This window comes from Diplotaxodon limnothrissa, linkage group LG5 (genome assembly GCF_057381915.1).
Source record: "Diplotaxodon limnothrissa isolate DT_005_m linkage group LG5, D_limnothrissa_male_GT1.1, whole genome shotgun sequence".
Taxonomy (NCBI): domain Eukaryota; kingdom Metazoa; phylum Chordata; class Actinopteri; order Cichliformes; family Cichlidae; genus Diplotaxodon; species Diplotaxodon limnothrissa.
The window spans coordinates 19,265,947-19,545,747 of NC_140600.1; the positions used below are offsets into that span (position 1 = coordinate 19,265,947).

The 279,801-nt window shown below is 40.3% G+C and overlaps 11 protein-coding genes across 18 annotated transcripts; 3 read left to right on the forward strand and 8 right to left on the reverse strand.

The window, feature by feature from the left end:
- Positions 1–10,674: 10,674 nt before the first annotated feature.
- Positions 10,675–51,603, reverse strand: scn8ab (sodium channel, voltage gated, type VIII, alpha subunit b). 5 transcript variants are annotated; one of them, XM_085354082.1, is made up of 27 exons: positions 51,322–51,603; positions 42,065–42,183; positions 41,756–41,845; positions 41,533–41,661; positions 39,301–39,392; positions 35,255–35,473; positions 35,008–35,071; positions 34,204–34,345; positions 33,414–33,620; positions 33,052–33,333; positions 30,413–30,736; positions 28,967–29,099; positions 28,424–28,662; positions 27,430–27,603; positions 26,860–27,216; positions 25,142–25,315; positions 24,718–25,011; positions 23,397–23,514; positions 23,097–23,251; positions 21,139–21,312; positions 15,992–16,114; positions 13,892–14,176; positions 13,761–13,814; positions 13,531–13,668; positions 13,205–13,309; positions 12,832–13,102; positions 10,675–11,840 (listed from the first exon to the last, which is right to left on the reverse strand). In XM_085354082.1, exons 1-27 carry the CDS (start codon positions 51,601–51,603, stop codon positions 10,675–10,677), a joined length of 5,910 nt encoding a protein of 1,969 aa, XP_085210208.1. The 5 variants fall into 5 exon arrangements, with proteins under 5 accessions (XP_085210208.1, XP_085210207.1, XP_085210203.1 ...); XM_085354081.1 differs by having other exon boundaries at positions 24,718–25,014; XM_085354077.1 differs by having other exon boundaries at positions 24,718–25,014; positions 28,967–29,104; positions 30,382–30,736.
- Positions 51,604–67,513: 15,910 nt separating this feature from the next.
- On the forward strand, positions 67,514–71,297 carry LOC146632121 (thiol S-methyltransferase TMT1A-like). The gene is made up of 2 exons (XM_085354083.1): positions 67,514–68,043; positions 70,616–71,297. Exons 1-2 carry the CDS (start codon positions 67,549–67,551, stop codon positions 70,847–70,849), a joined length of 729 nt encoding a protein of 242 aa, XP_085210209.1. The 5' UTR covers positions 67,514–67,548; the 3' UTR covers positions 70,850–71,297.
- A 201-nt stretch (positions 71,298–71,498) lies between these two features.
- Positions 71,499–73,241, forward strand: LOC146632122 (thiol S-methyltransferase TMT1A-like). Its single transcript, XM_085354084.1, has 2 exons — positions 71,499–71,996; positions 73,005–73,241. Exons 1-2 carry the CDS (start codon positions 71,499–71,501, stop codon positions 73,239–73,241), a joined length of 735 nt encoding a protein of 244 aa, XP_085210210.1.
- Positions 73,242–73,970: 729 nt separating this feature from the next.
- atf1 (activating transcription factor 1) lies at positions 73,971–78,473 on the reverse strand. Of its 2 annotated transcripts, XM_085354086.1 has the most exons (8): positions 78,328–78,473; positions 77,428–77,531; positions 76,450–76,572; positions 76,252–76,349; positions 76,023–76,156; positions 75,586–75,768; positions 74,687–74,840; positions 73,971–74,396 (listed from the first exon to the last, which is right to left on the reverse strand). In XM_085354086.1, the coding sequence occupies exons 2-8, from the start codon at positions 77,524–77,526 to the stop codon at positions 74,252–74,254; spliced, it is 936 nt and encodes a 311-aa protein (XP_085210212.1). In that variant the 5' UTR covers positions 77,527–77,531; positions 78,328–78,473; the 3' UTR covers positions 73,971–74,251. The 2 variants fall into 2 exon arrangements, with proteins under 2 accessions (XP_085210212.1, XP_085210211.1); XM_085354085.1 differs by lacking the exon at positions 77,428–77,531.
- Positions 78,474–83,352: 4,879 nt separating this feature from the next.
- On the reverse strand, positions 83,353–154,723 carry dip2bb (DIP2 acetate--CoA ligase B (putative)b). Its single transcript, XM_085353224.1, has 38 exons — positions 154,465–154,723; positions 121,275–121,346; positions 119,727–119,870; positions 115,435–115,560; positions 115,029–115,355; positions 114,478–114,624; positions 113,740–113,859; positions 100,680–100,877; positions 100,364–100,455; positions 99,949–100,059; positions 99,731–99,854; positions 98,326–98,435; positions 98,078–98,180; positions 97,851–97,915; positions 97,482–97,575; positions 97,274–97,393; positions 97,066–97,180; positions 96,677–96,816; positions 94,990–95,126; positions 94,784–94,864; positions 94,550–94,677; positions 94,179–94,293; positions 93,832–94,033; positions 92,860–92,972; positions 91,810–91,890; positions 91,587–91,710; positions 91,379–91,500; positions 90,855–90,966; positions 89,591–89,700; positions 89,007–89,137; positions 88,749–88,917; positions 88,490–88,660; positions 88,330–88,391; positions 87,979–88,036; positions 87,792–87,866; positions 87,530–87,704; positions 87,172–87,295; positions 83,353–84,497 (listed from the first exon to the last, which is right to left on the reverse strand). Exons 1-38 carry the CDS (start codon positions 154,547–154,549, stop codon positions 84,245–84,247), a joined length of 4,836 nt encoding a protein of 1,611 aa, XP_085209350.1. The 5' UTR covers positions 154,550–154,723; the 3' UTR covers positions 83,353–84,244.
- A 2,090-nt stretch (positions 154,724–156,813) lies between these two features.
- atf7b (activating transcription factor 7b) lies at positions 156,814–163,454 on the reverse strand. Of its 2 annotated transcripts, none has more exons than XM_085354087.1 (12): positions 163,294–163,454; positions 162,295–162,356; positions 161,958–162,054; positions 161,681–161,808; positions 161,458–161,583; positions 161,211–161,368; positions 160,277–160,373; positions 160,035–160,154; positions 159,759–159,908; positions 159,126–159,314; positions 158,884–158,989; positions 156,814–158,737 (listed from the first exon to the last, which is right to left on the reverse strand). In XM_085354087.1, exons 2-12 carry the CDS (start codon positions 162,340–162,342, stop codon positions 158,508–158,510), a joined length of 1,449 nt encoding a protein of 482 aa, XP_085210213.1. In that variant the 5' UTR covers positions 162,343–162,356; positions 163,294–163,454; the 3' UTR covers positions 156,814–158,507. The 2 variants fall into 2 exon arrangements, with proteins under 2 accessions (XP_085210213.1, XP_085210214.1); XM_085354088.1 differs by having other exon boundaries at positions 158,683–158,764.
- Positions 163,455–163,855: 401 nt separating this feature from the next.
- On the reverse strand, positions 163,856–174,450 carry larp4ab (La ribonucleoprotein 4Ab). 2 transcript variants are annotated; one of them, XM_085354090.1, is made up of 15 exons: positions 173,890–174,450; positions 171,865–172,003; positions 170,540–170,765; positions 169,918–170,054; positions 169,384–169,487; positions 168,986–169,096; positions 168,687–168,740; positions 167,937–168,164; positions 167,609–167,712; positions 166,924–167,085; positions 166,777–166,828; positions 166,494–166,655; positions 166,281–166,399; positions 166,004–166,181; positions 163,856–165,858 (listed from the first exon to the last, which is right to left on the reverse strand). In XM_085354090.1, the coding sequence occupies exons 1-15, from the start codon at positions 173,890–173,892 to the stop codon at positions 165,490–165,492; spliced, it is 2,148 nt and encodes a 715-aa protein (XP_085210216.1). In that variant the 5' UTR covers positions 173,893–174,450; the 3' UTR covers positions 163,856–165,489. The 2 variants fall into 2 exon arrangements, with proteins under 2 accessions (XP_085210216.1, XP_085210215.1); XM_085354089.1 differs by lacking the exon at positions 173,890–174,450 and having other exon boundaries at positions 171,865–172,009.
- Positions 174,451–175,422: 972 nt separating this feature from the next.
- pfdn5 (prefoldin 5) lies at positions 175,423–178,966 on the reverse strand. Its single transcript, XM_085354092.1, has 6 exons — positions 178,873–178,966; positions 178,534–178,636; positions 177,780–177,811; positions 177,588–177,662; positions 177,369–177,474; positions 175,423–175,711 (listed from the first exon to the last, which is right to left on the reverse strand). The coding sequence occupies exons 1-6, from the start codon at positions 178,936–178,938 to the stop codon at positions 175,629–175,631; spliced, it is 465 nt and encodes a 154-aa protein (XP_085210218.1). The 5' UTR covers positions 178,939–178,966; the 3' UTR covers positions 175,423–175,628.
- Positions 178,967–180,874: 1,908 nt separating this feature from the next.
- espl1 (extra spindle pole bodies like 1, separase) lies at positions 180,875–198,548 on the reverse strand. The gene is made up of 31 exons (XM_085354093.1): positions 198,459–198,548; positions 197,993–198,295; positions 197,146–197,898; positions 196,934–197,035; positions 195,846–195,957; positions 195,434–195,561; positions 195,031–195,224; positions 194,652–194,894; positions 194,345–194,489; positions 193,678–193,837; positions 193,434–193,573; positions 192,905–193,039; positions 192,704–192,817; positions 192,403–192,577; positions 192,138–192,275; positions 191,881–192,037; positions 191,575–191,684; positions 190,208–191,352; positions 189,720–190,113; positions 189,114–189,245; positions 187,436–187,649; positions 187,155–187,348; positions 186,832–186,959; positions 186,168–186,290; positions 185,834–185,983; positions 185,570–185,737; positions 185,312–185,416; positions 184,998–185,113; positions 184,831–184,914; positions 183,666–183,830; positions 180,875–181,076 (listed from the first exon to the last, which is right to left on the reverse strand). The coding sequence occupies exons 1-31, from the start codon at positions 198,537–198,539 to the stop codon at positions 180,875–180,877; spliced, it is 6,510 nt and encodes a 2,169-aa protein (XP_085210219.1). The 5' UTR covers positions 198,540–198,548.
- Positions 198,549–199,757: 1,209 nt separating this feature from the next.
- Positions 199,758–208,463, reverse strand: pfkmb (phosphofructokinase, muscle b). The gene is made up of 22 exons (XM_085353225.1): positions 208,227–208,463; positions 205,947–206,020; positions 205,343–205,420; positions 204,878–205,067; positions 204,494–204,659; positions 204,361–204,405; positions 203,837–203,945; positions 203,650–203,745; positions 203,474–203,566; positions 203,260–203,385; positions 203,014–203,078; positions 202,854–202,917; positions 202,584–202,730; positions 202,369–202,439; positions 202,168–202,255; positions 201,165–201,317; positions 200,900–201,064; positions 200,738–200,799; positions 200,541–200,652; positions 200,340–200,439; positions 200,128–200,233; positions 199,758–199,999 (listed from the first exon to the last, which is right to left on the reverse strand). The coding sequence occupies exons 1-22, from the start codon at positions 208,309–208,311 to the stop codon at positions 199,858–199,860; spliced, it is 2,337 nt and encodes a 778-aa protein (XP_085209351.1). The 5' UTR covers positions 208,312–208,463; the 3' UTR covers positions 199,758–199,857.
- A 49,045-nt stretch (positions 208,464–257,508) lies between these two features.
- Positions 257,509–272,379, forward strand: c1ql4b (complement component 1, q subcomponent-like 4b). The gene is made up of 2 exons (XM_085354094.1): positions 257,509–258,078; positions 272,200–272,379. Exons 1-2 carry the CDS (start codon positions 257,539–257,541, stop codon positions 272,377–272,379), a joined length of 720 nt encoding a protein of 239 aa, XP_085210220.1. The 5' UTR covers positions 257,509–257,538.
- The last annotated feature ends 7,422 nt before the right edge of the window (positions 272,380–279,801 follow it).

The window sequence follows — 279,801 nt, forward strand, 5'->3', positions numbered from 1 at the left end:
TTCATTTCACTTTTCTTTTGTTTAGATTTTTTTTTTTATCTCCATGTTTATGTTTATCTTCTATCCTGGACCTCTTGTCCTCTGATTAATTATTCTCCTTGCTCCCCAACTTACCATTTTTGTCTCATTTATAGATATCAAGCTGCTTATGCTGCGTAATTATGTCATAATATACATGACGCCACTCTTTTCTTGACAGGCAGTTGACCTCAGAATCAAAATTATGTATTTTTCCTGCAATGTATTAATTTAGAGTTTAGTTGGAATTATGGAATTAAATGGCACTTGCCTTGTGGTCCATGCATCTGCCCATGGCAAGATGGGTGTTTGCTAGCTACACACTACTTTTGGTTGGTGTATGTAGACAGATGTAAAATAGTCCCTACTGAAAACTGGCCACAGTAAAACATTGATGCTTGTTTTTTTTAGGTGTTTTTTGTTTGTTTGTTTGTTTGTTTGTTTGTTTGTTTGTTTGTTTCTTCTTTGTTTGTTTATTTTGAGCATCACAAGGCCATCGCTATTTAGTCCTATTATTTATAATGCAGAGTTAACAACTGTTGACTCACACCTGAATAATCCAGACTGATGAACAGCACTAGACAACAGAGGGAAAAATACATATATTGGATTTGCAGGTGAACTGTCTTGTTTTTCTTTTCTTTTTTTTCCTTCTTTTTTTGAAGTAGGGAAATACTTTAAATAGCTTTTATTCATGAAAATCCATTGAAAATGTATTTAGCCTTCATAAAGTCGCAGTATGGGTAAATCAAGTATGGCTCAATCATCTTAAAAGCATCTTCTTCACACAGATATTTCTGCTAATCCTTAACCCAACTTTATCTCAGACTGTACAATGGAAAAACATAGATGATTGTACATACTGGGAAGATGTACTCAGTGCAGGTTAGCTACATAAAAGCTCATTATTGCTTCAGTGTGGCTGCACAGGCACGCACGTTGCAGCAGAGGATATATGCGTCTGAGCGAGTGCCTCTTAAAAGTTTTATTCAGCTACATACTTTGTTAAAATTTACCTGCTTGTCGTTAGATTTGACTTCTTTATATGTTTTTCTCTTTACTTTTGCCTGTCAGAAGGATGATTTATCGTGTTATTGAATACTCAGGAAGAATATTGTTACCTCAGAAAGATGAACTACGAATGTATGTTGATACCTTAGGGTGTCGGTGGGGGAGCTTTAATGGAGCGAGATGAAAACGATGCCATGGCTGACACTTCAGGGAAACAATGAACTTTTAAGGCCTTTTAATAGTGTGAACGCACACGTACACATACACATGTACATGCGTTCACACACACACACAAAACACTACATGGTTTCTTAGCTCCGGGAAACTCGAGGTTTTTATATCAAGGCCTGAAATGTTGAATGTAATTCAGATATTTTTTTTAAAGACATGCCATACGTACATCAATGATGTTTTTAGATCTATTTTTTTTCCACGTATAGATGTAAGTCTCCAGTAGGTTTTGGTGGAGAAAATATTGGCATGTCAAGTGTTAGTGTAGTTAGCAGTGGGGAAAAGGAAAAGCACTCCTGATAAACACATATCAAGATGTACACACACTACAGTATATGGTGCATAAGCGATATTTTTATTAAATGTCTTAATAAAGTATCCAGTCACCATTTCAGTATTTTAAAACCACTTGATTCAGCTTGAATTTAGCCCTAACTTCAAGTTGAATTAAGTTGAATACCAACACTGTCAGCGCACTGGGGCTTTGCTGCTCTGCTATGCCACTGATTTATGAACTGTGCCAACCTCTAATTTTAAAAAAAAGCCTATTAAATGAACGAATCAGGAAACTCTTACTTCAGTTTTGACCCTTAAGCACCTCTAAACCCAACTGGATAGAGCCACAAGCCACCAGAGTGAAAGTGAAACTCTGGTGTCATAAATTGGCAGAAATGTTCTTAATCACATGCGGTGATTCACAAACAGGTGTGATTGGTCACAACTGGCAGTTTAAAGTAGAAATCTGTTTAAGTGGAAGCAGGAGGGCAAATGAAACATGAGCTTGAGATGTCTAGGTTGTTACAAAGCTGAACTTCAAATCTAAAGTGAATGGATTCCCCTTTAATTTTACTAATTGGAAATTCAGTGTAATTAAAAGCCATTTTAGTGCTTTTTTACTATCTTACTCAGAATGCGGTTTAAGGGGAAAAAGTAGAAGCTCACCAGAAAAGAAATTCAGATTAGGAAAGAGGTGCTAAGTAAATCATGATTTATGCTTACCCCAGGTTTTTACAAGTATTTGGTTACAACAAGTGAATCAACACAGGATGTGCTCTGCATTCAAAAGACACATTGCGGGAAGCATTTGCCTTTTCTGTGTGTTACTCTGATTCAGTGAAGGGGGTGGAGTCAGTGTTGGCGTTCGCAGATGGAAAATCAGACTTCACTGTTATCTTTGTGATTCACATGTACTTTTCTTGTATCTTGTACATTCTCTGTAACCGTTTCTACCTCATGTTGAAGACCTTGTACATGGAAGTATTTATTTCATGTCATTTCACATACCAGTTTAAAGACCAGCGTTTCAAACTGTTGACCTGTTGTAGTCTACCTCACTAGAGACTGTTGTGACATGGAAATGAAGATATTATACCAAAAAAAAAAGAAAAATATTTGAGTTTTCTCTTTTTGTCTGTGGAAATTAAAAATGTTTTAAGGTTTGAATGTACTGATCTTTCACTAAATGATGCTATGATGATGATGGGTTACTGCAGTAAATATACTTACTGGGTTCAATGTGATATTTTATCCTGGCAGTGGCATATTTCTCTTCGCAAAGTGACATTAAGTTGACGTACAGTTAAAGAAAGTATTGGCTCGGAAAAAGCGTCTGTAGAATAACCAAAATGTAAAGGATAATAAGCTGCAGTCACGCCGCAACCCTGATATAGAAAAGCAGAAGAAAATGGATGGATGGGTCATACGACCACCACCAGTGTAAAGAAAGCACTGATTCAGGGTGGGATGGAGCCATGTTTTTATGTTGTTTACGCCAAACTCTGAATCTACCATCTGAATAAGACCAAATAACATTTTTTTCCCATCTTCTGTAGCTTCAGATGCCTGTTCTGAGCTGACACATGGTGGTCTTTTGCTGGTGTAACCCATCAAGATTCGATGAGCTGTGCATTCAGAGAAGCTCTTCTGCATACCTTGGTTGTGGTTATTTGAGTTACTGTTGCCTTTCTATCAGCTCAAAGCAGTCTGGCCATTCTCCTCTGACATCAACAAGGCATTTTTGCTCAGTGAACTGTCACACACTGGATATTTTTGGTTTTCCTGACTATTCGCTGTAAACCCTAGAGATATTCATGTGGGAAAATCCCAGAAGATCAGCAGTTTTCTTAAATACTCGGACCAGCTTATCTGTCAACAAACACACCACGTTTAAAGCCACCTAAATCACCTTTCTTCTGCCTTTCAATACAAGTCTCCTCTTTCATCAGTAGTGTGCGCTCTATTGATGTTTTAATGTTTTGTAATTTTTCAAGTTGTAGGAAACCTTATCATCATTTATGTCATGTACTTGAGCTCAAGAGAGTGAGAGAGAACAGCGAGCCTGTGCTGACATGTCACAGACAATTTTTGTCCTCTCAGCCACAGTAAGTCTCGCCCTGCTGCAACGTCAGTCATGTCACAGCAAAACTCCCTTTGTTTTGCTTCTGATTAAGGATTGTATTTTAACACACCTTAAACCATATTCCTGACAGCAACTGTTAGTCCATTCATCTACGATAAAGCTAACCTCTGTTCCTATTTAACAATTTCAATTCAGCTATGTTATGTCTCACATTTAGCATTAAAATCAGTGAAATTATTAACCTGACTTAGTTATGTCTCCGCATTTGAGATCTCAGTTGTGATCACAGGTGTGGAATAAGACAGCAAACGAAAAAAAGAAAAATCAGCACATGACCCCTGTTTTGAATTGCTGTCTCTGCCCTTCTAATGACACTCACACTGCAGCAGCTACACCACATAACAAGTATAACAGTGACACCTACAGGGTCCCCTCGAGATGGTTCTCACCATGTTGAATGTTAATCGTTGCATTATCACTCCTTCAAGTTCAGTTTATATCATTTCTTTTCAGTTATTGTCTGGCTTTATTTGTAAAAGTATGTTAATTAACCAAACGCATGGCTGCAGAATGGCAAGCACAGACTGTGATTAAAAGTTTTGCATTAAAAGAATGAGAAAAATACAACGTAGTAACTGCGAATACATTATGCTTATCCATTTTATTACTCTCTCCTTTGGATCATCCAGTTATTTTAGTTTCTTCAGTTCCAAAGAAGTCTGCAGAGTTCCTCCTTCAGTCCAAGTAGAGACCTGTGCAGTAGGACAAGTGTACCTTTTTTGGGTTTTCCTGAACCACATATGGTCAAACTTACTTTGAAATTCAGACAGTCAAGTGAAAAAGTTAGTGTTAAAATTATGAAATGAGTAGTTCTTCTAGAAGAGGCTATATTTCTCTTTAGAGCCGAAAAACATTAAATATCTAATGTTTGTGATAAGTCCCCACAAAAATGAGCCATTTCAAAATGAAAAGTTACATTTAATCTTTTAATTGAATTTTACAAAATTAAACATTTAAAAAAAAAACAATTAAATAATTTTGCCCCAATAATTTGTCTGTGAAGCCATTGGAGATGACTGCCAGGGCTCCACTTGCTCCTTTTCATTTTGTTTGGCAAGATCCCGTCTTGATGGGGAAGTGCTGGATTAACAGCCTGAGAGATAACATCTCGCCATACACCATAAGAGCACCAGAAAGTAACTTATAGTGCCTTATATTATTAACTTTTACCCATCCCTAAATCTGTGGAAGTGGTGTTTCAACAAAGCCCACTAGAGGGTGGTAGATATCTGTAAGAAGGCATTTGAAGTATGCCAAAGCCATCTAGAGATTTTACAGATATAAATACAGTAGTCAAAGCCTGTGATATTTGCAGACAGGGGCAGGGATGGAAAACAAAACCCAGAAGGGAGAGAGGGTGCTGCACTCTATTAATAAATCAGTGAGTGGGAGTAAAAACGGCCAAATTGAGCTTTAAATATCAGTTTTACAATCAGTCTTTTTTCAGTCAGGCAAGAAGGGCAAGGAAAGCTGGAAGTTGACAGAGCTGACAAACAAATCTCTTATATGAAAAAGAAGTCCTCGCCCACATTTGGTGAAGGAGATATTGCAGATTACAGCTGAATCCCTTTCCGTGCAACCCCTTACAGACACTCACAGCCTCCCTCTCTCCTTCATAAATCTGTTCCCACAACACACAACCTGACAGATCAGACCAATGTTCTACTTAATCCACGTCCTACCTCTGCAGCGATGCACTTCTATACATTAGGATGCAAGGACAGAAACCTAAAGAGAAGAAATGAAACAAAATCTCTGCACTGTACAGTATTATAATGCGCCTGGGTTATTTTACAACATCTACAGAGGGAAGCAACACATTTAGAGAAACAGTGTGGAAATAAGCTTCGCACACTCTGTTATTAAAATGGCAGTAGCAGTGGTCTGCAAGATGCACGATTCAGACAGTTGCAGCATGTGTGGCAGAAGGTGACGCTTCCATCCTCGGCGGCCGACTTGCTTTTCACTCGCGTGTGCATATGTTCACTGTTCTCATGTGCTCCTCGTCTTCTTGAAGTAGATCCCTCTGCTTTGCTTGCTGTGGGCAAGGAGGCGCTACGCAGCGAGTTGTACAGTCTGAGCCTGCTGGGAACATGCTGCTGACTCAGCCCAGGCCACTGCATTCATCTATCTGCACTGCAGTGCTGTCTCTCTCCTCCCCGCCCCACCACCCGCCTGCCTCACTCAGTGCACCACCTTACACACACGGAGGAGGAGGGCGCGGGGGGGGCACATGCAAGCACACACCTGCCATCTTACTACAGTTTCACCGTGACACACCCAAAACACGGCAGATCAAAGAGTCGCATTCAGGTAACACAAACAGAAACGATGTCATATGCGTACTCCTGCAGGAAGGCTGTGTTCTCGTTCTCACAACTACACAAACTACAGAGTTCTTTAATGTAGTCTCTGTCCCTCCCTGTATACTGCAACCTGCACACATTCCCTGCCTTGCAATTTTTGTGATCATCAGCAACAAACAAAATTACCTTCTTTAAAGTGTCAGTAATTTTCTTAAATAGGTAACACAGATTATGATGCAGCGATACATCGTCCGACTTTGTATGAGAACCATGCATTGTAGAACCAAAAATGACACCAGCCAGAGGAATAACTGGAAGGCTGCTTTATTGTTTGGAAATAGATTCGTGCTCAAATGAAGACATTCTTTCACTGATTCTCATTTAACTTCCAATGTGGTTGTGCGACACGTGTTATCTTTCTGACTGTATTAGTGGCAAAAGACAATGACAGTCAAAAGGGTTTTTTCAGTTAAAGTAGTTTCAAAGAAAAGAAATGTATCTCAGTCATGCTACAAAAGAATGGCCTCATATACCATTTGGTAAACCAACATTAGGAAATGAGCTGTAGTGTAAAACAAAAGGCAAGCTGTTCTTTTGCTAGCCCGAGAGCCAGTAAACAGAACACACAGAGAGCACTTCTACTACATGACTCTACAAGATGTTAGTCCAGACAGTCTAATCTAGGTGGTGAGTTTTTCAGTTCAGGTTATTTACGAACTCAATACATTGCGTCTATCGTGCTCCATTTTGATTCACTTCGATGGGTGTTGAGATTCTCATTGCTGATTTATCGACAGACTAAATAGAAAGCTAAAAAGGCACGTGCCGTTAAGAGATATTGCACCATAAACAAACACACAGACAGTTAAGACAACTAACCCTTAAAATCATTATTATTATATCATATTGAAAGTGACAGCGAAATTAAAGGTGAGCTCCAAAACTACAGCAGTGTGTTAACGGGAAACATGGAGGGTTAGAGCTGCAACAAGCAAAAGAAATCGTCACACAGAGTGAGCTGTGGCTCGTAGTCGGGGCACACGGGTTAACCAGCAGTCGCCTGCAAAAAGGCTGTGAGTGTGTGTGTGTGTGTGAGTGTGCGTGTTTGTGTGCGCATGTGCGAGGGTGTTAGTGTGCGTGTGTGTGAATCCGTTTAACCTTGTGTCTACAATATAGGAAAGTAGGGGCAAGACATCGTCACATATACAAAAGGGTATGCTGGTAGTGCAATCCTCTAACCAAGGCAGGCTCCACATTTCTCAGCAAGCAGCCAGTACAACACCATGCATTGTACGCTGGTACCCAGTATGCACAAGTCCTGGGCAGGCCAGAGTTTTGGTTATTTCTCTGAACATACCACACAAAGAAAGAAGCATGATCAGTTACACTCTGGGGCTCTGGTTTCACCTCAATGCAAGGAGTGGACAGGAGAGTTGAGTTACAGACACTGTTCTAATGTATATATACTATATATATATATAATGGTAGAATATATATATAATATATATGTAATATAGCTCTGTATATGCACATATGAATTTATACAGTTTTTATTACAATCAGTTTTTTTTAAATATAGATTAGCTTACTTCCCTCTTTTTTGTGAAATGTGAATCAAAAAAGAACGAAAGAAAGAAAAAACCTATTCCATCTAACAAATGCGTCACAGCCTAACAAGTGTGACAAGGGGTGTCAGCTGGAAGCCATTCTATTTATGGTTATTAATATTTAGTGTTAGATTAATAGCTGTAGTTTTTCTTTTTTTAAGTAATCCTGTATTTACAAAAAAACTACACATGCTGTTAAAATAATATAATACATTATTTATAGCCTCTTAAAAAGTCCAGTCTTAGCTTTTGCAGTTTGTGCCCTATAGAACGAAGCCTGAATTTTATTTCTTTTTTTCCCCAAATGGATGTATGTGTATTGATTTTTTATTTTCCCTCTTTCTTCCTGTCAATCTCGTATTCGTGGAGGTCTCGGAGAAAATGGACGGCAGTAGCTTTTACGTTTGTCATTCAGCGTTTTTTATTTGGTTCAAGGTAACACCCACACTGATTTTGGAGATTTCATGCAGCAACTGGACCATGGAACTTGAAAACGGATGAGGAGGGGTTGGGAGCGGCTTATAAACGGGTAGTGACATCACTGGACGACAGGAAGTGCATAAGCTCTGGTGTGGTGCCTAGGCTCACAGCACCGTAAAGATGCATCCAGTGCTCTGCCTGATTATTTGGTATTTGTTATGCAGTAGAGCAATAGGGAGAAAAACATGGCAAATGAGATGCTCGGAGCACTTGTTGTTGGTGAATACTGAAATCTGGGCCGATCCACTGATCCCCTTCTGCTTCAGAAGGAATTAAGAGTGCTGCTCAAACCAACGTGTCCCAATTCACTTTCATGACATCTCCTCACAGTGTTTCCTATATCTGGCTGCTATCAGGGTGAACATTAGTTTGTTTACTGAAATTAACTGAGACCAGACTGCAGTCCATAATGACTATTCATATAAACGTCACCATTACAAGCGAGCGCAATGACGCCGTTTCATCGAGATGCTTCTAGCCCTATAGTTCTAAGCATCGTAAGCAGGAAGCACTAAAGTGGCCCCTGACCGGGCGGCTGTCAGCAACGCGACAACCAGCCGAGATCATCGTCCATCAACATGGCATAAAACAAAAGAGTAAAACATGATTTCATAAATACTCCCATCACATTCACTTGCATTTTGTTGCAGAGCTCATAATAGTACATTTATAATATCTCCTGAGAAAAAGGGATGAATTTTTCAAGCATTGCATACATTTCTAGGGTCTCTGTCTAATAACGACAGCGAGAAAACAGACTGGGCAGGGCATACTTAACCCAATCCCACTCCATGGACAAAGGGCAACAAGGGATAACAAGGCAGGTCTCTTTGGCTTCTCCACGCACAATGTTCTCATCACCCATTCATTATTTCCCATTTCTCAACAAAATAAGATACTACTAATATGTCTCATCACAAGATCGTTTCTCTAAAAGTAAAAGCACAAAATAAGACATGGAAATTATATCCTGAAAGAAAATAACAACAACAACAACAACAACAAAAGATACATACATTTACATTTTGTGTAAATAAATTAACCTAACAAGGATCAAAACTCTTGTCAGCCCTATCAGAAAAGGTCTAACCACCCACAGAGAAACATTAGAAATAGAAAGGAGTTTGCCAAACCTGTGAAATCCCCACAAACCACTGACAGCAGGATACCCACAATGCCCGATTACACAAAAATAAAGGCAGATGGTATGGAGCATTACATAGGTGCATACAAATTATAAATATAAGCTTCTTTTTTTTCATTTCAAAGTGCTGTGCCCTTGAAAATACTGTATTTCTGTCCAAATTAACAAACGTTTCAGTCCCATGACACACACACAAATATCTCTCTCTAAATCTTACACACTCAAAATCTCCAAAGCAGCAACTATTTACTTATTTATTTATTTTTTATTTCACCCACTGATGGACTGACGGTGCTATCATTTCCCGACATATATCATTCTTCCATCTATAGAGACAACAGGTTTAAACAGTAATTTGAAATGTGCTGAGTAATGAGATTAAAATTTGGATCCATTTTAAGCTGATCAACCCCCCCCCTCCCCACATCGCTTATCTTCGTGGAACAAATTACTCTGAACTTTCAAATTTCGAACATGTCTTGATCGTACAGTCGAGCCACCGTCGTGGTCTGAGTATTAGTGTCTTGTGGACTATGATAATTCATGCAAAGATTTCTGATCAAAACATGCCATCATGCAAGTCATTTCTATGCATTGAACAAGCACACTTATTATTTGTTTGGAAATCTTTCTGAGTAAATGTTAAGCCCTTGGCCCGAGTTGACTCCATAATAAACAGACACTTACTCAATTTGGTGTGAAAGCCCATGTTAAAAAAAGGATTTCGATGTGGATTATAACAAAGATAAAATGAGTAGAAGAGTTGATTGACATGGGCAAACTTGTTGGATATTGTTCTTTTTTTTTCTTCTGTTTGCATTTTCGCTGCTCAAAAAACAAAACGAAAACAATTTCTAGCTCAATAAAACAAAAAAGTAGTTCACACTGTTATTTGTGTCTTTCACTCACCTTCTGTTTGCTCATAGAGTGAGTGTGCCATTTGTTCCTTTAAACATTTCTGTATTAAACGACACAGAAACACTCTGTGGCTGCTGCAAGAAGGCGTTTCTTCAGCAGCGAGCAGCATCCTTGTTGTCTTTCACAGTACTGTCTTCCATAAGAAAACCATTCCTTGCATCCAGACGCGTGATTTTTTTGTTGTTGTTTTTTCCATTTCACCTCTTGGTGTAGAGTTTGCTCAACTTATCTGTAAGACCAGTCATACGTGAGCGGTATGGGACGCAGTCTGTTTTGATTGACTTTTTGTTAAGTAGTCCAGATACAGTAGTCGCACAGTATGCTGATTATGTTTGGTTTGACTAAAGTTCAAGTCTTCAAGCTGTAACAGACCAAGATGCTTCTCTCTGCATCAATATAAGAATGAAGTCTGTAAACAAAATTACTGAAGACTTTTTTTTTCTGACTTGCAAATGAAATAATCTGTACAACTGTGTTGGTGAGTTTCCGCTCGCATTAGTATCATCTTTCTGTTATTACTGTGAATATACATCCAGTGGCCTAACATTTGGATTCCCTGATGTCTTTTTGGTTTCTTCCTTTCTCTTTCCTTCCCCCTTTGCCCTCATTGTTGTCGTCCTGTTTCTCCTTCTCAGGTTTGGTTACACTGTCATAAGAAGGCAGGGAGGCAGTTGAGGGAGTGCCCTCTTTCTTTTCTTGTTCCTGATTGTTACCACCATTCTCGTCTTTGTTATTGGCTGGTTTGCGCTTACAAACAAAACCCCGACTGGCCAAATGGGAGCGGTAGGCCCTTTGAATGATTCTGGCAGACACATCCTCCTGCTTGCGTCTCAGAGTGGTGGTGATAGGCTCATAAGAGACCTTGGAAGGATTGGCAGCCACGAAACGCTCCTCCATTTGTTGCCTCAACATGTCCAACTCGCCGCTGTCACCCAGCACACGCTTGGTGAAGGCAAAGAGGATGTCCAGACAGTGTATGCGGTCTCCACTCACCATAGGCATGTCCATTGCAATCAGTTCAATGGTATTAGGCTTGGGCACGCGGAGTGGGTGTTCGAGTGCATCTGCAAAGTCAGAAAGCTTGGCATAGGTGATGAACTGGGAGGCATCTGGGTCAAACTTCTCCCAAATTTCATAAAAGGTCTCAAAGTCATCCTCACTGAGTGGGTCTGCACTCTCCTCTGTGGCCACGCTGAAATTCTCCAGGATGATGGCAATATACATGTTGACTACAATCAGGAAAGAAATGATGATGTACATAACAAAGAAGAAGATGCCCACCGATGGGTTGCCGCAGTCTCCCGTAACAGGGGTCCCAGAGTTCTCCAAGTAGGGGTCACAGTCCGGAGGGTAGTTCAGAATAGGCAGCAGAAGGCCATCCCATCCCGCAGACGTGGTGATCATAAACAGGATGATCATGCTGTTGCCAAAGGTTTCAAAATTGTACATGTCATCAATTCCAGCCCCGTATTTCACATAGCCAAAGTTAGACATTCCAAAGATGGAGAAAATGAACATAACCAGGAAAAGAAGGAGGCCAATATTGAACAAGGCAGGAAGTGACATCATAAGGGCAAACAGAAGAGTTCTGATTCCTTTGGCCCCCTTGATGAGACGCAGGATCCTGCCGATACGAGCCAGACGGATCACCCTGAACAGTGTTGGTGAGACAAAGTATTTCTCAATCAGGTCAGCCAGAAACATTCCTGAAATTCAAAGGAAGGAAAAACAAACACATGTTAGTTAAGGCTGAGACAAAAGCCGACTGAATGCTTTACCCCATTCCACACAGCAGGAAAAGAAACATTGATTCTTCATTACTTGTTGGTCTTAGTTAGTAATCCATCTGTTTTTATACAGCACGAGGATCACAACAAAAAGCCAGGAAAAACTGTATGGCAACGTTTGAACTGAAGACATTTGAAAGAAAGAAATTGAAGTTTTTTTTATATTTGATTTTATGTATACTGGGCAAAAGTCCAGCAATCCCTGATTTCTTTATATTTCTTTATATTTACTTGGAAAATGGGAAATATTTCTTTACACCAGCTGTGTTCTTTAACTGAGCCTGAACTCTCTTATGCAGCTTTCCTGAGGCTTATTTTCAGTCCAGTTCTTGAGTAATTTGGCATACCTCAGCCCTTTCTCAATGTTTCCCTTCCATAAGATTGGCTTTAAATCTTTTAACGGCACAGTTGCCCACCATGCTGAGATAAGCCAAGCTTTTAGCTATTTTGTTGGTGCAAAAATAAAATTTTATCCCTGTCAAACTATGTTATATTTTCATAGATTCGATTAAAGAAATGGAACCAAATTATGGATTTTTGTGACAGGCTACTAGCAAGAAAGTGCTATTGCTCAACACCACTTTAAAAATTCCAAGAAAGTCTGGCTGCTTGAAAGCAAAATATAAAGAAAGATTTTAAATTTCACCTTCTGACAGGTTGCGCACATTAGTGCTACATATATTTTAATTCATATATATTACAACTGGTAGAAACACAAAGTTTGGTTTAGGCAAGAGAGCTGCCTGAACAGAGTTTGCAGGAGACCACACACAGGTTAGCTTAAAGTCTGGCTCATGTTTGAGCTGTGTGCATCTGCAGTACGTGAATGAAATTGGCTTATTTGAGCCATTTCCAGTAAAGCTGCTTTGACTTTTCCCCTCATGCATAAACAGCCTTTTTAAATACTTGCCCACAATTGAAAGGATGACCACAACCACATCGAAAATGTTCCAGCCATTGGTGAAGTAATAGTGACGTAGTGCGAAGAGCTTCAGTAAAAACTCGCCAGTGAAGACAACAATGAAGACAAAGTTGACCCAGTAAAGCACGTTCTCTGTCTCCTCCGACTGATTGTCTGTCTCCACCATCATAGTGACCATGTTGAGGCAGATGAGTATCATGATGGAGATGTCAAACACCTGCTGCGTCACAAAGTCAAACACCATGCCCTGGATTTTGTTCTGAGGAGAAAGCGAGAAGACAGAAGAGGGATGTTGGAGTGATTTTCTTAATGATTTTTAGAAATGTAACTTGCGTGGAGGAGAAGGGAGGAGAATATTTACCTGGGGCCTGGGGATTGGTTTCTGTGGTTTCTTGGACCCTAGTTTCTTCATTGCATTGTAATACTTCTTCTGCTCTTCTGTCATGAAGATATCCTGACCTCCAAAGTAAAGGGACAAAAAACAATTTGGTTACAATCTGCAAGACCACATTTTCCAGTGCAGGATCTACTTTAAAAAAAAGTCAAAGTCAGCGGTGTAGATTTTAATGACATTTTGGGACATACATCTGTCTTCTTGATTATAGTGTAATTGACTGTTTCATCTAACTCTGGTGAGAAAGTAAAAATGTGTATATTTGAGAGATAAATGAAGAAAAGCAATCTTATCTTTTTCTTTTGTTGATTGAAGTTATCAATGATGACACCAATGAAGAGGTTTAGGGTAAAGAATGAGCCAAAGATGATGAATATGACAAAGTAGATGTACATGTACAAGTTGTCCTCATAAATGGGCTGATCCTCCACCTACAAATTGCCATAAACAAAAAAACATATTAAAAAAACTGTAGGTCCTGCTGATGTGAAAGTCAGACTATTTGTAAACTGAAAAAGCTTACCTTTCTAGAATCTATTGCCGCATACATGATGTCCATCCAGCCTTTGAATGTTGCCTGCGATGGTGGCAGTCACAGTGTGAGAAAACAAAAAAATTGTACAAATGCGAAGTAGCAAAAAAAAAGTTTCTCACCACTTGTAGGAGTGCCAGGTATCCCGCGCCCACGTTGTCAAAATTGATCTTGACATTCTTCCATCTGACTTCAGTATAGTTGTCATTGATGAGTGCGAGGCACTCTGTTTTGTTGTTCACCTCATGCGGTAGAAAATACTCCTCAGCTGTCTCATTGAAACAATAGTAATACTTTCCAGCAAACAGATTGACACCCATGATGCTGAAGATGAGCCAGAAGATGAGACACACCAGCAACACATTCATGATTGAGGGAATTGCACCCACCAAGGCATTCACTACAACCTAAAAAGAACAGGGGGGTGGGGAGCAGACAAGAGTGTATGTTAGCAATCAAACACCACCTGCTTGTAGATGTTATAACATTTTGCACAGAAACACACACTTACATAGAAATGCACATTCTTTCCCTCCCTTAGAGACTCAAGTTGCGTTATGTGATTGCTTCGTAAAAATTCATGCCAATCACAATAACCTACAAGCGAGTATAACAACAGGGCACAATACAATGCACAACAAGTCAAAACAGTGTAGAACTCTGATTATTTCAACTTTGAACAGAGAGCCATGCTTAAAATAGTTTGTGTTATAGGTTTTGGTAATAAAGGGGATATTACAAATTTTATAAATCATCACTTTTGACTGTCAGCATTTAAATGACGTAGTACTGTTTTATGACAGCTTGGTATATTAAACTAAAACTCATTACAACTAGTTCTAAATCATTATAAAGTTATCCTTTTGTAGCTTCTAATCCACATTATCAGATTTTTTTGTATTGTGCCCCAGCATATTGTTATTCCCATCAAAAGTATATTGCATTCATACACACTCGTATACTATTTGTGTTCCAGTATGTCAAGAGAACATTTGTGTTAGCTGTGGCTGCTCAATGCAACAAATTAATTCAATCAATTAAGTAATGATTGCATGAACTGTTAATATAAAAGATAACTTTACCGTCCTGAATGATATACAGCTGTTAGAATTAGGAGGAAAACACAGGAATGTGCATTTCCAAACACCAAGCCATGAAAACAGAAAGCCAAATAAACCAAAACTATAGGCAAACATCAAATGTCAAAATTATTTGCGTTATTTTGTGTTCTGTCTAATGTTGTAATATAGAGACAATGCAGCTATGCGATAACTTAATATAACTGCAAAACGGTGATCGTGAAAATCATGGTGATGAAATTCACTGAGGAGTGATGAGCAAGGATGTCAGGGGAGGGGTTATGCAACCAGAAGTTTGTTGATCTTCCAGTGTGACAATGCCAAAGCCAAACTGTGATAATATCAGATAACAGGACACTTGAGCCAGAGCAAAAGCCAGAAGATGCTGAGCCTAGGCACGATAAAAAATTTTGTTGTTTTTTTTTTGCCCAGCAACAACCAGAGGCTGACGCAATCCATCACATGAAATAACCAGATTAAACCAGATTCTGTTTTGTTTGTTTATTAGTTAAAACTCTGGAGTTACATCACAACTATAGATGTAGAAACTGTGCACACACTTAAGGACAGACTTAACTGTGTGCACCTTGTAAATGAAGTATGCACAAAGATTGACTACTAATTTGGATATCTGTTCATTTGAGCTGGGGGCTCTGTAGCACTTAACAGACTGCATTTTGGGTCTGTGTCATAACCCTATTGCATGGCTCAGCTTGAATTTGTTTTGCCTGACAGTTCAAACCAACCTCTAGTTGTTCCTTCAGCTGGTACTAAACAGAGCTTTTATTGTAGCGTGCTGAATCACTCAAACAAAAAATTGGAGTGCAGTCTACTTTTTTAAATAAAGCACTGGACAGAGTTTAATTTTGTTAATATTTGGAGTCACTGCTAAATGCTTTAAAATAATGCTAAATTTATTATATATGAAATGAAACATGATTAATCAAATCAGATGTATGATGACCATCTGAGATGATCTGCGTCCATGCAAAAAGCTTCTCACTAATCCAAGGAGTCATCTTTAAAAAAAGAAAAGTCCCCTCAGAGATATTTAAAATCTATTCTGCCATCTCTAGCATGCGCTGATACTTCTTATTTATTCGGCATGCAAAAGGACCAGCTGCCTGGTATCTTGGGTCTTACCCTCATCCCTTCAAAACGTGACAGGGCCCTGAGGGGTCTCAAGGCCCTCAGTGTCCTGAGTGATTTAATCGGGCCTAGATCGGAGTAGCCCAACGCATTAGCTATAAGGGTGACTATAGACACCTACACAGATAGGGACAGAAGAGGGAAAGACAGAGGCAAAGGAAGAGAGGACCCACAAAGTTAGAGGGGAAATAGAGAGAAAGGTGGACTCTAAAGTGTAAGGATGGCTGAATGGTTATATACAGATATATATAAGTACATATATAGGTTATATATGTGTAAGTATATGTATCTATATAGCATAACGGTTAAACAGGAGTTATTACAATAAACAACGGTCAATAAAGCGTAGCTGGACTTCTTTTTTTCCTTTTCTTTTTAAAAAAAATGTGTTTGCTTATGTTTGAGTTTGGTTTAGTTTGGCAAGCCAGTCTAGCGTGATAACCAGCTTAACAGCACAGTGAGCACACCTGGAAAGAAACTTGTGGTTGACACAGTGAGAGGAAGAGAAGAGAGTCAAACAAAGGGAAAAATTAGAGGAGAAATGAGTTCACAAACACTAAATCAATGTGACACAATAATATACACACAGTACACGATACAAAACAGTACAGTTTCCACATCAGAGGGCATTGTACTTAAAGAAGGGAGAGAAAACGCAGAAGCTGACGACAACTTTCAGGGTTAGAAGAGAGGAAAAGCCTGTGAAAGTAGGAGTCCCACCACAGCACATCAACCTTACCCTGGACCCCCAAACACCGACCCCTCAGTCCCTCTCGATAGCTGCACAACGTCTCTCTTAACTTAAAGAGAGACACAGTTATAGGAACCTGCTGTGAGAGAGAGGACAGGTCAGTGTTAGGACAGAGGGCTGCATTAAAAAAATCTGGATTAAGTTATCAGACTATATTGCGATGTCTTCATATTTCAGGGTTACGCAAAAAAAAAAAAAAAATCCACCATGTAACTTGAATAATTGAACACTTTTGTCGTCCATCATGACCCATAGGACAGACCCCTTACTATAATTGTTGGGAAGAGAGGATCCAACTCACACATTTAGAAAATCTGTACTTAGCCTACATGAAAATTGTAAAAAAGTAAGGACAGTTTTGCTACCGACTGCTTGAGGTTTTCATTTAAAATCGTCACATATCCTTCTTTCTTCTTCATTCCTTCCACCTTGATGAGATTTCCAGTTCCAGATGGACTGAAGCATCCCCATAGCTTAATGCTCCCACCACCATGTTTCGCTGTAGGGATGGTGTCATTTTGGCTTGTATGCCTTCCCCTTCTTTCTCCAACTATAAGCAGCATATCTGTGGCTAAAAATCTCTACTTTCTTCTGATCTTCACCTTAGCTTGTTTCAGTCTGGTTTGCAGGTGTAGGGTTACCCTACCCCTCTGCAGTTGTCCTGGGCTCTGCAGACACATCTCTCACTAGTTTTCTTTCCACGCTCTTTGAAATCTTTCGCTTTCTGCCTCTGCCAGGCTTGTTCTGTACTGTGTTGCTCTATTTGAATTTCTCGATCACACTTCTTGCTCCAGTTCTTGACACTCAGGAACTCTGTGATAAACTTCCTGCTTTGTGAGCAGAAGCAATTCTTTTTCTCAAGTCTAAACTGATTTCTTTTGCTTTTGGCACAACACTTTCTAAAGTTATAGCTCAAACCTTTGCTGAAGTTTTTACACTGTGTGTAAATTGGAAGATAACCCTTGATTTTGCAAGCTTCATTACAAAGTTAATGCGCATAAAAATCACTTGCTCATTAATGGGAAATGTTTGACAAAAATTGTCCTTATTTATATCTTTCATAGAGAAGACCTTACTTAACCAGACAATGCAAAACTGCTTAAAAGTCCAGATCTGAAAACAACTGATACTATTTGAAGCACTATAAATGCCAATATTTAACAAAGGAGGCTCTAACTGTGACGTTTCTAAGCACCTACAGAGACAAATAAAAGAAAGATGCTACACATTTGTAATATAGATATCTAAACCCTTTTTAAATGATTTGCTGACATATCATTTAAAGCGACAATATCATTTCTCAGTTTTAACATTTGGTTGTTTTATATTGATTGTTGTTATATACAGCCAAGTAACTGCATATTGTTTTGATTTACATTTAAAGGGCTTTCTATGGAAGTGAATTTATATCTCAGTCCTGTAGTGATATTAACATCTTCTGCATAACATTGTATTATAAGTCTCACAAATGTTGTGTATGCACTCACTGACCACTTCATTTGGTTCACCTGTTCAACTGCTCATTAACTAATCAGCCAACCACACGACAGCAGCTCAGCACATGTAAACATGGCCAAGATGACCTGCTCGATTTCAAACTGATTTAAATTACTTTGAACGCAGTGTGATTGTTGATGCCAGAACAGTTGGTCTGTGTGTTTCAAAAACTGCTGAGCTACTGGAATTTTCCCACATGACCATCTCCAGGGTTGACAGAGGATGGTCTGAAAAAGAAAAAAAATATCCACTGAGCAGCAGTTCTCTGGCTAAAAATGCCTTGTTGATGCCAGAGGTCAGGGGAGAATGGCCAGTCTGCTTTAAGCTGACAGGAAAGCATATTGACTCAAATAAACACTCTTTACAACAAAGGACACGCAGAAGAGCATCTCTGAATGCACAACACATCTACCTCTGAAGCAGATGTGCTTCAGCAGCACTGGGTGTGGTCTTCTGCACTCCTTTTAACTAAGAACAAGAATCTGAGGCTACAATTTGCACAGGCTCACCAAAACTGGACAACAGAAGAAAAATGCTGTGTGTTCTGATGAGTCTTGATTTCTGCTGCAACATTTGGATGGTAGGGTCAGATTTTGGCATAAACAACATGGGTTCATCCTGTCTCATCAATGGTTCACGGTGTTGCTGGTATAATGTGTGGGAGACATTTTCCTCTGGGGTCTTGTTGACCATGTTTATTTCTTTATGACCACAGTGACCATCTGCTGATGGCTCCTTCCAGTAGGAGAACATACCACTGGTTTCTGGTATCTTAACGATGAGGTCACTGAAATCAAATGACCTTCACAGTTAGCAGATTCAGTCCAGAGCACCTTCACACCTTTCTAGAAGGTGATGTGGAGATTCCAGTAAACCTGCAGCAACTGTGTGATGCAGTCATGTCGACTCGGCATGAACCAAAATCTCAGAGGAATGTTTCTGGCACCTTGTTGCATCTGTGCCACAAAGAATTAAAGGAGATCTGAAGATAAAAGGGGATTGAACATAATGCTAATTAAGAATAACTATTGAAGTGGCCGTGTGAAGACTCACACACTTATTCTTTGTCCTTCTTTTGTCCTTCTTGTGGGCAGCAGTGTCATTTGGTCAGTTTCTCCAAACTTTAACATCTTCTACTGCTATATTCAAATGATTCTTTGACCACCTGATCTTTTCAACATGATCACTGAAAGTTAATGGCCAGATTCCATTTGTAATCTTGATAACTGAGGATGTTTGTTAAAAACAAAGGCAGATGTTTGTGAAGCAACCTGACTACTCCTATGTTCTTTGTTCTCAACAAACTATTGTGACGTTACATATTGTAAAAGACAATCAGACAGTAACTGAAAATACATGATATACACAAATAATCATAAAAAAATGCACACATATGGTATGTGTGCAGGGTAAACATACTTACAATTTCTGACCCCCATCAGGAATACAACATACAATACTACATTCCTATTAAACATAACTAAATGCTTGTTTATATGTATATGTCGAGGTTAACATAGACAGACTGGCACTTCACAATTAAGGGTGAAGATAAATTGGTGGTCAAAGGACAAATAAAATAAATGAATGACTTAGCACAACATAGGACATAATAAAAAAAACACACATATATACATATATATATATATAGAAATCAATATTACGACAAGACAAAAAATATAAATTTATTGCTAAATATATAAAATTGAATTAAATTACACATTTTGAGGAAAAAATCATTTGGATTTGGAAAGGTCAATGTCAGGGACTGAAATGATCAACTAATTAAATAAACTGTCCATAAAATATCATTGAATGTATGCCATCACATTCAGTGATCAATCACTTTAATTCTCAAATTTCCAAATTATTCTTTTCCTCAAAACCGTAAAATAACGAAGTAAAGTGCTATAAAAAGTGTCACTTCCTGAGAAGCACCAGATATTTCACTAGCTATGACATCCATCCATCCATCCATCCATTCGCTTATCCTTTTCAGGGTCGCGGGGGGCGCTGGAGCCTATCCCAGCTGTCATAGGGCAAAAGGCGGGGTACACCCTGGACAGGTCGCCAGTCTGTCGCAGGGCTAACACATAGGGACAGACAACCATTCACACTCACATTCACTCGCACATTCACGCCTAGTGGCAATTTGGATTATCCAATTAACCTATCCCCACAAGCTGCATGTCTTTGGATGGTGGGAGGAAGCCGGAGTACCCGGAGAGAACCCACGCAAACACGGGGAGAACATGCAAACTCCACACAGAACGACCCCGGCCTGATGGTGGAATTGAACTCAGGACCTTCTTGCTGTGAGGCAACAGTGCTAACCACCGTGCCACCGTGCTGCCCACTAGCTATGACATCATTTTTTAAAATATAGATGCAGGAAAGAATTCACGTGAGAAACAGATCACACACAAATGAGAGAAAAGGATAAACCACATATGAATTACAGTAGCTGTCAAGAGAGGGAAACACTGAATGCCTCAGCAGGCCAGATTGAACATTCAGGACAGAGAGGCCATTGTGCTACTGAAACTAAGCAAAATCTCCAGGCTTCATGACAGAAGCATGGAGCAATGTGCAGATGCGTTTCTGTGGTCCCTGGTGTTTGTAGACACTGCTGACTAGATAAAGAGGTCTGTGACTCAGCAGTGCAGGAACTGTTATCTCTCTAGTTTTTGGCTGAAGCAATAAAACCATGTTTTTTGAGACATTCGCCCATTTGGTAGAAACAAAAAACAAACATACGTGTTTCCCCAATAGAGCATCTTTTCTGTGTGACAAATGACTCACTGACTTTAAACTCTCAAATCTGTAGATGTTGCAATCTTAAACTATCATCATGTGGCCAGTATGTAACCAAGCCACATACAAATGTACTTACATCAACAATGAAGAAGTCCAACCAGCACCAGGCATTTGTAAAGTACTTGACAAAGCCATAAGCCACCCATTTCAGCAACATCTCCAGGATGAAGATGTAGGTGAAAACACGATCCGCATACTCCAGGATGATACGGACTGTCTTCCTCTGTTCTATGTACACGTCCTCAAAGGCCTGAAGAGCAGAACAGAAACATCACACAGACAATATGCATGGCATGAAACAACCAGTGTTATTATCAGTATGAAGGTCTTTTCACTCTTCTAAATCACCTGGGTTAGAATTTGCTGGATGACATGCTGTGTTCATTTGTTGTTGACAATAAGTTGTTTACACCATGCAGAAAAATAACTGATAAACATAACCCTATCAGACTAGGGTCATGGTTCCCTTCATTCCCTGTTTCCATTATTCCACATATAAGTGTTTGTCTTTACCTCCCACCTGGATAAAGCTGCAAGCCTAAGCTAGAAACTCCTGGTTGAAAGCTTGGTGCATTACAGCACTTTGCTGTCCATTATCGGCAATAATATCAAGAGCAGTTGCAGAAGAAAAGCAGAAGATGATGCTTGCTCACATCCTCAGAACTAAGTGTGTGTGTGTGTGTGTGTGTGTGTGTGTGTGGGGGGGGGGGGGTTATATGTTTAATCTGCTGACAATAAGAATAAGACGATAACATTTTACCTAGATGCTGGTCCCATTTTTTTCTATTCAGTTCAATTTTATTTATAGTGCACCAAATCACAACGACAGTAGCCTCAAGACGCCTTCTATTGTAAAGTAAACCCTGCATCACATTTCCGCCTCTTTGGTGAAGGGGATCACTTCTCAGATGATAAACATAGAAATGATCCTTCATATCTTGAGGCTGTAGACACATATTAAATTTTTCTGCACCACGCCACATATGTGGCAAATAGGCAAAACAGTGATGTTCATCTCGGTCCATTTTTTTCCTACTAAAAAAATACATTTAAAAAAAACGATTATCTGTATCTTAAAAGTCACACTTAAATGACACATTAGATCTTAATAAGTGAAGTATTAATGTTGAAAATCTTCAGCATTACACATTGTGGTGTTCATTGAGAAAAAACTACGTAACAATGTTTAACGAAAGAAAAGCTCACTGCAAGCTTTTGGGTTATTTTGATTATTATTTTGTTCTATCCTGTCTGCAACTGCAATGCAGGGAAAGATAAAGTAATACAAATACGTACAAGCACAAATAAAGTACAGAGGACTGGCCAACAAATGTAGACAAAGTAGTAAGAAACCAAAGTCTCAAAAGGTCCTGCAATGAGTGAAAGAAGAGTAAGAAAACTGCCTGTATGACAACTGAAGTGGCAGGAAGAGTCCCAAGAGGGCTGTGGCTCAAGAGAGGCTGATACAGCTGATACCACAACGAGGTCACTGCTTAAACCATCAAGTGCAGGAAGAAGCTGAATCATCACATCCACCCAAGCTCTGGATGAGCACACATGCTCTTCTTGGATCCCCATACAAATCCTGGCCACTGCAATTCCTTAAATGGCCACAAGAGACTGGCTACAAAAGTAACTCAATCCCCCTATACCCACATGTTAAAATGTCCAACTTTATAGCAAAAATAAAAAATTTTTTACACAACTCACCCATTTTAATTTTAAGGCTTAAAGTTATACATTATTATAGGAATGGCTGTTTTGAATGACAGATAGATTTTACTAGGTGTAAGTGCAAGTAATTGTAGTCAATAAACTTAACATGTGGGGGCTCTGTTGGTGCCTTTTGCATCTGGGTAGCTGTGATTCAAGAGTACGAACAGGTACAGTGACTCATCCAACAGATCCCAGCTCCTTCGGTCTGTATGTTAAAGTGATGTAGCCATGGTTGTGTGTGTGTGTGTGTGTGTGTGTGTGTGTGTGTGTGTGTGTGTGTGTGTGTGTGTGTGTGTGTGTGTGTGTGTGTGTTCTTACCAGGGCCCCACTGCTGAGCAGGATCATGAAGATGATCAGGGTTTCAAACCAGTTGTGTTCCACTATCAGGTAGCAGGTCTTCCTCAGGAACCACCAGTATTTCCCCCACCCGTGAGTAATGGGAACATCACAGCACTTATATTTGGCCACACACTCTGCATGCCAAATGAAAACACGACTGTTGATATACATCATGGATTGAACTGTGAATAAGCTGTCATTAACACAGTACACCGATAACATATTGTGTGGGCTTGTTGTTATTACTAACCAAAAAGTTAAAAATTAATCACCACTTACCATCTGTCCAGCAGGCTTCTGGGTCAAGATACTCCTCCACAACCTCCACCACTGCCACCTCCTCCACATCAGGCTTGATGTCTATTGTGCTGCCCTCAGACGAGCTGGTGTCATCCAGCTAGGACAAAGAGATCAGTTCAACCTCTTAGTTTCTCTCTGAATGTTATAGGTTCAGCAGTGAGATGCTGAAAGCGTACAATATGTATAAGGCACAGTGCCAGTGAAGCCATTACATTAATGCATCCTTTGGGTTTATATGCATGACATGATTTATAAATGGAGGTATACACGTTACAGCCATGTAGCGCAGTTATTAAAAGTCATGTTAGTCACTAGAGATAATCAGTAATTCTTTGAATTGTTAATAATAGTCATTATACGGTGGCCCTGAGAGGTCAAATGCATTGAAAACACCAGCAAACAGCAAACACTCAAAACAGAACCTAAGTAGAAAAAAAACAAAACCTCACAAAACACAATGGAGGGATTGCACTGGCACACATTTGAAAGAATCGGGGGATTTATCTGTGTTGTGAGGGAAAAGAGGATGTAAGGTAATGTGTGTTTTAATCGCACGATTCATTTAATACTTTAGATACACGTTTGATATTAGTCGTTTACTGTTAACTCGACAAAAACACTCACAAACACTCAGGACAGTTCAGTTCACTGAAGAGTGAATGCACATCAACATTCACCCCTTCTTCCCCTGTTTCCACCATTTTTTTAAAATTCTTTTTACAAAATAGCCATCATGCTTTTCTGACTGGCTTTCGCGCTGCAGCGTGCCCTCTGGCCAGCTGCAGCGCTGGGTAGATTTTTGTGGTTGAGGAAGCTCAGTAGAATATAAACCTGATGCAGGTACAGTAGTGATTCAGCTGCATTATCTCCTTTCTTCCTACAACAAACTAGGTCAAGGTGACCCACCCATCAGACTTCTCCACACACTTTGGGTCTGGCTATCCTTCTCCTCCATTTATACTGTACAGTAGACTGTGACTCTGCTTCTCTGTCATCTCACCAGGGCAGTCTGTTGTCTGCCTGCTGTTCTTGGCTGTCTGCAGGGTCAGCACTCAGGCTCAGTGTTACAGCGCTCCTGTCTAAATGGATGTTCTTAAATGTCAGTTAAACTAAGTCTCTCCAGTGTGGCAACTCAGATGAGTTCCACTTACTGCATATTGCACGATATACTCAACTTTATTCTGTTTACTGCACTATTGCATTGCTTCCTACCATGTTATATTTAGCAACCTCATCACCTCTGACATCAAAACAATAATTTACTAAAACTACCTGCAAAGCAAGGGCAGATGATACTCACATCTTTGCTGTTTTCCACATCGGATTCACTGCTGAAATCTTCAGTATTAAGGTTTTCAAAGTCAGACTCGCCAACAGCGATTGGAACGCAGACAGTGAGGTTTGGGTTGTGGATGAAGGACATGTAGTCGTCATCAATCATGTACTTTCCCACGCTGCTCCCAATTCCGCTGGTGGTCCCATTGCCATTTTTAGCATAGTCCAGTCCTCGATTGATATCCACTGTGTGATTTGCAATGCAGTTGAGCTTCTTCTCATACATTTCATCCAAAGGCTTCTGTTCGTCTTCGACAGGCTGCTTGTCATAGTGATAAAACAACCAACGAAAAATCGCTATTACAAAACAAACTGCCATCAAATAGGAGTCTGACACAAAACAATGTTATTTAAACAAGGAGGTGTATAAATGTTAAATTATATGGTACCTTCTTTAGCATTGTGGCTACAAAAACCCGCATGTTTGCCTTGAACCAGGCAATCCCCAGCTTAATGCGAGCAACCGCGAGCTGGAGGTTGTTGGGCTCACCATCATCATCGGTGGCAGCAAGGTTGTCTGCACTGAATGAGCTCAGCAGCAGGGCCAGAAACAGGTTCAGCACCTCAAAGGGAAAATAGACAGAAGCTCTCATTTTAGCACTCACAATATACAGCGCTGGAAAAAAACATTTGCCACCTTTGGATTTCTCTTTTTTTTTTGCATATTTTTCACACGTGTTTCTGATCATCATAGAAATTTCAATTTAAAAAAACCCCAGAGTAAACACAAAATGCATTTTTTAAATAAAAACTGATTTTATTTAAGGAAAAAGTTGATGTGAAAAAGCTATTGCCACCTAAGGCTAACAACTGATTGTACCGTAGTTGGTGGTAAGAACTGCAATGGAGCATTTGTGACTGACAATGAGGCTTTCACATTTCACATCTTTTCTTTAAATTTAGCCAGACTGGAGGGTTTCTGAAAATCCTGTTAAACCAGCCTGTTTAAGATCGTGCTAAGGCATCACAATGAGATTTAACTCCTGACTTTGACTAGGCACTCCAAAATGAGGTGGACTTTCTGGTGTGCTTTGGATAATTGTCTTGCTTCTTAAGTGTACTTGTACTTGATGGCACAAGCTGATAGGCAGACATTCTCCGTCAGGATTTTCTCAAAGAAAACAGAATTCATGGTTCCATCACTTACGGAAAATCACCATGAAGCAGCAAAACAGTCCCAAACCATCACACTACCGCCACCATGTTTGACTGTTGGTATGATGTTCTTTTTATGAAATATTGTGTCAGTTTTACATCAGATGGAACAGCACTTGAACCTTCCGAAAAGTTCAGGTTTTGTCTCATCGGCCGCAGAATATTTTTCCAAAAGTCTTTGGGATCATCAAGATGTTTTTAGGCAAATTTGAGACGAGAATTTGAGGTTCATTTTGGTCAGCAGTGGTTTTCTCCTTGGAACTGTGTCAATGCAATTTTTGCCCAGTGTGTTTCTTATTGTTGATCATGAACTCTGACCTTAACTGAGACAACTGAGGTCTGCAGTTCTTTAGATATTGTTCTGGGTTCTTCTGTGACGTCCTGGATGACTCCTGGGAAAGTTCACCACTGTTCCAAGTTGTCTCTGTTTATGGATAATGTCTCTCGCTGTGGTCAACTGGAGTTCCCAAAGCCTTAGAAATGGCTTTGTAACACTTTCCTGACTGATAGATGTCAGTGACTTTGTTTCTCAGCTATTTCTTTAGACTGCGGCATGATGTGTTGCTTTCTGAGATCTTTTAGCCTACTTCACTTTGTCAGACAACTTCTATTTAAGTGATTTCTTGATTTAACTGGTCTGGGTTGGCTGTAACTCAGCTTTCCAAAAACTGTGTTTTGACAAGGAGAGTAATTACTTTTTTAGACAAGGGGCAGGTAGGTTTGGATATTATTTTCTTTAATAAATGAAATCATCATAAAAACACCATTTTGTATATACTATCTTTGTCTAATATTGTTAGATAATCTGAAAATTGTAAGTGTGACAAATATGCAAAAAACAAAGAAATCATGAAAACTGCAAATACTTTTTCACAGCAATGTATCTATTAAACTTCAATGGATTACTATAATTCAGGAGCCTGTACACTATGTAATGTCTGTCTTTGCTTACCACTAGGTTACCAATCACCATGACCATCATGAAGACCGTTAGACACATTGTCTGTCCTGCCACCTCCATACAGTCCCACATGGTCTCAATCCATTCCCCACACAACACTCTGAACACAATTAGGAAGGAGTGGAAGAAGTCGTGCATGTGCCAGCGTGGCAGCTCGCAGCTTTCTGCAATCTTACACACACAGTCCTTGTAGCTTTTGCCAAATAGCTGCATTCCCACCACGGCAAAGATGAAGACAATGATGGCCAACACCAGGGTTAGATTACCCAGAGCTCCCACTGAGTTGCCAATGATCTTGATCAGCATGTTGAGTGTTGGCCATGATTTGGCCAATTTAAACACTCTCAACTACAAGAGAAGCACAAAACAAACGAACAGGGTTAATTATAGTTTTTCATATCTACAAAACACAACCTGATGTAATATCTACAGAAGCCAGGCTTAACGTCAGCCTTGATCTGATGATCAGTAAGAAAGAGAGCTGCACAAATTTTACCTGATACTAGCTTGTATATTAAGGCCACAAAAGGTCAAATCAAATGTCTCTTATTTTCCACGTACCAATCGGAAAGACCTGAGCACTGACAGGCCTTCCACATCAGCCAGTCCCAGCTCGACTAAACTCAGAGTCACAATGAAGCCATCGAAGCAGTTCCAGCCTTCCTGGAAGTAATAGTAGGGATCCATGGCAATTAGCTTGGCAAACATCTCCCCAGCAAAGATGCCAGTGAAAACCTAAAGACCCACACAGAGAAAAACATGAAGAATATGTTAATATGTTTCCTCGGGAAACAGGATAAAGAGGCATGCTTAGATTGCATTTGAAGTATTTCTTGTTAAAAAATTAACAAGGATATGTTTCAGCAGAATTCGTAATTAACTATATTACTCGTTGCTTTGTATTGTCCTTCTGCTATGTCCTGTTAGTGCTGCAGAGAACACCCAGTGATTCACACTGCACCATCCATCATACTGCGCAGATTCCTCTGAGTTCAGTTCCTGGACTGCATGCCAATGCCTATGACCTCATTTCCTGTCTTAATATCTGACACTGTGCCAGTATTTCTGCCCTCAGACAGCTGTGCGACAGTGATATCTGGTAGCACAGACAGAGTACAGACAAACCAGAATGCCTGCGACAGATCTTGTTATATACTTGGTCAAATCAGTGTTGAACAGGCTTATGTCTGTATGGAAGCAGCTGAGAGCAAGTTAAGGGTTCAGCAGACTTGAAGGAAGCAAGATGCAACGGATGAAGAGTGAGTGGACGTAATAAAAGTTTGGCAGGCAAGCCTAGTTGGCTACATTAAAATGGTACTAAATCTTTAATGAGACCCCATCAGATTCCTGTATACGGTATGTGTATATATTCTTAAGTGCACATATCAAATGAAGCTTTGATGAGTTGGCTTGAGGTAATTGAGGCACACAATACACCTACGACATTTCTGTACCTCCTGAGAGACATACTGAGCATGCAGTCATAAAACAACAACAAAAAGGAATGGAAACAGTAAGAAAAAAGACTAAATAAAGACTGACTGCAGCTTCTTACCAGGTTTCCAACAGACAGGACTTCTTCAAAATGTGGAGTCATTGGGTAGTGCTCCATGGCCATGAAAAGGGTGTTGAGAACAATACAGATGGTGATGGCCAGGTCAACAAAGGGGTCCATGACAATCAAGTAGACTATGTGCTTGAGTTTTAGCCACATGGGACAGCATTCCCAGATGAGAAAGACGTTAGCAAACTTGTACCAGCAGGGAGGACACTTTCTTTGAGACTCCTCCAATTCTGCACAAAGAGATGGAAGAAAAGGGGGGACGTGAAATGTTTAACATTTAGTTATTTAAGTGACATTATGTGCTGTAACATCTAGACTCCTGAACACCTCACTTATGTGATAATTACATGCAACTTATGGGCATATACTAACAAGTTGCAACAACAGCTGTCACTTAGTTGATACCGAGGAAAACTGATGTTGTTTTTACTTGTGCATTTTCATGTCCTCAACGTATTTTAGCACTAAGAGCTAATCTGACAATTAACGGCACAGGATTAGAAAGAACAAGAGAAACATATAAACTCTCTGTACCCTCTATCAGAGTGTTGGTGACTACACTCATTTGACTGTTGGCACGGTCCTTCCCTTTGAAGGAGGAGTTGAGCTGATCCACAGACACCATGAGAGAGCCAGAGTGCTTCTTCTTAATCTCAACGTCTGTAGTCTGTACTCAGAGAAAGACATGATGTCACGGTCATTACATGAATCTAAACAGACATTCAACCTTGTGCTCCACAGCTATCTAAATTCAATTCAATTCAATTTTATTTATATAGCGCCAAATTACAACAGCAGTTGCCACAAGATGCAACTTGATCCATCTAAATCATGAAAGAGATCTGAGGTCTGCTCACAAGGCAAAAGAACTGTCGCTTTAGTATCAAATAATGTACTGATATTCTACATTTTCCAGAAAATATAATCAAATACATTTCAAGTTCTTACTGTAAATTCTCAAATAGGTGCCTTAAATTAGCACAACCAGGTAAAGAACCAGGGTTTATTTAAAACTTTTTTTTGAAAGAGGGCTCAATTTCAATTCCTCTTTTTTCCATTATGATTTAATCTGATTTGAGGTATTTTTACTTTTGAGAATTTAAGGTAGCACATTCTAATTTTGCCATCATTTAATGTGCATGACAAAAATACAATCCCTAAGAAACAGTAAAATGCATGCAGTGGCATGCATGTCAACAAGAGAGTGGAAGACATCAAGACATCATTTAGTGACACATCATGCTAAACTTTAGAGAAGGTAAAAAGCAGGTAGATTGGTTGACAATAAAAGAGGGTTCAACCATGCTAGCTAGAATGACAAGAGACATTTATTATAGGAAAAAAAAGTTTTCATATTTGTCGTTGCATCATCCATTTCTCAGAAGCAGAGGATAAATGAGGGCAAGGAGGAAAGAGAAGGCAGCAGAGGGAAAGTGAGGCTGAAAGGAAGAAGAAGAAAAAAGAACTCCAGATAAGAACAGTGATAGAAAATAGTATGTGTCCAGATGTACAAAGCCCTCAAGAATGAGGAAGTAGAAGTAAAGAATGAAAAGAATTTCATATAATAATGATTTTTTTTCTCAGTGATTGAACTGTTAGGGCAACTCGAAAGGGCTGATCTCATTACGCATTACTGTTAGTGAAGTAATGGTGATGATTCTGGCAAGGGAGTGAGTTTGCGGATGTTCTTTCAACTGGTTAGTGACTTCTAGTGCTGCTAAAAAAAGAAGTGAAAAGGCATTAGATCAGGCTGGAAGTCTAAGAGTCAGTGTATGGTGAAAAAATAAAACAGATTCTGTGTACTCAGGGAGTGGAAAAAAGGAGATACTGGGTTTAGGGAAAAGAGGAACAAGAGGCAGGGGAAGAGGTTGTGAAGGAGAAGCTGCAGAAACCCGGGCCACCAACATCATGCCTAAACTGTATTAGGTGTCCCATGGACGTCCTTACACTGTCATCAGTGGCTGCCTTATCTATTTTCACCTCAGGCAGAAGCCGTCTGCCGGGCCCAGGGCCGATGAGAGACACCACGCCATTGCAGTCCACTGTGCTGTTCCTCTTCCCTCCAGGGTGGGGTGCCAGCGGATGGATGCGTGATGAGCCCTGGCTGTTGCCACTGTAGCTGTTGCGACGGTAAGGTATAAACAGGGATCCTCTACGGTCTTCGCTCTCCTCTACTGTACTGTGCTCGTCGTCTGCAAATTCATTCTCTGAGCCCATGTCCTTGGAACGGCCTTTGAAGCTGAAGATGCTGCTGCGGCTGTTGTGGCGCGACATGAAGGGTGAGCCTGGGATGCTGAGTAGTGACTGAAAGAGGAGAGATAAATGAGGACAGGGAGAATTAAGGAGTTATTTAAAACAGCAGGAGTTAGTTGATGTGTACAGGTGGGGTATATAAAACAAGAATAAATCAGAGGAAGGGAACTAAAAAGAAATGAGAAACAGGCAGTAGGCACAAAATATAACCATAATATATTTAAAACATGTTATATTGCTTTTCAAGAAGAACTGCATTGCTCCAAAAAAATAACATTACAGTGTGTAAAATCTCACCACTCAGTAGCAGGAGATTGATGACTGCGGCACAGTGTAAGTTGTTAAGCTCTGCTGTTTTTGCCGCTGTTAGCTGTCGTTAGCCTCTGTTAGCCACTGTTATTGTAACTTTCCTTGAAGTGGAATCCTTGTTAGATTCAGACACTTATCGAATAAACTAGTAAAACGTGAGAATGTAATTGAATTGTTTATCAATGAGAAAGTGTGATTTTTAGGACCCTTGAGTCTAACATTAGCAGGCATAATGTTAGCTCAGAACTAGCTGCTCTTGTTATTTAGCCATCTCGTCAGCTGTATGGAACTTGGAGGGTTATATGTTTAATCTGCTGACAATAAGAATAAGACGATAACATTTTACCTAGATGCTGGTCCCATTTTTTTCTATTCAGTTCAATTTTATTTATAGTGCACCAAATCACAACGACAGTAGCCTCAAGACGCCTTCTATTGTAAAGTAAACCCTGCATCACATTTCCGCCTCTTTGGTGAAGGGGATCACTTCTCAGATGATAAACATAGAAATGATCCTTCATATCTTGAGGCTGTAGACACATATTAAATTTTTCTGCACCACGCCACATATGTGGCAAATAGGCAAAACAGTGATGTTCATCTCGGTCCATTTTTTTCCTACTAAAAAAATACATTTAAAAAAAACGATTATCTGTATCTTAAAAGTCACACTTAAATGACACATTAGATCTTAATAAGTGAAGTATTAATGTTGAAAATCTTCAGCATTACACATTGTGGTGTTCATTGAGAAAAAACTACGTAACAATGTTTAACGAAAGAAAAGCTCACTGCAAGCTTTTGGGTTATTTTGATTATTATTTTGTTCTATCCTGTCTGCAACTGCAATGCAGGGAAAGATAAAGTAATACAAATACGTACAAGCACAAATAAAGTACAGAGGACTGGCCAACAAATGTAGACAAAGTAGTAAGAAACCAAAGTCTCAAAAGGTCCTGCAATGAGTGAAAGAAGAGTAGGAAAACTGCCTGTATGACAACTGAAGTGGCAGGAAGAGTCCCAAGAGGGCTGTGGCTCAAGAGAGGCTGATACAGCTGATACCACAACGAGGTCACTGCTTAAACCACCAAGTGCAGGAAGAAGCTGAATCATCACATCCACCCAAGCTCTGGATGAGCACACATGCTCTTCTTGGATCCCCATACAAATCCTGGCCACTGCAATTCCTTAAATGGCCACAAGAGACTGGCTACAAAAGTAACTCAATCCCCTATACCCACATGTTAAAATGTCCAACTTTATAGCAAAAATAAAAAAATTTTTACACAACTCACCCATTTTAATTTTAAGGCTTAAAGTTATACATTATTATAGGAATGGCTGTTTTGAATGACAGATAGATTTTACTAGGTGTAAGTGCAAGTAATTGTAGTCAATAAACTTAACATGTGGGGGCTCTGTTGGTGCCTTTTGCATCTGGGTAGCTGTGATTCAAGAGTACGAACAGGTACAGTGACTCATCCAACAGATCCCAGCTCCTTCGGTCTGTATGTTAAAGTGATGTAGCCATGGTTGTGTGTGTGTGTGTGTGTGTGTGTGTGTGTGTGTGTGTGTGTGTGTGTGTGTGTGTGTGTGTGTGTGTGTGTGTGTGTGACAGCCCAGATTTTTGGGCTGCTCATCCAGGAAACAATAAAAAGGATTACAAAGTTTAACAGATAAGCAGGTAGTTAACTCGCAAGTTTCCTTCTAAAGATGATATACCATGTTCTAAAAAACAAAAACGTACTGCTCTCCTATCAGTTCAGACACACATGAAGACAGAAAACTAAACAGCAGTAATGTCTGTAGGATTATTGAAGTTGGGCTAACTGTCATATAAAGATTTGCTACCTGGTGGCTAAAAACAGAGCTATGGTTAGAATAATGTTAACACATTAGCACAGTGAAGCTGGAGGATGAGCAATAATGTTTTTACTTCGATTTAGAAGGCCACAACACCACTAGTGACATCACAGCATCCACAGCCATCTTTTATATACAGTCTATGGGGCCATTGCTGAAACTCTCGAGTTTACAGCTTTTCTCGCTAACTTTACCTGGTTCATAATGGACGTCTTCCTTCCCAGTCGACTCCCTGGGAATCGAATGGTGCTTTTCTTGCTGCCATCATCTGACTCGGACTTAACCACCTTCTCACTGTCTCCTTTCTCTTTCTCCTGCTCTTTTTGTCGCCATTTCTTTTTGCGATTGCGACGCTCTTTTGCACTCTTGGAGCTCAGCTTGGAGACCTCCGAGGAGCTGCGGGACAAGTGCCCCCCACCTTCATCTTCTAACGCAGCCTCTGACACAGTACCAGCAGATGTCGCCATGGCAGCAGCCTGAGAGAAAAAAAAGACATGATAACCTAAAACTATGAAAAATGCATATTGGTGTATGTATATTAGAGAGTATGACAGACCTGAGTCTCTTCCTGTTGCTTCTTGAGCTGTTCGAGCATGGCTTTGAATTCTGCCTCTTTCTGCTGTGCCTCTTCAATCGTGGCTTGGTTCTGCTCCTCATAGGCCATGGCCACCACAGCCAAGATCAGATTCACCAGGTAGAAGGAGCCCACAAAGATGACCAGCACAAAGAAGATCATGTACGTCTTCCCTGCAGCTCGAAGAGTCTCACAGAAAACACAGACATAGCATAAAAGTGAATGAATCAGTAATTTATCATGCAAGATTAAGACTAAAATGAAACAAGTAATGATAAAATATAACTGAAATCCTCCTTGGTGCACAGTTATTTTAATGTTTATGGATTTTTTCTGCTGGATTTTAGTATGCACTCTATATTGTGTGCTATGTCAGCATTTCTGATGTTTCGACAATCCGAAGACCTTCTCCGGGAAAACGTCCATACTGAAACGATGCCTTATAGTCTGCGCACACATACACGTACACACACTACAACACAAACCTATTTTGCCAAAAAAGGAGAAGCTATTATGCTTGTGATGGTGATGGTCTACAGAAGCAGGAAATATTCCAGCTCACAGTCATGGTAGTGCAGCTACCTTAACAGATTTTGGTGCACATACTGAATTTGCACATGCATTTGTGTCCCTAAAAGCATCAAAAAGTGCTGAATCATTCAGACATCCATGCTAATCTGATGATTCATATATATTTTTTATGATGAAGTGTGCTGCTTGAGGGAGAGGTAGCTACTGGGCACTGAGAGGCTTTAATAAAACAAGTCTTTACCAGCATGTAGAGATTTTCCCAGAAGTCTTGGGTCATGAGACGAAAGAGGGTGAGGAAAGCCCATCCAAAGCTATCAAAGCTGGTATAACCGTAGTTGGGGTTCCTTCCAGCTTTCATACATGTAAAACCCTCTGGACATCGTCTGATAGAGGATAACAGAGCAATACCGAAAACCATCATTTAAAAAGTGAATGAAAAGCACCACTTTGACATCGACACAGGTAAGATAACATGCATCCTGATCTACATCCCTGCCCTGGATGCAACGAGATGAAAAATATCTCGTGTGCTTTTTGATTTTCTTTAATCTACACACCCTGTGAATCCATCAGATCAAAATACGATCAAATATCCCCTGGAGATATGCAAGACAGGGCCGTTGTTACACCTCCAAATACAGCAATAAGCCATATCTAAGCATCAAAAGTTTAACTGGCTGGAGCTCAACAGAATCTTACAGGCATAAAACCACAGCCCAACATATGACAGGTAGCAGTATTTAGGAGGAATGTGGAGCACTAGCACAAACTAGAAGAAAACAAGAATACATTGATGTCACAAGGAGTAACTGCACTGGAAGAAAGCGTCAACAAGGCCTCGTAATGGCTGTGACTGGAGAAATTAGCTGGGTCATCCCAGGAAAAGGATCTGATGCTGAAATACCCCAAACACCGACTGCCCCCCTGTTAAATTTCTGATAATGTTTTAAGATGTGTGGTGGAACAACAGGAATATGGCAGACAGCTCCTGTAAACATAGCATAAATATAATTGTGAGGATTTACTGAGCGAAGTACTGGCTTACCCTGAGTCAGAACTATTTCCACATAGCAGAGCATCAAGCTGACCAGGGAGGAAGTAGAAATTAGCTATTTAAAAAAGAGAGAGAGAGCAGTCACTTGCATTGGCCACTGGGCAAAGAGTCTGTGTTACCCGAGTGAGTCAGCGTTTCTGTTAATATTTCATCCCTCAGACATCATGACTAAGTCAAAGAATCTCTAATGCTGCATACGCGTCCCAAAGTTTAATCAAGTTTTAAAGTCAACACTTACAGGTGTTCATGATGTATTCACCCCAGTCAAAAGCCCGGCTGCCATTCGGGTACAGAGCCGTCATGTTGATCGGCCAGATCACGCATTTATTCCGCAGGTTCCCCATGAACAGCTGCAGTCCAATCAGAGCGAAGACACTGAGACAGAAGACGGTCAGGATCATCACGTCCGACAGCTTCTTCACAGACTGGATTAGAGCGCCCACAATGGTCTTCAGGCCTGTCGATTAACATATGAATAACACACACACACACAAATGTGCACAAATTCACACACATGGAAACAGGCACAACTCACACACACATGCACACCGAGATACACATTCAAATACACACACACATAGACACATACACAAAATAAGACACAAATAAAATGTTTTCGCACTAGATGTGTTGGGTTCAGTGTTATAGCTGCACTTCTAAGCTGACTCGAATCATGCATGAAAAGGGTAAATTAGGTAATGTATAAACTAATTCTGTCTTTAACCCTGTGCTGTGCAGATTCTTATATAAAGCTAAACTTGGCAGGCATCGGAGTGATTTCTTAAGAATCTGCACCCGGCTCTGCCAAGTCTCAATACCAGAAATTGACATTCAGAGTGTGTTGTGCAGTCCCTTACAGAATAAAACCAGTGCATAGGCATTGCTTTTCATTGTCATTTCTGCCTCGATGCAAGTGTAAGCCCAAACTCTGATTAATTATTCAGCACTAGCTACTGTATGCTGTGTGTTTGTAATTGAACTATCACTTAACTACGTTTTAACCAAAGTTAATTTTATTTTATTATTTAGTAGAATAAAGTGGCGCATTTTCAAAATAATATGCAATTAAATTCCTTCATTTTTTTTGTTAAAGCCCTAATTCATCCTTAACAGAAAACCAGTCAGTTTGTGAGATATTTCATCCAGAATCTGTAATAGTCTGCTATCCAAAAAATAAACAGGTACAGGTAGTCCCATAAAGTAACAAAAAAGTGTAGACAGCCATTGTTTGCAGATACATTTATGCACCTTAGACGTAGAAGAACATGCTGTCCTGCTTCTCCACGTCTCCCCTGCCTACATACTAATTTTCTGCCTGTTGACTTCCAGCGTTCCTTGTATTAATTTAGATTAAGACTGCAGGCTGCTCAGCTGACCTAATATAATGAGTGTTTATATTAAGAGAAAATCTAACATTTATGCAGGTTTTTGCATTTTGAATATTTAGTCATTGATAAGCTTAGCTTTGGCCACTGTATCACCTCTGGCCTGTTCTAGTTAAAGTTTACCGTACCAATACTGAAGTGTACAGCACTGATTTTTCTGTCATAGACTATTAAAAAGAAATCACACTCAATTTCTACAGAGAGCATATGGCACTACGACGAATACTACCACTGTAGGGGATGTTTCCATTAGAAAGGCACACTTTTGTATTTATATTTATATAAAAAGAAGCTGAACAATTTTAATTCTGATGTTATGCATATGATAAAAATCATCTGGTCCTTAGCTATTCTCCAAATTAAAACTTCAGATGGATGAACAACTGACATGACATATTATACTGTGTCATCATTTTTTAACATAAATAAATGCAGAAGCAGTGTGTGAAAAACAGCCAGGTGCTGATTATCAAATGCACCACCTCTATAAAAGCAGATGTTTTGGAATTACGGTATTCTGAAGAATTGAATGCAATGTTCAGAGAAACTGCAAATAACCCAAGAGCTACATTTCAAACTACAGATCTCAGTTAGCATGTAAAATGTTAAGTTCATATTGGTATAGTCAGAAAAACACTGAACAAGTATGTTTAGGAGGAAAGCCAAGAGAAAGCTTCCTCTCTAAAAAGAACATGACAACACAACTTAGGTTCACCAATTTCCATCTGAAGAAACTACAAGATGTCTGGAACAATGAGACCAAGGTGGAGATGTTTGGTCATAATGCACAGCATCACACTGGGTGAAACCCAAACAGCATATCACAACAAACACCTCACACCAACTGTGAAGCACGGTGGTGGAGGGGTGATGATTTGGGCTGGTTTTGCAGCAGCACAAGCAAAGCGTAAACTCTTCTGTGTACCAAAATATTCTCAAACGTGAGCCCATTTCTATAGCTATGGCTTGGCTGACATTGAGTCACTGAACAGGACAATGATAAAAAAAATGTGGACAAACAAATATCAGTGAACTTTAAGGAACTGAAGCAACGCTGTAAAGAAGGGCGGTCCAAGAGTGGTTTCATCACAACAATGTAAGAGACTGATAATGTCAAACAGGAAATGATGACGTCAAGTTATTGTTGCTCAAAGTGGTTCTATAAGCTGATGAATCATAAGATATATTGTTGACACACTGCTTCTGCACTTTGTCTTAGTTTTTTGTTAAATAAAGAATGGACAAAATGTCACGTGTTGTTGTTGATTTTAGGTTGTATTTAAATCATTTTAAGATCTGAAGAGTACCCTAACCCTTTTTCTTATGTCCCAATATGTAAAACCTTAGACTTGAAACTTGGTTTACTTTCTTTTTAAAAAAACATAACAACTGTACACAATGTACACAGTGAGAGCTAAAGAAATATGAAGCTGATTTATCGGAACTGTACAACTGTGTAACTTAGGATCCATGTGAAAAAGACCTAATTTCCTTTAAATCTGTGTGTTCATCTATGGGAACATCCCTGAGTAGCTTTCTTTTATAATTACACTGCATCCAACAAATGAACTGCACACAACAGCACAACAAACAGATAACAGTGGACATAATCAGGCTCAATCGAGGAAGCAGGAAGTGAAGAGGAGAAAGAGAGGACAGGTGAGGAAGAGTACGTGCCTGTAGGTAGGGGGTAAGGGGGCAATGAGAGGTGTCATGCAGGTCATTTAAACGCTAAGGCTGAAGGAAGTGACTATGTCAGCATCACTCGTCTAAAACGTGGTGATGACCTTGCATTAACCGAAGAACCATTTCCATCCCGGGCATCTGTTTTTCTCTCTCATGGTGTTGAAACTTCAAGCTGGTTTTACCACACTAAGTGTTGTACGCTTGGAATTAACATTATTGTACCCTGTCTGTGTATGCTGTATGTGTGAAGCATGTAATGTGCTGCGATGGTGCTTACAGAGTTGTCATAAAAATACAACGGGTGAATGTGATGTATATAAAAATACAGAAATGAGACCTATTGTTTGTTGCCAACATAAAAAGAAAATTAGAGCATATGAAATATTTAGATTACAGTAGTACACTACACTCATGTACAGTTTTTCAAGGTACTTGGAAGGTTACCTTGGAATACTTGTAACAACTCTGTGGATTTAGGCTGTCTCGCTAACTTATGTCAATTTGGAAATCAGGACTTAAGTTTCTTATCACACCAAAGAATAGGAAATGAGTGCAAAGAAATGTAACACATTATAATATTTCTTTATATTTTCTCTTTCACTCCCAGGATGGATAAAGATCTTCAAAAGAGAAAAAAAAAGTTTATTTACATCCTGATTAAAATAAAATAAAATAAAATAAAATAAAATGAAATAAAATAAAATAAAATAAAATAAAAAGAATAGCCTCTTAAAGCCAAACGTGTAATAGCATGTACTTCAAAGCTTCATGCAGTTGTCAGATTAGGCTTGGCAGTCTTAGGGAATGAAATAGTGTTAAAAACAAATCCCTGCAGTGATAATTTGGATCAAAGAACGTAGTAAAACTGAACACAGTTGATCTGACAGTTGGTGAAAAAATTCACAATAATTAGTTTGTTCATTTAATCACTTTTAACAACATGCAGAATGGCTTTTAGAGTAAACTTTTCCCTTTAATTTATGCCAGCTCTGGACATTTCTAATTTAATGTGAGGTGCAAGTAGACTGCTAAGCCTATCAAAAATGTATTGCTACCATTTTTGATTATAATAAAAAATAAAAAGTTAAACAACAAAGGAAATAATTCAAAATCAATACCTTCTTTAAAAGTAAAAGAAAGACTAAAATGAAAGAATCAAATAGAGCTAAGAGGTAATGTAAGCTCAGCCTTAGTGTTTAAATGGGAGTCTCACCTGGAATGACAGAAATAGTTTTCAGTGCTCGGAGAACCCTGAACGTTCTCAGCGCCGAGACATTCCCAAGGTCCACAAACTCTGTTATATATCTGTAACAAGGTAGGATGACACACAGAACAGAGCCCCATGACACACAACACACACACACGATAACTACACGCACGTATGCGCAAGAACACGACACCAGCACCACCATCGAAGACCAGGAGGGACACCACGGTGAGAGCAAGAACACCTGTTCAACCAGTGGGAAGAGAACGCAGAGAGAAGAGGAGAGGAGAGGGAGTGGAACAAAACCACACCTAACATCAACCCCGTGGCTCGCCCACCCGCAAACACAAACACCTGGACTCTCTTACCTGGGATAACTGAAATTGTTTTCAAAGCCCTCAGAACCCTGAACGTACGCAGAGCTGACACATTGCCTAGGTTTACAAACTCTGTTATATACCTGCAAGGTGGATCAGATACAGTTACTCAGCAGCCATGCTGACCAGGGGAAAGAAAGAAAGAGGTTAATACAGACTATGTGAATAAGCATCATCAGCAACTGTGATGGAGTGATGTGGATTAGTCATTGTGTTGAAGTGTTTCATTTTAAAAATATCAACACAAATCACACCCAAAAATGCAAAATGCAACAGAAAAATATAAAATCCATGATTTATTTATCCAAATAATTAACTGGTAAGGAAAATTTGCTTGGTATAAACTGGATGTATGCAAATCAAGAAAATTTTGTTTTACCTTGTACTGTAAAATTTATATGTAATTAAATTACACTAAAGCGTTTTTGGGCATGAATATTATTTTGAGTGCATTACAATCAACTTTACTTACAACTTACAATCACTTTAACTGTGAATAAAGCGATAAATGGTTTCATTCTCTCAAATTAACTAACCCCTGTTGCCTTCACACATGCACGACTTGGCAAACAGGAAAAAGGAAAGAAATTCATAATCTATACCCAGGCAAGAGCAAACTGGCAATGAAAAAAGTGTTGATAAGAAACATGCCAGTGTGTAGAATCACAAATAAAACCCCAGTTTAACAATGTTCAAATCATTCTGAGCTTATATGAGTATTTAACATAAAATGTGCGTACTGTACTTTGTTACTATGACTGATAAATTGCACAAAAGTGTCAGATTAAAACTCATATAAGCAAACTGATGTTTGATTTTTTTTTTTAATTTGCCAGGGGGGTTAAAAGCATCCCAGGTAGGTGGGGTCTTTCAGACGTCACAGTGAGGGGAGCTTTAAGAATTTTTGAACCCTAAATTGAGAAGTGTATGGTATAATTTAGAGTTTCTATGCGAGGGACGAGGCTGAAAACCAGTACTGAATGGCCCCAAGCTTCTTGCCAGCAGGTGGGAATGCATCAAGATCAGACTAATAATTCTGCAGTGGAAATCATTAAATGGGCTCAGGAGCACTTCTGAAAACCTTAACAAAACCTAAAATTTATCAGTGCATAAACAAATGCATTTTAATACCATATTATCAACAGCAAAATGCATCCAGAAACTCACTGAGCTCATTTAAGATGGGCCAGAACAAAATAGCTCAGAAACTAAAGAAGTATGACGGCTGAATAGAAAATGATCAAATAAGGAGCTTATTTCTAAAATGAATGCAGGTACTGTGCTATGAAGTATGAGTACAATATGCCAGAAACTTTCATATGGTAAACATGTTAATGTTTCAACTTTTTAGAAAAGTATTGCTGGCATCAGCAGTTAAATTTAAGTTTAGGACCTTTCCCATACCACTTTAAATACGTTATTATGTTAGCTCAGGAAAAAGAGAATAAGATAAAACTAAAGAAAACTAAGGAAAAGAGACTGTCCTTATGTGTTTATTATCAATACGTATGGCAGACTGAAAACTTTTAGGACCCATCCCAACTGAAGTTAAGTCAATTCAATCATTTTAAACGCCTTATAACAGAAAATTTGTTTTTAAGAAGTTTCGAGACTTTTGAAGGATGCACAAACACCCTGATCTGATTCCAATCTTTCAACTTCTCAAAGTCGCAGTTGTTGGCTGTTCTATGATCAATAAAATATAAACTTTAAATACAAATATAATCTGAGTCAAGATTGCAAAAGAAGACTCAGACAGTGCATATTTATCTGTGCCGTTTTCAAGCTGCGAGTTTTATCTTTCATATGGGAGAAGTCGTATTTTTGTTGATTACAAATCAATGTGTTCTGAAGTACTTACGCCATTGAAATGACCATGAAGTCCAGCCAGTTCCAAGGGTCTCTGAGAAAGGTGAACCCGTCGATGGCAAAACCTCGGGCAACAATTTTTGTGAGTGACTCAAACGTATAGATACCTGTAAAGGTATACCTTTCAAGGACAAAAAAAAGAAGAGGACAAAAAAGGTGAGGAGAACATCAAATGAGGATATGACTGCTGAGGAGAAGTATGGAGGTGGACTTACTCTACTTGCTTGGACCACTCCGGGGGATCGCTGAATGTCATGAATATGCAGTTGGTCAAAATCGTACACATGATGATCATGCTGAATAGCGTGAGAACACAGTTAAGGAAAGACTGAACAGTTGCGTCCATAATAACTGAAATATGGCTTTAACATTAAAGACAAACTTAAAGAAGAGCAGTCAGCAGGGACATTTAGTCCTTATAGTTCATTAAAATAACTTACAATGAGCTGGCCACTTCAACAGCAAACAGAAAAAATGTTTTCATTCACTATAAGGCAAACAAATCAAATAACTTGAAAGGATATGAATGTATCAAAATTTTAATAGCTATTCGCCTAAATAGATTAAAAGGACTTATGATGTACAAGGAGGGTGTGGCACTGAAGCGGAAGAGTGTTTTCCCCTTGTTTAAGACTATAAACGTCTGAAAAAGAGAGAGAGACAGAGATAGTGAGACAGACAAACCCTACAAACACTTCTATGTCAAATATTCAGTAAACAGTCTGAAGACCTTCATATTATCTTATTGAAAGTATGATGATAGAGCTTACTGAGCTGACCTCTGAATACACTGGTTTCTTCTGTATCTACAAGGCTGATTGTAATACTGGAGTTTATACTGTGCTTCCTGCTTATTGGTTTGTGACTATACGTATTTGGAAATAATTACCCTGCAATGATCTAAGTATACAGGTTAAAAACGGTAATAAAGAGATAAAGGTACATAGAAAGCAGCAGTAAGAGTCTCTACTGACATGGGTGATCATTCACCCAGGAATCAGGGTTACAGTTCTGTCCTTCTTACATCAGACTGGGACTTTGCCCTGGCCAGCTTTCCCCCTGATAAAAGCTTTGAGCAGCTTCAGGATCAGCAGACAGGCACATGGGAAACTCTCCTTTTCGTGGCCAAATGTCTCTCTTCATCCCAAGTTTAAAGCTCTTACTGGAAGGAGATGGCAAATGCTGTCATCGATCAGGGCAGATCTGCTGACTCTAGGCTCTCAACGACTGCTCCGGTCCCCACCCATAAACAGCACCGGGCCAAGTGGGGCTGGGCACTGGGGTGAGACAGCATTGTGTGTTTGTTTGTGGACGTTTGTGGATGTTTGAGCCCAGTGTTGGACAAAACTATGGGAGGTGACAGTAAGAGGAATTATTTGCAAACAAACACAGGGATACTGTGCATTCATAGCTGCAGCTGCTGCAAGCACTTGTTCTTTTTTTCTGTATCTACATGCAATACAGTTTAGAGATGGTTCACTGACAATTTATAAATGTGTTGTTTGGATGTAAATGTAAGTGAGTTATGAATGTGGACGCTGCCTGGATATTTGTCTTTGTTCACAACAGCCTCTTCTGCGTCTTTATGACATCACTGACAATATCAGCTGCCACTATATGGAGAAAACTGATCATGTTCTTTGTTATGCCCTCACTGAAGAACAGCAATTCTATCCTCTTAGTTCAAAAGCTAATCATTTATATCGCAGTGAGCTTGCATTCATAAAATGTTATGGATGGATATCAATTATCAGTTAGCTCAGTTCATTGAGCTAATCGATATGGAAATAATAATAGTAACAGTAATGATAAGAAGAAGAAGACGAAAAGGACGAGGAATCCTTGTACTTCTGTAGTGATAACCCATATGATAGATGCATTTGGTCTTTAGTAACCACATCACTAATACACACACCGTGAGTTTGGGATATCCACCAGGGGAAAAGAAACGAGGAGGCGACTCAAAGTGTCCTGAATCAAGTGGTGTCCAGAAAACTAATTAAATCAAAAATAGTTCCCTTAGTCTGGCTAAAGACAAAATGTATCCTCTAGATCAGACAACTCCTTACTCTTCCCCTCCTTTTCCCTTCCCTGCTGCTTTTTGTCCATAGATCATAACCACTACTCAAAATATCCTCTTACTTTCTTTTTTTTTTTGAAAAATAAAAAGGATTATCTACTTAATGACCACAGAAAAAAGAGGAAATCACAGACTTGTCCAAGTCTTGTCCAAAGGGTAAATCTCTCCCAGAGGTCAAGTGAAGGTTTTCGCTCACCAATACAGCATTGGGATGGAAGAACAGGAATATCTCATTAGCAGCATATGCCCACTGTGCAAGACTATGATAGGCTAATCAATGTCAAGGATATTGCGATAGATAAGTCATATGGGTTTACTGATGCTTTTAAAAACCTGAGTCATCATAAAACCTGAGTCTCTATTGTATAGTAATCCATATTGTAGTATGGTATATCTTTACCCATCCCGTTTGCTAAGAATACAGGGTGGAAAGGTGCTGCAATTTATTGAAGCATGAACAAGCAAACATCGAAATATAGTCTATAAGGCAAAAACAGAGCTTGTACAATTTGCCAAGCCTTTTTTGTAATTTAAGCAGTCTTCAGGAATAGTTCTCCAGGCTTCCTCGAGGACATTCAATGCTCGTCTGTGGATGTTGACTGTCTTATTATGTTCTTTGTCAAGATGATCCCACACTCCTTCGGTAATTTTGAGGTCCGAGCTCTGGGGAGGTCAATCCATGAGTGATAGTTTTCTACTGTGTGTGTCTCATTATCTATTCATGTTTTTAATGCACTAGCAGTGTGTCTGTGATTATTTTCAAAGGACTGGACTGAAAATGACAGAAAAGGCAGATGGTATCCACAAAAAAAACCAAAACTACAAGAACGTCTGGCTCCTTAGCAGCACAGAAAAGAGGAGTGGATCAAGATTTTTTCACAGTACTCCAGGTCACCCTCTGCTGCATTGGGAATGCAGAAACTTCCGTAGACTCAATTGTAAAGGCTTTCTAACTACTTTATGAATTGTCTCAGCCTGGAGACAGAAAAATCTACTGTTGACGCAAACTTGGCATGATTACTACAAGGTTCGCAAATGTCAGGCAGTTTCCTTAATTGATCATATAATCAATGAATCGCTGAACCTTATATATAGTGAATGAATGAATTCTTTTAGTAAACGTGTCATTTTTACAGGCTATTTTTGCACATCCTAAGTCATATTCTTAAAAAAAAAAAAGTCGAACTAACGTATGAGTAAAAACATATGAGTAAAAAAAAAGGACAGTCCAACTTTTGTTCCTGATCCCAAAAATGGGAGCAAATCTTTGTGGTCAGATATAAATTATAAGAGTATTTTGTAAACTGGAATTCACTTTTCACAGTTTTTAAAGAATAAAACTAGATGGAAGGACCTGCACAAGAAAACAGGCACACACGTGAAGCATGCCATCGTTAGCAGCCACCATCCTGAGTCCAACCAATGAAATCAGCAGCTGAGTGAATGTGTGAAGGATAACTTTGACTGTTTAAATTCTTCAAAGCGCCTAACTGACAGAACAATTTTCCCTGGTTTAATTAATTTCTTGAACAAACTCTGTAAAGTAGGATCACAGACAGTGAATCAGTTCATCAATATGAAATTAAGGTTTTAGCCTTCACAAAGCATTCCAGCGGGATGAAAATATTTAACATGTAGTGAACGAGTGGTTCAATTGCATCTCTTCAAATGGATAAACATACAATCAAATAGAGTGGCTATAGTAGATAAGTACCAAACAAATGACTGTGCGGCACATAATGATTACTGCAGTCATTCACACAAAGTGCATGAAGGTACAGTGCATACGCTTATCACAATAGCACTGATCTATATTGCTATAAACAAATGAATATGCACACCTTTAAATGCACGACTCAGCAGGTCGGGCTTCATTCTACCAAGCCACCTTTGCTGCAAAGCTGTGGAAATGATAATAACTCTCAACAAAGCACATGCAAGAATCAGGAGACAGAATGCAGCTACAATGGCAGTCTACTTGCAGATGTGCTTGTGTTTGCATGGAGCGGACACATGGAGGTACGGGACACAAGCAAAGAGAGCCAAAGAGAGACAGATAAGAGGATGGAGGGGGAGTGATGCAGAACAGAAAGCCAAAGAGCTGCAGAGATGAGAGAGCCAAACCTGAGATGGATGGGTAGATGGAGGGAGGAGGAGGAGTAGGAGGAATTGGTAGGCATGCAGCAGAGAGAGAAACTTAGAGATGAGAAGAGGACGAAAGAGAAACAAAGAAAGCTCAATGAAATCTTAAAGGGGAGATTATAGTAAGTCGCAGGGAAGAGGTGGTTTATTTCTCTTAATTACTTCTTTATGAAACTGACAACAATTAAGTCTTTGTGATCAGCACATGTATTAGAAGATGGACATAAAAAATGTATAAAGCAGATCAAACAAAAATGCACAAACGATTACATTAGAATCATTTATAACCCAAACCAGACAAACATGCAGTTTTTTACCCTTTTAAGATGCTGACCAAACAATAAAGTGGCAAAGTAGATATTATTTCTGTCGTGATCTGGTACACTTTTGCAAGCGAGAACGGTCAAAAACCCAATCTGTAAAGTGTACCTGGTATGGACAAAGTCAATCTAGAATACATTTATGGAAAAGTAAAAGTATTGTTAGACTTGACAAAGTATTATTTCCATAGCACTTCCTTTATGGCAAACCAGCATCACGAGACATGTTAATTAATTACTAAGTGTCAGCAAATATAGCTCATTCGCTGCCGTCGAAACTCAGTGGACAGACGGTCGCATCTAAATATGAATGACTCAAAGCTAATTCACCTGTATCAGAAAAACTGCGTCATCCCACTTCCTTACCCATATGCTGTGCTGCAAACAAAAACCAAACACTTTCCACCCCTTACCCTACCTTCCCTCTTAATACCAACCTGGCTAGCAGTGAAAGCACATTCAACCCCCCTCCCCTCCCTCTATCCGTTCCTCACTCAGCTCAGAACAGGAGGATGCTGTGTCATCAGAGACTGAGGACTCAGACAGAGCACTAAAGCCTGGGCTTCATTCTAATTTACTACACCGCGAAAGAAAAGAACATGCTAGAGAGGAGGCAGCGGAAAGGAGAGGAGAAAGGGGAGTAAAGGAGATAGACAAACACACTGACAGAGATGATGGGATAGGGACATAATGTAATGGTGTGTGCAGTGCTACATGCTGAGCTTCAGAAGCAACCGCTCTTTTCGCTGTGAGCTCCCCTTGTGCACCCACTAGCAGTTGCTGCCCTGCACAAGCCTGTGCAGACTGGTAGACTGGGTGCTGCTAGAATACGACAGTTACAGAAATGCCACATACAGAAAGCACATCAAGCTTTCAAACTAACAAAACCAGAGCTTCTTTTTCTCCACACAGTACCACTTTAACACTGCATTAAAGTGCTGTGATCAGGTTTCCTGCAGCTGCAGCTGATGGTAACACACACGCAAACACACATGAACGCGCTCAGACACACTCATTGACACACAGCGCAGCGGTGAGCGATGGTGGGTTGAGCAGAGGAGACGAGCAGCCCGAAAAGGTGATTGCAGAAACAGGGGGGGGGGGAGTAAGAGGAACTAACTAACTAGAGTAAATTCCATGGTTATGATCAAAGTTAAATACATGAGTGGATTAGGCAGTTCACTGGTACGAAAGATGGTATGATGTTGCTAATTCACCACATAATTAGCTGCGATAAGGGAAGCAAATCGTGACTGAGCAGAATAAAGAGAAATCAAAACCTGTATTGATATGTTCAGAAACACATACTGTATGCAGGAATCAGTGAAGCCAAAGATGGATGGAAGTGTAAAAGTTTAGCACCCATACCTTATTTACCTAATTTAGTGTAAATGTGTTCTTCAGCCATGCAGCATAGTCACAGCTGCACCAACAGAGCTGCTCAGAGGATTTAAAAACAAACAAACTAAGGACTGTGGCTGTAAGTCGCCAGTGAGGCATTTTTATATTTCTGAGTGATCTTATTTAGCTTATGCATGTTGACACAGCACATAAGTGTACCTGCAGCAATTATACGGTATTATATTAACTTTTGTACCAACAGAAGAAATATAAGTCTAAAAGACCTCTCGCATGATATTCTGGTCAAAGACCATGTGGAAATACTATGCTATGCTACTTCGTTTGAAGCAGAACCCTGTATACTGATAATGTAGATGTTATCATGTCATCATAACCATTTTAAAGAATACTTCCGCCATGTACCGCAAATCATCTGGACAGTAAGAGCATATAAATACACAGGGGGTTGATTATCATTACACTACTGTTTAAAAGAAAACTCTGCAGGAAGATTTAGATCAATCTGAAAAATTATTCTTGGCCTTTGTAAACATGAAGCAATTATTTTAAGAAAATAGCAAATGAAATATATAAAGACAAATGTTTATTTATTCAAATAATAAATCATTATCAGAAAACATAACAGCTAACGAACAGCTTAACATAAACTGAATCAAGTAAATTTCATTTGACCAGATTTCATTAAATTTAATGTTTCATGTAACAAAATGACATTTTTACACTTTTTGACTTTTTTTTTTTTTAAGAATGCTGAATATTCCAACTGAATATCCCTGATTCAGTAGTGTGTGTATATATATATATATATGAAAATTGCGAAAGTAATACCACTATATAAAAGTAATGACAAACACAGTTTTACCAATTATAGGCCTATTTCTCTACTGCCTCAATTCTCAAAAATTCTAGAAAAACTTTTTAATTCAAGATTAGAAAAATTCCTTGAAAAACATCAAATAATAAATGTTGGTCAGTATGGTTTCAGAACGCAAAGAACCACTTCAATGGCGATAATTGAGGCAGTAGAAGAAATTACTGATACACTGGATAAAAATAAATATGCAGTTGGTATTTTTGTTGACCTCAAAAAGGCCTTCGACACAATCAATCACTCAATTTTACTGGATAAATTGGAAAGATATGGTATTCGAGGGAAAGCTGGTAACTGGTTAAAAAGTTACCTAACAGGTCGGGAACAATATGTTAGCATAGGGCATTACCATTCAGAGAAACTTGGTATTACATGTGGTGTTCCCCAAGGGTCAGTGTTGGGACCAAAACTTTTCAATGTATACATAAATGATATTTTTGATGTTTCTCAAGTACTTAAACTCATACTGTTCGCAGATGACACCAACATATTTTTCAGTAGCGATGATTATACTGATCTTGTAATGACTGTAAACAGGGAGCTAAAATTAATAAAAAAATGGATGGACATAAATAAATTATCATTAAATATAAATAAAACTAAAGCAATGTTTTTTGGTAATTTAAAATATAATGTAGAATTACCAATTATCATTGAAGGTGTACCAATTGATAATGTGAGTGAAAACAAATTTTTGGGAGTTATAATTGATAACAAAATTTCATGGAAACCCCACGTCAGACACATAAAAACCAAAATTTCCAGAAGCCTCGCAGTTTTGAACAAAGTGAAACAATTCCTTGATAAAGATGCACTTCGTACTCTGTACTGTACCCTGGTTCTTCCATATCTTACATATTGTGTGGAAGTGTGGGGAAATACATATAAAAATACAACTAATCCATTAGTCACAGTACAGAAACGAGCACTGCGTATTATTCACAAGGCTGGTTATCTAGATCATACTCACAAATTCTTTCTTCAGGCAAAGTTACTTAAATTCCAGGATCTGGTTAATTACAATACATCCATAATTTTGTATAAAGCTTTTACTAAACTTTTACCGGCAAATTTACAAACTAGATTTGAAATTCGAGAAAAGGTTTATAATGTGAGAGGCTTTGGAGAATTCAAATTACCCAGAACTCGAACAACCCGTAAAGGCTTTTGTGTGTCTGTATGTGGTGTGAAAATCTGGAACAGTCTGAGTTTACAATTGAAACAATGCAAAAATATTCATAGATTTAAATTTCTCTACAAACAGTTGGTCTGGTCACAGTATACTCAATGATGGGTTTTAGTGTGCTCTGTAATGTCTGTCCTCTTACCATTGCTGGTATGGATTCCAAAATAAAAAATAAAAAATAAAGTGTGCGTATGTATGTACATATATGTACTTGTGTGTGTAGATATATATGTATGTATATGTATGTGTGTCTGTTACTTGTAGTTATTACTGCCTGTTACCTGTGGTAATGCAATTTATAATTTATATATTCTGTATTCAGTTATGAAGGCTCTAATTGTTGGTTGCGAGCTGCCGCTTAGATGCTTGTATCTGCCCGGGGCTGTTGATGGGTCTGTATGCAATGATGGGCGTAGCTGCGGGAAGTTTATTGTTTTTTTTTGTTGATGAGTGAGTATAGGGGTGGGATTTAATAAGTTTTCTTCGTCCCACTCCTTTTTCAGGCAAGTTTTGTTTTTTGTTTTGTGTATTTTATGTTCAATATAGGTATTTGTTGTGCCTGAAAATGAATAAATAAATGAATGAAATGAATGAATACACACTACTGAATCAGGGCTTTGGCTCAATAGATAAGAAAAGGCACATGTACTTAATAGTTCCATCCAGGCTACGAGGAAGTGCTTCTCGTTGAGATCACGAGTCTTGCTGACTGGGCTTCTGGCGTCTACAGAGCCCACAGATTCTCTTACACATTATCCCTGCTACCACACTGGAGACTGGCTACTCCCCACCTATACACAGCTGAAAGTACTATTGCACACTCCAGCCTTTTTCTCTCCACTCCCTGTCCTCTTCTGCCATCTTCTGCCTTCCACTACTCATTCCTCTTTTCCTAGTATGGAGTGACAGGAATCTCAGCGCCGTGGGTCTCATTAATAAGAAATACATGATTTGGGGGGGAAATATGAGTTTGGAGTTTGGTACAAACGCTGCGTAACAATGATTTTGAGAGAACACTGAGAAAACCTTTGATTTTTTCTGGTTTATCTATTTTAAAATTAAAGAAATGTACTGTTTAACACTAAAACTCAAAAAAGAAATCACACACATATGCTGCGCTGATAAACACAATCCAGTTAGATCGTTTTTTCTCCTCCGCCATCCTGACAGAGCACTTGTTATGTGGGAGTTTGCTTTGTCGTAACAGAATTCAGTTCACAATAGCACTGAAACATGAAGGCAAATTTGTCGTCCCCTCCAGCTGTTACATCATCTTTATTATGCATTAACACATATTATTAATCAACCCTGCAGAAACCCGAGACTAACCGCTGCCCAAGAACTGCATTCCACAGCAGCCCTGCAGTGTTGCACGAGCCAAATGTCCTTCTTCCTCAGCTTTGCTTTCATTGTACAAGTGTAGTAAAAAAAAACATATATGTAAACTCACAGATATTTTATATTATCAAAGCACACTCTAATGACTGCCTCGAAGCCCCAGTACCATGACTAAAAAATAGTTTTGAAAAGCACTTGATTGCCTCAAGGTCATCTTTGTTATCTCTAGCTCTGTGGTAACAATAATTTGATTTTTCTGCTTGAAGTGATATGAGATCTAAATTTGTTGTTCATTTCAAATCACCTAATGTGTTAAGTTTACAGTGATGGCAGTTGCCCATCAGGGGGTTCAGGACAATGGTTTAATACTATTCAGAGAATTCAAGAGAGTTGGAATCCTTAAACTTGATTTAATATATGTAGTGTTTGTCTGGTAAGAAGAGGACATTTGTTTAGTGGAGTAAGGCTGTATAACAACTTACTTTCTGATTCAGGTAGAACGGGTCCAAATCCTCCAGTGGTGTGGCCACCATTCCATCAGGGATATCGCCGTAGATGAACGGCAGGCTCTTCCCAGCCTCCAGGTCACTGTTGGGCTTGGGCTCATTTTCGTCGGATGTGTCGCGGTGACTGCTGTCTGATCTTGGCTTGGGCGGCTTCTTGTTCTTCTCTTCTTTGATGCGTTTCTCGATATTAGCGAGTGACTCCGGGGTGAATTTCTTGAAGCTGTCAGGTCCTGGGGGTGCAAGAAGGGGTGCGGCCATGTTTTCATCCTGCAGCTATTTCCTCTTTATTTGTTTTCCATCCCAGACATCCAGCTCTGATAGGAAGACAACGATAAAGGGTGGAAGAGTGAGAACAGATACTCAACAAAGAGAAAAAGAGGGTTAAAAGACATAAAAAGTGCAAGCATCTAACCATCAGCCTTAATGACTGAGGCACACAGACAGCATTGAATTCCCTTTTGTTCTCACCTCTGTGACCCCAACTTTACATAACAAGGAGACGTGTCAAGTTTTCTCTTCTTGAGTTTATGCACTGTACGTCTGATAGCCTCTCCTTCAAAATATATCTGACATTAAATTCTGCATTTACTTTACATTTTATTTGCAGCTACACAGCGCCTAAAGTAGTGAAGAATAAAATGAAAAACCATAATGTGAAAGTGGTAGCTCTCACTAGAAGAGATATCCAACTCTGCAGCAGCATATGTGCAGCTTTCAGCTATGGAAATGATAAACCCAGATATGGAAAAACTAAGCTATGGTGGAGTTCAAACAGCTCTTGCTGCTAGTAGAAATGTTAAGTGCACACAGGCAAATTCAGCCCTCTTCAGTGCAAAACAAACACACAAGCCAGAAAGCACCAGACATTTCTCATTTCAGTAAAGTCAGACATGAGAACACTGTCACCAAAAGAACTTAATAAACTTAATGCGAGTCAGGGTGGGGTTTCATCCATGATGATAATGTAAATATTCACTGTGCATGATGAGCTGGCTTTAAAATACATTTAGCTTGCCCATAAATCACAGTTTTTGTGATTCAGTGTGACAAATTCATCCACCTGACCCCTACTGTGATACACTTTACAAATGCCACATTCCTGGTATCCGACATCCTGTAACAACAGTTAAATGATTGATTAACTTTATTAATTACTGATTTATAATCGTTTAACATTCTTAGGCACAGAACCGTTTCACACAGTAATGCATAAGATGTGGTTGTTTTGTTTGATTTGTAGTACCAAGTGTGAAATAAATAAAAATGAAATGAAATGAAATGAAATAAATGATTTTATGAATTGGTCACTGTTATTTAGCCTCTCATACTCTGACTCATTGCTTAAAAGTAAGGTTATAATACTGTCTTCATGCACCCTGAATAGATAGATTTCAGTCCCCAGATGGCTGTGCATGCTCTATAATACACTGTATTAAACAGTCAAGTCAAAAATTCAAACATGAGTGTGTGCAAAACATTTAGGGGAACAATGGCAAGGTTACAGACCTGGGTATAAATCAAAAACGAACTCAAAAGCAATCCACAGGCAGAGAGAGATCCGGCAACCCGGTATCTGAGTATATGTTGGAAAAAAAGAAGGGGAACGAAGTCCGATTTAAGTAACCCAACCACGGCACAACCTCCAAGTCTCCTTCCACCAACGCTACATCAATTGATCCGTCAAGGTGATTCAAACCAGGATGCAATAGCATGACCAGCAGTTCGTGTGCACTCACAGGTAAAGCTGGGACAAATCTAAAAACAAAAAAACAAAAAAAAAACAGGCAGTAAAACTGCTCGAAATTTTGCAGATGTCGTTTTTATGATTTCCAGCAAAACTTAAAGGATAACATGAAAAACATTTTTAAAAAGTGCAAAAATAGGACTTTTTCTCGAATTAAAAGCGCCGCTCGGGTCACTCTTACATAATTTGCAGTGAATGCTACCGCACACAGCCGGAGCTAAATTCCGCAGAGCCAACCCGGTCTCGGTTTGATTAAAATCCGCTCAAAGTGAAAATAAGGAATGGATGATAGAAAAGCCCCAAAACTCCGAGAGCCTCAGTTGCCTCCCATTGAAAAAGAGCCGTGACGCTGCGCCCTCTGCGCATAGGAAAGGCATCCAGGCGCACAGCGGCCGCACTCCCGGTGAAGGAAAGAGAAGCTTTTGATTCGGCTCTCTCTCTCTCTCTGATGATGACCTGACATGTGATGAAGCTATCAGGACACCGCGGAGACAACTGTGCTCCAGAGTAGGAGGCGTACGGGGCTCTTGCATCAGAGTCACATGGATCGGACAGAACTTCATCCTTCATTTCCTGCAGCGAAGTCTAAACGTTGCCAGCCTCTAAATGCCATCAAAACGAAAGCGTTGCTGAGAAAATAAGCTGCTTGCCAAATATGAAAGGGGGCTCAAGTAACCCCCTCATATCATATACGGGGATGACAGAGCTGACTCTATTTCAGGTAGGCCCGAAGTTTTGATGTCCTGAGTGGGAATTTGATGAGTTGATTATTCATCTGAACCCGTTTGTCCTCAGAGAACAGACGAGGAAAGAGAAACAATTATTACAGAGCTCTTCCCTTCAGGGAGCTGTGCGGTAAAACTGAACACAAATCAAACACACATCTTCCTATTTCTTAGAGAACTTCTACCCTTTGTGGGATTAAGACCACCCACTCCCTCTTTAATATTCTACGTCTTGCCATGAAAGTGGCCTGGTGATGCTGATATGTAGCCTGTGCAGTCCAGGGTAAAGTCCACTGTTACTGAGGCGCGCCGTTGTTCTATAGGGCCATAGCCTAAAATACTGCAGTGTGGTTTACTGCTGCTATATGGGCTCTGACTCTAGTAGGTCAGTTAAATGCACAAGCTACATCCCGAATACTCATTTCTGGACCGACAAAAACACACACGAAGTCAGCACAACCCAGTTCGCCCAACAGAAAGTGAAATTGGGCTTTTTGCAGAAAATAAACGAAACTAAAATGGCCTTAATGTTACAGCTTAGCCACCGCACCCGTATCTATAGACCTCGGAGATCTATAGACTCCTTGTGATGCAGGTTTACAGAGTACCACCACCGCGGGAAATACTGCACGAAAAGACTAGAAAGGGGTGTCGTGGTCCCCTTTGAGGACTGCCAAACTACAGACGCACCTACCTCTTCCTGCAATACAGTCTCCAAAGAGACTGAAAGAGGGAGGGGGGCACAGAGGTGGAGTGTGGGGGTGGCAGAGGAGGGGGTAAAACTATCAGTTAGCCTAGAAAATAATGGCACAAAGCTGGAAATGCTGGGAGGATGATTTTTTGCCAGGGGCGCATTATTCGCGTAGCCATTGAGAGCACACACCATAGTTGCTGTAGCCACTGACAGAAGTTTGACATGATCTCACTTATATGCGTAGGCTGTGTTTTACATCCCGACACACTGAAATGTCATAGCCTATTATCCAGCGGCGGGCCAACTCCCTTAACAACCTCCCGTCTCCCCTTTTTCTACCACGTCGCATTTCGATGGCTGTTTTTCATTCCATAAATCACATCTTGGCTACTTCTGCCTGCCGCCCCGCTTACATATTAGTCCATGTACTGGCAAGGAGCCCTCCACAGACGCTGGGAAAAGATGCTGAGAGAGGGACCGCTCTGCGGCACTGGGATGCAGTCAGTCGACAAAGTAAGACCGAGATCCATCCCGTGACGTGAAATAAAAGACAAAGCAGAAAAAATAAGGTCTACTTACTTTTTCTCGCATTAACAGAAATCCAGACAGCTGTCACCGAACTGCAGATGTGAGAAAGAGCCGGGAGTAAATGCGGCTGTCGCCATATTGTTGCTGCTATCTTCCTTCCCAGTGCGTGCGGCTACCCTGCATAATTGATGACTCTCAGCAAATTGTTGGGGAGTGTCGGTAAATGCCTCTGGTTTCAATAACGGACGAGAGACCGCAGCGTCGTAAGGAAATGTATTTTTTATTTATTTTTTATTTATTTTTTTTATTTAAAAAAAAAAAGGACAGTGTACGCTACTCGTGTAAGATAACTCGTTCGTGTTCTGGTTGGGATTTGTAAGCAGTTAGCAAAATACCTTAATCTTTAATTTTTGCAAATTAATAAACCAAACCAAAAAACAAATAATTTGTTTAATATTACTTTAATGCTTAGATTGCATAGAATTTGCATTCAATACAACTGATTTGTAGAATTAAGTTTAACACGAAATTTGTCACACCTTGTGTCATAAATAAGCAGATACAAAACCAGAATTGCTATTTTTTTTATAAGTTCCTTTCTGGAAAAGCACAGCATCACTGTAAATACAGTCATGTGAGAAAGAAAGTTTGAGTCTGTGCAGTCCTGTGAAGAACTAAGTACATCCCATGATTAAGGAGCTTGTAACATTGGGGTGACAGGATGAAGCATGCAATACAGTTGAAAGAAGACAAAATATAAGGTATATACCAGCAGTGGTATATAATAGCCCTGCTCCAAAATGTTGGGTTGTTTTGTAATATGTTGTAATATGTAAGTAAAGATAGAATGCAGTGCTCTGAAAATCTCATAAATCCACATTTTGTTCACATCAGAACAGAGAAAATACACCACGTGTTTAAACTGAAACATTTTAACATTTCATGAGAAATATTACCTCAGCTCAATATTAGCTTGGAATTTGATGGCAGCATTTGCATCTAATTATTCTAACTGGAAAAGCACAGCATCACTGTAAATACAGTCACGTGGAAAAAACGTTTGAGTCTGTGCAGTGGCAACTGCTGGCAACTGCTCAGTAACATGATTTGGTAAATAAAAGAGCATCTTAGCATGTTAAAGATGAGCACAACTGTCTACAAATTGTGGAGCAATTTAAGAATAATCTTCTTCAAACATTGTGAACATTTTGAATATCTTATCGTCTATAACACATAATATTGACAAAAGATTCCAAGAATCTGGAGAAATCTCCTTGTACAAAAACACAAGGCCAAAAATCAATATTGGATGCCCATAATCTCCAGGCCCTCAGACAGTACAAGAAGGCATGATCCTGCCATTGAAATCACTGCACAGCCTCAAGAACACATCCAGAAATCACTGTGACCACAGTTTGCTGTCTCATCCACAAATGCAGGCTAAAGCTTCACCATGTAAGGAAGAAACCATAAGTGAACATGACACAGAAATGCCATAATTTTCTCTGGACCAAAGCTAATTTAAAAAGGACTGATGTGAGGTGTAAAACTGTTCCTTGGTAAGACAAATCAAAACTTGAAAATCTCCTTTGGAGAAACTGAAGACGAGAGAGGAGAGAAGAGAGGAGGACTATCCAGTTTGTTGTCAGCATTAAGTTCGAAAAGCCTGAATCTCTGATAGTATGAAAGTGCCTTAGTGCCTTTGGAATTGGCATCTTTCAAATGTGGAAAGGTGCCATCAATGCAGACAGGTATATGCAGGTTTTAGAGCAACATATGCTCCCTCCCAGATGTTGCGTTTTACATGCAAGATCTTGCATATTTCAGCAAGGCAATGCTAAATCACATAATGCAGCTATTGCAACAGCATGGCTTTGTAATAGGAGAGTCCGGGTGATGAATTGGCCTGCCTGCAGCGCAGACCTTTCACCAACTGAAAACATCTGGTGTGTCATGAAATTGAATATACAACAAAGAAGAACCAGGACTGTTGAGCAGATGAAACGGCCGTAGTGATTGATGTAGCGGTTCCGAATGACAGCAATATCAGGAAGAAGGAACACGAGAAGCTGGAGAAATACCAAGGGCTCAGAGAAGAGCTCGAGAGGATGTGGAGGGTGAAGGTAACGGTGGTCCCCGTGGTAATCGGAGCACTAGGTGCGGTGACTCCCAAGCTAGGCGAGTGGCTCCAGCAGATCCCGGGAATAACATCGGAGATCTCTGTCCAGAAGAGCGCAGTCCTGGGAACAGCTAAGATACTGCGCAGGACCCTCAAGCTCCCAGGCCTCTGGTAGAGGACCCGAGCTTGAAGGATAAACCGCCCGCAGGGGCGTGCTGGGTGTAAAAAAAAAAAAAAAGTATATATACATATATATATATATATATATATATATATATATATATATATATATATATATATATATATATATACACAGTGGGGCAAAAAAGTATTTAGTCAGCCACCGATTGTGCAAGTTCCCCCACCTAAAATGATGACAGAGGTCAGTAATTTGCACCAGAGGTACACTTCAACTGTGAGAGACAGAATGTGAAAAAAAAATCCATGAATTCACATGGTAGGATTTGTAAAGAATTTATTCGTAAATTAGGGTGGAAAATAAGTATTTGGTCACCTCAAACAAGGAAAATCTCTGGCTCTCACAGACCTGTAACGTCTTCTGTAAGAAGCTTTTCTGTCCCCCACTCGTTACCTGTATGAATGGCACCTGTTTGAACTCATCATCTGTATAAAAGACACCTGTCCACAGCCTCAAACAGTCAGACTCCAAACTCCGCCATGGCCAAGACCAAAGAGCTTTTGAAGGACACCAGGAAAAGTATTGTAGACCTGCACCAGACTGGGAAGACTGAATCTACAATAGGCAAGCAGCTTGGTGTGAAAAAATCAACTGTGGGAGCAATCATCAGAAAATGGAAGACATACAAGACCACTGATAATCTCCCTCGATCTGGGGCTCCACGCAAGATCTCATCCCGTGGGGTCAAAATGATCATGAGAACGGTGAGCAAAGATCCCAGAACCACACGGGGGGACCTGGTGAATGACCTGCAGAGAGCTGGGACCAAAGTAACAAAGGTCACCATCAGTAACACACTACAACGGCAGGGAATCAAATCCTGCAGTGCCAGACGTGTTCCGCTGCTGAAGCCAGTGCATGTCCAGGCCCGTCTGAAGTTTGCCAGAGAGCACATGGATGATACAGCAGAGGATTGGGAGAATGTCATGTGGTCAGATGAAACCAAAGTAGAACTTTTTGGTATAAACTCAACTCGTCGTGTTTGGAGGAAGAAGAATACTGAGTTGCATCCCAAGAACACCATACCTACTGTGAAGCATGGGGGTGGAAACATCATGCTATGGGGCTGTTTTACTGCCAAGGGGACAGGACGACTGATCCGTGTTAAGGACAGAATGAATGGGACCATGTATCGTGAGATTTTGAGCCAAAACCTCCTTCCATCAGTGAGAACTTTGAAGATGAAACGAGGCTGGGTCTTCCAACATGACAATGATCCAAAACACACCGCCCGGGCAACAAAGGAGTGGCTCCGTAAGAAGCATTTGAAAGTCCTGGAGTGGCCTAGCCAGTCTCCAGACCTCAACCCCATAGAAAATCTGTGGCGGGAGTTGAAAGTCCGTGTTGCTCGGCGACAGCCCCAAAACATCACTGCTCTCGAGAAGATCTGCATGGAGGAATGGGCCAAAATACCAGCTACTGTGTGTGCAAACCTGGTAAAGACCTATAGTAAACGTTTGACCTCTGTTATTGCCAACAAAGGTTATGTTACAAAGTATTGAGTTGTATTTTTGTTATTGACCAAATACTTATTTTCCACCCTGATTTACGAATAAATTCTTTACAAATCCTACCATGTGGATTCATGGATTTTTTTTTCACATTCTGTCTCTCACAGTTGAAGTGTACCTCTGGTGCAAATTACTGACCTCTGTCATCATTTTAGGTGGGGGAACTTGCACAATCGGTGGCTGACTAAATACTTTTTTGCCCCACTGTATATATATATATATATATATATATAGAGAGAGAGAGAGAGAGATGTGTGTGTGTGTGTGTGTGTGTGTGTGTGTGTGTGTGTGTGTGTGTGTGTGTGTGTGTGTGTGTGTGTGTGTGATTCTCACACATATAATGTGTACAACATAAACAGACTAGCATCAATCTTGTTACAGCTGTTCAAAACTGGAACAACCACCTCCGAGCTAACAGCTTTAAAGCTCAACTTTCTATTGGATGTAATCATTTCAAAATTCTATGTGCACAGTTATCTGATGGAGAACCTCAACGAAGCTCCCAAACCTTGTAACAAGCAGTAAAATTAACTGTAAACCATGCTGTTTAGAGTTCCAAGAATTGTTTCAAGACTTGATTAATTTAAAACACTGGGTTTGAGCTTTTGGAGCCCCATAGCAGGCTAACCAAAAATCACCAGCACTGTGAAATAAATTTGATGATTAAGGTTTTACTTAAACACAATAATACACTGTTTTGTTTATGAAATTGTCAAAAATGACTGGAAATTGTGCAATTTATGTTAAATATAGAAAACAGACTTACTGTCTTTACTGCACATGGACCTCACATGGTTAAGTGTGCCGTCATTCCCCTATGAGACTTTTTTTTTTTTTTTAAACACACAACCCTGTAGATTACAAAATTCTTACCTGTAACTTGCTTTCAGCCACAAATGTTTTGCAATATGTTGTCTATATTCCTCACCCTTCAAATCACAGTGTTGGGGGAGTTTATGAAGGAAGTGTCGTGAGCTAACAATGTCTCCATCTAGTGGAGCATTAAAGAACTGCAGTTTAATGTCTATTGGAAATAAGTGAGCCATTTAAAAAACTCTAAGCATGGGATATAGATGTCCCGAGTAAATTATTTGTATAGTGTACTGTAGACGAGACAGAGACATCCACCAGATTGTCTTAGAAGCTCTTCTCAAGTTACATGTGAACAGCAACACATTCTGCTACCAGAATGTATAAAACTCCAAACATGGAGTTTTATACATGTCTTCACTTGCTGAAAAACTGGATGAATAATAAAAACATCCGCAAATACGGGCAGCACGGTGGCACGGTGGTTAGCACTGTTGCCGCACAGCAAGAAGGTCCTGAGTTCAATTCCACCATCAGGCCGGGATCTTTCTGTGTGGAGTTTGCATGTTCTCCCCGTGTTTGCGTGGGTTCCCTCCGGGTACTCCGGCTTCCTCCCACTGTCCAAAGACATGCAGCTTGTGGGGATAGGTTAATTGGATAATCCAAATTGTCACTAGGTGTGAATGTGCGAGTGAATGAGAGTGCGAATGGTTGTCTGTCCCTGTGTGTTGGCCCTGCGACAGACTGGCGACCAGTACAGGGTGTACCCCGCCTCTCGCCCTATGACAGCTGGGATAGGCTCCAGTGCCCCCCGTGACCCTGAAAAGGATAAGCGGAAGCGAATGGATGGATGGATCCGCAAATACACCATCTGTGCTGTTCCCCAAAATAATCACATTATTAATAACAAATTAAATTAAAGCTGCAAGCAGCGTTATGAGGGCCCTCGCACCCCCGGCGCGTCGGGCCACGCCCAACACCTGAAACCAGCACCTCCGATCTGATGTCACATTGATGGAATTCATGCATTTAACATCCAGCTAACATTTCATCTCATTCAATCATGATTATAGTCCTCCCACTAGGTGGTGCTCTAACCATTACTGACAAATGGCATATCAAACATTTCCGAGCTCGACTCTCATCACACCTGCGACCTTTGGGAGAGATTGGACATTGTGTTTTGGAGTGACAGCAGATTACTGCTTTTTGGCGAGTGATTGAAACTCCACGTGTCGCCATGACCACCCCGTTTCCCTGAACGTAAAAAGCTTCGCAATTCAACATCAAAAAGGTCTTTAGATTCCACGCACTGGAGAATTGTTCAATCTGATGAAATCCCTTGGAGGAGTTCGTCAAAGTATGAGGCCTGAAAAGAGGGGAAAATGGCTGACTTCCTGTTGGATTTGGGATATTGCTCCAAGATAATTTTTTGTACATCTTGATATCTTCCATAAGCTTACCAGGTTTCAGACTCATAGATAAAACACAGAGCAGGGGCTGATGTTTTGACATTTTTTAGGGGGCACTGTGGAGCCATTTTACCATTTTCCTTAAAAATGATCACATAACAAGAAAGCCTTCATCACATTGGAGGTGTGTGCCAAATTTCAAGACTTTTTAAACTTTCCAAGCCCCTCAAAAGCAACTTTATTTTTCATGGTGAACCGCGTTGCCACCAGGGTGCGCTGTTCAGTTTAAAGTCACAATTTTCGCACTGAAGCATCATGAAGGACTGATGGTGATATTCACCACTTTTGAGGTGGCCATGATGAACCTGTGAAAATCAGTACAACAAAATTAAAGCCATGATATTTCCTGTTGCCACTAGGTGGCGCTCTGCATATTCCTGACAATGGGCACATCAATCTGACATCATGCCTGTAAAGTCTGGTACTGATCAAACTGGATTTCAGTGAGTTATACTAATTTGTTTCTTCATGGCGAGACATCAAAGTTCGCCATGCTGCTGGGGTAACACCCTTTCGCGAAAAGTCACAGTTTTCACTGTAACCCAAGACCAACTCCTTAAGGCTTTCCTGGAGAAATTTGAGGCTGCAGATGTCGCCCATCACAATACCGTACCCCAAAGTGTAAAACATGACATTTCCTGTTCCCACTAGGTGGCGCTGTCCCTGATGTCAAATATGGAGCCTTATCATATGTGTGCTCTTTGGTCCAAATCGGACAATGTATGACAGAATGAGAGGCAATAAGATTTTCATGGCGAGTCATCGAAATTCGCCGTGGCGCCACGGCCTCACCGTATCCCGAAAACTCCAAAGCTCCGCAATTTAACATGGCCCAGGTGTGTAGTTGACACTGACCAAAAATGAAGCTTATACAACCAAATCCCAAGGAGGAGTTCGCAAAAGTTCGAGGCATGGAAATAGCAAAATTAGTGCTAAAATGTCACCTTCACTTCTAAATTGCGGACTTCCTGTTGGGTTTGCGTCAGTGGGCCAATTGACTTTTTTGTTCGTCTTGGTATGATACACATGTGTGCCAGATTTCATGTATGTAGCTCAAACGATGTGTTCGTAGGGCTGCATTTAACAAGGCATAGGTGGCGCCATTTCCCAGTGCTCATATGTAAAACCATTAAAATACGAAATTTTTCACCAGACCTGGCATGTGTGCAAAATTTCATGAGTTTTTGAGCATGTTAAAGCCCTCAAAAAGGCAATTCATTTCAATGAAAAAAAAAAAATAATAATAATAATAATAATAATAATAATAAACGGAGCAGATACAATAGGGCCTTCGCACTTTTAGTGCTCGGGCCCTAATAATTTTAGTCTATGACAGATTTTGCTTTTAGTGACAAACAGGCCAAAAATGAAACATTGACTAAATTCTTCACTTCTGGCTCTTTTTGATTGATGTTTTCATTTATGAACCTGTAAGTGTATTGTTTGGTTCAGTACCATGACTCTTTTCAGTGTAAACCACACAACATGGGAGTTTATGTGATTGAAAAACCTAGAGACAAAATTTTGCCATATAAAATGCACCTGTTAAAAAACTGAAGCAGCTGTAAGGTTTTAAACATTAGGACATTTTTTTTTTTAAAAGAAGATGAATCAGGTCCATGGCAGGTTCTCAAATTGTTTAAACACATCAAATGAATAGATGAACAACAATACATGAACTATTTTACAGTGTCATTATTAGAAACAGTGTTTGGAAAAACTAGGTACATGTCATGACTCAGTAGCTTGTAAAACCACCTTTAGAGGAAATATCTTGAAACAATCATTGTCCTGTATAACTTTATCAGGTTCTCACATTGTTGTAGGGGAATTTTGGCCCTCTACTCTTTACAGTATTGCTTTAGTTCAATAAGGTGTGTAGGTGTTTTTTAGGCACAGCCCTTTTAATGTCCTGCAGCATTTCAATCTGGTTGAGGTCTGGAATTTAACTGGGACATTATGTCACCTTGAGTTCTTTCTTGTTCAGCTGATTTGCCCTCACATTTGACTCTAGAATACATTGATACACACAGAAGTTCATGCTCATTTCAGTGACTATAAGGTGCCCAGGTGCAAAACAAGCCCAAATCATCATCCCTGGGCCACCATCTTGACAGCTGGTTGATGAAATCTGAAAAAAAGGATGTACACACAACCAAATTATCTTTATTAGTTTTATTTACCTTTGCAAAGGGGTTAAAGAAGCGTATTGAAATCATGCCATTGTGTTTTTTGACAAAGAAGAATTACAAAAATAAAGACATTTATAGCTCTACAGTTGTGATATAGTAGTTGACAGTTATAGTAGCCATTGACAATTTCAGTATTTGGTTGGTTTCTGGTACAGACCTGGCTTTTAAGTTCAAGCTTCAAATTTTCATTAGGGTTGAGGTCGAGGCTTTGCTCCAGACCAACAAACTGCCAAAACTGTTTCCATGGGTGTCCACACTTATTGATGACATGTTAATCGAATGCATTTGATTAGCAGCACCTGGCTGCTATTTACCTTCTTAATTCCTCTTATTGGAAACAAAAAGGGTGCTATTATTAAATAAATAATGAGACAATGTAATATGTCATGTGCTTTTGGTCATCTGAGGTTGTATTTTAGGCTAATCTGCTAGTTTCACATGGTGGACTCTACTATGGGGCTATTATTCTAGCAAAATTATTTGTGTGTGTGCATTTTGATCTCTGTGTGGATTTGTGTGTGTGTGTGTATTCTGATTCATGTATGTGTGATCAGAAATGTGCAAATATATTTGTAAATCTTTACAGAGATTTGTTCATGTGTAATTTGGAATGTGTGTGTAACCAGATTTGCAAATGTGAAATTAAATCTGTAACCATGCATAGATGGTTTTACTCTAAGCACTGAAAATACAGACAAATCTTCTTCATCTTTGTCTTCTTGTCCATTTAGAGGTCACCATAGCAGATCATCTGCTCCATATCACCCTCTCTCCCCTCTGCATGTTCTCCTTCATTACATCCATAAAACTTGTCTGTGGTCTTCCTCTTTTCCTCCTCCAAACCATATATTAGGTCTCACCTTGCAAACTTTCCTTTTTGCTCTTGCCACTATCTGTCTTTCTGTCACAAGTCACCCCTAACACTTGTCTCCATCCACACCATCCTACACTTTCTTCTTCACTTGTCTCCTGAATTGTCCATTTCTTTCGATGATTGACCCCAGTTATTCAAACCTGTCCAGGCTCTCTTCCACCTACTCCCTACTTCCACTACAGATCAATATCATCTGCAAACATCATACTCTATGGAGACGCCTGCCTGACCTCATCTCTCAGCATGTCTATTACGAGCGCAAGGGGCTCAGGGCCGACCCCGATGTAATTGGTGAAATACTCTATATAGCTGGGAGGGCATGGTGGTTTCCCCTCATAGTTTGGGGGAAAAGACCATGGATGTCTTTCACCACTCTCTCCATTGGGGTACCCTGCAGGAAACCATTGAAGATGGACATCACCTGGAGCACCATCTCCCACAGGTCGGTGGTATGAGCAACTGCCATTTCTTTTCTCCTGTGGGTGGCTCTCACCAGCATTACACTACCATAAACAATCAAACACCAACCAGAGTCCCTTTGGAGCTTGAGACACCATGGTAATCTCACACAAATACCAGTTTGACGTGAACATCATCTTCATGTATCCGCCTCCACTCTGCTGCATCCATAGCAGTAAGCTTTTGGCTGATGTCTCTTCAAAAAAACCTGCAATGTTCAAGAGCTCCTGATCCAACACTGCTGACATCCATATCGAGACCAAAAGGAAGAAGGGCTCAAGTGAGTAAAGCACTGGGACCTCCACTAAGTCATCTGTAGTGAAGTGAAACCTTAAAGAGATTTTTTTGCTTCCTTCAAACTATAGAAAGCTTGTAAGGGGTTTCTCTTCCACTGTTGTTCTTTGATCTACTTACTATAGAAAGGAGCACAGTTTTTGTGTACAGAAACCCCTCTTTAAGTCCTGAATACATCTGAGGGTGGGCCAATCCCTTCCACATTCTACGGAGCTTACAGCATCAGTGCCTTAGCCTGTGGCCTACTAACATGGCCTTATGTCACATGAAGCACCATTTATGTAGATGTTTTTGCCTTCCTGCCTTCATCCTGGCCAGTACAAATCCAAAGGCTTCAAAAGCACCATTGAAAGATGCACTGTGCGCAAGAATGTCATGAAGAGACCACAAGCTAAGCCACTCTGACTGGAAGTGGCCATGTGAGCTTAGGTGCATTCCTTCAGTACCATTAGCCTGGACTTAAAATTGAAACTGCGAATAAAAGGCTTCCCAGTCAGCCTTGACATTATATGTCAGAATTTTCACATTAGCATGGAGGCTTTCCTGGTGCACATGTGCAGTTCTGTCCACATCTCCAGTGTCTGCTGGTTTCACCTAAAAGGCACACCGGGCACAAGAGCGATAGAGCCTGCAAAGCCAGCTTCAGTAGCCATTTTTGCAGTCACTTATCTGACCTGCTCTCTGCTCTTTAACCCTTCAGTCTTCGGCTAAGCCAAAATGTTCTTGATTTTCCACATCAACTTCCTGCTTAATCTTAGAGCAGTCCACCAGAAGTTTTTTTTTCTTTTAACTTTTGACATCAATTGAATCTTCCCTCTTTGTGAACATAGTGGATTAGACAATATACAGTTCTGCTCGCCATTTAAATTAAGTTTTTCATTTAATATATGCAGTTCAATTTCATGTCAACCTTCATAGTAATTGTGTTGCAAGTTACGTAGTAAATGTAGTTTAGTACTAAATGGTTAAAAAAAAAAAAGATTGTTATAAAATATGGATTTTACCAGAGAGAAAAATAATTGATTTGGAACTGGTTTTACTAACTAGTAGAATTTGTGTTTATTGTGATTATTAATAGCTTTTATAGTAATTGTTTTCTTGCTTGTTTTGCAGCCTTCCCCTATGTTTCTTTCAGTATAAAGGTTCTGCATTTATATGTGTGTCTAACTCTGTATTTGTTAGTTAGCTTTTGGTAATGGTTACTCTGTGTCTCATGTTAGGTTACCTTTGTCCTGTTTTCAGAGAGAGAGAGGGACCTAATTTTGGTTTGTCATGTTGTCTCTCTTAGTTGTGTATTCTTGCATTTCCTGTATTTCTAGATGTTTGTTTCCTGGTGCTGCACTTTGCTTTTGAACTGTTATTTTTTTTATTTATCAGCATTGGAGGCTGTAAATATTTTGCTCCTGCATGTGGGTCCATAAAACTTTGTTAGTTATTATAATTTGTAATTTACATGTTAAATCTTTGTCGTGCAGGGTGGAGCCCTCTTCTCCTTAGAGCACGTGGCTGGTGACACCTCGACTTGGACATACTTCTTTCAGCACATTCTCAAGTCTGTGTTGTTCTACTTTGGTGATGGATGTGAGATCAGCCGGGAAACATAGAATTATGTGAAGGAAGCCAATGTCTCTGATCTCAAACTAAGACACATTGAGGCGCCGCTCAGAATACATTGAACTTTAACTCACTTTCCTCTCCTTTGTCATGTGACCAGCAGAGATAAAAAGTGCCGGTCAACTTAGAGTGATCCTTTAGTGTTGTAAAAAGAAAAGATAAACACTAAAAAGACACAAACGGTGTATAATACTGATTTTGTATCCAGCTAAAGTGACAAATGTATTTTGGTGTTTGTTATTCTGTTCCTCATCTTCAGAGACTCTTGCCTATGAAGTTACTAAAATAAATAATGACCCAGTGTAGTCCATCATGTGCTGTTCATTCATCTGAGATTGTATTTTATAACCTGGTCAGTTTTCATAGTAAAACATCAGAATTTAACTGAAGAAGCATCTTAGATGAGGGGTGAAAGACTGCAATGACCTGGATGAGCGAGAACCTTTACAGACTATTGAAAAGGGGATAAACTCTTTTTCTTTCTTTTTTTTGACATGACTCGACAATTTTTGAGAAGGAAAAAAATGATCTTATAAAAACGTGATAAAGGATGGGTGGTCAAAAACATGATTCCACCATAATGGATATGCCCATGTCCATTAAAGTTTCACTGATATATCAGTAGTCTGATATATTGTCTGAGACTGGCCTGTTACCAGTGAATTACACTGTACTGATATGCAGTAATATTGAAATATGAGCAGGTTATCTTCAGCACTACCGCCACCTACAGATATATATATTTATCATAATTTTATTAGTGCCCGCCTTAGATTCATATCAGTATTAGGGTTGGGTTCTGATGACTGTTTCCTGCATGCTTGCAGCTACTGTTTGTAACCTGATAGCTTTTTTTATGTAGACTTTTATTTAGAAAAGCGTGACACACTTCCCGTCTGACCTCCTATCTCGCGATCATTCGCTGCTGTTTACGCGGCTTAGCTGCACGACAGTCGTGCTCCACAAAAATGACTTCTGTAATGAGATTTCTGAGCTCTATAGTAAATATATTATGCATTCCGCTTCACCTGATTCACGCCGTCGGCCTGTCCGGAATATACAAGCGTATTTTCCCAATTTGTATAAATCGGATGGCGAAATCGTACAATAAGAAGATGCACGATAAAAAGAAGGATTTGTTTTGCGTTTTGCCAGAGTTCAAGAAGGCTGGCGGGCAGCTCACAATTTTGGAGATTGGCTGCGGCACAGGTGCAAATTTTGAGTTTTATCCGCCTGGTAGCAGATTGATCTGTACCGACCCCAACCCGCACTTTGAGAAATATCTGACAGAAACTATGGCCAAGAACGATCACCTGAGATATGAGAGATTTGTGGTGGCCTCGGGGGAGGACCTGAGGGCAGTGGAGGACGACTCGATAGATGTTGTAGTCTGTACCCTGGTGCTCTGCTCTGTGGACGACGTGAGCCAAACCCTGCGAGAGGCACACCGCATACTGCGACCAGTGAGTGGGCTTTGCAGCAATTACTTCAGACTGAATCGAGTCCATATTAAACACTGATTGGCAGCCATGCTGTTTATGTTATTATTTGTGCTGCTTCTCTTGGGGGAGAAGAAGACGCTTCGTATCCTAAGAGTCTGTCGTTGTCTAGAGTCAATATATTTTCATGAAAGTTATAATTGTCGAAGTGTTCTCTATCGCTTTAACAATTGTGAGCTTTAGGACACGTGATCGTGATAAGCGGGTACTGCCACCTTCTCTTGGTGGATTTTACTGCCTTCCAGCTGTGGTTCTGCATCAATCAGTAAAAGTTGAAGAGTCATCAAGAAAACAACTGCAGTGTTCACGCTTTAAAAAGTTTATCATCATTTTCTGTTTGATTGTACAACATAAACATTACTTAAATTTATTAGAGACCACCTGTTATATCCAACAGCAATACTGAAATCAGTTCTTAGTTTCCAATATCAGTCCAATAGGCACTAAGTCACTAGATGGACAGTAATAGCACTTTGTACCATGCACCTTTTTAATCTGTCTCCAGTTTAAGGCATTTAGGTCTGTTTTATGGGATTCCATATTAATTTAAAGCAATATTAATTAAATTATTAGATCATTATAGTGCATATATTTCTTAAGAATATTGTTTTATACATTACATTTTTAATTTATTGGATATGTGTGAAAAGCAATTTTCCTTGATCAAGAGGAAGACGCCCAATTTCCATGGATGTGTCAGATGCAGTGAGGTATTCTGTTTAACATAAAAAGCGATTTCCTGCATTTTGCAAGAAACGAATGCCAAAAACTGATTGCACCTTTGATCTCATGACAGGAATGTCGTTTCAGGCTGAGAATGACTTGGAGTAATTAATTAGAGATATGTTTGACAGGCCAACAAGTCATTTACACACAGTTTAAATACTGGCAAAGTGACTTTTACATGTATTTTACAAAAGTTCTTTACTTTAACAGTAAATAACTGTATTTTGGCATCTTATTAAAAAACAAATTGATGTTGTTGACCATTTTATCTATGTATTTATTTATTTTAACACAGTTTTTTTTCTCCTCCTCTTACCTCATGTAGTGTATTTTCGTTGTTTTTCCTATCAGCCTACCTTTCTGACATGTCTCCCCAATGTGATGTTTGTGTAAAGTTGGTCAGAAGGTTCCTTTGTGAGTGCGCATGCGCCATTAGCGTGCTGCCTGCTGTAACCCCTAATTTCCCTCGGGATGAATAAAGTATTCTGATTCTGATTCTGATTCTAAATTTGAAGAGTTCCTGGATTAGAACAATAATTGCATTTAGCATTGAAAATAACATTTTGATTAAAGAGTTTGTACTAGTGGATTAACCATTACAGAAAGATTAAACCAGTGATTTTGGTAGTTGCTAGTATTGTTAATTTAGGCACTTGTGGCACTTGTAGGAGGTTAAAAATGTACACATCCCATTGAGACATGCTACAACATATAAAACAACACTGGTTAGTTCTTGAATGGTAGGCTAAAACTCCTTATTGTTAAAATCCTGCATAAACATTTCACAAGGGTAATACTGGCAGCCATATTTTTCACATTACTACAAAGCATTGTGTGTCCAATGTAGGCTGTAAATTTCACTTCATGCTTGTATTAATAATTTTTTGAACAGGAAAAATAAGTTTAATGCTTGTAAGTACGGTGCTGTGAAAAAGTATTTGCCCTGCCTGAATCCTTATGTTTTTGCATATTTCTCACACTTACATGTTTGAAATCATTGAACAATTCATCAAAAATGTAATACTGGGCAAAGGTCATCCAAGTAAATGCAAAATGCAGTTTTTAAATGATGATTTCATTTATTAAGGGTTAAAAAGTTATCCAAACCTACCTGGCCCTATATGAAAAAGTAATCACTCCCTAAACCTGGTAACTGGTTTTTCCACCCTTGACAACAAGAACTGTTATCAAGTGTTTGTGATAACTGGAATCAGTCTTTCACATGTCTGTGGAGGAATTCTAGGCAACTCTTGTGTTTTAATTCAGCTACACTGAAGGGTTTTTGAGCATGAATGGCTGTTTATGGCTATGTCAAAGGATCTCAAACTTATTTCACTCTAGACTTTGGCTAGGCCACGCCAAAACCATCATTTCTTTTTTTTGAGCCATTCAGAGGTGGACTTGCTAGTGTTTCGGATTATCGTCCTGCTGCATAATCCAAATAACCTTGAGATTTAGGACATGAATTGATGGCCGCACAGTCTTAGGGATCTTTTTCAGTAAACAAATTTCTCAGTCTTTAGATGATGTTCTGTTTTTTGTTTTTTTTCTGTCCTCCTGGATGAGACATTGATGTTTTCTTCGAGTGATTTTGGTAGGCTGGCCACAGATACAAAAGCTCACCACTGTTTTGGTTGGTTGTGTTTTTTTGTTGGGGATGTATTTTTTCTGTTTATCAATTTGTGTGTTCTGTAGTAGATCTTAAGACGAAATGAGCGCCTACGTGTTTGCCAGTTAAACTATTAATTTACCACTCATTACCCAATATTGACACACTTTATAGTTTACATGTTAAATCTTTGTCGTGCAGGGTGGAGCCTTCTTCTTCTTAGAGCACGTAGCTGGTGACACCTCGACTTGGACGTACTTCTTTCAGCACGTTCTCCAGCCTTTGTGGTACTACTTCGGTGACGGATGTTGGATCGTCCGGGAAACATGGAAATATGTGGAGGAAGCCGGATTCTCTGATCTCAAACTAAGACACATTGAAGCGCCACTCTTCTTCATAATAAAACCTCACATCTCGGGCTATGCTGTCAAATAAATTCAGTCTGATTGTCTTTTTAGGGAGCCCCCCACCCCCTTCCAAAACACACAGACACACACAACCAGCTTCTGAATACGCTGAGCATTAACTGCCTTTTTCCTCTCCTATCATGTGACCACCAGTAATAGAAACCACCAGTCACCTTAATACTATTTTTTTATTAGAGTGAGCCATTAGTGTTGTACAAAAAAGATGAACACTAAAAAGACAACCTTACATAGACAGCACACAACTCTAATTTTGAATCCAGCTAAAGTGACAAATACATTGTGGTGTTTCATCCTCCATTCCTCATTCCCAAATTGCTTGCCGGGAAAAAAATTGTCTTAGTGTTTGTGAGCTATGGGGATTGATTTGTACCGTTTGTGATTAAAATCAGATAAAATTTATATTTTTTGCTGTTATTTAGGTGACTGTGTCAAAACAGCAGCAATTAAAAGTCTTTATCCCACTGAGTTTGTTTTCTTTCAAAGATTGGGAGGAACTTGGTGTTGCTTTCACTCTCATGTAGGCTGCACTGCATTTCCAGCACCTCCTGGTGTCAATGAGAGGCGTTGGTCACGTGTTAAAGATTATAATCTTTTGAGCTTCTTAAGTCGTTCATCTTCAGGTGCCACAGCAAAGTTTCAGGTAAGCTCGGTGAGAAATGAAGGTTTGTCTAATGAAATTATGCAGACTGCTTTGTTCAGCCTTGAGTCTGCCCTTGCACGCAATGCAGGTCATAGGGCTGCGTGGCATGTACAAACGCCTTTTTCCCTTGCTCGCCTACAATGTGACATTTTCATACAACGACAAAATGCACAGAGTCAAGAGGGAGCTTTTCCGAAACATGGCCAAATTTGCAGATACCGATGGCACCCTCCGCCTGCTGGAGATCGGGTGCGGCAGCGGAGCTAACTTCAAGTTTTACCCTCACGGCTGCACGGTGATCTGCACTGACCCCAACCCGCACTTCGAGAAGTACCTGCGGATGAGCATGGACGCAAACCAGCATCTGACTTACGACAAGTTTATGTGCGTCTCCGGGGAGGACATGCGGGGAGTACGGGACGGCTCTGCGGACGTTGTTGTCTGCACCTTAGTCCTGTGCTCTGTCAGCAATGTGCAGCAGGTCCTGCAGGAGGCCCGGCGCGTTCTCAGAACAGTAAGTAACGTCTCGGTGCTGCCTTCAGGCTCAGTAGGATTTATTTTATTTGCTGCTAACGCGCATGAATGGCATTGTAGTCGGTTACATGAGGTCGGCTAGTAAATTCATTATGTGGCATTAAACACACTCGGTGTGTTATTACCACCATTTCCCGGCTTCTTGTAGAGCAGTGGACAACATATCCAATTTAACTGAGTCTTATTTACATCGCGTTACATCAGAACAACAACCTACTCTCAACATGCTTTACATCAGATGAGCCCCAGGCACTTGGCAACAGTGAGAAGGAAAAACTCCCTTTTAACAGGAGGAAACCTCTGGCAAAACCAGGTTCAGGGAGGAACAGCCATCTGCCACAACGGGTTGGGGTAATTTTAACCCAGAAATCATCTTATGCAATGAATCTGGTTAAAATATATCACCGGCTGCTTAAAAAGTATTTGGCCCCAACTTCCGCCAATATGAAAAGCTAGGGCTAGAGACTGGGTAAATATCTGTAGCTCTAGAAGCCCTTCTTCCAGAAGTACTCAACATGTAGTATAGTCAGTGGCATCTCAAGTGATGAAATGAAATGAAGCCATTCTACAAAGTATTAGACTGGTTTCTCTGTGAAGTATCTACTTATGCAGATTTTGCATCATCTGTGGTTGACCCACTGAAGGTGATATTTTACCTGAACCTCACACGTCTTGCATGGCATTTGAACAACTCTGTTAAATATTTTAAGTTAAAATATGCAAAAGACCGCACTTTTAAAGTAGACTTCTTTTTCCCTTTATGCTTGTCAAGAATATTTTTTACTGTTAGCAAATCCTAAAATATCTGATAGATGTATGACTCCAATGGAGTCCAATGGTTATACTGGAATCGCCACACCCCTTCTTTGTCACACTTCATCTAGTTTGAACCAGTATCAGCCAGAAAGTCAGCCCCAGTGTATGTATAACCAGCATTACACAACCACACATGAACACAATGTAATCTTTTTTGCTGACTGTGTTTCAGGGTGGCGCCTTCTACTTTTTGGAACATGTTGTCTCAGATTCTTCATCCTGGACATACTTTTTGCAGTATGTGTTTGAGCCTCTCTGGTGCTTTCTCAGGGATGGATGCATGATTACCAGAGCAACATGGAAAGATATAGAGGTAGCTGGTTTTTCCGAGCTTAACTTGAGACACATTGATGCTCCAGATGTCAGTTTGATGATCAGGCCACACATCATGGGATATTGTATTAAATGACGGCATGGTGGACTGTGGAGTTTATATTAAAACATTCAGGTTATACAGTGACATACATCCTAAAGCAACACTTGTAATGGCCTGTCCAGAGTTCACATATGAATTTCAAACTACTAGTTGAGGTCCAAGTTCAGGCTGGAGGTTTATTTTGAAAGGCAGCCCATCTGAGTGCACACAAGTTTAAAATTCTGAAAAAAACCTGAAATTATTTTCATTCATCCCTGTAATTATAACAGATCTGCTTACATTTTTATTGCAATACATTAGCCACACTACATAAATTGAGTGAAAATATATTTATTTACACAATCAGCAACATTTCATTTACTGTTTTGTTCTCCTTTCCCTTCCCTCCCATGATGTATATAATAAATATTACCTGGACACTGTGCTTTTTTTCCCTGATTGTCTAAGGAACGGCCATAAAACACCCAAACAAACCACACTTAATTTTGTTTGTTTCCTTTCTCTCTTACCTTTTATATTGCATTGCACAAATATAAGGAATGACAATTGTAACATCTCCGTATAGGGAAATGAGGGGAAATGCTGGTTCATAAAATAAACAAAATATGTCTGTGTAGTAATTATATAGTCAAATTTCTGCAGATGTTGTTAAAGAAAAAAAAATCCAACAGCAAAGTTAAAAAAAAAACAAGAAAAAAAGGAAAGGGATACATTTAGAAACTGAGACTCAACATTAAAGCTCACAATTTCACATCTCCCATTATTAAAAATGTACACAACTATAAATGTTATAGCATTAGCATTTTTTAAAAACAGCAGGTGGAAAAATGGCCAATTTGTATTTTTTTCCCGAGTAAATGTCACTGCTATAAGTCACTTTTTTTTTTTTATATATCAAACAGAGTAAAAAAACAAAACAAAAAACAAAACCCTGTAGAATCTCAGCCTGAAATGAAGTGTTCCCAGAAACCCCATCACGTCCAAATGGCTGAGGTGCACCACTGTCACACTACGTCCCAATCCATGAACATTATTCACACAGGTTAACCTGTTTTAACACAATAAAGATCTTTTAATGTTTTGAGTTCTTCAATCAGAGTCTTGTTTTGGTTCTCGAGAACAGCTACGCGGTTTTCCAGGCATTTAACATATTCCTTTTTCTTCCGTCGACATTCACGGGCTGCCTCTCTGAAAACAGGAAAAAAAAAAGTGTTTCACAATGTGCACTATAAACTTATTGATACGGTGATAGAGGATTTTGTCCAATCCCTACCTCCCCAACTATAACTATAACCATAAAATGAATGTACACAAAGTAAAAGCACCTGGGGCATTTTCACACCTATAGATTGTTTTTTCGGGTCCAAATCAGTTGATGATTTTGTAAACTTATAGCTTTTTCATACAACTTGTTAAAGCTTCCCCATCCAGGCGGAATATGAGACCTTGTTTTACTCACAAATACACTGTGGATTTACCTGTTTTTTGCGAGCCTAATTTCTCTTTTCATTGTTGGATCATCAGTTTTAGTCTGGGACAGTCCCACAGGAGACGTCATAACTACAGTCTGAGGCAAGGAAGTGGATGTGGGTGCTGTGCGGATCTGGTACGTCTGCACTTCTCCTCCTGCACCTGTGTGGAACAATAGTCAAAGAATTACAACTGGAAAAACAAGAGTTTTGCATGCAGGCATGAGTTAAGATGCTTGATCAGTAATTACTTCTCAGTTGACCAGAACTATGTACAGTGGTATAGTCCAACAAGACATATGTTACTTCACTTGGCACACACGAGGAATTCTTGTGTTCACCTGAAATTTGAATTATTACTGCTCGGGTTTGTTGGCCTTTTTTCTACCCCTCTTATTTCAAAAGATTTCAAACCTATGTGACTCAACTAGCAGTTTGGGTTTGTTTTTCAAATAAACAATAATTAGACTGAAAAATAAAAAGACATCTTGTTGGAAGTAAGATGGTTCTTATAAAGAACCTTACAAGCTGTATTTGGCAAGTTACTACACACATACCACTGAGCAGATAAAATCTAAGAATGTAAAGATTTTCAGACACAAGGCCACTACACAATATGCTGCATGGTAGGTAAGTATTTAGTGTAGTATGTGTGTTTTTCCATATTCTACTGGTCCGTGGTATGTACTACAGGATGTTGGAGTAAGCTCCAGGAAGACTTGTGACTGGATTTACTTTTTTGATTGCCAATCCTACATTGTTCTTGTAGTCAGAGCCCCTTGATAAGGCACCGTCATCTGACCGGAACATGTTATGAGAGAGCATAATTTAGCTGAACACATTTAAGCTCACAAAAAAGTAATCAGGAAAAAACTGCTTGAAAACTCTGGCAAATTTTATTGACTCACCTTGTACAACAACCTGATTGCTAGGCACCAGTATCTGCTGTCCATCGGGTGTCTGGGCATACTGAAGGATGGTGGTGCTTGACTGGGCTCCACCAGAGTTGGCCATGGTGACAGCCTGAAGTCCCTGAATGCCTTCGGACCCTGGAGATGCCAGCTGGATTGTGCCATTTGCAGCTATGGTAACTAGAAAAAAATTACACAAAGAGTATTAGAAGCTGGTAAAGCAAAAGTAAAAGTTACATTTTTTGTGAGTAGCTCAAGTACTACAAAAATTCTAACTTTCAGTATAGCGCTCCATGTATATAGAGCTCTTTTCCATATATATATATTTTACATTTCAAGGCAATTCTTAATTTTGCAATTCTTAATTTCGCAAGTCAGCGAGAAAGATTTTGTAGGTTCTCCTTTCAAGTATAACCGAAGGGAAAAGCTCTTACTGTACTGGCCGCTGCTGGTCTGGTAGATTGGTGTGGTTGGTACTGTAACACCCGTAACTCCTGTGGATGTGGGACTGCTGTCCTTTCCCTCAATGTGTGCCACTTCCTCTGCTGAAAGGTCATTCAGGATTTTTCTATAATGTGAAAAAATGACAGTTCCTGAATTGTTGTTTATTAAACAAGAACTGGGTTTTCAGTTTCTTTTTGTTTGTTTGTTTGTTTTCCTTACCGATATGAAGGCCGCCTCGCCAGTATTTCTCTGGTTTTTTGAGTTGCTGCTCCACTGTCTGATGAATCCTGTGAGTCTTCACTGTCTGTACCCAGGGCCTTGAAAGTAGGTGGTCAATTATGATATAAAAACAATTTAAGCAAAAGGTCCATTTGAAAATAAAATAAATACAGAGCTGAGAAAAGCAGCCGGTCTTACATGTGTATTTTGCCCCTGAGGGGACTGAATGACTGATGACTGTGCAGACTGGATCACACCCTGAACCTGAAACTGACCACCAGGCAGCTGCACAACAGCTACAGGAGAACCACCCAGTGACATCTGGAAAAAAAAACACAGAAAAGTTCTAAATGTCAAAAAACTGTATGTTTGACATAGTAGCTTGGTGTCAGTGAGTGTGTGTGTGTGTGTGTATACATACACACAAGTGTGCTCCGAACTTTTGAGAACAACAGAAATATTAATAAGGATATAAGGAAATTTTCACTCAAATTTACACACAACATACTTTTTATTTTTGCCATATTTAGCCACGAAGCTTCCTGTGGCACGCCGGTGTAGTTTTAGTAGAGGTAAATTCGTCTTTAATTGTTCACAAAAGCTTTTCCCCTCCCTTTTTTAAAAGACATTCAGTAGCAAGGGCAATATCCAATTAGTATGACTAAAAATAACAAACTATAAAAGGATATCTTAAGAAAAATTATCTTTAAAATTATTATTTATAAACCCGACAAGCTGATAACAATATGATTCCACATAGTTGCTTTTTGTCACATGTAAGTCTTCATTTATCCTCATTTGGACACCATGTACTTTAAGTGGATAGTTCATAGATATTGTGACCTTAATAGTACTACAGATATGAATTGAAACAGCTTTATGAAATAAGAAGCAAGATTAAGCCAAGCAGACTTACTACACTACAACCTAGAATGTATTTGGTTTTTTCGTTTCAATTTTTCTTTAATCCATTTTAAGTAAACAAATTTAAGGTGTGTGACAGCAAGAGTTGAAAACAAAAAACTTCATGAATGAACCTAAACATGAAGCTGTAACAAAAGGTCAGATATGCGCTTTCAGCCTGGCATTCATAAGTGGCCTTGTATTATCAGCAGTGCGAGAGCAGCTGTAGTATAGCAGTGATACTTCTTAATGCATTTTGAATCTATTAGTTACCTGGTGGCCTATCTGTGAGAACTGAGAGGTTGTGATGGTAGTGGGAATGGTTGCAGTCTGTGACTCAATGCCATTGCTGACCTGCTGTACTTCTTCCATAGTAACTGGGAAGAAATAAGTCATTACCGTTTCATAGTGGCGCTAGTGTTAACAACAACTTTCTGTGGCGGGGTGGTACGCCTGTGACATGTTGTAACCAATCCGCTGTGGCCTTCTCTGCTTCTTTTCCTCTACTACTTAACACCATTAATACAATCACTGTGAAGAATATATGAGCGGTCAAATCACAGTTTATTTAATTATTCTGCAGTTTAAAAAACATGAATTACAGCCAACTAAAAAAAAACAACTTCCTCTTTGGTTAGGTCGCGCTAGCCCAAATGCAACTAACGTTGCAAAGGAGTTACGAAACATGCCTAGGCCCGACAGTCAACAGTTTCAACTTTTTTTTCTTTATTCATTTATTGCTAATTTTACAATGTGCAACTTCCATCCCAAGCAAACGTTTTCGGGTGAAATAAAAGCTCCTCACTGCTAGAATGATCTAGATCACTAAGGTTACACTTGCTAGTTAACGGTAGCTAACGTACAGTAAAACGGATGTTGAGCAGTTTAAATCTTATAAATCGATTTCATAGCAACATCCGAGGCAAGTTTCTCTCCTCCGATTCAAAGGATGGACAAGCTTTTGTCTGAATGAGCAAATATGTGCAACTCTGTCACTGGCACGCAAGTTACCGCGTCAACAGACGTCAGCGATACGGGGAGCCATTAAGCTAACTACACCTTCCCTTTTCGTAAAACGGCGAGGAGTTGACGAAGTAGCAGCCGCCATTACCGCCACAGCCGAGCAGACAGCCACACGAGCACAAAATTGCCGCTCAGGCAGCTGAAATTTACCTTTTCAAATGCAGAGAAGCTGCTCTCGCTCACAGCGTGGACTTCCTGCGATTTGGGTATAGACCTTTGATCAAAAAAAGTAATCCTAAAAGTACTTAGCACCGAAGGCTAAAAGGCTAAAAACATAAAGATGTCAGCTAAAAAAATCGCTGACCACTTTTTTCCCAAAGGAAATGGGCGGTGCTGCTAAAGCAAAGACGCATTACGTAACAGTTTCTTTAGGCTTTGTGATTGGTGAGAAGAGTTTGAACAACTAGTAAACACAGAGAAATGAAAAGTTTACTTCATTATGTTTTCAGGGAATAAAGACAATTCTGACTATTCGAGCTGCAACATTTTCTGAGATGTTGACTTGAAGAAGGTTCATTTAAACGGATCAAAGAATGACAGGTGTGAAATGCTCTATCTGTGGACAGCCTCCTGACACATCTTCTCATTTGTTTTTGTCTTCATGTTAATGGTTAATATAGTTGACAACATTTTCTCTGATTCTTCTCTAGTTGTTGCTGATTATGCATTTTATATTATTCATGTAGTGCAGGTTCTTGCCACGTTCTACGCATTCTCAAATCAAAATTTGCACACAAAAGGCCAATTTTTTTTCTTGCTTTTAATGAGACAACAAACTCAACTATCTATGATATTACACACACACACACACACACACACACACATATATATATATATATATATATATATATATATATATATATATATATATATATATATATATATATATATATATATGACTTTGTGCAGAGCATTCAAGACTAAATGTTTGCAACTTTTTAATGTCGTCCTTCTGTCCTTTTGAGTTTGATATCTAATTTGATTTTTCTTTTTATGATTCTGTCCTGATTTGATGATGCTAGTGTCTTCTTAGTTATTTTTGTTTTTTAATTATGTTTTAAATAGAAGTTGTAATTTTTTTACTATATCTATGTGATTTAGTAATCGATTGGGGCGATCGTGGCTCAAGAGTTGGGAGTTCGCCTTATAATCGGAAAGTTGCCGGTTCGAGCCCCGGCTTGGACAGTCTCGGTCGTTGTGTCCTTGGGCAAGACACTTCACCCGTTGCCTACTGGTGGTGGTCAGAGGGCCCGGTGGCGCCAGTGTCCGGCAGCCTTGCCTCTGTCAGTGCGCCCCAGGGTGGCTGTGGCTACAATGTAGCTTGCCATCACCAATGTGTGTGTGAATGGGTGGATGACTGGATATGTAAAGCGCTTTGGGGTCCTTAGGGACTAGTAAAGCGCTATATAAATACAGGCCTTTTTTTTTTTTTAACATTTAAATTTGACAAAAATATTACATATTTTTTAGATCATGTATAATGTAGTATGTTTTGTTGTTAACGCTTCTTAGACACTTGCCACTTTTATGTACGCATGTAATTTAATTTAGTTCACATGAATTTAATTTATATAATGCCAAATCACAACAACAGTCACCTCAAGGTGCTTTATATTGTAAAGTGTAGACCCTACAGAAAATGGAGAAAAATCCAGCAATCAAACAACCCGCTTGGCCAAAGTGGGAAGAAAGAACTCCTTTTTAACAGGAATAAACCTCAGGCTGAACCAGGTTCAGGGAGGGGGTTAGGGGTGAAAAAAATCTCAGTACCAGTAAAAAAAAAATCCCCTCTGAAGTCGCATCAATGGTTTGACCCATTTGCTAAAAGTTATGTTCATGTTTGTTGCATATCTTTTAAAAGACTGATATGTTTTCAGCTCGGAGTCAGTGACAGCTGTGCAAATGTAAATCTCAAACTCCATGAGGCAATTTTTTTCAGATTTGACACAAACTGACACAGGCATGAACTAGTTATGGTGATTATGGTCAAGGTCATTGTGACCTTACAAAACATGTGCAAAATTATTGGTAGAACTGCAGAGCCTGTTACTTGAGAATATGACCCAGGTTATTCTGTAATAGGTTCAAAAGATGTATCCTATAGAAATACACTCACTAAATGTCTGTGTGCAGGTGTGCCTGCTGAAAATATGGCAGTGCAGAAAAGATAAGACTGCAGCTCTGTAAACCTACAGTGTGTCTAAGTGAGTGACTTATGTAATTTTTCACAGAAAAAAGGTGTTGAGTTGTTTTCACATCCTTTCAGAGAGAATCAAGACTTCTACTGCATATAGTGTGGAGTAGGTAGAAGTTACTGTAAATGAAGCACTTACACTTAACTTACACTTTGTTATGTGCTCCCATTCAGCAGCTCCTTAACAAAAATAAAAATTTAAAAAAATCACCCATTCCCATGGTAGCGCGTCAATGTATTTAGGCATGTGGAAATGGTCAAGACAACTTGCAAGAGCAGTTGTCCCCTAAGAAGGGGGATTTAATGTAACTTTGAACATGGTATCCTTGCTGGTGCCAGAGTGATCTGAGAGTTTCAGTAACTACTGATGTATTGGGATTTTCCCCACACAGGCATCAATAGAGTTTACTGAAAATGATTGGAGAAAGAGAAAATATCCAGTGAGCAGCAGGTCTCTATGTGAAAATGTGCTTTTGATGCCAGAGGCCAAATTGCTTCTCCCGATAGGAAAAGACGATAATTCAAATAACAACTTGTTACAACCAAACTATGCAGAAATACAAGACATCTACCTTTGAAGTAGATGGGCTACAGCAGCAGAAGACCTCATCGGGTGCCAGGTTTGTCAAGGCTAAAATTCACATGGGCTCACTAAAATTGGAAAAAGGTTTCCTGGTCTGCTAAGTTTCGATTTCAACATTCGGATGGCAGGGTCAAAATCTGGCTGGAAACATAAATCCATCCTGTTATATCAACAGTTCCAGCTGGTGGTGGTGCAGTAATGATGTGGGGGATCTTTTCTTGGAACATTTGGGGCCCCAGCTGAGCATCGTTTAAACACCACAGCCTACGCGAGTCACTGATCATGTCCATCCCTTTTTGACCACAGTCTGTGGGGATGCAGTGTGTACAATAATTCAAAGAGTGTAAGATATTTAGAGTAATAACAGTATTCATTAGTAAGCTCAAGAATATCCAGACACTTGAAATGATTAAATGGTTCTTTTTATTCTGCATTACTTATACATAAAGTATAAAACAAAGTACAACAAACCAAAATAGAAAATAAGTGAGAAAATGGGAAAGTGTACCACCTTAGTATTATTTTTTTTAACTATACAAGTTGAAACACCTCTGTAGCAATAAAGATTAATCAGTGGATCACACCTTCTTGGAGCAAGTTTAGATTTCACCAAATAATTAAAATACAACATACTAAAGTGTGCATACACAAAACATTGACAGAACAACTCAAGAGATGAATACAGTCTTAAGTACACTACTGATTAAATTTGTTCAGTCCTCCGTTCTTAGTAATTACAAAATGTATAAGCATCATGTTTATTTCACCAGACTGTGCAAGCTTTGAAAAGAAATTACACCGTCGTCGGGATTGCATAGTGTGTAAGAACTCTGACGGAGAAAAAAAGAGTGGAAACCAGAAGAAGCCCTTGTAGACTTCCCAGTGAAGCAAGTTGATGGTAGATGGACACTGGTTGTCAGTTACCCCTCTGTATGCTTATTAGGTTTGTGACGCCTCATTTTGACAAATGTCTACATTTTATGGGTACTCTTCACAGATTGCACCACGGGACCAGCTGGTCCATCCCTGTCCTAGGAGTTTTGTTCCCTGAATATACAGTTTCAAACATATTTAAATCCCCTCCCTCCCCCACATTTGTGCCTCAAGACAAGATGTGCCTCAAGACAATTCCTTCTTGTGCTTGGCTGAGTCATGCAAACATTTTGCTGCAACTGTAGGATGCAGTGTTAAAGCTAAGATGAAGAGCTATTCGTTTTTTTAATATATATATATATATATATGTGTGTGTGTGTGTGGGGGGGGGGGGGGGGGGGGGGGATTTGAAACTAGGCAAAAACAAGTATCAAGCTGTAAAATTACATTACATACTTAATGTAACATTGAACGGGGATAAAGTTCACACATTAGAAACCTGCTGTTAAGTACCACCAGTGCAAAGTGCAGTCATTAAATGATTATCATTCCCAGTTATGTTAAAGTTGTTTCTAAAATGTTTGGCATGACTGAATGTTATAATAAAACTACAGCAAAAGTCCAAACAGAACAAAAAAAACCAAAAAAAACAATTACTATATACATGTTGATATTCAAGGTTCATCACTGAAACAGTATGATCCAAAACAAACAAACTTTTACTTCTCTGAGGAGCACAAGGAGAAGCACGAGTTCGCAGGAATCCAACTACAGTTTGCAAATATATCTAGCTGCTTTTTTTTTTTTTACCCATTTTTCTGCATTACCTTTCATTATCAACCAAAGATGTTTTAAATCTGGCTAAGCTCTGCAGATGGATTCACAAGTGCTTCTAAAAATCCAGTGACTGAACACAGAAAATAATCCAGATACATAATGATGGTACTAACAGCATTGCTTTTGCCATTCAGAGTTAACTATTTACAAAGTTGCACAAAGACAAAACACAGTTTGAATGAACCTTCTAGCGGTGAGGGGAGAAACGGGCTGAACTTTTACATACTTGCTCTATTGTGTAAAGTAAACTTAGAGGGGCATGGCTCTTTTGCAAGTATGATGGTAATGGATTATATATGAACACTTGTGGGGCCTGCTTTTTCTTACAAAATAACCTGGTAGCCTGAAAACAGTCATAATATTGTTTTTAGCCTTCTCCGTAGACACTCCCCCCCCCCGCAGCAGCTGATAGAAAGTTTCCTGGCATTACCAGCAATAGTCCTCCCACTGACACCTCAAAAGTCCTCAGCCAAGATTCATCACACACATGCTCCTGAACCATTTATAATGCCTCATTGTTATAATAAAATAGAGATTTTTTTTGTGAAAGTGCAATGTTAAATTCATCCTGACTAATAATGCTTTAAAGTTATTTACCTTTATCCTCCATTACATAGCTAGTGTACCACTTCGAAACTGTTAAACTGTATTTACAATCTTCTTTCTGCTACTGTTGTAATCTCCCTGTTGGGTTCTTTATCTACAAACCATCAACCGAGAGAGCTGAGTAAGCATCTATACATTTTTACAATTAAAAATATCTATACAGTTACGTACAGTATCTAAAATAAAAGGAGGCCCTTGTAAGTACAGTACAGAATACGGCCTCTTTCATCTTTTGCTTTGATCCCTTTGGATATCTACCAGGATTTCAACTACTATTCAGACCCAAAGGAGAATCAACAGCCGTTCAGGGTAAAGTCTTAAAAATTAAGTTAGGAATGTATGGCTGTTTGAAAGTTTTATAAGGCAAGAAATATATTAGGGCAGGAAAATCTATTTGGCTTCATTATTAAGGGAAAAAAAAGCATTTTAAGTAATGTCCACAGACTTGCTGTTATTTTCACAGTTTGCCCTCTTATTCATCTGTATTAGTGATAAATGACGAGGGCTCAGCAGATGCGTTTGTGTGTGTCTGAAATGTAAAAATATTTCAAGTTGCAGATTGAAGTGCAGTTGCGGTGCGTAGACACAAAAGGGAAGGTTTTTGTGGTAACGGCCTGTTGTATGTGTTGTTCCGTCCCTTCTGCAGAACAAAAAAAGAAAAGAATAGGAGCAGCAGGGACTTTTTCTTTTTTTGCTTCCAATGTGCGACATGCACATGTTACCTCTTCCCCAAAATTCTATATATTGAAAAAAAACAAAAAAAACAAAAACACAGTGAACAACTCCAAGCATCACAGATCCAATCACAGACATGCATGTGGCCAAGATATGCTGGTGTCACACAGGGCTAGGTGTCAGTATATGTGGTTCATGCTTTTGCCTTACACCTCAACCAAGCCAGTAGCCAGATGGCGGGATAATGGCTAAAAAATTATTATTATTTTTTTTAAATCCCAGAACACCACCACAAGTGCTCACATGTTGTAAGCAACATAGATAGGATCCAGCTGGTCAGCGAGGAAAGAGTCACGAAGGTGCATGCGTTGCTTTTCTCCCCTGGAGTTGATCGGAATGACACCGGGGTCAACGATGACCACCACACCCACAATGAGGTGGTGCTCCTCCAGCACCACGTTGGTTATCAGAGGCACCAGGTCCAACGCATCCTGCTCTGAACCACACAGCTCCGACACCACCACCAGCAGGTTGGTCCACGTAAACACAGCACTGTGAGGCACAAGGACGAGGCACTTAACAGCAGTGTCACGATGAGGAATAATAAAAACTAATCGGATATTACGTTGTGATGACAGCCTAAAATGTAATCTTTTATTAAGGCAGTGGGGTTCCAAAATTTATACACAAAGGCTCAATTTTACTGCTTTTACCTTCATGTTTTCAAGGTTATTTTCTCAGTTGCTCCTCCTTTGAAATTAGTTCATCACTTCTTGTATTTCTTTCTCCCATAAACAACAACAAAAACAGCTGATTTCTAAATGAATGTAGACATAATATTTTCAATGATTATCTGCAAGGTTTATATTTCTATCCTTATTAGTACCAGCCAGGCTTTTTACTCACGCCAAGGAGGTTATGTTTTTGGCAGCGTTTCTGTGTGTCTTTCTGTCTGTAAACACAATAGCTGGAAACATTTTGAATGAATTCTGATAAAACTTTGTAGGGTCATGTTAATGATCCATTAAAATCTGGCTTAAATCCATGAAGTTGTTCAAGGTCAAGTTAATGATTTGTTGGCCGAGAATTGACAGGAATCTCAGAGGTGTGGTATGTTTTGTCAAGATACAGAAAGTACTGTTTAAACACTTCAAATATGACTTCATACGTGACCTCTGACTTATCCTTCAAAGTCCATCGATTCCTCTGTAGGTCAAAATGATATTAATGCTATATTGACTTTGTTTGCATTAACAGCATATAGGAACATGTTCATAACATGTCTTTTATCCTTAAAACTATGTTTGTAATTGTACTGCCTTTAATTGTGTTGACAACGTTTCAGAAATGATACTGTTACATGGGGTTTTTAAATATCACAATATACAGTGGGGCAAAAAAGTATTTAGTCAGCCACCGATTGTGCAAGTTCCCCCACCTAAAATGATGACAGAGGTCAGTAATTTGCACCAGAGGTACACTTCAACTGTGAGAGACAGAATGTGAAAAAAAAATCCATGAATCCACATGGTAGGATTTGTAAAGAATTTATTCGTAAATCAGGGTGGAAAATAAGTATTTGGTCAATAACAAAAATACAACTCAATACTTTGTAACACAACCTTTGTTGGCAATAACAGAGGTCAAACGTTTACTATAGGTCTTTACCAGGTTTGCACACACAGTAGCTGGTATTTTGGCCCATTCCTCCATGCAGATCTTCTCGAGAGCAGTGATGTTTTGGGGCTGTCGCCGAGCAACACGGACTTTCAACTCCCGCCACAGATTTTCTATGGGGTTGAGGTCTGGAGACTGGCTAGGCCACTCCAGGACTTTCAAATGCTTCTTACGGAGCCACTCCTTTGTTGCCCGGGCGGTGTGTTTTGGATCATTGTCATGTTGGAAGACCCAGCCTCGTTTCATCTTCAAAGTTCTCACTGATGGAAGGAGGTTTTGGCTCAAAATCTCACGATACATGGCCCCATTCATTCTGTCCTTAACACGGATCAGTCGTCCTGTCCCCTTGGCAGAAAAACAGCCCCATAGCATGATGTTTCCACCCCCATGCTTCACAGTAGGTATGGTGTTCTTGGGATGCAACTCAGTATTCTTCTTCCTCCAAACACGACGAGTTGAGTTTATACCAAAAAGTTCTACTTTGGTTTCATCTGACCACATGACATTCTCCCAATCCTCTGCTGTATCATCCATGTGCTCTCTGGCAAACTTCAGACGGGCCTGGACATGCACTGGCTTCAGCAGCGGAACACGTCTGGCACTGCGGGATTTGATTCCCTGCCGTTGTAGTGTGTTACTGATGGTGACCTTTGTTACTTTGGTCCCAGCTCTCTGCAGGTCATTCACCAGGTCCCCCCGTGTGGTTCTGGGATCTTTGCTCACCGTTCTCATGATCATTTTGACCCCACGGGATGAGATCTTGCGTGGAGCCCCAGATCGAGGGAGATTATCAGTGGTCTTGTATGTCTTCCATTTTCTGATGATTGCTCCCACAGTTGATTTTTTCACACCAAGCTGCTTGCCTATTGTAGATTCACTCTTCCCAGTCTGGTGCAGGTCTACAATACTTTTCCTGGTGTCCTTCGAAAGCTCTTTGGTCTTGGCCATGGCGGAGTTTGGAGTCTGACTGTTTGAGGCTGTGGACAGGTGTCTTTTATACAGATGATGAGTTCAAACAGGCGCCATTCATACAGGTAATGAGTGGGGGACAGAAAAGCTTCTTACAGAAGACGTTACAGGTCTGTGAGAGCCAGAGATTTTCCTTGTTTGAGGTGACCAAATACTTATTTTCCACCCTAATTTACGAATAAATTCTTTACAAATCCTACCATGTGAATTCATGGATTTTTTTTTCACATTCTGTCTCTCACAGTTGAAGTGTACCTCTGGTGCAAATTACTGACCTCTGTCATCATTTTAAGTGGGGGAACTTGCACAATCGGTGGCTGACTAAATACTTTTTTGCCCCACTGTAGTATTATGATACATTTGACCTTTCCAACTGCCTTTTTTCTCAAGTTAACCCCAAAATTTGTTATATATCTAAAGTCCTGCCAAAAGAAAGAGAACGAGCTGCCCTTTTATTTTTAATAAATACTATAGGATATTATTATATATTAAGCTCAGGTTATTTATGTGCAGTTATTATCTACTCCTACATTGTTAAAAACATTAAAGTGTGTGTCGGTGTGTGTGCATGCATTCGCACCTCTCAGCAATACTTCGGTGAGCCCGTGACACTGACGTTTCAATGTCAATAGGATGGTAGCGCAAGCCTCGTAGCTCCAATGTCTCATCCAGTGAGCCCACCACAAACAGAGCATCATGCCGATCTGAGCACAGAAATGCAAACAATATAAGCAACACCCCCCCAAACAAATTCAGTCACATTACAGCAAAATTTGTAATTGGTTACTGTAGGATCGAGGTTACTTTAGTTTCATAAAGTTTGTTTAAGTTTATGCTTTATCAGGTTTAAATCTGCAAACCTTGTTACATTAAACTTATCAGCACTATTCCATCAATATTTCTGAGTCCAGGTTTTAGCTCAGTTGTGGTCTATTTACCCCCGCTTGCATCCAGTAGCTCGGTCCTCTTCACAAAACCCAGGTATCCAGTTCTGGCCCATAAAGTGTGCGGGTCTCCGAAGCTGAGCTTGGTGTTGAAGTGATCAGCCTGAAGACTTTCCTCTCCGTATATGGTGTAGTAGCCACTGGCACTGTGAGGGCTGTTTACCCAGATCTAAGAGAAAGAAACATCTGTAACTTTCAGAGAAAATCTTCTCTAGCTTCAGGTGTGGTCTCGATATGCGTGTGTGCTGTGGTTAACCTCTCCTAGATGAGAATCGCCAAGTGGGCCTCGGGTCTCTGGATTCACTATGATCACCCGAACACCTGGCAGTATCTAAAAATGACAGAGAAACAAAGACACTAAATACAACTCTGACATGCTTTTCATTAAACCTCTCAAAAATTGAGAAAAAAACCCACACAGGACAGCGCATAATGAGTTTCACCTTGCCAGACTCCATTAGAGGAAGACTCTGAGGTGCTCCTCTCTCCACCAGCCTCACTCTGCCAAAAACACAGGCAGCGCATTTATAAATATTCAAAGTTCTAATTAATCTTTGCGAATTGGACCATGTCAGGGATTTTCCTGCACAGAGAAGTTTCTGATGCCAGTGAGGTTTTAGCCAGAACCTCACTGTGTTATTGTTTTTATTGTTTTTTCAGAAAACCCCCCCAGACGTGATATTATTTTTTATATTGATCGCGTCCAATAAATCCCATTTAGCTAGAAAAAAAGTGTAAAGTAAGCTTTTACTAAATACTAGCAAGTTTACTTTAACTAACTTGACTGTTCTCACCTGTCATGGCGCAGGGACTTCATGTCCACATACACCGTACAGGGATCAGGACCAGTGGTGCCCTGAAACACACACATATATAAAAGAACAGGTTTAAAGAGGTCCCACTTCTTTCTCATTTGATCTATGATCAACAGCGACGTCCTGCTGGTTGGTGTACCTGCAGGCAGATGGCCAGGTTAACTCTGGAACCAAAAGCAGTGCTGACAGCTCTGGACGACAGCCCGACATCCTTAAACAGTTTGGAGAAGGAGTGTGTGAGGGCAAGACGAGGGCGTTCCTCTGCTATCACCACACAGCTCCGCACACACGACAGGTTCACACCACGGGCCTTAAACAAACATGCAAATGATCAAACCCATGATGTTTTATTTTAAAAATAGCTGTATTGTTTCTCTTCCTGCATGTCGAGTCCTAACCTTGAGTAAATCTGTCTGAGTACCCAATCCCTTAGTGCAGAGCTCCATGACAGAGTAGGAGCAGAAGGTGTCTCTGATACGGTACTGACTGAGCGTGCTTAGCCACAGAGACAAGCTGGTCTCCAGCTCGAACGGAGGAATCAGGATTGACTGGTGACCTGAGTAGACACTGTGAGACAAAACATGTAGGTGAAAAAGTGGGGAAAGTGATACCTTTGTAAATAACCATGAAATATTGTAGCTGACGTTTTACCGTACCTGGCGAGGCACCACAAGACGAAGCCCAGACCACAATAAGGATCCAGACAGATGGCTATTTGGCGAGAGGAGTACAGCTCACACTGAAGCTTTATAGAGCGGCAAAGTGCGCTGACTGCTGCATGAGAGATCTGACAAAAGACAAGAAAAGATAAAGAATTAATTTTGTGTATGTTTTATAAAACAAAGTAAAGTCTTCCATAGATATCTGCCACTCATATATAACCAGAAACTGTTCCTTACACGCTTTCACTTTTTAAAAATGAAGACATGCTCCAGGTATGTGCATCTGTGACTGTACTGGATTACAACAAGAAAAACGACACCCTGCTGATTCCTGCTGGTGTTTTAATACTACTCTACTACTGCTGTAATGTATGAGACAGTGTACCAGACAGTCATTAACAAGTTTAAGATACAGCCAACACGAAATTAAAAAACGACCACAGAATTGATGCCAATATTTGGTTTAAAATAGCGCCGTGACAGAACTCAGTGTTTTTACAGTCTTTTTCATGTGGCAAAATCCATCCTGTAAAAGCCCCAGTCAGTAGAGGAGTCATATAAAAAGTCACGTGTCTCACCTTGACTCCAGTGAGCATGCCTGTTGTGGACACGCTGAAATCCAGATAAGCTATCATCTCTGCTGTGGGCGGCTTATAGATCTGTGGAGGCCGGCGGCGAGGAAGGTCATCTGCAAACACCAATAATGCGGGTTTTACAGCGCTGTGCACAAAGTAAACTTAAGATAATATTGAGCAATGATATAGAATAGGATCCAGCAAGCAACAACTAACTCAAAGTTCACCAAACAGGTGTCTATTCACAAATCTACCCACTGAGCAACTTGGATAACAATTGTAGAAAGCAGTGAAATGTCCAGCTTCCTGTTTTAGTGTCTCAGTGTTGCAGATTCAAACAGTCCACAATAACCGACGCCAACTTCATCTACGCTGCCTCGACTGCGACCCACAACTAATGAACCATGTTCCTGCTTTGAATCTGACACATGAGAAAGTCAAGCGCTGTGAACAACGTGTACTTAATTTGGAGTGTGTATGTAAATAACAAGAAACTGCAGGATTTAAAGTTTTGTCATATGTTAAAACTGAACAGGGGAAAAAAGTGTTTTATTTTCTCATTTTCTTTTCGGCGTGTTTGCTTATTTACAGCTTTCACGGCTGATTTATTTAAAAATCACGTTGATGGACCATTGAAAACTATAGCATAGCAAAATGACAGCAAACTGTTATAAAAGCAGCTCCCTCAGTCACAATGGGGCACTGCAGTGGGCAGCTACACACGTTTGCTTTTGCATCGGATGCCTTTACAGTGGACACAACCCCAAAAAGGATTTGTGTAACCTCCGGAGACCAAGTAATGGATCTTTTCCTTGTTAGGCAAATGTGTAAACCACCATACTATGAAGCTACTAATAAAAACAAAGAGTCATTAACCTTTAATTTTTGATTAATTTTGATCAACCTTCTGGTAAATACGATAGTTTATAATAAACAAACTTTTATATTTACCAGAATATTTACCAAAATGAATGAACTGTGAGGACAGTGAATCATCTTTCTTTAGAATGCCTGACTTTCACATTACTGACTTATTATTCATAATTCTTTGATACAAGGATTAATAACTGAATACTAACTGCATACTTACATCTGAGTTGCAAATACTTGACGGTGTTTATAAAACATTAAAAATAGCTGGAACGTCTCAATCATACCAACTGGCACCACAAGGGGGGGCCTGATTTAGCCCATGGCTTGTAACCAGAGCATCATGCAGTACTCAGATATGTTCAGGCTTGATTAACATACTAAGAGTATTTACTACCTGTGTCAATGATTGTTGGCCAGGTTTTAACATTAACAGAGGCAGCTGCCTCTTTGGAGCGCAGAGTCCTCATGAGGTTTTGTGTCGTAAGGATGCACGCAGCTTTACTGACCTGGTAACAAAACACATTTGAATGGGAGCGTGAACAACACAACAGTCAGAATCATTTTTGTTGTAAAATTGTGAGCAGCACATTCCATCAGCGGGTCGATTACAGTTAAAAAGTGGAAACTACGATGGACACTGTAACTGGACCCACTTCATGAGCATAATTTGCTCTCGGAATCAATGTAGCTTGTAAATGGAAATTATTTCAGGAAACTGGATGCCATAAAGATCTGTTAAAATCTAATGAAGCGCAGAGAGGCGCCAAGTAGTTGCAGAGTTATTTTTGGTGAAAGCATAAGTAGAAGTAATCCAGTGTATGGACGTGTTTTTTTTAGTCCTAATATCTACACGAATGAGATCCTGCTTAGGATTAAATGAAAGGACAGGCATAAATGCATGTAACCACATGCACTTACGTCAATGATCATGCGGACAGTAGGCAGCGTGGCTGCCAGGTTCTGAGGGTGCGGAGGCCTGACGTTTACAGGAACACATCCAGCATAGAGACAGCCGTAAAAAGCAGCAATCAAATCGATCCCTGAGGGAAAACAAACAGAGGAAAATCATTTCATAACAATGATGACGGAAGGAACGCTTAGACATGGAGCCGGAGGTAGAACCCACCAGGAGGATAGAGCAGCACTACATTCTCTCCTGTGTTGATGCTGCCTTTCTCAGTGAGCGCTGCAGCTATCTTCTCAGCTCGCTTATGAAGCTGGACACAGGTCGCTGTCCCCACTGTCACACCCTGAAGGACAGGTGACAGTAAGGTTACTATGTATTGTTTTTGTCAATCACATAGATGATGTACGGCATTTTGCAGTGTATGGACAGATCAGTTTGGTACCTTGGCGTTAAGAAGAATGTAGAGAACGTGGTCTGGGTCTGTCTGTGCCCTCCACTGTAGCGCCTCTGTCAAATACTGATGCTGTTATTAAATAAGAAACATAATTACACACTGTAAACTGAGGGTTTTTTTGTTTAAGTGTATAAAATATTACAAACCCAGCCACTGGGGGTAAATACAGGAAGGGTGGTGTTGAAAAAAAGAATTTATTAGGGTCTAAATTTAAAATAAACAAAGCGATGCTTACACTGAGTGTGCTGTCTGAGAGCTGTCTGGTATAAATGATCTGAACAAGAATTAATAGCACACTAAGCCAATATAGCTCTTATAGTAATGAACCCTAACTTAGGATGTGAAAGGTACATCAGCAATAAAAATAAAGGGTGACATTCATGGAAGGTGCTTATTTTCTGAAATACCAAAAAGTTAAAAACCCATGCAAATTCTTGCTTACGTCAGAACTGAACGAAAGCACACAAACTAAAACCACAATACAATACAGATTCGAGCATGACCAGAATAAACGAGGGTGGGGAACATGCCAGAGAGGGTCGTGATTCTTACCATTACGGTGGGCCACATACAGAGCTACATCCAGAGAGTGACGAGAGAAGAGAGAAAGAAGAGTCCAGATTTTTCTATAAAACTGAGCTCTGGCTGAGGTAGAGCCATTGTTACAGTGGCAGCTGAAATGTTTCAGTGTTTCCTATTTTAACACACTTTGCTGAGCAATGCTGTTAATTACATGCACAGGGTGCCTGCAGCTTCTGAAAGACTTGCATTTAGCTCTTGTGAAAAACAGGAGTTAGGTTAAAAAGGGTACGGTCACACTGCAAGAATCAGTGCAAAATTCTGATATAGTTCTTGCATACATTCATCCATTCACATTTTCATTTATTGCAGATTCCAATTAATGTGCAGTAGACACCAGAGCATTTCAACCAGTGCCAAAGAGGATGAGAAGATGAACATTTTATGGCCATTTCTGCCGGCAGTTTGATCGAAGCTTGGGTTATCAGATTCGGAGTTCGGTGCTCATAGTTCTAGTACCTTTCGGACCAGATCCTGATCTTCAATCAGACCGAGGTCTCTCCCTGCAGCCTGGGCAATCCTCTTTCCTGCCACCAGGTTTCCCACCATGACAGATGCAGGACCGACACCAACTACAAGACAAAACAGTCCGAAAGAGATAAAGTGAAATAAAGTAGGAGGCAAAAACAAGACAGGGAGGCCAGACCTCAAAATTATCAAAGCTGTGTGAGATCATCTTGACACAGAAACAAACAAAAGGCAGCATTGAGAGAAGAGCTTTGAATGTCCTTCAAGAAGCCCGGAGAACTATTCCTGAAAACTACTTAAAAAATAATAATAATAATAAAAATAATGTATACTTTATTGATCCCTGTGGGAAAATTCCTCTCTGCATTTGACCCATTCACTAAGTGAAGCAGTGGGCAGCCATTGGGCACCGGGGAACAGTGTGTAGGGACGGTACCTTGCTCAGGGGTACCTCAGTGTAGCTGTTCAGTGGATTCGAACCCCCGACCTTCCGATAATGGGGCCACCACTCTACCTACTGAGCTAGCCCTGCCCCAAAAATGACAGGAAAGCTTGTCTAAGAGAGTTCAGACTCTGTTTAAGACTGAAGGTTGTCAAACCAAATACTGAATTGTTAGAATAGTACAATCACTGTTTATTTAGATGCCATGCATGTTTGCACATTTCAATAAGTTCCTGCTCTTATTTCGCAGTTTCCTAGCAAAACACCTAGAAATGAGGGGTGACTTAAGACATTTGCAGATTACTGCATCTATATCCTTATGACTGCACGGCAGACCCATAGGTTTCCTACAAACTACATCTATAAACAGTCTCTGTGCTGGACTCCATTTAATAATTTATGCTAAATACGTTTAAATTATGAACCTCCTCACCGAGGCTTCGTTTGGCATAATCTTGTAAGAAATTGATGGGGATCATTTTCAGTCACGTTGAACAGAAGTTTGTGTCAGACAGACCTACCTGGCTGCTTCTGGCGGGGCTTGGGCAGGTTGGTGACACAGGTATGGGGACACATTAGGATATTGCAGGGGTGGAGATTGCCCTCTAAGAAAAACTGCTTTGTGTCAGAAATGTGGATGCCACCCAGCGGCGTTTTTGGTAAGGTGTTTGCCGGGACCAGAGCCAAGCAGTAGAGCCCCACTTGGTGGATGCTATCAATAGCCTACAGATGAAACCAAGCACTGAGATTAGCTTTGCTGGGTAATGTTCTATATGTCGAATGATTTTTCGATAACTCCAAAGACTGAAGATTATATTGTAGACACACTGAATGGAGGCTTCCATTCGAACGCTGTGGCTGAATTTACCTGAAGCACCCGGCTCATCCACTGGAAGCTGTCCTCCTCGCTGGCATCGGGCCTCTGCTCTGCCACAATTACAACCCTCTCATCATAGAACACCGTGACTGAAAACACAGCGATCCTGACACACACGAGGATACACAAACTCACTGAAGATTAGCCAGAAGACGTGGAAATCAAACACAAATGAGCAGTTTAAAGCATACAGAAAGTAGAAATACTTTATCTTTCAATAATCCCTTCAGTTGTCAGTGTGGGGCCTGCTGTGTTTCCTCTATACCACTAGATGTCAGTAGTTATAAATAAGATTTGCACTTGACCCACCAAAGAGCTCTAAGATTATTTTCTTTAATCCATGAAGAAGAGTTTTGCCTCACCTGCCACGGTACACAGTCTTGACCGGCTCAACTGCAAGAGCTGTGGCCACCAAGTCGTCGGCGTTGTGTCTCCGCCCGCTCACCATCAGCAGGCCTTCGATCTTCCCGACCACGAAGATGAGACTGCCCTGTACAGAGCAAGTGATGCAACAGCAGGGTTGTTATATGGTTAGTGAGAGAGACGAATGGTTTCAGGTTGCCACAGAAGTGCTCTAATGAAAGAGTCCTACTTACTGGGCCAACAAACCCCAGGAGTCCAGATCGCACAAATGGAATCTCTCCAATGGGAACTCCGTTAGTGTTAACCGGTATCACCTGGGCACGACGACGCAAAGAAAGAACAGCAAAACACACAAAAACAGAATCAGCTTTAACTGCGTCCCTTACTAACGATGGTGGCAGCATGTGCAGTTTGAGTGTTGGTTATTCTGCTTTCGCACCTCAAAGGTGTTTTTGGTGAGTCCAGGCAGGCCGTAGTACATGTTGCCTCCTGCACGGGAGTTGATAATTATCTCTCCAATTTCATCTGTTTTACACAACTGAGGCGGTCCATCTGGCTTAACGATACACATCAGAGCTGGAGGGACAAAAAGGCAAAGTTAAGAAAACACGGACTTCCTAATTTAAAATGATTCCCTTGATAATTTTATCTTAGACGTATGACTAAAAAAAAGTCCCACTTTCATTCTTTGTTGCGTACATGTATTCAGATTTACATCCTTTCTGTTATTTTTGCAGTTTAAAAAGATTGACTGGATTGACAGAATGTGGGAAAGTGTAGACTTTCAGCTTAAATTTAATAAAAGAGTGTATTACTTGTTTTAACAATTAACAATTTTTATATTCAGTCCCCTATCTGAGCGTCATAAATATAAATGAACAAATTAACACAGTTACATCAAAATATTCATTTTAAAGACTTTGCTGAGGATCCTTTGCAGGAAATGGCTGCACGATGTCAGGAAGCAAACAGATAACACCAAAGAATGAGTTTCCTCCTTTGGGATTCTTTGTTGCCAGGCCTGCAAATGTTTTTTATATTTTGTGGTTCTTTATGCCTTCAGTCTTGCCTTTCTTTACCTTCAGAAACTCCTGGGTTTCATTTTAGCTTAAAGTACAAATTTGTCTGCTTAACCACAGATGCACACTTATGCATCAGACTGCCTCCAATGTCTAATCTTTGTTTTCTACTGCTGAGGCTTATGAGGGGCTTATTACAGGCTTGGATTATGACATGTCTGTCTCCTAGAGGTTTGATAAATGTTTTTTTTTCTCTTTATGATGGAAAGGATCCCATGATCACTGACCAAATTAGTCCAGGTTCAAGTACAACAGTGCATCCTTTTACCCCCCTCATTATTGTGCCAACGTGCTAATGTCCCTGCTAGTTCTCTGGTGGATATTGACCTCCACTGAGAGCTCCTTTAGTGCATGTTGTGGGTTCACAGATTAAGCTTTTAAAAATGAAATGCCACACTTGGAATCACTTCCAAACCTTTGACCTCATTCATTTATGAGGAAATATTAATGAATAGGCCGAGTCAATTTTTCGTATAGATTGTTCAATTACACATGGCAGTTGTTGGTACAATATTTTAGTTTGACCTCCTAAGTGAAAGCTTAAAGTCTGCATATTCATTACAAACTGTAACATGAACAAGTGTTGGTATATAGCCAAAATAATAAATGCTGTTTTAGTGTTCAAAAACCCAACTGTTTATGTCATGAAGTCTTAGAAATAAACATCTGCCAAAAAACTGGAACATTTTATCTGGATGTTGAAAAGAAGAAGATAATTATTTGAATTTCTAATTTTCTCGTATGATTAAAATTTTATGATTATATTTTTGAACAAGCTTGTTTGCCTCCATTTTCTTGGAGACGTGCAAAAGGTCAAACAGAAAGATTTCAGAGCTGGCGGCAACTAGGCCTATTACATTTTTACACTATAACCACGTGGTTATAGTTAGTCAATATTGTAATCTCCTAATATGTATAGAAAACTGTTTTGTTTTTGTTTTTTTAAGTGTAGGTCGTAATGGTCTCTTTTTTAGCAAATTAATTACAATCAAAAAAACAAATGCAAACAAAAAGCCGTTTATCATGCAGCTTTTCTTCTACCCTCACCTCCAGGCATGACGTGCCCCACATCTTGTACAGTCAGAGCGGAGTTCTTGTCTTCCGTGTTCACCCTGATGACACCGTGGCTCAAGCCACCCATGGAAAGGATGGCACGGGCAGGAAGAGGCGCACCAGGCACTCCGGATCTACACGAGTAGACAGTTCACAATCAAACATGGATGTTTCCATCTGTTAGCCATCTGCCTACCCTCTTATGAACAACATCACATATAAATTTCTGTCTAGTTGGACTGAAATACAAGCTGTGAAGGTGGCTTGTGTGAGACATGAAAGAATAGAAAGAATTTGGTTTTAATCTTCTGGTTTTGTCTTTAAGTTTTCTGTAATTTTTAACAACATCCAATAAGAGCAGTGAATATAGGTCAGTGAGTTACCTTCGTATAGCTACCGTCATGGCCTCTGGAGATGTGGCACAGGGGCAAATCACCTCAGGCTTCAGCCCATGAGACTGGAACTTGTTCAGGAAGGCATCGCAGGAAGACACTGACCCTGGAAAGTACAATTTTAAAAGTGTGACATCTAATTTGGCTTGTTGGAAAAGACCCAGTTTTACAAAGCAGCGATGGCTCGGGACATACTCACAGGGATTAGCACCATCAGCAACAATGAGCATTCGTAATGAAGCCAGGCTGATGTCTCTCTGCTCCCGATGAGCCATCATGGCCCAGTGCAGATCTCGGCACTTCACCAGAGCTACACGAGCTGCACAACAGCAGGAGTTACATGGAGTATTATAAAATTATAAAATTATTTTTTAATACACTTCGTCTCAGAGTAAAAGATAATTTACCTTTATGGATGTGGACCCTCTGCACCCAGGAGAGAGGACAGGCTTTCATCACTGCATAGGGAACGCTGATCGTGTGTATCCTGTTCATTACAGCCTGCAATCAAACAACCTGATTACTGGAGGTTGCAAATAAAAAAAAAACTGGAAGGGATTTTTTTTCCTTCCAACTTGACAAACAACACAAACAGTGAGAAACCCATTTTGTGATGATTTTGTGCAAGAAATCTTTCATTAGTAATTTAACATTTTACATTTACTAGAGAATTTATAGTTCAGATATAATGTGCACACAAATTAAGACGTTGTACATGCACCTAGCTGTATATGCAACCTAACCTAACCTAGAAATCTACAGCTAATGACACTCACTGTGAGAACTCCATGCCATAAGCCCATGTCCTTTTTGAAGTCCAAGACATTCACCAAAGTTTCCCCTTAAAACAGAGACACAAACACATAAGTGAGGTTGGCTATGTCTAAACAATCTAAACTGAGACATGACTCAAGTTGTGATTTGCTGTTATATAAATAATATGGAGCTGAACCGAAATAAAGCTTTGTGTAATGGATGATGCAAACACTATCCTTCTACTCACCCTCACAGTAGTTGCAGGCCTGAGTCAGTGATTGGCAGTGGGTTAACATGGCCACTTTAGACACAGCCACGCCCACCACTGTGCCCTCCTTATTTGCTTTATACTACAAAGAGATGAAGCAACAGATGAGCCACAACACACCTGACTAAAATGATGCTTTAAAATATTTTTGGTACTTTGACAGGATGGAATAGGCTCTAAGAATGAAGCAACAAAAGTAAAAATAATAATAAGCACAGCTGTGTTACCTCTATGTATGCAGGGTCAGTGTTAGCAGTGGGAATGTGCGGCTGCCAGTCTTTGGATGGTTTCGTCAAGTACTTTGAATCTGTTATCACCCACTTCATTCGAGGCCAGCCTAACAGAGACAGGGAAGATATGCATCACACAACAATTTCGAGAAATATTTAATTTCTTTAAAAACAAAAAACAACAACAACAAAACCTCACAGGTTTTCTAAAAGCCACCAAAATTGATCTGAATTAAAACCCCAATTCTCCCTAAAAAATGGGATGCTGAGTAATGTGTAAAAAAAAAAAAAATGCAATGATTTGCAAATCATATAAACTCACACATAACACAGAAAACATGTCAAATGTTTAAACTCAGGCATACAAATATTAGATCATTTTATATTTGGATGGATTTTGTAACATGTCTGAAAAAGTTGAGATAGAAGAAACAAAAGGATGGAAAAGAAAGTTATGCTGAACTGAACTAACTGGGTCAGTAACATGAGTGTGAATGGACTCAGGGACACTTCCAGAAATCACAGTTTGTGAACACAGTTCGCTGTGCGATCGACAAATGCAGTTTGAAGCTTTATCGTGCAAAGAAGCAGCCGTAAGTGAACATGATCAAGAAAAAAGTGCTGTCTTCCCTGGACCAAAGTGCTTTTAAAATGGACTGAGGCAAAGTGTAAAACTATTCTGTGGTCAGATGAATGAAAATTGTGTATTGTCTTTGGAAAACATGGATGCTGCATCATGTGGACTAAAGTGAAGAGGGACTATCTGGCTTGTTTTCCATGCTCAGTTCAAAAGCCTGCATCTCTGATGGAATAGAGCTGCATTGGTGCCTTTTTGGAAACAGTATCTTTCACAAGTTTAAAGGTGCCAACAATGCAGAAAGGTATATGCTCCCATTAAGACAAACACCTCCTTCATGGAAGGCCTGGAGACAATGCTAAACAACATACTGCATCTATTACAACAGCTTCATAGTAGAAGAGGCGAGGTACTGAACTGGCCTGCCTGCCTGCAGTTCACACTGTTCACCAAATGAGAATATTTGGCTCATCATGAAACAAAAAATAGGACAAAGAAGACCCAGGACTGTTGAGCAGACAACATTTCCTTCCAAAAGGTCCAGCAGCTGGTTCCTCAGTTTCCAGATGTTTATGGACTGGATGCCACACAGCAGTACGCACAGACCTGTTCTAACTGTTTTGATACGTGTCGCTATGAAATGTTACTTTTTCTCATTTAAAACATTTGGTCTGTTTTCCAGGTTCTACTGTGAATAAGAGTTTTTGAAATTTGCAAAACAAAGCATCCCAATGTTTTTGACATTAGTGTTGAATTAGACAAAGGTTGCTTTTTTTAAAACAAAACAGGTATTCAGGACATTCAGGACAGAACTTGCTTGCTGACCTTTAAATTGTAGTATTTCGCCCGTGGGGGTCTTGGGTAGGCCTTTCAGGCAGATCTCACTAGTCAGAGCCAGACCAACGCCACAGCTACCGAGCAGAAAACCCACCTGGCTGATACCTGCATCCTAAACACGTCACAAACAGGACAACAAGAAAGCACTCAGATTTTTGAACATAATAAAAACATAAAATGAAAGTTTCCTGTGACGGTTTTTATACCTTGCGAGACAGCGGTACCTCAATAGGTACAGGTATAACTTCAGCAAGGAGGCATCCATAAAATGCCACCCAGAACATCCCGGGGTCACTGTTGGGGTACACCAGCGCCACCTACCAAGAAAGTTTAGTTGGACGTTAAAACAAGCACTTTCTGGGGCCAGTGGTCATTTTAATAAAGTAAACCCTCTTCCATATCAGTCGTTTTACGTAACAGGACATAATAGACATAAAAGCAGCATAGAAGCAGTGTGTGAAAAACTAAAAACAGTCTTTTTTGATGTTATTTTCAACAACAACAAAAAAAATCCTGCCTCCCACAGAGGCAGCAGCAATAAATTGTGATACAGTCAATGTTCATTGCAAATACACAAGTTAAAAATAATCATTTGCTGTAAATAAGTGTGTGAGCTCTTACTCGGTCTCCTGGTTTGAGGATTTGCTCGTTTTTAGTGCCCAGTTTGTTCAGGAGGGTGTACGCCAGCTTCACACTGCGACTCCACAGCTTCCCTAACAGACAGATGGTAGATTTTGGGGGGGCGGGGGGGTTAGCACCTTTAGAAAAATATAATGTCAAAGAGTTTGCACATTTTTTTTACTATTACTAGGTTTTAAAATAATAAACATATATAATGTTATCTTTCAGTCGTCACAATAAGCGTTTATGACATTAAATGACATCATTTTACTGACTTGATGACGTTATACTTCTCTCTTTGAATCTTGTGTCTCACCATAAGTCAGTGTATAGAGTGGTTTGCCTGTGATGTCGAGAGCAGTAAGGGCGGGGCTCTTCCCCTGAGTGGCTCCCCAGCGAGCCAGCGCTGCCTGCAGGGCTGGAGGCCAGTTACTGACCACTCCCAAAGGCTCCCCTTTCACTGGGATGATCTGACGGCCCTCTGGCTTGGGTGTGTTGGGGTCCGGTTGGGGCACTGTGAAAGAGAGACAACAGGACACTTTTGAGTATATTACAGACTAATGAGATGAGATATCACGGAGGTAAAACCGGTCCATGCGGGGTATCAGTTTCCTCCTACATGGTTTCCCCCTTTGTTTCCTGAGCTCTCATGTTACCTGCTTTTTTTTTTTTCTTTTTTTTTTAAAATTTACTAATATATATATATATATATATATATATATATAGCTGGATAGCGTAGTGGTTAAACTACACGCCTTTGGAACAGAGGATCGCAAGTTCGATTCCTGCCTGGGGCGTCTGTATCCAGTAAGGGTCCTAAGGCTAGACCCCCTATGCTAAGCAAGCCTACCGCAGACATGAGCGAGACAGATAAATATGAAGGCATGCCGGCTCGGACGTCGCCCGGATCAACAAGGTCCGCGTCAGGTGTTGAGGAACCAGGGCACCCTGACGAAAAGTGGGCTACTGGAACAAGAAGGCATCGGTGGGCAAGGGACGAAAACAGGGCGTTGTTGGAATGCTACTACGCAAGTAACCCCGGCGGAAGGGGCTACATGAATAGGATGAGGGACCTATGGATTCTTCGATACCCAACATCCACAATGACGGCGAAACAACTAGTAGCTCAGTGTTCCAACATTCGAAAGAAGGGACTGCTCTCACAGCTAGAGATTGACGAGGTACAACACAAATGCTACGGCAAGGAGGAGTCAGGACGCCAGGTCAGGGGGGAGATATCATCACCCCCACCCGAGATTGGGTACATAGCCCCAAGTGCGATAGGAGAAGGATCGTTGAGTGCGAGAGGAGCTGACCTGAAAAATAGGATCATGGCCAAGCTTGAAACCTGGATCCCCCGTAGTCGGTTACCAAGATTACGTGAAGTACCCTCAGAAGGTCTGCTAGATGATGTTAATGCAGCACTACGGGCAATACCTACAACCACGATTACCGACACTAACAAGCTCATCTACAATACGGCAGCAGTGATCAGTGAGATGCTTGGCTACAAGTTGAACAGCCACAAGGGGCAGTACCCTCCATGGAGAAGGAGGCTAGAGGGCAAGATCAAAGTAGCACGGAGGGAGGTTAGCCAACTAACGGAGTTGCAGAAAGGTGCGACAAATAAGGTGCCTAAGAAATACAGCAAGCTGTCCATACCTGAGGCCTTGGAAACTGCCAAGCAAAGACTCACAGCCTTGGCCAGCCGCTTGAGGAGGTACACCAGAGAGATAGAAGGCAGGAGAATAAACCAGCTGTTCTCCACAGAACCAGCAAAGGTGTACTCTCAGTGGCAAGGGAACAATAAGAGAACAGCACCACCAAGGCTGGAGACGGAGCAATACTGGAAGAGCATATGGGAGAAGGATGCAACCCATAACGGCAATGATCAGTGGCTAGTGGATCTGAGGGCAGACCACAGCGACCTCCCTGAACAGGGTCCAGTAACCATCACAGTGGCAGATATCCAAGAAAGGGTCTCCAGTATGAAGAGTTGGACAGCACCAGGGCCCGACATGGTTCACGCCTACTGGCTGAAGAAGCTGACTGCACTCCACGAGCGTCTGGCAGCACAAATGAACCAGCTGCTAGTTAACGAGAGACACCCGGAATGGCTAACTGAAGGCCGGACGGTCCTGATCCCCAAGGACCCCAAGAAGGGACCGGTCCCCTCCAACTACCGACCAATAACCTGCCTCAGTACTACATGGAAGCTCCTGTCAGGCATCATATCGGCTAAGATGAACAGGCACATGGGTCAATACATGAGCGGGACACAGAAAGGAATTGGCAAGAATACCAGAGGTGCAAAACACCAGCTACTGGTAGACAGAACAATCAGCCGAGACTGCAAGACCAGACTGACCAACCTGTGCACTGCCTGGATTGATTACAAGAAGGCCTATGACTCAATGCCCCACAGCTGGATACTGGAATGCCTAGAATTGTACAAGATCAATGGGACCCTAAGAGCCTTCATCAGGAACTCAATGGGGATGTGGCGTACAACACTAGAGGCCAACTCCAAGCCCATAGCACAAGTTACCATCAAGTGCGGGATCTACCAAGGAGATGCTCTGTCCCCACTGCTGTTCTGCATAGGCCTGAACCCCCTCAGTGAGATCATTAACAAGACTGGCTACGGATACCGACTACGGAACGGAGCAGTTGTCAGCCACCTCCTGTACATGGATGACATCAAGCTGTATGCCAAGAGTGAACGAGACATCGATTCACTGATCCACACTACCAGGCTATACAGCAATGACATTGGAATGTCGTTCGGACTGGAGAAGTGTAGTCGGATGGTAACAAAGAGAGGGAAGGTAGTCAGAACTGAGGGGATTGAACTACCAGAAGGCAACATTGCAGACATAGAGGACAGTTACAAGTACCTGGGGATCCCGCAGGCAAATGGGAACCATGAAGAGGCCGCTAGAAAGGCTGCAACCACCAAGTACCTGCAGAGGGTCAGGCAAGTCCTGAGGAGTCAGCTGAATGGTAAGAACAAGATCCGGGCCATCAACACGTACGCCCTGCCCGTGATCAGGTACCCTGCTGGGGTAATAGGCTGGCCAAAGGAGGAGATAGAAGCCACTGACATAAAGACAAGAAAGCTCCTTACCATGCATGGAGGGTTTCACCCCAAGTCCAGCACCCTGAGGCTGTACGCTAAGCGGAAGGAAGGGGGCCGGGGACTGGTGAGTGTCAGCACCACAGTCCAGGATGAGACAAGGAACATCCAAGAATACATTGGGAAGATGGCCCCAACTGACCGAGTGCTCAGTGAATACCTCAGGCAGCAGAAACCCAAGAAAGAGGAGGGAGACGAGGAACCATCATGGAAGGACAGGCCCCTGCACGGTATGTACCACCGGCAGATAGAGGAGGTGGCTGATATCCAGAAATCCTACCAGTGGCTGGACAAAGCTGGACTGAAAGACAGCACAGAGGCACTAATCATGGCAGCACAAGAACAAGCTCTGAGTACAAGATCCATAGAGGCTGGGGTCTATCACACCAGGCAAGACCCCAGGTGCAGGCTGTGTAAAGATGCCCCAGAGACAATCCAGCACATAACAGCAGGGTGCAAGATGCTAGCAGGCAAGGCATACATGGAACGCCATAACCAAGTGGCCGGCATAGTGTACAGGAACATCTGTGCCGAGTATAACCTAGAAGTCCCGAGGTCAAAATGGGAGATGCCCCCAAGGGTGGTGGAGAATGACCGAGCTAAGATCCTGTGGGACTTCCAGATACAGACGGACAAAATGGTGGTGGCTAACCAACCGGACATAGTGGTGGTAGACAGACAGAAGAAGACGGCCGTAGTGATCGATGTAGCGGTTCCGAATGACAGCAATATCAGGAAGAAGGAACACGAGAAGCTGGAGAAATACCAAGGGCTCAGAGAAGAGCTCGAGAGGATGTGGAGGGTGAAGGTAACGGTGGTCCCCGTGGTAATCGGAGCACTAGGTGCGGTGACTCCCAAGCTAGGCGAGTGGCTCCAGCAGATCCCGGGAATAACATCGGAGATCTCTGTCCAGAAGAGCGCAGTCCTGGGAACAGCTAAGATACTGCGCAGGACCCTCAAGCTCCCAGGCCTCTGGTAGAGGACCCGAGCTTGAAGGATAAACCGCCCGCAGGGGCGTGCTGGGTGTTTTATATATATATATATATATTTATTAGGGGTGCAACGATACACAAAATTCTCGGTTCGGTTCGATACTTTGGTGTCACGGTTCGATATTTTTTCGATACAAAAAATCGTTCATGCCTTTTTAATTTGTCATTTATTAAAATTATAAATATATATTTTAACTCAAAAGTACAGTTTTTAAATTTAATGTTGCTGAAACAAAAGTAATTAAAAAAATAAATATATCTCAGGGCTCTCAAAATTTCAAATTCCCTGGTAGCCCTTCGGGCAGGGACTCTTCAGTTTTTGGTAGCCCAAAATAAATGTAAGTAGCCCGAATAAAAAAGAGAGCAATTTTTTTGATTGATGTTTTGTTTCCTTTACAATATTATACATTAAAGTATAATATTGTAAAGGAAACAAAACGTTAATCAAAAAATTGTTGAAAAACAAATTACAACATTGTATAAAAATTACAATCATCAACTCAAATACTTGGTTCTAATTGAACAGAAATTTCTATGAACTTGTAAGAACTGTGTAGGACATGAATCAGTCTGTGTCAGATCCTGAATTTGAAATTTCCGCTGAAGTCACGGGTAAGAGACAAGTGGAACCAAGATCTAGGACATTTGCTTTTTGAAGTTTGCAAAGACTGCTAAATTTTGCCAGTGGTAGTTCACTCTTTGCAACATAGTACGCTGTTCTAAACAGATTTTTCAGGTTTATTTTTAGTATGTTATTTGCAATTGGTGTTTGTTCTGGGAAAGATATTGCAGACTGAGCAATAATGCATTTCTTGCATTTCTCATGGGTTCTAATGGGGGCCTTTCTTAAAATGACTGGTCCCAGTAACAAAGGCGCTTGTCGACTCAGAAATCGAGAGAAAACCAACAACACACCCGGCAGAACATTATGTTATTTACACGGGTGCACATAAGTGGTCCGCATGTGCGCATTCGCTGTCAAAATAAAAGACGCGCACCAGATAAGAAGTTGCAACGCGCGTTTGCGTCCATATAAAAGCACTGTTTTAGTCCGCTAGAGTGGGATTTTCACGGCACATTCCGCACCACATCTCTGTGCGTTCATCATTTGTTTGAAGCCAGCTCACCTCCTGCAACCACTTTTCCGAGAATACGCGCTTCTTTTGTGGTTCGGACTCCTTCTGACATTTCTTTGGAGGTGGAGGAACACCAAAGTAATTGCTTAAAGGAGCTTCTTCGACATCTTTAAGAGTTTTAAACAAATGTCTGTCCTCGTCCAGAAAATCTTATGTATGCAAACACGCGTTGCAACTTCATATCTTGTGCGCGTTTTTTTTTTGTTTGTTTTTTTGACAGCGAATGCACACCTGCGGACCACTTATGTGCAGTCCTGGTTATTTAGCTCATCATATCGCAGCCACAGAAATTCTTTTGTCCATGAAACCAGAAAGCTGCACTTTCTTTTTGCCTTATAGTCTGATTTGTCATAACTTTTACGTTTTGTGGTAAGCTTTTCTTTGGCTGTCACTTCTTCACCCTGACCTGTCTTATTTGGCTCAGCAGAACTAAAATATGTACCCTGCTGCTTTTACACACACACACACACATAACGGTCAGCGATTCTCTGCGCGATCAACCTCTCATATGTTTAAGCTTGCTGTGGGAGATTTCACTTGTCATGTTTGCATAGTAAGCTAACAATTGATAAGACGATGTCAGAGGAATTGGTGCCCAAATTATCATCACTCACCAATCAGTACTGTCGCTCTCTATACACAGTTCGCGCGATTGCAAAGTGAAAGCAAAAAACAAGGCAAATTCAAACGCGATTTCAATATGTCACATATTGACAGTGGCTCACCGATGCCAATGACATAGTTACCCAGCTACATTTCCGAAAGAATGCAAAAGCATTGACATATATTTTTCCTTCCTACAATAGCCCGACGGGCAGGGCAGAGATAGATTTTGGTAGCCCGACTGGAAAAATCGCTAGCTCCGGGACGTTGGGCTAGCGATTTTGCAAGCCCTGTATCTGATTGAGGAATCACTCATCTTTGGAAAAGAGAGTTTATTACAGAGAAATGGCTCTTTCCAAAATAAAAGCTATACTATACGCTTCTTCTGGGCTATATTCTCAGCAGCATATTTTAGTGGGTCAGGGCTGTTCGGGGTTCTGTTTGTACAGTTATGTTTTGTTTATGTTGCCATAGTGACGGGTGACGCCCTCTCGCTGCAACGGTGTGTCCTTCCGGGGTCAGAGGGCGCCCTGTGCGTTGTTGTTGTTGCTGTGCGGTTGCCGGCGCTGAGCAGTTAGCTAGCGGCAGTGTTCTTCTGCAGATGTCAATAAACGGCTGTGCTCCCTGGCTAGCTCACGGGAAGCAAGACCAAACGACACCTCCGTCTCCTCGTTGTCTGAGCTCGCCACATTGGTGTCAGAAGTGGGATGATGGTGGCACCCCATGTTCTGACCCGAGTGACTTTGGTGCGCCAAAAGAAGGCACCTGGACATTTGCAAAGTGAAAGCAAAAAACAAGAGCAAATTCAAACACGATTTCAATATGTCACATATTGACAGTGGCTCACCGATGCCAATGACATAGTTACCCAGCTACATTAACGAAAGAATGCAAAAGCATTGACATATATTTTTCCTTCCTATGATAGCCCGACGGGCAGGGCAGAGATAGATTTTGGTAGCCCGACTGGAAAAATCGCTAGCCCCGGGACGTCGGGCTAGCGATTTTGCAAGCCCTGTGTTAACTTACAGGCATGGCCCTTTAAGGATGAAGCCTGATGGGAAATGTATTCGGGATGTGTGTAGCGGGACTGCCTGGTGTGTGTGTGTGTGTGTGAAGAGAGAGAGCGGAGAAGGGGAAAAAGTAACGGTTAGCTACAGAAGAGACGGAAATAAAATAAATAAAAGGAATATAATAACTCCCTCGACAGCCAGAGTTGTGTCGGCGATGCTCGCTGTGAGTAAACTGTTTCAGCCCACTGTACGCGGTGTTCGTGCCTTAGAGAAGAAATAAAGTTCGGTGAAGCAGTTTCCTACGCCTCCTTCGATCTTTTTGCTAGCGGAGTTGACCTGTATAGTAAGCTGTTGCCGGCTACGAGTCAGTTACGGAACCTTCAAGTAACTGCCAGAGGTTTCCTTACTACGGTTCGGGGCTGCGGATCTGGCGCGGTAACACCTGTATCTGATTGAGGAATCACTCATCTTTGGAAAAGAGAGTTTATTACAGAGAAAAGGCTCTTTCCAAAATAAAAGCTATACTATACGCTACTTCTGGGCTATATTCTCAGCAGCATATTGTAGCGGGTCAGGGCTGTTCGGGGTTCTGTTTGTACAGTTATGTTTTGTTTATGTTGCCATAGTGACGGGTGACGCCCTCTCGCTGCAACGGTGTGTCCTTCCGGGGTCAGAGGGCGCCCTGTGTGTTGTTGTTGTTGCTGTGCGGTTGCCGCGCTGAGCAGTTAGCTAGCGGCAGTGTTCTTCTGCAGATGTCAATAAACGGCTGTGCTCCCTGGCTAGCTCACGGGAAGCAAGACCAAACGATACCTCCGTCTCCTCGTTGTCTGAGCTCGCCACATTGGTGTCAGAAGTGGGATGATGGTGGCACCCCATGTTCTGACTCGAGTGACTTTTCCCCCGCCGGTCGTGACCGGCCGGTGCGCCAAAAGAAGGCACCTGGACATTTGTGTGGGGTAATGGGGTCGTCGGGGACGACTGACCCCTTAGGTGGGGGCTATGTAGCGGGTCAGGGCTGTTCGGGGTTCTGTTTGTACAGTTATGTTTTGTTTATGTTGCCATAGTGACAGGTGACGCCTTCTCGCTGCCACGGTGTGTCCTTCCGGGGTCAGAGGGCGCTCTGTGTGTTGTTGTTGTTGTTGCTGTGCGGTTGCCGGGCTGGGCCCTGTTTCAGGAAGCCGGTTTAGAAAACTCAGAGTGAAAAACGATACGCAGGGTTGAGTAACCCTGAACTGTCCAACTCGGAATATTCCGTTTCAGAAAGGCTGATAACAATTAGTTCAGTCAACGCGGAGTTGCTTTAACCCCAAGTGAAGCGCGCGGACGAGGATACATAAAGCCCTGATTAGTGGAGCACAGATTAAGCGAGTCACCATGGAGACGGAGGGAAAGAAGGCGCGGTCAATGTATTTTACAGCGCTTGAGGCTGAAATTCTGATGGCAGCATATGCCGATAACATGCAAATTCCGCGGAAAAAAGTAACACAGCCTCAGCTGCAAAAGAAAGGGAGCATGCATGGCAAAACATAGCCGACAGAGTCAATGCGTGAGTGTTAATTTAAACATTGATCGAGGGATTTCCACCCATTTAACACGTTATTTTATCATATGTTATTTTATTTGTTATTTTATACATTTTATTTTGTGATGTGGTGTGAGCGCAGGTGCAACCCAACAGGCCCCAAACGTTCCTGGCAGCAAGTAAAAATGAAATATAAAAATATAGTCCAAACAGGTAAGGTGTAATTGTATTATGAGCCATAGTGCTTGGTCTGTTTGTCCCATGTAAATCAATTGCAGTTAGAGGCTACATTAATTTCCTTTCTGTAAGCACTTATTGAAATTATCTGAGCACATTACAAGTACATATTTGCTTACTCTGTATGCTCAAATGTGACCCGTTATAGCCAACAGAAAAAAAGCGGAGGCCCGAAAAACAGGTGGGGGTCCTCCACCACCACCACTCACAGAGGCTGAGCAGTTGGCCCTCAGCCAAAACAGTGGGCGCCCTGTGGCCGAAGGCATCTCTGCGGGGACATCCTCTGAGTCAATAACCCCGCAAGACACAAGTGCCTACATAAGGGGTAAATTCAAAATAATACATGATGTGCATACATCCTTTCTTCACAGTCACCTTTGCAGTGCTACTCATTCATTTGATAAACTCTTTACCATAATGGATTATTTTGTAGTGAAGTTATTTTCCTACTGATTTTGCCTTCCCTCAGTCTTGGTTGTCTTTGAGAGCATAATGACAATGAAGTGTAAGGTGCTTGGTATGTTTGTTAATTGCCATTTGGTCCCTTGTAAGTTATAAGTGACCTGTATAAACCTCATATTCTATCAGTTGATGGTGATGGTGTACTGCATCTGGTGCAGCCTCCTGTTGAGCCAGACCAACATGTAGTTGTGAGTAATACTCCACAGATTATATGAGGTTACAGTAGAACAGCAATGTTGTTTATTTCTTTACTACAGGAAAATAATGAAGAAACATTGACAGCTGTTACAGAGGAGGAAGCAACAGAGACACTTTATGAGGTTTACATCTTTTAATACTTTGTGTACAGGAAATACAGGCGACCAATAAAGCCAGTTGAACAAAAAATCTGTTTATTCTTCTTTCAACATGTTGAGGTGATGGGTCAAAGGAAATGATTGTGACATATGGTGTCTCTGACTGCTCTTCCATCTTGTATGTCCGTGGGAGGGTCACGATGTTCATGGTTTGGATCACTGCTGATGTTTGGTTCAGAAGGACAGTGTTCTCCTCTAATTGTGGCAATGTTGTGAAGAATCACACATGCCACAATAATGTCACATGCCCTTTCTGGGGTGACCCTGAGTCTTTGCAGGCACTGGAACCGGGCCTTAAGCATTCCGATAGTCATTTCAATTCTGGCTCTTGTCCTGCAATTAGCCAGATTATATCGCTGCTGTGGGCCCGGTTCAGGGTCAGGGTAAGGGGTAAGCAAATAGGGTAAACATGGATACCCCCTATCACCAAGCAAGTAGCCAGTGAACTCTCCTAAGACAGAAGGGTACACTTCAGTTCAAATGTCCCTGAAGCAATTGGTCTTTATATATTTTAAAGTATTCTCAACTCACCATGTCCAAATTTTGTGCTCAGTGTACATTCACGGAATATTCGTGAGTCATGGACAGAGCCTGGCCACTTGGCTTCCACATTTGTGATAATGTTGGCAGCATCACATATGATCTTCACAGTGCAGAGAACACAAATTAGCATCCATTACTATAATGAAATAATTTGTTAGTTTGACATGCTACAGGGAACTATGTACCTGTACATTAATGCTGTGGAAAGACTTCCTGTTCACATAGTCTCCTTCATTTACTGAAGGAGCAATGATTGGAATGTGAGTGCCATCTGTACAGCCAATCACGCCTGGGAACCCTGAAAATAAATGTGCAATTTAAGTAGTAGTCCAAGTATCACCACATCATACATTAAGTTTTGGTCATCCTGATACCTGCAATTTTGTGGCATCCCTCTTTGATGAATCTTGTGGGTCTGTGACCGGGGAACACCACAGACGAGTACAGGAGACGTTTCAGTGCAACTGTAACATTCCTGACTGCCCGACAGACGGTAGCCTTGGAAACGTGCTCAGCGTCACCAATATTATACAGAAAGCTCCCGTTTGCAAGAAACCGAAGTGCAATACAAATAATATGCAATGAACTGAGAGCATGTCCGCGATGTGTCACATGCGTAATATATGGCCTGAGGATGTTATCCAAATAAATTATAGATTGTGCTGAGAAACGGTAACGTTCGCACAGAAAATCATCAGGAAATGATAAAATGTCCAAACGCGCTCTGATCACTCTCTCCCGGCGGAGAGCTCTGCGGAGAATTTGGGCTTCACGATCTACTGGCTCTTCAAGGAAGTGGCACGCCATGTCCGACACTTCCTACTGTCAGGTTTCCGACAAAGGGGCGGAGACAGTCAGGGTTAGTTGTAGTAAACCTGCTAGGGGGCAGGTTAGCTTCACGGCGTGTGTCGTCATAGTGACTCACTCAGGCTGCAGCTGAACTCGCTTTATGAAACCGAAAACCCAGAGTTTTCGTTAACTCAGGGTATACTTACTCAGTTTTTCCACTAAACCGGCTTCCTGAAACAGGGCCCTGAGCAGTTAGCTAGCAGCAGTGTTCTTCTGCAGATGTCAATAAACGGCTGTGCTCCCTGGCTAGCTCACGGGAAGCAAGACCAAACGATACCTCCGTCTCCTCCTTGTCTGAGCTCGCCACAATATTAAACATATCAGGTCCCCATAAGGAGAATCATGTGCTAACGGCTGTCTAAATGACTCGGGTAAAGTTTGTAGCATGCATGCTTGTTGGTTTTGTCTGCTTCCACTTGTCTTTGCACTAGGATGATGTCGGGGTAAATGTGCAGTCATATTCGTTGTGTTCCCACTAGTGCTGTCAGCGTTAATCTCGTTGAAATGACGTTAACGCCACAACACGGCAAATCTCCGTTAACGAGCTACCCCTGCGTGGGGCTAGACGGCCAACACGTTAACGAGCTAACTGCGCTAACGCACTAGTTCCCACCCATGTAATTGAGCATTGCATGGCACATCCAACATACTGTTTTACTTTAGTCCATGACACGCTTACCTTCAGGGTCATACGTTACATGAAAACCAAAAAACCAAAATAATTCCAAACGCCAGATCTGAATGAGGGTGTCTGTGTTGAACGCTTAGTGGATCTGCGCTCGACAGTGCAGCCTAGGCGGAGTAGTCGAACGCAGATTCACTGAGCGCTCAACACAGACAGCATCGTCAGAAGGAAGAGCGATAAGAATTGGACAACATTCTGTAAAGTGAGTGCTGATAATGCATAGTTTGTTGACCAGAGGGCAGCTTGCCTGTTGGCAATGTGTGTTTGAAATGCCACAAACACAACGATCAGTTGATCCAAGCAGAGTTGGGCAGAGAATAAACAAGAAGTCTGCAACTTGTTATAACTATAAAGCAAGTTTATTCTTAAACTCTCTCTCTCTCCATATATATACACACACACACATACACATATATACACACACATACACACACACATATACATATATATATATATATATATATATATATATACATATACACACACATATGTGTATACACGTATACACATATATATGTATACACACATATATATAAATGCCAAAGATTTATCACTATCTCCTTATTCTAAAATAGATTTTTATCAGTGTTTTGCTTTACATCACACAAATTTGAATTCCAAAAAATCTCATATATAAAGACACTTATTTAAAACGATTTACAAATGCAAAGCACTTTTCTGTCACCATGTTGTGAAAAACGGTTCATTTTTATATCTTTTAATTTATTACCAACATATTACCTGTTAGGGATGCAGACTTGATTCGTTAATTATCCTTATTTTGTGTTTTTACTAACATTTTCAAACTTTAAAGCCAAGTACAAACATCCTTTTCCTCATAAATAGCTCAACATAATCAGTAAAGGATTAGAAAAATATTTTTGAACTGTCAGAAAAGCAATCGCCCTAAAAAAAAAAATCCAGGAATCTCTGTATGTCTCTGCATGTGTCTGTTCATCTGGTTTGCAGGGAACCCGACAGAGTGCAGTGTTGACTTTGAAGTTTTCTGTGAGCTACTTTCCTTATTCACAAGGGGTCACTGTAGCAGATAGATATTTTATGTGGCAGTTTTTACACCAGATGGCCTTCCTGACGCAAGCCCAAAGGGATTTTTGTCTCCTCCAGGGAGAGAAACCAGGGATTGTCGCTTGCTAGGTGAGTGCATGCATTATACCATGGAGCCACTAAGTTTGAAGTTTTCAATAACACTGCACGTGAGACGTTCAGAGAACATCAGTAAATTCTAGCCTGGCCGCACACCTTTACAAGCAAATTCTCAACCTGCAAAAGAAATTTGGGGACATTTATAAAACAATCAGTTCTTGCCACATATGCAATGACTAAACCAGTCATTGCATATGTGGTTTAATAAAAATAATACAAACTAGGTTTCTCCTTACCAGCAGCTGTTGACTCAGTTAGCATTAGCTCTGATTTCTGGGCAGATTACAGTGTTTAGAAACAGTGGCATACATGCTTTCACTGCGTGCATCCTTAGAGTTGTCCTCTTTTAGACCAACTTCCTGCATGTGTGGCATTTAGGAAACATCTTTGCATGTAGCCCCTAAAATATCCTGCATCACACTCACCCTAAATGGGAACTATGCTAGTTAGTTACAACTTTTAAACTCTTTGGCTTATTAGAGAAACCTAAATATACATTTGTAAAACAGGTAAGTGTTCATAAATAATCAGAAATGTCATTTTGGAGCACTACATCTGACTATTTTAACTTATTATAAAACGTTGGAGTAAGGAGGGGCACAAATTCCAATTTTTCTATGTGTAATTTGTGCAAGTCGAACAGTCTACCGCTACAGCTAATTCAGTGCAGCAGCGTACCTTCTACGATCTCCTCGGCGTCATCGGTGAAGAAGTCACTGAGCGGGGGCCTCTTAGGCCTCTTCAGGGTGTTCAGCAGCTGCTGAATCTTAGTGGAGACCCTGCTGCTTACAGGAACTCCTACAGGCAGGGTGAAGGTGGAGAGGGGCAGCAGCAGGGATAAATACACAGTCACACATCCCACGACACACAGTGACAGAACATTAGAACATTGTTTAAGCGTCTTACCATCACATAGTCTGCTGTTTTTCATGCCGTAACTTTTTAGTAAAAAATTGAATTAACCACAGATACACCATTTTGAGTCAACCGTAACATATGTCCGGACTGAAAAGCAGCAGCGCGGTGGGTGGCGTCAACACAAGGAGAACGGAGTGAGAGCCGGGATAAAGGTTTTTTTTTGGTTTGGGATCACACATGAGGATTCTTTTTGTGCGTGTAGACGTTGCTTTTGTTTCATTTCCTGGTTAAATCACTAAGTACACACAGCAGGGAGAGTCAGAAACACAGAACGCCATGGACATTGTAGATTAAGGAGTTTCCTTACTCTGTATATTACCTCTTCCTATTAGCCGGTCAAAAATAATTTGACAGTGGAAAAAAAGAAAAAAAATCGGGAAGAAAAACAACTTGATTAATAAAAAGGTCACAGCTGGAAGTCAACACTTATTTGAAGAAAGAGAAATCAGATTCTTGCAAAGAGACACAAAATGTTAAAAATGAACTGTTCTCCATTACCATCCGCTGTCTCCATCATGCTCGAGCGGCTCTGTCCCCGGCTCATCCCTCGGACGACAGCGTTGGAGGGCAGGTCCACGCGTGGGCCTCTGGCCGGAGGGGCCACAGCTGTCACATCTGGAGGAGGTGCACTATTCTCTGAGTGGGCTGTAAGGGAAAGCAGTGAGATGTCCACGTGTTTTAATGGGACGAATGTACTGTAGCTATAATTTTAATTTTAAATTTAAAAAATAAAAATAAAACACTCATGCATTAGCAAAAACAAAAGACTATTATTACCTTCACACATGGCAGTGAAAAGCCCTCAGTTTATTTGTATGTGAAACACTACTCACAAGCTAACTATAGCTGGTAGGTTTATGTACTCTGCATTACAGGATTAGGCTATATTAAAGCTAGTTGTGCAGCATTACATAAATTGACCAATCAGATGATCCAAACTTTTTACCTGCTGCTTTTCCTCCAGTTAAATAATTAATAAGTCTACTGTCCTTTGCTTTAACATACACAACGTCTGCACAGAACATTCTCCACACAGGCGCACGTCTCACCAATGCGACTGTGAGCCAGCATGTCCGTCACCGCGGCAGTGCGAGGCTGCTCGTGGGGCTGGTGCTGAGGTTGGTACTGTGGTTGGTGGTGAGGCTTATAAAGAGGCTGGTACTGCGGTTTGTACTGAGGCTGAGGTTGGCTCTGAGGCTGTGGTTTGGCCTCCTGTGAGAGGGTGGAGGAGGCCGAGGAGGAGGTGGAAGAGCCCTGGACGATGTGGTTGGCCCAAGACTCCGGGCTCTGCAGGTTGGGGTTGACCTGAGGCTGGGGAGCAACCACTGACGACTGCCTGCGCACGGCTGTCTCATCTTCGGATCCAGACGAGGAGTCTTAGTGCCACAAAACAAAATGTAAATGTCCATAATTCTTAACTAAAAAGTCCAACTTTAATGCCTTCGCACGTCCTACCTGGTGGTGTGCGTGTTTCAATGGGTGACTGCACGTATGTGGACCTCCGTTTGGTAGGCATGGGGAGCGCCATCTTCTCCTCCTTATGTTTAGCCAAGGCAGCTTGTACTGCCTCAGTATGGATATCTGTATTGACACAAACACATTTAGTTTAGGTAGAGATTAGTTCCAATGGCTTTGGATCTCATTCAGAGCAACAAAACAAAGAAGGCCACAAAGAAAAAAAGCTGTTCACATTCTTTCAACATGACTCAAGAATGTACATTTTGTTTACTACCTCCATTTATGGTCTTTTTCTTCCATTAGTGAGACCTTTTTTTTTTCCTGTTATATGAAAGTTTATTGAACTACTTCAAAGAGTCACTGCTGTGTGAATAACATTTTCATATGTTTGAATGATTTCCATAGGGGATCTCAACCGAGGAGCCGAGCCCCCTAAATGAGATTTCAAGGCACAGTAACTAACTTTAGGAGTCCCACGATAAAGAGAAAAAGAAGAAGAGAAAAATCTAGCAAGCTTGCAAAATAATGATGAAAAACATTACTTTGCTTTAGCTGGTGACAGCATTTTTTTGAGAGCAGGAGTGCAGTGTTATGTCTATAAGTCATGTTTAAAACTTGAAGAACGGTGACAGGTGAGAAGCCTGAAGAAATCCTTACAGGAAGACAGCGTTTTCCCAATGAAACGGCACACAGAGAGGAGAGAGCCAAGCCGTGTATTAGCCCACTCACATGCCTACACGCGCAAATGCACACAGTAATGAATGCCGAGATACTTTCACTTGATGACACCCACAGGCGCATTAAAAGGCACCGCGTAAACAGACGCACGCTCAGAACACGTAACAGAACACGCGCCACAAAAGACGACTTAGGGAATTTTCACATCTATCGACTGGAGGGCATCATTTTTGTTGAAACATCAACAGATTTAAATAAATCACAGAGCACAGCTCATTTCACAGCAGCAGTGGGGACCATAATTACATAACTGTCATTCTGCTTAACAGATTGTTCTCAGCTAAATCATTCGCTCTCATAATGTGCTGTTGCGCATCCTCGCACCGGAGCGTCAGGAGAGACGACTCCTTGCACATGTCCGGGAGGATGAGGGCGGTTTCCACGGTGATGGGCACAGTGGGGTGCGTGGCAGCTTGCGGTGAGTTTTACTCCAGTTCCAATCAATACTGACATGTGGGCAGCTGAGGACCTTTACTTATGTCTTTGATGCATGCCCGTTTTATTTATCTTCTTAATCTGAATCTAAAATGGTGTACATAAAACATAAAACATAAAGTGTAATCATAGCGAGAGCAGCTCCAGAAAGCAGTCAGCGGTGTATTCGAGTGAACTCCGTAGTGACAGGCTGTGTAAGAGGTGTAATAACTGCAGGAAGCCAGAGGCAATTAAATTGTTCTGCAGTCTGTTAAAATTATAACCACCTTATTTTTTCTGTTCCTCACTGCTGCAGTTTCTACTATTCTTACATTATTTTAGGCTGTAACACTTCTAATTAGAAATCTCTGACCTGCCATTTTCTAACAACATGACTCAAGGTCATCAAGTTCATTTTTTCTGTCGAGTAGGATCACAACTTTGGTTCTGATAGAAACTCCTCATCGGTTTTTGGATGAACTGCCATTATAAGCCTACTATAGTAATCCTTTGTTCCCCAGAGGGGTACACCTCCTGACTTTAGTGATCTTCTTTTTTTCCTCATGCCACCATCAGAAACACATTTGCATTTTTATTTTATTTTTTATGTAAAATGTGTCAGTACATGCTGCCAGCCTTTATCACGAGATATCCATGTGCCTCAGGGTGAAATGTGACACTTTTGATGATTTTTTTCATTAGTGCAAAATTACAACAAAGTACCTCAAAACTGATGGGCTCAGCTTTAGCTTCTGTTTTACTGCACATTAGCAAAACGTGTGCAAGCTAATTAACGTGCTAACATCAGTTATTAGCATTGCCGTTGTACATGGCAAGACTAGCATTCAGCTTCAGCATACACCCCCATAAACTTACTACCACAACTCTTCTTCCCCTCACCTACAGCCGGCTGTGGCAGATTCCCTTTTAACAGGAAGAAACCTCCAGCAGGTTTCTTCCTGTTAAAAGGGAGTTTTTCCTTCCCACTGTCACCAAATGCCTGCTCATAGAGGGTCATTATTGTTGGGGTTTTCTCTCCATTATTGTAGGGTTGCTACTATACAGTATAAAGTGCTTGAGGCAACTGCTGTTGTGATTTGGTGCTATATAAATAAAACTGAATTGAATGGAATCACCACAGCTTCAGACTTAGTCGTGTAGCCTAAAATTTGCAAAAGGGAACAAGATCAGGAACAGAAATATTGTTTTATACATTCTGTGCTGAAACGGTTTTTGTTGATTTTCTCCAAACCTCAGAGTTAAATATGCACTATGTGGACACAGTATTGGGCCAAACAATGCCTTAATCTTGGAATTCAGGTGTATAAAACCAAAGAAACCTAGCCACACAGCCTGCCTCTAAAAACATTTCTGAAAGAATGGGTCCTCTTAGATTTTAGTTGAATAAACATAATTGTGAAAACATCAATGTGTGTGGTGTTGTATTTCCTCAGTGCATCAATATATTTGCATATTCTGTATTTTCCAGCATGTAAAGGAACTTCTTGTCCACTGTGACACTCCTTTTTGTTCTCATCCTGCAATATAAACTTAGTTGAGGAATACCATCTGCCATTCAGCTTGGTTTTATTTTACATTTTCTCATCTCTCAATTTAACCACTTTTGCAGTATTTGCAATTCTTTATACCAGAATTCATTTCATATGTCGGAGACTTTCGAGACTACGAAAACATTGTGGAACGAAGCACAACAATTCTGGGAGCAATTTTCATTCCACTATGGAATCCAAATTAAGGGTTTTGAACCACAGAAGTGACTGTGACATAGACAATAACACAGATAAATGCATGTGTCTCAAATCTAAATTCACTGCCCACTACACTGTAAACTACTGATTGTCTTATAAAAGAGCAGTAACTGAATACACAAGGGAGCTTTATTGCCAAGTTTCACTCACAGTAAGTATAACAATCATAGCCTGACCAACATAACAACAACCTATTTTGAAGCCAGGACACAAATATAGCTTTTGGGGACTTTCAATATTTAAATTCTTATCTATCGTGCAATGCCATCAGCGAAACATCAAAACAAAGATTTATTTCCTAACACAGACCTGTTATCACAATTTCAATTTAGCCTCTACTGAGTTTTTTTAAGCTCTAATCTTTCTGAATCCTCCAACCAGATTAAACAAAATTAATGTATGTTGCCCCTGCCAGTAAGATTTTCTGTAAAGCTGAAACATTTTTAGACAACTCTCCACTAAACTCCAGTCTGACAGACAGACTTTAGATTAGTCAGCCTGGCATTTAGCATGCTGCACAGGCTGAGAGGCTTTTTAAGAAAAGAACCAGCAGGGTGTGGGTCAGCCCACAGGGAGATGCTTTTAGAGCCCGACTCTCAGTCAACAAACACTAGTTGTGTCCTGCACACGTGCTTTGTGCTTCTCTTGTCTCATCTTCACGTGAAAAGGAAACAACCATCTCTGAATCAAGGAGGGGGCCAAAGGGTACATCTTCAACACGTAACAATGCTGAGATCGCAGACATTCACTACTCTCTGAATGGTACTCGTGACTATTGATCATCAGTCTTAACAAACTTACACAGTAATGATCATGAAACTGGCTGCACAGCCCCACTGTTAGTCAGTGGTGTTGGTTTTGATCATTAAGTAAATATAGTGTTTATGAGGCTGAGGAAATCTGCAGTAAGCTGCAGAAGATGTCACATGGATGAGTGACGAAACATTTCTCCCACTGAAAACACAGCGGCTGAACAGAATCAACTTTCTCGGATCTTTACCACTTATATAGGATTTTTTTGTAAAAAAAAAAAAAAAAAATCTGTATTCCCCTGCTCTCCTCACAACCTTCTCATACATAGCCAGCCACTGACATCACTCTTCTGCCTGAGAAGGGGGTCCTCACTAAGGGGGCTTCCCAGCTGCGGCAAAGCACTGCTGTCTGCCTCGCTCTCACACACACACACGTTCCCCACAGCTCTTTAATTTGTCCCTTTGAAACAGCCCAGGATCTGAGCTTAAAAACAGACTGTTGTCGGATCGTTTCAGCTCTGAAAACTGTGCTGTAGTGTGCTGTACCGCTGGTGTGACCGTGGTGGGACAACCAAAGTGGGATGAAGAACATTTTGGCGCTGGACTTCTTGCTCACCTGATCTGTAGCGGTCATCCCGGGTTCCTCCACTGCGATGCGTTCTGCGAGTGCGTCGCTCACGATACCGGGATGAGCTGGAGGGTGGAGGTGCATGGCTCGAGGAACTAGGAGCAGGAGGCTGTACATTTTGAGGAGGTGGTGCTGTAAAATAAACACAAAATACATGCATTGTTACAAAACAATCAAAAACTGCTTTACATACTCATTTCTGCAAACACTTTGATTTAATAGGCAGAAGACTTTCCTGTAACAGGCCTTGGGTATCTGCTGAACTTTTAACTGTTTCTGTTAAACACTATCTGTTTAACTGTGCTATTGTAGAGCTGGAGCTTGCTTTGGATCCTATATATTTCTCAGTCACCTAAAAGCACCTCTAGCTTTGTTCACTCTGGCTGTGATGTTTTTATGGGCTCTGTTGTGGCTGCTCACCAGGCTACCAAGGTACATGAATTCTTAGCAACGGGGTGGCTAGAGGAGGAGGTAGAGCAGGTCATCATCTACTAATCAGAAAGTTGGTGGTTTGTAGTCTTGGACAAAGTATTCAAAGTATTCTTGGACAAGATACTGGAATCTGAGTTGCTCCCAAATATGTGTTGTTCATCAGAGTGTGAACAGAAGCAGTGAATAAATGAAACGGTGTATAAAGCACATTGAATGTTCACCTGGAGTGGGAAAGCACTGTATAGGAATCAGACCATTTAATATTCTTCAGAACCTCAGTGATGATAGTAATGATATTAATGAGCATCACAACAAAGACTGGATAGTTTTCTCTGTTTTAGGAAAACCTCAAATGCCACTTTAGCCTTTTTACCATGAAACCATGTTGCTGTCATATGTGCACAGTGTGGCTGTGCATTAAGCACACCATGTATACTTGTCATGTCAATTGGTCTCTGCTATCGCTATTATTACAGATGGCCGCTCCTCTGTGAGTCTGGTTCTGTCAGAGGTTTTTCCTATTAAAAGGGGGTCCTTCCTTCCCACTGTTGCCAAGTGCTTACTCTGAGGATTGTTGCGGTTTTCTCTATAATATTGTAATATAAAGCGTTTTGAAGTGACTTTTGCTGTGATTTGGCGCCATATATTTGAAATCAAATTGAACTGAACTGAATGTAAATTTCAAATGACATGAAAAATATTAAAATTGATTTTTTTTGTGTGTGTTTGAAGCTACATTTATTTTTTTTAGGTGGGCTTTTTGGACGTTGTTTTAAGGACATGGATTGTCATATTCCAACTGAGAGAATCAGCTCGTGTTTGTCTGCTTTGTAGATCTGCTGTTCCAAGTCTGTTTTTTTTGTTTTTTAATTTCATTTTTGTAACATAATAAATAAAAAGCTACTAAAAAAAGCTATGGGTGTGAAATGATTCTATTTTTAAATATAGTTTTTTAATTTAAGTCAAGAACAGATTCTTTGCCACGGCAAAAAGACAAAGAAAATATTGTTTTGAGTATGCCTAAGCAAGACAGGAAAACAGCAAAGACACGAGGGATGCACATCTATGCTTAGCCCGATCAAAAAAGGGATTATGAACACTTACGTGGAGTGTGGATTATGTAGGGAGCCAGAAGTTTTGCCCTTTTCTTCTCATAGCCCTTCTGTGTGATGTCACCTGTAGAAAAAATAAAATAAAATAAAACTCTGTATTGCTTCTGAAAAAATGAGCATAAGATATGCCACCATAAAAATAACAAAACATCTCAAACTCTGATTGTTTTATTTGATGGAATTCAAATATACACCAGTTAGACTGTCAAAGGTGCTCATTTGAACCCTGAACTTTAATAAAAAATGTTATGATGGTAGTGTTTTCACATTTCTCTTTGCCATTACAACAATATCAGCATTATTAATATCACTTTTTCCCTCTCATTAACCCTGCTTCAGCAGAGCAGATCGTAGAAAGACTGTCATAAGGACCAAGCAACAGTTACTCAAGTGTTATCGCAGATCGATGGTAGAATAAACAGCTTCAGCATGATCAGCTTTCTATCTGTGAATGGAGTCAGCGAACACCTGTTCCAACCCACTGTGATAGAAAAAGCAGGAAGCAGCAGGGAAAAAAAGAAAAAAAATGATAAAGAAGATGATGAAAACACAGTTGGACCCACACAGTGTTGCAGTAATCTCTGGAGATGACTGCAGGCGTCAAACATGTGGCTCGATTCCAGCCTCAAAGAAGAGAAAAACAAAACAGGACTAAATCTGGAAACGTACGGAAGCGTGGGCAAGAGATGGGATGATTCAGAGACACCGACAGAAAAGACAGAAGTGTGAAAACTGAGGACAAGAAAGGGAAAAACGGAAATGCAGAGAAGATAAAGCGATGAAGTCAGAAAAAGCTTATGAAGATGAGAATGATGCTGCAAAGGACAGAAGAGGAGGAATCCTGAGCCACGGGTTTGACTTGATCGTATTCAAGTGATAGGTAAGCAGTGTCCTTTCGACACCATCTTCCATCCCTCCTGCCAACAGCCCATCTGCAGCTTCCTCCACCCCACCAGACCCAACACAGCCTGACTGAGCTCTCGGCTGGCCCCGAAGCGATACAGAAACTCTGCCAAACTCTTCTGTGGGCAAAGCTGTCAGGTTTTGAGTTACTAAAAATCCATCTGGAGAGCCCGTACACACTCTTACAGTAATTGTGTTGATCAGCAATGATTCATTCAGTATGTTCACCAGTAGCTGCCCTGGCTGCATTTTAAACTTCATCTCCACATGTCTCTGAAACAACCTGTTATCCTTTTACAGTGCCTGAAAATGTCTGTACGAAGGGGAGATAGCTTTATATCAACTACAAGTATTGGCCGGTCTGATGGAGGACCCTGATGTTTGTGAATCAGCCACTCAGTAGCATAATGCCCTGTGGGCCTCAGTTTTAATCTGTGATTACAATTTAGGATTCTGAGATGCAAAGAAAAATACAAATCTTTCTGGCACTGATTTTTATTCTCTGCCCAGTTACAGCACAGAGGACAACAGAGAGGAGATGAGGATTTTCTGATGTGGTTCCAACAAACCACAAAGTTAAAAGCACTAACGTGAAGTGAGCATCTTGTTACAAAGACAAAGGGTGGAATATAAAGCAGCAAGTGAAGTGTCACTTTTTGAAGTCGGTGTGTTAAAAGCAAAGCAGCATAAAATTGGAACAAAATCATGATGGTTACACGAATCCCCAAAACAGAAGGCCTTCCAGCGCAAACCAAAACAGAAAGAGGTTCAAGGTCACAAATTTGTATGAATTCTTTACAGGAGATGTGCAAAGAAGTTTGCACTGTGAACATGTTATTATTAAATCAACATGAAATGCATATGATTTACAACACATGCAGTCAAGACATCATCCAAGTTCGCTCTGAGTAACTTTGAATCTACTTAGAAAACCGCTCAGAGAAATAGCTGATGATTTGTATCCGCAATTATATGCAAACTTCATCTTTAGATGTCGGTTATGACTAAACAGTCCAGAAAAAAAAATACACCAATACCTTTGAAACTGTAGTTTGCTTAAACTTTAGTTATTCTTATTTTGTAAAGAGTGAGAATGTATGGCCTCACATGTTAGGCTAAAGGTGTTTTTAACTGTGGTGGATATTCAAGCTGGGCCTCTGTTTCCTGCTTTATGATTGTTGGAATTTTTGGATTTGTTGTTATGAAAGGATGAAAACAATAAGAATCACATTTTGCGTAATTGACATTACAGATGATACAAAGATCCTCCGCTTATATTTAATAACTGACTAATCTGCTTGGTCTTAAACAGAACCTCTAACACAACTCTTAAGCAGAAGAGACAGAAAAGCTTAGGCAACCTACAACACAGCCATATAAATTGCCACACTGCTGACATCACTGTGGATAGGACGGCAACAGTGAAAGTGCTCCTGTTTGGAGGATATTGCCTGAGAGACCACTCCAACACAATATCTGCTCGGCGACTGAGGGCCCTTTTTTTCTGAAAATGGAAGAAAAGCAAACACTTCCATAAGTAATGCATGAACAGTACAGTTGGCCACGCTCAGTGACACAATTTATTTTTAGCTTATGTGAACAGGCAGTTTCACTGCAGATAGGCAGAGAGGGAGATGGAGTCAGTGAAGGGGGAGGGGCTTGTGTGGCATTAAATGAATCTCAAAGTAATCACTGTTCCATCTGGATGATTTGAAAGTCATCTGTGTTTTTACGGCTGCGTCATCACATTTGGTCTCCAGCAGTTGAAGCTGAAGGGTTAAACTGATGTGAAAGCATTGCATGCGATCAGTGAACTACAGGTGATTAGAGCCCTGCATGAAAATATGTATGTGTGCTCCCTTATATTTTTTTTTCCATCAATTATTCCTAAAATGTGACTATAAAAAAAAAAAACTATTATAATTACCAACATCTTTTTTTTTGTACTTTTCCAAAAAGCTATTTTGAGTGAGGTTTTCCATGGGATTGGAAACACTTCAACGCTTGCAGCTTGTAGCGGTGCCTCGCCCTGTGAATAAAGGGCACAGGAAAAACAAAAAAAACTGATATGGTAAGTTCGTAGAAGAAGGATCAGTTAGTGTGACGCGCCTCAATTTTTCACATCATCATAGAAAAAAAAAAATCAAAGTGCAATATGCTAGAAATGGCTCCAGAAGCATTTATAAAGACTTTGGGGTTTTCTCAGTTCATGATAACTAGCACAACAACTCAAACCACCTTTAGTAGATGGTGTGTTTTATGGATGCCCATAAATCCTATTAAAACCTATTAAAATTTGGAGTTAAAGTTCCAAAGTTTATGCTCTCCTTTACATGTTCCAATGCCGTCCAGTGGGCTGGATTGGAGATCTTTAATGGGCCCATTCTGGCCCCTGGGTTTTATGTTTAACATCCCTAGTCTAGCGATAGAGGAACTCTCCATAGTGTCGGGCATCATACAAAGTTTACACTATGAACACAGCCCAGAAGTGGTGAAAAAAAAATCCACGGGAACGGCAGAGCACCTGCAGATAACTCCACACCGCAACTTAATCTTTGTTAAAGTGTCCAGTGTGAGACAAAAATTGACTGTTCGGTAACACAGATGAGATAAAAATGTAATTTTCTGATAAAAGTTATAAATGTTGTGTTTGGAGGACAAAACAAGTTATGTGGACAGGCCATCAAGATTTGGGACTTGGACAGATTAGGTCTGAATTTCATTGAGAAATTTTGCAGGAGCGTGTCTGAGCAGCAGTCCATGACCATGGACCTCGGTCGTGTTGTGCAAGCAGAATGAGTCAAAGCACACAGGTACATCCACAATGATATTGTTAAAAAATAAATAAAACTAATGTTTTGCAATGGCCAAGGTAAAATCCTGTTTTTCTGACATTCTGTTCAATAACAACAACCCTGAAACATTTATGAGCTGAAATGGTTTTGTTGGGAGATTTTTTCCTCCTCACCATTGTGCAAGTCTCATAAGTAAAGGTCGTCACTGTTTGACTCTTTCCCGCAAAAATACGACGTTTAACAACCTCCCCGTACCCTTAATGACAAAGTTCGGTCCCCTAAATGTATATCACCACCATATTTCAGGCCTGCTTCTCGAGCAAGCAGGCCTGAAATATGACAGAAAGTGCTCACTCCAGAAAAAAGAAAAGAAACAAGGGTTACCCCTAGCAGGCATCCAAGGTGGAGCAAATTAAGGAGGGTCTATATTCAAGAATTCCCATACTTTACCAACACTTTTCAGTAAAGACATGAGGCACTACTGTTTTAGTCAGACTGCGTATTTGTGGGTAAATATAATGACATTGTAATTTCACATAAAAAACATTGAAATCCCATTTAATTAGAGGGGAATTACACCCTTAGTTGCAAACCGTATTATAAAATGTTACCAGAAAAAGAGTTAAAAAGATGTATTATTTAGCCCAGCTTATATTATAAAGACAAACATGTCTACACACACTATATGCAAACAGTCAAAGAAATCTGCTCGAGGCAAATCACAGCCCTGCTGAGGTGATGAGGGCCTCACTCGTTAACCCACTTTCTCAGAGTGGCCCAGTCACGTCTGTCCTATTGGTGGAGAGGTCACCATGCGACTATTTCAGTGTTACAGTCAGGTTTCACACGAGGCTGCCGCCACTCTGCTCTCCTGTCTTTGTTTGACAGTTGCATCAGTAAAGGAAACCCGTGCGTGCACCTCAGAGCGTACGTTTTCACTTTCCACGACGTGAAGGGGAGAAACATCAAAGCAGTGCCTTGTCTAAGCCCTCCACACTCTCACACTTTCTAGCTTCAGATTATTTGAATTGCAGCAGGCCTGCACTCTCCTTCCTCCCCACAGGCACTCAGTCTGAATAGTAATTAGCTACTGCCCTCTATTTTCTTTCCCTGCTTCTTTCTCTCCCTCATCACATTATCATTCGAATACTTGGTCTCCAAAAAGAAAAAAAAAGAAACAAACAACTTAAAGTCGTGTTAACACCTGCTTTGTGAAAATTATATAAACACTTGGCAAAATATTACAGAGGAAACGTGGATTTCCTGCCGTTTTCTCTCATCTTACAAGAGCGAATAAGCCTGATGATAATGTGTCTACTATAATCACACAATAGCAAACTCCAAGGAGGATCCTCCATACGGAATAAAACAAGTTTGTCAGTGAAGTATTCGAATTTACCCAGAGTAACTGACATATGGCCCTTCCTCTTTGGCTCTGGAGCTCCTCTGCATTTGCTGACTGAGTTCAAGGGAACATGTATAAGATTGAACTGAAACCTGGTGGTGACATTTCAGCATTTTGTCCACACATTAATAATATATTAAGGGGACAAAATATTAAGAACACTTAATATTGTGTTGCTTTTAGACAACAAGAAAACTGAATGTGTATTCTAGAAGACACACACACCCACACTGGGATAATATAGCTAGATAAAAAAAATGTATGTTGTCTGTTTCTCTGTGTGAGCCATGTGACAGACGGGCGACCTGGTACAGGGTGCAGCCTGTAGATAAATATGTACATCCAAATACTTTTGTCTATATGGAACATAAATGTAGATCCTAGCAAATGGTTCATGTCCTTTGTATGATGCATGCTTTCTGTACTGAACAATCAGTCCAGACTGCTTGAGAATACAAGACCATGCAAGTGTGAATGACACTTCGGGTGCTACTGACAAAACTTGGAGCTTTTTGTTTCTTCTGTGACTTCCATATTGTTCGCCTTTCTTCAGCGTCGATGATCTTATTCTACACTGTCTGACATATCACACTTTTACACTGCTTTTTTTTTAATGATCATTTCCCCAATTCAAGGTGTCTTGTGCAATGTTTTATTTCACCAAACAAAACATCTTTATCTTTTTTAGAGAATTTTATAATGATGGTTTTAGTAATTATTGCCGTTTGGGAGGATACAAAAAACAACAATGGATTATCGAAAAGAAAGCAACAGAGAATTTCTGTGTACCTTTACCTTTACCTGTACCTTTACTCTGTCAGACAACAAAACTGGAATTACAGGCACTGGTGAGTGAAAGAAAGTGCTTCAAAAAAGCCTCAAGCTCTAAAAAACACACACACACACACACACACACACACACACACACACACACACACACACACACACACACACACACACACACACACACACACACACACAGTTTCCCTGTAGTTGATCTCTCAGGTGATTCGTTTTCCCTGAAATTGTAAGCAGGGTGTGGTTAACTCTGGCCAACAGTGCAATTCATGTTTCCATGTTTGCCTCCACACACTGAGCTCAAGACGTGTCTGGGATGAAACCGTGACTCAGTCGGCAGCCCTTCCACCTCCTTCCTTAGTTTCTGTCTTTGCTGGAAACAAGACTGAAAGAAAAGGGCGTGGAGACACACCTGACACATTGCATTTCAACATTTGCTGGAAGAAGCCGTTACAAACGTTGAACACCGTCAAACGCATATCCTCCTACGGGATTTACACAACCAGTGAGATGCTGAGTTCTGGCTATAATATTATGTATGACAAATGATGTAAACCTAAAAACAAAAATGTCCCAGGAGCAGTATCACCGTATCCAAAAACATCACGCAGGTGCTGACAGAGTTTTGCACGCTGTTAAACACAATATATCTGTTTTTATATTTTTTAAATATTATGCTAACTTAGCAAATGCTATGATTTTGTGCTGTCTTTGACTGCATTAAATATGTCTAGCGTCTTACAAAGCGAGATCTAAACCCAGGCGAGGATTGTATTCCGGGTTTTAATCGTGTGTGTGTGTGTGTGTGTGTGGTGGGGGCTGAAATGCTGACTGTGAAGTTCAACACACTTTTAGGCAGTCACAGAACTGCCTGGTGAGCAGATGTCACAGTCAAATCCTTTCCAGTCAAGTCAGATTACATCAAGTGTATTTGTACAGCTGACTGTAATGTATAACGTCTCCCTGTGAGGGTTCATGACCAAGCCTGTACACTCTAGAACCACAAAGGAAAACAGAAAATGAAAATGGGAGATGAAGCTATTATAAAAAAGTCTGATAAGGTTTCAAAATGGTGTAACAGCAAAGGTTAAGGGTCAGTGAATGGAGCAGCTAAGTGGACGTGTGGTTTAGTTGATGAGATCAGAACAATCAGCCTGGCAGAGCAGAAAGAGGCTACCTCTGCTTAACTCGTTCTTACTGTCATTTGCAATTCCTACGAAAACTCTTCACACACCAGTTTTCTTGCTGAGACCTGTACCAGTGGCCAGTATCCAAGTATGTAGACATCAACTGTAAGAATTTGATCAAACATGAGGATGTGTGAACAAGTGATGTGGTCCTTATGAGCAAAATTTAAAAATAACTCAATAAAAAAAATGATTTGTTTTTCAAAATAAAAGTTTCATGTTGTATAAGAACGACAAAAGCACCAAAGGAGCTCACTTAAAAACTGTTTTGGTGTTAAGCAAAACACATGAGAGTAGCCCTGTTTAATGCAAGGCCTGATACTTCCAAAGACCCATTCCACAGAGACAGTTTATTTTGGAGGACAGCAAAGCATGACTTAACATGAACCTCCAGAGAACCAGACGTGAAAACTATGATGGGCACTCCTCATTAACCAGTGTGAGGTTTCCCTCAGAAGCATGTAGAACAGGGGTGGGCAATTCCAGGCCTCGAGGGCCGGTGTCCCTGCAGGTTTTATATGTGTCCTTGATCCAACACAGCTGATTTAAATGGTTAAATTAGCTCCTCAACATGTCCTGAAGTTCTCCAGAGGCGAACTAATCATGTGATTCAGGTGTGTTGACCCAAGGTGAGATCTAAAACCTGCAGGACACTGGCCCTCGAGGCCTGGAATTGCCCACCCCTGATGTAGAAACTTCAAAAATTCATTCAAATTCATGGTGAAAGACTATTTTCACCATGAATTCATTTGAGATTATTTTCTTTTTGATTTTACGTCTTTGTTTATATTCCCTTCTATTAAAGTGTGCAGCTAAGCATTTACAAACTGAGCTGTAAATAATTAAGAAAGCATTAGAAGGTTATTAGGCCTCTCATAAATATTATAGTTACTATAACTTGCTTTAATTGTTAATGGTTTTGCTTAAGGATCCCTGCTCTGTAGCACTTTTTTGCCTCTTTGGTTATTTGAAGTCTGAGCGTTTCGTCTTGGGTTTTTCTTTTTTTTTTTTTTTAACTTTTGTCAGGACCCCCTCCTTTGACCTCACAGTTATAATTATCCAATCAGATGCCTTGTTTTTAATCTGTTAGCAACTGCAGAACTTTTACTCGTCCCACCGAATAAAACTTCTTTGTTGCTGTATTCATTTGCAAAAGATTCACGGAGGAACATTAAAAATGTAGAATATATACACCCATGAGGGGCTTTTATTTGTACAGTTGAAACTATAACCAGCTAAAGCGTATAGTGCATTTCCTGTCTTCACGGGTTGATGGGAATCGGCTAATTGCTCTCGATTGACTATTATGATTTATAAGAAAATCATGCAACACAGCAACACTCAGCTGCATTTCTCCCCCACATTTGCAAAAGCATCTCAGCACATTATCATTGGTGGCAGAAGCCTCATGTTTCCCGTATAATGGTTTTAACAGCTTAGCACAGTGTGCAGTTGTGTTCCTGTATGTGCTTCAACATATGGCTGTTTTAATCTGATAAAGGCTTTATGGAAAATTTCAAAAGGAAAAAAATGCATGTGTTAGGGGGGGAGGGAGGATTTGGGGGCAGGGTGTGGGTGGTCACACAAGAGCTGTGTCCATACCACTGTGTGGTGCAGCACGAGGGAACGTGACATACGAATCCATGATGGTCCTTGCAGGTTTTAGATGTGTCCTTGATCCAACACAGCTGATTTAAATGGCTAAATTACCTCCTCGAGATGTCTTGGAGTTCTCCAGAGGCCTGGTAATGAAGTAATCATTTGATTCTGGTGTGCTGACCCAGGGTGAGATCTAAAACCTGCAGGACACTGGCCCTGGAGGCCTGGAGTTTCCCACCCCTGTGTTAAATGAACACGATGGCGCTTTAGAAGCAGATGAAATGAAATGCAAGATGAAATAGATTTACAGAAGTAAGCTTGCGAACTTTGCTCAGTCACTGAATGAGCATTTATTTGGAGTCGGTTCCAAAATGATCAACAGCATGCTGAAGAGGTCCTGTTGTGCAACGGATGTTGATAAACGGATGGGCGAACAGCCAAGTGTAACGTAGTTTGCAGTAGTTTGCATATTACAGCCAACAGGGCCTCCAGGCAACAAAACTGCAGGCTAACATATCTGTGTTAGGGCAATGAACTTGCATGTTTAATTCTATTTCAGTATGTTTGGTTTGATCACAGACATCCAGACAAGGCAGGATGAGAAGCCTCGTATCTGATTGAAAGGGTCAAGCGGCACAAGGCTCTTTTAAGCTATTCCTCTGTAGTTCTTGTGCTTGAATTAGCAGCTACTATAACAGTATTTTCCAGCCAGTACAATCAGTAATTGATTTGGGCTGAGTTATGATGAGGACAATTTATCAAAATATTAACTCACTGACACGTAGAATAAGTATAACGTGTTGAGCTCAGGAGGCTCGGCCTGAAAGTGAAAGCAACATAAACCAGAAAGAAACTTGGATTAAGTAGCAGCGCACTGCCTGGGCTGAAGCATGTGAGGCCAAGTCCGACTGCCACTTCTATTTGCCACTTTTTAATAATTCAGCAAATAGCATATCGACTTAACCACACTCTCTCTTTCCAACACTGTCACCCTCACTCTGGCATTTCTTTGACTTGTGCTATTTTTAGCAGAAAGTGGCATGAGAATGGAAACTAACAGATCAGAGGAAGTTTAGCTTTAATTACCAGAAGGTGTTGGGAAGCACAACTTTAAAGCCAGAGGAGGCTAAAGACCCACCTGTGGTTCACTGTGAACTTGAACGTGACACGATTCAGTTACCCAGCTGGAGGGGTGCGCTTGAATGTCATCTAAATAATTCAGTTTCTTTAGTACACAAAGCAGCAGAAGGTTTTTAGTAACAGTGTGTCTGCGCTCGTGGTGAAAATGGACATGCAAAGTTTTACATGAAAACCATGATCCACAAATTAAAACAAACCAAACCGGATCCTGCTGTGAAACAAGCAGCAGAAGAGTTCATCTTTTCATGGTGTAGGATCAAGCCTGTGGCCTGGGACAGTGAAGATCAGAGGGCAGCGCCTCTGCAACAGTTAATGAGCTTTTAAAGAGATAAAATTAAAGAGATAAAAGCTAAATCAGCTTCCTTCCTGTCCCGGTCAATGCTGTGTGCACACCAACCACAAATAAATGGAGTTGTAAGCTCTGCAACATGAATACACACATTTTTAAAGCCTGGTACCAAAAAAGGGTTTGGTAGAGGTAATTTCCCCAACAGGTACAAAGGATTAACTTCACTCAGTTATACTATAAGGTTAATGTTATGTGATATTAAGGGTGTGACTGCTTTAGGTGGGTGATGACTGAAGTTCAGTGTTTGGTTGCACTAAAAGACACCCTAAGAGCTTAGATTTGCTGATGCTGGCCATGGTTAGCATCCCATCACAAATCAGAGTAAATCAGCCTAGCTAGCACTAGCAGACAACACTGAAGGTCTACCCTAATTCGAATGTGGTTATGTCCAGTTTTTAAATAAAGAAGCTAACAATACGACGGCCAAGACGACTTCTAAAAACAAACCTGTCCATCTTTTATATACAGTCTGTCATAATGCTCTTAACACTCTTCACTGCAGGAAATGCCAACAGAACTACTTCAGTATTATTGTTATTTTTTAATCAGACACACAGGACAGCATTTCATCTATTTTTGTGGAGGGTAATACTGAAATAATAAAGCAATAGGGGGACAGAGGAAGACTGAGAGAAGTCATTTTTAGAGTCAGAGTGGATGGGTGGGAAAGGAGGAGAGATCCCCCCGCAGCAGTCCTGGCCCACTGTGCTTCACAGGCTAAATGAGCCAGGCTTGTTGCCTCCTGATGCTCTGTGACCTAGATTGAGAGACGCAGGCAAGGCTATAATCTCTCATTTCTCTCCCTCTCTCTCAGTATGTAGCGGGCTGCCGACATGAAAACCTGCATCCCCTCTGCAGCAGCATCGCAGGCAGACAGCGGGATGGATGCTGTTCATTAGAGAATACACACGTCCACTCAACAGCCGGCCCTTTGCAACAGGGACTGGGGAGCTCGTAAAAATATGAGAAAAAAAAAATACTATGTAAACACATAACTGCAGTCTTACTGGACTCGTGATGCACTTATGGTCAAACACATCCATGCAGAAAATCATGGCGCAGATGGCATATATTATCATTACAAGCACCAAAATGATATCTGAGCTTCAACACTAATAGCAAAATGCTGTTTTTGTTTTGTTTTTAGCATAGCATTGCATAGGTTTGGGGGCAGCAAATTCAATCTGACAGTCTACTCAAACATCTCACCCACTGTTGGATAAACTGTCATAAAAATGCAGACGTATATTCATGATCTTCGAAGAATACACCATGGCAAAATGTGCAAACTATTACAAAGGTGTAGATAGGGTCCACGGGCTCACAGCGGCCAGATTTGTCAACACGATAGTGCCGCAACTGTACAAGATGCTATCATCAAACTTTACTAGAGCTGAGTTGAGCTCAAAATGAAGCCCGAGTTCAAAGATGGATCAGTGCCATCCCATAAATAGTGCCGGAAGTAGGGTCAAGGGGGCTATGGGCCCTTCCCACAGTATGCTCCTATACCAGAGTTTTTTCACACATGATGTATTTCCATGTCTTTCCATTTGGTATATAAAACTGGTAGCATTTCAGCACTGAATGGAATAGAGTCAAAAAGCTTGACAGGTAAGGCTGTGCGATATGAACACAATCTCATATCCCAATATAAGAATTCTATCGTCCCGATAACGATATAAATCACAAAAATGTAACATTTTCTGTAAATTATGTGAATCTCGGGCAGCTCGACTTGCGTGAAGTGTTTCCAGCTGCGCGTCGTGTACCTGGAGTCCAGTGTTTTAACCGATGCATGAAACTATACATTTTTAGACATAAATTGTAACCACCGCCGTTTTCTTTGTGAGTATTTATTACACGGCGTGCTGCGGGGAAAAGCCGCTCTAACGTTTGAGTCTAAGGTTTATTTTTTTAGCACCTGGCGGCTCTTTTTTACTTCTCATCCGTAAATAATCTGCTCTTTCACGTGATTCCGTTTATTTTGAAAAGTCTCAACAGGATCTTGAGCTTTATTGTGAAAGGTTTATGTGGAACATAAACAAGCGGACACGCGATGGTGTTACCTTCGTTGACAACGCATAAAACAGGCGCTTTTCCATCAGTAGTGTGGTTATATTAAATAAAAGGGAAAGAGAGAAAGAAGAAATGAATTTAGTCACTACTGTCACCATCAAAACGATGAAAAAATATTGCCGTAAACAGTTTATTTTGCGACACCACGAAACAAACGATAGCATAAAACTAGAAAGTGCATTTTCTGAAGAAACTGCAGTGTGAATGCTTGAATCTGAATGTATGCACTGAAATGAATTAATTGCTGAATTTTGAGTTAAAAATATTGAATGAGATTTAAAAAAAACAACAAAAAAAAAACGAATTTAACCTGAAAACAAAGGTGCTGAACTGCTAAAAGCTGAAGGTTACACAGAAGAAGAAGTTGGAAAAAAGCTGAAAATGTTTTAATTGTAAATTAGAAAAACCTAAGAAATGAGAAAAGAACATTTAGAGTCAGAAAACATCTGAATGAATATTAAAAGGTCATATTCTTTGAATCACTGAATGACTAAAATGTGATCCCTCCACTTGGATCCACACAGTTTAAAAAGTTTACATCTCTGAGCTTTGAAAGACAAGATGTTGGAAAGAGAACAACGATGGCGACGTTTTGAGGGTAAAATGATGGCTTTAACACTGTGGACACAGCAGCAGTTGAAAGAGAAGTGTTTAAGATGAATCTTGGCAGAGTGAGAGAGAGAGCTCGTTAAGCAGGCAGGTGTGAGCCTGGTTGCTATAGTGACCGCACCCAATGGCTCCATACACACGTACACAGACATGCACCTCACTTTTGCTGCTTAAAATGAACAGAAAAGTCAGGCCGAAACAAATCGTTCCCATATGAAAAGTACAAGTCGTATTGACGAAATTCTTTCACCGTGAGCGACAGCAATGTCTAGTCTACTGAATTCTCAGTTTTCATGCCTGTGGAGTTTATTATATGGACGTGGTGACAGTGGAAAGACACCATGCTCTTCTGATTTTCAAAAGAACCTTCTGAGCCATTTTAACATTAGAGTCTATGGAAGAGTTGGAGGGAGGAGGCTGTGCATTGGTGACATTTATGAAAGAACCATAACACCTAGGACAATAGTAAACACATTGGATGAAAGAGGACAGCGATGGCTACGTTTTGAGGGTAAAATGGTGGCTGTAGAGCAAACGCTGTGGACACAGCAGCAGTTTTAAAAAATATTTTAAGATTAATTTTTTTGCTCCTCTCACTCTAGCAGTTGAGCTCTCTCACTCTAGCCCCAACATTCCGTCCCATACACACCCATTATAAACTCTGAAACGGGTGAAAAAACATCATGAAACTTAAACTGGAACTGAAGAAAAAGTATAATAGATATTGAAAAGTTGAATAAAATTAAAAATATAAATGTTAAAAATGAGAAAAATAGAAGCAATGTTGTCCAAAATAATAGGAATCTAACGATGTTTGAATGGTTTTTCTAAGTTGAACGGTTTTGAAGGTAGTAGGCTTTCAAAAAACGTACGGAAAAATAAAATATAACTAGAAAGTGCATTTTCTGAAGAAACTGCAGTGTGAATGCTTGAATCTGAATGTATGCACTGAAATGAATTAATTGCTGAATTTAAGTTAAAAATTCTGAATGAGCTGGAAAATACAGAATTTTTAAAGTGAAAACAAAAGTGCAGAACTTTTGAAAGCTGATGTTCACACAGAAGAAGTTGGAAAAAAGCTAAACATGTTTAAAATGTAAATAATAAGAAAATGAGTAATGACAAAAGAAAATTTAGAGTCAGAAAATCTCTGAATGAATATTAAAAGTTCAAATTCTTCTAATTGAAATGAACTTAAAAGCTGAACAAAAATTCTGGAGAAAATGCAAACTTTAATATACAGCATAATGTTTTTCAGACATATACACATGTGTATATCATGTTTAATAGTATTACATACATCAATTTGTTTTGTATGTCATAGAAAATAAAAAAAAAATCTTAAGTCATATTTTACAGCTTCTTTCTGAAAAGGACTAGTAGAATAAATAAAAATAACTAAATTAAATAACTAAATAAAAAATAATAAGCAAGATATGAAATACATGAAAATTCAACTTTTAAAACCACAATCCTGAACCTTTAAATTGTGTTGGTTTCTTAGAACATGGCTGAACAGCTGTTTCTATCGTCCTACTTAATCTGTCTACACATCTTTTTATTACTCATTCTTCTTTATGTTTTAATGTAAACAGAGTCCACACAGTGGTAAAAGAGAACTGTATAGAGATTTTTGAGTAAACTCAAATGAAAGCCTAAGGTGGTGACACAGTTTAACACGTGCAAATAATCAAATAAACACATTAGTCCTTTTTGTGAACGTGGATAAATAAGTATCAATACAGCATTGTTCAGCCATGCCACTAAATGCTTTTTTACACATTGTTTTAACCTGGGCTCAGACACAAAGTCCCAAAATTAGTTAGTCCCTGACTTTGAGTTGTGGTTATGACTAATTATTATACACAAGGCTTTATCTATCTGAACTCTAAGGACACAAATATGAAAAAAAAACCTATACTTACCAGCTGATACCCCACACTACACACTAGGTGTGCCATGTGACCTGAAACTTTGGTACAAAATCATCATAATCATTCTGTTAACACTGTTTTTTAACACTGTTTGTGTTGCTGTTCAGCAGTTTAAAATGTTTTAGATTGGATTACATGGAATGAATTTGAATTTTCTTGGGGGGTTTTGTGTGTGTTTTGTTCTTAGCAGATTTTTTCTTCCATAACGTTGAATACCAGTTACCACATTTCTGGTCATATGACATCCCGAGTGCCCACTTAAAAAAATCCCCACAGTTAATTCAACATTAAAACAAAATAAAAATATGTTAAATAAATAAAGGTTTGCTCTGTGATGAAATATTAAATAAGCATACATTGTACAGAGCACTAACAATGAAAACAATCCTTTAGCCTGTTGATCAGAGAGAGGCCGTCATTGTATCCATTTAAAACCTGTAATCACAGAGCACAACGTTTCTGTGAAACTATGAAGTCCCATATGATCCTCATCATGTCCAGTGACTTCAGAGTGGATCCTCCCTGTCATCCGGCCAGTGTTTGATGTGTGGCAAGCAGCACAGAAGCAGGATAGCTGAGGACTTTAAAAGAAGAGCAGAAAATAGCAACATATGTAGTTGTAAATGTAAATATCAGTGATACTTGTCTTATCAAAGGGAATAAAATAATGAAAATGTTAACTTACACACTCATTTAGGGAGGATCTTGACACTGCACAGAGGAGGCACAGTCAGTCTGACAATGATGGTGATCTCCAGGGATGTTTTCCTGCAGCAACATTCCTGCCAACTGGCCATATGATCCAGAGTAGTTGGTTTGTAATGAACAGAAAGGTGTATATGTTAGGTAGTGTGCACTCAGAGCTGGTCCTAAGAAACAAACACATCCTGTAATAAACTGAATACCTGTAGTAGTGCTGCTGCAAATATGAAGCCCTTCTATCATGTGTGGTTTCAAAGAAGGCTCAGTCACAGAAACTGTGCAGTCTGTTCAGTCCTGAGTGTCTCAGCTCTGAAGGGGATGAATCACAGAGGGAAACACCTGAGTACAGACATTACAATACACTCTAACACTCCTAAGGTCAAGTGAAAACACAATTTAAACAGTTTACAAAGAATGAATACATGTTTTCATGGAAATAATGTCATTAACCCTTTTTGTTGTGAGTAAATCTCACCGGCTGCTTGTGGGACAAGCTAGAAGGAGGACTTATCACAGAATCTCTCCTGTGCTCCAGATGTGAAGTCTCACGCTCTGATCGTATGGCGATGAAGATGGTGATGATGAAGTTTCTCTGATCTGTGGCATTACAGTTTCTAGCTGCTATGTGCTTCACACTGTTGGATCTTACATGTGAAGCTTGGAGAAGACACAGGAGGACTGTGTCTCTCTTAAAAAGAAAAAAAAAGAAAAACAAAGGAAACCTAACAGGAATGGAACCCCCCCCCCCCTCAACTCCCACCGTAACCCCCCCCCCTCCCACTCAGCTCCCCAACCTCACACCATCCAATGTCTATAAAAATGTAGGGTATCAGCTGGTAACAGAAAGCAAGTGTAACATATGTACTACATATGTAACACTGCTGAAACATTTCTGGCCAGAAATGTGCAGTTATCAACCCAGACCCACCCTAATAAATGCACTGGCCGAAACATGATAAAAGCTCATAAAAATTTATGTTTCATAGTAAAATTGGTCCAAAAATATAATCGTATACTTTTGAAAAAGTTTAAAGTTTATAACAAACCAAAATAATAACATTTTTGTAAATAGTATTTCAAAATAGAGGCACACATAAAGTGGCTTAACTGTCATTATTGCTGTAATTAGGTTTGTTTGTTTGTTTTTTTAAAAAGCAACCTTTAGTCATTATTGTTCTCTCAGAAACAATGAAGAAGCTGTTGAACATTTATGTGTTGTGTGGGCAATCCTCTGGTCCACCCTCCCTCCCTCCCAGCCACAGTGAGACTGGGGCAGCCTGGCAGGATGTTGAAGCCTGGCTGCAGAGAGGATATGCCTACACTGTTCATTTTAAACTGCTATATTTGATTTTTCTGACATTTATAGGTTACTGTTAGTGAATTTTAGATTTTCTGTAATAAATAAAATTGTCATCTTTTACTGATATCATTACTTAATTCATGTAATTGTATTTTATGTAAACAATTCAAACATTATACTGCAATGCAGGGCGTCAACTTTTAAATATCGCTCTACTTTCTTAAGTCATTCAAAAATATAGAAATTACTTACTGTATTCAAAGATCTAGATCATGAATCATCACAGGACAATACACAGTATACTGGGTCATGGTAACTATGGTATGTCTTCATGACTCCAGAATGGAGACATCGATCTGGCTGAGAAATGAAAATAAGGTCAAGCAGTGTGTTCTTCTCTGTGGTAGGGGCAGTAATGACCTGTGCGTATCCCCTAGACTCAAACAACTCCATGATTGGTTTGTTTGCACTGGATAAAACATTCTCATTAAAATCACCACAAACTATGATGGGATGACAGTCCATGATCTCCAATGAGTCTAATAGGCTTACCAGGTTTTTCAGGAATGGCCTCAGAGTGTAGTCTGGAGGTCTGTACACAACTGCAATCAGAGCACTGACTGGTGCTTCAACCTTTAAAGCCAGAAATTCAAGGTCAGTTACATTATGGATGTACTGTTTTTCATGCACTTGAATGTCACTTTTCACATAAACAGCAACTCCACCACCACTTCTGTTAGCCATCTGGGGAAAGTTTGTGTAGGACAGGTGTCTGTTGCGTTTGAACAAATTATAATTTTCCAAGTGGAGACTCTCTGCGACAAAAGAGCCCCGCAGGTGTGTTTCTGTTAGGCACAAAACATCTGCTAGACACAATTCATGGTGACTTTTGATGTCATTAATGTGAGCTGGCAGTCCCTCTGTATTATGATGAACAATGGTGAAAACCTCTGACCTGCTGAGGGTTTGTCTCACGTGTAGAAGAGGCATCATGTCATCAAGGTTGGCTTGTCTCATGTTCTCAAGTGCTGCAGTGATTTCTGTGTTGGTGAATATTTTTTTCTCCTCCATATCAAGAAGATACAGTCCACTGAGAGACGTCACTCTACTGACAGCTACGTAGGCCATGCCGGGCTCAAAAATGCTCTTAAGAGAGACAACAGCTGATGTGGTTGTCATACCCTGTACCTTATGTATTGTACATGCAAAGGCCAGCTTCACTGGGAACTGTCTTCGTACCACTCCTTTCTGCTTCAGATTCTCCTCTGCTCTCTCAATGTACACCATGTCATCTGCTGGTGTGCGGTTATTCTTTCCAGATGTCTCATTATCCATTTTAAGTCCAAGCTTGATGATGTGTTGGTCGTTTTCAGAGTGAACTACTCTAAGTAGTATTCCAAAAGCTCCATTAACCAAACCATTTTGTATGTCAATGTTTCTGGTGAGCATGACACGAGCTCCTTCTGCAACTTTCAGTGTGTCTGGTAACTCGTTTTTACCTCCTTTGAATGGTCTGTCTTGAAGTGCCATTCTGCCAGTTCTAGGATCCTTTCTAAAATCATCTGCATGGATGTCAATGATATGAGTGTGGAGCAGAGCCAGTGTTGAAGAGTTGTGTGCATCCACTTCTTTATTAGTTGCAAAAATGTGCAACGCATCAGTCGGACAATGGGCTGGTTCAGTTATGGCCTGTAACAACAAATCTCTATCTGCTTCGCAAAGCTCATCCAACTTTCCTTTTACACGAATTCTGTTCAGCATCTCAGCAAAGACAACATCATCTTTCTGACGCATAATCTCGGTCAGAGTGATCATCTGAAAATGCTCCCGCCACAGGTCGATCTCGGATGGGTCGTGCACACAGAGAGGTTTAGACTGTCGCACTGGGGGTAGCTGATAGAAGTCTCCAACAGCAATGACTGACATGCCTCCAAAGGGTCTCCGAGTCCCTTTGATCTGTTTGAGTCTTGCATCTACATATGCAAAGAGATGTCTTGACACCATAGACACTTCGTCAATGACGATTATTTCAGCATTCAAAAGTTCTGATCTGACTTCATCCAGCTGATTGCCAAGTCCCTGAATGGGAGGTTTTAAGCTTCTCGGGAGCTTGAGTAGAGAATGCAGTGTTGTTCCAGAAATGTTAAATGCTGCAGTCCCAGTGAAAGCAGTTAACAGGACAGTGGGTTTTGATATGTCAACGTCGTCTGCATATCTGGGCACTTTGCTCAGTATCTTAGATGCTTCTGAGTAGATGCATTTGATAAGATGTGATTTTCCTGTTCCAGCACCACCATTAATATAAAAGAAAAACTGCTCTGGATTTAGAGCACAGACTCTTTTAATGCACCAGTCTCTAACTGCATAAAATATGCAGGCTTGCTTCTTATTCAGATTTTGAAACATCTGACATAACAATGTGGGATCAATAGCAGGGGGTTCCCTGATGGCTCTGACTTCTGTTGAAGCATCAGCCTGACGGCTGTAGTCGGGCACATCTTCCTGTTCATTTTCATTGTCTCGCTCTCTTTCTTGTTCAACAAGTGGCAACCTTACGAGATCTGATTCAGGTGCCAGATTACACCATTCGTCAGTCACACCTCTGTTCTGCTCATATTCCTCAACAGCGCTCTCGATCTCCTCACTGTTTTTCTCATATTTTTCTCTGTTTCTTTTGACAATGTGTTGCACGTACTCAAGACGGTCAGTACCTGACAGCTGTACACAGCCAGCACCATAGAAAGCCTGATAGGTTGGCAACGATGGTGTTTTCAGTTCGTGGTCTGAACGATGAGGAAGGTACAGTTTAAGCAGTCTTCCGTAATATTGCTCTGGATGTTTTTCTTGTGAGCAGCGGTGAAATCTGATGATAGCAGGCTTATTGTTTTTGCGCCTTTGCACAAACCCCATCTCATTGAGAAGGGGCAAAACATCTTTACCTTTTTTCTGTTGGCCATAGACAATCCTGCAAGTAGCAGCAAAGTCTGCCATGCACATCTCCTCATACTCTGGTGTTTCAGGTCTGGCTTTGTATTTGTCATTCAAAGATGTCATCCAAACATTGGAAGACTCAGGTGTTGTGTTGTCCAGAACTGACAGGGGACGACTCATTTTCACAGGATTATCATCAGTTGGAATGAATATTACAGCACGTGAACATTGCTTCATGTGAAGACCACATGCACGAGCAACACACTCCTGTGCACTGATCTCTCGCTTCTTTGAATATGCCTGCATGACGGCTCTCACTTCATCGCACTCATTTACACTGTCCTTATTGGAGTTCTCAATGACAGTTTTCAGGTACTCAGATAGCCCGCCCTCTTTTTTTGATATATATTTCATTAAATAATTTGCAGCGCCGAAAGCATCTAAAACAAAGCTTATGTCGATATTACTGTTCCAGGCTTCAAGCAGATGTGGATTATAGCCATTTATCCAAGAGTCTTTTGGATCACGCTTTAGTATGATCGTACTCCTCATGTTCATTTTATTCAGGTATCTCTCATATTCTGCATGTGTCAACTTGCATCTTTCCAAGAGCTGCTCTAAACTCATGGAAGCAGTTTCAGGTTCATTCAGCAGCTGGTTCAGTGGTCTGAGCTTGTTCTTTGCCGTTTCTACTTCCAGTGCATCATCCTCACTGGGTCTTGTGATCATTGTCTCATTGCAGGGTGGTTTGGGAAAACCAAAACGGCACCCGGAGCTTAAACTCCTAAAGCACGTCTTTGTGTGGTTCTTACTGTGTTTTTGCACTTCTGTTACTTTTTTGTACAGTTCGGGTTGTTTATGTGGATCAGGCAGCTGAGCTGTGATGTATTTGTTTATAAAATCAACAACAGTTTGCTCATCATCCTCCTCAAACACAGGAGCACCTTCTACCCACAGGAGGCAGTGTATGTGTGGGCTTCCTCTGTGCTGAAACTCAACTCTGTAAAAGTAGTCAATGACTTTGCCAAGTGGCTCTGCGGGAGATAAGAGTAAATCTCTGAATAATGCTTCAACTCTCTTGTCAAACATGCGCATTGTTGTGACAGGATTGCTTCTCAGGATGTCACACTTTGCTGACCAGTCGAGTCCTTCAAAATTCACTTGTTCACCTTGCTGCCTTGTTATTGCCTCGATCACTTCAGGCCAGCGCATTTCAGCAGCTGAAAATGTGCAAAAGAACGTGGGAGTTCCCAACTGTCTGATCATGGCAAAAAGATCTCTTGTTGTTTTCTCCCAATAGGCTGGGGTTCCTCTCAGAGGCTGCATGAATCTCACTGCATCTTTATTTCGCACCAGTTTCTCCACCTCATGTTTATCTTGTAACATGCCTGAGGTTATTTTTCTACCATCTCTGGTCAGAGGCTTTGCCTTCCTTAACTGTACTGTCATGCTGGATGTAGCCAAGTGTATTTCAGTCACAAACTGTGCAAAGAATAAATAGTTTGTGTCTTTGGCAAAACGATCATCAATGCAGAAAAGTCTTGATTTGAAATACCCACTGGGGGATACTTTGATCAGCCTTCTTTCATCAAGTGTGTTTTGGCCTGTAGGAAACTGCACAGGGAAGGCCATGGCCTCCAGTTTAGGTGTTTTGAAAAAACTTATTGGATTGTTTCTCTCTGCAGGAGCAACAGAGTAGATTCCTTCACTGAAACATAATATCTCCTCAGCCACATCAGGGGGCTGCAAACAGGACTCGAGTGCAAAACCACCATTAGTCAGTCCATCTTCTTGCTCTGAATCATCTCTCATCTGTTCATGTGATTCTTCACCATCACAGGGTAACATGTCAATATCCTGTTCATTTTTATTTTGTGCTTCACTCAGTGCATTTTTCTCACAGCTGTCAATTTCCATTAAATCAGCCTCATCATAATCGTCCTCATTCATGTTTTCATCATCATCATCATCTTCATCAGGAAGTGTTGGGTCACACAGCTCAGGATCATCTCTGATGCTCACATCCTTATACTGTGGGTGAATCTGCTTGAGTTTATGCAGTGCTTGCACAAGTTTAGACCAGCTTACAGTCTGAAACAGCTGATGACCTTTGTAAGACAAGCGTCTCTTCAGTTTTACTCTCATCACCTGAGAATTAATTCTCAATCGAGGCAATGCTTCAACAGTTTCCTGTACCTCTGATGGGACACAGACCACATTTCCTCTAATGGCTCTTTGTCTGCCTTTGGGAAGAGGAATAATCTTTGCAAATGGTATGCACTTGGCTATGAGATGTCTCTCCAGGATGTTGAGATCAGACAGTTCAGGTGGAATATCAGCAAGCTCCAGTTTATTGGCAACAGCAAGTGCTGGCATGGATCCATTTTTAAGATGATTGTGGCAGGTGTAACAAATCCACTCTCTCTTTCTCTCATCAGGCACATTGCACTGCTCATTTCTGCAGTTTTCATCACAAACATGAACAAACTTTCCTGTCAAACATGTTGCAGCCACATGTGGGTTTTTGACATAATTTGACCTTGTGCAGGGTCGTACTTGGTTTGGAAATGAAGCCTTCAAACAGACAGTACATGGGTATGATGGTCCAACTATGATTTGTTGATATGGCCTCGTTGATTACACTGTTGTCACTCTCTTGGGTTTGTCTGTTCACCCATCTGTATTTCCTTTTTATTTTCATTGCACATCTCATGTTGTGCATAATTCTGAATGCAAGATTACTTTGATACCTGTCTCGCATTAGTTGTTTCATTAGTTGTCTGTGTCTTACTCTGAATGCATTGTCACGTGTATAACGCTGAGTCACTCGAGATCTTTGTCTCTCTCTGAATTCTGGGCTCTCTTGATACCTTTTAGTGATATAGCTTTTTTGTTTCTTTCTGAATTCAGCATTCTCACAGTAAAGTCTTTTTATATAGTCTCGTCGTTTTTGTCTGAATTCATCATTCTCACAGTAAAGCCTTTTTTTATATTGTTGTTGTTTCCGTCTGACTTCAGGATTGTCTTTATATGCCTTGCTTGTGCAAGATTTTTTCTTTTCTTTGTACTCTTTATTTGAAGCATATGTTTGTCGTTCTTTCATTTTTTGGTTTTCTTTTCTCTGTTTTCTCTGTTTTCTCTGTTTTTCTGATGCCATTAATCTTCTTTTCATTTTTTGTCTTCGTTGTTTATTAACTTTGGTCATTTTGTAGATTTTCTTTAAAGCAGTACAGGAAAGATCAACAGTTTTATCAGAGTGAGTAGGTGCCACAGCAGCGGCAGCTGTTGGTCTGCAGACTGTGTCTGTGATAATATCACTCAGGTTGACTGTGCTCATACTGTAGAACTGCACAGGCTTCAGTTCATAGTTACAAGAGGGTGATATCTCCATCCCTTCATAAGAATCTTGGAGCCTCTTAATCATGTCACTGAGGAGTGTGAATTTCAGCATCACAGCTGTACCACGATTACGTGACCATAGTGGTAGAGGAAGACCACTGGCTGTTCTTGGGTGTGGGTCAAAAAAACCATATTTGCCTGATGTGGATCTGAACACTGCAATACACAATCCACTCATAATCAGTAAGGCATACTGCACATCTGACAACAGGCAGCTCAGTCCTGCTTCTAAGCTCAGAAAGGTATCTACTGCTTCTTCTGAAGGTTCTTCAAATGTCCCATACCGGGAAAGCTGTGTCATGTCGACATGATACATAGACCTGCGAGCATCAACTTTGTCTGGCAGCTCATCGGTTGCCAAATGAATATTTTTAGGAAATCTTTTCTTGGCCTCTTTGTACATCATATCACCTTTATCCAAGACCAGATTAAGGTCAACTGTAGACATGTTTTCATTCTCATGAAGGAAAGCAAGAAATATGAGTGAGTTACATGTGCACTGCTTGTTTCTGGAGTCTCCATATTTAGGATGAGCCTGGCTGTGAGATGCACAGACATGTGTTACAGAGGGCTGGTTTTCAAGGTTCACTCTTTCTGCATGAGATCGTCCTACCACATCACTGTGACGGCCTCTTTTCACAAAATCAGCATAACCCACCTGTGGGGCACTTGACACCTCATGTTGTTCATTAAATTCATGCTGCAGTCCACTCTTTACAGCATCTGCATAGGATACCTGTTGTACATGTGCAGGAACATGTTGACCTGCCTGTTTGACACCATCAGCATTGGTCTTTGCAGACACACTGTCTTCTGCAGAGCACTGAGGAAAATCACACTCAGCTTGTTCACATGTTGGCACACTGTGAAACTCATGGAACTTCTTCCAGCGTTGTTTTGCAGCTTGTGACTTTTTCTGCTTCCTTGGCATTTTTACACAAGTGTTTCTCTTAGTCTTTAGAAAATATGTTTATAAAATAAGAGTGGCACACAGCAGGAGATGTTTTCTTTGTCTTTATATTTCAGTTTTTATTTCTCAGAAACAGACGTCTTTGTTTGTTTGACAGTTTGTCAGTCGAGAGAATAATATGCACTCTCTTTATTGACTTGGCACAACTTAGCAGCAAGCGCAAAGTGAAAAACAGCTAGAGAGAAAATTTAGAAGAGAGAACAGACAGAGCAGGAGAAACACGGCTGGGAAATCACAATCAAACCGTGAATTAGAGTTTTCTTTATTTGTTCAGTTTGTTCTCAGGTAGAGGCAATATGCACTCTTTATTGCTTTAATGGCTTGGCGTTTTTCAGCAGCAAGCCAAGAGTGAAAAACAGGTAGAGAGAAAATTTAGCAGAGAGAACAGAGAGAGCAGGAAAGACACGGCTTGGAAATCAAACCGCAGAGTTTTCTTTGTTTGTTCAGTTTGTTCTCAGGTTGAGGCAAAATATGCACTCTTTATTGCTTTATTGGCTTGTGCATTTTTCAGCAGCAAGCCAAAGAGTGAAAAACAGGTAGGGAGAAAATTTAGCAGAGAGAACAGACAGAGCAGGAGAGACACGGCTTTAAATCAAACCGCAATAAGATTCTTGGTTTGGCAAAATTTCTCACAAACCACAGGGTGAAATACAGATGGAAAGAAGGCAGAGACAACAGGTGGAGTAGGACAGAAGATAGAGGGGTTGGGGGGTTGGGATGTGAGATAGAAGACTGGAGATCTGGTCCTTGTTCTTCTTCTGCACACTGTGAACAAAAAACAAGAAAAAAAAATAATTTTAATAAAATGATATCACATGGTAATTGTATGAACTAATTGTGACTACTGAAAAAGGACAAAACAAATATTCAAGCTAAACTGTTGTCGGCTGCCATGTGCAAAAAGTTGCACAATTTGGCACTTTTAAAAAGAATAAATATTTAATTAAATTCAGCAATAGTATTTTTAAATACAAATATGATTGAGTGAATCATTAATTAATCACATGTGGTGTGACTACAAAAATGTACAATAAAAATATTTTAGCCCAATTGTTAAGCTGCACTTATGTGTATTTATTATAAAATTGTGTTTAAAAGGTCTAGCACAAAGTTTGAACCCATCACTTTACAGCTTATATTAGTCAGATTATTTTTTTATTTTGGTCTACTTTTCTTAGAGCATGTGCACACCTACCACGCAAAGCACAGGTGTCAGTCAAGTTCCTGAAAGTGTAAGACAAGAAATAATATGTTAGTTGTCTGTACAGTGTTATCAGACTAACAGAAATACAAAGCCCACACGACATGATACACTGAACTTATAGTCAGCAGGGTAATTATAGAGTAATATAGCACACTAGCTCACACAGCAGCCATTTTATAATTCAAACTAATTAACTGAAGTATTTCCACTTATGTAAGGCTATTGTTAGACTGTTACTAGCCTTAGCATTGCTGCTAGCGCTAGCATTCCGGCTAGAATTCCTGCATTCCTGTCAGTTAACAACTGCTAAGGCTAGTGTTAGCACTATAGCTAGCGTTAGCATTATTGCTAGCGTTAGCATTGACGCTAGCATTAGCATTGAAGCTAGCGTTAGCACTGCTGCTAACAGCAAAAGTCATAAAGCACTCTTACTGTTAAAACTGAGCCACAATGGCAATAATAAAGCCCATTTGTTACTTTTGTCTCACTGACTGCCAATAAATATCACAGGAATATCACAGGAATATTCTTTTTGTCAGTTAACAACTGCTAAGGCTAGTGTTAGCACTATAGCTAGCGTTAGCATTGTTGCTAGCATTAGCATTGAAGCTAGCGTTAGCACTGCTGCTAACAGCAAAAGTCATAAACCTATATAAATGATAGCGAAGGTTATTCTTGTTTTGCTTTCTTTAATCTTTGAACTCTGTTGAACTTTAAAAAGACTTGATATGTGAGTTTAGATGTCAAACATGTATTTTTACCATCATAAAAATAAAACAGTGCTGTACTGAGTGTATTGTACTTACCACAGCAGAGAGCAAAGCGGAATGACAACAGTTGGTGCAGTGATTAGTTAAAGACCGATGAGGCATTCAGGTGGTGCTTGGAAATTTGAGCATCAGTTTGAACAGCAATATTGAGCATATACATTTCTCTGTCATAGAGAGACAGAGAAAAAAAATACACAAGACTCATCAGCATACAAATTGGTACTTTTTCCTGAGTATAAGCGAATGAGTGACATACAGAGAAAGAGGGCAACTGGCATTAAACGAGCAAATAAAAATAAAAAGATCATTTAAAATGTGGGAAAATCCACTACAGACAGGTAGATGCTGTGAGCTTTAATTATCCAGTCAGAAAAAGATTATTTTAAAGTCATCAACTGACTGCAACTGCCCAGATCTGAAAAACCTGTGTGCAGAAGACAAGTCCACCAATACACAATCAGCTTGAATTTACCAGGCCAATGAGAATGCTCTATTTAGTTGGCCTATACTGACATACTGTTAATCTGTGGCAAAACCCTGTCAAATCTGACTTATTGACTTGTTGACTTAATCTAACTCCAACTGCTTAGTTGTAACAGAAATTTTTAAGATGAATCTTGGCAGAGTGGCAGAGAGAGCTCGTTAAGCAGGCAGGTGTGAGCCTGGTTGCTATAGTGACTGCATCCAATGGCTCCATACACACAACAGAAAGTGCATTTTCTGAAGAAACTGCAGTGTGAATGCTTGAATCTGAATATATGCACTGAAATGAATTAATTGCTGAATTCTAAGTTAAAAATGTTGAATGAGATGAAAAAAAAACAGAATTTTTAACCTGAAAACAAAAGTGCTGAAGTGCTAAAAGCTGACGTTTAACATAGAAGAAGAAGTTGGAAAATAGCTGAAAATGTTTTAAATGTAAATTAGAAAAACCTAAGAAATGAGAAAAGAACATTTAGAGTCAGAAAACATCTGAATGAATATTAAAAGTTCATATTCTTTGAATCACTGAATGACTAAAATGTGATCCCTCCACTTGGATCCACACAGTTTAAAAAGTTTAAATGTCTGAGCTTTCAAATACACAGTGTTGGGAAGAGAACAATGATGGCGACGTTTTGAGGGTAAAATGATGGCTGTAACACTGTGGACACAGCAGCAGTTGAAAGAGAAGTGTTTAAAATGAATCTTGGCAGAGTGAGAGAGAGCTCGTTAAGCAGTCAGGTGTGAGCCTGGTTGCTATAGTGACTGCACCCAATGGCTCCATACACACGGACACAGAGATGCACCTCACTTTTGCTGCTTAAAATGAACAGAAAAGTCAGGCCGAAACAAATCGTTCCCAAATGAAAAGTACATGTCGTACTGACAAAATTCTTTCACCGTGAGCGACAGCCATGTCTAGTCTACCAAATTCTCAGTTTTCATGCCTGTGGAGTTTATTATATGGACGTGGTGACAGTGGAAAGACACCATGCTCTTCTGATTTTCAAACGAACCTTCTGAGCCATTTTAACATTAGAGTCTATGGAAGAGTTGGAGGGAGGAGGCTGTGCATTGGTGACATTTATGAAAGAACCATAACACCTAGTACAATAATAAACACATTGGATGAAAGAGGACAGCGATGGCTACGTTTTGAGGGTAAAATCATACCTGTAGAGCAAACGCTGCGGACACAGCAGCAGTTTTAAAAAAGATTTTAAGATTAATTTTTTTGCTCCTCTCACTCTAGCAGTTGAGCTGTCTCACTCTAGCCCCAACATTCCGTCCCATACACACCCATTATAAACTCTGAAACGGGTGAAAAAACATCATGAAACTTAAACTGGAACTGAAGAAAAAGTATAATAGATATTGAAAAGATAAATACAAGTTGAATAGTTGAATGTCTTGTCTTCGTTTTAAAGTTTGAATGGTGGCTCTATGTCAACGTATGTTGAAGTAGTAAGAGTTTAAAAATGAGTGAGTTGAAGGAGAATTTGAAGGGTCTCCCCATTGAAATACATGGGAAATTTTTGTTGAAAAAAGTTAAATAAAACTAAAAATATAAATGTTAAAAATGAGAAAAATAGAAGCACACCATTCCAAAAGAAGAGGAATCTAATGGTGTTTGAATGGTTTTTCTAAGTTGAACGGTTTTGAAGGAGATAGTCGGCGAAAAACGTACGGAATAGAAAATAATAATAAAGATTAGAAGAACAATACTGTGAATGCTTTTCAAGCATTCACACTAATTAAACATAGACGTTTTTATATCGTCATCCGATATTTATCGTTATATCGAACAGCCCTATTGACAGGTGTGTGAGAGTCATAGCTCAAGGGCAGGTGTGATCTGACAATGAAATGGTGTCACAGCTGCTGTGATCCCACAACAACAGTGTTTAGTTCAAATCAATAATTGTCTGAGTGGAGAATAACTAAACAGGATACTCAACATTGCTTGACAAGCTGTGCAGTTGTTTTTCACTTTCCCTCTTTTACTTTCACTCCCTAACATACTCTGAAGATAGAAGCTGCTGATATTATGAAGCCCAAATGCAGAAAACAGTTGTGGTTCAGAGGCTCCAAATTCCAGTCGAGTTCAAACAGCAAGTCTTTGACACCAACCAACCCCCCCCTCCCTCTCAAAGGTTCTCTTTGTGTCTGTACAGTCAAAGAGGTTAAAGTAGGTGGAGCTGTGCCCTTTCTCTTTCTCTCTCACACACACAGACACACACAAATACAGACAAATAAACACCCACACTGCAGCCCACAACTATTTCTGTCAAAAAAACGCTGATGCACATTTCCTCTGTTTGTTGCTAGGGGAGTCCCATCTATGTGGGCAACAATGGGGGAAATTGTTGCTATGTATAAGATAGCCATGAGAGAGCTTCAGACTCATTGGGGGTCCAGCTGCTGTTCGCCTTGTCCCATTGTGTGTATTCTGAGCACACGGCGAGGGCACTTTATCTCACTAGAAGTTGCGGATACAGAAACAGGACATCTGGACAGCAGCGAACCTTTTCATTAGCAAGAGAATCATGTCTCATCTAAAGTTACAAACGATGCACTCACCCTCTGAGGCTCAGTCCCCAGAAGAGGGACAAGTGGTGTCGACTTACCTCACAATCTCACTAAAAGACTCTCGCAGGTAACTCTGACCACCGTAGGCCCCTATGCTCAAAAATTCCTGCTTGCCAGCAACAGCTGCTCCAGGCAGACCATTTGACAAGAATGAAGAAGCAACCGTTTGCGAGGTTATAACAAAGCAAAAACACCGAAAACTGTACACAGCTGAAATTGGATGACTTGAAATCCAATCAGATTAGAGTAAATAACGAGTAGTTTGAAACCTGATAGACATCCTATAAAGAAAAGCACATTTGTTTCCTCCTATTATAAGAATAAAAATATACTAGAAAGAAATTGTTTATCATAAATATCTATAAAGGTGCACAGAGAACCATTTTTAGCAAATTCTCTCCTGTGGCCCAGTGGTCCACGGTGTTAACTGGTCAAGTGTACCGAGCACAGCTTCTGTGGGTTACAGAAGAACTTTCCTCTAAAACTTATTTCTTTTCTTCTTCTAAGGAAAGAAGGCTATACTCCGTGCTGAAGACAACAGCGTCCTTCACAAACCAGCACAATCTGGCTCTAAGCAGTATTATTCAGTGAAGTAGCCACTGAGGACCCGAGAAGCATGTGTTTGTCAAACTAAGGACTCTGACATACTCTGGAGCATGTTTGAAGGTAGTGGTACACACACTCGGACCTGGCAATGAGTGGCCTTCATTTATTTAAAAAAAGTCCTGACAGTTTATGAATAACCCTGGGTGATCGTGGCTCAAGAGTCGGCAGTCCGTCTTGTAATCGCAAGGTTGCTGATTCGAGCCCCGGCTCTGACAGTCTCGGTCGTTGTGTCCTTGGGCAAGACACTTCACCCGTTGCTTACTGGTGGTGGTCAGAGGGCCCGGTGGCGCCAGTGTCCGGCAGCCTCTCCTCTGTCAGTGCGCCCCAGGGCAGCTGTGGCTACAATGTAGCTTGCCATCACCAGTGTGTGAGTGGGTGAATGACTGAATGTGTAAAGCGCTTTGGGGTCCTTAGGGACTAGTAAAGCGCAATACAAATACAGGCCATTTACCATTTTTTTATTGCTTTTGGCCATTTTAATAATAAGACCTGCCAAAACCAATGCTCCAGACTAGGGCTGGTCCATATTATACCGTTCACGGTAATACCGGTATAATGTTAGGCAACGATAGGAAAATTAAATATCGCGATAGAATATGAGTAAAACGCGCATGCGCAGTGCCTTTGTTTTCATACGCACATGGCCGATTGTTGAGTGAAACAGATGAACCAGAATTGGTTTGTAAAAATGGTTTAACTTCAGTGATGTGGAACTGGTTTGGTGTTTGTCCGTCAGATACAAGACAAAGCACATTTTTTGCAGAACATGCAAGCGGCTGTCCTTATTGTCGTATTTGTCGGACTAAGATGCTCTTAAATCTGGGAGTAATCTGGGTCCTAAACCCCATATTTCTCAGGTCAAACAACACTGCAGCATCACTGAGAGTTAAAAACTGTCTAAATTCTTTCATCTTTAATAAAACGATCAGCATTGCTGCTTTACCAGGTGTAACTATGAAGTTTAACTTCCAGGCATCCATGAAAACAAAATTTATTACATTTAACGGAGTTAGAAGTTAGCAGGAAGCTAGCGGAAGTTAGCACGCTAGTTTCACTAGTTACCTAAGCATGATATAGCATGTTCTGACGGAGAGATTTCTGAAAAAATTCAAACGTACAGCTCTGCTATCACTTCCAACATAAATGAAGACAGGAAACTAAACAGCAGTGACGTTTGTAGGGTTACTGAAGTTGGGCTAGCTGGTATATAATGATGTGCTACGTGATCGCTAGCGACACAGCTATGTTAGCATAACATAAACAGTGAAGCTGGAGGACGAACACTAACACTTTTCCACTTGTAAAAGTTAACGTTAAGGTTCCTGATAGTTGGAGACAAATTCAGTCGCATGGCAGGATGCTGTAAACGGACCAAACTTCAGTCAGGAGAACAACTGAGATAATCCATCCACAATACGAGGTTAGTCATTAATATACTGCAACAACATGGGAATAGAGCAGCTGCCAGAGAATTCAACACTAATGAATCAATGGTACAGAAGTGGAGGAAGCAAGAAGAATGAGTTTAATAAAGTTTGATTTATCTGACTGTTTTGTTTCGCTTAATGTGCCTTATAATCCCGTGCACCTTATGGTCCGAAAAATACGTACTGCACACTGCAGTTTAATGTTGCAAAGCACCTCTTTTTAACTTCAGTGGATATTATACATGGTTATGCTCAGTATATGTCAGCCCATTTCTACTGGAAATGCCTTTTGGTTAAACTTTCAGCAAGGAATTTGCATTTGCACTGTTACATTTTTATAAAGCTTTAATGTACATAAAAACCAGCTTCTTGTTTAAGTGAAAATAAATGGAAGGTTGTCTTTTTGCACTAGTAATGTTGTGGAGTTGTATTTTGTCTCGCATCAATTATATCGTCAGTTATATCGTTATCGCAAATTTTCAAATATATATCGTGATAAATATTTTTGGCCATATCGCCCTGCTCTACTCAGGCACTCAACTAACTATATTTATAGTGGAACAGAGGATATTCATTTCTTTTACAAAGACATTTCCAAACTACATGATAGGTTCTCTTACAGAAGATCTGACTTAAAAAATCTCAAACTCTTAAAACAGTAAATTTCACAACCAAAGTGCTGCCTTTTGGGCTCAGTGGCACTTACATTTTGCAATCGTGCCACAGTGCTCAAACACCAACCCACACCAGGTAAACTGATCTGACACTGCAGTCACCTAATTCATTCACAAACAAGCTTTTTTCTTCCTTTTTCTTTTTTAAAAGTTCATCATGAAAAGTGCAGGATGATAACAATCGCAGTTATGAATGTGCCATTACTGCACGCCAGTGTGCACATCATTACGGTTATTTCTCATTCGCTGCCTCTCAGCCACGTTCAATGAGATGAACATACAGTGAACAACCTCAGTTATTCACTCTCATTATCACACTGCTGATTGGAGCCTATAATTAAAGACACAACTCTTTCCCAGCACTAGCTCAGGTCTGAACAGGCTGCAGTCATGCTCCGAGAGTCTAGTCTATTAAGAGTGGTGCTGTTTTGTTTATTTTGCAGTTCCTATAACCTGAATCTAAACCAAAAACGGGGAAAACATTTTTTACATTTCACAGAGGTGTCACCTTTCGAATGAATACAAAAAGAAAGTCACGACACTTTTGCCGAGGTTCTTCTCGCTCTCGTGCCCATGTGAAGTTTCACCTCTTCTTTCACATGGGCTGGGCAACTCTGCGCTGCAACAGAGACCGAGGCATCATTAGTGGCCCATGCTTCCTCCTGCATGGCTCTCCATGTGAAACACAACATTACTCATCCACCCCCAGGCACCTGAGAACTGCACAGCACCAATCAAGTTGCTGCACAGTGATTCACAGTGTGAGGAGGAGACTTGCATAACAGTCAGCTCCATATTCTGTTTTCTTCCAGCCATTCTTACAAAAATAAATAATTAAATAAATGCACAAAATCCATTTTATTTGTGCAGCAGTTCAGGGTTCAGAGCGTTCAGAGAGCCCAATGAATCAGTTCGTGTCCACAAATTCTTCACACACAATGCCTTGACCCATTTCATTAGACAGGAGTGTATGTGCTCTGTAAACATTGCGTGGTATAGATGTGGGTTCATTAAGAATATAGAGAAGCGGAAGCTAAAAAAATAAATAAAAAACCCAAATATTAAGGTGATCATGCTAAGAGCATGCCATACACACGAAGATGACTGATGGAGAAACAACAGCTGGAAAAGGAGGTCACTTTGTTTTTATAAATTCTTGCAGTCGTGTCCCGATGCACTGCAGCAGCACCGACTCTCCTCCAGCTGACACGGGAAAGCAGACGGTGGATGACTGCACACAAACACGCTCACGCAGCCCTCTCTATTAACTTCAGCGAGCCGCAGCTTTCCCATCACCACCACCTACTTATCGCCGCTATATGCAAACCCTACCTTCGGAGAGCTCCAGATCCAACTCCGCCAGCTGGTCCCTGACCTCTTTAGGCAGAGCCGACAGATCAACGCCGCGGTCGGCCATCGTTGGAAGCACAGCAGCCTGCGGGATGTTTGTGAAATCTCAAATGACAGCAGGTAAGATCCACCATGAAGCTCAGAGGAAGAGGTGGGGGGGATTTTAAAAAATCAAGATGTAGTAGTCGTGTTGTTTACTCCATCTCCGCGACTCCCCGACACCGCCATGACTGTGGGAGATGGGAACAACTCGCCAGAGGAGTCCGTCAGTCACATGACCAGGCTTGACGGTAATTGCCGTGACAGGATGGTGGGATGAAAAGCAGACTCTCTGCTCCCTCTGCTGTTGTGTTTTTACAGCTGGGAGAAAAAAGAAAAGAAAACACAGCATTCCTGTCGCCTCAGCTCACCTGCCACCTTCCCCTCAGGTGGGTGCTAGCTCGAGTTTGTACAGGTATTTTCATGCACTAATGGTGGAAGTGGCGCCAGGTTTTATTGGAGATATTTTGTGTGATGTTTCAAGGAAATATATAATCCCCCGTGGATTGGGGGGGGGCGTATTTTCCTAATAAAAAATAGATAAATAAAAACAAAATATCTGAATAAAAAAAATGTAATGTTCACTTGCACACTTAACAAATTTAACAAAATTTTCAGGCTGCATCACTTTTTATTTATTTTCCACCTATTCCAAACAAAGATGGCACCGGAAATCACATGTACGCACTCATTTTAAACACGCTCGCCGGTCAACTCCGTAGTCACACCTTTCTAGTACCAGGTTGGTCGGTCTTTTGCCTCCAGAACTGCTGATTCAACAAGGTGCGTCACATTCCCAAATGCGCTCTGCTCCATTGACATCTGGTGACTGTGGAGGCCATTGAGTACAGTGGCAAGCTCAAGAAACCAGTTTCAGATCGTTGTGACATTTCACACTGTCTTGCTGGAAGACAGTGGCATAAAGAGATGGGCATAGACAGAAAGAGTGGAGTTTAAACAGTGCTCAGTTGGTTCTAATGGGCCCAAAGTCTGCCAAGAAAATATACTCCATGCCATTTACACCAGCAGCAGCAGCCTGAACTGTTGATACAAGGCAGGATGGAGCCATGTTTTCTTGCTGTTTCCACAAAATGAAAAAATGAGTCTCATCAGACCTAAGAGCCAATCTTCTATTATCCAGTTTTGGTGAGCCTCAGTTTCTTGTTCTTTACTGGCAGGAATGGAACCCGCTGTGGTCTCTGCTGCTGTAGCTCATCTGCTTTAAGATTTGTCGTGTTGTGCATTCAGACATGCTCTTCTGCATACTTCGTTTGTAACAAGTATTTACTTGAGTTATCCTTGCTGTCAGTTCAAAGCAGTCTGGTGATTCTCTTCTTACATCCAGAGAATTACTGGATGCTTTCACTTTTTCAGACCAGTCTCTGTAAAACTTTAATAGACTGGTTCTTATATGGCGTCACTTTATACAACTTACCTTATTCACTCATTCATACAAGCACTTTTTATCCAACATTCACACTCCAATGGATGCATCAGAGCGCAACATGAGGTTAGTATCTTGCCCAAGGATATCTGGCATACAGACTGGAGGAGCCAGGGATTGAACCACCAACTTTCCGTTTAGTAGACGCCTCCTGAGCTAAAGCCAACCCAAACTTAGAGCACCTGGTATGCCAAGGCGGTCTGCCATCAAAGTACTAACCAGGCCAGACCTGCTTACCTGCTTAGTTTTTGAGATCAGACAAGTTTGGGTGTGCTCAAGGTGGCATGGAAATAACCATCTCTAGGCTGGTGTGCTTGTGTCAAAAATCCTACTAGATAACCAGTTTCTGAATTACTCAGACCACCCCCACCTGACACAACAACTCTGCCATGTTCAAAGTCCCTTTAAATCTAATGATCAGTTTGAACTTCAGGGGTTCGTCTTAACCATGTCAAGCCCTGGTGAGATCTGTGTGCAACTATTTTATTTGAGTAAATACTGTTAATTTGTATAATTATAATAATATTTATATAACAAACAGAATTTGTGTTTCTATGCATCTACGTTGTTGCCCTTTTGGCCAGGTTAACCAACCTATTTTGACAGCAGTAAAGGCAACACTATGTTTAGAGTTATGTTTCAATCAGTGGTCTAGATCCTGCATTTAACACCCTTTAACTTGTTTTTGGTTTTCCACCAACCAAAAAAAAAAAAGTGGAAATTTTTATGCCATTGTTTCATCAGCTGCACCCAAAAAGATGCGATAAGTTTAATGAAAAACGACTTGCAGGCTTAAAAGCAGCTTACTTTTAACCCCAACATACTATTACTGAAGCACAATTCAGGTTCGTTAATTTATTTTTATTATTTGCTCAAGACAACTTATTCATTAGTTGAGACTGTACACAAATAATGTATCCCATCTTGAGGCCTGAGTAAACTCCTTCCAAGACATTTTCCCATGTGGATTCACTGTCGCTAAACACTTAAAAACTGTCCTCTTTACAAATTAAGGGGAAGTACTATTACATGAATTGGGGGGTGGGGGTCTAACATACCCACAGAGCAAAAATAAACATCTTAAAACAAAGACATGTTATAAAAGAGCAACAGGGAGGGGGGCAATATGATAGTCTTGGAAGTACAATGCCATATAAAATAAGCTGCATTTTAAAACTTGCAATTAAAAAGAAGCACCGTGCACAAGTATTGAGTCTACTTCATTATACAAGACGGCTCGTCAAAAGGTGGAAAGCACACAAGACCAGGACACCTGTAACTCTCTAAAAATGCACACTAATCACAAATCTCATTCACTCAAGAATACTTATCTTCACATTTGCTTTGGTCACCTCATAACTTTAGCTTTTAAAACTCGACCAAACACCCACCACCCCCTCAGCAGCTGGGCTACACATGTCATCTAAATGCAAGAACATCGATATTCAATAGAAAAATATATTGCACTAGTCTTTCCTCAACTGAAATGCATGGGTACTGGAGTTTAAAAATCTACGTATGATTATCATTTAAAGGCCGTCTGAAGGATCAAACTTTTCAAGTGTGTTACATTAGGACCGAGGATGGAATCCTTACAATGATTTTTGCATTGATAACAATGTTAGAGAACCAAAAAATAACATGAAAACAGTGAATAGGATGAATCACAAACAGTGGTAATCTTCACCCTTAAATACTCCATGCAGTCAATAGGGTTTCATACACAGGACTAACATGTCATCCATTCTGAATGGGTTAAAATACATGATTTAAAAAAAAAAAAAAGTGTCAGGCACACAATCACAGGGTAAACAGTGAACACCATCTACAATTTGGTTTGCTAAGAACTCAGCTGACTAAAGCGACAAGTGTATTAACTCAAAACTGAAAGAACAGGTTGAAAACAAAACAATATAAACACTTTCCAGGCTACTGCTCACTGCATTCAGCTCTCCTCAGACTTTCACTGCATTAGCAAAACATTATCTGACTAACATATCCGGCATAAAAAATCTTTTCTTACACATGAAAAATACAAGATATTTTACAGAAAAAGTGTCAGCCTGGGAAGGACAAATAAAAAGAAAAAAAAGAACTCATCACAACCAGTGTGTAGGAAGGAGGTGGACTACAGTGGCTTTGTGAAAGGAAGTTACAAAAAAACGATGTTTCTGATTCAGATTTTTCTTCTCGAGCCTTTAAACCTTTCCCAAGTGTCAGAACTGAACAAGAACTTACCCCAAACCCTGCAGAGTGAGTGTCTGACATGTAATTCATATTTACATAGAGAGAGTGACGAAGCTTCAATGAAAAAGGGAGCCTGCTTGGAGTGGAGGGCTGATGGAGGCACTGTGCCGCGTCTTTGTGTGATTATCGGCGACTGCGAGGGAATTGGGTGGGTGTGGAAGTGGATCTTAGTTTTGGGGTGTGGGTTGGAAGGGGAGAGGGATTTGAGGGCAGGTTCCTCTTTTCAGAAATCTTTGCACGAGTCCGACCTCCGAATGCCACTCGAGTTCATTCTGGTCTATTAAGTGTCTGCGGATCATCTCGGGGCGGACTGCGGCTGCATTGCCATGACAACCCCTGCAGCCTGGCCCGATCCCATGCCGGCCAAGACCGACATGGCCACCGCCTCTGCAGCCCGCACGCTCAGCCCGTTGATGGTGGCCCCCGGACTTGTTGCCGAGGGCGACGGCACGTGCTGAATGACTGCCGCTGGGGAGCCGATGGGTTCAGTGGAAGTATCCCTGGAGGTTTCCTCTCCTCCTGCAGCTACAGACAGAGAGAGCAACATTCACCCTTAGAGAGGTGAGCGAGTAAAAATAATGCATTAGATGGGATGAGGTGACAGATGAATCCTGGCACAAGTGACACAGTACAAGAAGTCTGATGGTCAGTTCATTATCTCAACTGGTTACCTAATAAAGCTGCCTTCTTCTGCATAATAGTGACAGGGCAGTCCTTGTGGGCCAGGAGAAGCTGCTTCAGCTGTGCCACCTCATTCCTCAGATGGGTTACTTCATTCTGACAGCAGCACAAAAAGAAATACAGTACATAAATCATTCCCATCATGCCCCGTTATTGCCATATCACCACAGAAACCCATTTATGACCGCCAGGGTGTTTACATGCTTGATGTTACGCCCTGGAGACGACTCACTGTGAGGGAGACGTTCATGTTGGCCAGATCTTCTGCTTTTTTCTCCAGAGAGTTCACCCACAGCTTCCGCTTTTGCCTGCAGCGGGAAGCAGCTGCCCGATTCCTCTCCAGAAAACGCTGCCTCCTCTCGTCAGGGTCCATCTCTGCTGCTCGCCGCCGCCTGCCCCCTGTTGGCTGAGCAGGGGACACCTGGAGAATGAGGAGGGGGTAAAAGTTGGCTACTTGTAAACCCAAATGTGATCAGTAAGTGGGGGAGAACAGAACAACTGCATCAGGAACTTCTGACATTTAACAGGGGTAAAAAATCAGGGGTAGCAGACAATTTGGTGCCCTTAACTGTCAAATTAAAGCATCCAAACCAAAACACACTCAATCCAATGCTCATGCTTGACTTAAACTGACTCGGCCTTTATTTTGCATATATGAGCACAAATGTTGGACAAGCCTGACATTCTGCTAAATTTTTCTCTTTGATGCCATCAATAATGTGAAAACTACAGCTGTTAGCATTGAGTCTCATTTAGCTTTTTGAGGGAACATTCAAAGGTTTTCCTTCATCACACACATTTAACAGTCTATAGTCCTAGGTGTGCTCTAGGACCACATAACTTGTGTGATATGTGCACTACCTACCTGTGGTTGGGCAGGTGATGGTGCATCAGAGTTTTGAGAGGGCTGCTGGCTTTGTTCCTGTCGCTGTGGAACAGCAGGGATGGATCCTGACCCCCCACTGATGCTATCTTGTGCTCCTGGGCCCTGATGAGTTAGAGCTGCCTTCAACCGCTAAAAAGACACAGAGACAACACCCAGGTCATGTAAAAGTTTTATAAATGTCATTCGTTTGTTTATGTAAATGAAATGTTTAGCCAGCAGCCTACAAAATGATGAAAGTACAACTGATGGTCTCACCATCTTTGCCTCAGAGTGAAGAGTATAGCCAGATGGGGAGGATGAACCACTGCTAGCGCCTCCAACAGGCGGTCCTGGAATCCCAGGGATGTTAGGCACTGTGTTCACTGGCCTCGCAAGCTCCACATAGCAACGAATATCCATAAAGTGGATGAGAGGGGAAAAACCAAAAGGATATGTTAAAATTCCATCCCAATTACAATTTGTTGTATAGTTTTTCATTTTTCTGGAAAATATCTTACAGATATAACTGAGGTCATCTGCACAGGACTGGGCAAGAGAGGAACTGCCTGTCCATTAGGGAGGTGCCTCACCAGTGGATACGAGCCTGTGGGAGAGCTGTTGGCCAGATTAGACATTTGTAAATAGGTGCTTCTCCACTGTGTTCCCACTGATAGAGCAGAGATCAGGCTTACAGTGTTTCACTTTTCCGATGAACACTTCTTCATGAGTTAACTGTACAGAGCTTACACAAGCAGCATGAAGATGTGACTCAAAAGTTCTCAAAGTTAAGCTTGGCTTGAGGAACACGCAAGTCTGGAGAATCGGAGTGGTGCAGAGCTGCAGCTCTCCAACACCTGCCTCAATTTCCATAGTAGATCAAGACACATACGATGATAGTAACCATACTTCTTTTGGAAATTAAAAAACAAAAAGATGCTAAACTGTGGTACAACACAACAACTACAGCTGCTTACTGTAATCCAAGTCTACGGATAAGAGATTCGCTGAAGAGGTAGCTATATTTCTAAGTTTGGGGTGAGTGTCTCAAAAAAGTTTAAATATTGGTAGAGAAACAATTTGTTAAAAGAGAAAAAAAGTGATGCTTTCTTTTGCACAAAAAACTGCAACAGCTTTACAATGGCCATAAATGATGGCTAATAAATAACAGACGCAGAGTCTAAAAGGCACTTTATGGTTCAATAAAAGTGACTGACAAATATAGACTTTCTAATTAATAGGAGCATATCTCCCCACCAGGTAAAAATCAAACCGCCCCATCTTTGATTTCTGGTTGGACTGGATTACTGACTTTCTTGCTAGTTGGTCATGTGAAATTAGACTTATAATTTCTACATTTTACCAGCAGTTAATTCATTTTAAGTTTTACAAATTGTCAGCATGGTCCAAACAGTAAAACAGTAAAGCAAACCACAGCAACCTAAATTATTTTACCCAAGCTGTCTGTTGGAGGGTGGAGCTTGTGTGATGACGGAGGTTGGAGATGGCAACGTGGGGTGTAGTGAGTCATTACTCATGTGAAGGGGAAGAGAACCAGGACGCACAATAGTTGGAGTGGGAGCAGAGCTTGCCACGGGCTTTGTGTAGATCTCCTGTTAATAAATTAAGCAATGTAACTATTTTTGTGTGTCCATCATTTTTACGTGCGTGCAAGGACAGCAAATTACAACACAGCTCTCACCCTAGAGTCTCTGCTGTTTTCTGACATGCTGGACGAGGAATCAGGAGTTCCAGGAGGAGAAGAATCGACTTGTAAGGGCCCCTCATCCTCATCTTTTACTTCAGATGGTGTTTGTAAAGATGCGGCCTTGAAGACCAAAAGCAAAGATGAGAAGATGAAAGCCTTCAAATTTTATCTTGAAACCAGCACACTGCGTGATCTACAGTAACCCTGTCTTTCTCACCGGGTTTTTCGTCCTCTGATCATCTTCCTGCGTTTTGCAAAACTCTTGCTCGAAGGAGGTGGCCAGCTCATTGAACAAACCGACCTCCTCACAGTTCTTCAGAAAACGTGTGGGAGTGGGGGTTTGGTCTGCCAAAAAACAAAAAAAACTGTCAGTATTAGTGGACAAAAATATCACCTTCAGACACAGACTATTATATACAATTCATCTATTCAGAGCACTGACCACCTCCTCAGCACAGATTAATTTAAAAAAAGACAAATGGCGATGCCATTACCTGCAATGATAACAGAGTCTGTCCTGGCAGGACCAAATTTTAATGTCATTTCATGCTTGTGTTTGTGTACTGACAGGTGATCTTCATTTGTGAATCTCTGCAAAAGACACCACACATGACATTTAAGGAATATCAAGACAGTTTTAATCCTGATGCGAGATTAATAACGCCTGGTTTCCACTATTAAAGCAATGTTTCATCATACATTACACAGCACCTTATCAGCAGTCGTAATTGGTGAGCTAAGCTGGGTTCAGTTAATAACAAGAGAATAAAAAGCAGAGATTCAGACTCCTATGGCTGTTTAGAGTTAGGGGTATGTCTTAAGAAATCATACCTGCCCACATCCTGGGGCAGTGCATACAAAGGGCCGGTCATCCGCCATCTCAGACAAATGATCTGTAAAAGAAAGCAACAAACACAGCAATGTCATCCAATTTATTAGGCGATAAACCAGCTGATGTTCAGGTTCCCAAGACATATTACATAAGGGCACCAGATATGTTACTACCAAATGTTCTTAACCTACAGCATCAGCTTGAGTGTCATGGAGCTGATAAGAACTACAATCTAAATCGTCATAATTTACACGTGCCTGCTCATCTGTCACCAAAATCACAATAACATCTGGATAGGAGGGACACAGGCCGAAGACTGTGGGCCTGTTTTGAGCATTTCTTTAGACTCGGTTGGGTATAATGTGGGACTAGCGTTCAACGATGAGGCAGCAAGAGCCAAAGCACCTCACCATGCAACCTCCACTTAACAGGATCGAGTCACTGGCGTTGGCTATTAGCGCTGTCGATGTAGTCCGGCTATGTAGTTAGCTATAAGACATGGGTTACAGACTGTGGACAGGACACACAGGTTACCAATCCATTACTGGTTAGCTATGACTTAATGAGAAATGGGCCGCAAGGTAGCACATCCACATTGCTAAGCACGTGAAATACTGTTTTCCACAACCTGACATACGTGTCATTATAGCGAACATGGAAGCTAACATTGAACAAACTCATTCCAAATATCAGAAGGCGCGGCACGTCTAGCAAATAAAGCTGTTTAGTGCAAGTACAATCCCCTAGCTGAGCTCATGCTAAGTGCTAATGGAAGCTTCGTTAGCTTGCCTTAAGTTACACTAACACGTCCGCCAACTTAGTAGCTAGCATTACACGTTAGCACGCTAATGCTAAATAGTGCCCATATACCAAGCCACGACTGTATGAGCGCGGTGCATGCCTTATGAATATCCAGACACATATATATATATATACACATTTTTTTTCTTTAAATGACGATTTACATTACATTTTACTAAAGTATGCCCTAAACTTACCCCACGTTTAGACTGCCTCTTCACTCCCCCCCTCCCAGCTCCGGACAGCGCTGCTGTGCTGCTGCTTGGCCGTTGTTGACACTCTTGACACTTCCATTATCCAAATACCGCGAGAGAACTTGGAAGAGTTATTATGTAACAGGATTTCTCTATGCGGGAGGAATCGTAGATTTTACACGAAATAAGATTGATATTATATGAATCATTACATATTCCCTGACTTTTATCTCAATGTGCCGTTATGTCAACTCTACATATATATTCCGCTGTGTTCGCGTCAACTACCAGCGAAAGCTATGAACACACCCACTGAAGACTAAGCCAAACGCGCCTACAGCAGTTACATGTTTATTTCCGGATGTTTACTTGGCAGATGGCATGTTGAAATCCTTGAACAGATTTTGTTTTCTGGCTTAAAACACAAAAAACCAAAACCAATTTTAAAAAATAAAACCTTTATTTTTTTGAATACATCAAGCTACTATAACTCAGCGCATAAACCAATGTACTCCGAAAAATGTCCAGCCCATTTAAAAAAAAAAGAAAAAAAAAAAAGGGCAAGTCCTACAGAATGAACTGAAACTTTTGTTGCCTCAAAATGAGGTGGTTTACAGCATTTTTTACAATGAAATTAAATCCCATTAAGGCACTAGGAGTTTGGTTTGATAACTCCTTATAGTCTAAAACACAAGCAGTGTCAGTCAGCTGCACACTTTAAAAAAATAAAATAAAATAAAATAAATAAAAATCCAGTATAAACTACTGATTACTAGAGTGTACAGCCTGTCTTGTAAATTCCCTGTTAACATCTGAATTCTATCTTAAATTACTCATCTCTTAACCATATTTAAGAAAATCTAAGAACAAGTTGAAAAATCCATCCCAATACCCTTCTGTCATTTGTAACTGAAAGATATTCATTGTCAAGCCACAAGCTGCATTACAGATCAGAACCTAACCGCTAATAAAAATTAGTCTACACACCAATTCATCAACATTACAAACACTGAATAACATGTAGTCAACGCTAACAACAAAATACACTACCATGTGGACAAACAAAAACTGAATTTGCAAACACAAAACATACATGTTAAAAATCATTAAAAATGGTTTGAGATCCACAGCTACATTCAGCACGTGTGATTCAAGCAATAAAAATGCTACTTTTGAAATCAAGCAGTGAAAACATTCAACATTGAGGGGAAAATTTCTGCTCCCTGTCCCTCAGGCCATTCATAATATTTTAGTAGTAAAGAGGGTTCACTGACGAAGACTTGAGTCAGCATGACTGTTCCACTTCAACAATCTGAAACTATGAAGGAACCACAAACACCAAATTACTACAATGACCTAGTTAACTGGATTATTTACCTAATCCCAGTGTACACTGGTTTTGTGAAATAGAAACCAAAGTTAGCTGAAAAAAAAACACAAAACAAACCCTTTTTACTTGTACTTTACAAAGCAGATGCCAACATCACCAAGATCTGGTCAAACACTTTCCTGCCTACATCCACCAACCATTAGCACTGATAGAATAATTAGATATTTATAATTTATGAAAAAGAAAAAGGTTTGTAAAGTCTAGTAAAAATGACATAAGCAGATCTGCTCCACTTATTCCAATGTTAGCGGTATTGATCCAATATTTGTGCCACAAAGGAAAATTATTGCAAAACACAAAACCCAACAAGTATTATAAGTTCAAGACAAGATTCACTAGTCGTAGAACAAGTGTCTACAAACATTTCTACAAATATTGCTACTCTTACCTTTCAAAAGTTCAACCCACTCTGAAGCTGAACATGTCAAGTCCATGGATAACTGACAATAGATACTAGTTTTTCAGATTACTTGTTAATCACGTTTAAAAAGAGACACAAGGTCTCATATTTTCTAAACCACAGATGTAGATGCCACAAATTCAACAAATGTACAGGGACATCCTCATATCATATCATGACACTACTTTCAGCAAAGTATGCTTCATCACCGCGAACCCTGCGATTCCATCCATGACGACATTTTTCCGAAAAGGAAAATCTATTTATAATTTTTCAAATAATTTCAGGCCTGCAGTAATCTAAAGAGATGTGACAAACTCATGAAATGAAATATAGGCATCTGTCTTTATATATTACATATGTACATATATTCTTTTCTGTTTTCAGTTCATTTTCCCCCACCCTTTGGTTACTTTGGTGAACTTGGAGGGATATTCTGTTCTTTGCCACTGCGTCTGGCTGCCCGCTGTGGTGAAAATCGTTTCCCAGTGTTCAGGCCCTTCTGATGTTCCCGAATCTTCTGCCCTGGCTCTCGGACTCTGGCTTGGCCACTTCCCCCTCTGAAGGAGCGCAGTGGTTGCCGAGGAGGCCGTTTATCTCCACGTTTCTCTGCAGTTTGTCGGCCATTGGGACGAGGCTCCTCCACCCTGTTTACCTTGAGCTCTTGCAGGGGTTGGCTGTCTGAAGAGGTGGGAGTGGAGGGAGAGGGCAATTGTGCTGGCAGCGGTTCTTTGGCCAGCTTCTGGCACACCTCTGCATAACTGAGCTTTTTTAGACCCTGGTGAAAGAACAGGGAACCACAGTTTAAAAAAAACCAAAAAAAACAACAACAACAAGATGACAAAACACGCTGAGTTTGGAGAGTTGTAAGCTGATGTTACAAGACAATATAATGTGATAAGCAGCACAAAATAAGTCCTTACCGGTTCTGATGTTGGAGATGTGGGAAGCGATGAAGATGTTTCGGTAGAAAGAGCCTGGCTGCAGGTGGAGGGAGCATGTTCTGAAGGCGATTGTGTGTGAGTTTGTGCGGATGAGGAGACATTTTCCTTTGTTACAGGAGCTTCAGTTTTATCCTCTTCCTTTACGACAAGAGAATCACTAAACGTATACAAAAAAAAAAAAGTAAGGGATAAGTGAATTGTTGAAGACTCAATACCTTTGTTATTCACTGATATATTAGCCTGAAGCAAAGGTTACCTTGAGACTGGTGGAGTGGTTGTTTGTGTGGACACAACAGCAGGTTTAGGTGGAATTACAGGATCAGGTTTGTTTACAGGACCTTCTGCGATGTTTGTGGGAACATCTTTGCCGACAGACTGTAATGACAATTAAAATTTGTGCATTTATATTTTACCTCATTTTGTAAAGAGTCTTAAGGATAGAAAGCACCAGGAGAGGCAACATATTCACCTTGTTTGTCACCTTCAGGCCACGCACAATATCAGAAAGGCGCATCTCAGGGACACTTTCCTCCTGCATACTGACCACAGATCCTGGCAGAGGTGGAAAATTGGAGGCTGCCAGGTCAAACTTTGGATGCGATGCCTTGGCCTCCGGTACAGGGACGGGCTTCTACATTGAATGAAGAAATAAAATTCAATATATTAAAAAGCAGCACACCAAGACACTGTAGGACACAGTCCAGGCAGTCAACTTCTTAAATGAAGAGCACGAAAAGAGGAAACCGACTGACCGTTGCCTGCTCATCTTCCCTTTTTCTCCTTGTGCTTCTATTGGGGCCTCTTCTATAAAAACAAACAAACATACCATTAGACTGCCACATCAGATTGGAAACCGTTTTAGTGTTAACAGGGGTAAGTGTAGGATAACACCAACTCACCTGCCCCGTCCAGACCCGCTCACATCTTTAAGGTTGAAGGAGGCCAGAGAGATCAGCTGTTGTGTTTGCAGGACCTGTGGACCAGACACACCATCCAACCGGTTCCTTGGAGCAAAAGAAGAGTGCACATCTCCAGGCCTGGGATGACCTCTTAAATGATTTCTAGGTGCACACAAAAAAATTACAAGTTTTACTACAGAAATCAAGCGCTACCACAAAAGCATAGTTTGACAGGATTGTACACTTTTTTTTTAATAAAACGAGTGAACACAAGACCAATGCAAGAAAGCTCATCTTTATTGGTTTGCAAATGACAATAACAGAGGAAACTGACAGTACTCTTTTTTTTTTTCTCCTTTGTTTTTTTTAAAGAACAAAGTTTCAGTCCTGAAGCAAAATAATGGACTCCGGAAGGACTGGTACCAAACTGCGTTCCATTTAAGTTAATGCTAGCATTACCATCCGCAGAAAGTATTTTACCAAGTTCAAAGTCCTTAATTACCTAAATTAAAGCTTACAACAAACACTGCCAGCACCTGATGGTCGGTGCTGTGCTTTTGGAAACCGAATTTCCCAGAGGAGCCCACCCGAGGGATTAATAAAGTTTTATCTTATCTTATCTGATGGTAACTTCAAGTCTGCACTGATCTAATAAACTAAAAGTTTGTATCATAACTGTACATACCGGTTCCTGGTCATAGCAGCATGTGTGTTGACGGAGCTTGAGTTAGCTTTGTAGTTCCCGGAACTGCTGTAACCATTCATATATCCACTGTTGGGGAAAGGTGCCTGCATATCACCAAACAGGAAAAATCATTACAAATGTAACTAAAAAAAAAAAACAAAAAAAAAAAAAAACCCTCTGATACTTCTAATATTAACTTTGAGTTTACAGAGGTTATAAATATTAGCTACAATGGAGACTGCCATTAATTTGAACAGCATTAAAAACATTAAAATAAACAACATAGCAGCTTTATGGGACATTCTGAATAGTATATTAAGGTTCTCACCAGCGGTGTTTCGAAATAAGGCATGTTTGATGGCTGAGGATTCCAGGAGGGAGACACAATAGGATAAACAGGGTATTGCTGCTGAGGGCTGTACATCGACTGCATGTACACTGGAGCACTTGAGTCATATGGGGCCTGCAGTGGAGCATGTTGACTGTACACACCTGAATCCTGGATGCTACAGAAGCCATTCTTGCCAAAGAATGTATTAATGGCCTTAATGCGGGCCTGCAGGGAAAATGAGTGAATCAATATCGATATAACATTTCCACAGGACCCATATAGCTCTACTGTCCTTAGTCCCCTCAGATCTCATAATCTCACGGTCATTAGGCCATAAAAACTGCACCGACTAGGAGGAAAGAAAGGTGTTGAGGGGGAGGAGGGGAAGGAGTATAAAAGAAAAATAAGGGAGAGAGGAACAGCATAGAAACAGACAGATTTTAAGAAAGCCAGTGAAAGGTTCCACCCAGCCAGCCACAGTCCATATGGGTCCTTCCAAGCGCGATACTGATCATCACTGGGGCTTAAACAGGACCATCAACAAATCAGTGTTATTTGCTCCATCAGATAAAAGAGCAGGGCACACGATGTCATAACAAAGTCCAGCAAAAATATCACTGATAGAAAAACTTTTTTTAAAAGCCCTAAAAAAAAAAAAAAAAAAAAAAAATCCCCATTCTTGCTTATCAAGTGAAAAACAAAGCGTAGCAAGCTCCATACATCTATAACAAGCACTGACTGACTCACCATGATTGGTTTCCCTTGGAACATTTTAACTTCCTCTCTTAGGTATCTGTAAGCCTGAGGGCAAGAAAAGAAAACAGTAAAGAAAATGTGGTAGAAATGCTCTTTCCTTTAATGCAGAACCTTAGTGAAACATGAAAAGATCAGAAAGTACTGCACCTGCTTGGTAGTGAGATTTAGCAATTTTAAGTTAAATATGCCAGGTAATAATAGAATATTTAACTGGTTGTGTAAACCTAAAATTGTACAACCAGTTTAAAAATAAGTAAAAGTAGCTTGTGGTAATTCATAAGGGGACGTACCTGTAGTGCATCCATGTCTGACTGAAAAGTTATGTACCAGTTGCTGTTGTGCGCAAACTCAACACTTAACAGTTTCGGGCAGTGTTCACTCTTAAAAAGAGCCTCTACTTCCTGTGAGAGGAACACAACATGAAACATTTTGACCTAAAACAGACCATTCCATCACTCTCCACAAGTCAGCATGCAAAGTCTGACCGAAAAGAAAAAGAGCTATCACTCAGCTACAGCATACACACTACCACACAATATTTTAATCATCTAAAGCTGACTTGACAATAGTTATCACAATTTATGCAAGCACAATCAGTTTCCAGCCCTCGTTTGTAGATTTTACTATTCAGTCAGACAGTATGGGGTTACAGAGCAATATTTTATTAGCATGTAGGAGTCGTCTTTACCTCAACTGGGGTTGTCTCCGGCACTTCTCTTAGAATAATGATGCAGCGACTGTGGTTTGGTCGAACCTTCTTCCCAGTTTCATCAACTTGCACCATGGGGGAGGCTTATTAAAAAAAAAAAATTTTTTTTAAATTATTTTCCTAAATCTTCACAGTGCAGCTGAAGACAACTGACATATCCCATTTATGTAATAGCTATGAAAGACCTTTGCTCCACTGTAGCCAGTTTAAAGTTGGTAGACACTGTGAATAATCTTATTTATGTGGTAAATTAACCACACACTAAGAGTAAAACAAAAGGAATGTAATGAATTCTTTCAAGTATGTAATGCATTACTTTTTAAAAAGTAACAATGGGCACTTTAAGTAGTAAACTAGGTAATTGCATTTACCTAATAAATAAAAAGTCTTACATTAAATCTTCTATATTTGATCAAGCTGGAGCAGGTAGCAGTTTAAGAACTATTAGAGTTCAAAACTTTTAAAAGTATCAGCCTGTCTATGTGAAACAACGACAAACAGAAGCACTTGTACCTCGCAGTACATCCAGAATGAGGTCCATGTCAGTGGTAAGAGCTTTAATGTTCTCCATACAAGCAAGTGTCCAAATGGGAACAAACTGATCACCATCCATCTGGGATATCAAGTAGAGGTCCTTTGAAAGATTCTCTCTGCAATACCCAAAACATTGGTCTCTCTGAGTTACAGCTTTTTCTTTGCAGTAATAGTAAAACACAAACATCAACCTTTTAACAACCAAAATGATGATGGTGGTTGGTGGTGGGGTTGATGTTAAATCATTTACATTAGTGTAGGAAAGCCATTTATTAAGCACTTTTGTGTTAGACATTGTCCAATTTAACATGTCACTATAAAATAATTTAAATTAAAATAAGTTTTGTTCAATAAGCACAGAGTTCGCAAATACTAAAGACATTTCAGAACATTAAATCACTATCGGCCTGAATTATTGTTTGTGCAGCTGAATCAAGATGAAAACCGCAGTTAAGCCAAATTAGAAACTTCAGACACCAATGACTCAATATAAGAATATACTCCAATTAAAAGTTAAATGGCTTCTTACAGTTATGAAACAAAGTAAATTCAGTAATTACTGCTGTCCCATTAAGGCAACAAAACATTATACACAACTCACCTAGAAAAGAAGAACTCGAGACGTTCCTTTAAAGACTGTCTCAAACTCTCTTCGGACATCGCCTGCACCTCAGATGAATTATCTATGGCGGATTCGCACTGTGGGTCAAAGCCTAAATACCCCTGGTCAGACGGACTGATGTCATTCACAGGGGTATACTCAGCAATGCTGTCCACGTTTTCACTGTAGTATCCTTTACCTCCTGAAGAGGGAACATCTGAGTAATCTAAGAGAAAACAGTAGCCAAGTGATAAGTGTCACATTCAATAAAGTAGTACACAACAGGACTGAGTGCACCTTTGTGCAATCTCACTAAAAATGTTTCATTATTTCAAATATTACAAGTGCAAGGTTTCATCCTATGGAGATATATCTTTTGAGGACTACACTGAAACTATAACGGGCTATAAACTATAACCCTGCGGGCCCTTAACATCAAAATGAGAGCTAAGCAAACTCTAATCCAAGAGATTTCCAATTAGTTCAACTACATGCATGTAAAATGACATGTGAATACGTGAACTCCAAATTGTGGATCAACTGCCAGTGAAATTCAAACATCTGATTATAAGACTTTAGCAGAAAAGGCTACAGAAAAATGGGTGATGACAATCGGTACAGTAATCAATATGTATAAATGAGTCAAAGCATCAGTGACACAATATCTGTCTTCTTAAAATGACAGAGTGTACCACTTGCACAATCTAAGTGATGAAATTAGATGGGCCAGTGTTTCAGACTTGCCAAAGGGCTTATTAAAGGAAATGACTGTTTGTCTGCTTGAGAAGTGTCAAGGACAATACAGAACTCAACCTTCATGGGTCTTCCAGGGGGGTGGGGAATAAAAACAAAGCAAAACTTCATTGGCCTTCAACACAAAACTGCAAGACCAAACTTTGCTACACAATATGAACCTGATAAATACAGGAGCACACTAACAAACCCCCCCCAATCTCATTCATGAAAACCAACCAACTTTTGTTGCACTCCGGTCCTACTGTTTGGTCAGCAATTTTCAGTTTAGTGAACCTGAACACTTAATTCATTCAATCCTCACTGTGCAACATTTATGTCATAACTGTTGATACTATAATACACAAAACAAGGTTTGTCATGTTTGCATTTACTGCACACTCCCATGGACAAGAGAAGCAACCTCAACCATTTCCTCATACCATGTCTATAATTTTACTATACATGTCTATACTTGCCACACAGCAACTCCCTATTTTTTTATTTAAAAAAAACACTGTACAAGTGAGAACGTTTGGTTTTAGTGTAGTACCATATAAGAGGAACTAACTTTTTCTTCCCTGCAAACATACCTTCGGTCATTTCAGCAGGAGGAGGGCAGGTATTGAGCCATGGAGCATTGTCCATCTCCTCGGGACTCTCACTCTGTTGGGCAGGAATCTCCTGCCACACTTTGGCATTGGGGTTCAGGCCCGCTCCCTTTGTGGTAACCTGCATGATCATTAAAAGAGACAGAATAAATAGCTTTTTCCTTCAAACATTACACATAATTGCATACAGTTGGTAGGTTACTAATTTCTGAGAAACATTCATCAATCATAAGAAAGTGGTATTCAAATATGTCACTCAAAGTGGAGTGAAAGTAAGACTGGACGAATTGTAGCAAGAGTAAATGTAATTTTTAAAAATGAGAGATTGTGTACAGCCTTGTATAGTGTAAAAACATGTATATTACTGAATAAAGAGATTACTTTAGTGTTGTACTTACTGCACTGTGGTCTTAATTGATATTTTTGATTTGATATTTTTTTAATATATGTACTGGAGTTTAAAAAAAACAAAACAAATTGAATGAGTCATAATAATAATAATAATAATAATAATAATAATAATAATAATAGATTGGATTTATACAGCGCTTTTCAAGGAACCCAAAGCGCTTTACAATGCCACTATTCATTCACTCTCACATTCACACACTGGTGGAGGCAAGCTACAGTTGTAGCCACAGCTGCCCTGGGGCAGACTGACAGAAGCGAGGCTGCCATATCGCGCCATCGGCCCCTCTGGCCATCACCAGTAGGCGGTAGGGTAAAGTGTCTTGCCCAAGGACACAACGACCAGGACAGAGAGCCCGGGGAACGAATCGGCGACCTTCCGGTTACAGATGCGCTTTCCCACCCCCTAAATGATGAGTCTCAAGTGTCAAAAAACATTTGTGTGCCATATGTCAAGTCAATCAACAAGACAGGTCAGTCAAGATCCTAAATAGACATTCAAAGCTAATTTAGCATTATACATCAGAGCCAATCCAATGGATGAACTTTGTTCATTAGCGATCCTTTAATCCAGCTTTGCAAATGTGTCGACTCTTCACACACATTCACCGGAGCCCTGAAGTAGTACTACTAAAGCATTGACACGCATACGCACGTAAGCCCCAGCTGAATTTTCATTGGCTTGCTTATCACCATTGTTCCGCCTCTCAGTCGCTCACATACACCCGTACATGGCGCAGACCCGCCTCAAGGCAGCATGACTCGAATAAGGCAGTTTGACCTGTCATCCATTGTAAAATCTCGAGTGTGCAATATTTAGAGTAGCTACACAGTACTAGAATCTTATTTTCAATCCAATCTGCTTTCCAACACTGTATTACAAAAGCAGCAGGTCTGGGTTTACAGTGAAATACTAGAAGTACTTTGAGGGTCGAGAAGAGCACATGGCACCGACATGCCTGAGCGCTTTCAAACACGAAGTGATATTCACTGTGTTCATTTAAAGTTCGCTTAAATAAGTCTCCCTCTGGTTAAAATGGCTGTCATCGATCATCATTACCCCTGCTGTACGTGTTCTTATATTTTCACAATGAACGTCGCATAGTGCTATGACCTTTATCACGGGCTATTCAGCTACAGTGGTGCTAACGTTTAACACAAATCACGTGCCATATTTACTACACGTGTAATCCAACTTTAAAACGCACACCGAGTGTTACTCGTAAAGCAGCAACACCAAGTCAATGAGTTCGTAAATACGTGTTTGCCGAATAGGGTCTTTGGTTGGTGTCCTACCGTAACGTTGCCATATGTAACAAGTGACACCACCATGTTTCGCTAACTCGCTCTCGTCTTACCCGCACACGACACCGGCTACACTTCGTACTGCTAAACTAAGCTAATGTGTTTGACATGTTAAAATAATGCAAGAGAAGTGCTTGTGGTGAATGAGAAACGTAAAGACAAAGTGTAGTGTAATCAAAGAAAAAGCACACAAGTATCTGAGAAACTTCACACAGCACGCGTGTGTGAAACGAGAGAAAGGAAGCAAACAGGTTGCTGCTCGTTAGCTAGCAACAAGGCCTCGTCAAAACTCACCATGCTGATTTGATCTTCTCCGTAGGTCCTCGTCAGTCGCGGGGAACCGATAGTTCAATTGTCGTGCGAAGTTTGCTATTAAATATCGTAAGTCGAAGTTGCTGATCTTGGTGTCTACGTTTAATTAAGGTCTCTTCCAACAACTGCGGCAGTACGGTTAAACGACAGCTCGCGCTCCAGTTCCAAAGGCACGTCCGCGCGCACGACAACTTTGAGATCTGTTATCTTTAAGACACCGAAAACTTTTTTCGCTATATTTTTTAACAAGCACTATCCATTTTACTCATGAATTTCTTCCATTCAGATCCTCATCCCGCAGATAAACTTCGCTACTCTCCTCCAGCATGTGACAGTTACGTCCTCTATCTTCAACCGACCGTCCCGACAGGCTGCACTCCGCCTCCACGGCAACAGCAACGCAGCATAGCAACCATCTGTGACCTCAGGAAACGGAGTACTGCCAAACAGCCTTGAATTAGCTTTGGAAAGAGCCAGTCCAATAAGTTCGTGTTGTCGCAGTAGGAAAAGTAAAAGCAAGGAGAGTTTTTAAAATGTGAACTGTGACAGCATGCAGTTCGGACAAAACTGGGTTACCGGGCGAAGTTCACCTAAATAGTAATTAGTGGGTGGAACTTGACACGGTGCTGCTCCAGCACGACAATACTGATGAAATCATGTCGATTGAATCAACGCAGCTCTCATAAAACCCGCACACGTGATTTCACTTTTGGCTGATTAAATCTGCAAATTAAATCAGAACTGTGGAGGACTGACAAAATTAGATCATTAAAAAAAACTGCTATTAATTACAAAGTGAAATAATTTATCAGTATAAATAAGTTAACAATTAATTTAATTTGACATTTAATAAGCTAGTTCCAATTTTATTTAATGGTGTCACATTACTTTTTTTTTTTTTTTTTTTTAAGGGCAATTGTGGCCTTCTACAGTGACCTTGCAATTTAAGTATGGCCCTGCCCACCTTCAGCCTGAAGGGGTCAAAGTCTCATGATCCTAAGCACATGGCCGTCGGGAGAAGCTGTAGTTTACTCTGAAACAGTCAAAATGTCCTGTAGAGGTCACTGTTTTTGAGATTTACCTCAGTCAAACTTATTACAGGGAGTTCGTTTACCACAGTCTTTCAAAAGCAACACAATTTGCACAACACTATGTGATTAGTGGATTACTGATTACCCAGCCTGTGCAATAAATCAAAATCCCTGCTAACACCTGAAACACTGCAACACAGAAACAATGATCACTGTCTGCCTTTTAAAGCCCTGCAAGCTTCATTCTAACCCAACCCCTTCTAAACCCCAGCTAAACAAGTCAGAAAGGATGGCGCAGCCCCTGTGAATTTAATTAACCAGAATAAATAAAAACCAGGGAGTGGGAGTGCAGCGTCTTGTAAGTAGTACCAAAGTAGAGTCTAGTAGTGCATTTTTACAATCTTCAGTCTTACAAACAAAACAGCTGTCCTTATTGACTTTCACTGATAAACACAATAACACAAACACTTCAATGTTCATTGAATCCACAGTGACCTCTTTAATAATCAAACATGCTGGACACCCAATTTAATTTAAAATTGACCAAGCGCATATGGCTGCTTTACAATAACAACAGGCTACTTGTAATATATTTGAAACAAGGTTTGTGCTCGTCAGATTGAAGCATGTTTTCTCAACACAAACTAAAAAAATCCTCCTGCTCATAAGGAGTTCAAACAGCTGTTCTTATTATGCCTTGGTGGTCCCCATTTGTGAGGCTTGTTGGCTCTGTTGTAACTGCTGGATCTTCATGTTCATTACTTCAATTACAGCTGCAAAAAAGAAGACAAGTATAATATAAATTCAACGCTGCTATCGATTAACATTAACATTTTCCGATATGCACTCATACCCATCTTTTGTAATGGCATGGACACTGGAAATTACCGTTATTCTTTAATGTTAAAGACTCAACACATGGCTTCATAAAAAAACAAACAAAAAAAACCAAAACAGTCATGGTTCATAAGTCCACTGATCAAACATTTGCTGTCCCAGAAAAAACATTTAGTTTCTTTATATATTGCTAGTTTAATCAATAAGAATATACATAAAATCCTTGCTAGATTAATAATTTATATTATCCAAATCCCAAAGAATAGTCACTAAAGTGACATTTGGCCCCTCCTTAGACTAACCCCTGCGTAGTGCAGGAATTCCATTGCAATACAGACAGTAGGGGGGCAGGAAATGTGCCAAATTTAAAGACTGAGCAGTTCATAAGCATACAAATGACTTTCAGTTGAGCTGTTTCTTAATTTAGCATGCTGTTCCTGTTGGATGGGAGAGGCTGAAAACATTGCTTTTCTTCACATTTGAACTATTCACTCAGGTGATTTGATGAACGACTTTTATTGTATTTTAGCTCTATTACCCTTCATAGCTTACTCAGAATAACCCTTGAAGCTCTTTTCTGAGTGGTTTCTGTCATATTTAATTCCTGACTATTAGAACAAAATGAGTGTGTTTGAATCAAAAGTTAGTGAGGGGGTTTCTGCCCCTAGTTACCCCTGGATAAACCCGAATACTGTTCTAATGGTTGTTGAACCACATCTTCATTGATAAATGCCAAGGTGTAAAGTCGTTACTAACCCAACAACACTAACATGCTGTTTTATATAACTTACACATGGGTTAAATCACCCAGCATTAGTGTACTAGGTTGAGGGTACAGGCGAGGTCATCAAATGTCATCTTCATAGGTTAATTCATCAAAATTCATATTAGCTAGCTATGCTGAAAGCTACTTAAGTATTTAGTTTACTACTCTTTAGTGTATAAAACAAAAACTGTACTGTAAAAAAGCCAAGGCTAAACGAACTAAAAAACAAAACAAAAAAAAACAAACAGAGTGAGGACAAGTACGATGCCTGGCACAGACACAGTGAAGATGTGGGGGAGTTATGTTGCATTGCAAACTTATTATCCAACGTGGTTCATCACATGAGTGGACATGGATTTTCAGCTGATATCATCTTCACCTTGTAAGTCTGTGTTTTTGTCAATGATGATAAAATGTGTTTATGAAGACACCTTCTGTACGGGAAACAACTGCAAAGGCACTATGAGTAATTTGGTTGTTATTTGGCACAATCTGTCACCACAACTGTATCACAACTCTGCAAGATACACACATGAAGCTTTGCCGATGAGATCAAAAGGTAAAGGTAAAGTTTCAAGACTGAGGTTCAATCCATTCAAAAAGAGTCAACATTAATGTGGTGAAAATAATCATAATTGCTGTCGTCTAATTTTTAGGATAATTTCATTTTAATTGAAGAAAAAAATAAAAAGTCCAGAAACATGCATGTCATTGAATAAAATAAGTATTTCATCCCCCTCCAACCCAGCCAGAATTCTGACTCATACAGTGCTTAAAACCAGTATAATGTCACATTGTATGATGGTGCACCGAGATAAGGAAATTACCTTGTTTCATGGCATGTTTTTCCTGTAGGGCCGGCTGAATTTTCTCTATCTGCTTTGTGAGGAAGTCTATTTTGCGCTTAAAGAATGCCTTTGAGTCTTCCACGTTCTGCAGAGACATAAAGGAGAAATCTCAACACAACTCAAACACATTTAAACATTTTGTTTCATTATAATCCATTCATGGCTTTTCAAATTGCAAATTTATTTATTTATTTTTACCTTTTCAACATAGTATCCTGTCCCCACATCCACTAAAACGTGTTCCACATCATTTAATGTCCCAGGGACATACATCTGAGTAACAGGAATGTCAAGGACAAACATGCATAGCTCAAGATAACCATGACGTAATTTAAAGCACATCATACAACACAGCAAAACACTTACTGTCCAGTGCAAACAAAAGGATACAGAACTGGTAAGAGGCACAAGGAGTTCTTTTCCTATATGAGAGAGGAGAAAGGAGGAGGTAATAATAAATCAAATTAAGCCACAGATTTCCAGCAAACATTACTGAAAAAGCAGAATTCTGTTTTTGGCCAGAAATGGTCGTGGGGGGTGTCATAAGAACTAATAAGGTTGTAACAAGTGTCGTTTTTAATGTGATGACTGGTTATATCATTACAGTGCATATGAGCTCAGATCAGCGCCTCAGCCCTTCTGTGTTTTGCTCTTGCTTTTTTTTTGTTGAAACTGCGAAAGGGGTAATAGCCACAAAATTTAGTCATGTACACTATAATCCAGGATGTGTAGTTGATTTTTCATAGAGGACGTCCGATGAATGTCTTAGACCTTAGTTATTAAGAGTGGTTATTTGAGTTGCTGTTGTTCTTCCATCAACTCAAAGCAGTCTGACCTTTCTACTCTGACATCAACATGGCATTCATTCAACACTTGTGCTGACTTTCAAACCTCTCTAGGCTGTCTTCAACCTGCTCCTCACTCTCACTACATAACATTTATCAGTTAACTGGTTGGTTAAAAGGGGAAGTAAATAAACAGGGTAGTAGCTGCTACTTGCATTTCATTTGAATACCGGTGCATCTAATATATAATAATACGAGTTATTGCCGATATAGTCAGTTTCACGCCTCTTGAGTCTTGAGATAAACATGTTTTTCAATCTACCAGAGGTAGGCTGTCAGAAGTTAAAATTATTACTCACCTTTATTGTTTTTGTTTAGGACATTCAAGCTATCTTTTGCCTCAACATACTTGGTCTGGACAACTTTGAGCTGACCTATCGAAGACGTCAAGAACTCAACTTCCTGCAAAAAGACACAACGCGTAGAAAGCAAGTGGCACACGGTTACCAACCAATGGTTTTATGCTTGACTTGATAAGGTGTGCCGACAGCATCAACAACAATGGGTTTGCACTGTTAGCATCAGTGGTGCTAGCCGGCTGAATACCCGGGCCCGTTCTCAGCACGCTTAAAGCTCTGATTAGACCCCTTTATAAGGACACATTCCTCACACACACACGGATAAACTAGGCACACTACCTGGTCTAGCTGGGTTTTCAGTCCCTCTAATTGAGGCAGGGAGAGGTCTGTCAGATTCACCGCCATGTTGGAAGCGTGATGCTAAGAGACCTTTAGTGATGCTGTTTCCGGGTTATGGAGCTGGACCGTCACTAGTCTGAAACATCGCCCCACTGCGGAGAAGTGAGGAAGTGAACCAGCTCCTTATGCCTCTTCAAGGAGAAGTATGTGAGGCTGACAGATGGGTTCAAGTTTGAGCTGGGATAACACTGGGGATCTGAACTGAGCCCCTTCTTGTTTAAAATGGTGATCACTGACAGATGAGGTCAGGGAGGAGTTTCTGTGGACTTTGATGTTTGCAGATGGCACCGATCTGTAGTGAGAGCAGGAAGAAAGGAAAAGAGCCTGAAGAAGTGAGGATATACTCAGGAGAGAAGAGGAACAAAAGTCAATAGAAGAAAGAAAGAATACATATGTGTGAATGAGAGAGGTAGCGAGGTGCAAAGGTAGTGAAAGTAGAAGTTTAAATACCTGCAGTCAACCATCTGAAGCAATGGACAGTGCACAAGAGAGGTGAAGAAGAGTGTGTAGGCAGGGTGGAGCCAAGTGTCCGGGGTGATTTGTGACAGAAGGATATCAGCGAGTGTGAAAGGGAAGGTTTACAAGGTGGTAGTGAGACATGCTATGATGTATAGTTTGGAGATAGCTGAAATGACTAAAACACAGCAGTCCGAATTGCAGGTGGCAGTCGAAGATGAACTAAAGACGCTTCTTGGATAAAAGATGAAATGTCTCCAGATGCTTTCTCCCCCCCCCAAGCTCCATAGACTACGATGACCTGGTTGACTGAGAACCTTCACAGACAATCGAAGATGTAGTTTTCAGTGGGAGAGATCAGGATTTAGTAATGAGTACACAGAGGGAATAGCAGTTTGATGAGGTAAAGCTGAGATGGTTTAGACCTGCGAAAAGGGGAGATGGCAGATGTATCAGACAAAGGATCTTGAAGATGGAACTGCCAAGCAGCAGGAGAAGAGAAAGACAACAGAAAATATTCATGGATGTAGTTAAGGATGGTATGCAGAGGGTTTGTGTGACAGGGGATTCCTGGGATAGAGTGTGATGCAGGCAGATGATCTGCTTTCAATCTGCTCAGGCCAAAAGAAGAAGAAAAATATTGCTGGATATAGGCCCTATATAAAATTTATTTTTTGTGCTTGTGACAAAATAAAACGAAAAACTGCAAGAGCACCCAGAAAGTGTGGACATCCACCAACTGCTGTTAAAAAATAATTTATTCCAAAGAAATAACACCATGCATGCCCCATGGGTGCAAAGTTCAAAACAGTGACTAGAAAAACATTCAGCAGTGATACGAGAAGATGGGCTATGGGGGGCTCCTTTCTGAAGACATTTTTCGTGTCAAACACTTTTATACCGTTACTCTTCTTTTTTTGTATTGGTTTAAGGTAGAGAGCTTTATGTAAATATGTCAGGTACCACAGGCACCAGGTTCAATGTACACTCATTGGCCACTTTATTAAATAAACATTGCTAGTACTGGGTTGGACCCTCTTTTTCCTTCAGAACTGCCTTCATTCTTCGTGGCATAGATTCAACAAGGTGCTGGAAACATTCCTCAGAAATGTTATTCCATTTAAATATGAACGAATCACAGAGTTGCTGCAGATTTGTCTGCTGCACATCCATCATACCAATCTCCTGGTCAACCAACTCCCAGAGATTGAGATCTGATAATTGTGGAGACAGATCTGGGCTTCATTTCTTTAAATAATTAACAGGGCACCGACAGATTGTGGGTGAAAAAAACATTTATTATATTTTAAAAAGGAGTTCATTCTATACATTAATGATGAATTAAAAAAAATAAAATAAAATCCTAAGTTATTTAAAACATATTGACACACACAAAAAAAGATAATCAAAACAATGGTTATATAACATTTTTTTATAATGTTATACTCAAAATGCATTTAAAAAAAAAAAAACCCTCAGTGGCTCCCTATGATAAGTGCACTGGCAGCCCGTATACCACGGGCGCAGAGCCTATCAGATATTTCAAGTGAGTGGCCTGCCGAGACGACCCCATGAAGTCGAGGAGTGGTGCCCCGGAGCCAGCAGAAAACCACGACTCTAACAAGGCCTTGGTGAAGCGATCAATATCCCGATCTGTGACATCCCAGAGATTTCCCAAGATGAATGGGCTAAAACAAGCAAACAAAAAAAAAAAAAAAAAATCAAAAGGATGATGACCATAAGACCTGTTACAAACTAGATACTCTACAGCATAGGTGTCGAACTCTGGCCCGCGGGCCAAATTTGGCCCGCAGCCTACTTACATTTGGCCCGCGAAGCCATACCAAATTACTATCAGAGCTGGCCTACTGGTATTATACAGCTAATATATATATTGTTTAGTATAAAGCTTTGCTTGTTCCATATTCAGTTTTTCAGCAAACGTGTTTGAGTCCATAAGAAAAGATTCATTCTTATATCTGGAGGAATAAATATATTTCAATAAATATTAACGTTAGCCCGCGACTTTGTTCCAGTTTGAATTTTGGCCCACTGTGTATTTGAGTTTGACACCCCTGCTCTACAGGATGGGCCATTTATATGGATACAGCGTAATAAAATGGGAATGGTTGGTGATATTAAAGTCCTGTTTGTGGCACATTAGTATATGTGAGGGGGCAAACTCCTCAAGATGGGTGGTGACCATGGTGGCCATTTAGAAGTCGGCCATCTTGGATACAACTTTTGAATTTTTCCCCAATAGGAAGAGGGCCATGTGACACATCAAACTTATTGGTAATGTCACAAGAAAAAACAATGGTGTGCTTGGTTTCAACGTAACTTTATTTTTTCATGAGTTATTTACAAGTTTCTCTTTGTTCACAGCCATTGACATGTCGAAGAGGTTAACACGTGAGGAGCGGATCGAAATTGTGTTGATATCTGGTGAACGCAGTAACCGGGTCATTGCAGCAGATTTCAATGCAAGACGCCCTACGAGACCACCCATCTCCCATGCTACAGTCAGCAAACTGCTCGCTAACTTTCATGTCACTGGAGAGTGGCATTAGTCGAACATCCCTTCGGTGGATATTAGCTACTCACAAATGGCACCCTTACAAACTCCAGCTGCTGCAGCATCTCAACGAGGATGACCCAGATCGGCGCACAGAATTTGCAGAATGGGCAAAACAAAAATTGGAACAGGGCCCTCAGTTCACGCAGAAGATTTTGTTCAGTGATGAGGCAAACTTTAACGTGAATGGTGAAGTTAAACAAAACCACCGCTATTGGTCTGACACTAACCCACATTGGATGGATCCCTCCAAGACTGTTGGAACAACAAAAGTGATGGTTTGCTGTGGTATATGGGGTACAACGATAGTGGGTCCATTCTTCATCCATGGAAACCTCAAGGCCACTGGATATTTGAAATTGCTACATGATGATGTGTTTCCCTCTTTATGCACTGAAGCTGGCAGGTTCCCTGAGTTTTTCCAGAAGATGGTGCACCACCACATTATGGGTGCCAGGTCCGAGCATTCCTAGATGAGCAGTTTCCTGGAAAGTGGATTGGTCGTCGTGGGCCAGTTGAATGGCCCCCAAGGTCTCCCGATCTGACCCCCTTAGACTTTTATCTTTGGGGTCATCTGAAGGCAATTGTCTATAGTGTGAAGATACGAGATGTACAGCACCTGAAACTACGGATACCGGATGCCTGTGCTGGCATTTCTCCTGCGGTGTTGCTATCAGTGTGTGAAGAGTGGGAGAAGTATAAATGGATTAACTTGTTATGTGAAGCCAAAGCAAGCAGCTGAGAAGGAACTGCAGTCAAAATAGATTTTGATTGAAACAAGATATTTTACCTGTATTTATAAAAACAAATGTACATCCATTAGATTCTATTTTTTAGATTTAGGGACCACTGTTCTTTATTAAAATGATTTCTGTCAGTTTACAAAATAAGCCTTGTATTGCCTTAAAATTATCCCTTAAATAAAGTCAGTATGCAGTTTTCTGACAAACTTGAACAGTTCACTGGATATAAGTGACTCAATTTGACTCTCAGACACAACTGTGTTTGTTTATGTAATTACTGTATATAAAAAAAAAAAACAACCTATTGTTTATATTCACATTCACAATGGGCAGCACATTGAACACATTTTATAAGTGGTCATAAACTTGTAAATAACTCATGAAAGAATAAAGTTACGTTGAAACCAAGCACACCATTGTTTTTCTTGTGACATTACCAATAAGTTTGATGTGTCACATGGCCCTCTTCCTATTGAAAAAACAAAAGTTGTATCCAAGATGGCCGACTTCTAAATGGCCACCATGGTCACCACCCATCTTGAGGAGTTTGCCCCCTCACATATACTAATGTGCCACAAACAGGACTTTAATGTCACCAACCATTCCCGTTTTATTACGGTGTATCCATATAAATGGCCCACCCTGTACATAAGATTCCCAAATATTCCTTCTGTTAACAACAGTTTGTTTCAAAAAAATTGCAATTAAATCTGCAACAGCAGTATTAAAAAAATATATTATTTATGTTTATTTTTCTTTATTTAAATTTTTGTTTTTAGGTTGTAATCATAAGTACTTTGTAGTGCACAAGTTAAAAATAAATGCATACAATGAAAAGGTTTCACATCAGCTATTATAACTTGCTTCAGCCATCAAAAGGAAATGCTGTGCATTTCATATGATCACGTTATCCAGTTTTCATTCAGCTGCACATGAATGAAAATGCAAAAATATCTTACCAGCCTGCTATGATGTAATTTAGCACAATGCCATTTCCTTCCTGCTGCCCCCGGACAGCCAGGGCTCCGCTGCTGCAGCCAAACAGCAGAGATGCTGCCCTCAGCGGCCGTTTGAGAACAGCCTGGCTGTCCAGGAATCGGGCTCCTGCTCCATGGCCCACATAACTAAAATCATGGAGAGATAGATTAAAAAAAGTGAAACTCGCAAAACGAACAGAAAGAAAAAAATAAAAATAAAAAAAATAAAATAGAAATACAAGGTAAAAAAAGATAGATGGAAATCTGTTGACAGAACTGAATGTTACGAAAAACAAGCCCTAATTATGTAAAATAGAATGACTATTATATGTTTGACAAAGAGAAAGTTTTATTTTTGATTAAGAAATCAGTCCCAGTGTGAACCATCTACAGTAAAGCTCAGGGTCACCATCCAGACACCTTCACTTTCTGCACACTGCCCCTTACTTATCTCCAGAAGGCCCTCAAAGTAGCACATTAAGCTTTGGGTCTTTTTGTACACATCTCTACATAGGGCTGTTCGATATAATGATATATATCGGATGACGATATAAAAACGTCTATCGTTTCATTTTACGCTATCGTTTGTTTCGTGGTGTCGCAAAATAAAACAATATTTTTTTCATCGTTCTGATGGTCACTGTAGTGGCTATATTAATTTCTTAAAGTTCTCTCTTTCTCTTATATTTAATATAACCACACTACAGACGGACAAGCGCCTGTTTTTACGGGTTGTCGTTAGCAACAACGATGGTAAAACCAGACTTGTCCTCAAGCTACTCCAACAAGACCGTGGCTGAATTATTTTTACTAATAGAAAAACTTTCACCCCAACCTCTTTCCTTTAAGCCCTGACAGGTACACCAATAGCATGATGCTGCCAAGATGAGAGTATTACCCAAGTGATGAAGTGCCTTGGAGTCCGTCACAGTGCTTAGTGGTCTGCTTACAGAATTAATTTTTACAAGTATGTATATATATATGTAGTTCATTCAGGTTGACATTATTGGTTTTAATGTGTTTTTAAGGGAGACCCTTTTTTTTTTTCTTTTTAAAGAATTTTAAAGTGAATCTTGAAGAGAGAAAAATGTTCAAACAAAGGGGTTTGAATCAGTAGTTAATTTTTACTTGAAAAACTGAAACTCACATGTAGACGTCTTTTGTAGAAACAGCTTCTTCTAGTCGGCCCAAGGCAGGTGCAACTCCACACACTCCTTCCCAGTCCGGTTTGCTTTAATGAGAATAGAAAACTGAACTGATGAAAAACATTTATGCATGGACTTGTGCTCAATTACTGATATGTTTCAGTCTCACCTGCAAAACCAGTCTTTGAAACGCTCCTGGGAGTTTCCTAAATTGTCATCAGGATCGAGCACATAAAACACTTTCTTTGCATCCACACCACGCCTCAAAATAGACTCGGAGTCAGTCTAAAAGAATGATTGAAATAATGATAACATTGCGACTATTGAAATCAACTATTTCATTAGCAATACAGACACTTTGCATTAATCTTTGACAGCATGGGAATGTCTTTATTAGCATTGCAGTTAATGAGAGGTGTGAATGTTAAACGCCTTAACATACATGTATGAGTCCTACCTGACAGTTATAGAGCTTAATCATACCTCTTTTTGAATGCTCAGTCCAAGCAGCGAGTGCAGAGAAGGCATCCGACTTACAGAGCTAGACTTTAAGACGGGAATGCTCTCCCATGGCAACTTCTGAAGGTACTGCAGCAAAAAGCACAAAAGCTGATAAGCAGCAAATACTTTGTCTTCTCACAAGTGATACAATGCAGTGATGCTTTTCAACTTGTAGTGACACACATGCCTGCATTAGCTATAAAAGTGAATTCAGTATTTCACAGAGATGATGAAACCAACCTTGTCAAGGATTAGAACCACATGATTTCGGGGCTCATCCCTCTGTAAGAGCTGGGACACAGCAGTGTGAAGAAGCTGATCACACTCAGTGTCCCACTGTGGAGAAACTCCTAGAGTGAATCTTTTCAAATCGTCTTCAGATAGCACAGGAGATGCAGAAAGCAGAACCTAAGACAAGTCAGAGGCATTAGTGGTCAGAATAATCGATTAACCTGATGTTAAAGATCCATGGAAATGAAACAAAAACAAACAAAAAAACACCACCTTCAACATCTCTTCTTGCACTGGCACCCCCCTTGCAGATAATGCCTTGTAAAGGTGTTGGGTCTGTTTGGAAAGCTCAGCATCCAGTGAAAGGGGTAGAAGGAAGGTTCTCCAGCATCCAAGCAACTTCTCCATGTCCTTCAAGAGTTGCTGAAGGTGAGATAGCAAAATGTTTTCACTTTAAAAGAACGCTCTAAAACAGCAATTCACATTGCTCATAGAAATTTTGTTTCTATGACACTTTTTGGTCTAAATGACTGTTTAACAAAATCAAAGTAGGTGAATAATGCAGGCACTATGAAGTCCAGCAACGTCATTTATCTGTAATACTGACCTCAACTCGAGAGTCGAGAGTCCTGCGGCCCTCCCACCACTTGGCTTTCTCAGACACACAGCTCACAACCTTCTGCTCGACCAGAATACTATCCATCTCCTGGACTAACTGGCTAATGGGATGCTGCACAACAGAAAGTCAAAGTTAGTCATTGTCTGTTAAAAATATGATTTAAAGGTCTTATAAACAAAGCTGGACAAAGCACTGGGGCTGCTGCTGTTGAGTGTCACGACTGAGGCATGAAGTCACAGAACCAAACAAAGTATTTAAATTCAGGCGTCAGATTATGACAGTAATAAAATTCCCTTACTTGATTGTTTCTAGATTTAAGCTCCCTAGTAGATGCACCTGTGCTATGAATTTGAAAATCCTAGGTGACTTCTTTCTTAAGCTATTGCATTCACAAGACTTTCAGAAAACTTGACCTCTGACGTTGACGAGACAAAGTTGTCTGAGATTTTTAATAGATACACTTATGGTATAAAAATCTTACGTCTCCTTGTTCATGTTATCGTGTTCACAAAGTTGGGTGGTAATACCCCATCAGTCTTTTTATGGCTGAGAGGTAAAAACTATGTTAGTTTACATTTTCATTTTGCATTAATTGTAAATGTATTTGCTTTGAAGGAAGAAAATAGATCAACAGTCTGCTGAAAACCTTCACCTTTTGTTTAGATGTGTCAATATAAACTGTGACAGGAGCAGAACTTTTCTCCAGACGTGTCAGCATGATGCTGTTGCTCATTTCTCCTGGTTTGACTCCCATTACAGACATGACACATGCAGTCACTCCTAAAACAGAAAGTATAGACAGAGAAACTGTCAAATGATGTTATTTAGGTCACATTGATAATGCAAACTCTGCTTTTACTTAGCTTAGCCTTTCAAATGCTAAAGATTCTGACATAGTTGGGCTATGGATGCTAAAATAGAAGACGCTCACTGCTGTCAGGGTAGCAAGAGAAATCAAAGAAAGTATTATTCTACCTGAAGGAAGGTGCTGGATTTGTTGGATAAACTCTTGGCCGTGGGTCTCTGGAAAAGTCGAGGGGTCAGCTGTTGGGAATAAAAAGATGTTCTCCATCTGAGCCAGCCTCTGTTCACACACAGTCTGAGTGAGCTCATTCAGACTCAGAGTATGCATCTTGTCCTCCAGCTCACTGGAAGCCTTTTTCAGCTTTCTATTACAATAGAAATGACGGGTGTCAGAAAATAGAATGTCATGAGTGGAAAATCATAAATTGACACTTCATATTACAGGTGCTTACTTGAGACAACTGGCTATATGCCTGATTGTGCGATGCCGACTTGTGATGCCCACAGAATGGCTATGTAGCATTGCTGTGGTTATAGAGTTTTGCTGTCCCGTGGTCAAGGCCAAAAGAGCACACAGGGTCGGATAAAGAGTGGGAGGGGGGAAGTGCTGAAGAGTCAACCACGCTGAACGGAGCAATGACTGAACATCCTCCAAAGTGAGATTGTCTGAAAAAAAGATGTTAAGGATGAAACTTCATTAGGGACTCCACATCTAATATATTACTTCCATGTTTATTTTTCTATTGTTGTGGCCCTTTTTTGACACTTTGGATCAGATAATTACATTTTAAAACTTAAAAACAGTGTTAACATACAAATCTGGTTTACAGTCGTGGTATAGGGCTGCTCGATTATGGCAAAAATGATAATCACGATTATTTTCACTGAAATTGAGATCACGATTATTTGACGATATTTATTTAACCCTTTAAGACCTACTATAGAACCAAGTCCACCAGAGCTTATATTATTTTTTTACATGCTGTAGTGCCATTTGTGGGAGCATTTCAAGTTGCTATACATCAATACAACTGTTATAGCCCATATTTTAATAATATGTATGCATTAAGTCCATAGTAACTACATTAATTGCAAAAAAGTGCAATAAACTACAAAAAAAATTGAAAATCGTTTTTGTTTTGTTTACATATATTTCTACTTGGAGAAATTTAAGAGGTTTATCCCTCAAAACTTTAAATACAAAAAAGTTGCAAAAAATAGTTTACAACAACAGGAAATTTATTTTGAGTGTCTTCATAGTTTTATTTTGGAGATACAGCAATTTTTATATACTGCAGGAAAAACAAAAAACAATCCTATGATGCAAATTTGCAAAGAAAACAGCATGTGCATCATTTCACTGTGGGAAGTGTTAGGAACAGCTGATAGGAACGGCAAAGCGTGTTTCTGGAATATTATGTTTTTGTTCCTGCAAGCGCTTTTTATGCAATTTTTGCAAAGCTATATGTGGAACGAAACCGTGACCGAGGACAAGCTGATGGCATCAGATGTAAGTACAACTCCTCCGGTTTCATATGCAAAACAAATTATTGCGCTAGCTTACACGGTTCAGGTTCTACAGGGATTTAACAATAGTTACGCAAAACGGAGCGTGCTGCTCTGACCGGCTTTAAAGGGTTAACAATGACTTTAAAAAAATAATATAACATAGTGTGCAACACCACTGAAGTTTTTTTTTTTAAACTCTCTTTTCAACCAACGGCAGTCACTCTCCTCTCCAAATAACTTCTGCTTTAGCTTTCAGAGCTTCCCTCGGGTCCTCTTAATCAGCGGTCTCCAACCTTTTTTGCACCACGGACCGGTTTATGCCCGACAATATTTTCACGGACCGGCCTTTAAGGTGTCGCGGATAAATGAGGGAGGGGCTAATAATCGGCTCAGTCATTTTTAATGATCGTTGAAAGCCCAGATCGTAATCGTGATTAAAATTCGATTAATTGAGCAGCCCTATCGTGGTATCATAGCCCTTGTTTTACTTTATAAAGCAACCCTTCCTTTATAGTACTTGAACTCATTTTACATTGGGTGCCAGCAAAAGGAAAACAATCATAAGATACAAGTATAAAATCCAGTCCATTATTAATACTGCATCATCTGATATTGGCTCACCTGGCCTGCTGTCTGCATGAGAGAGGTGGATTTGTGCATTCTCTCTCAGATGACCTCTGCTTCTGAGAACCAACAGCTCATCTCTCTCCAGATTACCGCACATATCCCTCCGCAGCACCTCAAAATCCACGTCTGGAGAAACAGTCAAGATATTCTGTTAGAGACTATAGTGACCACTATCCTTCTCTCACCCCAACCGGTCGCAGCAGATGGCCGCCCCTCCCTGAGCCTGGTTCTGCCGGAGGTTTCTTCCTGTTAAAAGGGAGTTTTTCCTTCCCACTGTCGCCAAAGTGCTTGCTCATAGGGGGTTATATGATTGTTGGGTTTTTCTCTGTATCTATGAAGCGCCTTGAGGCGACTTTTGTTGTGATTTGGCGCTATATAAATAAAATTGAATTGAATTGAATTATCGATATTTGTATTTGCTTGCGGATATTTGTTCCTCAAGTAAATGTTGTGAAAACTACAACTACGCACTTTACTGACAAGGGAGTTAGGGAGAAACTTCTCTGTAATCTGAATTCACTGATGTAATTTAAAAACAAAACAGCAATACATGTGAATGACTGACATGTAGATGTTCCAAAATGTGCACAAAATACATACTGTTATCTTTACTTGCAGCTGAATTGTCCTCAGCATCTGATGTCCTAAGTTGTTCAATGCTCATGTCCAGAATTTCTGGAGTTTCCTCCTCAATGGTCCTCATTGTGTCTGGTTCCTCCACAGCAGCTGCGGAAACTTGTTTTCTGGTTCTTCTTGTTGAACCAGGCCGACAGACCAATGTCTCGTCCTCAGAAGAAGCAGCACGAGGGACCACGGTGCTTTTTTTCCCTCTAACCTGCCTCTTGGGGGGAACCTTCTCTGCAGGTGCATCTGGGGTTGTTTTGGTATTGTGGCCAGCTCTCCTAGCAGTTGTTCGTGTCTTAGAGGCTTCAGCTTTTACTTTGGGCTCTGCCTGCGCATTAGCCTCTGAGTCGCTTTCATCACTAAATTCCACCTATAATTAAAATTTAAAGACATTTTTCTTATTTTTGCATAAAATTGGAGTGCACATCATGAAATAATAAAATCTCACATCATTAGATGCTTACCTTGAAACGGGATTTCTTTGTTCGTTTAGGAGCAGCAGGCACAGGCTGAGCTTTGCCTTGAACTGGAGACAACTCTTCATACACATGAAACTGTAGCTTAGGAGCAGTCCTTGATGGTTTCTGCACTGAAGCAGGGCATCTTACCATCTGTACAGGAGTAAGGGCCAAAGTAGGTACCGCTGTGTTGAAGTCATAAGAGCTGAGCTCTTTAACAAAAGGATAAGACTTTACAGTTACTGGTGTGATAGGAACCTGACTCTTTTCTTTGGTTGAGGAGCTTGTGACTTGAATCTTAGGTTTGACAGACCTGGTCTTCTTTGCCTCCTTTTTTGGATCAACAGTAACTGAGTTTTTAATGACGTCTTTAGATTTTTTCAGTACAGATGCAGGAGGATCATTTTTCTGTTCTGATTTCAGGTCTTTGCCCTCTTTCGGCATATTCCAAGTCCAAGCTTTTGAGAAGAGCTCCTCAGGAGTGCATTCGTTTTTGGCAGCCAAGCTTATCAGGGATGCAATGGCTTTGGCTGTCATTAGGCCTGCTCTCACAGGCCTTAGCATTGGAGAAGGTGTAGACTCAACAAAAGCTAACCCAGCTTCCAGTATTTTCCATATAGCACAGACCTTGGTAAGGCTCGGATCTACCCCAGACAAAGCCATGTGCAGATAAACACGGCCAACTATATCCTGCATTAGGGAGGGTTTAGAAATATGCTTGCCAGTATTGTACAGAGGGAAGAGTTTAGCCAATTTTACTCCAAGTTTGGCAGTAACAGTCTTAGAGCGGGATAATGTTGCCCATTGAAGTTTGGAGCTGACACTGGTGTCATTCGGATCCAGCTGAAGAAGCAGATCAGCTTGTGCAGCTGCCCAGCGAGCAGTGGCACGACCTAGACAGGGTTCAGAGCAGCAAGGGCACTGACATTCAGGTTCATGGGTCAGTGACGACAGCCAGCGGTGAGGCAGGGCTTTGAGAGGTGGAGAGCCGGACAGATCCTTCACTATAGGCTCTTTGGAGGTCCACCTGGTGCTCAAGATGTCCTTGAGATCATCCTCTATGGTTGGAAGAGGAGACTGAGGTCTCTGGACAGGACGACCTTTCCTTGGCTTGATTTTCACTTCAGCCCTCTGAACCTGATCAGAAAAGTCTTTGGGAAAACAAAAGAAAAAAAAAAAGTTACAAAACAACAACCTTGCAACATATTTTATAATTTCACGTGGCCTCTGGTAAGTCCAGTCTCATTGTCTATTGTGACTCAATAACATGAAAAGCAACATTTCAGTTGTGATCATATCATTACCTTTTATTGGAAGTCAACACTATTAAACTAACATCTGGCCCCATGTGTTGGAGCTATACATTTACAGACCTGTGGAGCGCTCCAGAAGGTTTCTGACGATGTCCAAATCAGTTCTACTTTCATCTTTTTCTCCCTGCATCAGCTCCAACTCTGCTTTCATCACCAGCAACTCGGAACATCTACAAAACAAACAACAAAATAAAACACTGTTAACAGGAATTCATAATTTACTGTGCTCAGTGTAAAAAAAAAAACCCAAAACAAGCCACAATAAAAATGTCACTTCAATACATTAACATCACCAATGTAGAAAGCATATAGACAAATATCTCATAAAAACTGCATTTTAACTCACTAAGATGTACATGTACATACTGGCTGAGTGTTTGAAGTTTTATGGCCAGTTTCAAGGCTTCTAGACACTGTAGTCTGGCGTCATTAATGGCCCCGCAGTCGCTCCTCACAGACACCATCTTCTTAGAACAGTTTAGCAGTTCTGCAAGCAGCTGCCACTTAAGTGCCAGGTTATCTCCTGCTCATAGGGGATAAGAAGGGAATAGGAAGGGAATAGGAAGACAGTTACAAGAGGCAAAACAAGCACCAATGACTTTCAGAATGAGGGACAAACATACCCTGGTTGATGAAAACCACGTTTGTGCTACTGTTGCTGCTGGTGGTAGTCCCATAGAGGCCCTTTCCTACCAAAGTAACCAGAAGGCTGCAAAGAAGCTTTAGGCTCTCGTACAGGGCACCATCTGAAGTACTTATACCTAAGAGATACATACACATGCATACATACATACTATAGGTGAAAACTTCTTCGCCATATTCTAACAATGCAAAATTAAAAACACACAAGGCCATCTGGCTCAAGAAAGAGTTGCAAGTGCTTCTAACCTTGTTCCATTATAAGATTTTTCTGAACTTGGGGAAGCAGAGCTGCATCTATGCTCAAAAAAGAAGCGCATGTTTGCAGAGTCCGTGCACGCAGCAAGTACCAGCTTTTTGACTGTTTCTGCTGCTGCTTTAGTTCCTTCAGCACTTCAATAAGGCAGCGAAGTCCACAGTCAATCTGAAATGGGAGCAAACGCAAGAAGGGCAATTAAAAGACAAAATCCCGCCAACAATGATAACTTGCAAGAATAATATGTTTTAGGAAAATCAAAATCAGTGGATTAATGTGAAGAATGCTACATACCTGCCCATTGTTGTAATGGCACTGAGCTTTCACCAGGATTGCCAGTAAGGACAAGGATGAAGATCCCTCTGCTGTGTTACTTGGGAGAACTGATTCCACTTGGTCTAGCTGTGTCTAAAAACAATATGGCGCATTTGGATATTGCCTCTTATTAAACAAAAGCATATAAAGTAAGAAAGGTTACTAAACGGCATGCATTACCTGCGCCAGTTCTGTGGAGCCCAAATCAAGAAGAATACTGGCTGAATGAATGAGCGAGCTGGCACAGGCCTCGTTATCAGCCAGTTTCCTTGAGAAGTCCGTCAAAATCTGGAGAGCCTTCAAAGCCTGGAGAGGCTAAACAACAGAAAACAAAACAGTTACAAGAAATCTCTCTGGCCATACACTTATTCTGGTAAAGTTTGATATCATAACTATTTAACATAATTATTATTTAACACACAAAAGGATTCAATCATGCCTTCTTCTTTTTTTTTCTTCCTTTTTTCTTTTTTTAAGTGGATGGAATTGGTGTTTAGATAACTTGCTGGAAACAAAAACATGGTCAGTGAATATTCTTGCAACACAGCAAACATACCATTACAGTGCAGCTTCAAAAAAACAAAAAACAAAAACATGTTCAACCAATTAATTTTTCATTGGTTACCAAGTGGCAAAATGTGCTTCTAGAATGACTGATATTAGCAAAACGGAGCATAAAGAAAACATTTTACACATCCTGTGCTGTTACCTTTCCCATGAGTCTGAACAGTGATGCAGTCACACCAATGGAACGACACGTCTCTTTTGGCTCTCTGACAGAAGGCAGGGTTTCACTCTGAAAAATAGTGGTCCAAATATCCAAAGCGCTTTCCAACGGCTGACACAACTCTGAAGACAAAAAAAACAAGGAGGACTGTAAATATCACACAAACATATCCAGTAACAAACAATCAGTTTAGATTTGACTGACGGGGGGAAAAAAATTTTCTTACTGTGCTCTGCAGTCAGGTTGAAATGCAGCCCTTCATAAACCGGAATACTGTCCTGTGTTTTCTGCTTGTCTTCATAATCAAAATCATTGTTTCCTATGGAACTGGTCACACACTGTGTCTGCTCACGCAGCTCTTTCCTTTTTCTGTCACTATCAATGGCCTGGTTAAAAAAAGAAAGAAAAAAAAAAAAAAAACAAGCAACAATTAATCCAAACACAAACAAATAAGAAGTATCAAACTAACACCAGAAACATTATATAAAACGAGGAGGCAAGCTAATATGGCTGCTGTCCTTCTCTAAAGAGCCAATCGACTGCTGAACTGGGAAACAGCTTAGCCACTTATGTTCGTGAAACATATCATGAAACTGTGCACGTGCACATGCAGAGTATAAAGCTTTTAAAAAGTATTTCGGGACAAAGTCATCAGACTTTGATGTCTGGTCTTTACTGGACTCAACTGCTGATTCCATACACCAGTTCCCTTAAAATTAAAATATATGTCTCTCTTCCCATTCATTTGAATAGGGACCTCTAAATAACCTCTCATGGCTTCCACTATGCAAACCGGACTTTACACTTTCAGTTTTACTCCTTCTCACACCTTTGTGCAAACAAACAACAGCAATCCACAAAAACAAGCAGATGATTGATGACACAGCGCTCACCTCCTGAAGGTTCTTCTCCAGAGTGCAGATGTAAAGCCATAGCAAAGCATGGGCTTTGTCATCCTTCAGTTTGTCTGCATTCTCTGGAGTCTCTGGTTCTTCATCAAGAAGTCGTAGAGCTTCGTGAATAAAATCCACTGCTGAGCTGTGTACACAAATAATATAACATAATGAGCACAGAGAAAACATTTACTTTCCATAGATGGTGATAACCCAAGTACACAGTTTGGTGGTACACTAAAGAATGTGTTTTGTCTCTCAAGGACCAGAGTTCATTAGAACTGGTGCAAAAAAAAAAAGTTCTTACCAGTCAGTCTGTTCACTGAAATCCTGGAAGCACACAACTTTGGCCATTTCACAGAGGTAAACAGCCCGCAGATGTATATGGGAACTCTCCTCGTGACAGATATCCAACAGATCACACAGAGTGTTGTACCGTTCCTGGGCTGTATCTCCTGGCACCTCCTTGTAAGCACTAAGCTCTTCCTCCAAAAGGCGCAACATTACATTCTCATCAGGTACATCAGGACCAAAACCGTCACGCAACGTCCTGCTCAAGAAATGGCCAACACAAAACAAGCATTTATCTTTTGTTAAATCAATATTCTACTCATTTAATATTGTTAGAAAAGACAAATCTAAGACAAGCATACAATAAAAGTCACTTCATTAGTCCTTGTTTGTACCTGAGCCTAATGTCTTCTTCAGAATTACACGCTGCATCAGTCTTTGTTTTCACCCACAGCGATACAGGTTCAGTCATGTGAGCAGTGATTTTGTCCCCCAAAGCCTTCAGCCACAGGATCACCCAGTCCAGAGCTCGATCATACTGCCCAGTCCGCCGTGAAGTTTGCACAGCCAGCATGAAGGGCCGGCTCAACTGATCACAAACCGTAAAAACAGACATTTTAAAGAAAGTACTGCAAATATAATAAATTTCCCATACATTACGTTGGTTTCATTCGTAAACCAACTGCTGCAGTCTGCATACTAATGTTAGTCATAAACCCCCAAATTTTCCCCTAGCTGTGCCTCACTACAAAATATGACCAGAGATATAAGATTACACAATCATTAAAGAACACTTACCCTATCCACAGAGAGAGAGGCAGGGCAATTTTTGCACAGATCCCTGCAGAGGATTTCAACTAGGATAAAGGCTTTGTCATAGAGACGTCTGTTGTACAACCCACAAGCCAAGTTGCTCACAGCAATTACTAGAAGACACATGAACACAAAATGACAAATAAAAAAAGGCACAAAAACCCTGACCAAATAAACTGAACTATTTACCTCATGGTATTTCTTATTTGAGCTAGAGACAAAAGAAAGTCAACAAAACTTTCATGTAATTACATTCTTTAAAAGCAGTTTTGTTACCTGACGTTTCATTTATGCCCGTCAGGAAAAATCCTTCTATCTAAAGTATGGTATAATTTAAGGAACCCTTTCATATAATTTCATTTCAAGTGAACTGACAACATTAATAACAGAAAATCACCTGCTTTGATGACAAGGTTTTCACTAGACAGTTTATGCAGTTCTGTCATCATCAGTCCAGCTGTGGCTTGGCAGTAGAGCAGCACTCTTTCCAGTGTGTCACTGTCCTCCAGCTACGTACAACAAATCACAACCAACAGTTAAACCAAGTACAATCAGAACTGGGAAAAAACAAAACAAAACAAAAAAAAAAAAAAAAAAAAAACACAAAACAACCACACAGAAATATATGATTTTTCAGTTTTGCCAACACCATCATCATCTACAGAAACACCTTTGACTGTATGTGCACAACTCAAACAGTAATAAACCAGAGCAATTCTATTATCTATAACAGTGGTTAACAAGCGGCTTTCTCTTTTTGAATTTGTTTACCAAAATGTTTTACTTTAAAAAAAAAAAAGAAGCTATAAAGCAAGAACTTTCCAAGTTCAGTTTAAGAGAAAATTTAAAAAAAAAAAAAAAAAAAATCATTCTATATTTTTCCCTGGTCATCCATGCCCCTCCTGCAGTCGTTCTAATCCCCACAGCTCTAACTGCATACTGGTATAAGTATTGGCAGACAAAGGGCGACCGTGGCTCAGGGGGTTGGGAAGCGTATCTGTAACCGGAAGGTCGCCGGTTCGATCCCCGGGCTCTCTGTCTCGGTCGTTGTGTCCTTGGGCAAGACTTTACCTTACTGCCTACTGGTGTTGGCCAGAGGGGCCGATGGCGCGATATGGCAGCCTCGCTTCTGTCAGTCTGCCCCAGGGCAGTTGTGGCTACAACTGTAGCTTGCCTCCACCAGTGTGTGAATGTGAGAGTGAATGAATAATGGCATTGTAAAGCGCTTTGGGTGCCTTGAAAAGCGCTATATAAATCCAATCCATTATTTTATTTTATTTTTTTCCTCTTTCTTCTTTGCTAAATTAAAAAACAAAATCAACAACAACAAAACAACAACAGTAAAAGAAGAAGAGCAAAAGAAAGTTATTAACAGCACAATGTAATTATAAGAGAAAATATCTAGTTGGGTCTTAGTTTTGTTACTTTCCTTGAAAAACATAATCAAAACAATGTTATGTTGTCACTCTACCCATCCCTACTTACCTCAGATGCAAGCATGCTCTCGTAGGCAAACTCAAAGCCTTTGTAAATACTGAAGCAAAGTGACTTCTGTAGTCTGCTGCACTCGGTCTGGCATGACAAGTTCTGAAAAAATAAATGTAATAATAATAATAATAAAAAAAGCACTTATAATCAGGAAAAAGTCAGTTTTTCCAAACTTCAACCTATTTTGACTCGTCAGAGGCAATGCTAACCTTGTTTAGTATCCTCATTACGCACTCTTGGTGTTCCTCAAAAAAAGAAAACAAAGCCAGTAGCACCGGTCCACTTAAACCCTTGTCATACCCACTGTCGACAGCCCACACAACAAAGCTGCACCCTTCCAGAAATGCATGACCTTCTCTGTCACCCAGGTTACCAGAGACTGATCTCACGGCCCTAGCACACTCTGTTAAAGCCTGGCGAGCCTCATCACCTGCTTTCACTGTTGAATGAATCATTACTCCCCATTTGGCAAGCACCACTGCTGTACACTGACAGCTAAGAAACTCTGAGGCCTTTCTCTCAATTTCACTCAGGAAGGAGGAGGCCAGCCTGTGGTGGCCAGCCTTACACAGCACCTTCAATATAATCAGCACCATTTCAGAAAGCACGTAAAAACGTGATGCTGCACGCTGCTTTGAGCCATCCCTGTCAGAGTCTTGATCACCAGTCCAACATGTGTTAAAAAGTGTGTTCATTTCCTGTAGAAGAATGGAGGTATCCTCCTTTGTCATCACTCCACAGCTACTCTCAAATTCAGTGATGATATCTTCAATGTATACGACAGCTTTAGGCAGAGATGGAGTTGCATTTTCAGTGTCCAAAAGCAAAAGAAAGCTCAAAGCCTGCATCTGGCAGCGCAGTCTGTCTTGAGGATTTAAGATTTTCTTGTCTTTGGCAGCAGATAGTCCGTTCCACAGCACGGAAAAACAGCTCCTCACAAGAACACAGTAGTCTTCTTCATCCTACAGAAAATACAAATCTTGTTAAATTATTAATTTTTCAACTCAATGTCAGACATACTTCACAAGACACTCTTGTAGAGAAAGCAACGCATACCTGTTGGGCTTTAGAAAGACGACTGTAAAGTAGTCCAGCTATGTGGCTGCACAGAGTGTGAACTTCTATGCTGCTTAGCTTTTTGACAATATGGAAAACAATCTTTTCCATGTATAAGGGGTTGCTCTGAGGCACAAGTGCTGCAAAGATGTCATAGCCATGAAGAGAAAGCTCCATCAGTTTCACCAACTGACCGATGTGCTCCAAGTCAAGGCCTCCAACTCCAAGTTGATGGTTACAAGCTCTGATGATCCGGTCACACAGTGTGCGACCCTGAAGCCCGGGCTTACCCTTTACATAATTCTGCAAAATAAAGACCATACATAAATAAATCCAGCTTTCAAATCGAGAACGTAGAGGCAATTAATAATGGATTAATATAGGTACATTAACAGCTTGCGTCAGACTAGCAATTTAACGTGAATTCTAAAGTTAATAGCATTCTTCTTAATAAACTGGTCCCAACCTCGAGTTCGTGGAATAAAAGTTCCGTTTCTCTCACGGAAGCAGTCCGCTTGATGTATTCGTCCACCTTTAAACACTTCATGACGACAGCTGTGGAAAACACGTTAGCCAAGAGTAAATAAAAGATAACTTAAACTTCAACACAGTGGCTAGCCTAGTTAGCGTTAGCAACAACGTCAATACACTATGACGCTATAACAGACTTTTAACCGAGAACAGTTACTGCGACTTACTTGAAGGTCGACGTCTTTAAAAATGTTTTTTGTGCGTACGGTAGATAAACAGGTTTTTAGCTGCCCGCAATAAGCAACATTTCCACAATAGCGTAATGTTGTTTTTAATAGTGTACGTTAAAAAAATTACTATCAATGTCCGCCGCTTTCCTCTCACAGAATTTACTCCCCCGCTCACTGTTTTTAAAAGATCGTTGAAGACCAATCCGACAAGACATCCGTTTTAGCCGGAAACAGAATGAATTATGGGTACCGTAGTTTTATTGAGTCTCACTGCATATAAATCGTACATTAGCCGGAAAAATGCAAAAATCACACTGAGAACTCATTGTCAAAATCTTAAATTAAGAAAAATATTACAAGCAGTAATTAAACTTTATGCTTGTAAATAATTATACATGTCCATTGTCGTATTATATATTAAATTGAGGAACACATGTTTGTAAACTATTAAATAACGCCATGGGGGTGTAAATAGTATTTCATCCTACTCCTTACTAGACATTTAATGTCTAGTAAGGAGTGTGGCATATGGAGTTATTCATGGTGACTTAATTTTGTTTTGATTTTTACTTTGTTTTCTGTTGCGCTTTTATTTATATTTACATGTTTCAAATGAAACAGTCAATCACAATCTATTTTCAGCCCATATAAATCAAAGATAGCTCATTATTTCATTTATATGTTAAAGGTATTAGTGCCATGTTGTACTTAATTATCATAATTATTAATAATAATTAATTATTAATTAATAACAATGCACAGTGACAATGGTATTTCAGAGCACATTTTGAGTCTAAAATGTGGTTAAAAGAGTAGAAGAAATCTGATGTAATATTGGACAGCTCTCATATAAAGGGAAACAGTTACAGATAACTGAAAAGCTGTATTTTATATAAACTTTAGATTGAAATAAAGTGACAGGCATTATATTTGGGTGCATAAAATAGACAAAAACCTTTTTTGCACAGCAGCAGCAGCAGTGAGATAAGCAATGAAGGAAAGTGATCACCTTGGGATTTGGTGAAGGAGTCCACTGTGAGACAATTTTTTTTAAATTAATAGCTTTATTTATATTGCACTCTCCTTAAACATGGTTTACAAAGTGCTTTCAAAGAAGACAGTCAGGTCATGTGCCCATGCCTTATAAATAAGCCTACAGCTGAACTACTGATTAACTAAGCCCCTCTTCTTGATGACATGCTCCATTGCAGTCTTTTCAGAGATGTCCAGGCTGACCTTGTACTTGGCCAGGATTTTCAAGATGGGCCTCAGCTTTAGCCACCACTGAGTCTTTGGAATACGATGACTGCAGAGGGAAATCAATGAAATCAAGAGATCAAATTATTGAGTAAATATGTAAAACATTCTTTCTGAAGTTGCATTTAGTTATTTCAGCGCACTAGATAGCAGAAAAGAATAGAAATGCGGTCTCACTCAAAGTCAGTCTGTTCTGACAGTTCTGCCAGAGGCTGAAAAACCAAAGCTCTCTTCCTCATGCCCAACACGCAGGCTGAATCCTGAGAGTTGGCGAAGATGCGACCTTGAGGTTTAAGGTTTAAACAGCACAAGTGGCATTAGCACAGGGAACATCGATGGTCAGCAAGTCAATACAACATTTTGCTTTCTGAGGTATACTAAAATCTCACCATGTCTGTAGCATTCCTTCAGCTTGTCAGTCAACCACAGGACAGACTTCATCCCCATCTTTGTGCCAAAATTCCTGTCAAAAGGACTAGGGGTTCCACCCTGATAACATACAGGTTTCCTTTAATGCATAATATTGAACTGGGTGTCAAATAATGATCTTGGAAACAAAAAAACAAGAAGATCTTCATTAAGCAGTTCACCTGCTGCATATGCCCAAGGACGTTCTTCCTGCAGTCAAACACGCCCTTACCCTCCTCTGAGTACAGGTTGAAGATAAAGTCAGTGGTGTAGTTTGCATTGCACTTCTCATTTCTAAAACAAAAGTAGAATAACAGATAAGATATGACCTCCAGTGGTGAACCCTATAAATGTAATAATGTTGATAATTCCCTCAAACCTCAGAATGAGTCCTCTCTTCACTGTAGTCTTCATCTTCTCCACCAGATGTTCCACATTTAGCTACAAATTAATTAATTTTTTTTTGAAGTCAAGAATAAGAAACCTGTGTTTAAAAATATCCACATATCCATCAGTGATTCTCATAACGAGACAGACAAACCTCTAAGTCATGAATGTTGACAGGCTCTTCATAAATGTAGGCTGCATCAGCTCCACCTGCTAAACCAGCCGTGGTTGCCAGATAGCCGCAGTATCCTCCCATAGTCTCTATAATGAATACTCTTCTCTTGGTTCCAGCAGCAGATTGCTTGATCCTGTCGCACGTCTACAAATGCAGACACATGAGAAGAGAACAATGTGCTGCATAGGACTTTGATGCTTTGTTGTTTTGTTGTGCTTAAGAGTGTGCCAAATAAGAGCTTTACCATAGTTATGGTGTTGAGGGCAGTGTCAGCACCAATGCTGAAGTCGGATCCAGGAACATTGTTGGACACAGTAGCGGGAACAACAACGAGTGGGATACACAGCTCCTCATATTTCTCTCTAGCTTGCACCAACTGCAGACCTCCCAAAAATGCCTATGAGGAGAAAACAGTAAAAGAATGAGTGTCTGTCGTTCTTGTTTATGTGCTCTCAATGTGGCAGGAAGATACGGAAACAGAGTAGACTGGTTTCATCCACACAGAAACTCACCTCCACATTTGTTGTGGGTAACTGGCACTGACCGAGGGTTGGTTTTTTGTGTGTGTGTGCGTGTGTATGTTTTGCAATTGCTGTAAACCTGTTTCTGTGCTTGTTTTGGGTTAATTGGAGGTGCATGTACTGGGTTGTGCTTCCACTCTAGTGCACAGATGCTCTACACTACAAGCTCAGCTGTCACATTTTCCTGATTTTCTGTGTAGGCCAGAGCCTACTACATGCTGCAGTCTGAAGGCAACCTACACTGTAAGAGGTCTGGGTTCTATTTTTAACTGTGAAAGTTAAAAATAGAGAGGGTAGCTGACCTATGGCACAGCTGGTTCTAGCTTTGGACTTTGTGTTTTGTCATTCTCCAAGTGGGAATTGGACACTCCCTCATGGGTGCAAATGTAAACACATGTTAAATACGTTATTACTGTGTTAAAGAGATGTGAAATGCTGCATCAAATACATTGTTTGTTTGTTTTCCTAAATGTACTGTTTTGTGTATTAATATTTTTAAATTATAAAAGAAATCAACTTAAGCTTACTGTGATACAATGTATTGAATGGCAACGTTTATGCTAATACTGTACATGGTCCCTTTTAAATAAAACTACTTAATGAATAATAATAATAATAATAATAATACCTGCATTTACTCTTTATCCCTGCTCAAACCTAAAATATGTAGGTTATGGTGTGAATACCGATCTACCTGTGGCATTATCACAGTCTAATGCTGCTCACCTCAAAGCCTCCGATAATGATCACAGCATGAATGTTGAACTTAGTGATGCTCAGACTGATCTTCTCCATGAACTCCTGAGGCAGGGATCTTCAGAACAGAAGAAAGCCACATGATAACAGATTAAATCTCCCTAAGATAAAAGTTATGGAGATGTAAGACTTGTAACACGCACTCTCATTACTGCACTTGTCACCTCTCACCTCTTTGTGCCCAGGAAGGAGCCCCCCTTTCCAGTCCATCCTGCCACTCCAGACCAGCCAATGGGCTCAATCTGTGGAGTCACAGAGCATGTGCTCTATCGTATGTCATGGCTGTGCACAGTTATGGTAAACAGCTGTTTAAATGCTTAAACAGTAAACGGTCCCTGGTCTGGCTTATTTATTTAATTATTATTTTTTGCATGCAATTAGATTACAATTCCATGGGCCAAGCCATCGAAGCCATCATGCACAGCCAACATCTGGTGGCCCTGGAGGAGTCCAGTTCTGACAGCTGAACGGACTGCAGCATTCATTCCAGAACACGGAGCTCCCACATTCAGTATGGCGATGTTGATATTACTCTGGCAAAGAAATATTTACAGAGATATTTGATTTTTATTAAAAATATTTACAGAGAGATATCGTTTTTCAATGAGGCTTAATGACTGAAAGACAATTTATTCGGTAGCACGGCAGTTTCAAACCTTTGCCTCTGGGGGGCGGACATGAGCCAGCATCTTGTAAGTGTTCCAGTTGTTCCCAAAACTCCTGTTGCCAGAAATTAGAACAAAAAAATATGGACATTGAAAAATTATTGCAGCACATGAGCATTTCGTATTAGCAACACAAAAGTACATGTCTCACTTTCCCCTGAGCTTCACCGCATCATCATACCGCCCCTCAGCCATGGCTGTTGTGACATCTTTAGTCTGATATAGGTGAAGGTGGAAGGAAAACAAAAATCTGGGTCAGATATTCTAAAATATCAACCCCAAAGCCAATTATAGCTTGCCTACAGTATCTCATACATGTTATATATTCCATATTGGATACTTAGAAGATCCCGTGTGTCGAAATCTGACTTTTTGTGTGCTTAGGATCTTAACTCACCACTTGCACACACTCCATGAGCGGAAGTCTGACAGCCATGTTTCCCGACAAGCTGACCACACAAGCAGGAGTCTCTGGTGTGGCCTCCAGTAGAGCCATAACTGATTCCACTCCCATTCTGCTTGCCTGAAACACATTTTCTTTACACAGTTAACTTTATAAAGAAAACAATACCAGCCGGTGATTCATTGTGAAGATCTTACTGAGACATTACCAGGATTCTATCAAAGGCAGAGGGAGTCCCTCCTCTCTGCACGTGGCCCAAGATGGTTGTGCGCGTGTCAAAACCTAGTTTCTTTGATATCAGCTGCACAGACAGATGATTTATGAGCAGTCCTTCTAACTATAGTTGAGCTTAACGTGGTATTCTGGAGTACTGCCAATACTGACCTGTTTGACATGATCACAGGTGATTGGTTTACCTTGGCGGTCCATCGCTCCCTCTGCAACAATGATAATATTCAAGCGGGTGCCACGGCCTCTTTGCTAAGACGGACAGAGTAAAACACAGTATCGCAATTCACTTTTCATGTATGGACTGTAATGAAGCCAAAGTGAACATGAATGTGAAATCCACCTCTGTTAGTCTTCTGAACAGATGCTCCTCCCATCCATCTTCTGGGGGCATCTCTGGGATGAACACCCAGTCAGCACCACAGGCTAGAGCTGTCACCAAAGCCAGGTAACTGGAAACCAAACAAACTAAACCAAGTAATATTTTTTCTAAAACTTTAAAATATCTAACGCTAATATTGGTACATATTAAAATGAGATTTTTGTTGTAAAACTAATTCCTAGAATAATGATAATAACAAACACGATAAAGGAATGTGACCAAGTAAACATAAGATAAAACAAAACAAAACATCGTCCTCAATTTTAGAGATGATATCAAGAATTTGTGGATTGTTTTTAAAGAAACTGGGATGACATAACTTGAACACACATATATCACACACAACTCATCACCTCCATTTCCATCTATTTTGGTGTCAGTGCCATATTCTGTGGTTCCACAGAGATAATGTAATTACAGCTTTGTGACTACTGAACTGACACTTGCACTGACGCGCACAAAACACTCACACAAGCTGTACTTACCCACAGTGCCTGCCCATTACCTCCAGGATGAAGGTCCTCTGGTGACTGCACAATAACAGATTTTGGGTCAGGAGTTCTGAAATCAGTTGTCTCCTTTGTTCACATTTAAAAATGCGAATGCCTCTGGGCATACCTCTGTGCGGTGGTGGTGATGGCATCCACGATCTCTATGATGCGATGCAGGGCAGAATCAGTGCCGATGGTCATGTCAGTTCCACAGAAGTCATTGTCAATGGAGCCCACCATGCCAACAATATTAAGGTGGGAAGCGGACTTGGCCTCAATTGCCGTGATCTTACCTGAGGACCAAAATGACAAAACACTTGACAAATAGGCTAACAGCAGTAAAATGCACCTTGCCACGTTCCATAACTAGCCCTGTGATTGGCTGGTGATCCAGAATCGGCGCCAGGCATAGGCAACCCTGAACTGGACAAGTAGTTTAGAAAACGATGGATGTTTCATAACAACATGAGTTTATTGTGTCGCTAAGAAAAGTGAATTCTGTGTTTCTCACCGGCTTTAACAAGGTCTGCCAGCAGCTCGCTCCACTCTGTTCTGAATTGGTTTGCACCCGTCAAGCTGCCATCACCTCCAATCACACACAGGTTGGTGATGCCCAGCTTGACTAAGTTACAAGCAGCCTTTGTGCGACCCTCCTTGGTTCGGAAGTCCTGACAGCGGGCACTGCCGATCACAGTCCCACCCTGACGTCAGGCAATGAAGAAGGGTTTCAGACCCCGACAAGAATCACAAAGAGGATAATAAGGAGAATGGCAGCTGCAATTATACAAAATCTAAGCACAAATGTTTCATTTCTATTTAGTATTGCAATTTAAAAATGCTGATATTTAGCTGCTAGTTTGATCTACTGCTTTAGAGTGTAGCAAAAAGTTAGTCTGTGACCATTTTTTAACATAAAAAACAATAAAACAAACAAAAATGAAAACCCAGCAGTTTTTGCATCCTTGTGTGTTCTCACCAGCTGCAGCATCATTGACACACTCTCCCACGTAGCAGGGCGGATATTGTCTCCTCCATCTACTAGACCCTGGTAACCCTGTTAACAAACAAGAACAAACAAGAACAATATCACCTCAGTGAAAAGGGTCATATCTTGGATAAAGCTTTGGGCTTAATAACACGGGAATCTTAGTGATTATATAGTCAGCTACTCTACTCCGTCAGTTGATTTTATTATTATGGTGGGGATATTAGGCAGTGGAATATATGCCATATAGAATCAAATAATATTTTTAAATTTTAAAAAGAAAAATAACAAGCATAGACTTTTTATTTTATTATATATTTACTGTTAACGGTAGTATTAACTGAATAACAATATTAGGTATGGTAATAATAATAATAATGGATTGGATTTATACAGCGCTTTTCAAGGCACCCAAAGCGCTTTACAATGCCACTATTCATTCACTCTTGCATTCATACCTGCAATATTAGGTATGGTAGTTTTGGTTTGTTGCACAAACATCATGCCGAAACTGAACATACCACCTGGAGCTCTTGAATCTGTGTTTACAATGATTAATCTGAAGAAACCAAATGAAGTTAAAAGCAGAATTTACCTCATGCACAAAGAAGACCTTGGCTCCAGTGTAAATTCCCACTCGGACTACGGCCCTCACAGCTGCGTTCATACCTGCAGGAATAATGTATAGGAAACTTATGACAGCACAAAAGTTTGGTTTAAATTTTTGGGATAGATGCGGCACTTCAGCAACTTCCTGCCTAACATATGTATGTCTAATGATTTAAAGTCTGAGTGGTTTAAAGTTTTGTACCATTGCCCACAGCCAGAGGGTTCTGGGTTCAAACCTGTGCTAAAGGTCTTTTGCGCAGAGGTTTCTTGTTCTCCTTGTACTCCCACTGCCATCAAAAACACACAGGAGCAATTCTCCTGTGATTGCCTTTGGCTAAGGTGCTGGGTTACACGTGGAGCTGGCCCCCACATGCTACATGCATGAATATCCACCACTCCTAATCCTACAGATTTTCTATACCTATGGCAGGGATGTCACACTCCTTTTACAATATGGGGGTCATACGGTCCACTTCGATCTCGGGTAAGTTAGATCAATGAAACACCTTTTTCTATCAGTACAGAGATGTTTAACTGCACATTTAATCTTTAGAATAATTTAGTATGAGAAAAAGCAATGCAAAGTCAATTACAACAATATATCCCAGTTTTCTGCATAACAAAGTCGCCACAACTCTTTGGGCATAAATTGTTAGAAATAAAATTGTGTAAAATGACAGAAAAGGTTCTGGTAGCTCATTCTGCAGGCTGTCCTGCAATTATCAAATACGAGTTTATATTTATTAACAAAAATATTCTATTCTTTTATTACTGGACACATTGTTAAAAACAGAAATGAGAATAGGAGTGAAAAAAAGGGAAGGTTTATGTCATTTGTTTATCTATTATGGTGGTATGTAAATGGCCATAAGAGAGGTCTTTATTGATAGGAAAAGCTGTAAAATGCATGAAAATACAGTTAAAAGTTCAAAATGATGCCCTTCTTAAAAATTTATGATAACTGGATTAGCATATTTTCACAACCGATTTTTACACCTCAGCCTCGTGGGGATCACTAAAGAATATTCCACCCTCGCTTGCATTATTTTTAGTTTTACATCAAAGTCTGTCTGGTTGTCTCTAAGTTAGTGGGGTAACTCGAGTAGGCTATTTACTCTTTCCAAGGCACCATTTTCTTTGATAATAATCTGCACTGATTTAGCACAACTAATCTCTGCAAGTATAATGACAGTTCTTTTTTTAGACTTCATATTAACATGCTTCATCAGCTGATAAACACCAAATGGGAGCATCAAGAACCACAAGAGAGCTGATAGCGGTAAACTGCTGGAAAGGAAACTGGGCCTGTGTCTGCTCTTTTGAAGGGGTTGTTTAAAGGACAAGATATGGAAAATTAACTTTAAGGGTGTCAAGAGCATCTCCACTTACGGTGTAAAAAAGGAGAGGAGAGTAAGGAAGAATTGGACTGCACTCCCCCCTTTACAAACACATGACAGAAAGGTCACGCCTCTAAAATTAGTCCCCATAACAGATACAGTTCTACAGAGAAAGGTGGAAGAAGAGGAGGAAGAAACTTGGTAAATGACATACAAGTTCTAATGAGGATTATGTATTTTAGGTATTTTAGGAAAATAAAGAAAGGTTAGAGATATCCAGTTTTGCACTCTGTTCAAGGATCTTATACATTTGAGATGGAAAAAAAAGGAATCATTTGAATAGCTCACTGCCTCACATGCTTACACTACAGGATTGTGTGGGGTCACTGACACGCCTCCCAAAGGTCACAGTGGAGATATTCCTGATCAAGTTAAAGGTCAGGGGAGCATCTATCTCTGTCTGTAGTTCTACCACGTCTGGGTGAAGTCCTTCATGCTGCCCTTTTACATAAGTTATCCATAAGAGTGGATAGCTCAGTAGTTTAACTCTTTAGAAGGAAAATCATTAAATATGATCAGTGAGTAAAAATTTGCGAGTAGTTACAGTCGATATTAAAACAGAGCTGCTGTGGTGATTAAACATGGCAGTGAAGTTTGTCTGGGCCATTCTTAGTACTTTAGCTAAAACTGATTTACAGTGTTAAGTCTAATTCATTGTTATATATGCACAGTTTGTATTCATTATGTTTATTATTTGTCTTTGACAACCAAGAACAGTTTCAAAGACAAGACTTAAATTCTTGACTGTATTGTCACTGCTGATGAGTCCCTAAGTGCTGATTTTCACCAGTCAAATCTGCCACCTGCTGAAACAAAACAACAGCAATACTGCCTGGGCACACCATGCTCCCCGGAGACCATCTACTTACCCTGGGCATCGCCTCCGGAGGTAAGCACGGCAATTGCCCGACCCACTCCCATCTTCGTGGGGTCGGTAGGACTCTGTTGTGCCATGGTCCTGGAGCTGAAGCTGACTGGGAGAAAGAGACCTTGAATGCAGAAATCCCTGCCACCCTGCTGTACTGTGTACAGTACAAGGAGCCTCTAAGTCAGCCTGCCTGTTATGGAAGGTAGTAACAGTTGCAAAAGTGCACAGCCCAACTATCCTGTTGGCAGACATTCGAGGCACACATAGTTGTGCTTACGCATTTAGACACACACACACGCACACACACACACACACACGCTCTACCAACCCCCCTTCCTCAAAATATGGTTTGCCCCCATGGTGTCCCGTAAGGCCATTGGGCCACAGTACAGCCAATCTAACAATGCCCACCGCCACTGAATAGGAGCATGGCAAGGTTGTACTCTCATGCCAAGTCAGAGGAACGCTGCACAGATCAATGCTGGCGGTGATGGTGTTTACTTTAATTGCAGTCTGGCTTACCAGCATCCTCTGCTGAGAGGTCATCACCACCTGTGGAGGAAGAATTAGAATACAATGTTATCTAAACTATGATCCTACCACAGCTGTATGTGACTTAACTGTACATGAATCACTGGTTATTTTTTTACAAAACGCAAACCCATAAGTCACTTTAAAGTGCAAACTGGCATTTCACTCACATGACAGACCCTCTCTACAAAAGATGAGCTTCTCCAGCATTATCCTTCAGCATTTTCTCTCCTATCCATTTTGTAATTTAAAGCATTAGTGATCCCTCTGCAACATCCTCTACAATGCAGTTAGTTTACTCCCACAGGCTTTATCTTTTTTGTGTTTTGCAGTTGATAGGCTGGCTCCTTAGGAATGAATGCCGAAAAACAAACAAAAAACACACGGTTATATATATATATATAAAAAAAAAACACAAAAAAAACACCCAGCACGCCCCTGCGGGCGGTTTATCCTTCAAGCTCGGGTCCTCTACCAGAGGCCTGGGAGCTTGAGGGTCCTGCGCAGTATCTTAGCTGTTCCCAGGACTGCGCTCTTCTGGACAGAGATCTCCGATGTTATTCCCGGGATCTGCTGGAGCCACTCGCCTAGCTTGGGAGTCACCGCACCTAGTGCTCCGATTACCACGGGGACCACCGTTACCTTCATCCTCCACATCCTCTCGAGCTCTTCTCTGAGCCCTTGGTATTTCTCCAGCTTCTCGTGTTCCTTCTTCCTGATATTGCTGTCATTCGGAACCGCTACATCGCTATATATATATATATATATATATATATATATATATATATATATATATATATATATATATATATATATATATATATATATATATATATATATATATATCCATCCATTCGCTTCCGCTTATCCTTTTCAGGGTCGCGGGGGGGCGCTGGAGCCTATCCCAGCTGTCATAGGGCGAAAGGCGGGGTACACCCTGGACAGGTCGCCAGTCTGTCGCAGGGCCAACACACAGGGACAGACAACCATTCACACTCACATTCACTCGCACCTAGTGACAATTTGGATTAATCAATTAACCTATCCCCTCAAGCTGCATGTCTTTGGACGGTGGGAGGAAGCCGGAGTACCCGGAGAGAACCCACGCAAACATGGGGAGACCATGCAAACTCCACACAGAAAGACCCCGGCCTGATGGTGGAATTGAACTCAGGACCTTCTTGCTGTGTGGCAACAGTGCTAACCACCGTGCCCATATATATATATATATATATATATATATATATATATATATATATTTATATTAGGGGTGCAACGATATTCGTATCGATATTGAACCGTTCGATACAGTGCTTTCGGTTCGGTACGCATATGTATCGAACAATACAAAATTTTTAATTTATTTTATCAACTTTCCTTCTGACGATGCTGTCTGTGTTGAGCGCTCAGTGAATCTGCGTTCGACTACTCCGCCTAGGCTCGACAGTGCAGCCTAGGCGGAGTAGTCGAAACACAGACAGCATCGTCAGAAGGAAGAGCGCAGGGCAAGCTAGCGAGACAGAAGTTAAGCTCTCCTTGCAACATGGACCTCCCCCACCCTCATTCAGATCTGGCGTTTGGAATTATTTTGGTTTTCATGTGACGTATGACCCTGAAGGTAAGCGAGTCATGGACTAAAGTAAAACAGTATGTTTGCCATGCAATGCTCAATTACATGGGTGGGAGCTAGTGTGTTAGCGCAGTTAGCTCGTTAACATGTTGGCCATCTAGCCCCATGCACGGGGCGATCGGCGGTAGCTCGTTAATGGAGATTTGCCGTGTTGTGGCGTTAAGGTCATTTCAACGAGATTAACCTGAAAGCACTAGTGGGAACACAACGAATATGACTCCACATTTACGCCGACATCATCCTAGTGCAAAGACAAGTGGAAGCAGAAAAAAAACAAGCAAGCATGCTACTAACTTTAGCCGAGTCATTTAGACAGCTGTTAGCACATGATTCTCCTTATGCTGCTGAGAATATAGCCCAGAAGAAGCGGATAGTATAGCTTTTATTTTGGAAAGAGCCATTTCTCTGTAATAAACTCTCTTTTCCAAAGATGAGTGATTCCTCAATCAGATACAGGGCTCGCAATATCGCTAGCCCGACGTCCCGGGGCTAGCGATCTTTTCAGTCGGGCTACCAAAATCTATCTCTTCCCTGCCCGTCGGGCTATTGTAGGAAAAATATATGTCAATGCTTTTGCATTCTTTCAGAAATGTAGCTGGGTAATTATGTCATTGGCATCGGTGAGCCACTGTCAATATGTGACATATTGAAATCGCGTTTGAATTTGCGCTTGTTTTTTTGCTTTCACTTTGCAATCGTGCGAACTGTGTATAGAGAGCGACAGCACTGATCTGTGAGTGATGATAATTTGTGCACCAATTCCTCTGACATCGTCTTATTAATTGTTAGCTTACTATGCAAACATGACAAGTGAAATCTCCCGCAGCAAGCTTAAACATGTGAGAGGTTGATCGCGCAGAGAATCGCTGAGCTTATGTGAGTGCGCGTGTAAAAGCGGCAGGATATATATTTGACTACGATGACCTGGATGACTGAGAACCTTCACAGACAGATATATATTTTAGTTCTGCTGAGCCAAATAAGACAGGTCAGGGTGAAGAAGTGACAGCCAAAGAAAAGCTTACCACAAAACGGAGAAGTTATGACAAATCAGACTATAAGGCAAAAATAAAGTGCAGCTTTATGGTTTTATGGACAAAAGAATTTCTGTGGCTGCAATATGATGAGCTAAATAACCAGGGCTGCACATAAGTGGTCCGCAGGTGCGCATTCGCTGTCAAAATAAAAAACACGCACAAGGGTTAGGGTTAAATTTAAAAACTGTACTTTTGAGTTAAAATATATATTTATAATTTTAATAAATGACAAATTAAAAAGGCATGAACATTTTTTTGTATCGAAAAAATATCGAACCGTGACACCAAAGTATCGAACCGAACCGAACCGTGAACTTTGTGTATCGTTGCACCCCTAATATATATATATATATGGGCAAGAGACGAAGAGGCAAGAGACGAAAACAGGGCATTGTTGGAATGCTACTACGCAAGTAACCCCGGCGGAAGGGGCTACATGAATAGGATGCGGGACCTATGGATTCTTCGATATCCAACATCCACAATGACGGCGAAACAACTAGTAGCTCAGTGTTCCAACATTCGAAAGAAGGGACTGCTCTCACAGCTAGAGATTGACGAGGTACAACACAAATGCTATGGCAAGGAGGAGTCAGGACGCCAGGTCAGGGGGGAGATATCATCACCCCCACCCGAGATTGGGTACATAGCCCCAAGTGCGATAGGAGAAGGATCGTTGAGTGCGAGAGGAACTGACCTGAAAAATAGGATCATGGCCAAGCTTGAAACCTGGATCCCCCGTAGTCGGTTACCAAGATTACGTGAAGTACCCTCAGAAGGTCTGCTAGATGATGTTAATGCAGCACTACGGACGATACCTACAACCACGATTACCGACACTAACAAGCTGATCTACAATACGGCAGCAGTGATCAGTGAGATGCTTGGCTACAAGTTGAACAGCCACAAGGGGCAGTACCCTCCATGGAGAAGGAGGCTAGAGGGCAAGATCAAAGTAGCACGGAGGGAGGTTAGCCAACTAATGGAGTTGCAGAAAGGTGCGACAAAGAAGGTGCATAAGAAATACAGCAAGCTGTCCATACCTGAGGCCTTGGAAACTGCCAAGCAAAGACTCATAGCCTTGGCCAGCCGCTTGAGGAGATACACCAGAGAGATAGAAGGCAGGAGAATAAACCAGCTGTTCTCCACAGAACCAGCAACCCATAACGGCAATGCTCAGTGGCTAGTGGATCTGAGGGCAGACCACAGCGACCTCCCTGAACAGGGTCCAGTAACCATCACAGTGGCAGATATCCAAGAAAGGGTCTCCAGTATGAAGAGTTGGACAGCACCAGGGCCCGACATGGTTCACGCCTACTGGCTGAAGAAGCTGACTGCACTCCACGAGCGTCTGGCAGCACAAATGAACCAGCTGCTAGTTAACGAGAGACACCCGGAATGGCTAACCGAAGGTCGGACGGTCCTGATCCCCAAGGACCCCAAGAAGGGACCGGTCCCCTCCAACTACCGACCAATAACCTGCCTCAGTACTACATGGAAGCTCCTGTCAGGCATCATATCAGCTAAGATGAACAGGCACATGGGTCAATACATGAGCGGGACACAGAAAGGGATTGGCAAGAATACCAGAGGCGCAAAACACCAGCTACTGGTAGACAGAACAGTCAGCCGAAACTGCAAGACCAGACTGACCAACCTGTCCACTGCCTGGATTGATTACAAGAAGGCCTATGACTCAATGCCCCACAGCTGGATACTGGAATGCCTAGAATTGTACAAGATCAATGGGACCTTAAGAGCCTTCATCAGGAACTCAATGGGGATGTGGCATACAACACTAGAGGCCAACTCCAAGCCCATAGCACAAGTCACCATCAAGTGCGGGATCTACCAAGGAGATGCTCTGTCCCCACTGCTGTTCTGCATAGGCCTGAACCCCCTCAGTGAGATCATTAACAAGACTGGCTACGGATACCGACTACGGAACGAAGCAGTTGTCAGCCACCTCCTGTACATGGATGACATCAAGCTGTATGCCAAGAGTGAACGAGACATCGATTCACTGATCCACACTACCAGGCTATACAGCAATGACATTGGAATGTCATTCGGACTGGAGAAGTGTAGTCGGATGGTAACAAAGAGAGGGAAGGTAGTCAGAACTGAGGGGATTGAAGTACCAGAAGGCAACATTGCAGACATAGAGGACAGTTACAAGTACCTGGGGATCCCGCAGGCGAATGGGAACCATGAAGAGGCCGCTAGAAAAGCTGCAACCACCAAGTACCTGCAGAGGGTCAGGCAAGTCCTGAGGAGTCAGCTGAATGGTAAGAACAAGATCCGGGCCATCAACACGTACGCCCTGCCCGTGATCAGGTACCCTGCTGGGATAATAGGCTGGCCAAAGGAGGAGATAGAAGCCACTGACATAAAGACAAGAAAGCTCCTTACCATGCATGGAGGGTTTCACCCCAAGTCCAGCGCCCTGAGGCTGTACGCTAAGCGGAAGGAAGGGGGCCGGGGACTGGTGAGTGTCAGCACCACAGTCCAGGATGAGACAACGAACATCCAAGAATACATTGGGAAGATGGCCCCAACTGACCGAGTGCTCAGTGAATACCTCAGGCAGCAGAAACCCAAGAAAGAGGAGGGAGACGAGGAACCATCATGGAAGGACAGGCCCCTGCACGGTATGTACCACCGGCAGATAGAGGAGGTGGCTGATATCCAGAAATCCTACCAGTGGCTGGACAAAGCTGGACTGAAAGACAGCACCGAGGCACTAATCATGGCAGCACAAGAACAAGCTCTGAGCACAAGATCCATAGAGGCTGGGGTCTATCACACCAGGCAAGACCCCAGGTGCAGGCTGTGTAAAGATGCCCCAGAGACAATCCAGCACATAACAGCAGGGTGCAAGATGCTAGCAGGCAAGGCATACATGGAACGCCATAACCAAGTGGCCGGCATAGTGTACAGGAACATCTGTGCCGAGTATAATCTGGAAGTCCCGAGGTCAAAATGGGAGATGCCCCCAAGGGTGGTGGAGAATGACCGAGCTAAGATCCTGTGGGACTTCCAGATACAGACGGACAAAATGGTGGTGGCTAACCAACCGGACATAGTGGTGGTAGACAAACAGAAGAAGACGGCCGTAGTGATCGATGTAGCGATTCCGAATGACAGCAATATCAGGAAGAAGGAACACGAGAAGCTGGAGAAATACCAAGGGCTCAGAGAAGAGCTCGAGAGGATGTGGAGGGTGAAGGTAACGGTGGTCCCCGTGGTAATCGGAGCACTAGGTGCGGTGACTCCCAAGCTAGGCAAGTGGCTCCAGCAGATCCCGGGAATAACATCGGAGATCTCTGTCCAGAAGAGCGCAGTCCTGGGAACAGCTAAGATACTGCGCAGGACCCTCAAGCTCCCAGGCCTCTGGTAGAGGACCCGAGCTTGAAGGATAAATCGCCCGCAAGGGCGTGCTGGGTGTTTTATATATATATATATATATATATATATATAGAAAAAAGTCTCCTCTCAGTTCAGCCAGTCAATAAGTCCAATTCAGTGCTGAACCAACAAGACCTCAGGGTATTCCATATAGATGACTACTGCTCACAAAGCCTGTAATTCACACAGCAATTTACACTTGTTTGTATTGTTTGTATGCAAGAAAATGTACAAATCTTCTGCACCACAAAACTGTGCCCATTTTTTTCTTTCACCTGCACACACATTATACCTTGTTAGTCCCCTGTTGACATGCACAGTTATGAATCAGATGAGTAATTACATGCAGCACAGTATTACACCTGTGCTGCATGAGGTCAGCACTTTGCTCCCTTTCAACATAAATCCTGTACGCTATTGCTGATCTTTAAATAAAGGGGAAAAAAAACCCCTGACAGATCCTTGCTTAAACTCACAGTCAGCCAAGAGATGGCGGCAGCATCAGACCTTTCCCATCGCTCTGTTTATGAGCACTGGAGAAGCACACGCAAAGCTTTAGCCGAATGCCCATTTTTTTCTTTCACCTGCACACACATTATACCTTGTTAGTCCCCTGTTGACATGCACAGTTATGAATCAGATGAGTAATTACATGCAGCACAGTATTACACCTCCAACAGATGTGGGTACAGGCTTGTTTGTGTATGAGTCCAGAGGGTTTTTGCAGTTTTTAAAAATGTTTGATGAATCACACCTGAAGAAGCTGAATTAATTGAGGAACCAGCATGGCAGAACGAAATACATTATTTTTGGTCTCCTAAATTAATGTTGAATTAACTATATTGCTATGTGTTAGATGAAAAATGAGACAAAACAAAGCTAGATGAAACTCAATATTTAACACACAAATAATAGTTAAACAAACCAATGTGTGGGATGTCAATTTTTGATATCGATGCATGTGTGAATTGATTATATATGAAAAGTAAGGATCAATATGACAACAAGCTAACTGCAACAGTTTGGTCTGTTGCAGTTAGCTTGTTGAAGCTGACTTTAAATAGACGCAGGAGCTGCTATCTGTAAACCTCACAGGAACCCCTCCCCTCCTTTCCCCCATTACTGTGAAAATGCACAGTCATCCTAACTGAATATGTCAAACCGTGTCATTTTTCTGTATTTACTACCCAGTAAGGTATGACAATTTACCAAAATAAAAATAAAAACAACACGTCAAAAGTTCCTGAAAACAAATTCAACCAGTCAACCGGTCTCATACTGCCATTTGAATAAAACACAGAGTGAAACATAGACCATACGGGCCCATACCAAAACACACAAAGGAACAAATTTTACCTTGGCACTTCTTTCTTAGCCAGAGGAGCAAGCAGGCCAACAGGGTGGCACAAAGAAGCCACAGAGCAATGAGGAGCCCTGAGTGCCACATCCTCCCAGTACCTCTGTTCCTTTGAAACCATTCTGATCTGTATTAATAGCTTTGATATCACTTCTTCATTGTGGAGTAGTGAGCTTCATCGTTTAAGCATGTTGGGTAATCAGATACAAATTGCAAGTGTCTGCAGCAGTCAGACGGCTGGGTGGATATATTAAGATCATGTTTTGGTTTGTGTTAACGAGTGAGACAGTGGGTTTAGGCTTCAAAAACAAAAGGGAATTGGTAAAGTGCTAAAATAGTCAGAAGATGTTTAGGATGTTTTTGGCCCCAGTCACTCAGGCCTAGAGACCAGTCAGTTGCTAGGTGAAATTGGTTGCAAAGAGGTACACATTATTGTACCAAAAATCCTCTTTGCAATTGCTTTGGTTCCTAGCAAAATGCCACCTGTAGTTGCCTGTAGTTTGCACCGTAAGAAGGGTTACAACTATAAAATTTATACAAATACTGAAGTCAAAAATGTCCAGTAAAAGCACAGTTACAAGCAATTTTATTAATTATATAAATATGTACTAAATGCAAATCAATTAATGAAACAAAATTTTAAAAAATCCACCAGTCCTGGTGAATATTAGGTTAGGAAATAAGGACATATAAGCTATTAAAATTGCTCCAATACTACTACACACAATTCCAGTACAAAGCCAAGTGGCATCATGATCCACACTGCCCCAAATGTGCACACTGGCTACTGCAAAGAAGCCCTGAAGAAGACAAAGGACCAGGGTTAAAATTCATGTCTGATCTGCTGACAATTAGCAATTGTGACAATTTCTGAAACAAGTAAGCATGCTTATACAACTTTATGTGTACTCGAGCTCTGACTTCAGTTGAAGAGATGAGGCGTGAGCTGAGGAGGAAGGGTCTGACGTTTATCCAGATTTTCTCTTCCCTTCATGTGTTCACTTATTTGGTGAAGGAGACTCTTCGCCAATGATAAAACATAGGTTTAGTCCTTCATATCTTGAGTTTGAAGGTGCAGACATGAATTAAAATTTTCATCCATGTCATGCAAATGCCTAAAAATTCTCTTCTCCTTTACCTTTGGTGTACTACATATGTCGGCTGATCTCTAGCCACATACATAAAACATGACTAGGCAGAATAAAAATGTTCATCTTGGCCACAATATCTAAGGTGGTGGAGCTTCCACAAATGGCGCCCCCTCCTATGTAATTTTGATAGATTAATTCTAAGTTTATGAGGATGCATCAGTTTGTTGGAAGATTTAATTACAAACTAATAAAAAAATAGAATTATTCTTTTTTCCGATTAAATAACCTCAAAAAACAACTGTCTGTACCTTTAAAATTGCCGTATGCCGCAGAGTTGAACTCGCCAGACGATGTGTTCTGTAGTTCAGTTCATTATAACTTTGCCAAATTTATTTAAAGAGCTGACAAACTGGTTTAATGTCTCTCTGTTGGTACAGTATGACATTATAACAGTGGTGTCATGTTAAATGGGGTCAGTGTTTTTTAAATCGATGGCTGACTTTGCAGCCAGCAAGCTATGCAGCCACGTGACAATGACACTGGAGTGGCTCTCATACCAACACAGGTTAAGATTACAGCAGTGAAGCACAGGCAGACTGACAAATAACATGCATTATACACACAGCTACAGTATATTTTTGAGGACCCCCACTAATATAATGGACACCTCAACCCATAATCTCAGCAGCATACCTAAATGTTTGACGTATCCTAACATTAAACCAAATCTTAACTGTAACACCACGTCCTCACCTTTTTCTAAAAAAAACCTTTCAAGGTCTCAAAGTCTAATTCTGTGTCATAGGAACAGATTAAGACTTTGGGCGCACATACACAACCAGACAATATGGAACTCCAAAGTGTTCAAAATTAAATAAATAAATAGGTCAAGATGAAATAAATAACTATGTGAATAAATAAGACACAGATATGTAATGTGAGAATGATATTGTGAAATAATGGAACACATTTTGAAAAAAATGCTCATTATTGTGAAATATATTGCATTCTGCTATATAAATTTACTTATTATTGTGAAATATTATTTCATGGTCATTATTTTTCACAATAACAGAGATTATTCCTGAGGCATTTTATTTATTTCCAGCCGTTTTTAGTCCAAAATGACCTTTTTTCAAAGTCAGTCTTTATTTCAAAATCCCGTTTTTCCCGATGGTCTATTTATTTCATAATGCGACTTTTCAGCAGAATGACTTTGTCTGTCAATCAATGTAAGTGGGCTGGACCTTTGCACCTATTGGCTTATCGTTTACCATCGACTAGTTTTCCTGGATACCGGCTCCGCGGACGGCTACTGCAGCTAGCAACAGCGTGCTAGGTCAAAAGTCACGGAGGATGGCGGACTGGTGTGAACTTCAGCCAGTTCTGCTCATTTAAGCAAATCAGATAGAGAGGGATCATTTACCTGTAGATACTGTTTTGAGTCGTTTAGATGTTTCTGAAATGCTTGGGATGATAATTGCTCTTCAAGATGTTCGCATCGATGACAGCATTGTCAAAGGTTTAAGATCAATTCAGCACCGTGTTCGTTTGGAATACGCCGAGGAAGAACAGTCTTCAAATGTTGGCCGTCCACGTCTAGAAATCCCGGTGCAGCACTCAGGACTTTAGTGCTGTCCGGGATAACCGTCGGGGTAATTGCCGATACATTTTCTGTGTCTCCGAGCACAATTAGGAGGAAAATGACGGAGGATGGTCTAAGGTAAGTTTATGCTGTAATTGAGCACCTGTGTGATTCTGTACACAGCATTGTTTAGGTGTTGACCTTAATTATGACGTTTGACAATGAATTATTATCGCTTACTTTTTTTTGTTACTGTCTAAACTAAGTGGGGCAGCTACGGCTAAAGCTATCGGCGCCATCTCGGCGTTGAGACACGTTTAGCCTGTTAGTGTGTTAACTCGGAGACTGGGGTCAGTGGAGCCTGTAGGAACCTTTTACACAGAGAGTAGACCCACCAGCTTTCCACAGTCTACTTACTTATCACATCTTGTTAGACAACAGGGTCATTAGTGCTTTAAATAGTACATAGTTGAATGTTTCATTGCTGTTTGCAGTTGATTGTTCTCTGATAACGCATAACAAGGTTGATGTTAAATAGCGAGTTTATTGAAATGGTTTTGTCTATTTCAGCAGCATTATAGATATCATACTTTCTCTGGTGTCTTCGGCAAAGCTAAAACAAGAATACATTTACATCCTTGGTTCTTTCAGCATTAATTGGAAAACTTTGAGATTTGCTGTGCGCCTCCCAAGCCATTCTCTTTTATCCCACCTGTCAGGTATAGATGGCAATACTTTAAACAAAGTTAAATTTGTTATACCTGAAGAGAACCAATCCTGACCTAGAATGGGTGAATGAATAATTAGTTGGTAGCCAATGCCTAAGCAACTCACATAGGCCCTGGCAGACTCAATAAGTCCATCTAGGAACAGCTGCAGGAAACACCTCTTCAGTTTAGATTTAAAACATGTGCATGCTCTTTCAGGTTGATGAGGATTATGGTGTGGACTGGACAGGACAACATAATCGCTGCCCATCAAATGAGATCACCATTCCTGAGATTCAGCTCCCAGATGCACTGAATGAACAAGACCCTGCTGTGCTACCAATACTTCAGAATCACTTGTAGAAAGACATTATTACATTTAATCAGTTTCTATGTCAGGAGGATTTTTTTTTTTTAAATTTCTACAGCTTTGTAGCTAATACTGACTCAAAACAGCATAACCAATTTCATTTTCAACAAAACAGTGAGTGGCTATAAAACAGGATTTGTTTTATACAGCTGTCACTTTAATGATATTCATTTCTTGGTTGGATATACAGTACATGTCAACTCTGAGCAGATTTAATACAATGAACACAGTACAGTAGTGTAACATCTTAATTCAAATAATTTTTTCTAGAAATTTTTTTTGTATCAGTAGCGAGTATAAACAAAACATATTGTGTAATTTATAATGTACAGTGAACAACTGATTTTGATATCTGAACTCTTCATCAGTTTATATTAAAAAAGCCATAAATGCACACCTGTACTCTGTATTTTTCACTGTCAAGTGTATTAAAAAGAACTAGAACTCACTAGATTGTCCGTTTCTTTGAACACAGAGTACAGTAATGTGATGCAAGAAAGAAGAAATGGTCTAATTTTACCATGTGGTTATGGAATCAATCGTAAAGATTGACCAAAACCTGAGTCAGTAGAGTTGAGACACACCTGAATGTCCATTAGAAATGACTCATAGGTACAGTAGTGTGCAGGAAGACGTAGTACTTCAAAACCGGTGGAAGACTTTGGAAGATTGCTGTTGACCACTTCCACAGTCATTTCTCGGCAAGACTTCCCATCCTGTCCAAAACTTGATGAGGGCTTTTTGTTGTGCACAAGATGCTGCAACAGAAGATTGTTTTAAACTATAATGACATCCTATATTCATTATTTTGAATCTTTTATGGAGAAATACCATAAAAGATGACCACTTACATACAGGGCACCAGACATTTTTGCCCCACTCAAATTGCTGTTGTAGCTTTTATAGATATTTTTATGTTAACAAAGCTAAAAGTAGTCTACATACAATTCTAGTGCAACTGATAATGCCACCACTCTTATGTATTGCATGGAGCAAATAACAAAACAAAATTATACTATAGCGTAGAGCTGGGCGATAGAACGATAACGATATGTATTGCGAAATAACTTTTTCTCAATAGAAAATTAAACTATTGCGATAGACCTCACCGCTCTTGTCCTTTTTATAAAAAAAATAAATAAAAATAAATATCGTGATATGAAAAAATCTCATATCGCCCAGCTCTACTATAGTGTACTTTGTTAATGACCCAAGATCACTGGACTGTATGTAATTTACCAAAGGGGCGATCGGGGCGATCGTGGCTCAAGAGTTGGGAGTCCGCCTTGTAATCGGAAGGTTGCCGGTTCGAGCCTCGGCTTGGACAGTCTCGGTCGTTGTGTCCTTGGGCAAGACACTTCACCCGTTGCCTACTGGTGGTGGTCAGAGGGCCCGGTGGCGCCAGTGTCCGGCAGCCTCGCCTCTGTCAGTGCGCCCCAGGGTGGCTGTGGCTACAATGTAGCTTGCCATCACCAGTGTGTGAATGTGTGTGTGAATGGGTGGATGACTGGATATGTAAAGCGCTTTGGGGTCCTTAGGGACTAGTAAAGCGCTATATAAATACAGGCCATTTACCATTTACCAAAGTATAATCAGAGAAAACCAATGGCAAAATACCTATCGCAGCAGACTTACCATTTTCAATGAAGGACCGAAGGTAACCTGCCACTCTGCATTTATCCTCGAGAGCATTCCTCTTCTTCCTCATCTTCATCTTCTGTGGCAGGCCACAGTCATTTTATAGCTTTACTTATCTTGTAGTCTTAAGAGCATCAGCAACATTAGGTGTATTTTTATTAAATGTAACCCAGCTGTTCAACTAACCCACGCATACAAAACAGTATATTGGTGTTTTGTGTCAACAATTAATGTTCATCCTTCATAAATTAACCAAATAGCTTTACTATTCAGATGTTAAAAGATGTGACCTGACCTTACCTCACAACAGGGAGCAGTCTCTGATTCCCTTGGTAAGAAAGGAGGAATGATGTCTGATCTTTCTGTCAGAAGCGGCCATACCATGGTTTCCTTAAGCCCTTTCCTCAGCTGCTTGACTTGACGACTTGTTTGTGTTATGACCTACAATGGTGAGACCAAACCAAAACTGAAGTTGGAGTCTGTAAAGTGACACACACTTTAAATGTTAAATATTTAAAGAACATCCACTGTACTAGTAAAAGCATTTTCAAATTATACCCACTTACAAAATCACTACGTTGAACTAAAATTGCTTTCTTTTCTTTCACATAGATTACTTGTCTTCCATATTAGCACAGAAGATAAGCCACTTTAAAACAGTCATGAATAACTATTACCTACAACAATGTAAATAGTAATACAGACATTAACCCAGAAGACAATTATTTTCTCTTACCTAATTTATAGAATTCTTTGCTATGATAAAAAACAGTATTAAAAAAAATCTGACTAAACTGATTAAAAAGCTCATTTTTGCCAGACAGACAGACAGACTAACCAAGCAATAATAACATATCGTTACTTACCCTGAACAGCGTTTCGTGGAGTGGAGCTAGCTGTGATAGCGTTAGCATTTGCTAACGTTAACACTGTGCGGTTGTGATGAGAACTTGGACCAGGGACCACTTCATCTCCAGTACACTGCTGCAATACGCAGACTGAGGTGAAGACGTTCAATCTAAGCGGTTAGCAAGTTCTCTGAGTAACTCAGAAACGGACTTGTTTCCTGCAGCCATGCCCTTCACAAGAATTGATACACCTGTAACGTTATTCGCGCCCAGTGTTTTGCATTTGTCGGTGCCTTAAGTTTATTTTGAGCTGCATACTGCCGCCAGCTGCATAGGAGATGCATTGCACCATTAAACCTAAATCGACAATTCATGTGCTATTACTTATGTCTGAGTAAAGGAGCAACCAATCACACAACTGGCTCCGCCCTGTCTTTCTTGATTGACAGACAAAGTCATTCTGCTGAAAAGTCGCATTATGAAATAAATAGACCATCGGGAAAAACGGGATTTTGAAATAAAGACTGACTTTGAAAAAAGGTCATTTTGGACTAAAAACGGCTGGAAATAAATAAAATGCCTCAGGAATAATCTCTGTTATTGTGAAAAATAATGACCATGAAATAATATTTCACAATAATAAGAAAATTTATATAGCAGAATGTAATATGTTTCACAATAATGAGCATTGTTTTCAAAATGTGTTCCATTATTTCACAATATCATTCTCACATTACATATCTGTGTCTTATTTATTCACATAGTTATTTATTTCATCTTGACCTATTTATTTATTTAATTTTGAACACTTTGGAGTTCCATAAGACAAGCTCATGCATCATGATAGTTTAAAAAAGAGCTTTAAGTTAAATGGTTTTCTATTGTTGTGATTCATCAACTCATGTCATCTGTGAAGGTCACGACTCACAGCAGCCCCTTTAAGAAAACACCTTTCCTTCAGTAAAATGACCTCTAAAGCAGATACATCACTGTGGACAAAAGGCAGCTTTGTGCACCATCTTTCGAAAAATTGTGTGCCCCTGGTGGTTTGAGTGACATGCAGCTCTCTCCTGAGGCGAACCCCAATCAATAGCACCATTTCCAGGTAATCCCTGCTCCTGTCTTCCTGACACTGTTAACACTCACACTGGCTGTAATAAACCAGATGGATCAATACAAGACCAGTTCAACACAAAACACTTCCATCTCAGCTAATGCAGTGATATGTGGACTGGATATCCCTGCAATCTGATCCCTCACCATCTCTAATTATCCAGTTGTCTGTAATATTCTGTAATTTATGTTGTGATTAAGACTGTGATTATCTATCTATCTATCTATGTAGACATAAAGAATCATTTTTTTAAACATTTTTTCATAGATTGACTTTTCCATAGTAATTTAGATTAAGTTTTTAAATTTCTGCACTACTACATTAAATGTTTTAACTACAGGTTACATGTTTAGTAGTTACAGGTAAAACTGACGTTTTTGCATACCAAAGGGTCACAAATAAAAGAAAACGTTTACATTTTTGTCAGATATGGTGAAACAGAGTCGTTGCATTTGCTGTTTGTGAATGAACATGATTAACATTGTGTCAGGCCCTCAAAGGCCCATACTGAACCAGAGAAACTCTGCTCATTGGTGTGTTTTATTACCTTAAGTCAATCTAGGACGAGTATATTGTCCTAGATTGTCCTAGAAGTATTTTGTAGACTTTTGTAGACTCTAGACCTGGCATTGCATGAAGTTAAAACCACTGTGGTAAAAATTAATCAGAATGAAAAATAGATAGTGAAGCAAAAGGCCATTTTGAGGTCAGCACTTTGCTCCCTTTCAACATAAATCCTGTACGCTATTGCTCTCCCTGATCTTTAAATAAAGGGGAAAAAAAAACCCTGACAGATCCTTCGTTAAACTCACAGTCAGCCAAGAGATGGCGGCAGCATCAGACCTTTCCCATCGCTCTGTTTATGAGCACTGGAGAAGCACACGCAAAGCTTTAGCCGAATGAATCATGCACTGAAAGTGTCAGTGGAAATTTTGTTAGATTTTATTGCAGTTTAATCAGCTCAATGAATATTTTAATAGGCTGATATTTCAGAGAGTGAAAAGCCATGTGGTGATAAATTTTGTGGGGTGAGCTGCCCCCCCACACCCTCCGTACCTCACTCCTCTTCTCTCCTGCCTTTTTGCTGCAGAGAATTGCTAATGTAGACCTGCACAGCTATTTATCCACTTGTTGGTGCAGAGGAGTCTTATGTTATGTATCCAGATTTTTCACATTCAGGCTAAAACAGACTAAACTGTAATTAACCAGAAAGGAAAGAAGTGTGTATTTTGCTCTTGGTTCAGCCTTTTTGTTGTTGTTGAGATAGCAGCTCCCACTTTCCTCCTTTTTTCTGCATGTTATCCTCTCCTCCTCCTTTTTCCATGGGGGTTTTATGAATTCATCAGGTTGGGCCACCAGGTTCCACCTTATTCTCAGACCTCCAACACCATTTAACATGTATTTACCCCTCCTCCTCTCTCTGAGGATTGCTCTATTTCTGCATTTGTTATCCACAATCCCCTCATTCCCATTATGTACATATCTTAATCACTCCATTTCCCCCTCTCCTCAATTTTATCCATTCTGTGTTTTTTTCTTCTAGTTTTGACCTTCAGTTCCCTTGTTTCATTACTCTCTCCCATTCCTGTATTTCTTCCCTGTTTTCCTGACCATGAGAAGGTAATGGAATGCAAACTCAATGTAGCGATGACATTTTGGGCTTCAGCCTTTCCCCTTCAGGCTTTGTCTCATACACAGTTGTCCTCTGCTAGCATGGATGTATGATGTGTGGTATGACTCTTCTAATAAGGACATGGATGAGAGAATGAAGGAAGCTGGGGGCTGTAATTAAAGACCGAGGGGTCTTGCTGAATAAGTAGGGAAAGGAGGGGGCAAAATGGTGGCTATCTGCTGCAGGAACAATAAATCAACCTGCCCCGTTAGCCGCCCTTAACACTATGACTACACAGCATTCAGCCCCCCTCTTTGCAAAAGCAATTCCGTCATGTCTTGTTAGCTCATTCGTCTTCATCAGCACCAGTGGGAGGTTCAAACCCCTTCCTCATTCCCACCGCACCTTCCAGCACCCCACCCCTCCTCCCTCCCAATGCCAGGCACCATCGGTCAAAGAAAAACCAGCCCGCATCAGCACGGCCACGGGTGTCATACCATTCTCAGACACACAAACACACACACACAGCAACAGCTGAAGAGACAACAGTTAAACTTAGCTTGGCCGTGCAGATCCGTGTCCCGCAGTAATGTTATTAATGAACGCATGGTTAACACACACAGCACACTAATGGCATTCAGGGCCAATTAAGGGATGACTAATTAATGAGACATTTCCTATAAGGCTTATTGATATGTTAATTTGCAGTTATATAAATCACAGTCTTAATTGTACTGCCCTCAGCTAATAAGATTTTCATTACGTGTAATAATGAATTGTTAAGCCAGCTGAATTTGTTGATTTACCAAGGAACATTGTTTTTGAGAACACATAACAACATTACACAATGATAACAAAGTATTATTTAACTAAATGCTTTTACTTTTTGAAAAAATCTTAAGATACCAGTTCACTTTGCATATATTCATGCCTGGGTGGTTCCCACTTAAGAACATTGTTTTAGGTCATCTCACTTCTGAGCACTGTGAGACATGACACGTCCATGCAGCAAACCTAAATGAACTGAAACATTTTTGCTGCACTATGTCACAATGACTTGCACCTCAGTAGCTTTACTGTGTCAACTGAAGTTAGATTTGATGCAATTTTCTACTACTTGAAGGTTTTTGGGTTTATGGGGTTAATTGGTGTTTCTTTTTGATATTAGGTACCTAAATTGCTGGGAAAAAGTTTTTTTTAAATTGTTTTTTGTGTACTTCAGATCATCAAACAAATAGTAATAGTAGACAAAGATGACCTGAGTAAATACAGTGCAGTTTTTAAATTTCATTCTGTCTGAAAAATGTTACCACTGGGTCTGGGGACCCGGATTGCTTGCTGTGATTAATGGAATAATGAGTTCTGCTCTCTACCACAAAATCCTGAAGGAGAATGTCTGATCATCAGTTTATACGCTGAAGCTCATGAACACTTTTGCAGTAGGACAATGATACCAAACCCTGGCAAGTCCACCGCTGAATGGCTAATTTTCCACCTATTCATGTCTTGCAAATGAAAAATGTGATATAGTTTAAACTGCCAAATATTAGCCATAGCTTGATACCATTGAAATGCTACATACATAATGGGCCTAAAATTATGATTCGCTGTATATCTATATGCATGTGATTTTCAGAACACTAAAAAGCTGAGTTTCACTATTTCACAAATGCCTTATTTTTTATGAGCATTTTTAAAATTGTACTCAAGTAAAAGATCTCAGTGCTTCTTCATTTTACCTTCAGTCAGCGGTATCTGATAATTTATTTATATATATTGTGTAAAGTAAAAACTTTAAATCCAAACTAGATACTTTTAATATCTGAAGGTACAGATGATTTCTTGCCCTTGACCCACACTGTCTGATACAGTTCAGTCTACAGTCTTCACTTTGTTTGCTCTGATTATGACTAGAGATCCGACCTGGTTGCCATAAACAGAGCCGTTTGATCTGAACGCTGTGCCATTAGTGGTTTAGGTGCCAGTGGAGAATAATAATGCAGATAAACAATGGAAATGTCTGTTGCTCCCACACAAACAAAAAGAGGCGAGATGAGAAATCTTCAGAGCTCCAACAACAGCTTCAAAACCTTTAACCGTCTGGAAATTTCTGCCTTACTCAATAACACAACACAGGAGGCGCTTTTAAAATGAACAAAGCTACTGAGCTTAATTCCACCTCTCTGCCTGTTTAGTCATTAGTATATTGATTAAATACAACCAGTCCAGTAAAGCACTTCTTTGTCTTTTATCGCTGTACATTGGAGAGCAATGAAAAGAAAGGACAAAACTTTTATTTCGACAAAATTTTTCAAAATGTTAAATCTATAAAAGCTCCATGAATGAACCTCACATCAGCTTTTTAATCAATGAATTTGGACAACTTTGATATTAAGGACACACATTGCTGATGAGTATAAACACAAATACACACTAACAAACATAGCCGCTGTCTATCAATGCCTCTGCATGTCACAACGCAGCCCAGACATTTGATTGACAGCTGTCAGTCTGGCTGAAGAGAGTTGACTGAAGGGGTCAGCCATGGTACCAGGAGGCCGCCTGTGTCGTCAGGAAGCGACCGGGAAAGGGGGATGGAAATAGACAAGGTCTGCTGTGGTGTTCTGGGCTCTCCTCTGCCTCACCCCAGGGGGACAGGCTGGTGAGATGGTAAGAAAGAACGAGAATAACAAACCTCCAAAATGTGTGAAGCTGTTCAGAAAGGCAACACCAAACTATGTAGTCACATCATGCACATACCCTACATTAGAGAGCATGGCAAAAGCAAATTCACACTTAAATATGTCCAAAGTATTTGCCTATAGAGTTTGATCTACAGAAGATGGGTGAAGAAGATGATAGGAAGAGACAAATAAATTAACTCAATGCACCTCACGTCCTCCTCCAGCCTGTTTGATACAAACGAGTAAAAGAAAGAAATGAAAGGAGACACGAGACGAGAGAAAAGCTAAATGGCTGGAGGGAAGCAAGAACCATGCAAGTTAAATAAGACTGTATATTTTTGGTCACTGTCTCAGTGGTGCTGAGAGGAAGAGAGAAAGGGCTTCTAAAGCAACAGAAGAGAGTGTCAAAAACAGACAGCCATATAGACAAAAGCAGGATGCTGAAAACATTCACCTTTTAGAGGTAAGGGGGAAAAAAGCAGGCAGATAGTCAGAGAAAAGACTGCTAGTGTTGACAGAGGCTATTAACAGTCAGATGGTACACTGAAAGACTAAAAGGAGAAATGGAAGGATCAGGCTGTATTCACAATGAAGATGGAAAACGACAAAAGAGAGCAAAGTGCAGAGAAAGGCAAGGAAATGTAACAGACGAGAAGCTGTCAGCGGTCTGTGGTCCATGCTAACCTAAACCTTCTAACACAGCTGCTGGTCACATGCACGCAAACACACACACACACTCACACGTATTGATACCCACACACAGAAACACGCAGAGATTCATTCCTCTTGCAGACTGTCTGATCCTCTCTCCTCGGGGAGGTGTTAGTTTGGAAGAATCCAAGGGGCTTCGTTTGGACACCAAAGTGAGGGGAGCAATAATTCTCTCTCTCACTCCTTGTACTTGGCAAAGACACACCCATCGAGGCGAAGTACACACACATGCTCACACAAACCCACACACGCTGAGCAAAGGTAAGCATGGAACAGTCTGCACTTTTACTGTGGTGGTCGCCTCTCATATAAGATCAGATTTTTGTGCTCATCACTGTAACCTGAGTAAACCACCAACATGAAGAGGAAAGCTATAGACAGCTGACAAAATAACACAATTCCAGACTGATTTTTCTTTCAAACACTCACCTTTCTGATCTAAAATTGGATTCATTTGTTAAATGTATACAGCATAAATAAAGTTAGGCTTTGGCTCACAACACAGAACTGTGAACTAAACATATTTTGGAACTTTTATAATGTGTAAAATTTAACTAAAGATGGCAAATATATACATCCCATGTAACGTGTGAAGGCCCATTTGATAGTTATGTCTGCTTGTCCCTTCTTACCTTCTAGGTTCTGGTGCTTTTAATTTAAACTAACAAGTACAGCTTCAAGAGGAGTGAAAACAATGAGTGTGGAATGCTGCACGGCTCTCATGCTGAAAGGTCACCATACTGATGGGATGAGCAAGACCAACAAACAACTTTAGTAGTCACAACTAAACAATATTGTAAAACACTATAAAATTAACAGTACAATGCCTGATGGATGAAGGCATGGAGAGAACCAGTAGTGATGTAACCTGCTGGTTTTACTGACACACTGATTGCACTTTGATTAGTTTTATTTTGTAGGAAAAAAAGTTGCAGCTCTACAAATCAACCCAGTAATGAAATCTATCACCAGCTCTAACATTAATTTATTGTTAAATAATTTCACATAATATGTCATCAGTAGGACAGAGGGCTACACATGAGCCTGCAATTTGAGCCCAGTGTTTTCTACTCTTATTTTATTTCTTATTTTATTCCCGGTACTGCCATTATGTGAGTTGAAATTGACTTTTTATGAGGAAAAAAACTTTTTTGTGTTGCAAGGAGACAAGTTACTAATATGAAGCCATTTACAGTGTGACACTCACAACTTGCTGTGTTTGATTTCAGACAAAATTATCCTAAAGAAATTCACACATGTCGACATGTATTGAGAACTTTTGGGCAATTATTAAACAAAGTAGAGAAAGTACAGAAATCTCAAAAAAGATGGTTAAAAATATTTATATTCCAGTTAATGTTAGAGACATACTAGATTATTAGACAATGCGTATTCTATATTTCTCACTAATTTCCCCCTATCTCAGTTATTGTGCTGAAGTTTGCGGGAATACATATGCGAGTAATATAAAACCTCTATACTTGTTACAGAAGAAAGTGGTACGAATGGTTCATAATGTTAAATATAGAGAACATACAAATAATCTGTTTATAAAATTGTTGAAATTAGAAGATTTAGTGACATTACAAACATAATTAATCATGTTCAAGGCAAAAAATAATACATTACCTCCAAAGTTCGAAGTTTATTTGTATTGTGTTCAGGTAGTGGGGACTGTAAAAGGAAAGTTTATTTTAAGCATCAGTTTGCCAGGATCACACAAAGGCAGCCATCTATTGGTATTGTATACTGTTGATTATGTTGTTTTGTTGTTACATTTTGCATTGATAAGTGTAGATAAATGTTAGAGTGCTTTTGGGGTTGTAGGTGCCCACTTGTAAATTTATTTGGAATTCAGATAGGGGTCAGGTGCTAATAAGAATTTATTCTTCGTCCTGCTCCTTTTCACTCATGGGTGCAGTGTTATATTAATGGGAACGAGGGTTTGTCAGTAAGAAATGAAATACTGTTGAACCATGTGTGAAACAAATAAATGAAATGAAATGAAAGTATGTATTACAGTAGTTTATTCTTTTTAAAATTCAAATATTGGAAAAGTATGGCAAACAAATTTGTTTTTGATAGAAGTAAACCAGTTAGAATGTGTGTGTGTGTGTGTGTGTGTGTGTGTGTGTGTGTGTGTGTGTGTGTGTGTGTGTGTGTGTGTGTGTGTGCGTGTGTGCGTGTGAGAGAGTGAGACCAGATCAATATCAAACAGTGCTGTGACACCATATTCATCCTAGGGGCCTATCAGAGAGAATGTCAACACCCTCTGGTGAGATGACCTCACCAAACACACACACACACACACACACACACACACACACACACACACACACACACACACACACACACACTCTGTGTCACCTTTTTCCCCCAATTCATTATTAACAAGCTTGCTGGGCCTCATTAGCAGAAGGCCACACAATGCTGCTTCCACAAACAAAACAAAACGCTCCCCAACAATAATTGCCTTCTTCCTCAATGTCTCCGCCTCCAAGTCTCCTTCTTCAGCTGACACCTGCTGTGGAGAAGTTTAACAGGAAACAAATCGACAGACCCAAACTGGCTAGAGCTGCCTCTCTACGACCACCCATTCCTTCTTCTCAATTTTAGTGATTTCTATTTTATTTAATCTGGAATTTCAAAGAATCTAGAGTTCATCGTATAACTCTTGTTCTCTGTTACACCTCCTCCAGTTTGGCTCTCTTTTAATCTCAGTGTGCATAACACTGTAAGCTTGAGAGTTTATGTTTTTGTCTGTAACCCCTCTGCTGAAAAACATGTTTAAAAGCAGCAAAATGTAAAAACAAAAGAAAACATAAAGGAGGAAAGTGGAAAAGAGGAGCGCAAGAAAGACAGCAGGAGAAACAACAAAAATAGGTAAAATAGACAGAAGGAATGCTCCACTGCTTGGCTGACACACATGGGGTCTCTGCAGACTGAAAGGATGCTAGGAGAGGAAGGGAGATGGAGAAAGAGAGTTGTGTGGTGTGGTGAGCAGCATCCATCCCTCCTCCCTCACTCCGCCTCCCTCTACCCCCACAGCAAAACTGTATGCTTGGCTTCTCCTGGTTTCTTTAGCATTCCTCCCCATCCTCTCCCAAAGCCTGGGAGAGGACCGAAGCAGACAGCAGGGCTTGTCATAGTCGCAGGCCTAGGTCCAAGCAGTGTGTGTGTGTGTGTGTGTGTTTTAACATGTGTATGTGCACTTCATTTATAACGTTTGGCCGCTTTTTTCTCTGCATGTCGACATTCTGGCACAACTAAACCATAACTGATCAACCTAAATGAATAAATCTTAACTTGGAAAAAAACCCCCACAAATAAAGAAAAGAAAACGTACATAAATCAGTCCCAGTCGACAAATATGTAATTATGTGCATTTTCTTTAAAATGTGATAATGTTCAGATGTGTCTGTGTTGACATATAGATTAAATTGGATAAATATATATGCATAAAGTCAGTTTATGAGGAAATATTTAAATGAACTTATCTGTCAATTTTAGAAACCAATTTCCCTTTAACCATATCAAGCTGACACAGCTGAACATCACCACTAGCAAACTTGGAAACTATTCAACTCAAAATGCGGAAAGAGTAACAACACCATTGTCTTCAAGAGAGTAATGTGTTCCTCTTTATCAGAAATATAATCATCCATCACTCTCTGACACACACTTAACACATGCAATTTTTTTTAACATGTTTTTATACATTGAACATATATTGTAGTTTTTGATAACTTCACATTATTTCTTGCTCTTACTAGGCAATTTTGTAACCATCCTCTGTATGAACTATTCCTTTGCTTGTTTGCAACAATTACTGATTTAATGCAAATTTGTTATTTCTTTAAATTATTTAACCATTTTAAGACCAAAAGTTTAATTAAATTAAATTAAATTAAATTAAATTAAATTAAATTAAATTAGATGAAATGTATTATTTTTTTCATGATATCAGCAGTATATTTCCTAAAAGATGACAAGAAACAACATAAAGAACATGATAACAAATGTTACTTGCAACTGAAAAACAAAACAAAAGAAAATGTCTGGTTTTCGAAAACTGTATTCCATGGTAACCACATGTGAATAAAGTAGGTGGAGAAGGAAGAGATTAAGAAAACAGAAAGTATCACTAGTGGGAAAGATTATTAGAGGATGCAACAGGCCTGGATTTTTTTAAAAATAAAACATGGCATGTTGTGTATGTCGGTGAATCTTAAGCCAACAGCAGACTTCTTTCGTCATGGATGTGGTTCCCAGTTGGTGCAGCTGTGGGAGAGCGACGGCAGGTAAGCAGCAAACTGCAGGGTGGAAAACTAAAGAAAACTTAGAAGTGCCAAACATTGAACCGAGGCTCTCTTTAGAAGCATGTTAATCTCTGTAGACACACATGTTTAGATAGAAGTAGAAATACAATATTGTACAACCTGCTACAGTGTGGTTTGGTTTCCAGAGTTTTCTTGTTCATAGTAAGTAGGGTTTTTATTACCCTAAAATTATTAGAATCACTTTGAATGAAAGGTGGTACCCTTTTTTGTATTGTTCAGCATTTTCTAAAACTAGCATTGCATTTAATTCGTTCAGAGTGAACTACATCTTGCTAGCTAGTTTGCCTGAACTAGCATTAGCTGGCGGCTGTAGCCACCTAGCTGCACACTGTTAAGTAAGTAAGTAAGTAAAATGTATTTATATAGCGCTTTTCACAGATAAAAATCACAAAGTGCTTCACAATACAGAGAATGAAAATGAAAAAGAATGAAAATACAACAAATAACAATGAAAAACAATAAAATACAACATAAAAACAACAAATTAGTTAAAAGCTTGTATACTGAAAATGTCTTCAGCTGCTGTTTAAAAGAATCAATGGAGTCAGTAACAGGATAAAAACAGTGGAAGACAATTCCACAACCGTGGTGCCACTGCTTGAAAGGCCCGATCACCATGAGTTTTAAATCGAGTGCGTGCGGCCACCAGCAGACTCTGGCTTGATGACCTTAGAGCTCGGGACGATTAACGCGGTTTCAGCAGGTCAGGTATAAACTGGGGAGCTTGACCATTTAGGGCCCTAAAGGTTAAAACTAAAATTTTAAAATGAAACCTAAACCGTGCAGGCAACCAGTGAAGGGAGGCCAAAACTGGAGTGATATGTGATCTTCTGTTGGTGCCTAATAGACGAATGGAAAATGATTCGTCTATTATAAGCTTTAGCTATTTCTACTTCTCTCATTAGCTTTTGCAAATATTGGCCCAGTCTCCCCTTGTCCTTTGTTGAGTCATCCCACATAGCTGTGTCCCTGGAGCCCTGCAGTCCAAGTTTTTTTTTCTTTCATTTTTTGGATTGCGTTTTTGCAGTTTGTTTCTTGGACATTCGCCTTTGTTCATGCCCTGCTTTATCAGCATCAGACTGTCCTGCGTTTGGGGCCTCACGTAAATCCACCACTATGTTTATTGCTCAGTGTGTGTGCTCACCTCTACACTGCATGTGGATATGTGGTCTGTATGAATGAATTGGAGATCTGAGCTTGTGGAAACATGGACAACCTCCCCCCCCCCGAAGTCTCATGGAAGCTTAAAAACTGAAATCACTGCCTTTGGCTGCACACATGCACATATTCCCCCCTGTAAACTCTTTTCTGCAACGTCTATAAATTATTCACCAAGCCTCGATTGACAGGACAGAGATCCTAATGAGAAAAATGTTGCACTCAGCCGTGTCATTGCGTCCACATGAGCATGTGTAAAGCGTAAATAGGCACCATGTCTTTGCATATGTAGAGGGTGTGTGTTAAAATGTGCACAGAGAAATTAATTAGCACTGGACCTGCTGGACAGGAGAAATGATTAAAACTCTGTGTAATCAAGGCAGGGCGGGAACGAAGAAATTCACCCATTTCTTCCACACTTCCTCAGATTTACTGATACATAGCAGTGAGCAAACACATATTCTACCTTCTTCTTTTACCTTATATGTGTGCTAAGTTACATTTTCCCCCGTGTCAAGAATGCGTCGGGGTGCAGTATCTTTCATAGGAGAGTCACAGGAAAAAAGGTATAGTGGCGCTGTCGTAAAAATACACCTGTTTTCTAAAGCGTTAAACTTTTTTCGTTTGTATTCCAACCTCTTGGCTGCTAGCAGTCTTTCAATGGGACATAGGAAAGCAAACAGACAGAAGAGCAGATGACACAGATACCTTGAAGTTTCTATCTCCCCTACCTGTCGAATTTCTCCTTCTCCTCCCAACAACCCCCACAACACCTCTCCCTGTCTCTCTCCCTCTCTGTTACCTTGGAGTCTGGCCGGCATGCTCCTGTGGCTCCACTCTAAAGGTTACGCTGTGTACCCACCGTCACTGCCTGTCACTCCCCCACCACCAGCAGCTACACACACACATACACAAACACACTCCATCAGTCCCAAGTCCTGTCAAAGAAATACTGTCCGTAGAATCACCAACGTATCTACAGTTTGCCTTTGCAGAGAGAACGTGGTGGCAAATAGCAATCTCCTCCAAACAGCTCCTAACAGCACTGCTGATGAAGTAAGTGTGTTTGTTAACATGTGTGACAGTCACACACACACAGAAAGGCAGAAGAAATGTACATGTAAAAAAGCGATTGTCGGTGTTTGTGTGGAGTCGCTTCACCGTGGCATGTGGAATTGAAATGCTGCTCACTCAGAATTCAACAGGGTCCTCTGTCTCTCACAAAGATGAATCCTCTGCAAAATGAGAGCATGTAAGATGAGCGCAGAATACTCTGCATAGTTGCAACACTGGTGACACGATATAGTTTTAACAAAATGCCTGGAAGTTCACTGTAAAATTTAAGAAATGCATGACTTTGTTAAAGCCTCTCTGTAATCTTACATGTAGAGTCGTAATCACGGTGTCAAGTGTAGACGACCTGCATTTCTCTCTTATATTCCTAGATGTTCAGAAATTCCTCCACAGTTGGTGACGTAGTTGCTGCAGGAAAGGAATTTAACTACAAAATGACACTGGCACTTGGTAACTTTACTTTTATGCAAGAATATAATATATAGTGGCAACCATTTGAGTGGAGTCCACTATTGCAAATCACGCTTCACGCAGACTAAGAGCGCCAACATGGTTTCTTCAGGCGAGCAGTGCACAGCCTACAAGCAGCTTTGTCAAAAGTCATCTACATCAGTGGTCCCCAACCCCGGAGCCACGGACCAGTACCAGTCCGTGAGTCGTTTAGTACTGGAAAATTTATGGTTTTCATGGTTTTTATTGTTGTGTTTTTAAATATTTTTATTGTTAACTCAGTTTCCCTGGGTCTTTTCCCGTGTGTTATGAATAAATCCGCTTTTTTTTTATACCAGTCGATTTTTATTTTGTTGTATTTATCCGCGAAACCTTAAAGGCCTCGCCGTGAAAATATTGTCGGACATAAACTGGTCCGTGGCGCAAAAAAGGTTGGGAACCGCTGATCTACACATTTTTATTCGTTTACTGCCACCAGGGGGCAGCATCATGAACAAGCAGTCTGTGAGCTGTGCTTGCTTGAGCTGTTATAGCATAGGAAGGTCTACATTGAAACAAAGTGTTAAAAACAATAAAAAGTAACTAAATAAACCAGGTAAAAGAGTCCAGTAAAGCCACTAACTATGCTTCTCTTGCTTTACTTTTTGATATTTGATGTGTTTTCACATTTCTCCTGTTTTCCAACCAATCCCCATTCAGCCTGTGCATAGTGTCATCTACGTTGAGCTATGTGCAGTTGTATTGTTGAAGGGCTGCAAAGAAGCATGATTTCATAGGTTGAAAATCCTTCTCTGTAGTCTCCGCGAAGGAACTTTATGGTACGCAAATGGACCCAACCGCTGTGCAACAAATGAAGCATGACTTCAAACCATTGCAAGAACTTGCATTGGTTTGAATTGCATTTTTGATTTACTGCTGCAGAAAGAAACGCATTGACAATTCTGACTCAAATATTAACATCTTGTCTGTTAACTGCTTCAAAGAATAGTAGCTACATGTATATCACTTCTACATCTGAATGCATATGATATAAATGCACACAAAGAACATATGTACACTAGAATGGAGCTGTTTTAATTTGCTATTAGCCATTTAATGACACTTTGAACTTTCAGTGTAATTATGCTGACCTCACACACCTGGCACACACACACTTTGAAGAGCTAAAATAGAAATCGCACATGCAGCTGCTTGGTGTGGTGTCTCAGTGAAGTTCTCTGTTGTTTAAAGAATACACATTGTTTATTCATATATATCTGTCTCTCCTGACTTTTCCTCTCATCATTCTACCCCCCTTCTGTCTCTCCTTCATTCCTCCTCTCTGTGGGCCATCCGTGGAGCGTTCAACCGCTCTGGCGACATGCATCGCTGAGTTCTCAACATCTTGTCTCGTCACGGCAATTACACACACACACACTCGCACACTTACACACATTTAACATACTCAGTACACTCGAAACACATTTCAAAGAGTCTTTTATTTTGAGCGCTGCAATATATTCTTGAAAGTCATAAGATAAAAAAATAACATGTTTCGGGTGACTTATAATGAGAAAAACTGCTTGTATCTCAATTGGATCCGCCGTTTTGATTCAAGAAAAGACAACTGCACACTGCCTCACACGCTAACGGGACGTATAGTGAAATTCAGGAGTGAAAGATGGAGGGAGTGAGCAGGTGGTCTGAGAGGTCAGGGCAGGGATCAGTCACTGACCCTCTCCACACTACTGCAAAAGGATAAGGGTTAATTAACAGCAGACTTTAATCGCCTCTGATGAATGATTCATAGCTTTCTAGTCTATAACCAGTATTTAAAACACATGGACAGAGGCAGAGCCAGCATGAATTATTCAGGTCCAATGGTAGCCCACCCAACCCCACATTTCACTCACACTGAGCGCAGACAGAGCTGAATTTCAGTCTGTGGGCATCTAGCTAGCCTGATAAAGAGTTTACAATCAATGCACCACAGATTTGCACTAAATAATCTGACAAAATCTGAGAAAAGGGTTAAAGTGATAATTATAAGGCAATCTCCTGAAATGAAGTTATTTTTCAAAAAAAGAGGCAGCATAAGAAACAAAGAGAAATTTTGGAAGATGGCTGCAGAACAAAGATAGATGAACAAAAGCGGGGGAGGCTGAGATTTACTGTCTCGGCTGTGAATGCAGCAAATAAGTCGTCACCAGCTAAGCAGCTTTGATATATTCTTAAAATCCATGGCTGTCTTGTCTTTGCTCTTTCAATACGCCATTCAACCCCTACCCCTTCATCTACTCCTGCAATAAACTGGTACACAGGAAGCTATAGGTATAGTTATAACCAAAGAAGAGTTTGAGAGTTTCATTTCAGTAAAATTATTAACCTGCATTCCCAACCTGTCACACATTTTGTGGTAAGGAGCATTTTACAGCCTAAAACTTTACATTATGCCATTTTTTTTTAAACAAACAATAGGCCAAATATATATGTGTGAAAACGAAATACACTTTCACTATTTCCACTGGAATTAAGATGATCAGTTAATCAAGTGCAATTGGTGCTACTTACCAACATCAAGCATGTCTATGGAAGCTTTGTGAGTTTGCTGGTTTTGTGCATTATGTGTAGGTACAGTATTTGTTAACACAATGCCATGAAGGGGCGATATAAGCAGTTATCTTAGAAAAGCAACTGTTGCTGCTTCTCTAAGGTCTGTGGAGGGTTAAACAATTTTGGCAGCGAGAAAGATTACTCACAAGTGCAAAACGTTCAAGACAGATGCCGATCTTTCCCCGAGTGAACGTTCCAGCAAATTCACCCCAAAGTCAGACTGTGCAGTGTTCAGAGAAACTACAAAAATCCAAGAGCTACATCTCAGAGGCTACATTCCTCAGTTAGCATGTTAAATGTTAAAGTTCATAACTATACAAACAGAAAAAGACTGGAAAGTATGGCTTGTTTGGAAGGTAGAAAGTAGTGATGTGCGATACCACTGATTTCCTTTCCGATCTGACACCAAATTCAAATTCAAATTCAAATTCAAATTCAAATTTTATTTGTCACGTACACAGTCATACACAGTACGATATGTAGTGAAATGCTTGGACAACTGCTCGTGACCTAAAGAAAACAAAAAAGGAAAAGGCTATGAATAAGATAGGAAATAAATATGAAAAATTAAAAAGGATAAATTTAACTAGGAAGGAATAAAATATAAATTAAGGTTAAAAATGAAATAACTGTACAACACAAATTAGAATGAAGGGTAAAATTCAGGGTGGTATCGACGATACTGATCCGATACAATACTTTGTACAAAAACGTATTTTATTTATTGTATCTCAAATTATAACGTCATAATGATTACAGGACATCAGATTACTTGTTCTTATCACTTAACAATGCAGAGTTCATCAAATAGATATAAAAAAACCTGAAGTTGTGCGCTATTTGAACACCTTGCCCGCCTGCAGCACTAAAGGACTCCGTGAGAGACGTCTGTCTCGCCCTAGCAGCACATGTCCCTGTCCTCCTCTTCAGTTCGCCTCAACATACGCTCGTCATATTCTGTGATATGATTTACTCTGAGGTGTTTGACGAGGTTAGTGGTGTTGCCACAACACCTCACTTTCTTGCCACATGTATCGCAAACCACGTTTGTGGATGTAAAATATGGCCGCGCATAACTCCAGTTACGCTCAGCCATTGTTGTGAGTGCGCACGCCAAGGAGCTGACACATTTATACAGCTGTATTTCGCACATGACTATGAAAGGCGGAAGAGGAAGTAGTTCCTTCCAATGTAGACAATCGGAATGAAATAGGTTCTTCCCACTGTGTTCCTGTTAATGATAAACTACACATTTACGCTAAATTACTAAAATATCGATATTTTAATGTGAGAATCGATTCTAGAACATAAATGACTGGTATCGGAGGAATCGATATTTCAGTATTGATCCGCACATCACTAGTAGAAAGCTGTATCTCTTTAAAAAATAATATTGGCAGCACAGCTTGGACTTGCAAAATTGCATCAGAACTAACCATAAGACTTCTGGAGCAATGTCCCTTGGAGTGACAAGACCAGAGTGGGGATGTTTTTCAAAAACCAAGCATTATATTGGAATAAATGCCTCATACCAACTGTCAAACACAGTGATGGACGTGTGATGATTTGGGCACCTCGTGCTCATTGATTGAACTCCTCTTTAAACCCAAGTATTGAAGAGTCAAATGTGAGCCCATCTGTCTGACAGCTAAAGGTTGACCAAAACTGGGTCATGCAACAGGACAATGGACCTAAACACAGCGGCAAATCTACAACAGAATGGCTGAAAAAGAAAACAAACAAATGTACTGTTTATAAGGTTGGGGAAACCTGCAGTCAGCTGAGACTGAAGAAGTCATTTGGATGAGTCACAAAATGTTTCTCCCACTGAAAACGCTACGTCCAGATGAACAGAATCAGCCTTTGGGGATTTATTTACCTGGATGATTGAGCATGCATCAAGACAAGAGAAACAAGGGGTTGCAGTGGTCCACTCAAAGTCCACACCTCGACATGTGTGAAATGTTGTGACCTTAAGAGAGCTGTGCATTATGATGAACTGAAACAAAAAGTGGATGAACTGAAGTGGATGATGTGAGAAAAATAAGAAAACAAACAATAATCCTAATAAATAACATGTTCGAAGAGGAGTAGGAAGAGGCATTAGCTGTTTTTAATCCTACCCCTAATAATAATCACTTTTACTTCCTCTTTATACCCTTTTTGCCACATATATTAATTAATGACTGTGAACAACAACTGTGAAATATCCTAAAGTATTATTTATTGTGGCCACAGTTTTTTTAATGGTCAATTAGGGGTTTCTTTTTGTGAGAATATTTTAAAATTAAGAAATATACTTCAACTAAATCTTTCTTTATTCTTCTCTGTGTGATTTAAAGTTGAACCTCGACTCAGTGGACTAAGTAGACTATGTGGTTCTTTAATCATCTTTAATAATCTGTAAAAGAACTGCAACTCTAAACCTTTTTACTCTGCATATGTTAGTCCTGTTCTTTGTGAGTTCAACTCAAATGGAAATGTTTACTTTGAAATCTGAACACTACTTTTCTTTCTGCGCATAGCTTTACGGCTGTCTTGTTAGTTCAGTTTTATTATTCAAGTTCAAGCCAAGCTCAATCAAACATATCTTTAAACAATCCAAGGCCTCATGACCACATGCTGCATTTTTATTACTTAATATGGGAAGAAAAAGAACGTAAAACACAATATTTTGCTTAACAAGCTGCTGCCGTATGCCCTGGAGGTACTTACTAACAAAGAGTCTGTAAAGTGAAAAAACTGTGCATATGAAACAGAAGAACCGATGCTGCGTCTGAACCACACATATGCTAAAGTTGATGACTTAGAGGGGGCAGGTATACAAGCAGCTTCTTAATCAGGTGTCCAGAATGAGCAGAAAACACATAGACACTGATTAAGAAAGAGGAGAGGCATAATAGAATAAAAACACTTTTAAACTGTGAAGATAGGGGTTAATGCTGCAGAGGGAGGAAGGCTTCTCTGGACTTTGTACATTAATTTAGAGCTAAGATTAGACTAGAGAGGCTAGTTGCCCTTCTAGACACGATATGTGCTAATGGGGACACAAATGTACTCGTGTCTTTTTCTTTTCTTTTCTCACAATGATTTCTTTTTATGTCACATCTCATTTCTCCTTTTTGGCTTTTGGCTTTATTCTCCTGTGCCCCCACATCCTTGTTTGTCAGGATTACAGTGTCTTCGTGGGGTTTTTTTCTTTCTCAAAAGCCAAGTGTGTATTCAGAAATGAAGCAGTGACATCTGTTTGTCCGGGTTCTTAATTCAGTGTGTCAATCAGTCCATTAAAAATGCCTCACTAAAGCCTTGTCTACAGTAAAATGCACCATTAGACAGCTAATAAAAATATGTGAAGACTCATTAGCATCAACTGAAAAGATCAATAACCCATTGTGAACTCTAGGAGGCATTCACTCCCAAAGTTTCGACATGAAAAAAGTACAATTAGGCTCCTCTTCTTTTTAAGAAAATCTGAATCCCCAAAGCTGCAGCAGTGCCCATTTGCTGCACAAGTTTTTCTCTCCATCTGACAGAGAAAAATGAAGAGTTTTGGTTTACCTACCCAGCCAAGCAGAGCCTAAATGAAATGTCATTATAACCACAAGATAAAAACAAATGAGGCCAGCGGTACTGTGGTGTGAGGAGAGATCAAGAACAAGAGAGTGCTGGAGGTAAAGCTTGAAATGAGGGAGAACGGGTGAGACTGTGTAGGAGGAAAATAGAAATAGTGTGGGGTGGAGGGTAATGGTGGTGGTGGTGAGGGGGGATTTGTTACAGTAATTGTGTCCAGAGCACTTGTTTACCCAGGAGCGAAGACAGGTAGAGGCATTAGATGAAGGACACAGATGGATACATCACTGTGAGAGAGACAGATTATGGGATGGATGGCTTTTCAGTTAGACTGCACATTTACACCAAAAGAGGAAAGACGGATGACCATTTAGTCTTAGTGTACGGTGCTGATTCTTATTTAGACTTTTAATAGTCTACATAAAATAATGTCCAGCCTAATGAAATGTACAGATTCAGATATTGTTGGAATAAAGGCATGCAGTGTCCCAAACATAAAATCCACAATTGAGCAAAGCAGCAAGAATCCAGGAAAGACCATGTGTGGAAACAAAGAGAGGGGGAATGGTACAATACCAAAAACAAAAAAACAAAAACTGACACAAGAGGCTATAAATACACAGAAGGTAACGAGGGTGCTGAAAATAGGAAAGAAACTAAACACAGCTGAAAACAATCACGATAATGAGGCATATAACTAGACAACTAACTAACAAAGTACATCAGGAAGCGAAACATAACTAAAACTAACTCACTGAAAAAAGAGGGGGAGCAACAAAAGAGTCTGTGCAGGGGCATGAAGGTGGGAAGAGAAACAACGTATAAAGTATAACAGGAAGTGATTCAAGATGAAAAGTGATGCACTGAGCACAGGTGAGCTTTAAAGAAGGAAAAACATAAGATGATAAATGAAGGAAACCAGTAAATTTAATGAATGCAAATCCAAACATCAAACAAATTAAACAAATGTAAACTAAAGAGTTAAAGAAAGGAGATAAAGAACTAAATTAGGATTTTAAAAAAAAACTACAGACATAAACATAGAGGAATATTAAATCAAATACAAGAAACCTGAAAGTAACTAGTACTCAAAAAGAAGCAATACTCTTGTTGAAGTATAAATGATACCAAATGTAAAGAATGAAACTGCAATAGTCAAAACCCTTGTGACAATATTTAGTTTGATTTTGTCTGCGTTTAGATCTGGTAGCAGTGAATTAACCAATCAGTTCACTTCAGTTTTAAATTCATATTTTATGTGAAATTAATTCTTAATTCCATAATTAATCTTTTGAAATTCTACCTCCAGGATCAATTTTAATGTTCCCAGACAGTTTTAAAATGTAAACCATGTAAAAAGAGCCCACATTTGCAGTTAATGTGGGTGATGACCCCTTCCAGTTTCCCTGTTTACCTCTTACTTTCCCCTGTTTTTGTGTTGGAGTTGTTACCTAAAAGGATGTGCTATAACCCTCTCTTCTCTCCAGCAGGCACATGCTTCCTCTTGGTTTTGTTTGCTTTTTGTTTAACCTCACTTCTTGCAGACATCTCCGCTTTACTTGCGATATCACAATATGATATAGCCATTCAACTTTTTAGTAAGTCTAATTTAATTCAGCTTTAGGTTATTTAACCTCCATTATCTGTGTGGTCTCCTTGTTTTTGGGGAATTTTTGACAATGTCTCAAACCTATAGAGGGCAAAAATAAAAGCTCAACAATATCCCATAAAAGAATCATTACACTGTAGCATTAAATAAATCCAAATGTAAAAAGTTACCTTGGTTTTAATAATTGGTGCCCATGCTCTTATTCTTAAGCGGTGATTGTAATGTAAACCATAACAACCCCCCTGGGCAACCGTGCCTCAGGCGGTTGGGAAGCGCACCTGTAACCGGAAAGTCGCCGGTTCGATCCCTGGGCTCTCTGTCCTGGTCGTTGTGTCCTGCAAGACACTTCACCTACCGCCTACTGGTGAAGCCAGAGGGCGATGGTGCGATATGGCAGCCTCGCTTCTGTCAGTCTGCCCCAGGGCAGCGGTGGCTACAACTGTAGCTTGCCTCCACCAGTGTGTGAGAGTGAATGACTAGTGGAATTGTAAAAGCGCTTTGGGTTCCTTGAAAAGTGCAATATAAATGCAATCCATTATTATTATAACACCCAAAATCCATCCATCCATGCATCCATCTTCTTTATAAATAACACAGACAAATATATGTAACATCATTTAAACATCATTTAAAAAAATAAAAAGTGAAATGTTCTGAATGTTGTGAAATATCTGTGAGTAGAAGTGAGCAGATCGATGCAAATACCGAACCAACACTGGTATACTAGCCTGATGGGATCAAAAACCTCTAAATTCGGTATGCAGCCCCCTGAATTATGTTAAATAAATGAAAAATTAAATAACATGAAATAAAATAAAATGTTATATTCCAGGTCTCCAAATAACAACAAAAAGAAAAGTCTCAAAATACATGAAAAGCTGAAAAGTGTGTTTTATTGTGTCAACTCGTTATTTTGGAAAGTAAAAATCACAGTGATTTAATGGTCAATAAAACGTGTTTAAAATTTACAAATCGATGATGATTGATGTCATAAATCACGACACACGCTCTCTCCTACATAAGCTGAAAGTATCGGCAATATAAAATTTGCACTTTTGCACAAAACTATCAGTAAGTGAAATGATACAAACCTGTGCCACAGGGGTACGACTCTCAGTGCTCTGAAAATCAAAGAATGATCCTGGAAACATGTCGGATTTATTTATGCACCAATTCAGGATCATGTGACACACACACACAAAACCCCCATTAAAACACATAAAAACACAATGAAGCAATAGGTTTAATCCTCTTTTTCTCCCTAATTTAATGTAATTTTATATAAATTTCACTTGGATATATTGGATTAAAACAAATCCAGCTGATCCTGTGAGGTCGTCTTTAGAATCTATGTTTCAGCGTAGATGAAAATGTTCTTTTGTGGCAATTCAATTTAGAAACACAACATGAAAATGAACCAACATGAAAATCTGATGTTTTACTGTACATGTAATCACAGAAAGCCTCTGGAGCGAAATTATGTGTGCATTGAGCGTGTGAGTGTGTGTGTGTGTGTGGCTGTGTCTATTAGAGAGCATTGTCCAGTATATCAGACAGCCCTGTCATGTTCATGTCGCGGCAGCAGGGTATAGGAGGTGTTCTCGTCTCTGAGTGATGCGATGGCATGAACAGCATGGTTTAAGAGCTAAAAGAAGGTCATCGATGTCTCGCTTCACTATCTCTCCCTCCTTTTCTCTCCTCTCTCTGTTGCCCCTGTCATCCCTACTGGATGATCCCTCGTGCTCTCTTCCAACCCGGCTGTCTTTCTGTCCTTCGTCACGGGTTGCTGTGTTCCATTTTTTTCGTTCTTTTTTTACAGTATTGCATCCTGCTCCTTGTTTAACTCCACTGCTCTGAACTGATTTTATTTTTGCTACATTCACGGTCCATGGAGGGAAGTATTTGCAAACTGAAAAAGTAAGAATTGTGAGGTACCTTGAGTGCAGCGCAAGACAAGGGCCCCAGACCGGACCAGGTTTGTCACCATATCCCTGAGAAGAATAAGACGTGCATGGAACCGCCAGATCCATGTCACTAAGAGAGGCTGTGACCTGCTTACACAGTTGCTAAATCATTTCAGCATTTCAGAGTGTGGTTTACATGGCAGTTTGGTTGGTTTAAATGAATGTCTGACTGTTTTCAGCACTACTATCTAAGGTGACTGAAAGCTGCATCAGCTTTCACAGCTCTCACAGATAAATTCCACTGTATCACCTCTGGTCATCTTAGTACACAGATCTCCATCTTTATACCGTGACTGCAACTATGCAGCAGAGGATTGGGTGTGCATTTGGCTTATCTGAAATAACATGGGAAGCCAATGTACTGAAATGAATGTGACCTTACAAATGTTTGTAAACTCGGGCACAGCAAACCACTCTCACTTTCACAGCACCTCTGTTTTACTTAATACTTTACCTAATATTTCAAAGTTGCTGAGCGGGACACACCAGTGTGTTTTTATGTATTTAGTGATGTGAAGTAATTGGCTTTTGTGGACTTCTCATCCGCTTTCAATACAATTATCCCGCAGACACTAGTTGACAAATTACTGACCCTGGGACTGAGCTCCTCTCTTTGTAACTGGGTCCTGGACTTCCTGACCAACAGACTGCAGTCTGTGAGGATCCACAACTTCTCCTCATCTTCCATAGTCCTCAGCACGGGCTCCCCTCAGGGCTGTGTGCTAAGTCCCCTCCTGTTCACGCTGCTTACATATGACTGCTCACCCAACCTCCCGGGCTGTCATATTGTAAAGTTTGCGGACGACACAGCTGTGGTTGGTTGCATCACAAACAATGATGAGAGCGGCTACAGGAAGGAGGTGGAACACTTGGAGGACTGATGCAGGCAAAACAATGAGAAGAAGACTAAGGAGATGATTGTGGACTTCAGGAGGGGAAGACACACACACACCCCTGCACGTTGGAGGATCTGCAGTCGTACCCGGATAGCAGCCTCACCTGGAAAAACAACACTTCCAGCCTGATCAGGAAGGCTCACCAGAGGCTCTACTTCCTGAGGAGGTTGAAGCGTGCAGGAATGGAGAGCTCAGTCCTCATCTCCTTTTACAGATGTGTGGTGGAGAGTGTTCTGTGCTCTGGCATCAACGTGTGGCACGGAAACTGCACTGCGGCAGAGAGGAAAGCGCTACAGAGGGTGGTGAAGGCTGCACAGAGAGTTGTTGGAGGCAGCCTCCCAACCGTCACAGACATATACACCTCCAGATGCAGGAAGACTTCTCAGTGCATAAATGGATAAGAACTGTTATTGTAGCACCTTAACCACTACTTGACATTTACTGACACTGTCACTTTATCAATGCTGGTCATCATGCCCTTTGCTGCTAAAGTATTTATTTACACCTATATATATTTATACCCATACTCCATACTGGTACTCAGGTTATTGCACGCTAGTTATAGTATTATTTATTGTATTGTCTTATTACTTGTCATTTCTGTTTGTTAAAAAAAACAAACAAACAAACTTAACTATTTAACTTAAAAAAAAACAAAAAAAAAATTCTGTTTCTTCATTATTTTTGTTTCTTTTCACATTTCGGGACCGTGTGTACATAATTTCGTTCCACCTCATGTTAACATGTGATGCGAATGACAAATAAAGCTCCTTGAATCCTTGAATCTTTGAATCCTTTTTAGCTCCCAATAACAACACTTGTGTCACCCCTGGTTTGCCCAATGTCTATATACATTCCTTGGCCACTTTGTTAGATACACCTGATTTTGCAAGTGTCCCACGTCAGAGGAGAATAGCCAGGCTTCTTCCTGCTGATCAGGCAACAGTAACTCAAGTAACCACTCATAATAACCAAGCAGAAGCTGCTCCTCTGAAAGCACAACATGCTAAACGTTGAAGCAGATGGGCTGTAGCACTAGAAGACCACACAGGATGCCAACTAAAAACCGGGGCTATATTTCACAAAGGGCTCACTAAAATGAGACAATAGAACATTTGGAAAGTGTCGCTCATCTGCTGACTGTTGATTTCTGCTGCAAGCTTCAAATTATATTTCATAAACAACATAAAAGCATCGATTTACCCTGCCCTTAATAATTCAGTGGTAGCACACTTTGGACCCACTAATATGAGCTGAGCATTGTTTAACTCCCACAGCCTAGCTGAGAATTGTTGCCGATTACGTCCATCCCTTTATGATCACAATGTACAATCTTCTGATGGTTGTTTCCAGCAGTATAATGCACCATGAAAAGCTCAGATCATCTCAGGTTTTCTTACACACCAATGAGTTCTCTGCATTTAAATGGCCTCCACAGGCACCAGATCTTATATATAACCTGTAGGGTGGGTGTAAATATTGTATGTGTACTAAAACAAACTAACAAATAAATGCAATTAAACTTTTAATCAAATTCTTAAGTTACCACATCATATTTTAAATGACACTGAAATGTGTTGCTGTGCAGCACTTCACACACTGTCAGCTTATTTTGCTGAATGTTGCCACTCTTCACGAGGCTAGCACCAGCAGTTTTCTTTCCTTAAACGTCCTTTGCAGAATGTGTTTATGAATGGCTCTGTTTCAGTACTATTTATTTATTTTTGATCAAAATAGTACAAAACTATGCTGCCTTCGTCTGTCATAGTTTCCACTTATTGCTTCCCATCTTGGAGAGAGAGAGGTCACACCCTTATCTAGTAGCAGGGGACTGCGATGCATCTCCAATCCAACAAATTACTGGTGTTGTATTCAGAAATAAAACATAAATATTTAGTTGAACCAACTAGCAGTTCTAGTGCTGACAAGAGCAACATGGCAGTATCTGATGCTGTTTGATGAAAACAGGTTGGAACAACAAGCTTTGGGCTACATGCTAATACTTCTTGGAAACATTTCCCCAGTAGCAATGTTTTTATGTGGAGTGTTATTTTAGCACATTAGCATGCCGCATTCAGATCTCAGTGTTTCTCCTTTATTTCACTGGCATCTTTTTGCAGTAGTGTAAAAAACACAAGTGTGAAACCTGCTAACACATACTGTGCTCACATGTCAGCACATCACCAGCGTCGTCTCTCTAATTGTGATCAGCCTAATCAATGGAGGAAGTAATCCCTGCCATAAAGCTAAGAAAATATCACAGTTTTAGTGATGATTCCCCTAATTGTTGTTTCATTCATTTTGTATTTGAATAAAGAAATAGAAAAAAAGAGGTATAAACTAAGAATTTAAGGTTTCAGACAGACATTTTTTCTTTTAACTCATGAAATCAGAAACCCTTACACATCTAGGCTTTTGTTCATATAAAATGCCAGCGTTTTATTTAACTAACAGCATTTACAGTACTGCTTCACATCTGTTCCAGGCTTGTGTGTCTGTGTTTCATGACTCGGGTGTAGTTTCACTCTGTGTTTCTCACACAGATATCCTGGTGGGAGCAGCAGGTTGTTGGGACAGACAAGAGCGTTAATTAATGTTCAGTGTAGGGGGGAGGATTTGACACAGTTGCTCAGTAGGGATTTAGTAGTTACAGTCGATTCAAGTAATGAACTTGGCTCTTATAGTATTCTTATCTCCTTTTTCTATCCACAGAGAAAGTCACCGGACTCACTGGAAGTGCACCAATTCACCACAACATTGAAATCACTGAGGTAAAGTGACCATCTGGTTAAAATGCAGCAATCTGCAGGGAGTTTGTGGCTGTTCCTCTGGCATGAACCAAGCACAACCCTCCCCATTGGCAGCAGCTTTTTTGAGCACACACCCCATCCACACAGCAAAAACACCATTCAAATAACTGCCAGATGCCTCTCCAATTGAACATTCATGGGACTCACCAGAACATGATTGATCCACAAGATCCAAAGACACTTAAGAACACCCCCAGAAGATCCCAGTCAATGCCCACATGGGTTGTGACTGCTCAATGTGTAATGCAGCAGCTGTACAGTTACAGAGAGACAGAGTACAGCAGTTACATCACATTGTTAGCCATGCTTTCGAATCCAATATAATCTATTAAAAGAAAAACTTTTTTACACTTTTGACACTAATGCATCTCAAAATGTTAAAAGCTAACCTTTAACTGAGCTGATCATTAGTTTTATCAAATGTCCATAGGTTGTGTTATAAAAATGTCTAATTACCAAGAAGCAATATAGGGATATGAATTGGAGTGATAAATCATTATTTACTGATGTAAGAGGGCTTACTTAACCTTGGAGTGCTGGCAGAATTAAAATGTGGATTTCAGGGGAAAACTCACTCTGTATGCTTGACCATGCTATGGAAGGAGAGCAAGGGAGGGGAAAAAAGGAGCGCATGAACTTACGCTGGAAATGCAAGTAGTAACGGTAAGAAAGGGAACAGGTGCCAAAAGAAGAAGAGAGAAGATGCTTTCAAAAAAATAATGATTTAAGCAATGAATGTTGTGATGATAATCTACGGAGAAGTAAGTCAGGAAGAGACCGAGGGATGAGATTTAAGCCGAAGATTGTAGGAATGACACAGAGGGAGCAAAATGTGCTTCGGGCAGGAGGAGGAGAGGTAGAGAGGGGAAAGGATAGAAGGATGGGGGTGGGGGGTTGGAGAGCAAGACAGATGACAAATTGTGATTAATAGATGGGGTCCGGGGCAGCAGTGTGGAGCGCAACTCATTAATAGAGAGAATTAGAGAGGCTGTGCAACTCAATCTGCACACTGTCACTTGCAATCAAGGACCATAATCAGATTTGCACACAGAGGTAGATGCACCGGCGTGTGGTTCGTGCACGTACACATATTTTTAGGATACTTATGTTCCTTGCTGGAGTCACTATCCTACCACTAAACTGGCCACTTAAGGGTACAAGTAAACAGGATTGTCTTTTTTTTTTTAAACTTTTTAGTAGGATTCACAAAGCAAACATTTCAACAGTATAATGCTGAAAACTGTGCAGAAATGTAAATATTCATGTCCTGTATCCTGACACACCTAAATTACTAGATCTTGTAATTCCTCAAACAGTGACAAAGGCCTCTGGAAGATTTGTGGTTGTTATTCATTTACAGTTTTTTCACTTCAATTCAGTTTTATTCAGAAAGCATCAATTCAGAACAATAACAGTTCTCATTGTGTTTACATTGCTTAAATCCATTGTAAAGTAAAGACCCTACAATATTTGAGGGAGAATCCAGACCCTATGAGAACTATTGGATACAGGAAGAGATCTCCTTCAGGGATCTTCTAACTTGCTCATCTATAAAGGTAAATGGATTGGTTCTTATATAGTGCTTTTCTACTCGAGCACTCAAAGCACTTTATACAACATGTCTCATTCACACATCACTTTTTAAAATTTAGCATTGAGTGCATTGGGAGCAGCTCAGTGTTTAGTATCTTGCCCAAGGATACTTTGGCATGCAGACTGACTGCTCCAGTCTGCATGATTAGTAGATGACCTGGTCTACACCCTGAGCCACAGCCATATTGATTCAGTATAATTGTAATACATTAACGCAGTACATTAGATATATATACATACAGGCTTTTGAGGAACATATGGTGATATCCAGATTACATTTTTTGGTGTAAGTATCAAGGCTCACTGTGTAGCGAGCAGAACTCAAAGATCAGGACTTAGAAGAAAGCTTATAAAAAGAACATAGGTGAGGAAGAAATAATCAGACAGACAGACTCTTACTGGAGACCACATAAGGAAGACCACAACAAAGAACACAAGCAAACTTTTTAAATACACAAGTTTAAATACACAAGAGGAGAGCAGAGTGGAGACACCTGGGGAACACACAGCTGAATTGAATCTAGATGATGAGAAAAGGGAAAGCAAAACTGAATGTAACGCACATGAGATGAGAGACTATCAAAATAAAACAGGAAGTAACAGAACATGAAAACAGAAATGTAGAACTGATGAAAGACTGAAAGGGAACCAAACACAGAGACAAGACTGGCTTCATCACAAGGTGTGGGGAACAGACGGGAGCCAAGATAAAAGAACTAAGAGACAGAATACAAACAGACTAAAACCTAGATAACAAAACCAAGGAGACCCGAGAATACAAATACTAAACACCCAAAAAACTTAAAACCCTGGGTCAAAGGCCCAGAAACCATTACAGAAGGCCTTGCTTATTTCAGCAAGACAATGCCAAACCACGTTCTCCTTGAATACAACAACATGAAAGAGTCCAAACCCTGCCGTCCGATATAAACATTTTTCTCTTCATGAAATGACAATTACAATAAAAGATGACCATAACTGTTGAGTTGTCAGGGTCCTGGGACTGGGCGACCCAGGATCCCTGAGCAGTCATGTATTATATTATTATTATTATTATTGTTGTGTATTTTGGTGTTGCTCCCCCTTCCCTGTGCTTGTGTATATGTGTGTGTGGGTGGCTGAGCACTTGTTTATAGGCGGCGTCAGGCCTGGAGGGTGTGGCCCTGCAAGGGGACTGGCCACACCCGAAGCCACACACCTGCTGCTGATCAGGCCTCGTCGGGGGAGCTACTTAAGAGAGTCTTGGAGCTCCCACCGACGCGGGATCATTGCTTGGGACTCCACGTTAGTTACCCAGTTTAGGTTTTGGTCGTGTAGTGTATGCCTGCCATTGTTCAGTGTCCTGACTGCTGCCGCTATTGTTTCCCGCAGGAGGAGCGTGGAAGGCTTAAGGAGCAGCGAGCACCGGGAGTGCAGACACGGGAGCAGAGAGCACTTGGAGGACACAACACGGGAGTCTGGGGAGAAACACGGGGATTTATTGTTGTTTGATATCACCCTCTGTAAATAAACACTGTCTATACGTAGAGCACCGCGCCTGGGTCCTCCTTCCCCACTCCTTCCACGGTGTGCCATGCCGCACCGTGACATGAGTAGCTAAAGTCCAACAGCAACAAAGGATGGCAAACCTTCAGAATTGCAGATCTGGTCTTCTCAGTCACCAAACAACAAAAGAAGAAGTGATCCGTCACACGCCCGTGATTTCAGTGTTAACTTTTAAAATGCCTTCATTTGAATGCAATGATTTTGACAATCATTTGCAATCTGTTTTCAAACTTTTACTGTGCCCCAGCTTTTTTTTTTTTGAAAACATGGTTGTAAAAACACAACAGAGATGCTGAACAACTGCATGTTACTGCCAGTGTGATGCTTTGACCCTTACATTTCCATTAGCCCCGCTGTCTCTACATTCTCCCTCCTCTTACTCTCGCTCTCTTGCTCACTGCCTGACCTGCGAGATTGTAGGTCAGGTTAAGCCCTTTCCTCCGCTACTTACTTGGCTCATATGTGTGTCTCACAGCGTTGATAGCACCTCCACCTTGAATGAGCCAGTTAATGCCATGGTAACCTCTCTGATCACATGGTGACTCTCTGCTCATGCCCTGATTGCTTTTACTGATTCTTCTAAACAGACAGAGTGACTGTCCTGTTGGTAAATTACCTCTGTCCAGGCTTATCTATCTCACTGTGCGACTTCCTGGAAGACCAGAAAGTATCAACCGGAATGAGTCATTCCAACACACTGAGCCTGTTTTATTTACTTATTTATTTAATTTTGAAATCCAGAGGAAAAGCCAACTGGTCTGCACAGGCATGGGTTCAAATTGTCATGATTGGAAACTTCACAGAAGCACAGCTTTCCCACCACCTCTGGGAATGGTGATATTAGAGCAATGTAGATGTCACAATCTGTTCCTATGTGTATATACTCTAATAAAAATTAGATTTTTCTAAAGGCCCACCCATATATAAAACAGTTGCACACAAATGTTTTGTGCAGATACATGTGCATGCATATCTGCATGCATGTGTACAAATGTACAATGTATATATTTGATTTTTCTTTTAATTGATAATGCAAGTGGTGAAAATCTATCTAAAAATCATTAAATTGTTTGAATCTTTCCAAATGTTCCTCTTGTGTGGACAAAAGTGTTATCTATCATCGGGTTTTGGGTTAAACAGCAATTAAAAGTAAGTTGCTTGATGAATTGTGTGATTATAATTTTCATATGTGGTAGCAATTTATTTACCAAAGTTCTTACCATTTACTTATTTCATGGATGGTTGGGTGGATCTGTGATAGAAGATGTCTTGTGTTGCTCTGCCTAAGCTTACTTTCATTTTTTTTCTGTTTTACACATCGTTACAAAGGTATATAACGCTTAATTCTGCCAGAGGTTTCTTGCTGTGAAAAGGGAGTTTTTCTTTCCCACTGTCGCCAGGTGCTTGCTCATAGGGCATTGTTTGTTTCTTTCTAATATTGTGGTCTTACAATCTAAAGCAAGGGTCCCCAATCTCAGTCCACGAGGGCCGGTGTCCCTGCAGGTTTTAGATGTGTCCTTGATCCATCACAGATGATTTAAATGGATAAATTACCTTCTCTACATGCCTTGAAGTTCTCCAAAGGCCTGGTAATGAACTAATCATGTGATTGAGGTGTGCTGACCCAGGGTGAGATCTAAAACCTGCAGGGACACCGGCCCTCGTGGCCTGAGATTGGGGACCCCTGATCTAAAGCACCTGTAGGGGACTGTGAATTGGTGCTGTATAAATAAAATTGAAAAAAAAAATTGACATTTAAACAATTTTTCTCCTCAAATGATAAAATGCCTTGATTACATGAAGCTACCATGTACCAGCTTTCTCAGTTTAAGTTATTCATGGGTTTGAATCAGTGGCCCAATGTAATAACAAAAATATGTCCAACCTAAAACTATTTCCTATTACGGTCTGGTCTTCTGGCCTTAAATAGAGCTCATATCTTTTCTGTGCTTCAGACTTTTGAAGATCAGAAACTAAAACTCTGTATTACAGAGTCAAGGCTAAGAAAGATGTGATGCAGGACCGGGTTAAAGAACAACTTTGAAGTAATATTTTATGAGCCAAAATCCTGTACCATAAAACAGAAAATGACATTCATGTTATTCCTGTAAACTCTTTGGTTTTAATCAAACAGAGGATGGTGCAGTGCAGACAAGACCATGAATTCATGTATCGTAAGGAAATCGAGTCAGGTGGCTTTATACAAAACATTCTTTCAAAGTTTTCTTTCCTTCTTTGCAATATTAACTTAAATTCACTGAGCTATTTTAGTGTTTAATCAGCGTGTCAGAGCCCACATTTAAATTACATGTGGATGTATTCACACATGTGTGCCTGCAGGTGTTCACACTTGCCATAAAGGCTCATGAGTAGCCCAGCAAGGTCTACTTATATAGATGTAGAAATAATTAAAGACTGTAAATTATCATCACCCCAAAATACAGAAACTTCTTCAGCCTCTATACTTCTGATTTACCAGTTTTATAAAATGCAGAGACCACACAGTTTCCCACTTTCTGACAAGCAGTACTTATTTTCTATCTCTAAATGCAAATGTGACCAGAGGCTTGGCATCTGCCTGAGGGCTCAGTCAGCTGACAGTATGCATCCCGGGGAGTGATCTATTGATCCATATTCAATATCTGCTACACTCTCCAGCTCAGTAAAGTTGGGAGATGAATTAATGAGGAGCAGAACTGACAGTGCATACAAGTACACTAGGACTGGGAGTGCCTAAATGGCTTTACTTGGCTGTGTTATGTGTAAATACCCCCAAACCAACATTTTTGATACGCAAGTGTAGAAATAATGATGAGCTGCATAACGGATGTATTTCAGATGTCAGGTGTATTTCTCATGCAGCTGAATGAGAGCTGACACAAGGATAGACCATGTCAGCAGGGAATCCCAGAATATTTAGAGTTTAAATATTCTGTCCAATCTGAGAATTAATTAACCGATGAATACTGTAAAATAAAGCAGAGAAGAATGGAAAGAAAGTGACCAGGATGAGATGGAGGTGGGGGAGTTGTCAGCAGTGATACATCTTTCATCTCTAACAAAGTCTGAAAGCTACAAAAACACAGACATTGACAACAGACCCCGAGAACACCACTCTCCTCCTTTCATTTTATCTTTTCACTTCGCCTGCCTGCCTGTTGTGTTTCAGTCTCACATCTGTAGCCCACGTTTTTGTGCTTAGACTTTAGTCTTTTCACACCTGCTGTTCTCCGTAAACACAACTCCACAAGTGTCTATACCTCTTAACGCCACCTGAAAATCTGTAAGGTTACAGTCAGGCAGAAAAAAGAAAGACTATCACAGAATATCCAACAAATATGCTTTAAATCTACCAAGTAATATTGTAAAACCTTTGATTAAACCGTTAAACAGATGTAGTCATTTGATTTGTGAAAAGGTCACATGCTGGATAGGACGATGCTGGGTGTGTGTTTGTGTGTGTGGCTGGAGGTGTTAAGGAGGGAGGATGAGGGGGGGACGCAGTAGCGGGCAGATGCTGAAGAGAGAGAGAAGCAGGATATGGGAAAAAAACAACAAGTGAGTGAACTGTTGTTCTGAAAATAAAGTCGCCGTGCGCCGGATTAATTCACGGCGAAAGTCTGCAAAAGTAAGCAGTCAGAATATGTAGTTTTCTCTTTGAAGGTGCGATCGACCACTTCGGCATCGCTTCCACTGCTCCCGCTGCCTTGAGCGTTTTTCTTTTCTTTTCTTTTCTTTTTTAATTAAATGGTTTTTTTTTTCTTTTCGGGCGGACGGTGCGGTCCCGCCAGCACGCAGGACTCCAGGATGACATGTTGTAAGTTGGTAGTATTACTATGACTCTGTTTCCGCCGAGCAGAGTTTGGACCGCAGCGCAACTTCAGCCGAAGCGCCAGTAGACGCGCCTCAGTCTTTCGCTCGGGTCCTGGACCAGCTTTCCTGCGGCGTTTCTGTCTGAACCCGTGGGATGAAAACCCACTGAAGACCGGGGTTTAAAAAAAAAAAGGAGCAAAGAAAGAAGACATCTGGGTGAGCTGATTATTGCAGTGTACTTTTATTTTTGCACTAGTTTATAAAAAACTTTCGGAATCGTTTTTACCCACCCTGGCCATATTGAAGCTTGGTCACTTCAATTTTAATTTAAATGAAAATACTAAAATAATTCATGCATTTATGCTGTTAGGTGAGCAAAGAGCTTGTGAACAATGCAGCAGGCCTGGAATAATATCAACATGTAGCTTTTGTGTCTGTTGTGTTAAACTAGTGTTAACCTGTTTGCTTTTATGAATAATACAAAATGTTTTAACATGAATTTTGAGGACCTGGACGTGATTAATACAAAAACAATCCACCTGTGTGGGTCACACTAGTTCCATTTTTTTATAATTGTCAAGTACACCTTTAAATATGAAATTACTGCAATATGAAATGTTTCTTAAATGCCTTCCATATTTAACATTTAAATTATAAATATGTGTTATAAGGAGATCACATTTTCTTAGTCCTGTTATGATTAGGCTATATGTGTGTGTTCTTTTTCTTTTAGAGTGCAATGGATTCGCTGATTTTCTGTGATATATATATATATACCGGTATATATTTTTGCTTTACCTTTACCTCTAGAAAACTTAGATTCTTAGCCATTCTTATGAGCTGCAACAAATCTGTTGTTTGAGTGGAGGAATGGGTTTTTACGATAAATATAATGGAGCACCAGCAGTAAGGGAGATAGAAAAAAAGACCAGAAATTTAGCAGTTTCCTTGTTCTTCTCTTTTCATTCCTGGACAGACAAGTAAAGCGCCCTTCCCTCTATGTGGTGGGTGAGATGAACTCCAGTGGGAATACTGTAGACCCCACCTGACAGCTCTCTGCCTGAGCAACTGAAGGATTTTCACTGGAGCTTCTACAACCACAGAAGTGGATTCGTATAAAAAGCAGCTTGCCTAAAATCCAGCATCTCAGCGGTTTCACTCATTTTGAACCAAGTAATTTAGAATAGTTGTGTTATATGATGTATACCTTTAAAGATGATAAAATCCTGAAGACATAATGATCTAGGGGAAAGTGAAAAATAAAAAGGATACACGTGTACTGAAAGCCAAGTAATGGAAAACCCTAGATTCCAGTCTCCCCCTGACTTTTGATTTTTTTCTCCTCCTGTGTGATGCGTCAGTCTTTCCCAGTCCTTGAATAGCACTTTCTTTTGTGCGTCCCGCACAATCACATATTTCCCTGCTCCACCTTCTCAATTCAGTGGTTGCTTTCTACCCAGAGTTCAGCCTGGCCGGCACAACCATTCCAGCTAAAGGGGAGGAGGACTTCCTCACACTGGCAGCCTCACGGCTCAGCCGAAAGAAACGTGTCATTGGGGCTGGAGTCGGCGTGGCCATGGTTCTGGTCCTGCTGGTAGCCATTCCCCTATTGGTCCACACCACCAAGGGGGGAGGGTCCGGAGGAGGAGGCACGCACTATGAGATGCTGGGTAGCTGCAAGATGGTGTGTGACACTTTCACCCCCCCACAGGGAGAGCTGACAGCTGTCTCCCCTCAGCCCCCGGACTTCTCAAACCGCAGGGGCAAACAGGGGTTCAGAGGAAGCCCTGGACTTCCTGGTCCTCCAGGTCCTAAAGGCCCCCCTGGAGAGCCCGGTAAGCCCGGCCCACCTGGCCCACCAGGGCCTGGACCTGGTGGTTACGGCCCTTCCTTCTACAGCCCCAAAATTGCCTTCTACGCCGGCCTCCGGAAGCAACACGAAGGGAGTGAAATACTCAAATTTGACGATGTGGTGACCAATGTAGGGAACTACTATGAGCCGAGTACCGGCAAGTTCACCTGCCCTCTGCCAGGTATCTACTACTTCACCTACCATGTCCTGATGAGAGGAGGTGATGGGACGAGCATGTGGGCAGACCTGAAGAAAAATGGACAGGTGAGTGCGAGTTTAGGTGGGTTTGTGCTGCAGTGTTTCTGAACTGGACTGACCTCCCCTTGCAATCAAACCAACACACAAACATTAGTAAGAATCTTTTGCATCAGTGAGTTCAAATACAAGAGCAGTAAATATAAAAGTATATAACTAAATAACATGCTTAGATCAGAACTTCAGGTAACAGATGCAATTCACTAATTTAAGAAACATTTTGTCATATAGTTTAAATGCAGGAAGATGCTGTGTTATTTACTATTGAAGTGGACTTCATTGTGCTATGCAGGTGGTGACTGCCACTCAGATTTTGAACATGGTTAAAAAGAAATCCCCCAAAAGTGAATTCCAAACAATACTCCACTGAGAAAATCACAGTGAAGTTTTAGACAAATCAAATATAGAGAGAGATAATTAAGCTGAAATACACTAAAAATGTAAGAGACTTCAAGGACGCAAAAAAGAAGAGGAAATGAGGTGGGAGTAAGAAATGGTTTAGAAAAAATTGTAGTTATTTGCACAACTTGCATGTGGAAAAAGAGAGAAAAAGAGGGAGAGAGAATGACAGCCAAGCGATCAAGAGGATAACAATCCTCTGCGTCTCGGTGGAGCAAAGCCAAAATGCAACAGCTGGCTACTGTCCTCTGAGAAACTCTGACTTTAACACTAATAAATAAACAAGTACAAAATGCCTGGAAAAAGCCTTGAATGCTTCCATCTGGAGAGCAGTGACAAGCTTGAAGTACTAAGCCCTCGCTCTGTTGAGGCGCTCTGATTCTGACATGTGTGCTACAGAACAGAAGAGTGATGTCCTGGGGATTACTGGAGAAGAAGAAGAAGAAGGGGGGGGGGAAGCATGCTTTGCATTGTTGCAAAGGTTTAATGGTAACACAGTTTGTCCACACAGATTACACGGTACATGAACTGACAACAATATGCTACTGAGCAGAGCATCACTGTGCTGGGCTGCTGTTCATTGGTACGCTTTATTAAATCTACATCTAAATCAGCAGGCTAAGAAGGATTTACCAGAAGAACACGGGCTAGTTTTTAATTTGAGAATCGCCACTGTGAAAACAGACAGATGCAGATTTAACATAAGGGTTAAATCTTATTCTTACTTCAATCAAACATTGCACATACGAATTATGTGTCTTAACTATTAGGACAAAATGATTTCTAGTTTTCATCAATACTGAAGCACCGACATCCCTGTAGGCCTCGTCAGCAGCCCTTGCCCAGTCTACTGTAAGTGCTTGTGGCAGATTGCTGTTGCTTTTTTATGACCTGAAGCTACCCCCAGGTCAACCACTGGGAGTCACTTGTCCAGCAGCAAGAAAACACATCTGACCTTGCTAGCTTTTCCACTATTGGCCGAAATTTAGCAGCAGCAACATCACGGAGGATGCTACAAGGAAACAAACCCAGGGTTACTGCAGTGGTGGACTAAAGCTATATTTACAAGTTGCCCATGTTCCCCAATGTCAGCTTCTTTTTTGGTTAGTGGGTTGTGTCACAAAGCTCTGAGACGTAGTGCAAAGTAGTTCAAGAAATAAAAAATTGGCGCACAAAAAAGTTTTTTTTACTGGAAATGTGCTTGTTGTAGCCTAACATTCTCTTTTTCTTACTGATTTTGAATGAAATATGTGGCATCCCCTGATTGTCTATTGCAGTGTGTGTTGCAGATCTGAGGACAGATAATAGTCATAAATTAGTGCCACAGCGAGTTTGATTATTTATTATTATGCCTACATTTTATATTTTATTGTGACAAATTGATCATCACAGCCTGTGAAAGATTGATGCACTTTGAAAAAAAAAAACTTATCCCAGCCCTGGAAACAGCATAGTATATCTTCCAAATGATTGTTTGCAGGAAAAAAGCACCTAATATTTAAAGTTGAAATGTTGGAAAACAATATTTGGTTCATTGGCTTGCATAACGACTGATATTGCTAACCAGTTATCATACTTTCCACCAAAACGACATAGTCTGCCCATATAATAAAAACAGTAAGTTAAAATGAATGTCTTATCTTATCTTATCTTACTTGCTGATGCTGTGTAAACGTACATTTGAGCTAACCATTACTTTCAAATTCAGACCTGTTTAGTCTGTTTCATGCTGCTTCCAGACATGTAGTATATTGAATATACATTATGTGACTGATCGAGTCCATAAAGAAAGCTTTTCCCAGTATTATTGATTTGACAGCATGTACCTAAGGTGCAGAGTAAAAAGGACAGACAGCTTAATGCCAGATATAATTGGGGGGGACCTGGTTTGTTGCAGCGTGCCTTCACAGACATTGTCATTCCTGTCTTTTCCTGCTATTAAATCTTTCATAGCTTTTAGATGAGATCTTCTCCCCTTCACCTGTGCCCCTCCTTTAGTCATGTGCACATACACACACATACACACGTGCACCTTGCACTTTTCCTGTCCACACTAGCTATTGACTCCTTCCCCATTAATTATCTTTTCCAACAACTAAATTATTAAACCCAATTCAGTGCTGATCTTGCCCTTTTCATTGCACCCGCCTTCCTTTTTTTTCTATTCTTCTGCTAATAGACAGGTGCTCATGAACCTTGGTGAAGCTGCTAGGTCAATGAGAAAACTTTAATACAGAAATTCTCTCTTGAGAGATAACCAAGACACTACTACACTACACTACACTACAACTATTGTGAATTTGTTGTTCTTCAAGGAAGATTTAATTCTGTTTCTTATAAGACATCAGTATTATTATATGAGAAATAAATGATCAATTAAAATATTCACAAAAAGAAGAAATATCCTTGTTTGTTTTAGATGAAAAGATAGATACCAATCTCTTTCCTGTACGCTCTTTCCTGAAACACAGATTTTCATATCACAAATTACTCTACCCAAAACTACAAATCTTAAGAGCACATTTCAAGGTCAGGCCAGTTTCAGCCAAATGGGTGATTTTCAACAGTTTTCTGTTGGCTAAGTGCTTTTAAAAACCAATGAAAACTAAAAGAACAGCATTTAAAGCCAATTCAGGGTAAAATAAGTAAAATATGGCAACAAAATAAACAAGGACACTATTAGATAAAATACAGACGCTCTTTCATACACTGAATGGAAGCATGACCAACAAAGGGTGTTTACTGCTACTGTGGACCATGTTAGTATGTCTCCAGATAGATAGAAGAAAGAATACGTGTGCGAATGAGCAGAAGACAGGTGGAAAGGTGAACCATGGAGTAGAGATAGTAAGGGGAAGATGAGTACCTATGGTCAACCATCCAAAGCAATGTACAGTGCATAGGAGAGGTGAGGAAGAGAGTGCAGCCAGGGTGGAGATGCTCGGAGATGAGTGTCAGGGCTGATTTGTGACTGAAGGATGGCAGCAAGAGTGAAAGGGGAGGTTTAGAAAATGGTAATGAGATGTGCTTTGATGTATGGTTTTGAGATTGTGCAACTGACAGGAGGCCATCTGGAGGTGGCAGAGCTGAGGATTCTAAGATTTTCAATGGGAGTGACCACGATGGAAGGAGTAGAAATAAGTACATCAGAGGGAGGGGACGAGGGGTGGAGACAAAGTTCGAGGTTGCTGAAGATGCTTTGTGTAATGTTGAACTTAATTCCTGTTACTGAACAAGAATGGTTTAATAATCAGCTACTAGCAGCTCATGTGCTTATTAACCAAATCTTTAGTTAAACTTGAACTGGATCCAGACCTTTGAATCCATTCAATCCACTGAACTGACTCATTACCTAATCAGACTGTAAGTAAAAGATGGAGGTATTTGAAGTAAAAAGTGAGGTGCGAGGGGTAGCTCGGGCTGAGAAACTAACAGACATTGCACATCCACACGGTAGCGACTTGTACTACACTACAAGGTGTCCAATTCATAAATCATACACTGGTTTGTCACCTGTTGTTCTCTAAATGGGACCAGTATTTTCATGCTATAGTTAAAAAGACCTGAAACTAGAGATGAGATGATCATTGATCATAAACTCATTAAGAAAGTGTTTACTGAGGTTATAATTCAAATAAACAGTAGTGTATTGACTTCTATACAGCCTGACATGTTTTTTAGCCTGAAAATCTGTCCCCCCCTCGTCAGTTAAAAAGAACATAAGGTTAAGACTTTTTATTTAAGCTTTACTTTCCAGAGGCTACTTTCTTTTAACCAGCATTATTACTGAGTAATGAGTCAAAAAAGTGACTGAAGTGTTTTTACTTTGCTCGGCTCTATTTTTAAAGCCCATCAAAACCCATTTGTGGGTAAGGCCATGTATCACTGATGAATATACTTATCCATTTTTATTAAAGTGTGCTTCAGCTATAACCCCCTAACTTCAGCTATAATGAAGCTATAACATCATTAGGATCAGGCGTCCTATAGACACTCTGCACTTGCAATTTGTCTCTAGTCATTGTTTACAGAGCACAATACATTTGGCTAAAGTAGACATTTATACATTTTATTCAGATGTTTTGCAGATTTTTGTTTTTACTCTGTGCTAATTGAACACTTTTAAAAAAACAGATAAAATCTGATCTCACTGGCAGCTGGGTCCAGCTGCATCCTTGCTGTACTGAAGGGGGGAAAAAGCATTTCCTTTAAAGTCTGCCTTTAACATATTTCACAGCATGAGGTGACTTGTGTGCGTGCGTGTGTGTATGTGTGCACGCACTGGGCCTACGACAATCGTCAGACTGACGGGCACAGTGTTGATCCACTTCTTGTCAAAGGGAGCAGAGAACAAGACACATCCTGGGGAGAGATCACTGCAGAGCGAGACAGAACAGACGAGCGGGCTGACAGAGAGACAGAGATGGATGGATATTCGCAGGAGAATGGACAGAGGTTCTCTAAATTAAGACATGAGCTGAAGACTAACCACAAAGCAATGCAGTCAGCCAGACAGTATATGACAAAAAAATATCAGACGTGCGGCCGGTTCTTCATCTCAAACAATGGCTAATGAATTATGTAGCTGATAAGCTTACGCCACGTTTGCAGAGATTAAGCACTCAGTGCAAAGAATCTTCTTCCCTCGCTGCGTCCCATAACTCATCAAGAGATTGGTGTTGAGGTAGATGACCTTTTCAATGGATATATAATTCACCACCAATATGTTCTTTGCCCTTTCAGTGATGAGCATGGAGTGGGAGTATGAATATTTATAGCTGGTCCAATATGGTGGAATTAGGGTTAGTCAGTTGGTCAGTCTGTGGTTCTGATTGCATCTGTGTAGTTGTTGCGTTTCACTTTCTCAGACAACCTCGCTTTGGTAGTGCCACTGGTTGTATCTATGAGGCTGGTGGACAAACTGGGCCCTTATAAAGCTGAAGTGTGAGGCTGAGAAACTGATTAAAAGTTGTCCCTAACCTTTGGATTAAAAGATTAATGTTTCATTTCAGTTTCAAGCTTTTAAAGAAAGGTCTTGATTTAAAAAAACAAAACAATAAAAGCGAGGTTTTTCCTTATGCGTAAAGCACCAAAGATATTTTTGCAAATGCTTTTCAGTTTGAATCTCATAAACATCGCATGCCCCCAATACTTTTTTTAATTATTATTTTTTTAAATGTTCTTGAAACGCCCAGCTAAAGTGTGTCTATAATGAGGTCTGTGAGCTAACTTGTTAATTAAATAACACAGTTAAAAGTCATGATTATGACAAGCTTGGACTCAATTAGGAGAAAGATGAATTCGTCTCCAGTAGGTAGGTGTGATGCGGCTGCTGTGAGAAGAGGAAGCTGCTAATTACAGTGAGCCAGACAAGGTGTCAATATGAGGCTCATGTAGGACTTCATTAAGCACTTTTAATTTTATTTTATTTTGGCACACTGGCATGCTGTTTTCTTCCTCCTCCAACAGTTGTGCATGTCTTGATAGAATCATTAATAAACATTTTCTCCTGTGTTTTGAATTGCATTAGTGTCACAACGGCCCGACATTTTAATGGGGAACATTTTTCGATAAAGGATGAAAGTCCATCTTTTCAGACAGATTTCTTGTAGAGCAAACTTAAAGAATTTGTCCTATATACCCTGCAGCTTTTCTTGCTTTTTTTCTCTTCTTCTTGTCTTGTCTTCTATTTATTTATGCACTTGTCGGTGTGCACGGCCATTATTTAACTATATGTTTCTTGTTGTAATGGCCGAGGCCATTATATTCCAAAGACTAAAAGGACATGGCTGGTTCTTACTGTGTTTGGCCGCGCCTTTGTTGTGCTTTCCTTTTGCCTCCCATTATATCATTATTCCTCCTCATCAAGGAAACTGTATTTTGTCTCTTTCATAAGCAGCAGTGTGCTACAGTGTTTCTGCTTTCATAACTAACAGGGACAATTCTGAAATGTCGCTGGGTTATTATCATTTTTAGAGGTTAGAGCAGAATTATCAGAATGGGCTAATCTGTGATCCAGGGTTTGCATGGTGAATTAGTGTTTAGTTGTTTTCTATTTCTGAGTATAAGAGAGTTTTTTCCAGTTAATGCAAGATAGTAAACACTGGTTTTAAAAACAGAAAAAACATCAGCTCCCTCAGCTCTGGCATTAAATAATGCCAGAGCTGAGGGAGCTGATGTGCTTCAGGTAGACCATCAAGAGAACACATTTATATCCAATTAAGCTATCCCCTCTACTGTCAAAGGTTTCAGTCTAGAGCCAATTAGAGACTTTCTAATCAACATCTTGACACCTTGGGTCCTGAGTGTCATGGCGAAATATTAGCATTTTGTATGCCAATTAGTGTCTGAGTCTGCAGTGCAGGAGAGGGGTTACGCGTCGACCTGCATAATAGAAACAAGAAACCTCAGGCTGGTACACATGGGTGGAGGTTGAGAGAAAACAGACGCTTTTATGAAAAAAAAAGGCGAATTCAATTGCCCTTCTTCTCTCTCCCTGTTCACCTTTAGAGGTCCCTCAGGTAAGTTTAAGAGACCCCGTCTCAATCGCTCGCTCTGCTCTGAGAGGTCTGTACATCACAGTGAATGAATCCTGTCAGTTTTATTACCAAAGGATCAAGGCACCACTGCGAAACAAAACAAAACCGAGAAAAAAATAACACACTACATGGACAGCGCACCTCCCAAACCTCATTTATAGCCCCCCTTCTCCTCTAAAACAGGCATGCTTGATCAGTTTGTTATCCAACATCCTCCCTCTCCATCACTCAAGGCCTCCCTCAACTTTGGCTTCCTTTACTCGCATCCTGTGCTCGGACTACTAAAGCGCACGCAGCTGCTTACTCGTCTGTGCGACCTAATCCAAATTTCTGCTCTCACACCCACCTTTTCATTACGCATACTTCTCTTCTCTTTGCCCCATGCCCTCCTTGCATCAATTTTCTCAGACATTTTATCAACGCCTCTATAAAAATGGTGAATGCGTTATGGCTAAATAAATGTGAAATACATGTGTCAGCCCTTAAAAAAATGTCACATGAATGAGTGGCACACAGCTGAAAATGTAGATTTTATTGAGCATTTAGGACTGTCGGTGAATTATTTCCATGCTGTCAGTTTCCTCACTCTCTCTCCTCCTACCACCGCTCTCTGGCTCTCTTTCCACATTTAATGTGGCCCCAATGAAAAGTGTAGGCAGTGTAATCTTCTCTATTGTCCCTTGGGTCTTCCTTCTTCCCAACAGCAGCAGATCACGTCAGAACAGCGTTGGGCCAACAGACAGAAATTCACTCCCTTGTCGCTATCAATCTCCGCCGCTGTTGACAATAATCCTGATCTGCCTTTGCTTCTTGTTTTCACTCCCAAAGCCCCAGTGCCTCCTGCCCACTTTAGGAAAACAAGGTTTCACTGTGATTGTTACTGACAGCTGAACCTGCAGACTCATCTGTGCCGGTTTCAGTGTCACAACACAATACGATCTTAGTATGGCCCGATGGGGGAAAAATAAAGCCCTTTTAGTGGTGGAATAAAAATTCAATATTCACATAATGAGGAGGGAAAATAACAATTCAATTAATGCAGCACATATCTACAAAGCTTGGACAGGGCAATATAAGCATGTGGCTATGGACTGTATGGAGACCAGTGGGTTAGATGAAGTGTTTTCTTCATACTTAGTTGTTATATTGGGAATACATGCATGTGGTTTGGCATTGCATGATTAAAAAAGCCAGGAAAAACATCATCTGCAACATAAGTTGTTTGAAAGATGCACAAATTACCTGTTCCGTGTGGATTAATGCACCCCAATACCATCACTGATGCTGGCTTTTAATCTATAACGAGCTGGGTGATCCTTCTCCTGTTTAGAATTTCACATTTTGAATGTTCAGTTTTTAAATTCACATCAATTTGATTTATTCCTACTTTTCTTTTCCAATGATTTACAGTCAGTGATGACACAGCATTAGTGAAATAGCAGTGACACACAAAGGTAGCCCAGGTAAAGTTTTTCCTGAAAATTTTAAGTAAATGTAGAACAGAAGTGAAAAACACCAACTAAAGTAATTTAAGACTGAAACTTTTCAAGAAATGCACGATATCGTCACATAAATTGAAATTGAACAATTTATTTCCCCCTGGGATGTTGTATCTGATGTTGAGCATTTTAACCAGCTCATAGCTCTTCTTTACAACCACGTAACCACATTGCTACTTTCCAGCCTGCTTTTCCTGTAATATAGAGCACAACTAGCAAGTACTCCAACAATCCTTGATGAAGTCATTTGTTTACTTTTGGGTAAAACATGATCAGCTCCTACTAACTCTGTTTTTAGGTATTTATTCATCACTGGATGCTAACACGCGACTCTTGCTGTCAGACATGTTTGGGTTTATGTTCATTGATTTTTCTAGGGAACATAAATGCATTGCATTGCTATATCATTAATATGGAGAAATCACACTTCTTTTAAATTGTGTAAATTATTGTGGATGTCATGATATGGCACAGACCCAGTTTTTCACTACATAATCCTGCATTTCTAATGCAGTGCCAGTTAACCTTGTTCTTTGCATACAGAGATTTCTCTGAATTGTCTGAATGTTTTAATGATGCAACATAAGAAAAAACCATTAAGAAATGCTTTTCTTTAATTGGTGAGCTGTTGTATTTGTCGACATTTCCTCACCATTTTTCTTCTAAAAGTGTCTTTGGGGTATTTTACTGAACCCCATTCATGTCTCCAATAAGTCTAATAAGTTGGTGTTTTACAGGCATTACAAAACTTTATCTTTTGTTTCCCTGTTGGGGACAGATGCAACTTTAGTGCCTGAAAGATTTTGTTCCTGACACAAAAATAAATGTTTTAAATAATTTTTTTGTTTAAATTAAGTAGAAATTCTAAAATTAAAAATTAAAACTTATATATGGAGAGTGAGAATTTTTTTTTAATGTGGAAGAATAAACATTCAATAAACTCCAGTTTTTAAAAAAAGTATTTTTTTTGCAATTCAGGTTTTACAAGTCACAGAGTAAAATAGGTCACACATTTCATCGTGTGATGTCAGAGTTCAACTTACACGCAGATACATTTGTTCGTTTGTTGTTATGAATGTAACATATAATTCGTGAAGCAGCTTATGTTCATCCATGAATTACTTCTACTGTCAATCGTATTAATATTGATAATATTTAAAAGGTCACACTCTTGTAAATATGTAGATAAAATGTACAAAGATGCAACTTGTCCACTAGTTTACTGTATATAGGAGGGGAAAGGGAGCCATGAATTAATCATAAACGTAGCACATTAAATGTCAGCATCTCCACTGTCTGAGTAGAGGCTAAGTAAACCTACGTGCCTCATAAAGAAGTCAACCATAAAAAGCCATAAATAACAGTGTGTCCTTTTGGTTAGCAAATATAATTAGCTGGTGTTCATTTAAAAGGCCATTCAATGAGGTGGTGTGAATATCACTGCTGCAACTTTTGTTGTGACCCTTAAATGCTGATTCAGGTAAACATTATTTTATTTCAAGCATGGTTTAGGTTTGCTTACGATAATATTGTCAATGTACATGCAGAGGTAAACTCACTTTAGCTGTAATTTTACGCAGCAAAACAGTTTCCCCACTCCTGTTTGATGTGCTATTGGTCTGTCACTACCCTAAAAACAGTTCAGAGGGCTAGACGCTCCTACAGGGTCTAGACTTCAGGAGCAGGCCGCACCTTTTCCAGCACATCCCCTGCTCCTCCATTGAACATGTAGGTACATTTACATTTTCTCCGATCAGCCCTCCGGCCATAACAAGGTAAAGGTGCTTCAGTCTTTACTCATTGATCCAGTGGTGAAAAACTGAAGAAAACTGACCTTCACATGCACAGTTTTTATGAGACAATCCTTATTCCCTCCATTTTTGAGTGGTCATAATGTTTTCTGCTCACTGGTGTACTATACAGCAATCCTCACAGCAGCCGGCCAGCCTCTACCTCAGCTGACAGTATACTGTCAGGGGAATCTTGCTGTTCAACCATGTAGACAGATGTTGGATGTACAAGATGTAACAATCCCTCTACTGTAATATTTCTCCTAAACCTACTTGTTCTCCTCAGGGGAGACATTCAGTCCCTTCAGAGCAAAGCAGCCTAGCACTGTAAAGTAACAAAATGTCTTCCATTGTTCTTGTTCTTTCCTTAGCTGTTCACCTGAGATTCGCAAAACAAAAAAGGAGGAGATGTGAGGTTATCAAGATGCACAAAGAGGGCAGGGTGGCTTGTGAATGTGCCATATTGTATCCTGACCTCATGCTAGTATTTGGTGGGCCCGTTTGACCACTCTAGCCTATCTTGTGCTCCCACTTATTGTGATTGTATGGAGTTATTGAGGAGTTGGACCTATTAGGCGAGGAGCTGCCATAGCTGTCTGCCTACCAATTACTAGCCAGCAGCTATGTACAGCCTGCCCCGAGGTAAAGAGGGGTAGGGGATGTTGTAAGAGGTTGTGGGGGAAGGATATAAGTGGGGTTGGGGATGCTGGGTAGGGGTTCTCAGGAGACCTGCCACAGCAGCACGTCGTTAATCAATCCGATTTAGACTGGACAGGGACACACTTAGACGCTGCCCCCGCCAACACTGCCATGGCAGGGGAGAGAAAGCGTGTGCGTGACCTGCATCTTATTCCAGTATGCGGACACAAAAAGATGGATAGATGGGTCCAGAATGAAGAGAAAGGAATGGGGTGGCAAATGAGAGAGGGATGATGGAAGGGGCGTGAGGTGTGGAGGGAGAGACAACAATTAATGGAGTGATGTGAGTTGAATTAAAACAAAGGAAAGATATTGATTCATTTCTGTCCTAAGGAGGGGAGTAAAAATGTTCACCTTCTTTATGTGAAAGAAAACCCCACAGAGAGAAATGTATTTGATAAAATTGATGAAAGGGGCAAAATAAAAATGTTGGATGGAGGAGGAGAAAGGGGGAAGTTTAGTCTGATTTGATTTGTCTTTGTGATCACAAGAGATCAGTGAAGTTTGATGACTGGCGGAGATGATGGACCATATCCTTAGTCAGACTCACAGGAGGAGACAAGGATAGAGTTAGGGCGTCCTATTTGCATTCATTAATATGTATGCACATGTGCACTTTATTTTCCACTATTAAATGGATTGCCTGCTTGAATAGTTTGTTACCCAGCCAGTGATAGTGCAATTTATTATAAGGAGATTTGCTTACCGAGTGCGAAAACAACTCAGATTTTACCGAGAGCGGATGAAATAACAGGCACATTTAACAACATCATAAATAAAGACGCTCCTTTGTCACCAGAAAAGCTGCTCAACTAAATCCTGGGATACTGGATTGGTCTTCGAGAATTAGGTACACAACATTAAGTCTGGTAATTGTGCTCCCTTCTGCAACATGTATGGGATCATTGCCATCGTGTAATATAAGGGCAGTGCTAAGTGGTTGCATATTAGTATGCATGTAAATATGTATCGTTAGATGTAATGACTTCTTCCTAAATGACTGGTCATATCATTACAGACAGAGCATCATGTGGATTGCATTTCCTTCTCCAATCACAAAGCTGTCCAGATGTTGATAGAAGAGTAAATAATGCCTCATCTGAGCAGATTTACTTTTTAAAATTGTGCAAGGCTCCATGGTTTGCAGCCTTCACACCGGATAATGTGTTAGCTCTGTATACCAGCAGTTAGTGGGTGGCAGAGTTTTGTCTTACAGGAGTGTTGATAAGATTGTTTAGTGATTCTGAGGCTGCAGTGTGCTGACGTTCAAATGTCCTTGGCTATGCCTTTTATTCATATCTGACGCCAAACAGGGACGACATTCTTCTTTTGAATGTTTTCATCAAAACATCGGACATTTTCATCATCTCGCTTGTCTTGAAATGATGGTTTTATCGCGTTTCCTTGAGTTAGTGTCTTAAAGCCGAGTGATAATTACTTTCAGTGCATTCAATTCGATTATATTTTATTTTTATAGTCCCAAATCAAGTAAGGTAAACACCCTAAAATAATAGAGTGAAAACCCAAACAATGAAGCCACCCCCTATGAGCAAGCACTTGGTGACAGTGGGAAGGAAAAACTCCCAACAGGAAGAAACCTTCAGCAGAACCGGGCTCAGAGACAAGAAGCTATCTATTGCATTAGGGCGAAGGTAAAGATAACGGGTGAGAGAGATGGGACAAAAATTTAAAGTTACAGCTCCTGTCATGCACCTTTAAGCCTCATGCAATACATATTTTGGTAAACTCTCAACACTGTCATCACTGATGACTCTGGGTTATTTATTTTGTTTGCTTGTTTTTTTAGCAGTACCAAGCAGCATTAGGGATTGATGAGTTGAGCTTTTAGCAAATAATAGTTTTAGTGGGTAGTGGAGATAGCTACTGGATGTGTAAATAGACAAGTTCACCACGTCCACTTGAAAGGTCACAATAAGCCAATGTGGTATTCACAGTTTGTCTACGACCCCTTTCTTGTGATGAGAGCAGCACTGTCCTCTGACACAAACTGTCAATGCATGACAAGCAAAGCCAAAAAAAAGGTAAATAAAACTGAAAGCTGTTTTCAGTTAATGATGCTGACATGGATGAGCAATAGCAAACACATATAGCAGTGATCAGAATATGTGAACCTTCATTGTGTTTTCTGTGTTTGTGTGAAAAAATGAACTGATGTGTTCCTTGACACCTTTCTGCTAATCTCCCATCAAACTGTCCTCAGCAACAGGTGGATCAGGTGTGACAGCAACAATCCTCTGGAAAAAAAAAATAAAAAATTGATGGTGACTAAAAAAGCTGGTGGTCTGAGACGGAAGTGTGAGGCCAAAGATCACTGCACATCTCATTTATCTACCCAGTGGACAGGAAGGCATCAGCACTGATTACATTACACCACGATCACAGAGTGAAACAGGAAATAAAACAGCAGTAGTGAACAAACTGGTTGTAGGTGAGATAATGTGGTGAAAAAGATAAAAGTGTTAAAGGGAAAATGTAAAAAAAAATAGAGGAATTTCAGTTATTATCAACAACGAATTTAAATATAAATAAAAGTAAATGCGTTCTTAACATGTTGGATTAGATAACTGGACTGTATAACACATTTTTGACTAGTGTGAAGTCCATAGTTCTGTCATGCTGACTAGTTAATTAACATGTAGATGGCAGTGGTGAACATGTCTCCTCTGCAGGTGATAATTAGTGTTTGAAGGCTATAAGAGGAGACCTCCAATTAAAAAGAGAGATTTGTAGAAACTTGTAGGTGAGACTGGATACTGAAGATGAAATATTAAAAAATAGCCATTGAAAATCACATTTGGTGTCTATAAGTAGGTTTATGATTATATACATAAAAGCTGTTAGAAAAACAGAAAATATTTTTAACAGTAATTTTTTTATTTACACAAATGTTCAGGTAATGGATGTGCAGCATAGTTACATTTTAGCTAATACTGATCTTTAATTTCTCTGAAAAAAGCAGGTTGTGTCAGCATGAAAGAAGAGTTGCTGTTTCCTGCCTTGTTGAGAGTGCGTGCAGACCATTGTCGCCCACGAAAACATGATTCAGCCTCACCGCAGACAACAATATGTCTGCAAAACACACTCGTGACATCAAACGTCTGCTTTCCACGTGGCATTTCCTTCTTTAATGGTCTTTTTTCAATCTTGGCCGCCTATCAATTCCTTACTTGTGCTTTTTCGCAGGTGAGGGCCAGTGCAATCGCTCAAGACGCAGATCAGAACTACGACTATGCCTCCAACAGTGTTATCCTGCACCTGGACGTGGGGGATGAAGTGTGCGTGCAGCTGGACGGGGGCAAAGTTCACGGGGGAAACACCAACAAATACAGCACTTTCTCCGGCTTCCTCATCTACCCTGACTGACAATGTCCTCACATTCCTATACTCCCCCTCTGTAATCAAGCAAAAAGTTTCATCTCCTTTCTTCATCTAACACTGCCATAATGTAATTTGTCATTTAACTGCCCTTCAGTAAATGAAACATTGTAATAATATGACCACAGCTAATAGATAGAGCTTGAAGAGAATTTGTGTAAAAATGAGTATAATATTGTACATATTACCAGATAACATTTACTCAATATAATACACTTGTGTGATCACTATTATGTGCCATGTACAGTATGTGTAAGCATGGCTAAAACACAATTTAAATACATCTTTTTCATATGCACACGTTTGCCTGTACACACGCGAGTGTCCACGCGTTAAGTGAAATTTACTTGTCGTTCTGAGAGAGGATGATCGTCCCGGCCACCGCTCTGAAATCAACTGGAATGATATCTGAATGTAGATTGTCAACCGAAGTGTGCGGCCTTTCGCCTTTACCGTGAGATGGATTTTCAATACGGCCGTAGACGTCAAACAAGAAAAGTCATGAATATATTGATCAGAGCTTATATTAGAGCCAACTTTATGGTCATAAACCGGTGTGTTGTATGTCTGTGTTGATGCCGCATACACGCCTGTGCTTGCCCTTTATTTTGTGCTGAGGTGTAAAAGCATCATGTTACTAATGGTATGACTTGCACAGTCTCTGACTCCTGCAAGAGGGAGGAGGAGGAGGGCTTTTGAGATGTTGATAACAGACCTTTAACAAACCCAATATGTCAATACTGAGATTTAGCTTCGAGATTTATCCTGACACCACCTCATCATATCCTGCTAATGAGCTGAGGCTTCTTCTACAGCCTCACCTGTTGGGCGACACACAAATCTTTCCTCTTTAAATAGTGATAGTTTGGGAAAGATTTTTCCATATGAAGATCATGGGATGCAGTCGAATAGCTGAAGTAGTTAGTTTGACATGCTATCTGCCCACCTTAAATGTTGAGATTGATGGATTGTGTTAAAAGCCGGCTGTCATAGTGAGGTTTAGAATTGATATTATTTCTTTTTAGAGAGTCTCACATGAAGGCTTCCATAATGTTCTACCCACTTCTTCAGTCATGGCCACTAAATTCGATAGATTGTGTTTTTTCTATCTGCAGAAATGTTTTTTTTTCGTGGCATGGCTCTGCCGAGAAATCAGTGTCTCCACCCTTCAACTCACATATGTGGAAAGCGTAAAGCAGGGAGAGCAGCAGGAAGACCCTCATACAGAACAGAGCAGGCATCAGTAACAACAGATAGGACACTGATGCATGACGGGATGAGAGGTGGGTGGCAAAGCGGCTTGCAGATGAGCAAGCTAAAGCAGCTTTTACAACACTATCAGTTGATGCTGACCGGCACCGAGATCAGCTGATGTGTCAGGACTGCAGCTGAGCTTGACTTCATGGCCTGCCTGAGCCAATGCTCTGCTGAAATTGTGCAATGGATTTAAAAAAAGAGAGAGCCTCCCTACCTCCTCACAGCAGGCCAATCACAAGAGTGAAGCGGTTGTAAATGTGTGATTGCAAGAAAAACAGTTTCCCAGTCTAGTTCCCAAAATGTGAAGCTTTTTTCTTTTTCATTTTAATGTGAATGTATCCATGTGAAAAATCTCTTGATGTTACTGCCATGTGCCATACCTATAGGTTCTCTGTGCCTTATACTATCAATTTATTTTTATTTTTTATGCATGAGATGGTTTTCCCTTGTTAAGCTAAGTGAAGAAGATGGTCCACGTCATGCAAATCGAAATCAGACACACTACTTATAAGAGGGATTGTCTTTACAATGTTAGTGCATACTCACTTAATGAAATGCACACGTTTATGTTGCAAATAGTGACTACGAATCTTTGTGTGTAACTGGATGTTACTGACCCTTGTAAATAAAAGGCCACAAAACTAAGACCAAGATGAATTCTGTATGGTGGGAATCAATAACAGAAGCATGACACGGTGTAATTGAAACTCTGCATCCACAAAAATTGTAATATTTCAATGGATCCGAATTTTCACGTTTAATTTTTTAACATTTTTTAATAATATACCTTGAACGTAAAACTCTTTTTAACACATTTGTTAGAGTTTAGTGCCGTGCAAGTAGAGGGCTTCACTTTAAAACGTGTGAAGGAGACGGTATTATTGAGGTAGCATGACCATACCCAGATATTTGGATGTGGATTATTCTTACTCTTATTAGTCTTGTGGTGAAATTGAAAAAAAAAAAACCATCTTAATGTCGTATATTGTACACAGACATCCCCCATGTGTGGCTTCATTTAACCTCTGCGCCACGATGCATCCTACTGTGTGTGTTTTCTGGCGCTGCTACCTCTGTTCCCGAGCATTGCTCTTACTGTTCTTTGCGAGCTGAGACCATGAAATACAATTTAAAAAAAAGAAGATTCAGGATGATTTTACTGTCAGGCGGAACCAGTGCTTTCTTTATTGCTTTTATTCTGTCTTCTTTCCACAGGAAAACAAAGAAGCTGTTGCAGACCTGTTATGATAAAGTGTCTTTGAAGTTTTCAGGGTGTTTTTTATATGTTAAAAAAAAAAAATCCTTTTTTTTTTTGCAGCACTGAGGTCTAACACATTCTTCAGGTTCAGTTATTTGCTCACATAATATTGCAACAGTTGCCTTGAGATGCACAACTCTCTCAAAATCCTGAACAACAATGTGTGTGTGTGTGTGTCCCTGCTTGACTGCATTATATGCAGAGGCTTTCTGTCTTGCACTTTTTGTATATAAATATGAAAAAGAAGAACAGCAAATCTATCTATCTATCTATCTATCTATCTATCTATCTATCTATCTATCTATCTATCTATCTATCTATCTATCTATCTATCTATCTATCTATCTATCTATCTATCTATCTATCTATCTATCTATCTATCTATATATATATATTGTATATTTAAAAATATACAACCCTAACTCCAAAAAACTTGATATGCTCCTTTCTCAAGGCACAAAATAGAGAGAGGAGAATCTTTAAAACAAGCAAACTGGTTTCCTAATGCTTACTGGTATTTGCATCAATAATAATAATCTGTCTACACCTGTGTTTAAAATACAGCTTTGCAACTTTTTAAAATTACCTGTAAAACTAACTACACCTATGAGCACTATTTAACTTTCTCTGTTTAGCAAATCTGTCCAGTGAAAAATATTAACTCATATTAGCAAAAGGCTGGAAAAGTAGGTGGTAATTAAAAAAAGTTAATTAGATTGGAGTAATAAAACTTATTAGTTCATCTGTTACATGATTGGGTATAAAAAGAACATTTTATAGTGGCACAGTTTCTCAGAAGAAAAAATAGGCAAATGTTCATCAATCTGCAACAAAAACCCAAAACGGTATCTACAAACTGCTGAACAATTTTAGGACAATGGTCCTAAACATAAAAGTTTGAAGACTGAATATCTCTTCAATATCATCTACATTGCATAATGTCAAAAAATTCAGAGAATCTGGAGAAATCTCTGTGTGCAATCTGTGTGAAATCACTGGCCCTGTGGCAGCACTGCATTAAATACAGGCATAGAAATCACTGCACAAGCTGAGGAACAGTTCCAGAAATCATTTTCTGTGAACACAGTTTGCTGTGCCATACACAAATGCAGATTAAAGCTTCAACAGGATCCTCAAACACCACCATCATCTCTGAGATCTGGACTGAGACAAAGTGGAGAACTGGTCTGTGTACAGACAAATCTCTTTGGAAAACATGGAGAACAGGTCTTGTCTAAAGAAGAGAGGGACCATTCTGCATCTTTGATGGTACGGGATGCATCATTTTCTATTGAATTGGCAGCTGGCACAACTGGAATGGCCCAAAAATGCAGAAATGTATATATAGGTTTTAGAACAACATGTGCTCCCACCAGGGTGGGAAGGCCTATAATATTTCAGCAAGACAATTCTAAACTACATCTAATAAGTTCTCTGTGTTCTATTGTGAATAAATTATGGGTTTATGAGCTTTGCAAATTATCGTGCAAATGTGGAAAATTAAATTTAACTGAATTTACATTTCTGGCAATGTGCAAATTGGTCAGGATAATAAGCACTGTAAAGGTGGAATTGCAACACGTTGTATGTGTGCAAAAACATTGATTTTACTGTAAACTACATGTATTTGTGGACATTTTTAGCTGTGCGTTTCTCTTTGTAGGATTTTAGTGGCAGTAAATCCCCAAAACAAAACATACACAAAAATAAGTTATTCCAAATTTAGTGAGTTGGTTAAGCAGGAGCATGTCAGCCACAGGCATCCATAGCCACACAATGTTGACAAATGGGCGCATATTTGATATTCTGATCTATTTTGTTCTGTTAAAAAAAAAAAGCCATATCTTTAACAGGCAGTATTTACGTAGACATGTTTCTTTTTACAATATTCTGATTTTTTTAAAGTGTTGCTTTGACCTGAATGCTAACTTTAACATCCAAACAGGCTTAGAATGCTAACATGTTGATGTTTTGAAGGTTTTTCCATCCATGTTAGCATGCTAACATTTTTTGTACTAAGCACAAAATTCAACTATTGATCAAAAATAATATAAATAAGAAAAATGCGCTGTGGTTTGTACATGGTTGCTTTTGCACTGCCTACAAACATCCAGTGTAGACAGAGGAGCCTGCATATAAAATTGAATTGCATAAAACAATGCCTGGTGAATACCTTTGTTTCAGGTTTATGATCAAAAAGCTTGATGCCTAAAATTCTTCATGAGTGAGCTGAACGTACTAGTGTTGCAAATAGTTATTGAAATGTCAAAGATTTGTCTTAATTGCTGCTACAGCAACCTGTTTGAAGAGAGCTTTCCCATTATCAGACTTGTTTCTTCACCTGCTGCTGCTTCTGGCCCTTTCCGAAGCCACCCACTGAAAGTGAAACATTGAAACATGAAAGAGTCTCACCTCCCTGGAATAAAAACAAGGAGATGGATCTTTAATTAAAGGTGAGCGCTTATACTATTCAGAACGAGGAGGTTCTTGCTGAATGTGGACAGTAGGTAAGGGGAATGCTGCACGGGGGGTTGTTGGGCATATATCTCAGCAGTGTCTCCCTCCCTCTGAGTCCCAGCACTCCCTCCTTGCAGATTCCAGCGTTAAGTTAATTGGACAGGGAGAGGAGAGGGCTGAGGAGGGAAGCGTTCAGCCCCATTAGCAATCCCCCTGTGGAAGGCTGAGCCGTGAGGATCACAGACTCACAAATAGGAGGATTAAAATAATCAATAGGCTTCACTCTCTCTCCCTCAGCACAGGCAGCCCTGTGTACAACACACACACAAACACGCACCATTACAAAGATATGCACACACACGCACACGCTCCTGAGCAAATACAAACACACCAAGAGTCTGAGGAATATTAGTTCAAGGAGCGCTACTCTGCCCAGTGGTGTCTGTGGACTTTCACAAATTAGTCTGGGTCAGGCAACATTCACACACATGCACACACACACACACACACACACACCTATTCTTTGTTAATGAAGGTTAATTCAGCCTCTGACTAAACGAGGACCAGTTTAAAGGTCAGGAACATGAAAACAGTCTGACATATCTATATTTTGCTCAGTTATTTCTGAACTTTAATGGCTGCTGAATTTGCTCCCACATAAAAGACTTTTGTATACACACACACACACACACACACACACACACACACACACACACACACACACACACACACACACACACATATATATATATATATATATATATATATATATATACAACAAGTAGGCATGCTACAAACTTTACTCGAGTCATTTAGACAGCCGTTAGCACATGATTCTCCTTATGGGGACCTGATATGTTTAATATGCTGCTGAGAATATAGCCCAGAAGAAGCGGATAGTATAGCTTTTATTTTGGAAAGAGCCATTTCTCTGTAATAAACTCTCTTTTCCAAAGATTTCTCGATCAGATAGATTTATTTTTATTATTATTAGTTTGTTGTTTCAGCAACATTAAATTTAAAAACTGTACTTTTGAGTTGAAATCTATATTTATAATTTTAATAAATGACAAATTAAAAAGGCATGAACATTTTTTTGTATCGAAAAAATATCAAACCGTGACACCAAAGTATCGAACCGAACCGAACCGTGAATTTTGTGTATCGTTGCACCCCTAATATGTATATATCTATCTATCTATCTATACACACACACACACACACACACATATATATATATATATATATATATATATATATATATATATATATATATATATATATATATATATATATATATATATATATATACATACTGAATATGCTGTGATTAAAAGTCTTGTATCCATACAACATTAAACTTGTGACATGTGTGCAATTTTTAGTTCTTTTACTGCAGCAATTTAACTGAACCCATATTTACATATGTATTTTTGATTTAAAACAAGTACTTTATAAGAAGACATAAAAGGTGACCAGAAAATATCAAAGTGTTCAACATAATAGGGAATAGCAGAAAAAAATATCTACTCTGGCACTTAGCTGAACCAAATCTGGAATCTAATTTGAACTTTCAAATTCTGATAATGCTCACCACCTTTTCCCCACATGACCTTTTTAAATGAAGCACTGCACAAAATACTGCTCGGTTTTACCACACAGTGAGTTTATATGAGATTGTTCATTTGAGTAGTTTTTGGAGGATTGAAAGAAAAAACTTAAAGTCCTACTAAACACACATAAAGATGAAAAAAGGACAACAAACAGACAAAGTTAAAATAATTTTATTTTTATAGATAATTGAAAATCCATTGAGAGATCCTAACCCCCAAGTTAAGATAACACCTCCAAACGCATTTCCTGTAGTTATCGCCAGGCTGAGGAGGGGAATTGATTTAATTTGTCCACAATCACATAACACATGATATACATCATTTCTTTAGGGACTATTAAAGAATTCTGATTCTGATGACACTGAAAACTAGAGGTTAAATAGAGACCGGACACCTGCTGGAAACATGTAAGTGCTTTCATGATTTAAGTTAAAATCATTGACTTAGTGCATAAAACACATATCCGATTCATGTGAATTACCATCAAATAGATTTACTCACTTTTTGTTGCACTGAATCAGAAATTGTCGTTTTCCATTTTTATTTTTCACAGTTCAATAAAAGATTAAAAAAAAAAAAAACCACTTGCCTGCCTTCTTTCTTGAGTGTCTCGTGAGCACTCTTACTGACATCCTGTTGCAGGGGGTTATTTAACTGCTAAGGAGGCCAATCACTGCCATATCATTTTTTCCCCACACACATTTACAGGTAAGTGCTTTATTTTAGACTCACCCTGTAGCCCATTCAGGGCCTTGGCATAATGAGCCTCCTCATCCCTTCTAGAGTGGATGCATAAGGTGAATTTTACAAACAGGCACAGGCATC

Bases quoted from the DNA above. Each gene is read 5' to 3' on its own strand.
- scn8ab (XM_085354077.1), bottom strand. From the start codon at position 51,603: ATGGCCGCACCCCTTCTTGCACCCCCAGGACCTGACAGCTTCAAGAAA. The intron at 35,072-35,254 runs GTAAGTGTTGAC...TTTTTTAAATAG, and splicing joins TGAATACATCATGAACACCT to CTAATTTCTACTTCCTCCCT. The intron at 33,334-33,413 runs GTCTGTCATACT...TTTTTCTCTCAG, and splicing joins AGCAACAGGAAGAGACTCAG to GCTGCTGCCATGGCGACATC.
- LOC146632121 (XM_085354083.1), top strand. From the start codon at position 67,549: ATGACTTCTGTAATGAGATTTCTGAGCTCTATAGTAAATATATTATGC. The intron at 68,044-70,615 runs GTGAGTGGGCTT...TTTGTCGTGCAG, and splicing joins CACACCGCATACTGCGACCA to GGTGGAGCCTTCTTCTTCTT.
- LOC146632122 (XM_085354084.1), top strand. From the start codon at position 71,499: ATGAAGGTTTGTCTAATGAAATTATGCAGACTGCTTTGTTCAGCCTTG. The intron at 71,997-73,004 runs GTAAGTAACGTC...ACTGTGTTTCAG, and splicing joins CCCGGCGCGTTCTCAGAACA to GGTGGCGCCTTCTACTTTTT.
- atf1 (XM_085354086.1), bottom strand. From the start codon at position 77,526: ATGGAAGAAGTACAGCAGGTCAGCAATGGCATTGAGTCACAGACTGCA. The intron at 76,157-76,251 runs GTAAGGAAAACA...TTCACATTATAG, and splicing joins GCGAGGCGGCCTTCATATCG to AAAAATCCTGAATGACCTTT. The intron at 75,769-76,022 runs GTAAGAGCTTTT...ATTTTTTTCTAG, and splicing joins GACCAGCAGCGGCCAGTACA to TTACCATAGCTGCAAATGGC.
- dip2bb (XM_085353224.1), bottom strand. From the start codon at position 154,549: ATGGCCGACCGCGGCGTTGATCTGTCGGCTCTGCCTAAAGAGGTCAGG. The intron at 115,561-119,726 runs GTGAGCAAGAAG...GTGTCAATACAG, and splicing joins GGATGACCGCTACAGATCAG to ATATCCATACTGAGGCAGTA. The intron at 100,060-100,363 runs GTAAGAGCTCAC...CTTTCTTGGTAG, and splicing joins TCCTCAAACCAGGAGACCGA to GTGGCGCTGGTGTACCCCAA.
- atf7b (XM_085354087.1), bottom strand. From the start codon at position 162,342: ATGGCGGATGACCGGCCCTTTGTATGCACTGCCCCAGGATGTGGGCAG. The intron at 160,155-160,276 runs GTAAGATATTTT...TGCTATGTGGAG, and splicing joins AGATGACCTCAGTTATATCT to CTTGCGAGGCCAGTGAACAC. The intron at 158,990-159,125 runs GTGAGTCGTCTC...TGCTGCTGTCAG, and splicing joins ACATGAACGTCTCCCTCACA to AATGAAGTAACCCATCTGAG.
- larp4ab (XM_085354089.1), bottom strand. From the start codon at position 172,009: ATGCAGGTTACCACAAAGGGAGCGGGCCTGAACCCCAATGCCAAAGTG. The intron at 169,488-169,917 runs GTACAAGTGCTT...TTTTTTAATAAG, and splicing joins CATTCTGGATGTACTGCGAG to CCTCCCCCATGGTGCAAGTT. The intron at 168,165-168,686 runs GTGAGTCAGTCA...TTTTCCCTGCAG, and splicing joins TCCAAGGGAAACCAATCATG to GCCCGCATTAAGGCCATTAA.
- pfdn5 (XM_085354092.1), bottom strand. From the start codon at position 178,938: ATGGCGGTGAATCTGACAGACCTCTCCCTGCCTCAATTAGAGGGACTG. The intron at 177,812-178,533 runs GTGAGTAATAAT...TCTCTCATATAG, and splicing joins CCTAAACAAAAACAATAAAG to GAAAAGAACTCCTTGTGCCT. The intron at 177,475-177,587 runs GTAAAAATAAAT...ATGTCTCTGCAG, and splicing joins CAGGATACTATGTTGAAAAG to AACGTGGAAGACTCAAAGGC.
- espl1 (XM_085354093.1), bottom strand. From the start codon at position 198,539: ATGAAGTGTTTAAAGGTGGACGAATACATCAAGCGGACTGCTTCCGTG. The intron at 194,895-195,030 runs GTACAAACAAGG...TTTCTTGAGCAG, and splicing joins GAAGAAGACATTAGGCTCAG to GACGTTGCGTGACGGTTTTG. The intron at 192,038-192,137 runs GTATGTTTGTCC...CCCTATGAGCAG, and splicing joins CGTGGTTTTCATCAACCAGG to GAGATAACCTGGCACTTAAG.
- pfkmb (XM_085353225.1), bottom strand. From the start codon at position 208,311: ATGGCACAACAGAGTCCTACCGACCCCACGAAGATGGGAGTGGGTCGG. The intron at 206,021-208,226 runs GTAAGTAGATGG...TTATTCCTGCAG, and splicing joins CTCCGGAGGCGATGCCCAGG to GTATGAACGCAGCTGTGAGG. The intron at 202,918-203,013 runs GTGAGACATGTA...TTCTGGCAACAG, and splicing joins GCGGTGAAGCTCAGGGGAAA to GAGTTTTGGGAACAACTGGA.
- c1ql4b (XM_085354094.1), top strand. From the start codon at position 257,539: ATGGTTCTGGTCCTGCTGGTAGCCATTCCCCTATTGGTCCACACCACC. The intron at 258,079-272,199 runs GTGAGTGCGAGT...GCTTTTTCGCAG, and splicing joins ACCTGAAGAAAAATGGACAG to GTGAGGGCCAGTGCAATCGC.